The sequence below is a fragment of the Aquila chrysaetos genome, chromosome 4, assembly GCF_900496995.4.
Source record: "Aquila chrysaetos chrysaetos chromosome 4, bAquChr1.4, whole genome shotgun sequence".
Lineage (NCBI taxonomy): Eukaryota > Metazoa > Chordata > Aves > Accipitriformes > Accipitridae > Aquila > Aquila chrysaetos.
In genome coordinates this window covers 36,651,575-36,939,932 of record NC_044007.1, presented here as the reverse complement: position 1 = coordinate 36,939,932, position 288,358 = coordinate 36,651,575, and the positions used below count along the sequence as shown (strand labels likewise).

General features: G+C 40.6%; 2 protein-coding genes across 2 annotated transcripts; both read right to left on the bottom strand.

The window, feature by feature from the left end:
• Window positions 1-57,233: 57,233 nt before the first annotated feature.
• PRDM14 (PR/SET domain 14) lies at window positions 57,234-64,341 on the bottom strand. The gene is given in 8 exon segments (XM_041123194.1): window positions 57,234-57,461; window positions 59,666-59,767; window positions 61,238-61,440; window positions 62,715-62,985; window positions 63,173-63,330; window positions 63,414-63,473; window positions 63,800-64,109; window positions 64,111-64,341. Coding segments are annotated over 8 exon segments (1,563 nt in total).
• A 9,067-nt stretch (window positions 64,342-73,408) lies between these two features.
• Window positions 73,409-272,760, bottom strand: NCOA2 (nuclear receptor coactivator 2). Its single transcript, XM_030011116.2, is given in 25 exon segments — window positions 73,409-77,165; window positions 81,486-81,575; window positions 87,171-87,369; window positions 89,681-89,858; window positions 91,587-91,827; window positions 92,357-92,434; window positions 93,307-93,585; window positions 95,567-95,732; window positions 98,786-98,915; window positions 99,558-99,773; window positions 101,789-101,998; window positions 105,065-105,275; window positions 114,293-114,463; window positions 114,466-115,564; window positions 117,723-117,870; window positions 121,311-121,451; window positions 121,549-121,650; window positions 123,154-123,339; window positions 124,761-124,938; window positions 129,933-130,036; window positions 154,410-154,582; window positions 155,478-155,579; window positions 200,378-200,604; window positions 262,618-262,687; window positions 272,542-272,760. Coding segments are annotated over 22 exon segments (4,395 nt in total). The 5' UTR covers window positions 155,561-155,579; window positions 200,378-200,604; window positions 262,618-262,687; window positions 272,542-272,760; the 3' UTR covers window positions 73,409-77,153.
• Between the last annotated feature and the right edge of the window lie 15,598 nt (window positions 272,761-288,358).

Below are 288,358 nucleotides of genomic sequence, written 5' to 3'. Positions count from 1 at the left end.
GGAACACAATAAGTAAAAAAAAGCATGAAAATAAATCTCAAAATCCTCCAGGTCCTTTGGGGATAGGACTGCAGTCTAGCTTCATTTGTGTCTTCTTCCTTCCCTGCTCTTCTGCTCAGGCAGTTTGGTGTGTGTGTTAATAGGAATGCAAATGAAGCAAAGTTTTCCTCCTAGATCAGGCAGTCTGAGTAATGCTTAGCCTTTAATATAAGTGCTAGGAAAGGATTCTTGATACTCCATTGTTCTTCTTAAACTAGTTCATTAACCAGAGGTCTTTATTTTGTTATAGAACATCAGAAAACATATAGGGTTTGCCTGAGCTTCACCCACTGGGCTTTCTCATCTGCTTTGAGTCTCAGAGAAATGATAATCAGGATAGTGGAAACTATGTTCATTGTAAGACTTCTTGAACAAAAAGGAAAATGGTAGATCTGGAGCCAGATATGGAACAATATATGTGAATCATTGCCTCAAAAATAATATTAAGTTCTGCTTACTAGGTAATTATATCACACGTGTGGACTTTTGGTTCCACTGAAATTAAAATCATTTGTATGAAGAATTAGGCTGGAGAGAAGGTGTAGTTACAGCCCCTCCTATTACTATTATGTAGCACAGTATATGCAAAGTTCTGGGCAGACTACCACAGCTGAGCATCTCCACGGTCACTGCTGGGGCTGAATCCTGTTCTATCAGTATGTACATTACACACTCGTATTGACAGCATTAGCAACAAACCCTTCCAGCTAAGGCTGACCAACACTTTGTTACAAGCCCCGTGTGCAAACCCTTATAAATTTACATAAAGGGCATATATAAACACATCTCTATGGGATTTTCCATTTCATTCAGAACAAAAATTAAACTAATCAAAAAAGTCAGTGTCATTGGCAGTAAAACATCCTGATGCAGGAAATCGTTGAAATAGCGACAGAGAGTATGGAACAAAGACTGGATGTAAGTTACCTAAAGGGTGAACTTGAACGGTTGGCTTCAAAGATTGGTTCATATGATTCAAAGAATGGTACTGCTGCTTTGGAATGTATCCAGCAAAACATGTCCACCGATTTAACCTCCCAAAGGAGACAGCAGTGTAGTAAGACTTTGCTCCTGAGCAGCTATCACAGCTACAGTCACAGTGCAGGGTAGCCTAAGGCTGCTCCTCCCCTGCAAAACTGGAGTCCAGGGACTGGGCAGGAATAGCAGAAATTGGGCTGAGTCTGACTGTGCTGCCCAGGGTAAGGGGACCAGGGAAGACAACATGATTGAGAGACACAGCAGAATTTACTCTGTGCTCACAGCAGTGACAGTCTCCCCATTAAGTCTAGTGATTAAAAATAGCATTTGTATTGATTGCGGGTAATGATCAAAATTACACTTCAAAAATATTCCTTGGCGCTTGACTGTCAGGTGGTACAAACTTGGCTGAGTTTATAGGAGCTGTGTCAATCAATTAAGCTATAAATCTGGCTGTTTGACTATCAGTAGCCAAAATATTGAGTAAACACAGAAACAATATTAATACACAGCGATAACATTCAGAAATGCAGAGAAAGACCTGGATGAGTCCAACTGCAGCCAGTTTTCTCTTCTCTGTAACCTCTCTAACATGCTCTGCTTTGCAGTTCTGCTACACACCATTTTGAAAGTTGATCCATGCCCTTGGCTCTTGCTACGTTGTTAAATCCCACAGCCTTGCCTCCAAGAACCAAAAAAATTAGTTAAAAAGGGGCGCCCTCTAATGTAGCCATTAAGGGTATTAGTCACACATTGTTTAATGGGCAGTGCATTTCCCCAGTGCTGGAGAGATGCTGCTAGAAAAGCAACAGGGCTGATGCTATAAGCTGCTCTCATTTCCAAGAACAGCATTTGAGATAAGCTCTTCCTTCAGTAGCCAGAAAATGCTTAGTAGCTGTGAATCCTCTTTGCGCTTGGCTGCAGGTACGTTACAAGAGCTTGCAAGACTGATTCAGTAAGTAGTATCCTTAGGGATGATGCCTTCCAGAAGGCATTCACTTGAGCTGTGATAATAAAGAAGGACACACATAAGCCAGTGACTACATTACACTGAACCTGCTCTAAAGACACAGAGCAACCAAGTAGAAAAGAATTCACAGCTGAAAACAACACAAACAGATAAAACTGGCAAGTTTCAAATCGGGAATTTTCTGTGTTAACTGCATGCCCTGATAGTAGATCCAAAGTCCATGGGCCAGAAGCTACGCGGGTAGAGTTGAACTACCTGCAGCTCTAAGACAGGTTTGCCTGAACAGGTTTGATTGATTAACTGTGCCCTCTCTTCTGTATGTGATTAAGCTCTAAGAAATGGGATTTATGGGGTGAGGCCATGACACCTCATGACCTGCAAGGCCTGTGTCTGCCTTCCTTGCTTACTGTTTCCCATCCCTGCTCTGCCAGTTGCTCATTTAGCTTTTCCCCACGCAGACTCCAGTTTCACACCTGCAGACACTCAGCCAGAGTGCCTCTCCAACAAACCCTGGGCCCAGGAGTTCACAGATGCATTTGTGGGGGACATGGGGACTTCTGCAATTTACCCGACGTTATGCCCTTTTCTCTGTGGTCAGATAACATGAGCTCCACTATGAGAAAGCAACTGTTCTGCATTTTTAACTCATTGCTAATATAGAAATCTACCACTTTTATACCAGTGAAAGTTGTTCCTCAGACCTCTGAGCAGAGTTAGTCCCAATGTTTATTCCAGGTTATGTAGCAGCCCTTTGTGGTGCTCTGTCATGTTTCATCAACCACATAACACAGGGTTGTCTAACTGTAATGGATAAAGCAGGCTGAAATGTGGCACGTTAATAGATCTCCTACAACCCCAGAATTGATAGGTTTGCCCGGCATGATGTAATGCTGCCTACGGATGCTCAAACCAGATCCAGCATCAAATGTCATCTAGATCTATAGCAGGACTTTCTACCTGTGCTTATCTGTCCTAGTCCTCAGAGGAAAAATAACACCCAAATTCCCTCCCAAGTACTACATGAGGAGGAAAGAGATTCAGGAGGTATTTGTTCAGGTTTGGGGAGGCCAGCATGGTATAGCAGTAACACAGTTAACGCTTCTAGCACAGCCTCCTTAAGGATCACCTGTAGGAATAAGATGACGGCCTTTGGGTCAGATCCAGCATCACCAGTGCCAACAGAAAGCTCCTGCTCACCTCAATGGACTCTAAATTAAGCCCTCAGGCCATGAAAGGCAGCTGCTCAGAGAATTATGCTAGGTCATGACTAGAGACCGGGCACTGCAGTCCCAGGGGTTACTGAATATTTTATGATTCAGTTATTAAAAAACATGTGTATCAGACATCTATCAGTTTCAGTATCCATAACCCTGGCTGCTCCTGGGGAACTGAGGGAGGATATTGGCAAAAGAGATATTTGAGGACTGCGGGAGTCTGCCTCCAATACGCCAATACTTTAATGCAGCGAGGGACTTTGCTGGATACTCTTGTTGGTGTCAGTTAGGTATGGGGCTGCCTTACTCTCTGCTGCAGTAAATAACCGGAACAGATTATTCGGGGGTGAGCTGCCCTGTGGATGTCCCTGGCCTCCTGGGGACAGATCAGAGCAGGGCCTGGGCAAACACCTGAGAACAACCACCTCCTCCCAGGCTTGTATGCACACAGGGCTGGGGACTTCTGAGTGTGAAGCAGAAGGAAAAAGCTTCTGGGAAGAGACTGACTGCAGGGAGCTGGGCACAGTGAGGGCAGGTTTTAACAGGCAGCTCAGGGTACAGCTGTGATTTCAGCAGTCAGTTCATCCAAACTGAATCAAGCTGTTCCCAACACAACCTTAGAGGTATTACCATTAAAGAGCAGCTGGATAACAATCTACTTTAAAATTAGCATCAATAATAGCACAGTTTCATAGCATTTCTACAAAACAATAGGCAAACAAGCCAAATCACTGTTAATTATTTTTTAATGATTGTTAAAGCCTGCTATGATATGAAATGCCAATCAGTTCATTGTTTCTTAAACTCTTGATGAGAATAGCAATGCCTACTTGATTAATTCTAGTCCTAACCTACCTGATCCAAGATGAATAGCAAAGAAGATGTGGGAACTGAAGTCTGTATTTACAAAAAAAAAAAGTTGTACAAATTTTAATTACAACAGCTGGTGAATTTTTACTGGTTTAGCCTTTGTATGACTTATATCAATGTTTTGTAAAACAATGAAAGATTTGACATGTAGATGGATGTAGTCAAAGACCTTATCTATTGTGGTTGGATGACCCTGGCTGGACGCCAGGTGCCCACCAAAGCCATTCTATCACTCCCCTCCTCAGCTGGACAGAGGAGAGAAAATATAATGAAAGGCTCCTGGGTCGAGATAAGGACAGGGAGAGATCACTCACCAATTACTGTCACAGGCAAAACAGACCCGACTTTGGGAAAATTAATTTAATTTATTACCAATCAAATCAGAGGAGGGTAATGAGGAGTAAGACCGAATCTCAAAACACCTTCCCCCCACCCCTCCCTTCTTCCTGGGCTCAACTCCGCTGCCGGTTTTCTCTACATCCTCCCCCCGACAGGAGCGCAGGGGGACGGGGAATGGGGGTTGGGGTCAGTTCATCACATGTTGTCTCTGCCAATCCTTCCTCCTGAGGGGCAGGACTCCTCGCACTCTTCCCCTGCTCCAGTGTTGGGTCCCTCCCATGGGAGACAGTCCTCCATGAACTTCTCCAACGTGGGTCCTTCCCACGGGCTGCAGTTCTTCACGAAGTGCTCCAGCGTGGGTCCCTGCCATGGGCTGCAGTCCTTCAGGAGAGCACTGCTCCAGCGTGGGTCCCCCACAGGGTCACAAGTCCTGCCAGAAAACCTGCTCCAGCGTGGGCTCCTCTCTCCATGGGGCCACAGGTCCTGCCAGGAGCCTGCTCCAGCACGGGCTTCCCACAGAGTCACAGCCTCCTTTGGGCATCCCCCTGCTCCGGTGTGGGGTCCTCCCCGGGCTGCAGGTGGATATCTGCTCCACCATGGACCTCCATGGGCTGCAGGGGGACAGCCTGCCTCACCATGGTCTTCCCCACGGGCTGCAGGGGAATCTCTGCTCCGGCGCCTGGAGCACCTCCTCCCCCTCCTTCTTCACTGACCTTGGGGTCTGCAGGGTTGTTTTTCTCACATGTTCTCACTCCTCTCTCCAGCTGCTGTTGCATAGGATTTTTCCCCATCTTAAATATGTTATCACAGAGATGCTACCACTGTTGCTGATGGGCTCAGCCTTGGCCAGCAGCGGGTCCGTCTCAGAGCCAGCTGGCATTGGGTCTATGGGACATAGGGGAAACTTCTACAAGCTTCTCACAGAAGCCACCCCTGTAGCCCCCCCCGCTACCAAAACCTTGCCACACAAACCCAATACATCTGTACAAGAGCTGAAAGTACACAAAAGCGGTAGAGTGCCTCTGATTTCTCTCCCAAGCTGACTCACTGAAAATAGAAATTTTGGGGATAAATATCACAAGAACAACTATGAACTCCACCTTGAGATGGTCTGTAGGAAAACCCCATGTTCCAGAGAAAGGGAGTTTAGACTGTAATACAATAGTCTGCAATGTCCAGTAAACCAAAAGTGACAGTGACAGTATTAAAAAGACTTTATTATCTGGTAACATTCATCTGTCCTTTGATTTCTACTTCTGGTCAGGGACAGTTACAGCAAACACTGATGCTTTGGAAATTGTGGCTAGAAGGAGTGAATCAGGCTGAGGAGCACCATACCAACAGAAGCAGACATAGTTTTCTTCAAGTAGTGCTACAAAAAAAAGGAATCTGACACAGTAACTTTATTATAAACCAAATAGTAGTAATGCTATGTACTCTGTTTGGTTCAAATGTATCACTACAGCATTGCAGTCATCCTTATAACTGCATTGTACTATCTGCCTGAAAAGCAGAAGGCAGAGAAAGCAAATGGGGTCAGATCCTGCTCCCAAGTGCTCTACTTTAGAACCAGTTTTGGTTCGTTACATTTATTGAACTCCGGTCCTGTGAGGACTGAGTGCTTTTAACTACAAAAGAAAGTGCTCAGACAAGCCATGCGGTGCCATCACAGCTGGCTGTCCTGTCCACCTCCCGTGTCACAAGGCAAAATAACCTGAACAGAAACAATGGCGGTCTTAGCTCTCTCTGTACGCTGGTGTGTGGGTGGAAGGGAAAACGAGACGTGCTTCCCGTGCACGGATCGAACAAGCCAGCCTCACGCTGCCACCAGACACCATGCCACCTTCAGACAAGGGGCAGCCCTGCGCATGCTGCCCAGCGTGGGTAGGGGCCACCCGGGACAGCAGCTGGCCCTTCCCTGCCACCCCAGCACAGAGGGAGCCGGGAGCCTCCCCATACCACCCAACACGTGGGAAAGGGCCCTGTCCCACTTCGGCAAGGGCAGGCAAATCTAAGTCAGGACCCTGTTAGCTCCAGATGTGGGAGAGCTGCGGAGGCCCAAGGGCTGGTTTCACACCTGCCAGCCCAGGGTGAGAAGTGGTACAGCCGTGTGTGGTGTTGTGTCTCAGTAACTAAACCTGTGGCTACAAATATAACCAGTGTCCATCTTAAACTGTATTTTAAAGGTCAGACGCTACAGTTCCTGTGTGCAAGTCCTAGATATCACAGCTCATCGTCTAGAAAGCAATCCCTTAATGACCTCCCTTGGTACCGGTTAGTGCCCTTACACAAGCTCCCTGGCTGTTCTGGCTGGCTGACATGAGGCAGATAGCCCATCCATCTGGACACCATCTGCCTCACAGGAGTACTGAGTCATGCTAGTGAGGGCTGAAGAGACCCCGTACAAGCTGTGATGTGAAGAACGCGCACAGGCAAAGAAAATCCCTCTGTAATCCCTGCAAGGACACCACAGACCTTGTCCTAAATCTGTACTGCAACTGGCGGAGTTACACTGACTCAGAGCACCCGCGGGGTCTTGCCCTTTGTTTGCAATGATACAAGGAACTCCGTATTTTTTGTCTGGTTCACCGTGTGCATCTCTGCCGGATGGCAGGCTGGTCACTTTGAAGCAGGTCCTGGTCTGCCTCGCAGCTGATAGGCAGAAAGGAGATTTTTTTCATTTGTCAGATGGAAGAAGCAACAGTGAGCCTCTCTTGCAGTCCCTAAGGAGGTAAGGAGGTAGTGCGTGCTCTTAATTATAGCCTCCAGACTGGATCATTACCTGGAAAGCAGAGAGCAGGAGCATACATATACATCTACTTGTAAGTCACTCTTAAAGTGATTCTGTGTGGGCCTTTATGGAGACAAAAAAACAAGTAAAAAGAATAAACTGGGAAACATGGGGACAATGTACTGACACTGTACTCACTGTAGCCTGCATTTCATTGTGCATCAGATGTGTAAGAGCCACGTGGAAAGGGTTTCCAGCAAAACATCCCTCTCTCAACTGGCTTTTGACATGTCATTGCTGCCATACCTCTCATCATGTCATGCAGGACGAAGACAGCCCCGGCTTCCCTGCACAACACAAGTACTGGCCTAAAGTTTCAACCCGACCCAGTGAGGGAAGGAGAGAGAAATCAGAAATGAACGCATTTGGAAAGTCTGGGTATTTTCAGCTGACTGCATTAAGGAAAATGAAATGTTCTCAAAGGATATTTTTAAAGCTTGTTTTCATTAAAAATAAAAACCTCTGTGATCTTTTAAAGGGCAGTGGTAGTGTGGTAGGCATAACTGGTCAATAACTGTGATGACAAAACAGAGTCTTTGTAAATGCTATGAATAATTTAAATCAACATTAAAAAATAGCATTATAGCAACACTTCCTACTTCTGGAAATATTAATGAGGAAGGAACTTAAAGTGCAGTTAACTGTCTGCTGGATTGTAATCAGGGACCGAGTTCTACTGGCACAGGAATTGATCCTACTTTTGCCAGTACTTTCTGCAGGCTTTGCAATCCCTGCAAAAACGGTTTGCGCACCGCAGTGACTCCTTGGCCTTGTTGTACAACCTGGAGAGGATCCAATTCACCTGATTCAATCCCTCTATAAGTTAGGGCTGCAGCCTGAGCTGGTTACGTGAACTTCTTTGTCAGTCAGTGGCAAGAAATATGCACTTGAGGAAGGCAGTTCGGCTTACTTTAGGCACTCAGTTTAAGGTAGGATGACATATCCTGTGGAGACGCTTACCTGCTTCTGACTGTAGGATCTAGACGTTCCACCTGACTTTTAAGGGGAGAGATGAACTAGGTCAGATGAGACCCTTCCCTTGATAACTTTGCAAAGTGGAGGGAATCACGGGCACAAATGGACAGCAACAGTGCCCAGCTGGACAAGTCATACTTCAGTACTTTCTGTCTTGCTCTGGTCGCTCCTGTCAGCCCCGGGGTAAGCCCCAAAACTGAGCCACCAGAGGTTGTTCTCCATGATGCCTGCAGAGCCTTCTCTGCTGTGGTTTCTCTCTTCTTGGCTGGCCTTCAATCTTTGTATCAGGGCAATTGCTCTGAAAGTCCCTCTGAAATATGGTACCTCGCAGAAGGAAAAGTGAGCAGCTAGCTGATTTACTGGCTCCCTTGCCTAAGCCAAAACCTAAATGATTGTTTTGATGTGAAAAAAGTGCCGGTTTCTTTTTCTTAACAAACTGGTTTCTCTTTGAATTTGGATCTTACATGTGAGTAACTTTAACGTCAAAAATATGAGTGCTGACTGAAGCGTCTTCTCATCTTTGGCCACCCAGAAATTCTTTCCACATTTAAGTAAGTTCCCCGTGAGAGTACTCAGTGTAGATTTCTCATGTTCAGGCTTCCAGGGCAACGCCTGTCTTCATGACCTCTGGGGTCACTACCTGGCCACTAAAACTGGCCAAAATCAGGATGGGATTCAAATCTGCTGGGGAGAACATGGATACACACCCACATATGTAAATGTGACTGTTTAAGCCTTCGTTGATCTATTGTAAAACAAGGTAAAAGTTAATTTCAGGAGCTCTAAATGAAATTCTGTCTCAACAGAAAAAATCTGAAATGCTGCTCTGTAAACATGCAAATGAAGAAAGTTTACTGATTTTTTTTTAATGAGACTATCACCTGATGGTCTCAAAAATGGAAATAATCTGACATGATTTCATGAGTTCAAATATGCATTTTTTCAGAAGGAAAGAAAGGGGAAAGATCTGAGAAGCCTTCTTCCAGTTCTAGCTTCTATCCTATTCTTTTGTTTGAGTTTCTTTTTCAGATTGAATGCTGTGTTCCTGTACAAGCCACCCAACCCACTCCAAGCAAAAAGGTCACATCCCACAGAACCATCTCTACAATTACTCTACAACTGGTCTCGGTCAAATGCCAACACGGTGCAGCAGGGACACAGAAACGTCTTTCATCTAGGACTTGATGTCCAGATTTACAGCCAAGCAGACTTAGATTCATGAGCAAAAACAGCAGGTCAGAAAAAAGATCCTGAACATGCCCCAGGGAGTCATGTCTCTTTACAGTGTATTGGTTGCATATATACTCTCTCTGATCTCAGAACTAAATGTATATATCTGCCTCACAACTGTCATCCTCAGCCTACTTATACATATGTCCAGAGCCCACCTCAATGTTTTCATTATGCATACTTTACATGTGAATGGGAAAATCATTCAATACCATTATTATTTATAACTAAGGTTTATAGCAAGATTGGGAAAATGTGTTTTCCTTATAAAACTTTCCCCTTTCTGTGCTTAGATGGTGGATGACTTTCATTATTCTGATCTATAACCAAGTCTTAATTATTTTGGCAGCTCTTTCCTATCAAGATATTACATTATTGTGCTATTATTTTGTTTGCTCTAAATCTATACCTCACCAGGTTCCAGAAACATGAGCGCTTCTGCATGTATGTGTGCACTGTGGAGTGGGGCAGGGTAGAAGGAAGAGAACAACCCCAATTTTCTGCTCTATTTCAGAAAGTGCTGGTGTCCTCTCTTCCCCTCTTCCTGCTGACTGGTAAGAAACAATGATAACCCTCTTTAAATAGATTGGAAAGTTGATTGCACTGCATTAAACATACCCTTCCTACTCTAGCTGCAGTTGTACCTGCAGCTAAATACTTGAACCATCTGTCCTACATTGACTAAGAAAATGAAGACATGAAAAGACATGTTGAAAAAATCAGCAGCTACTCTTAGTGGGGCCATTTGTTTTCAATCACTGACTCTTCTTGAAAGATGTGCAAATCCTGGCATTTTCACTAGTACAAACACCATTTAGGAATATGTACCAGACACATTTCTAGCTATTATTGTATTTTGTCATTTATCACATCTGGAGTGTTGGGCATCTGGGCCAGAAGTCTGGTCTCAGAAGTCTGAAATATGTGAGTGAGAGCTGCTAAATGGTAACTTCACAGCCTGTGATACAGTGGTAACACTGCTCTCAGCAAACCATTTGGACAGCAGATTGCCGTTCTGTTACCTGGAATAGATATATTTGTTATATACAACTCACCTGCAAGTAATGTCCTCGAAAGATGGTATTTGCAAGGAGGATGTCATAACAGCAAATAGAAACAATTACTGGAGAAATTGCTTTCAAGTTCTTATCTCTGAGTTAAAAAAACTGTTTAGGAGAGATGCTGGAAATATTAATCAAGGGAGATTTTGAAGCAACAACTCAAAATCATAATAGGTACATGTTGTTCTGGTGTTTGAAGAATATGAACATTTTTCTGTAGATCTGCTACCTTACCTAGATCTGCTATCCAACCTAGGTCTGCTATCCATACCAGTGAGTCAACCCATGTTTCTATTGAAGTCATGCACCAAAATTGTCCTTGAAGCCACACCACACTGATCAGCTGGAGTGAAAAAAATCTTCAACTGTTTCTGGGGACAGAGAGGATTAGATTCCTAATCTTCACCAAAAACCAAGAATATATAGAGATGTGCAGTGACCCTATTTCACCTGCATAGAGAGGAGACCATCTGTGATCAAGGAATGCTGAAGTCAGAATAGTTACTTTGAAACTATCAGTTTTTGAGCTTTAATGAAACAGATACTGCAGATAAAACATTTTAAATTACACCAAACAGGCCAGCTAAGGCTGAATTATTTTTTAAAGGTAAACACTGCAACAGTGTCATACGTTAAGTTCCTGCCTTAGAGACCATAGACCTTTAACAACAAATTCTCACATAACCAGTTCAAACAGTGCTGCCAGGCTCACAGACATCTTCAAAATAGTGCGGTTACTACAAGGTGCATCATGGTTTCAGGATAAACTGAAACTTCTGAAGAATCAGGGTATTACATATCCTAGGTCTTATGAGTCTGATCAGAGAAAGTTCATACAATCGCAGAACGGCTGAGGTGAGAAGGGACCTCTGGAGGTCATCTGATCCAATCCCCCTGCTCAAGCAAGGCCACCCAGAACTCGTTGCCCAGCACTGTGTCCAGATGGCTTTTGAGTATCTCCAAGGATGGAGACTCCACAGCCTCTCTGGGCAACCTGTGCCAGTGCTCGGTCACCCTCACAGTGAAAAAGTGTTTCCTGACGTTCAGAGGGAAACTCCTGTGTTTCAGTTTGTGTCCATGACTTCTGGTCCTGTCACTGAGCAGCACTGGAAAGAGCCTGGCTCTGTCCTCTTTGCACCCTCACTTCAGGTATTTTTATATATTGATGAGATCCCCCTGAGCCTTCTCCAGACCGAACAGTCTCAGCTCTCTCAGCCTTTCCTCACAGGAGAGATGCTCCAGTCCCTTCATCACTTTCGTTGCCCTTCACTGGACTGTCTCCAGAATGTTCATGTCTCTCTTGTGCTGGGGACCCAGTACTCCCGATGTGGCCTCACCAGTGCTGAGTAGAGGGGCAGGATCATCTCCCTCCACAACTGGCAACGCTCCTCCTAATGCAGCCCAGGATACTGTTAACCTTCTTTTGCTGCTATGGCATGTTGCTGGCTCATGTTCAAGTTGGTGACCACCAGGACCGCTCAGGACTTTTTCTGTAAAGCTGCTTTCCACCTTGGTGGCTCCCAGCCTGTACTGGTGCATGGGGTTGTGCACAACTTTGCACTTCTCCCTGTTGAACTTCATGAGGTTCCTGTCAGCCCATTTCTCCAGCCTGTCAAGGTCCCTCTGGATGGCAGCACGGCCCTCTGGCCTTACTGGTTTTCCTTCCCTCATGAAGATGGAGAACTCCATCTTTGTCACCATGTCACTGCACGTAGCAGACGTCTCTTTAACCTCCACATCCAAGTGTGTGGTGGGATGCCTGTGTTCACATGGAGCCTCAGTGCAAAGGTCTTTCCAGGCAGAGATTTTTAAGATATGATTCTGCAGGATGTCAGCAGCCCAAAAAGCCTGTGAACATCAGTGGGCATTCTGCATGCTGTGAGCTTGAAGGTCAGGATTCATATAAATAAATATGAGCAAAACCAATGACCTACATACAGGCCAAGTGTTTGTCTTCAGTACTTTGGTTGGAGGGAGCTGGCTGGATGAGTCCTGGCTCTGTGCAGTGTTTTTATCCCATGGAAATGAGAATTTGAAAGGAAAGATGGCCAAGTTTTGTCCCAGCTCCATAACAGGGGTGGACATCTGGGCTCAAAGTAGATGTTCTCTCAGGTCTTGCTGTTTAGATGTACCTGTAGTGACCTCCATACAAACACTGTGATTTAAACCACCAAATAACTTACTAATTCAGCATTTGGATTATATACTTCATTCTAATGATGAGAACTTTGTATCTTCTTTCAGCTAATAAATAAAGCTCTGCTACATTTAACACATTGAGTGGCTCTGAATAAGTAGTTCAGAGTCCCAAAGGATTTGAAAGCTGACTGAAGAATGTCTTGCCTTGTATGACACAGCCCAGCTTCTGAATGGATGCAATGCATGTTTGGCTCCTGCTCCCAACTGCATGTTAACTGTCTACAAAAACTGGAGCTGTTTGGGGGAAAAATTATGAAGAAAATTACAAAGGATGAAATAAGAATACCTCCAAATATGCTCTTTTTCTCCTGTATTTTTCTGACTGCAGAGACAGTTCTCCCAATCTATTTCTGTGTTGACATGGAGACCCTACACATGCCTGAGTCACAGCAGCTTCCTCTGGATAAGGGTCTTTTCAGGACAGAGCCCAGAGGCCTCACAGCTCTGTCCGCAGGCAGCCCCCAACGCTCCTTTCCACTGGGTGAGTTTTCAGAGAGGTGCAGGAGTGCAGCCTCTCCAGCAGTGGCCACCACTGGTGGGAGATCGGCCGTACTGGTACCCCACGGGGAGTGACCCAGAGGCTTCCTTCTGCTGGCTGTGGAAATCTCTGTCTGTAAGGCTTCTGCTATTTCTGAGACAACTGCAAGTTTCCTTTTAAAACTATTATCAGCTCTATGTTTTTCCTGATGTTCATTTTCCTTTCCGAAGCAGCATGTTGGACTGTTGACTTCCTTTGCTTCTGAAAAATCAAATGCAATATGTCATTGACAGACTGCTTGAAGAAATGGTTTCAGATTAATTTTTTGTTTAACAGGGCTTCTCAGACATTCAAAACTCATTAATAAGGCTACTCCAACCTATTGTGTTTTCCCAGACTTGAGCTCTTTTCATTAGCTGCAAATAGTGTCAGTACATGAGACTTTTTGGCTTCATCCAGGATTCTGGGAGATGGTGAAATGGCAAGCCAGTACTACCCAGTAGCACACAACAGCCACAGGTCAAGAAATCTGAGCGTATGCGACTATATTATTTGCCTGAACAGTCAACCCAGCACTTCCAAGAAAAAAAACTTTCAGAGTGTAGAAGGACCTAAGCAGAAGGCAAAGGGATGAGCTATTTGGCGGACACAGCAGTGGCAGGACACCAGGTAAATCACCAAAGCACTGGCTTCACCGCACATGTCTGTAGGCCTCCTGCTTGCTCGGTCGACTGAGCGCTGCACAACACCATTTGTTAAACATATTTTTGTCTAGCTGAAAAAAAAAGGACAGCTCTACTCTTCAAGAGCTAAAACCTGGATCAATGATATAAGAAAGCCTTTCTGAAACCAGAGCCAGAGGAACCCTGGTAGCAGGAGAGTTGTAATAGCCATGAACTTTTAAGACTTGTGATATATGTATTAATATGAATTTCCACAAAGTGATCCCCCTTCCAGATGCCACTGATCCAGTGTTTCTGATTAGCTGAACAGGTACAGCTGTAGCACGATCACTGAGGAAATGCAAAAAAAGGCTGGATTTAAATCCTGTGTGACTTTAGCTGCAACTCAGTGGAAGTTATTCATGCAGGACCTGCAGCCCACCTCAGCCGGGTGGTGAAAGTCTTGGCCGCTCCATCCCCCCAGCCAAGGATCTCGTGAAAGGCCTTGGGTAACAGCAGGACAGCAGCCCTCTGTGAGAGGCAGAAGCCTCACAGTCTCCTGGCAGCATCTTGATGGTACTGGCTGTCTGACTGCAATAGTGGAAGGAATCCTAGATTTTGTCCCTCACTAGGAGAGGACTTCCTTCTTCAGCTACTTGCAAAATGGCTCAAATCCAAAGCAAACATCTTTGTTGCACCTGAGTTTTGTTTCCAAGCTTTCCTCTGCTGCTGCAGTGATAAAAACTGGCTTCTTTGTTACCAAACGTTTAAATTATGCTATATACTCCAAAAGTGAGACATGAATCAGGAATTCATCTTCATTCATCTGGACTGGCTTGTTCTACAGTATGCAATGGCAAGTATTTTCCATAGAATGTTTTCCCATAAAATTAAAAAAAAAAAAAAAAAAAAAAGAAAAGAAAAAAACAAAGAGGGGGAATCTGGTTATGAGCTGTAATGGGCTCCACTGCATTTCAGGAATAGCATCCATATGGGTTGTGCATATTAAATGTAATTATAGTCTTGAAAAAGGAGAGTACATTTAGCATTCTGCAGTCCAGGGCTAGAGGACAGACAAGGGAATGGCCAGGGAGAAACTGACCTCAAATGTAAACAAATAGCTTAGGCTTTTTAATAACGTAGTTGATGCTGTCAATTTCCCAATTTTAATGCAAGTCTCAAGATTTGATTTTATTCATAAAGACCCATCTCCTGAAAGCAAGCAAATACACAGCATTCTGACCTTTTTTCATCTTATGGAAGTACAAGATCTTTTCCCATGAGAAGCTTAGGAAATTTTTTTATAGAAGAGTACCTGAGATAATTCACTTAAAAAGCAGAAGAGAGAGGAAGAGAAAAAAAAAAAAAAAAACAGCCCTCAGTTTATAACTGTCACTGGCCTTAATTTGGTGGAGCTTAACTTAGATTTTCAGCACTTAAGTCTAGCAACCTTAATTTGTGGTTATTTGCAATATGCGCTTGCATTTATGCACAGAAAAAGCATTGTGCATTACCTAAGCCCTGGATTTGCGAGGTTGAGGAAAATCAGTGCCTGGGCTGAGGAGGCACCAGTGCTTGATGCTTTCAGCCACAGTGAGATGTGGTGACCCACAGTGGCGCATCCACGCAGCGCTGCGACATGCCGGGTTACGGAGCTGTGGTTGCTGCTTTCTGCACTCTTCAATTATCACAGAGACCTCTTAAGCCTAGCTTAACATGACTTGCGTTTTGTAGTTGCTGTCAGCCAAGCCATGCGGTTTTTCTCGCGGGAGCAAGGGTTGACTGTACTCTTTAACCTCAACCGAAAAAGTCATTTCCGTATTTGGCCAGAAGAGGGCAATATTACGTCACCTAAACGACCTAAAGGTCACGCTAACCCCTTACAGGACAGCCATTCATGCTATGAAATAGAGGAGAAAAAAACAGCGGTTTATACCAATATAACATGGCATTTCTGCTCCTTTTTATAACTATATTGTATTTCTCTGCTTTTTATAGTTCGCAAGCAAGTCCTTGCTCACACGATGATGTCTCAGCCTCCCACCTGCAAGCCTACTGAAGCTTCCACCTGAAGGTCTGAAGCGCAGTGATTTATCCTCGGACAGCAGGGGTTAATTTAAAGCATATGTGCAAATACACTTGAAGAAAGGCAGAAACAAGCAAGTAAATTTATTTTAGGGTTTCGAAAGTTCAGAGAAGGGAAAACAGCAGTCTGCGTAGCGGAGTTCAGCTCTCACGCTGCTGCACTGGCATTGCAGACCTGCGTGTGTGTGAGAGGTGGTGGCCATGTGCATGCAGCCAGCACAGTGTCCCTTCGTCCTCCCCGCCTCTGCTTTCTGCCTCTTCGTCTTTCTGCCCTCCATTTCCAACCAGTGCGTCCTGCTGGTCTTCGTGTCACAGACTTGTGCACGCTCTGGGTACATCTGCCTCTATGTTCCCCTCTGCATCCAGTTCAAGCACTTTCAGCGGTGCCACTCTCTGCTTCGCCGCTTTCCCTGTGAACTTCAAGCCTATGGACACAGTGGGAGTTTATTGCTCTGTGTTTCTCTCTGCCCCTTCTTCTGCCTCCCTGCTACAAAGTTTTTGGGGAAATATCTCCCTCACCGACCCTGAGGAACAGGCTCTGAGCCATAAAGCCACGCTGGGGGGGATCCTCTTAAAGGTTTTTCTCAAATCCTCTGGGTGGTATCAATGCATCATTTTATGAGAACTTTTGGCAGCTCAGAAACTACCTCCATTCACTGAACTAGGAAAGTGAGTAAAGTAATTTTTATTCCTGTTCTCAGTGTTTTTCCCATGCAATGAGGGACAAGGGGAGGTTCCCATACTGGAACTGGAGGGTCAGGAAGGCAGTTGAATGGCACAGACAAGCGTGGACGCCCTGCACTCAAGTGTTTCTTTGGAAGCACCTCATATTCAGAGAACTTTTGCCAAATCTGAGGCAAATTTCCTGGCAGCCTGTGCCAGGGTTTCAGTCTAACATTCACCCACCACAGATGATCTTTAAAAGAAGATCACTCCAGGGCAGTGCAGACAGCATCCTCCGCAAAATTTACTGGTTTCAGTCTATTTTTTTTTTCATATCAGAAAGTCAAATCTTGCACAATTTGACATTTCCTACAGAAATGTTGCTTGCTAACTATAAGCAAAATACCATGGCTAGATTCACCTAAAAAGTGTTCCAAATGACCTTTAGTTGTCCTGAATAGCAAGAGACCAAGTTTCCTGCAGAAACACTGTACACCATAACAGCTATGGCTTGAGTAATTAGCAGCTTGTGTGCTTTGAAGAGCTGAAAAGAGCTTTACGAACACTAAATAACGAAGCACATCTGGTCTACTGGCTAATATAGCCAAGGAAAAGGAAGGCTTAGCTGACATACCACAGAAGTTCACTTCTGGAGAGCACAGCATGTAGCAACTGCACATTGGTTCAAGACAAATACAAAAAAAATACTATCAGCTCTGAAAAATTAAGAGGGCCTTCAGTTAGTCCAAACACATGTAGTTTGACCTAGACGGTCTTGTGAATTGCTTCTTGGGTTTTTCTAACTACTGTAAAACCAAGAACCTCCCCCCTTGCATCCCATCAGACTGAAAAAAATCGAGTCATTGTGGGATAGTGGCTTACATGGAGGAGAGCTGCCTATTGTGTCACCAGCTGCCACAGCATTTCAGCAAACATGCAGGGTCTAACTAGGACCTGCTCTGCTAACCCATGAGCTCTCATGAGGTCACACCACAGGCAATAAGGCTGCTGCCCAGAACTTGGGAAAGCAGTGTCAGCCAACATTTCCTTGACCATAGTACTTGTCATGGAATAATGCTATAGAACTTAAACTGTCAGTGAAGTCAGGTCACACCGTCATCAGTTGTCCTGTTGTCCCTCCAGTACTCACGGGAATGCCTTTATAGGCAACAATGATGTTGCTGTATTTATGCATTTGCACTTGCATAAAAAAGGACTCAGGCAGTGTGGGCTAGTTACAAACCACACTAATAGAAATCATGGCATATCCCTGGCAAGGTTTGCACTACCAGAAAACTCAAAGTAATCTCAACAAAGCCTGGTCTTAGCACCCACATGTAAGGAGGGTATGAAAGCTCTCAGGAGGAACTTGACAGCATTCTTATGAAAACACACCTGGAGTAGAGTGCCTGAGAGGAGACCTCACCTGGAAATGATGCTGTCAGCAGCAGCACAGTGGTGTTAAGTGCTGGTCATGGCTAATGAAGAGAGAACAGTCTGCTGGTCATTCTGGTAGACAAGCCCACACAGCTCATACACTCTTCATCCTTTCCCCTCTTCCAAGTTTCAGTTTCCTGGATTCGTGCTGTTATTACGCAGCCATAGAAAAATGTTCAGTCTGTTGCTAAGAAAAAAAACATGATCACTAGGCAGAGCTAGTTAGTTGTTCTCTCATTTATTTTTTACTTCCTTTTTCTTAGGAGCAGGAGGCATTACACAACTGCGGTGTCTGTTCATCTGTCAGTCCTTTCACTTCTAGTAATGTCAGAACTTCTTGGTCACTTGTACTCATAACTGAGAGAGGTAAAGGCCCCAAAGATTTTACGTTGCTGCAGTTTGCACAAGAACTGCAGTGTGGCTAGAGGGGAAAGACCCCAGGCAATGCTCCTGCAGAGGAAAGGCAGCACCCAGCAGCTCCCCACCAGGCAGAGGCACTGCTCTGGCCCAGCTGGCAGGCAGGCAGTGCAGCAGCAATGCGGAGAGGGACAGTAGTGGACATGGAAGATTGGAAGACCCAGGTCACACCTCCATTGGAAAGCAAGCTTAGCATTACTTATAAAACTTCACTATCCTTAGAGACACTGTCCTTTTTGCCTTTGACTAATACAATTGACACATTTTTATTGGTTTCTTGCGTTTTGCTTTCCTTATCCTGACTTCCAGCACCTGAAATCTACTTCACTGGGGTTTATGTCCTAATGCAATAAACCTCTATTAAATTTACCAGAATCATGAAAGTTAAGTTTGCCCAAAATATCTCAACTCCATCTCTCTTACTATTTTGAGGTTGGTTTGTGCCTTTATATATATAATGAGCTAGCCAGCCACGTGTGACTCAGTGGTACACTGAGTATTTTCAGGGCTTTGAAAGACAAAGATAACACTTTGTATACAGTGCAAATGACTCCTTACCACTGCTAATTGCTGTTCCTCTGGTTGGAAACACCTACGTTTTCCTATCTATACATTTAGATCTGGAAAATCATTAGTTTTCCTCAAATGGTTCAATGATTCTGTCAGCCAAAACAAACATCATAAAAACCCATGTCGGGGTTTAACCCCAGCCAGCAACTAAGCACCACGCAACCGCTCACTCACTTCCCCCCCCCCGCAGTGGGATGGGGGAGGGAATTGGAAAAAAAAAAAGTAAAACTTGTGGGTTGATATAAGAACAATTTAATAGACCAGCAAAGAAGAAACTCATAATGATAATAGTAACACTAATAAAATTACAATAATAATAAAAGATTTGGAATATGCAAGTGATGCACAATGCAACCGCTCCCCACTTGCTGACCGATGCCCAGTTAGTTCCTGAGCAGCAATCCCTCCCAGGCCAACTCCCCCCGGTTTATATACTAGATGTGACGTCACATGGTATGGAATACCCCTTTGGCCAGTTGGGGTCAGCTGCCCTGGCTGTGTCCCCTCCCAACTTCTTGTGCCCCTCCAGCCTTCTTGCTGGCTGGGCATGAGAAACTGAAAAATCCTTGATTTGAGACTAAACATTACTTAGCAACAACTGAAAACATCAGTGTGTTATCAACATTCTTCTCCTACCAAGCTCAAAAACATAGCACTGTACCAGCTACTCGGAAGACAATTAACTCTATCCCAGCTGAAACCAGGACAACCCAGCATCCTGACCACAGCTCACTGGACTGCGTAGCGTCTTGGCTGCAGCTTATTGCCATGAAATGTGTGGCAATAGGGAGCTCCTGTGACTCCCTCTTCTGTGCATCATGATTGCTCCTTTAAGGCTCTGCCGTGTCCACTTGAGGGACCTGTCAAAGATTAAATGAGAATTTCTTTGACCCTGAGACAGGGAAGCTATGGTCAGAATCTCCATACATGGGTGTAGCTGAAAAGGAATTGGTTAACTGGTAACAGATGGACTATTACACTGTAAAATACTCAGGACAAAAAAACATATGCAAGGAAAAAAATCATTAAAATTCAAGTAGTTTTCTGCAAAGCTGAGATAATATTGCAACTTTAGCAATTATAGGGTGAAATATTCAATGCAAATTGGCCAAAATCAATGAAAGTCAAATCCTTGTTTTTCCTTTTTCTTAATGCTTTCTGCATATGTATCAATAAAGATGTAAAATTGCTGGTTTACCGTACCATAATAGCCATGACAGCTAATAAATTATTTCACAGATTGAAAAAAATGTATTTATGAGAGGTCCTGGTGTAGTGGTTTGTGGAAGGCAAGAAAGTAGTAATTCCAATCACACAGAGCCATTGACCAATGTCTGCGGTCAGATCACTTGACCTTCTTGTTCTTCAGTCACCCTAGCTGGAAAGTGTATTAAATGCATCGCCCCTGGAAAATGACAGTGTGCCTTCATGCATTAATGTGTGTTTTACCACATATAGGATATTGTACTTCTCCTCCTCCTTCAGTTTGTAGTTTCTGATTTCCTAAAGTGTTATGCAGAATCCTGTGCAAGTGATGTTTTACATTTCCTAAACCTTTTATATCCTTGAAGTTTGAGAAATTAGATAGTATTAGCTTTCCTCTCGTGGATTTCTAAAGACATTTCAGGCTTGTCTTTTATCTAAATCATTTTATGGCCCATTAATTGAATAGATAATGTTTCTCTGCAAAGTCTGAAGGGTCATTTAGCATTTTCAGCATGACTAAAACATGAACACACTGTATTTTCACCCAGAAGGCTGAAATTTTTTTTACAGTTTTAACAACCAACAAGTGAGCCAGCCTTTGATAACCACTGTTCGTGATAAATGTAAATCCTTCCACTGATATTTAAGGAAAAGAAATAGGGTTTTGGTTAAAATGTCATGGCCTCTAATACCATGGTTGAAAATTCTGAAAGAGCAAGGGAGGAATGAACTATTTGTTTTAATAAGACAGAATAAAATCCCCCAAAGGCCTAGCCACTAGCTCCCATGAAACTCAGAGAAAGTTTTCATATGCTAAGTAGTAAAATATGTGTTTTTAAAGAAAAATCTAGTTATAATATACAATTCAACTCAAAATCAGTTTTGTAAGCCAGTTTAATCTCTGCTAAATGGCTTTGTTAATCATCCAGTTGAAAGTGCTGCTCAAGGAATCACTGCCATTAGTGGTCTGGTGGCACAAGCAGCCTCGTTGCCTTATGCTCTTTCTGTAAGGTCGCATCAAACTTCTTATTGTTATTGGTAGTATTCTGAACATTGGGCAGTATTCAAACAGGTCAACCTAAGCTACATTGAGTCTACTGGACCATTATGTTGCACCACATGCCAAGGAAAAGGGAACATGCAGCCTCCTTGGGGTTCTTACGCTATTGCAAACTGGGACTCAGTCCTGTAAGGTCTTGGAAACAGGTTGAACTAGACACATTCCTTCCAGACAGACATGGACAGGAAGACAAAATCCTCTTGATTTACTAGTTGGATGTTTGTGTTTGGAGTCTGTAAGACTCCTTGGATTTGGGGAAAATAATAGAAGGAAAACTAAGCTTAGGGGTTCAAAAAGGCCTGTAGGTCTAGCATTAGACCTTTGGCTAATACTCAGCCTTTCTAAAGTTAATGAGACTATTTACGTTCCATAGTATTGCTTCTGTGGGCAATCTTTGAACCTGAGTTCGCATAATTTGCGGTGGGTCTTTAACTTCTTAATTTTTTAGTAGCTACTTGTGTGGAGGATATTTTTTAATGAGGTGGCACTGGGGAGGGAGAAAGGGAGTTGGTTATTCATATAGAAATACCTGTAACTAATAATTAAGAGGTACTTTAAATCTTCAGTGGCCACATTCAATGACTACAGCCTAAGATTATGACAGATTATAGTCTTAAAATTATAATTTTAAGTTGTGAAAACTTCGGGGTGTGTTTTGAAAGACTGTATGCTCTCTTGGTGAATAGCGAGTAGCTACACTTAATTTCTAGAATTAGTCCCTATTGTTGCAACTCAAGTAGAAGAGATCATAATTGTGTACTCACATGTTACTCCTCCTTATAGTACAGTTGCTCCATTGACTACTTCTGAATTCACACTAAGTGTTTATTAAATGGATCGCTTAGAGCTCTATTTCAGTACCTGCCTTATTACGAAGAAAAAACAGCGCAAAATGGGGAAGAAGCATCATAACACCTGTAATGATATTTTCTCGTTCATGAGCTGCAGGTGCTACCATAGGGTTTAGACTGTCTGTGAAACGAGAACAGTAAATCACTGAATTATGCCAAGAGGTATCTGAGCTGGCAGAAGAAAATTCCATAGACTAATGATCTTGTAGAGAGAATGAGGGCACTCAAAAAAACTAATCAGCTTTTAAAGTCATCTCTGATCATCTTCAAACTACTGCAGACCCAGAAATGAATTAAAAAAAGGTACCCCCTGCACATTTGTCTTTGAGGAGCACCAACACAAAAGGAGAATCTCAAAGGAGCATTCGCCCCACACGCTCAGAAATCTTTAGTATAGTAAAAAGGCTTTGAACTGGTACAAAATACCCAGAAGACTACATGTGAATCAGGGCCTTTTGTAGTACTTTCTACTCTGAAAATATTACTTAGCTCCCAAGGGACAGGAAAGTCTCCTATTTTTGAAATATTAGTTATATGACTGTATGCTCAAATTGGAAGCTGTGCAGTCCATCCTCGAACCATGAGCCCACCAAAAGAACTGTCTCCCCCTCGATTCTCACTCCAACCATATGAGACCTTAAGTAACAAGTTATAGAAGGGCATTTCAGGTTATTGTAGCCAACAACTGCCTGAGCATGACATGGGACAGATTCTTTATGAATGAATGCTCAGTAGACACCTCATTTCATGTAGGATTTAATGCCCAGGTGATGATGGAACTCAGCATCCAAGACAAAGTTAGTGCCTATGATAGTCCTTTTAGAAATGTGATTTCAACAATGGAATCACTGAGAGCACTGGAAAACTGAACAAGTCTTATCTTTGTAAAACTATCAAATGCTGCAATTTTCTTTCTAAGAATCCCCTGAGCATCTGAACAACCACTGGGCAATAAAAAACAAAGACTTCGTGTGTAATATGTCTTAATATGACAGAAGTAACAAAGGTATCACAGAGACTACACAAGGCGCTGCTTGCATGAGGAGGCATGGCTTTCTGAGCATGGGCTGCAGCCAAATGCCAAGCAGATAGATAGATACTTCCTGGGGGGGAACATAAAAAGTCAAAGAAAGGACTATTATGGTGGTAGAAGGAGGGTAAAAAAAAGAGCATTCATGGACTCCTGCACCCATTGTACAAGCAGTAGAAAATATGATGCATCTTCCCTTACTTATATTCCATGATTTGGGGTAAAACTAAGATTCAGGCAGCAGAAGGAATCACAAAAGAAGCCAAAGCAGGAGTCATTGAACATCCAGAGACATCTTTACAACTGTGTTCATATTTTCACCTCTTTCTGCTCATTGGCTGTTTATTCTAATCCTCTTTCTTTCACTCCCTCATTTTCTTTCACTCTGCTTTGCTCCTGCAAGCCACTGTAACTAACAACGTTTGCTGCCATCCCGCAGCTCACTGCACTGTCTCATGATTTCCTTTTCCTCCTTGTGCACTTATCTCATTCATTTGCATTGAAAGGTCTCTGGGACAAGGGACACTCAAATATTGTGTTTTCCTAGCACCTCTAGGCCAATTCTTGTTCCTGAACTGATTTGTAAGGTGCTAATTTACTCACTATAAGAAGCCACAGAGTATCTTAACCACTGGCACTTTTAAAATAGATTATAGCCACTCACTGCTGAGTCTGAGACCAAAGTAACACAATATATCTACTTCTTGTGACATTCATGAGAATATTTGCAATGTACCTTTGAAATGCCAAAATAAAACAAGCTCTTTCTCATCATTTCTTATGTGCATATCTCAAAGGAATCCAATTTTTTTTTTTTTTTTTTTTGCAATGAGCATAGAGGACTGAAGCCCTTGCAGGGAAATATAATTTCTGTTGTGAAATGAAACTCCTCTCTGTTTTTCATCAAGCACGTTACTAATGTGCCCATGTGTGCTTTCCCAAAAATTAAATAGATAGATGATTTGTTGGTAATGGGGTAAAGGTTTGCAACTTAACACTGAAGGTTTTGGTGGGAGAAAAGCTGTGAGACAAGTGAGAATCAACCTACTGAGAACTTGGAGGGAACTAGTGGCCTCCTGGTGAACACCCAGTGAGCTCCTGGTCTGGGTGGAAGCAGGAAGATCATACTGTAAGTAGGTAGAATTAAATTAGAGATGAGCAGCAGATAAAATAGATGAGAGAGACACAGTTTGAGATACGTGATTAAAGAAGCAAACCCATTGCATTAAGAATGTGAAATAAAAAAATACGGGCTCAAATACACCTTCCTTTCTAAGGATAAGTCTATGCTGCAATCAGAATAGACCTTTGCCTTTAAACTAGCCAGTACAGACGTTGATATCCATGAAGTCCAGCAGGAGCCACCAAATACCCAGAACAACACTGAGTTCGCCATCCATTCATTGCACCAGTGGTCTAAGCTAACACAGCACTGAGTTCTCCATTCATTTGCTACACCAGCTGTCTAAAGTAATGCAGTTATCTGTAGCTAAGAGATTTGACAAACCGTGGTGACATCCTAGAAACTCTTCAGGTTCTTCCATACTGGAACTTCTGCCCCCGAAGGCAGAAGATGACAGCAGAGAAGGAATGGATGGGGAGAGTGGTTGTGGAATTTATATGAAACTGTGAATGCAGTTATACTGCCATTTTCTCCGGGGCAAACCCAGAAAGGTCTTGAGAAGTTCCTGGTTCTCATTTTTTCACTCCTCTTGCCTTCACACAATTCATTTCCTGTGCTGCAGGTTAGAGCCCACTCTGCTGTGCTCATGCAACTCTGTGGGGCAATGCTGCGAACAAAATCACCATGAGGAGGAATTCCAAAATCACACAAGGAGGGAACTTCCAAACTAGCTTTGCCAGCAGAGAAAGCAGAGTACCTATACAGAGAAAGCAGAGTACCTATACTATATGTCTAATTTCTCCTACCAGAATTGTTGCATTCATATGAATAGTACTTAAAATAGATCAGCTTTTCTGTTACTGTGGGAGCCAGAGTAGGAAATCTTGATCCCTAAATTAGACTACTGCTGTAGATGAACTTACCTTCTATAGTCTTATTTGTGCTTAACCAATCTAGCAAGCTCAGACTTGCCTGTCTTTATTTTCCCCAATCTGTGAATGGTAACGCAAACATTTACCAGGGAACAGCGTATTAGGAGAAATCAATGAAGACCTTGTGAAGTGCAGTATATTAGTACAGATGTAAAATTCTATACCAGGATTTGGCATCTTTTGGTTCATCAGAAAAATGTTAGATAAACAAGATCTCTGTATACACTCACCCCTTGTATATTAAAAATACATTCTTGTTACTTATAATTGTATTTCTGTATTATTGTTCAACCACATCATCTAACTCCTAGAAGCTAAAATTGCATAAGCCTGTATGACCAAAAATTTGCCTCACTAATATTTATATAGCTTTGATAACAAAGATTTTTTTAAGGCATGTAAATAAGTATATTGTGTAAAGCTGGACCGTACACAAGCTTTATGATTAAATCACTTGTGTTGTGTCCTTATTTGAATTTCCATATTTACTTAACAAAAGGTTTCACTGGGGCTTTTCAGTCCATATTTACATAGATCCATCAAAGATGGCATAGTTAGACGCAGGATGTAGTTGAAACTAGACAATAGCACAGCAGGGTTAAGGTATTGGGCTGCAGCTAAAGTGTTTTGTTAGGAAGATCTGATAAGTGCTTAGACTTTTTGCTAAAATAAAGACCCTAACAACAGTGGGAATTCAACAGGGTAATCACACTTAATGCAGACTGTTTAGAGCAATTAGAGGTGATTGGCAGTGTCTTAAAGCCCTTAAACAGAAACAACATATAAAAAGAACTGACCTCAATTGGATTTCAGCTTCATTGCCAGTTTCAGTCCAATGCATTATATCAGCTGGTTTAATGCACATAAGAATAAAGTATTTTTTATTGGTCCTGTGGCTGTAAAGTATTGTTACTGAGACTTCCTCTGTCATGGAGGTATTAAAACGCTTCATGTGGTACGCAGCCCTATCAGTGTAAATAAAGAGTTTGTACTTACCAAGGGATAAATCTCTCTTCCCTGATGTCCATGAGGTATTTATCAATGAATGGATCAGGAATGCCGCGGGGAAGGCAGGGAGACAGTGACAGATGATCTAATAGCAGAATGGACTGCAGAGTGTGTTTTTAATGCAAACCCAAAGTTTGCGAAGGCTCATTTTCAAACAACATTGTATTTCTACCTATAAATAACACAGAGACAGATATTTAAACTACAGTGGATGCAATACTCTGATTTAAATCTATGCAGACATACCGAAGTCACTGAAATAAGGCTGACTTTTCATTTCCCAAGGATCTAGCTCACAGTTTTAAGTGGAACTAGCTAATGTAATGAGTCACCAGGGCATTTACATACACCTTAGGAGCCTTGGCAGGGTATATTTCTGTAATAGTGTCTTTGGGCCCAAATTTGTTAGGGCATGACATCCACTGAAATTACCAAACGTTGAGTAGTAGTCTGTCCTTGGTAGAAGAGCTGTTGGAAATTATAAAGTCGTGCTTATCCAGGTAGAGACAGGGTATGGCCAGAAATATAAACCATCTACCTGGAACAGTTTAAATTATGGAAGTCCAGGTCAAAATTGCCATACTCTCACCTGAAATGCAGGGCTAGAGTAGTTGTGTGCTCCTAAGTGGTCACAGTGCAGAACTTGGGTGGTTTAAAAGTTAAAACCTTCATTTAGGAGGCAATAACTTATTAAACCATGCTGTCCTGGTCACTTTTGAATCACTAGTGCTACCCAAATTTTGTATGTATATGTGTATATTTATATTTATATAATGCTTTTGTGCTGGTATAAAGATATCTTGTGATGGTCTGGCTTAATCTGTTCTGAAAAACAATGATCTGTATTAGTATACTATTACCATTGTAGCAATATATCTGTAACTACAGATATTTTGGAGTGGTTGTGAAGAGATGTAGAGAAGGAACCCAGCCACAGCCAGTCTGCCATGACAGTCATCCCAGCCAGTACTTTTTGGGCTCCAGAGGGAGGGGACAATGCTGAAATCCACAGCTGGATACACTGCTTTGGCAGCAGAATTTATGCAATATAATTCACATATTTCCACAAGTTCAAAATAATGACCAAAGGGAATAATAGTCCTCCACCAGTTTGAATGCACAGTGGGGTGGGTATACACCAAGAGCCTTCCTCTGGATAAAATCTACGTAAACTGAAGCTTTGCCCACAGACTTTGCATTATGACAGATAGCAAAGAAAGCTGCTGGTTTAGCTTTCTTAATCAGAGCCCTAGGTTTTATCAGTAGTCATAATAATCCCATCTACACAACGGTGGGAATTGCCTCGGTTCAGCCACCCAAGAGATAAGCTTCTGGTCTGATGCACTCACCTGGACTCCCTTCACGGCTAGTGGAGACAGAATAGGCACCTTCACAGAGATATTCCTCCCACCCCAAGAAGGTATGTAAACCAGGTGACAAGAGAATGTCTACAGGGACTATCTAAGAGAAGGACATGCACGATTAACTCATCCAGGCACTTAGCTTTCAGTGATTAAAGTTTAGATGAATGCTTGCACCAGGTGTCTAGCGCAGTCCAGAAGTCAGTAGAACTGTGCCTGTCTTCAGTGGAAGGATCGGCCATTCAGGGCTAGGGAACATCCCACCCACGCAGATCCCTTATCCTTCCACTTCAGCTACAGATGCTGGAAAGCCTTTCCTCTGCTTTCAGATCCAGTAGGACCAGAGTTTTCATTTGCAGTTATACACAAACCTCTCTGCACACATGGGTAACTCCTGAGCCATTTGCCTGTTCCGCTTTGCTCCTTAGTGGTCATAAGCCAGATGTCTCAAATATCTTATGCATACATTTGACCAATAACAGAACAGGTGAATGACATTTTGTATGGTTTCTATGTTAGGATAAATAATGTTCTGTTATGTTACTATGTAAGAGACCAGAAAAACTGAAATAAAAATAATCATCTCCCAAAGGCAAGCTCTCAAAAATGAAAAAACATAATCATTTTGGTTGCTTGGCTAGTAGCATAATTTTGAGGCTTTTTGCTACACAAGCAGCTTCGCTCTAAGTTTTGTTTTCATTTTTTAAACATTAGCTGGAGGCAGAGGCTTATGGCTACTTAGAATGTTAGTTAATTAAAAAAACGTTAAATTAACATCCTTTCCCTTGCCATGGGGAGCAAACAGCCAGACGATAATGAGTTTTATTAACTCTCATAATGTCAGTGTTGATTGCATCCAAATATTGGATCCATTATTTGTCAGTCCCCAAAGAACCACCTACAGAAGCAAATGGGTCAAGGATTAATTGATCGGTGCAAGGCTCTCTCCTTCCAGTTTTGCTACTGAGCAATTTATATGTGCAGGATAGGAGAGTCGAGGTGTTTTGAGACTGGGTTATTTCTGCACAGCACCTACCAGCATATCACCCTTCTTTTGCCTGGCTTCTTGAGTTGCTGCTATATAGTCAGTGACATTACTGCAGCCTTTCAGCAGCGGCCAAATACTGTTAGAAAAAGCACTGGTCTCAAGTGGGAACTATTGAGGAATTTTCTAACAAAAGTTTTGGATTTTTTATTTTGCTTTGTTTTTTAAACCTCATGCTAATTTGTGGAGATAGAGACATTACCTGAGAATGTACCCCCTCCAGGAAATTCTCACCAGTAAAGGACTCTCCAGCACAGGAATTTGGAGAGACATCTCCACCCCAGTCTAAGGAATAGATCAGTGATTAGGACACTTGGCTGGGGTGATGAAGACCTATTCTTCCTCTGCCCCAGCTTTGTGCTAGCCCTGGGCTGCTGCAGAAGAAAGAAAATTTTCCTCAATCTCCTCCAAGGGCTTTCAACTTTGGATATATAAACCATTGCTTGCTAGATGACAAAAACTGTGTTATTTCATAATACAGATAAATTTATCAAACATCTAGTTGCTATTCCTATAGCTCCTTGGCAGACTTTTCCACAAATTCCCTCTTGCCTGCACCATCAGTGACATTTGTCTGGCTCCAGGTTCATGGGTGAGACAGGCAAAATACTAAGTTTACAAAAAAGGGGGGAAAAAAACCCGTTTCTGCTCCCTAAGTTGCCTCTTTGTGGTGGATTCAAGAAGCATTGGTAGCAGTGCAAAGGAAGCAGAGCACAACCACGAATGAAGGAACAAAACTGCTGTGCTTGGTAGCAGGTAGTTCATGTGCATTAAGTGATCAAGTCACATCTTCACACCTCTGCAGCCCTTGTTTGCCTCTTTTTTTGAAGGGAACGAATTGGATTATCATTTCTTTTATTCTTTTAAAAATACTTGGTTCCACCTCACTGAGGAAAAGAAGGCTGGGAAGAAACATTGTTTAGCAGTTTTCTGGACAAGAGATTTTGGGGGATTTTATCCAGCCTTTATTACAGACAGCCCTGAGCTGGAAAGCAAAGTGGCAAATCCCCATGAAGATCCCATTGGTTTGGTGTCAGAGATATTTTCTAACCTGTAAAGAGCAGGTAACCCCGCAAAGTCTAAAACTGCCACAAATTTAGAGGAAGTAGGTAAAAGCAATTGCTTCCACTGTGCATTTCTCTCAGATGTGGGTGAATTTTCGGGCATTTGCCTCATTCCCCACATCAGGCCCAACCATCTCTGTTATTTACATGTTGACTCAGCCTTTGACTCTACTCTGGTGAGCCAGGGCATGTAGGTTCGAGGGGGGTCTGTCTCACCTTTCTGAAATTAAACGGAAATGCAGTATTTCCTACCCCTTAAACTGTCCATAAAGTGGATTTTGTTTTTATTTTAGCTCATGTTCAAAGGAAATTTGAGAAGCAGAACTGGTTGAAAGAAAAAAAAAAAGATGTTTAGATGGTATTTTTCAATTACAAACTCACTTATCAGTCAGCAGTTCCTCGCTCTTTAACAGAACACTGGTAAATATGATGTTGAAGGAGTTCAACAGCTTAGATATGAAGAACTGAAATGCTCATTTTCAAAATACACCATGATACTAAAAATAAGCAGTGAAATGTATGAGTATAAAAATATATTTTTTAAAATTATGCACAAAATCCTTCAGAATACGTTAAGTAGAAGCAGCACTGGAAATTATAGCACTTTGCACTGTGTTCCAACAAAATTAAAGTCACAGCTTCTGCAAAACTCTGGCAACAGAGATAAACACAGGTTTTCAAGAAATATGTCTGTCAGTTGTACATCTTCCCATGCTACTAAGAAATTAACAACACAATTATAAAGTTCCTGAAGTATCTTAAATGCACACCTTTTAGGAGCTCATTTCCGAATGTCATTTTGCCATTTCCACAAACAACTATGGTTTAACGTTGGCAACGTGAATGGAACATACTCTGTGCCAGCTTTGAAATCCAGCTTGTTGGGTTCATACAGCTGGTAAAGTAAATCCCCGATAGCAATGGTCATTTGTGACCCAGCAATGATCGGCACAAGCGTTCATGGCACCACATCACTGAAAGGTAGGCGATGTGCCAGTGTAAGATATCCCCCTATTCTCCATTCATTCCTATTCCTACTTAATGGTACACTGCTCCCTTAGCTGATCTAATGCAGCTGCTCATGGGCACATCCTCTGCACCATGCTGGAAAACTGGCCTGATTTTTTTTTAAATTAAACAAATGAAAAATGCTTTAAAAATAATCAAAGCACCCATAAACCAGCACTATGACTTACATCAGCAACAGGAACACTGTAGAAGGCAAGACAAAGGGTTTTAATGCAGTCAGTGCAACAAACTTTGTGCTTGCTTATTCTCAAGAGGCTCAGCAAAGCTTCTGCTTAATACCGCAAGCCAACTTCTCCTTAAAATAGGTGATGGTGCTGGATATTAACACTCAAAGCCATCTGCAACATGGAAAGCTGCATGTATTTTAGACCAGGCAAATCCTCCAGGGTAGCCTTGTTTTCTTAAAATGGATAGAGAAGCAGGTTAAAGGGTCTGAAGATAAATAATAAATGAGTGACAGCTCAAGACCACAACTAGGCCAATGTTAATAAGCATCAATTCCAAAGGATAAGGGATTTATCTTTAGAAGTAACCACCACATAATAAATGTCCTACTACAGGCTTAATGGATAAACTCACTTGGTATTACAGTTGATGACAAAACAGGAAAAAGGTTATACGTAGGAAAAGCCTAAGTAAAAGTCAGATGACTAGCTTAACCTTTTATAAAGTCAGGCAGCGGGGTTTGTTCACCTTTGTCATTGTATGGTCCTCCAGTGCACCCAGAGAATGCTACAAGCAATTACAAGACACATCTGCAAACATTTTTCTCCCTTGCTTTTTCCCTTGCACTGCCTCAGCAACAGCCTTACAGTCATACCCACGGGAAAATGTATAAGAGCATTTGTCTGCCCTCCTGTCACACAGTCCTAATCTTCAAGAAGGGATCTTCCAGGAATAACTAGCTTTGCTCTGTGTACTATTGGGACCCCATTCTCAACCCAGAGGGGAATCCCTTCCTGTGGCAATTTAAAATTTGCTAACTAATAGGAACTACACTAAATTCTGTTCCAGCTAGACTGGTAGGTGTTCTCAAGGCAGCTGAAGCAACCTGTAAAAAATAACATTTCCAAAACAAAAATGGTAGGTTAAATTAGATCTTTTGTTTGTTTGTTTGTTTGTTTCCCTTTCTTTCTTCTATTCTTACTGTTTATTTGATCAAATTGTACTGAATGGCAAAACATCCCTCTGATACGTCTGACTCCTGCTGAGCATATTAGCTTATCTGGCTCTTAATCCCATCTTTTACAAAATTGAATGCTGTGACAAATCACAGCATTTCATACTGTTTTAAGTTCCTCAGTTCTAAATGACTTACTGTTATTTTACCTTTGTTAAAGGACACAAGTCTTAGAGACGAGATAATGGCAATGTCCAAATCTAGGAGAAATAATGACTGGTAAGAAACAGAACTTTAGTATGTGATTATAAGACAATGACAACACAATGTCAGGACACACTTTCAGAAATGAAGGTGTAAATCACATAATTAGCCAGGACTGACTTTATGCCTTGTGGAGCCTACAGCGGTGGAAGTGTAACTTCTAATGCTTTAGAGCACTTCAGCCAAGTGCATATATGGAAAATAGCACTGCTTAAGTAACATAGATGTTCTTTCACCTATCAGATAGCCATGAAGGTGTTTTTGCCTAAAACTTTTAGAATAAAGAGAATAAATAAGAGACTATGTCATTGCTCTCTTAAGGAAAAGCAGTGCTAGAAGTAACACACACATGTGATCAGGCACTTTAACAGAAGGATATCCTCCAGCTATCATGAATTTAAGAGATTAACATTTTTCTTATTAAAAAAACATTACATCATGAAACTGCAAGCTCCATATCAGCCCCGGAGTATAATGCCAACACTAGTGCTAATACTAATAAGAACAACAACAACAATAACTAGTTTCCTGAAGGTCATTCAAGCAAGCACTGTTACTGCAGTCATTGTTTCTGTTGCTGAAGCAATGAAAGAGAGAGTGGAGGAGCTAATACACCTCTTTGAGTGAAAACAGTCTTGTCAAGGACCCCAGCACAAGGTTGTTATGCTACTGGCTCCTCCAGAGAAATACCAGGTAGTATCACCTCAGGTAACCAACATGTTTCAGCTGAGTGATTAAATGGATTATGGCCTCATATCACAAATAAGAGGGACATTTACCCAACACTCCGTGACTGAAAGATTTAAGTAAGTTTCCACTCTGCTAGAAGCCCAGTGATTCTAAAATATAAATTAGTACTGGAGATGATAGATCTATTTTCTTACATATTTAAATGTAAAAATCTTCCCAAGGCAATAAGTAATTACAGCATTTGCAACTGCCCTTTTAAAACTGGGTATGATATTTCACATATCACTTAAATGATAGCTCTCTCTGTGCAGGAAACTGGGAAGAAGCAGCAGATACCATCAGTAAACTAGGCATGAACAGACAAAAAACATTAACCCCATGCTATGAGCACTGGATATTTCCAAAGCAACAGAGATAGTAGTAACTGGATATAATTTTGAAAGGCTAACTCTCAAACTACTTTGGCAGTGAACGATTGACATGCTCTATTAAAAGCCTGCTTGATGTCAGACAGCTCTGCTTCTCACTGTTGTTCCAAGTTTCCCGTTTTCCTAGGTCACACCACTGTGCCCTGCCCGCCTGAGACAGAAGACTGCAGTAATTATTGGTGATTACTGTGATAAACTCAGCATTAATGATGTACGATGGTGTCAGCACTTACGTTCATGTATCACCTACCTATAGACCCTGCAACAATAGTAATTATGTTCATGATTGATACATTCTCTTTGTATCCTTTTAGATCAATTCAAAAGGCAAACCCCTATTGGTCATATTTATTATAAACCTGGCTCATGAAAGCCTTGCTGGTGTTCTCAAATCTTAGTATCTCCTTATGCTGTTTTTATTTTCTCCAGGTCTTTGAGCAACGGTTTTGCATTAGGCCATATATGCTACATACCAGCAAGAATGAACGTATGGGCATTACTGCCTCTATATATTAACAGCAAGCTGAAATTCAAAACTCCTTCACTCGGTCCTCGTTCAATTTTTATACTATTGAAATTCTCATTAAATCAGTTGGAGTTTTACCTCAATGAGGACGTGAGAGTGCACACAAGGATGAACTGGCCCCACTTGGGAGGTCGTTCGGGTGAAGATTGTGTACATTAGGGTTACTGACCAATGAGTGAAATAACCGGATAATTCAGGGACTGCTAATGTTTTGTTAAGGTTTCAGTTCTGGAGTACTGCTGTCTAGAATATGACTCATGGTGGTACCAGGTGACCGCTGTTCAGTGACCCATAAAAGATGAGCTGGTAGTAGATGTCAAGTCCTTGGGGCCCGGATGTCCAAGCAGGAAAGGTGAGTGGTGATGGTAGCAAACCCGTCGGAGTCCTGCTGAGTGAACACTGAGCAAACGCTGAGCATGAACTCCCAAAATGATCGCTTCACAAGGTTAGGAGGGCCCTGGCACTCCCCAAAGGAATTGCCCTGCTTGCAGTTACAACCTTTTATTTTCCAGTGCTGGTTGAAACCTGTGCTGTTAATTAACCTCTCATTTATAGCTGAACTGCTCCTTTGTTGCTGTGGGCACATAGGTACGGGCACACTCTGTCCCTTCCTGGTGTGAAACCTGGTGAGGTAAAGCCAGCCACATAAACCTTGGGATTACCTCCCTGTAGCACGTGTGACCTGAAGTACATTCTTCGGTTTCTTTTAAAATGAAATTGTTAGGGAGCAGGTTTAAAAAGCAGTAGAAAGAAGAAGCCTTCCCCCAGGGTATAATTGCACTCATTGCCATGGGTTTTTTGGGGGGTGACAGCAGTAAAAGTTGCTCCAAAAACAACTTGATAAAATCGCAGTAAAAATGTTCCTCCAAGGACTGCGTCAGCAAAAAGAGCTGAATGCAAACTCAGCTTGTGAAATCCCTAAAATGCAGGTGGCAGGAAAATTGAAGAGCATATCAGGAGTAGTAGTTTTCTATACTTGTCTTCTTTTCATATTTTCACTAAATGTGGAGAAATGACCACTCAGAGATATAATTTCTTTAACCTTAGAGCTGAACCAGTAGTTATATTCTTGTATTACCTCCCAAGAAAGACAAAAGTGGTCTTATGTCCTCTTTCTGCTGATGTGTAAAGGAGACCTGAATTATTTCTGGACACTGCATTTGTTTGAACTTTGAGATCTTATAAAAATATAGACTTTTTCTTTCTTTTATTTTTCTCTACCTTTTGAGGTTATCAAGGATGCTTCAAGAAAGATGTAGCATTTTGCATGAAAGTTATATTGATATATTTCCTGTATTTCCTCCAAAATGTTAGCCAGTAGGTTTGATGTATTTATTATGGACTTTTTCCAAAATATTGACCAGCAGAGCTGCTGTATTTTCTACCGACTTTCTCCAAAGCATTAGCCAGCAGACATATGTAGGAGTTAGCAAACATAAGCAAATGTATGTAAAGATGTCTTCATTTTTAATCTTATGTTTCATTATCTAGCTCTTTGGAGCCACTGTTACTTTCTGGTTCATACTGTGGTTTTCCTAGGCAAATAGGATTTGAAATGTGTATGAGTGTACACGTGTAGAACAGAATGGGAGCCTTTAAAGATAGTATCTTCTTTACAGACAGACAGTAAAGATCACTTGATTTTCCTTTTTTATTTCAGTAACATTTTATTCTTAATTTCAGGGATTGTGCATTAACAGGCTCATTTTCATCTTACAAGCAACAAGTATAGAAAGGCATGTTTCAATATCTTCCTGATAAGGCCCCTCCAAAGAAATACAATTTAGTCTAGGTTACAAGTCCAGATGTGAAACACTGTGCATTGTTAGTCAGGTTTCTTCTGGTATCTTGAGGTCATTCATCAGTGAATGATGGGACAAGGCACAACCAAACTTGCGTATGGGACATATGACAGGTTTTGGCATGAGCGGAGTGACTGCTTGCTTTTTAATGAACAAGCCTGTGCTCATGACTGTCAACTGCTCATCAAAAGAGAGTTTAAATTCAAAGCTTGACACATGCACACCACAGCACTAGCATTTTCCTGTTTCAGTTCTATCTGAAAACCCAGGCAAGATTACCCGAATATTTTTCCTTAATACACAGAATACTCACTCCAGGCTAAATTTATAAATCAGTATTGTTCAAACATATGGATTTAATCCCCTACTACAGAACTAGGTACAGTCTGATTTTGCCTCTCTCCAAAGATGGAAAAAAATAGACAAAAAAATTAACATCTGAATCCCATATGTCAGGTCCTAGGTATAATTACAATTTATATACGTATATAAACAGAATTTAATTTCTCAAACTGTACTCTCCCCAAATGTATATTTAAAGATCATTGCTGCATTATTGAAGCACATTTAATCTATACTTATTTTCTAGCTAACTGATCTTCCTTATTTTTCTTTGTTATAAATCTTTTACTACATTGTTTGGGGTTTTTTTTTGCTAGGCACTTGCAAAATCAAAATACCCTCAGGTAAGGACATAGATTGAGAATGTCAGCTCATGAAAATTCAAATGCTTCACCTACTCCTTTACTACACTCATTTCTTCAGTGCCAGTTTCTTTAAATACTTATCTGAATTTTCATCCAAAAGATTATTTTATTTCTTTTTATAATAAAAAGCTTCAAATGCAAGGATTTTAGTTTTGAAAACAGAATGAAACTAAACATAAATTACTGAAAGAATTTTTTTTTTTTTTCTGAAATTTCCAGTAAAATAACACATAGATTGACACTGGATGTTAGTAAGCTGCTACTTCAGCTTACTGTGGCTAGTTGGCATCAAACATTAGATCCATCAGCAACTGTAAATGTGGAAGACACATATTAAATGCTATTTTTAGGCCATTGGTGGTTATTTCTTGTATGGTCTTTGCCAAAAAAACTTGCCCGCATTATTGTTAATCTGACAGAAATGAGCTGCAAAATACGATCAGAAAGGCTATAAAACCTGCTTCCTGATGAAACCACTAAGGTTTTTTTGTGGTATTTAGATTACTTTCAGCAAAGCAATTGAGTAAAGAAAGTTTGAGATTCAGCGTTCTATAGTAAGCACTCAATAGGCCACAAAATAATGCTTTCACATTAATCAACTTGGCCTTAACAAACACGGGTTTTTTTTAAATTAGGTTTGTAAGCCATGTTGCTTCTTTTCATACCCAGCAACCTTGGGATAACGGTCCCAGGCAGTAAGAGATTTTGCTGTAGGCCTTGATATTGCAAAAAGACCCCAGCCTCTATGAGCAAACATAGATTTCTTGGCAATTAGACTAGCTGGACTAAATTCTTCTCTGACGTGATTTATAAATTCACCCAACTTAATTTGCTGATAGGAAGCTGAGCACTGTACCTAGGTCATTTGGTCTGATTTATATCAGAAAAGTGTACAAAAGAAAATGGAGCTTCTCTATCTTGCTCTTGTCCTTTCCTAGATTCCTGTTACTATATAACAGGCATCCTTTTCCTTTAATTACCTTCTTCACGGCTTGAGAGCTTTGATGACTTGATTAAGCCTTGCAGTGCAGTTCCAGTCCCTACCCATCTGATTAATTAGCCCAAACCTTATTAACTTCCTAATTCCAATCAATAATGTACTGATGCTGAACCGTGCAAGGGCAAACTAAGGATAGCAATTTTATCTGAAGACACAGAGCCATGTATGGTTTGTTCTTTTACCTATACTTCTTCATAGCTGCAAAATTAAAACTACCTGTCAAAAATATATTTGTACAGGGATGCATTTTGTCACCACCTGTCGCACCTTAACCGCACCTGCAATAAAACTTATAGCGACAGAGGCATATTGGTGGCACCTCTGTGCTGAGGTGCCTTTTTCCAAATATTTAGCACTTGCTGGTGGAGAATGGTACCCAGCACATAGCGGTTGTAGTCTCCTGCACAAAACGCTAATGGCACTGGGAAGGCATGGCAGACCCCTGCCCTCTCTGCACCCTCCCTCAGCCTGTCTGGAGGCAGGGAGAACCAGCTGGTGTATTTTACTTTATTGTAATGATGCCAGTGGAGATATTTAAATGCTGAAGGGTTATTTCAGCACCTGCCAGCGCAGCCAAAACAGCACCCAGCTAAGTCAATGCAAGTTTAACTACGGGTGGGTAAAACGGAGCTGGGATGTGGTGGCACTTCTGCAGCCCTCAGCTCCTGTGCTCCTAACTCTGTCACTGCACTGGTGCTGGAGGCCTAAACGCTACCCAAGTCTAGGCAAAAGGAAATCAGTTTTTTTTTCTTCACTGGCATCATCTGAATGTACTAGCAGAGAATTCAGCACAGCCAGAGCAGCTGCAGAAAACATCAGGTAACTGTTTCTCAGGCTGCAACTTTCCCACTCAGGGATTGACCATTGCCACCATTTCACATATTTTCATTATGAGTGTACATTAGACCTAACTTTCACAGTCAGTAGTTGTTTTTTTGTTAAATTTTCTCACAGCAGCATTGGCAGTGAAAATGGCATTGGAAGTCGTCCAAAAGTCTGAGGGAGCAGAGATTGCACATTAAAGTATCTGTACCTGTTGTTAAGACAAGCATTTCTCTTGTCTTTGTTCAGTTGGTTTAGCTTTCTTCAACTACTAAGAGGGGAAAAAAAAGACCATTCTTCCACCTGTAGTAGATATTCCTGGCAATACCAAACAAGGTAAAAGGTACAGCTTACAGCACACTTCTCAGCAATGCAAACTACTTCAGGTTTGCATCTTTGGAATTTAGGATAAGAGTTGGTACCTAATATTGATGCTTGCTACTAACTATCCACCATTTATTCTCCAAGTAGAAACACACAACTTCCAGACGAAAAGCATCTGAATAACAGACCTTAAAAGCACTGTATTGTGCTAAGAATGTCTGCAAGAGGGGAGCTGCAAAGGTAGGATAGCCAGTGGGAGGACACAAGGGCTTCTAATTAAACGCCATTGTTATTCTTATTTTACTGGGTTTTCATTTTCTGATCACATGAGCAGCTTTTTTCTTCTCAATAATGTCTGCCTTGCTAAACAATCTGTAGTACCAAGTACCTCCATTATGCTTTTCACAGGCCACTAACAACAAACCACAATTCTCTGTACAGTGCATTGTCTCAGAGGTAGTGGGTATCAAGGACTCTTAACAGTGCTGTGGTGAGGATCAATTGTTCAGTTCTACAGTGCAGGAGTGTCTCCTGGGCCTTTCAGTGCCTGCCTTGCCTGTCTTTGTGTATAGTATCGCTGATGGGGAGTGACATTTCTTTCTTAGGGAACCTTCCATTAGAGAGGCTGCTTCCAGGCAAATCCGGTGGTGGAGTGTTTGGAAAACAAAGCATGGGCAGAAGTGGGCTTTTATCACGTTTGGTCATGTGGTTGATAAGGAATCAGACACTTTTCCTGGTACTCAATAGGAAACTCTACAAAAGCATTTTCATTCCTGAAGTATTACTATTTCTCTGAAGTTTTAAATATAAATACCTGGCATCTCACTATCAGGGTAAATTTCCTAATACAGAATTTAACAAAAATTCCTTCATGTCTCTGCATTTGCTAGAAGGTTTACATTAACAACTAGTATTTGGGGATCAATGGCTTCAAGCCACTTCTTACAGTTTCATAAAGGTATGAAATCATGGGTTTCATGTGTCTGTGCTGAGATTTATACAATAGGCAAAGTTAGGCCCGGGTAGTAATTGTGTAAGTGTTATCTTGAAACAAAGCTGTAGAGGAAGTTTCAACCCCATGAAAAGCATATCTACCTGCAAGCAGATCTGATTTTGAACTCCCCCTTTTTGTACCTACGTAAAATCCTTCTGCATGTGTGCTTGTGAGTTTTGAGTCAGCATCATGCTAGGGGTGTGAAGGAAAATATGAAGATTTCAGCTTTACTAATGATGGTCTTTACTGAAGAAGCAGAATGTGTTTTCTTTTTTTCTTACATTAACACAGCCCTCCAATGCCATCCCACAAATCCTTGGTTTCTATCCTCTCTTGGGATATTGGGAGAAATCAAGCTGTAGCTGGGGACAGCAATGGATATGTGAGATACAGGACTGCTCGTTTGTTAGTATTTTGAGTCACATCGCCCTGGAAGGAACCCCTGAGGAGCTTAACATCACAGCCTTGGCGGCTAAGCACCAGGAGTTAGGAGGAAGCATCTGCATGAGAGGCCATACAGCCTCACTGTGCCTCAGCTTCCCATCTGCAAGCTGGAAAGGAGCGGTATGCTGATAAACCTGAACAGAGGACTATGAACTCCAAGGAGGTGAGCAACATAACCCGGTTTCACCGGCAGGCAGTTCTGCACAGCTAGGGAAGGTGTGAGGAAATTATATTGTTGCAGAGTTAAGGTGCAAGTCGAATTCCACGTTAGCCCAAATTGTGAACACTTTCTCCGTCCTGCTAAGGTTCACAAACACGTGGCCCCAAGCAGGAAGATTTTAAGCCAGTTTCGCTACTGACATCCGAGCTTTGTAGGGGAGTCTCACGCCCTGCCACTGCCGGGACAAGACCCTGATGGTGTGCCAGGCTGGATGCACTACCCAAGCTGGCTGCTCTCACAGGGCCGGCACAGGGCAGGGGCAGGGGCAGGCGTGCTTCCCTGGTTGAGATAAGCATTTTCAGCAGCTTGCAATAATCCTTTCATTCATTAAACCGCACTAAGCAGATCTGCGTGGTCTTTAAAATGAAGTCAAACATGAGGAGAAAGGAAAGTGCACCTAGACTGATCCCACAAAGGCAGCACGGGCCCTCGGCCTTCCTGTGGACCCAGGGCCGCCTGCCCCGGACACGCACTGAGGCACGAGGCTGGCTGGAGCAGCCAGCGTGTCTGTTCTTGAACGGGTCACCCGGGCTTAATGAACGTCCTGTCTCCCCCGTTCAGCAAGGGGTGTTGAGAGGCAATGTGACTGCAGGGGTCTTGGCACCCACAGCTTATAGAGAACTGCACAGCTCTCCAGACACTTCTGGCTTGTTGTGTTTCTACCATGCTCAGGGTCAGTCAAGAACTGCAGGCAGCCGAGGCCCAACACCTATTGAGCCTCTGATCCACCTCACCCAATTATTCCCACCGCCCTGTCTCCCTTCTCTTCTGTGAAACACACTCTTTGCCTCGTCTCTTCCCTCCTCCTCTCCTCCTCTCCTCATATTGTCTTCTGTTTTCTCCCCACCCTCCATTACTCCCTTGACCTTTACCTTGCTCTGATAAGACATGTAAAAAACCGGGCCTCATTTTCACAGATATTCAGGTAGCAACTGATACCTTCTACCTGTCCTTTTCTTTTCATTACCTGTTCTTCTCCCTTTCCCATTACCCCTCACCCCACTCAGAAACACGCAAGCCTGATAACCCAGAACACACAGACAGCAATCCCGCTGGCAGATAGCACTGAAAGAACAATCAGCTCCTGCTGCCAAGCCCTTACATATGCTGCAAAGTGCTGTGGAGCTGAGCACAACTGGCTAGAGCAAGAGGAGAGGACAACATGGGTTTGGCCAGGCATACAGAGACTGCCATTCCTTCCCCAGAGTCAGTGAGACTGCTTCATCCTCTTCTTCCCTTCTGCACAGGCAACAATTTGCAGGGAGGATGCTCTCTTTGTCCCGATACTGTCACAAGCATGGTGGCCACCACTTCTGACATTGGGCCCTATTGCTTCTTAGGGGAGCCATGCCCTCGGGGACTATACAGGGAGGCTCTTCCTAATCATTGTGTGGGGATATGCTCCTGACACCATGAACGGCATTATCTGATCTGGTATGCATTTCCCTGCAATGCAGCCAGACTTGCCAGCCTCAAGTGATCACAGAAAGGGCCTTACACGTTAGGTCATGTGGAAGATTTCTATCTATCTAGTGCAATTGGGAAAGGAACAGCTCAGGAGAAGGCTTCAAGGACAGCCCGTTGCTCCCTGGGCCAGAGGAGTCAGGATAGCAGGAACCACAACATGGGGCTGATTCTGCCAGCCCAGACCTTCCTCTAGGCACACCAGGACTGTATGACAATCTAAGTAATTACCAACAGAATTTACTTAGTAGTTACTCAGTAAAATGTGATATTACTATATTACATTTGTTTTCTCAATACTCTTATCACAAACTATATATCCCTTTCCAATCCATGTCATCCAGTTTCAATAATAGTTGCTGAAATTCTTTCCTCATGTTCCTTGGAACTGCAACAACAGGCTAGTTAAAACCTGCCTGGACCCCTAATACTAAAGCTCCTCCTCAAATTATATATTCTTATATCAGGTGGTTATTTACCTGCCAAAGCATTCATAGCTTAAATGGAGTGAACCTGTTTATCAATTACGGTAGCTCCATCATGTGTTAAAATCTTTTTCACTCTTCAGGTGTGTCTGGGGGGGGGGGAAATCCAATAGAACAAAATCCAGAAAAGTAGGAAACCAGCTGGTTATAGATAAAAGAAAGGCAAAAAAAAGTCTTGTATTTATTTTCCCTATGTTCTTTCCTTCAAGTATGTGGAAATGTTATTCTAAAATACATACAAGCAATGAGATATAAAAAAAAAACTTGCAACAAGAAGGAAAGATCTGGTGAGCGTGGTATCACCCTAAAAACAAATGAAATATTTCAGGTTAGGATTCAGCTCACTTAGCATATATTTTAACAAATGGATTGCAGCGTATAGAGGACAATGAAATTCCCCTGTTCCCTATATCCCAGGGGCCTGAGCTATAGCTTTCATTCTAGGATGTTAATGGAAGATTCCTAACGAGGCTGGGTTTACTAAAACAAAAACAACTCAAGGTCACACTTCTTAGGATGAGATATGTTCAATAGAATCACTGAAAAGGGCACATATGTTCCATGCAGATGTACTTGCAGATGTACTTACAGATGTCAATCATATATGTTCTTACTTTTTGAAACCTGAAGTGTAATGATGGTATATTTATGTTAAAAGGCATTAAAAAAATCAAGAAATCAGTTTCTGGCAAGAATCCTTCATACGAGGAAGAGCAAATGTTCTTTTCAGCTCTTTGGGTCCCTTCTGGTTTTTTTGGCTTACAGACATTGTGGTAAAGTACAGCAGGGGCTTTGTAACAGTTTATTGATGAGGAGTAGCCAAGGACATCTGTGGTCTTGAAAACCCACTACCAAGGCAAAAAAAAAAACCCAACCTCAAAACCATGAAGTGAATTTTAAAAAGACCATAAAAAGCTCCAGTTCACTCCTCCTGGGGTCTCCCATGGGAATTCTTCAAAAAGTTGCCCTCTTTTTTTTCTGTTGAGATTTCCTGTATCAGTAAGAAACCAGTTGATCCTCTGGAGCCCAGAAAAATTCAGCCTGTTCCTTAGGTAAAACATGTCATGACTGGAGGAAGCAAAATACCCAAGTGCTGTACCTGGAGCGCTATACCTTTTCATAAGAAGAGTAAAATTTTTCTGATATGGAGATGCTTGTCTCTCAGTTCTGTGCTGATCCATGACATTCCCAAGGCAAACTTCACAGACATTGGGAAGTCCAGTCATGGAGGACCAATTCTAGGATTTACCCTTCAAAGCCGTGTCTTTCTCCAAAAGAAACCTGCACTGTCCTGGCCAATGTTGGACAGAGAGAGGCAGTATTCTTGAATCGCTGGTAGAAAAAATTCAGAAGCAGAAATGTTCAGTTAAAATGATGAAGATTAACAGAGGTCAGAATGGCAGTCTGAACTCTGGCTAAAACATAAGAGACTTTGATCTCCAATGCTAGTAAAACAGTGATATTTCAAAAAAATAATAAGAATTGTATGGGTATACACACACACACACACCCCCCTCCAGTCTTGTAACTACAGACTCATTATAACAGTGTCACAACAGCTTAAAAAGGCACTAGTATCATGGTTTTATTAGACTGTCTTTATTTTAACATAAAATTAATATATCTGAAAATTAATGTGCTTACATTATCTTTAGTACTGTGAATTCACATATATCAAAATATTTGTTAAAAGCTATCAATGTGCCTATTTAACAAAGTCAGTCCTGTATATGGCAAAATATGAAGGAAAGCGCGATGTTCTTTTCACTTCAGGTTTCATGTGCTTTATTATTCTGTTATTGCAAGTTTAGGCTTTTAAATCAGGTAACACACGAAGTTGTGTATTTTGTGCAGCTCTGGTGAACTGCAAACCTGAAAATATATGACATTCTCATTGTAGCTTATACATTTTTACTGTCCTTACCTCAACATGCCTTTCTAAACACACACATGTATGTTTACACACAAGAGGATTAAGAATCAAGATGGTCAGGAGCAAAGAAGAAAACAGTAATTTAAGAGCTTAGGTTCTAGCATGACAAGTATTTAATACAAAAATAAAGCAATGACATAATGAAGCTTTCCTCTTTTAAGAAATGCTATCTATGTAGCTTATGCCATTGTTCTCAGGTGGGAAAGGAGTACTGACAAGGTTGTTGTCTCCCATTGCCCCATCCCTAGTTATCTTTTAATCCAATCTCATGTATAAAATGAGGCTAAAACGTTGATGATTCATTGGAATGAGAATTACTTGTTTAACTCTTCTGTTTAATCTCTTTGGATTCTTACAGTACATCCACTGTGATAGAATCTGATCATCCTGTAATACAATTTTTTCTTCTATAGGAACCTCCCCACACACCTGTGGAAAGTATTCATCAAGCCCATGTGTTCAGCAGTAAATATTGTAGTGAGAAGGTTGAAATGCAGGCCAAATATTAATTGGAATACCTTCATTCATCTTTGGTTTTCAGGCTTGTGTTGAATTTGTCATTCGTCCAAAAGCTCCACCCTACCTCAAATGACTCATGTTCTACTTGTCACATTTTTACATCAGAAATATATAAACCAATATATCTAAAGTAATAGCAACTAAAGATTATGCTTCATGCTGGAGCTAAATACTGAAATATTAGCACTCAGAGAAGAGTCTGAGCCCCTCTACCCCAGGCTATTTTCTTTTCAGTGGCTGAGGTGCAGAAAACTCAAGCAAGTGGTTTTGCAATGGCCCTTAAGTGTGAGTGGCGTATGAAGGGAGTAGCTACTGAGTGTTATGGAGGAAAAGAGGTATAACAGGCCATAAGTATTTAAACAAAAATATTAGGGCTCTGGGGTTTTTTTCTTTTTTAAACTGGCTAATATAGGAGCAAATTCTAAGCAGCATAATTGAGTGACAGTAGGGTTTTAATCAAGAAATTCAGACATCTGTCCTTCTAAAGACCATGTATGTCTTAGATCTTTTCCCATATATGTGCTAATTATAATCTTGAAAGTTTAAGTAGGTACAAAGTTGTGTCAATTTGTTCACTATTTAAAATAACAAAAGGGCTTCATCTTCAAGGAGAAAGTCTGCACAAAAGGAAATTCAGCAATGCAGGAGAAGGACATTCCAAGTATAACTAGAAGCCTATAACAAATAACTTCATTAAAGAGGGGGAGAAATGCAACTGAAAGCAACCTGCCTGGGATATTCTGAACAGCTACTAGAGCCCCAGCTTCAATGGGGATAGATGCCCTCCACTGACCAATTCCAATGGAGGGAGAGTTATTAGCTTAGCAGACTATTAGCTGGGTTCCTGAGCATGGTCACAGAGGCACATATACAGTGATCCAGCAAAGGGCATCGCATGTAAATGCAAGCTCTGCCCTTGGAAAGCCAAAACGAACTGAACAAATGGGATTAGGAAGACATAGGCAGCAGGACAAAGACAAGGACCTGGCAGAGACTAGCACACCAAAATGTTCCTTGTTTTGGACTCAGCCAATGAAGAAATAGTAAATAGTGGTTACAAATGTGTTGATTTGCTGCTTACGACACTGAGATTTAGAACAGCTCACTCACACTGTGATGTTCGTTTATTGCTCTTTTTTCCCCCCTTACACTGGGAGAAGCCATGTGTTGTGGAGCACATAAAGCAAAGGCTGGTCCCAAGCAGCCTGTAGGGCTGACTGTGCTGCAGCTCCCCTCCAGGCCATGCACTGAGGTTCCTTACCTTGGAGAATATGCCATAATGGGAGAAGGAGGCAAAGCTGGCTGTGGGAAGTATGTTTGTGTCTCACTCTTGTATAGTAATTTTTCAGAGGTCCATTGACACGGATTTGGCCTCTACTTTTGGCATCAGTCTCTGCAGTGCAAGGAAAAGAATCTAGCTGATCTGTGGCTCTATTTTCCATTTGGAAAAATGAGAATTGCTATCCTCATCTGTGTTTACAAAAGCCTCTGAAGATCTAAGGACAAAAAGTGTGCATTGATATCATATTGGGACATTAAAATATACCTATTCTAGCTTTCCCAAGTTTCTGACAGTGTCCATCAGCCCTGCTCCCACTTCTACGGCCTCGAGAAGAACCCTCTTTCAGAAGAGAAATCACCGAGTAACAGAAAGTCACCCAAATAGCTCCACCACCTCCCACTGTTGCAGGCTTCCACCTTGTCCTGGCTGCTGTAACAGGGCCTTGGAGAAGGTGGCAGTCAGAAGTCAGGAAGAAAGAAGCCTGGAAGAGACCTACCTACACCAGAGCCTGCCCTACACAGCTGGAGCCAGAGGTGCTGCCAAGACCAGACCAGCCCGGCCAGAAACTCCAGGATTGGGGTCATTGTGCTGCAAAGGAGCCATTGTAGTGAAATCAATAGGGACGTTTTAAAATACCTTTACATGTCAATTCTAGTGTCAGAACAGAGCAGGTCAAAGAGGGTTGACCCTCATAGCAGGTTAAACTCCTGAGGGTGGAGATAATCTCACAGCAGGAAGGGAGGAAAGTGCTGCGCCTGCCTGGGCCAAGATGCTTTCACGTTCCCCATCGCCAGCTTTAGGCTACAGAGCCGACCATTATCAGAGTCATTGTCATTATTATCTTTAAATCTGCTGCCTCGCATTCAGGCACCTATCAGGAAAAGACCCAAGACCCTATTAGTGCAGGCAACAAGTCCCCAGAAGGAGGGGAGGAAACTCGTTCATAGATAAATTAACGTTCCTGCTGGCTACATTCCTATCAGCTTTGTTAATTCTGAAGTGACATTTATTGGTAAATTAAATTTTACCACCCTTTCCCATCAATCAGCTGGTCAAGTCTCCTACCAGAGGTTTTTTTTTTATTGCCACACACAATAATTTGCCAGGCACAAACACGATCTGCTGGCCCTGGGGAAGCTGAGCATCAACCCTCTGTTCCTGTATGAAAACCGTGTGCCCAAAAGGCACCACTGCCAATGTGTCCTGGCTGGGTCTGTGATATCTGCCTTCCTGCTCTCAAGCTGCAGTTAAGGAAGTCAGCACTTTCCTATCAATCAAACATATTAATAATCATTTGTGAAAGAATGTCATTCCCTCCCCAAATGATGCTTCCAAAGAACAGGATGCCTAAATAATAGAAAAATCCTTTACCTGGAGGAGAAGCTTACATTGCAAATGCACATTAGAGATTTGAAAACAGTGGTCAAAAAAGCCTGTGTATTTTACTGATGTAAAAAACCTGTTAGAAGAGCCATGAGTGTTCATCCCTCACCTCAGCAAGTCAAGTCCCGCTGAGAATTGAATTCCTCAAGCTGACTCAGAAATATTTTACCCCGGTCTAGATGGCTGGTCACAAAAGACAATATCTGGAGGTTCTCATTTGTAATTTTAAGCTAATGGAATATTTTACCAGCAACTGCATAAAATACAAAAAGAAGTAATAAATACAATTTCCCCCTCTCAGCTGTTCTTTTTGGGAAAGGAAATACTTGATCGCGATAGAATCTTTAAAGATCTGGGTATAAAAAAAATTAACTTCTTGATATATTCCTATCCAAATGAATGGCAAAGGGTGGAAGCTCACAATAGTCCTATAGCTGTTCGGGGCGGGCGCAGAATGAATCTCTAAATTAGATGCAGGTTTAAGTAAAATAATCCAAACTCATGAAATTGAGTGTGAAGAGCACAGTCTTTAAGGTGATGAATAGTACTAAAAGACCTCTTCACCCCTCTGAAGGCAGTTAACTGAACTGACTGCCTCAAGCTTTGACACCTTTAAATGTCATGTTTAGCAAGGGATAGATTGAATTTGTAAAATCTTTGCCCTTTTTCTCCAGCCATACATTAATCCACTAAACTGTGTAATTCTTTGATTTTCTTTTATTCCATACCCTGCAAGTGATGACGAAAAGAGAGCGGTGAAGAGAATGACATTGAACTAAAGTAAGTTTACCTCTGTCCCTTGGCAGGTGGGAGGTGGGCAGGGGGCTGCTGGGTGACAGCCTCGCATCAGAATAGTTACAATAGTGGGTTAAAAGCTCTTTCTTACAGGCCCCCGGGGACTGGTATGTATACAGCAACATATAATGCTGCTGAAGCCCGCTGAAGACCTGGCTGAGGAAGGGACCTGCCCAAAAGCAAGGAGAGGTGGACAACTGCACCATGTTGGACTGTACATGCAGAAGGGTTTGAGGAGAGGCAGAGCTGTTGGCCTGGTCTCGTCAATGGCCGTGCTGACCCCATCATGGTGCCCAGGCTCTCATGGGGCCATCCAGCTTCGGCAGGACTCGACCATGCTGCAGCTAAGGCACCTCAGGTTAAACTCTGGCAGGTTAAACTTCTGATGAGCTTCTAATGACTGTAAAAACTCCCCTTTGGCCTTGGGTGTTATAACTATTTATGAGGTTGACCTTTAATTACTCTCTCATGTAGAAATCTTTGATAACATGTCTTTGAAAGCTTGACAAATATGGACCTACACAGCACAGATCAATACCAATATAGTAACACTACGAAGTAGAGCAGCTTCCACAAAAGCAGATGCTAAAATGTATTACCAGCAAATCTGCTTCAAAGGACTTACCCCTTCAGCTGGGCACTGTCAGCTCTTTCACATTACAGAAGGGTCTAGGGAATGTAAAAAAAAATGCAAGGGATGCTGAATATCAACGCAACATAAAGACTGGAATGGGTATGAACCACTATCCCTCTGGGGCCCAAGGGAACCACGGCTGTCATCAGCAGTAGGACAAGAAGAGTGGCTGCCATCTGCCATTGCTGTGAAGTCTTCTGCTCATCCTCCATTCAGATGGGGCTGGGAAATAAATTGATGGTGTTGAGTAACTAGTTTGAAAGTCACGGCATTTCTCGCAAAGAAGCTCTAGCAAATTTATTATTTTTTGCAACATGAATGCCATCCGAAGAAGTAACGATACTCAGAGTGGATAGTTATTAGTTCTATATTCAGTTTACTTGAATATTCAGTATTGCTTGATTTTTCAAAAGGACATTTTTAATAGACATTATACATATGTATGGGCATACCTACATGTAAACAAATGCACATATATGTGCATATACATACACACAAATACAAAACAAAGAGTCAGTAATATTCTGTTGAGAATGGTGAATATGCTTGGAAAATACCTAGACAGTGTAGAGAAGGCGGTTATCAGTACAGCCATAGAGTTATATAAAGCAGCAGAAGCAAATAGGAATCTCATAATCCAGAATACTTCATTTTTATTTTAACCCACCTAGTATAACTCCATTATTATCATGCAAGTTTAATACCCTGTGTCGTAAATATTATGGAAATAAGTTAGTTTTTTCCTATGACAACGATTAAAAGCACAAATCTGTATAAACACAATATGCATCATCTTTGGCCATCGCTATACGTTATACAGAACTGCCATTTGTTCTAACCTAATGAAATTCTGCTGTGAGGAGGTTGAGTCCCAAACACATAGATTGAAGAAAAAGTAAAGGTAAAATTTAAAAGATTTTATAACAATTTTGATTTCCTTATTGCTGCTAGAAAAAGAAGTGATCCATCTACCAGACAGATATAATTAAAGTGTCACAGACCAAAAAGTTTCATGGATTCTGGGGGAAGTTTTAAATGCTACCAGTCACTTAAGTTTTTTTGTGAATTTCCCCCAAATTAAATTGTTTTCTCTTATTCAGAAGAACAACTGTTCTCCCTTAGGCCTCCCATAGAACCTTTTTGTCATAACAACATCCAAGCCAAAACAGCTCCCATGAGACAAAATCAGTCAAAGCCATAAAAGAAGAATGTTTTTGTCATGCCAGGCCCTACTGCTCATGTCTTACAGTTACAAAACCAACAGCAACTAAACTGGGTTAGACAGACCATCTGAATAGATCTGGCCAGTTACTCTAACCAAAATCAACACACCTTTTTAATTTGAATATTGTACAGTTACAAGCTATGTTAACATGGTGATAATGGTGTAATAATGGGATAGAAACACAAAACAAGCTTAAAAGCCCTAAATCTAGGTGCCTTCTCCACACAGAGTTAAGCTCAGAGTGGTTTTCTCTGAGGCTGCCGCCCTGCCTGCAGATCTGGGACCTGAACTCTCTCCTTGATGGAAAGAAACTCAAAAATAAACTACCTGAAAGGCTCACTCTCCATCCCTCCTTTCTCAAACGTCAAAAATATTAGGCTGAGCACACCCTTGGGAAGGGGTCTGAGGGGACAGGTAAAGAACCCAGATGCTTGGGCAAATAACAAAATGCCTCTTTTCCAGGAAGTTTCCCTTTTGCTGACATGTTTTTTCATGCTGCATTTTGCTTTGTGTGTACTAGAGTGACGGTGTGGCAACCCTTTAGTTCCAAAACTAAGGGAAAAAGGCTTAGAAGAAGAGGCATGAGTTAAACAGAAGCCTACTGTGGTAAAGTAGAGTGATAAATACAATAATATCCATAGAAGGTTTCATACCACCCTTGACTGTAGGTCCATCAAAGTCAAGAGAAAAACTCATTTTGACTAGCAAAGGTCTGGATCAGCCTCGTTACACTGTGTGGAGCAAAGACACCCAGCAGAGGCCTGTCTCAGCTCCTCTGGCTTCAGAGCCATGCTGTGAAGCCTTCTTTTACTGCCAGCATGGGGAAGGAAGCCTTAGACAAGGTGGCTTTAGACACACTAAGAAAGCAAGATCCAAGCATTGCTGCCCTCCAGGGCAGGGCTGTCTCTTTTTCAGCAATGCACATAGCTTACAGAGGGGAAAGCCCCCAGCCCCACCAGAGTCCTTCAGTGCTGCCATCTCCAGCACTCGCTGTTGCTGTCTTGCCTGTCCCCAGCAGCAGCAAGAGCAGGATGCTGCCAGCCTGCGTTCCCGCTCGCTGCTTGCTGATGGGTACATCAGTGGGAAACAGCCATACATAAGGCTGCGAGGGGAGGTTCAAGAAAGTGAACGGATTCCCCTTTGGTTGTTTCCTTGGGGTTTTCACATCCCTGAAAAAAAAAATTTTTGAAAAAAAAAAAAAAATCCACTTTTCATTAAGAGTCGTTTGAGTCTGTTGGTGAAACTGATACTGCAGAAATACACGTTCCTGTGTGCTGCCTTCCTGCTCCGTAATGGCTCTTGCATTAGGGACTGGGGGTAGGGGCTTCTGTTGTCCATTTACTTTAGTAAAGATTGCTATTGAATGAAACCTTTAATGGGGCATTTATGCTCCCACTCAGCTAAGAGCTCCGAGCTTGTGGCAGAGTAGTCTTTCCCTCCACCTTGACAGCTATTAGAGAATCAATACAGGTAATCCCTCAGCTGGCCGTCAGCACCCGCCGGCTGGGGGGCTGCCCTGGCCACTGCCATGGGGTCACTTGTGGGAAAGCGAGACTTCTCTGGGGAACGGCCTGCCACCACATCCCCACCGCTGCCGCGCCGGGCCAGCGTCCTCCAAACCACGCGGAGTCCTACGGCCCCGGAGGGAACGCCACCAACTTGGCTTGGATTAAGCCGAAGGATGGACTCAACCCTTTCTGCCTCGGAAGGAGGGGCTCCACAGCTTGATTTCACTTCGGGGGTTGTCTGTGAATGGCATTTTTTGGCCAGTATAACCCAATTCATCCCTTTCCCCCTCCTTGATAGACAGAGGATGTTTTCTCTGCTCTGCATTTCTGCTAATGGACCAAGGTGTCTCCTACTGGCTCTGCTCAAGTCCTTGCTGTCAAAGGGAGAGAAACTGCATTTTCTCACTGCTACTTTGCAGACTGATAATACCATAGTTTGCAGGACTGCGTGGCATTCTCACACTAAGGCATGCAACAGTGCTCTCTGCGCCACTAAGTTGCTGGGCTAGCCAGAGGTTAGTCCTGTGAATTTAAGCCTGGTTTGCCACTGCTGTAATGCAGCTAAACTGGAGTTTCCAGGACAGTCCCTACAGCAAGAGCTGCTGCAGAGTGACCGGCTGGGGACGGAGATGGAGTAGAGCCGCTCGGGTCACGCTCTAGGACAGGCAGAGGTGCTGTGACAGTCTCCTCCAGTGCTCCTGCACACCCCCGGCTGCCAACACCCAACCCCAGGCACCTTCGAGGGACAGCCTTTGCAGAAAAGGCATTCACTGGTGGAGATTAAGCCTTTTTAAAGCTTGAGTCAAACATCATAAAAACATAGGCAGTTGCTGGTCCCTCCCACTGAAAATCTGGACCTTTGCATGAGGGGAAAAAAAAGGAAAGCAGAGAGCAAAGCCTGAGTCTCCCGACACCCCTGGTGTGCCCGAGGACCCGCACTACATGCATTCAGGAGAGCCCGAAGGGAGAAGGTGCAAGGGGACGTGCATGTGTGAGGAGAGAAAGGGAAACGAAGGTGATGGTGACTGTGTCCGAAGGGGTGAAACAAACCCCAGCACTTGCTGCGGAGGCACGTAGGAGGCTGGGGACCCTGAGAAACAGCTTTCTGAAGGAGGGCACAGGCAGTCAGCTCTCCCCTGGCGAACAATCTCTCTTGTTTAATGGACAGTTTGGCACTAATCAATATTTGTTTGTGGCATTATCTTCAATTCACTAGGCTCTTTGCTGCTTTTTGCCTTCCCTCAGTGGTTAACCACCTCCCTCTCCCCTGAGTCCCCTGGGGAGCGCAGCAGGACAGGGGCAGCAGGGGGATGGGGACCAGGCGTTTGAATAGCAGGGAGATGTAGAAGATGCGGGGAGATGCCGGAGGCAGCAGATGTTGGTGGCCAGGCCTTTTGTTCTGCTCCCTCAAACTCGCCAGCCTGAGCGCAGGGACCACCTTTTTGGTTTTGTCTTGCCATTGTCATTCACCAGTTAGCCTCACACACGCTCAGCTCTCTCCCCACTGCCCCAACAAAACAGCGAGATTGCCCTCATCCTCTGGTTTCTATTTAGATCACTTTCCATTTAACATTTAAAAAACCCTGGCAGTTAATGCAAAGCACTTAAAATCAGCTAGTGTCTTACAGGGCTGATTCCTCCCAACAACTTGATTGCTGCTCCCCTTGGCAGGCCCATTTTTAATCCTAGTTAGGAGAAAGAAGATCCCGGGTGCACACATCAGGTACATTTTCTGTAATCCTTTGCCTTGGGGAATGCAGTGAGAATGAGCCCCCAGCCAGGGAAGCCATGCTACAGCCACTGCTTAAGCCAAACTGAGTGAAAAACGTGGGTACCTATTACTATAGTCGCTGTCATGGAAAATGTCGCTTATAGCCCATTTTGGTGATGCCAAGAAACGGGAGAGGTGGATCTAGCACAACATGCAAAGCCACAGCCCGGTCCTCCAGAGAGCTGCAGGGCTGTCCTGCTTTCTGCAGCCTCAGCTCAGAAATGGCCAGCAGGATCATCGAGTACCACGGTGTCTGCTCAGGGGGGACCTAGCAGCTGGGGCTTCCCAGTGAAAGGATCGAGCCCTTACAGTTGGCTTGGTCACGAATATTCTCCCTTCAATGGAACTTGCAGTGCAGCCTCCTTCATGCACGTGGCTTTCTGCACCGTGAAGTCATGCTGGGAACCTGCCAGACAAAAAAGCCCAGTGTGCACACACACTCCCTCCCTCTCTCCACCCCTGATCTGTGTGTATAAATACCAAAACCCCACTCCTGGTTGAGCTGGCCAGAGCTGCTTATTCACCAGGCCGCTGCCAGCATGGCCACAGAAGGTTCAAGTAAATGTGCAAATCCCCGGGGAGGAAAACCTCAGCTCATTGGATGCACACAGGGTACACGTACGCTACAGGGGCATTCCCTAATCTAAACCTAATCTCTCCTAAACCCCGTCTGGCAAGGACAGCAATATGTTTGCACTAACAATCACTGCATTTTCCTGGCAGACTGAAATCTGCCGCAGGCTGGCGGGGCAGCTCAGCCTGCCCTCCCTCCTGCTCCCTGCTGCTTTATTTCTCCCCAGCCTGCTGTGAAGTGTGCTGCTGGCCAAGTGCCACCCCCACTGCCCCCCCCAGCCCCAGCACAGCTGGGACTCGCTATTCAGTAGAGAAAGGACGATGCTATAGGGTAGTTAAATGCTATAGGGTAGTTAAATGCCTTTTTTAGTGTTCAATCCGGATCCATCATCTTGCTTGCAAGTGGGAGTGAACTCAATCCAGAACTGAATGGCCTCAGCTTCCATGAACTATTGGGACACTTATGGCCCAATCCATCAAGACACTGGGTGCCTTTGACTTCTAATGCAGTCAGCTGCTACCCAGCAGGACAAGGACTAGAATTCCCGGTAAGAGACAGTTTGACTCTGTAATGACTTACAAATGATGCAGAAAACACCCTTCATCCATTTACTAGTACCTCAAATATACAACTCCAATGCATCTGGCAGAAAACAATCTATAGCCCTTTAGTGTCCACTATAGCCTCCAATAATTTATTTTAATCCTTTGCATGAATGTCATTGTAATAATCTCAATTAGCATCAAAATTTACATATACAGGTTTAATGTGCAAGACAACCAGTACCTTCAATCACAAGTACAAGCGAAACCCTTCACATACTGTTTTACAGACAACTCGTCAAATACGGTAGAACAGTGCCAATATTTTAGTACAAGATATTTAGGGGTTCTTTAAGCAGAAGAAAATGTACACAACTAAAAACACTACAGAAGATGCACCACTTAAATAAATAACCCTCATTCACAAAAAACAAGGAAATCACCTCCATGGGAAGCTAATAATGCATTTTGTCGCACTTCGAAGCCATTCCTAGTCATAACATTTATTTCATTACTAGGTAGTTGATTTCACCAAATCCTGAGATATTTATGGGACCGAACCAGCAAAGCCTTCACACACAGAATTCACATTTCTGTTTGCCAGGGTTCTGTACGCTTGGGGGAAAAGAAAACACCTCCATACAGGCAGGCAGCTGGAAGCAAGATTCAGTTCCCCCACCTGTACTTCAGCATGGTTTGTAGACATGAACACTGTGATAATTTTCTGCTCAGGAATGAATTTTACTTATTTAGAGCTCACCAGTTCAGCCCTCAATATGTACAAAATTCAGCCTGCTGTATTACAGTAATATTTGATATCAAAATAAGAAAAAAAAAAAAAAAAGAAGAAGAAAATGTGATCTTCACTCTACCCTAAACCCTACATGTATGTACAGTACTAATGGCTTGCTTATTTCAGATACTGCCTGGTGCTGGGCCTCAATATTTTACATACAAGTGGTTCTATAAATATTTAAATATTTTTACCACGAAAACAATGAGGACAGAGCAACTTCAGGTACAATAAACCATATAAAAATTAGTGCAAATCAATATATTTATAGATATAGTATCTGCATGATTTAATTAAATGTGCAGGTAACAATTTTTTTTCTAGTTCTACACTGTATTTAAGGAGATTGTTACGGTTGGCACAAAATAAAAACTTTTCTCTTATACTTCCGTGTAAAGTTCTTGTTAATCCTAGCCAAACTAGGATATTAAAAGAGAATCTCATCATCCCTGTAACCTCAAACTACCTGTGTTAATCAACCAGGTCCAGCAAGGGCTTCCATTATCCCTCCTGAGTGCAACACACAGTTCCACTAACACAGGGAGCCCCTCTCAGATGCACAGCCCCCTGCCAATCATGCTGCCCACTCAGTCATAAAAAAGCCTTCTGCACTAATTACAGCACTCCCTATACCCAGTGGTCCTTCAGCACAGGCTTTTTGCTAAGCCTCCATCAAGTTGAGATCTCACATTGCCAGGGAATGCCATTTTGTTAAGGATTCTTAAAAATTTTGAAAATACTTTGCAAAAATCAGGGTCTAATCACCTAAGGTTTTACACTGAAATTCCTTTACCCATTGTAATATGCACTTGAGACAGCTTTGATCTGGGTCAAAGTTTGTTGGTATGAAAGGCCAGGACATCTATAGTGTTATTCTGAGTCCTTCTCCCAGTCAGAGTACAAAAGAAACAAAACCAGAGCTTTCAAGAAAAGGATCCCAGAGTACATCTTCTCACCCATAGCCAAATGAGCAGTTCTTTCTACAGCAAAAAACCCCAGCATTTATGATCAAAGACTTCCCTTTTGCTCAAAAGAAAACCTGCACAAATCACTCCTGTACTTGCTTGGTCAGTGAGAAATGGAGGGTGACACCTTCTAGTCCTCCCATGGAGGCGAAGGCATTTCTGCAGGCTGGGGAGGGAATTTCATGTGCAGAGAGTTCTGGGGTCTGAGAAGTCCTGATATCACCTATCCTACACTTTAAATCTTAAATTTAGGACAGGGGAAGGGAGTGCCGCTGCAGCAGCCATCCTACGTGGAACCAGGAGGAAACAGAGGGGCCCAACCTTCATGTCAGGACTCATCACAAAGGCCCACCTGGCCAGGACAAGAGGCAAGTTCAGGGAAATCCAGACAGAAGAGCCCACTGGTGGGATCGTGCCCGCTCCTGGCCTGTGCCGAGCCCACGAGACGATGCCTCTACAAGGCTACTTGACTGCTCAAGGCCATTTGACTGCTCGTGACCCACCTGAGAGCTCACTGGTGCTTGGGAATATCTTCACATTTGGTCCTCTAAACTGTGAGATGGCAAAGCCAACCTCCACTATCTCTGCTACCTGGCAGGACAGACCTGCAGCTGACAGGCCTGCAGCTATCTCATCACACCCTGCTCCTCTCCCCCTGGGCTAACCAGCATCCAGCATCCTCTGGAAGAGTTGGTCTCACTGCCCTGGAGCTCCCTGTGTCCCAGCAGCTAAACGAAGGGATTTAAATACCCCTATGTTGGTCCAGCAGTCAGTGTATCTGAGGCTGTTCACATTTAAATAGAGCATCATTGAAAGACTTGCACATTAAGGGGAAGTAGACCCCACACTTGGTCATGCGTCCAAACAAAACAAACAGGTTAAATCAGCTTTGGGAAATGCACTTGATAAAAACAACCCTCACACAAGCTTTGCTACCAACCGCATGAGGCAGTCCATAGACGCGGTGCATTAGAGATGCAGAAACACTCCTCATGGTGATATTTGTGTACAAAAGGTTCGGGGGGGGGGGTGAAATTCCCTCCTGCCTGTGTTTTTCCCTTTCATGAAAATTAGGGTACGGGAGGAGAGGAAGGGAAAGGTGGGGTAGCACATGTTCAACTTCAACCCAGTGTGGTATCAGGGTACCCAGGCAAGAAACTCCTGTCCCCTGCACTCAGAAATATGCCCAGGGTCCAGAGACTGGACATACCCAAAGAGTCACTGTGAGGGTAAAAATCACCTCTTGCGGCATGCGCACAACCATGCAAAAACACACGCACATAGACTGATACACACATGAGCTAGTCCGGGACACGTCCGCAGGGCTCTTGACTAATGAGCGGCATGAATCTTCATGTGGAAGTGGTAATCCTCCTGCTCCGGGAAGTGTTGGCCGCACACCGAGCAAGTGCAGCCCTTCTCCTTGCTGTGCGTGCGCCGCACGTGGCTGTCGTGGGCTGCGTGCGAGGCGAAGGCTTTGCCGCAGTGCTTGCACTTGAAGGGCTTCTCCCCTGAGTGCTGGCGGATGTGAGTGCGCAGGATGCTGGATGCCGTGAATGCCTGAAAGGGCAGCGATAGGAAAGGGGGGAGGAGTTGAAAGTAATCTGTTTTCACATATATAATCCCCAGGTTCAGCTAACCTGTCAGAAGCACCGTACCCTGAAAACAAGTCCTCAAATAGCTCACATCCTCAGGTAATTGGAGAAAAAACAAAAACTCCCAGTAATGAGGAACCAGAAACCAACAGCTATTGTTATACAGATGTGGCCAAGTCCATGGAGTTAGATGAAGCTCAGAGAAAGATTTCTGACCCAAGACACCAGTAAATACCTTCTACATGTCAAAGGATAAGAAGTCGATACTGTCCTAATTAGCTTTGCAGCTCCTTTGTGTTTGGGAAACATAATGTAGGTTTTCCTTTCAGTTTTCATTTTCAAAGTTAAACGCTTTCATGTTCACATACACTGGCTTGGGATTCAGCTGCCAGACTTCATCCATGCAATCCAGCATCCGTCTTTTGGAATTTCATTTTCCCCTCTCCATCATACTCTGCTCTTCCTTCAGTCAGACCTTCCAGTCTGTTTCCTCACACACACACACTCGAATAGCAAAGTATGCACAATGACACTCTGTCCCCCTTGTAAAGACTCCTCCTCCATTTGGGGAGAAAACCCTCTCACAAAGACTTGAGCAGGAATGTTGCAAAGCTGCCCACGTTTTCCCCATTTTTTCTTTTCCCAAGAGAGACACTTTCAAGCCCTTCACTATTTGCAGACCCCACAAAATAAATCCTCTTTAGTACCATTACGTTGCTGAACCATCACAAGTAAGTTTTCACAGCAAAGAGCAATACATCTCAGATACCCTTTCACTAGGAACCTTAGAGCACAACCGGATCTGAGATTCCTATAGGAAAGTCCCTGAAGGTGTATATCAAGAGGGCCAAAGTGTGTTTGAAGGCCTGAATGGTGATCTTGGCCCAACACTTTTCCTTTAATCTCAGGATGTCACCCAGATAGTGAGCAAAGGGGCAGGGAAAGCAAAGGTGCCCTGGAACACAGCCATAGTTAGAGGTAGAAGAGGCAAAGAGGAATCATGACTGCATAGGAAGAGCAGGTGAGGATGCTTTAAAAAAATAGCCCCTGGTTTCCCAGCCACAGAAACGATTGCTGTGTCCCAGGATAGCTGCATCCTGCAGCCTGAGGACTAATGTTTTAATCTGATCCAGTCTGCAACAGTCCTACCAGAATGGCTGGGGGCTGGGCAAGGGTCCCACATATCCTAGAGATCTGTTCACACAGCAACCCATGAAGCTCTGACATCTCTTCCTGTGATCAGAAGATTTAAAGGATGACATTTCATCCTAAACTCTGCCTACAAGTGTTCAGGATGCCTGGGAGAGAAAAAAATATAACAGCCAAAAGGAGCTTCTTCTAAGGTTCTTTACTACAGGACATTTCAGCTCTGTGTTAGTCCAGCCAGTCATAAACAAAACTTCTCTCTCTCCAAAAACAGGAGCACCTTACTACATGCTGACAGTGCTTCTGCATTGCACAGACACCCCATAGCACCTGGAACCCTACCGATATTCATCCAGCGGCAGCCTGTACATCCACCCTCTCTCTGCTGGGACAGCTGTCACTGCTTTCGCAGGGAGAGCTCACCAGAATCATCCCTGCTGTGAAGGGTAGTAACAGCTGAGCACATTTTTGATCAGTGCTGTACGGCTCTATTCGTGTTCTTTTTCAAATGAAGCCTCCATGCCCAGTTGCACATCAATGGCCCTGTTACTTCAAGGTAAGCAGTCACAAAGTCACATTGTGGAGGTTCAGCTTATGGGCCAAATCTGTTCACTGTACTCCAGAAGCAGTGTCAGTAATATCAAAAACTACCTATCTGATGGAAAAGGGGAATATTTGATCTAGCTATGTGCCTTGGATCGTATTTGAAATGCTCTCAAGCTTTCCTAGACCTTATCCTTGCAGCAGCTCCCTGGGCTGGGCCAAAACACAAATTCCACATCCGATGGAGACCAGACCCTGTTTCTTCAGTCTCAGCCAGCCCTGTCACTTCAGCTCACAACTGTGTCCAGAATATATACTTGCTCATCTGGTTATCAACTTAAATAGAAGGCATTTTATTGAAAGAAAGCAGAAAAGAAACAGAAAAATTGAAAACAGAGCATGGAAAGAGCCACCCCTCCCAGGTGCAGTGTGATGCTGAGCACAGCAGAGGACAGACAGCAGGACAGGGCTTTGCCTTACCTTGTTGCAGTAGACACATTTGTAGGGGCGCTCCCCGGAGTGAACCCTCATGTGTTTGTTCAGGCTAGAGGACTGAGAAAAGCTCTTCCCACATACAGAGCACTGGGGAAAAAAAAAGGGATAAAGTTAAAAGGAAGCTCACAACAGCATAGCTAGAAAGAAAAATGAGGTATGTGGATGATGTGTGACTGTATTTTCCTACATATATTTATGTATGTACTTATTTTATATACATATATGTACTTATTTATGTATGTACAAACACAGTAGTAATTTAAGCAGTAACAATTTGAAATACAGTCAGAATTTTAATCTGGATTTAAGAACAGATTTTTTTTTAAAAAAGGACAATCATGCAAAATTTCAAAGCTTTTTTTGTGTGTCATTAGAATTGTTTCATTAAAAAGCGTTCCTCTTCAGAACATGAACATAAAACATTGACTTTCAGTAATCAAAATCTGAAAATTTCTGTAAGATCATCACTTTTCTTCAAAATGTAAATCAAGCTCCAGTGGCTATTTTTAATTTTGCACAAAAGATACATTTCCCCCTACAATAATTCGAAATAAATTATCTTTCATAAGTTCAAAATAAACTAAGCTATGACTGATCTTTTTTACTGACGCACTTTGCATCTTTGCTTTTTGAGTTGATCTGTTCTCATATAAATGCAATATATACAGAACAAGTTTATCTTCCTGCTGTTCTAAAGTATTTCTTTCATATGCATTCCAAAATAAATGCTCTAGGAAAGGAAAGGAAAGGAACGAAAGAGGGGAAGAATTACATGGTATTTAATACCTCATATTTAATAGAATGTTTTTCATCTGTTACTAAATCAATGCGAAATTCTGACATTGTAATATTGCCGATTTAGTAATAAAAGCTTTTCCTGAAAAATTCACATTATTGCAGGATGATTTATTTATCAAATAGTGATTTGGAGGATTTTCAGGACTGATTTAACTGTGCCATTTCAAGCACTGGAACTTGCCCTTCCCAAGCCTTCAGAACAAGTCTGATTTTCCACTCTCAGCACTCCTAAAGAAAACTGATGCTACAGAGAGGTGTTTGGTGGAGATGAGGAAAGTATCCCAGCAAAGATTTGCTTCCATCAATTGAAAATCTGCTCCACCTTGAATGTAGAACTTTAAACTCCTGTTTTGTCCAACAGACACGGATGTCTGTCGGTTCTCAGCCTGAAGGGGGGGAGTGAGGGACGTGAGACATCACCTCTCCTGATCCTGGACAAGTAGAGCATCTTCAAACACAAGTTAGCCCCACACTGTGTAAGAAAAGTAGCAAAACCCACACGCAAACATCCAAAAAGCCCAGGAGAAATACTGTTTCTTTTCAAACTCTCAACGAGACTGTAGGGTTTATTTTCCCAGTACAAATCCATTAGATTTCCAAACTCTCCCTGTGCGGGCAGAGCCGTCCCACCAGGCAACTGCCAGGGAACTGGAGGAGGGGGAACATCATCTTACCTCGGCCAAAAAAGACTCCTTAATTAGTGCCCCCCGCCCGCCCTGAAAAGCTGCTAACTGCAGAGAGACCCGGGAGCAGGCTCACCTTGTGAGGTCTATGCTTTTCGTGAACGTGGAGAATATGGATCCTCAGCCTGTCTCTTTTTTCAAAGGATCGGTTACAAAGGTGACAAGGAAATTTGCGGTTCCCCTGGTCCACGCAGCGAGTGTACTTGAGGTGCTTGTCCCGGTAGTACTTGTAGGCAAAAACCTTGCCGCAGTGCTCACACTTAAAGCTCTCCCCGGCTTCTGTACAGCAGAAGGGAAAGTGCCACCTCCCCGTTACACCACGGCAAAAGGGGCTAATCTCAAATCTGCTGCCTTGTCAGAGCTGGTACCCCGTTGGGAATTTTAAGTCTCCGGGAGGGTCAAAATGGTAGGTAAATGGATTCTGGCGATATCATTAACCAAATACACGCCGGATCTCTTAAGCGTTCGCACCGCTTGCCTTTCTAACGGAGGGGAACAAACTAGAGTCCACAGCCTGATCAAATCATTGGTTTTAGCTACTGACTTCAGCAAAGACAGGATTTCATCCGTGTATCTCCATAAACAGCGAGCGAATACGTGAAAAACCAGCGCAGAGTCCCACATTAAAGCGTCTCCCCGCACGGAAACATTGCCAGGTATTTCTTATCAATATTGCCTGTACATTTTACCTCCCATCCCCAAAAGAAACATAAACTTGCACGTCTTTTCTACCGTTTCCAAAATACTATCGAACAGAGACACGTTTATTTGGTTTTCTTTTGTATTTCAAACTGTTCTTAACCGCTGAACTTAGGAACAACACAGGAAATTTTTCAACGCTTACACATCCTTTTCTGCCTTTAATAAAAGTAACTTTGGCTCAAGCCTTAAAATGAAATGAACGATTTACCAACTGTCTGAACGAGGCACCTTAAGACAACAGCTACAAAAATGTCCACGCCAAATTTCCATGCCAATTTGCTTCTCTCCCTTACTGCTGCACCCAGCCGTTCCCATCCCACACCCGCTCCAGCTTTCCCTGCATTGGCACAAATCTGTTTTCTCCATATAGAAGTTTTGCTTATAAGGACGGCATACTTTCTGTGCATTATAAGCAGAACAGAGTAATTGCATTTGGCATTTCCTCTGCAAGCAGTATCAGCATTATCGGATCGGAACGACTTCAGCCTGCCCCATTTACCGAGAGTGTTAACTGCATGAAAAATGTCATGAAGTCAGGTACGTGCAATCGTAAGAGAAAACAGAACCAAAACAGAAACGCCCCCCCCCAAGCCCCTTTCCTCCCAAAACGGGACACCCCCCCCTCGAACCACGGCTCTGCGGAGCCGAGGCAAGCTCAGCCCAGCACTGCCAGATGTTTTACCCCGGCACCGGCTCACCGCAGGGACTGGGAAGCTTTCAAAGTAGAACACGGCCGGGAAAAGGTGACGCCCGAGCTCCTCTCCCTCCCTCAACGCGAATCTACTCCCGGCCAGACAGGGGTCCGCGGGAATAAGGGGCAGTGCCCTTCGAGGGGTCGCCGGCAGGCTCACCTTCGGGGTGCTGCGGGGGTCTCTTGCCCTCCGGCATGCCCTTCAGGCTGATGGGGATGCCCAGGAACTGCACGTAGCAATCGCCGTACCACACCAGCAGCTCCTGCTTCGGCAAGATTTCCTTGCAGCTCTCGTAGAAGATTTGCCCCTGGCACTGGATAGCCGTCAGGTTTTGCTCCTCGGGGAAGCGGGCGCAGTTCACCAGGGACATCCAGTTGCCAGAGGCTCCCTTCCCGTCTATGAAGTGGCTCAGGCGGCCGTATTCAAAGATCTGGAGAGCAGGGAGAACCGATCGCGTTGGCCCGACCCTGCCCGCACACGTCCCGCTCGCACCAGTCCCACCACCCACCCTGGGCCAAGCCCCCCTTGCAGGCCAGGGGACAGGGGCGGCCGAAATGAAACCCTCGCCCCGGCCCCGTCCAGGGGGTGCAGGGGGAGCCCGGCGGCGCCTCCGCTACCTCCCACATCAGCGAGTTGTCGTCGTAAGTCTTGATCTCGCTGGTGTTGACCACTTTGCCTTGGAAAGGGCCGAAGCGGACTCCTTTGGGGATGGGGTCCGTGCAGAAGACTCCGAGCTGGGACACGTCCCCGTACGCCACCCGCAGCACCGAGAGCCCTGCGGGGGACAGGGCGGGCTGAGCGCGGCTCGGCGGCGGCGGCCGGGCGCGGCGCGGGGGGCGGGCAGCGCCGGGCCCCTACCTTCGGGCAGCTGCAGCGAGTCCCTGTCGAGCGGCGGAGCGGAGGAGGAGTCCGCAGCACCTGCACAAGAGGGACCCCTTCTTCAGCCCGGCGCCGGCCGGAGGCAGCGGGTCCCGCCGCCCCCGGCCGCAGCCCGAATCCCGCCCCCCCCCCCCCCCCGGCTCTTGCCCGGTGCGGGCTCGTAACGCAAGCAAACCGCGGGGAGAGGAAGCCCGACGTGCCCCGGGCCGTAGCCCGTGAGCCTGGCTGCCGCGGGACCGCCTGCACCCCTCTGGGGACCGTGCCCAAAGGCCACCGCACACCCGGCCGCAAGAAGCGACCTTCCGCCCGCTGCCCCTCCTGCCGCCGCCGGCCGCCCCTTGCGCACACGCCGGAGACCCCCTTACCCGGGCTGGCGGGGGACACCCGGAGCCCCGAGATGGCGTGGAGGCTCCCGGCCAGCTGGCTGCTCCGGAGCGCCCCGTACAGCACCGCGTTGAGCTCCTCCTCGGTGAAGTGGTACCTGTAGCTCTGCCCCGCCGGCCCGCCGGCCCCCGGGCTGCGGGCAGCCCAGCGCGGGGGGCTCGGGAAGGACCGCGGGGGCGAGCCCGGGGCCCCCGCCCCGCCGGACGAGCCCTCCCGCGGGGGCAAGGGGGCCGGCGGCTTGAAGCAGAGGGGCAGGGGGAGGCCGGGGAAGGGCTCGGCGGGCGGGGGGGGGCGGCTGGCTCAGGAAAGCGGGGACCCTGCTGAAGCTGAAGGGGGGCAGAGACGGGGAGGCGGGGACCAGCCCGCCCAGGGACTTCACGGGCTGGAAGAGGTCGGGGGCCGCCTCGAAGTACGGGGCGGGGGGGAGGAACGCGGGGTAGTAGGGAGCGAGGCTGGCGGGGCTCATCCCGAGCGCGTCTCCGCCGTCTCCGGGGACCGGCTCGCCGGCCAGGGACAGAGCCATGCCGGGCCGAGAAGGGACGGAGGGAGGGAGGGAGGTGCCGGGAAGCGGAGGGGCAGACACCCGGGTGCTGCCGGCGCGGGGTCCCGCTGCGGGGCGGGGGCGGGATGGAGGCGCGGGGGCCGCCGCTCGCAGCCCGCCGGCGCCGTCGGGGCGAGCGGGCCGGCCGCCGCCGGCCCCCCGCGGCTATATGGGCCCGGGGAGGGGAGGGAGGGCAGGCGGGGGGCGGCCCGCCCCGGGGGTCGCGCAGCCCCGGGGGCGGGCGGGGGGGGCTGCCCCCCGGTCGGAGCAGCCCCTACCCCGGGGCGGAGCCGCGGCTACTCCCGGAGCGGCCGGGCCGCCCCTCTCCCCGTCCAGGCCGGCGGTGTCGGAGGGGGCGGCCGGGGACCCCCACACCCGCCCCGCCTCCCGGACCCACCTCCCCTGCCGCCGGCTCTGCCCTCCGCCTCTCCAAGCCCCGACCGATGGGCCCGGCCGCAGCCCGGTGGGCTCCGCTTCTCCCCCGACCAGGAGGCCGGGGTGCGGGAGAGATGCTCCCCACGGGTGAGCACCTACTGCACTAGGTGAGCGCCCTGCCTGCGGGCCTCCATGCTCTCCAGCAGGACCCACGGCCCCCGCACAGTGTCTCGGGGGTTGCAGGTGTGGGTTTGGGATACAGAAAGTCAAAAAACACCTCTCAGACCCCGGTGACCTCAACACGCAGCAGCACGCTCTCAGCCACTGTGGGTTTCACGGGCATCGCTGAGGTGGTTTTGCTTTAGCTTGGGGCTGCCTGTTGGGTGCCTGGCAGGACACTGGGCTCCTGCTGGGATTTCCGAGGCTCCGTGACCAGGACCTGCCCAGAATGGGACCGGGGGAAGACATCTATCCCTCGCCCCTTGCAGAGGTGCTGGGCCATCCCCTTCTGCAGGGTTTCATCCTGGGTTTTGTGGGGTTTCTCCTTCTTCTAATCCCCCCTTCCTCCCAGGTGGCTACGTGCTGCGATTGCTATAAAAAGGGGACCTGGAAGTGGCTGCAGGATGCCAGGCGCCCAGGTGCACGCCTTGCCATTGGAGGATGTCATCCCTGCGGGTGCAGGGAGATGGAAAGACCTTTAGTCCAGGACAAAACCCCGTGCAGGACAGTTTACTGCAGAGCCCCCCCCCCCCCCCCCCCCCCCTTGGGTAACTCATTCCCTGCCAGCATCCAGCCTGGGTGACACGGCACATGCAGGCGTGGAGGGAAGGGACAGGGTAGGCTGTGCTACATTGCAGAGAGCTTGAGGACTTGCACCCATGGGTCCTTCTCAGAGCAAGGCAGCATAGGGCTTCCTGGGGCACAGCACGGCACAGCACCAGCCAAACTGGACACAGGCACAGCTCAAGTGGGGAACAAACACAGCCAGGTCTGAATCCCGGAGATTTAGATGCCATTTGAGTGGTTATGGTGTGCTATAAAAATTAATTAACATAGCTCCATGTGATCTTCTGTAAAACACTGCCTTCATCCCAAAGAAGGGATGTATCAGGAATCACTTGAAGCAGCCTCAGACAGAGAGACAGTGGCTCCAGACACAGTCACTGACTGCACTTGACCAGAGGTGAAGCCATTCTTCCAGTGCTTATTTCTTATCTGGCCTGAGTGAAGTGCTCTGAAATAGAGAGTTTGGGAAGGAATCACCGGCTGCCTGGGGGAATGAGGGTGTTCAGAGCATAGGACCTCAGGCACTGCATTTCCTCCCTACAAAACCCTTCGATTTGGAACTTCCCCTTATTTTTTTCACTCAGGACATATACAATAAGACAGCAAACACAAGCACACAGCACTATGGAGGGAGACCCAGAACTGATCCAGGCTCTCCCAGCTCCCAAGACACCTGCTGTAGTCAGCCCAGGGCAGCTTTGTCCCCAGACTTGAGTTTGAGCATTTATGTACTTTGCATTAAATGTATTGGGCTAATTATCCTACCTACAACCTCATTCTCCATCCTAACCTCCTTTTGCAAGACAAAAGTACTGAATCCACCAGGGGTGACCAATATGCACAAGAGGCTTAGGGAGAAGGTAGGAATGCAGCCTTCTGAAACTTGCTTGAGATACTCCCTTAGCTTAAACAGCCTGATTTTTGTTGTTATCAGTCTTTTTTTACTTTTTCTATGTTGTTCCAAACCTCTGTTATTTGAAGACAGAATTGATGGTGTATTGCTTCAGGAAACAGTTTCAAGCAAGCAGTTTAACATGGCTTTATTGATGCAGCATCAGTAGCATAAAAGTAGTAGCAGAGTTAATCAGATTTACAGGAATAAGCCTTTGAGCTCTAATTTGCACGGAAAAGTTTGAGTTGCCCTTAGAAATTAAGAGTTGCCAGACAATCTGGAATCCTTTGGCTACCCGATGTCCAGGTATCACAGCACAGGAAGAGAAAAGGGGCTTGTGGAGGAGAGATGCTCGCATTGGAGATTCAGGAGAAATGAAACAAACGAACACAACGTGAAATTTTTACATTCTGATCATTAGTTAAATTGTAGACATGCCCAGAAATAAAGATTTTCCTTTTTCTAGAAGCCTGATGACACAGAGCCCAGGAGAAGAAAAGGGCGTGAGGCACCGTTGTCACTGTGTTGCAGATGATAACCTCCAGAGGCTTTCACCCCTAAGAGGTTAAGGGCATTTATTGCATTTAAAAAGTCTCGTCCTCAGGCAGAGATGGGCTGGGGGAGCAGAAGTGCAGCCGTGCAGAGCCACCTCCAGCAGGCAAGCCAGCCCCGCGGCCAGCCCGTCCCTGCGGCCCCCGGCTCTCCGGGGCTGCCCCTGCAGCCATCCCCGGGGGCTGCCGGGCAGGAGGGCGGCCGGCGACCCTCCGGCGGACGGGATGCTCCGGCCTTTCCTTGGGAACGACTGGGAATTCGATCGCCAAAACAAGCCGGGGGTTGGTTTTGCTCGCCGTGGCAGGGGAGCAGCTCCGTAAAAATAAAACCAGTTTTGAGGTGCTGGTCCCGACGTGCGTTTTCAGCCTGGCCAGGGAAACAGCTCGCCTCTTCAGCCTGTGAAAAAGAGGAGCAAACAGAAACACCAATTCACTTTGAAGGGGAATCTCCAGCCCGCACACACTCGGCTCGGCCAGGCGCCCCTTTAGTGCGGAGCAGCCCTGCTGCCAGCAGCTGGGGGGGCATCGCGAGGAGGGAGAATTCACGCTGAAATGGCTACAAAAAGAGAAGCCTTAAAATGAGCCCTGGGGACTCCCTCACAGCCCCGGGCTGCCGGACCAGGAGTGGCTCCCAGGGCTGCTGGTATTTAGCACCTCGCTCAGTGGCACCTTACAGATGTCCCCCGGGCCAGAGCCCCCCACCCAGAGCACCGGGCTCTCGGCAGCCTCCTGTCTTCACGCCCCCACCCCCCCCACCCCCCACCCCCCCCCCCCCCTCAGAGCAGGGAGCCCTGACCAGCAACGTACCTGTGCCTGCAGCATTTGGCTTTTTGGCTACTGAAGTGCTGCTCGGGTTTTCCTTTGGGACTTTGTTATGATTTTATGGCTTGTTACAAAGTAATCACAGCAGTCTATCAGCCTCCCTCCCCCGCTGAAGGATTTTAGAAGGTACTCCTCCTCCACAGTGACGTGGGAATGCATGTTAAAGACAAGCACCGAGGGACATCCCTGCAGGCTGCTTGCATAACATTCAGTCGCCTAAGTGGCCTAAGGCAGATGTCATCTCCTTGGATTGATCCAGATTTCTTGATTCAAAAAAAATTGCATCCCAAGGCCTCCCATCCTCCTCTCAGTTTGGACACAAGCTCTTCATCATCACTCTTACTCCCACTCTACACCTTCCTTACTCCAGACTTAAAGCGCTCTGCCTCCTACACATTCCCAAACACCCAGGTTACACCTACAAGCAGCCCTCTGATCCTCCAAAGACCACAGTGCGCAGCAGACCCTGATGCCCAGCTTCCCACCTGTGGGCTACCTGTGCCCTAGCACTTACACTGACAGCCAGCTGCAGCATGGAGGTGGGAATCCCAGTCACGGCACCAGATGCTGTCATGGAAATAACCTGAATTGCAATTTAGATCAGGTCAGAGCAGAAGCAGTTTATTGCTATGGCTATAGGAGAGGACAGGGAGCAGCAGACTGACAGCCTCTGCTGATGTGGACTATTAAAAAAGGGAAATCATGTATTGAAGTGCTTCAACTTTACTGGTACTAGTTGTATCTTTAAATACAGCAGCATTTTAATGATTTGGTCACTAGCTGAGTGACTTCACTAAAGCAATCCATTGCTGTCATCCCATTCCAAATACATTGGGAATAGACAAGTAACTGAAAAATACGTGCGCAAGAAAAATTTGGAGCAAACCAATCCTGTTGTATAGATGCAATCCTCCCCCCTCGGCTGGGGTGGGCCACTGAGTGGGCACACAAGCAAAGGCAGGAGTATCTGTTCTTGTTGTCTCTCAAAGCCACTTTGCCTGCATTTTTCAGGGACCTGAGTAAATTACTCCAGCCAGGTTCACCATGGGTCCTTCCAGCCTCCTGAGTAGTTGTAGTGTGAAGCGATGAAGTGAACTATAGCCCGAAACCAGGGTGGGAGAGACATTTTTTGAGCAACAGGAGAGTCTCCCCACATCTCCCACACTACCTTCTCAGGAACATCTCCTAGGGAGAAATCCCTGGGCACATTGCAGGAGCCGGAGCAACTCTGCCTCCCCAGCAGCTGTTATGGGGCTGGGGGGTGTCTCAGTGTCAGTTGATTGACCCCCACCTTCTTCATCCTTAAATATCTCAGTCAGGGGTGGTTGAGTAGTTCACTTACTTAGAGCGTATTCACTATGAACTGAAACATTTAAAGTAAAGTTCCTGCTGCCCCGGTGAATGAGCCTGACCTCTGGCTCTCCGGTGGAAGGAGGGTCTGAATGTTATTTCAGCCCCTTCCCCTGTGTGGAGCCCCCTTCGCTGCTGAGTGCTGCTGCTTTTGGTGCCCAACTTCAGGGGAGGTGGGGGGGAAGATGGTGTTGGATGGCATTGAAGCTGTCACCTGGCCTGTCCCCTGTGCCCAAACTGTTGTTGTTCTTAAAGCCAGAGTCTTTTAATGATCCCCAGAAGGGTCCCAGCTCCTCAGGGGAGGAGAAAGTAAAAAAAAACATATATCCCATTGGATGAGGGATTTATCTGAGCATCCTTGGACCTCTTGTGCCACTGACAATCATACTGGCTGACCCTGGGTTGTCCTGCCCAGCCACCCCTTGTGCACAAGCGGGATGGTATGCATTTGTCTAATGACAGCAGCCATGAGATTTACATTTCCACTGGGTAGATTATTTGCAGAGTTAGACGATTGTTCCCTCATAATTCACCAATTTCCTCTGTACCACTGGGTTCTACTACTCACCTTTATCAGGTTTAAATCTCTGGAAGTTGAGACTATTCCTCTGCAGCTGTGCATTTCCCTTTCTACCCAATTCTTCACAACTTTGAAAGTTCAAACTGTAGAGTTCAGCCATAGCCTGATTCTCTCAGTTTCCCTCCTGCTTTATAGCCAGCACTGTTTATTCATTTGATAGTTGGAAGTGACCTGTTACTTACAGGAGGAGGTTTTGTACATACTCTGGTAAACCTCTCTTTTCATCCACACACTACAAATTTGGATCACTAGGCCTTTAGCTTCAGCCATTTACAACTCTTACTGCTCTTCTAATGTTCTACAAACACCTCTTTTCCAATCCATTTGTTCCAATTAACCCGAGGATTTACTAGCATTGGTCCTGTTTGGGTGCCCCCATAATGCTCTAGAAGTTTGCTTACAAACTTAACACTATGGGCACATTAGCAAAGGATTGGTCTCCCATCACAGAAGGATTATATACATTTAATCTTGGGAATACTCACAACTCAACCAGGCCCTGCTAGCTACAGAACTGTTAAGGGATGTTAGAAGTGGCCGCTTCCTCCAGCAGCCCCTGTCCAGGACCCTCCTGCCTGGCTGCTGGAGCCCAGCCCAGCACCCGGGGACCCAGGGTCCCTGCCCAGGCTGGGGGATGTGGCTGCTGCTTTCGTCTTTGCAGGTTTGTCCAGTAGTGAAGCTGAGCACAAATCCCAGAGACACACAGACACAGGACACATGCAAAGAGGACACTGACACGTCCGATCACACAGACTGCCATGGACAAGGTGCTGCCCTCAACAGCACCCACACGTGGTACCCACGAGGGACATAAATGCAGCCAGCCAAGTCTCCTCCTCCTCCTCTCTGGCTGGTGGAGGTGTATGTTCACTGGTGAAAGCACACACACCCCTTTCTAGGTTCACAAGCACACACACATTCATGGATGCCCTGAGTATGGGCACAGCCCTTCTATCTGCCTGGTACCCCTGCCCACATCCCAGCCCTTGTACCCGCTTCATGGGTCCCTTACTTGCTGGCTGGTGCAGCTGGATGCACCAAACACAAGCACTCATACACTCGTCCCTCGGGCACTCCATGTTCCGGTCATAATCCAGTGTATGCTTGCCAGATTTTACCCTTTCAGGCAGAAAGTAAGCCATGCTCTGTTTCAGCCACAGTCAAGTGTTTTTCTAACTGTCCTTTAAGATGTTCTACTTGATCTTTCTTTTTTTTTTTTTTTTTTTTTTTCCTGAGAGTCTCTCAAAATTCTGGTGTGGGATTCTGTTTCTCTTCTGGTGGACTCCTCATGCCAATCAAAAAATACATCCCACTGAAATTGGGGTACCTTAGGTCCTCTGGACTCCAAGACACTCCTTAAAACTTAATCCCTTCAATGCAATCAACTGTGTTTTTTCACCCCCAAGGTAAGTATCCCGAACCAGAGGCTGAAGGTAAGGAGACAAGACACACGAAGGGTCCTTCCTGGTCACAATATCTGGCGTAAGCCCACCATGCTGGCTGAGGTCAGGGTCGTTAGCAGCAGTACCAAAGGACGCTCAGACTAGAACCAAAGACAGAGAAGGGTTAATGGGGTCTGTCACACCACCTGAGTCTTTAACTCCTGGGGTAATTTCTTTTGCAGCTGAGAGATGTCCCAAGAGTCTGTCCCTAAGTGGTGCAGACCTCAATGCCCAGCTCTGAAGGACCACTGTTCATACAGGTTCATTCACACGGTAACTCCAACACGGACCTTTCCTGACCCACCTCTCCTAAGGACTTCATCAATTTGCAATCATTCTTTCCTCTTTTAGCCAGGTAAAGAGTGGGAACTCTTAGTGGAACTCTGGACTGACCTGTTTTAAAAGCTGGGATTCAGCAGCCCCCGCACGCCAGCGGACGCTACAGATGACCCTTGGCTGAAGCCCCAGCAGGGATTTCGAAAGGCCCTGTACCTTTCCAAGCAGCGCTGGGGGTTCAGCAGGGAGCAGCCCATGCTCCCCGCCAGTGAAGCAGGACGCGTGAATCCCAGTCATGGCACCACATGCTGTCACAGAAATAACCCGAATTGCAATTTGGCTCAGGTCAGAGCAGAAGCAGTTTATTGCTATGGCTATAGGAGAGGACAGGGAGCAGCAGAGTGACAGCCTCTGCTGATGTGAACTCTGCCCCTGCAGAGCCGGTACACGGTGTACACCGGAGACGCTGTGCCACAGGCAGGTAAGAGGACCCAAGTCGTGTGTACCTGTTACAAGCACAAGGCCACAAAACCGCTCAAGGCTGCTCTGGGTTCAGTGCAAGAACTAATTTTGCTTTCTTCAGTGCGAGAACTAATTCCTCATGAAGGTTTCACCATGATTATTGTTTCAGGAGACAGGGTGAGAGTTCATCCAAGAGGCCCGCTCAGGCTGTACTTAGTGCCTCTACTTCCACACCACGGAGCCCAAGAGGCCGAGGCAGAGGGCAGATACCCCCGGCTGCTCTCTTCCCTTGCCATAGCCTGAGCCCAAGCACAGGACGACACGTGGCCCTCCTCCCTTAGCGGGTACAACACGTGGAGAACCAGGATCAGCAGCAAGCAAGAAGCTGGGGAATAATTCAAAGCCTCCAGGCATCCCTGTTCCATCCCTGTGAAAAGTCTGGTCTGCAAGACTCAGCATATGGTTTACCATGAGAAGGACCTTCAAAAGGCAGTGTCACTTTTTGTCTCTTTTGTCATGACGTCAGGTTAGAAGAACTTGTCTGTATGTCACATGCACTGGTCTCTGTCAACGAAGCCTGACCCAGAAAGTAAAAGGCAGCACTTCTCTTTTGTAAAGTCAGTTACATCAGAGGTCATTGTTAGCTCACCATATTTAGACTGATGCCAGGAGTTTTAGCCAAAACTGTTGTCAAGAATTTCCATTTATTTTTTATATTAATAAATTAAAAGGGGATAATCATGCCTAAAGGCAAAGTTTGAATAGGAAACATTTTTCCTCTTACTATGCAGATGTTTTCTCTACTTGTTTCCGACCTCACATTGGGAAGAAACATCCTCCTTCCTTGCTTTCCTTAACATGGCAGTATTTTCCTCATATCCAAGGATCACCAGCGTTTTGCTGAAGCCAAGTCAGGACGACTGCAGGGGAAGCCTTGTTGTTTTAGTAGGAATGGTGAAAGGATAACAGTACCTGGAGGTCTTTAGAATAATTTTAGCTTCTAAAATTTTTAATATAAAAAAATATAAAGCTTTTTTCCTTCATTAAGCTCCCAGACAGAGCAGCAGATCATTCTGATAAAGAAGCATTCTTGTAGCTGCCTTTATTTATTTATTTATTTTTCATTGACCAGTCAAACATTGCCAACTATCTTAAATTAACTATTTGGCACAGCAAGGAGAACCAGCCCTTAACTCTACTCAGTCTCACTTCAGGCTATTCGAGGTCTGCCTCTGCTGAAACCATCAAGAAAATGCCCATTTCGTGCTGTGATATAAAAAAGTATGATTCTCATAATGAATGGTTTTCACATTAAGCTATGTGATAAACATTTTCAATTAATATAGCGCTATAAAGGTAAAAGGATTTGAGAGTAACTAGTTGGAATATATAAAAGCCTTCAACGCGGAAAGCCTGCTGTCTTTTTAAAATCTGCCAATTCACCTACCCTCTAGTGCTTTAGTACTACATCTTACACCCTTCTATGAATAAATGAAGACACAACAGAAACACGTTGAAATCTCTAAAGCCATGTAAAACCCGAAGGCATTAAAATTTATTAAATGATGCAATAACAACAGAATTCTTTATTTACAATAGCATTATTTAACATCAAATAAGCAAATAGCATCAGCAAAGCAATATTAACTTGCATAAATGTATTTAAAATTTCTCTGAATATATCTACCTTTGCATAAACTGCTCACACTAGAAATACAAACATCAATGCAGGTGAACAAAGTGATGTTCAGAGTCAACTCCGTTTTGAAAATAAATCACAACCTGAAACACTGTAAGCTTTCTCCTGAAGAACCATAGTTTATATATTGCTTAATTTTACCCTTGTATAATCTTTTCATATACACACATCTCAGATGCAACTTCATGATGAACTGTACAAATAAAACCCACAAATGACATAAAGGGAAAAAATTAAATGACAGTAAATGTTTGAAGAAATGTGTCCATCATCTCTATTGAACAACATAAAGATTAAGTGATGATGCACTTATTCCAAAATTGTACACAATTCACTATACAAATATAATACATCAGACAGCTATGTAGGAATATACAAGACTTAAAAACAGATCTAAGGCATTATGCTAGATTTTAGCATTTTGAGGTTCTTGCACATAGCTTTTACCTGTAGTAAGAAACTTAAAAGATTTTGTTTTAGTCTACAAAGAAACACCAGGGAGAAAATTCTAATTAAAATCAAAGCCACTACAGTAAATTTTCTTTTGTGCAGAGAATGCTTTTGCTCTTAGGCAGCATACTACCATACAAATACTAGAAAACTTTTAAATTCACACCAACAATTAATGGCTTAAGTTGCATTTCAAAACTGATTGTGTATCTTTGGGTTCTGCAAGTGGAGCTGTGCCACCCATTTCATCTGTTAAGCCCATATGAATTCCACTTTTAAACAAAGATTAAAAAATGTATTGTATAAACTGCAAAAACATTGCTTTTAATTAATACAGGCCCAAAGGGATACCGGTGTGGGACAATAGTTTAAAGATCGAGTACAAATTAATTCATTGTAGCAAAACAGCTCACTTCACTTTTTAAACTTACCACATTACATGAACACTTAAACAGGTCGTACGACCGTGTATATATGCTTATTTTTCACACTATGCGCCTTTCACATTTAATAATGTAAGTAGAACACTGATTAATTGTTCTTTTAACAAAATCCAAGTACTTTCTCCGACAAATTTACTGTATACAGGATGAAAAATACTGATAATGAAGGGAATTGATTTGGCTTTTTTGTTTCTATAGTGATCAATATGATCAGAAGATTCCTTCACTCACTTTTCTCTTTCATTAGTTAAAAGACGACTAAAGTCACGATGAACCCAAACGGAGCCAAAGTGATAGGTACAATCTCCTTTCTTTCAAAATGGCAATGGATGATGAAGTATCATAATCACTACAGATGATAAGGGTTTGCAGGTCTGTCATGAAATGGGACAAATTTAAACTATTTTGTCCACTGTGAAAAAGAATAATCTATCTGCAGAGGTTACTGTTAAGAACCGAAATTTTAAAACTCATTTACACTTTGTGGTGCATGAAGTTAATTCCTTCAAATTAATAAATTTCTTACATAAATATTTTTTTGTCAGATATATAATGCAAGTTTAACGCAACTGTTGTAGTAACGAGGCTGTGGAGCTCAGGGCTGACAGTTATTTTGGTTTCCCATCAGCAAGTGAGGATGGCTCAGCTGACTAAATACTCTGAGTTCATTAACAGAATGGTGACAGCTGAAAAATGTTGCTTCTCCAGAACAGTGGCACTGCCCTCCTTAGGGACAAACACAACTGTACATTTCCTGGGCTTTCATCAAAAGCCTTCTACAGAAACAGCCCATTTCAAACCACCTTTATCATATTTTCCTCAGCCTTAATATAGAATAGCGGCTATTTTATTTGAACTCCCACCTGAAAACCAGAACAAATTAAATGGCAGCAGAATAAACGTTCCACTCCCAAAAGGCATGGCTGATGAGATACTATAAAATGCATTGCATTTTACATGACATCAAAAAATTTGCGTTCAGGTTAGAAAGTTTGTGGATTAGGGGTCAGTGGAAAGAAAACAGAGGTCAAAACCATCAATTTCTTAATATTTCAAGTCCTCAGAAATTGATGTCAGTTTAGTAAAAGATTATTCCAACCACAGTGGGCAAGAAAAAAAACCACCCCCTAACAGTGGCCTGCTTAGTAACAGTTAGTTTTTCTAAGATTTGTTACGAAAGGATATAAACATACAAAAATCAAGAATTGGTTCCTACAGTGGCTGCATATAATATAGTTTAGTTAAATGACATTATGAGCAGAATCACAAGGTTTAGAAAATGAGAAGTCTCAAGCCTACAAATTAGGTCTAATCAAGGCATTGTGATCCTTTACAAAACACTTTTCCAGGAGACACACACGGCTAAGAAGTTATCTAATTTAATACTGAAGTACCTCATTTGGAATCAACTTCACAACATGTATATCTCACAAAAATTATACAAGTAAAACACTTAAGTTTTCAACTTAAATTATTGCTTGTTTACATATAAACTGGATTTTAGGTACCTTACAAAACGTCCTCGTAGTCCACACTGCTTTAAAATAATCAGAAACACACGATAGTGGTGAAGTCTGTAGTGATATCTGCTATAGTTATTACAGGAATTGTTATTTTCCCAGCTAAGGGGATGGGAACCAGAAATTATCATGCTTTAAAGCAAGTATCTGGAGCTCTTTGATATTATGCACCAATTCTGTCACTACCATAACCAGTACATGCATTACCATGGAACTTTGCTGTTCAGCATCCAGTAACTGGCCGTCCAGATTGCTGGAAACACACCTAGGGAAATAAAGGGGTAACCTGTTTTTTTTATTCTATTAGAAAGAAGAGGAAGATGACAGAGGTCAGGAGAGCCAGGTAAAAAAAATCAGGATTTGCTGATTGTTAGGAATTTAATTAAATAAGAATGTAACCAGCTTGTATTTTTGGATTCATGACTTGCATTATAAACATTACCACAAAACCCAACCGAAACGCCCTTTATAAACAGCCCTCTCACAGGGTAATTGTCATCTGTTTTACAACTTTAACCCCATTCAAAATTGGTCTGTATAGTTTTCTGCATCGGTTCATCTTCTCTGACTTGTTGTCAGTGGAAAGCGCTCGTTGGAGGTCTCTATATGTACCAGACGTTGCTTCTACACCCTCCTCCACGCCTCCTCTCCGCCCCAAAATGCAGGCCTTAGTCTAAAACACCAGTTTTCAGATGGAACTGAATCCTTTGCACCAGACTGAGTAAGCCAGGGAAAACAAAGCAAAAAAAACCCCAAGGTCTAGAACTAAACAGAAACAGAACAAGAGCATGGTTGTTTTTCCTTAAATACATACATTTAAATACATTCAATCTGACATGGTTTATGAAAACTGCCTGTCAACATTTACTTCGCAGGAGAGATCTAAGTTGCACTAAGGTGAATGCAGTGAACAGACTGAGCAACTGTCTGTACGCTAGCTTCAGACTGTCAAAGAAGAGGCTGCTCTTCGGCAACGACTGCCCGGCTCCCCTCGGGAAGGCAGGGCTGAGTCCTGTCGGCAGCAGGCAGCCGGCGCTGGCAGCTCAGCTGGGTCACAACAAACAGACGCAGCTCTTCAAACCAGTAAGGATGTGGGGCCGCAAGCCCAGTCAGCTGAAGAAAGGAGCAACCGAACCACTCTCAGGGTCAGCAATATTTCTGCAAAAAAAGAGAAATTGGAGAAAAAGAAATGAATTCTTCCTTCTGCGATAGTGAAGACGGGTAGGCCAATGAGAGCTGGATGATGGACGGCAGCATCCACTGCCAACCATACATTGGTGTGTTACTTTAAACCTGAAATTTAATTGGAATTTATAAAGCTAGACTATTCTTTGTGTACACTGATACAATTTACCTGAGATTTAATTCCAGTGATATCAGTGGGGGTTTAATTTCACTGCATTCTTAGGTCCTTAATTCATTCCAATTATCAGGGATATTATAACAACTTGGGATCATCTACCTCTTGTAGACTCCAGCTAAAGGCACAGCAATATGGTTTAAGAGAAGACCCATTCCTGGAGTATGTGCAAAATCTCTCTGTGTTACTGCTGCATCACCCTCGAAGGAAACAACTGCCTTGGTTCACTTTCCCCTCCAGGAATTATAATAAAAAAAGGGAATGGAGAAGTAAAAAAAGCTTCAGCTACTGATCCCTAGAGATGTTCTTTACTTCATACTTACTACCCTTGCAGTGTCTTTACACAAACAGCGTACAAGCTGGTTTTGGCCGAGTTGATTATTTTGTACTTTCTTATTTAAAAAAACCCTCAGGATGTGGTTTTCACAGTTGCTTTAAGACTGTCCCTTCCAGTGACTGCAATCTGTGCCTCTCTGCCTTCCTCCTCCTGCAAACTCCTTCTCCCATGGGGCGCTGTGGTCAGTCAGGTCAGAGAGCCGATCCAGGCAAAACCCATTTTTCTCCTCCCCTGGGGCTGCTTCCCACTCGTATCCCGTGGCTCCGGCAGCGGAGCGGCTCTTTTCTCGCAGCCTCCTGTCGTGCACAAGGAAGGCCCCGTTTACTCAGGGACGGCGCTGGCTGTAGGCAGCTTTCTCGCCGGTCCATGTGCATGCCGCTGGGCTGCCTTCTGGAAGCTGTCTACACCATGCTTTGCACTTTACCACGCCTTCCTCTGCAATCGCACAAGGCCTAGAAATGTACCTCTATTGTCAATTAAAGTCAGCGTCAGGAACCATCCCACGATTCAGGGAAGCAAGGTCCTGCTTTGTACACCTGCTATTTATTCCCAGCCCAGCTGGAGCTCCTCGGGGGTGACCAGCCACAAGCACAGTCCAGAGGCCAACACGGCAAGTCCTGCTCCTGCTCCTCCTCGCTTCATCACAGCACAGAGACACCACACTCACATCCCTCAAATCCTGACTAATATGGACAAGCGAAACTTTGGCTCTTCTCCCTGACATCAGAAGGCAGGGCAGTTCAGCGACCCCGTTAGCGCTTTCTGATCATAAAGTGGGAACAGAACGGAAAATCCAAAGATGTCCTTATTTTTAGAGTGGACATTTAGCGAACAGTATCTCTGCAGAGACGCTAAATAAATGCTTCCACTATACCAGTGACTTGAAAAAAATTCATGCACTGCAAAAGGTTTTTTTTTAAGAATTTAACAAAGATTTGAGTCACAGGGTGATAAAATACATAAAGGAGGGAGTAAGACAAAGAAGGCACAAGTGTACCTCTAGAAAAACATTCCTCCACTCCTTTTTATTTAGATTTAAACAAAGTAAACAGGACTTTAAAGAAATATGTCAAAGTATTATTTCCAGGCTGATAGTGAATGGGGGAAAAATTGCTCAGAATAACTTCCATGGCTGATATACGCAACTTCAGAGTAGAGAAGTAATCTGAACACCCCAAAGATCATTGACTGTAAGAGTCAAGCTACAGTGTACTAAGTTAAACTGGACACCCCTCAGCTACAAACAGTATTCTTCAGACATTTACTTTTAAATAGGAGCAGGTTCAAAATTTTCTTCTGCCATATGAAATTAGGTAATACAAATTTGTTCCAATAATGGCAAAAAAATGTATTAAACTGTTCCAGTTGCAACTGTCTTCAGCTCTACAAGTGAAAGGTACTTTGTGCCTTGAAATCGAGACAGAAAATTCTCTGTCCTCTAGTTACTTTAAAAACAACTTCTCTGTTAGACATTAGTATCATCCTTGCAAGTCCTAAGCTGTAGAACTTTTATCCTTAACATGTTAAAGTGAAACAGTATTAAGCAAACAAATTAAAACAGTAAATGTAGTAGAGATCTGACATCCATAGCTGTACAGATTTCAGCAATAGCATGTTACTTCCTGGTTACTCGACTCTGAACAGAACCAATCCCTTTACATGATACAGCTGTTGAGATCGATTTTATGAAACATTGAAGAAACCCTCAAGTTTGTCAGATGAGTTTCTCAGTTTCTCATTTGTCAGATGAGTTTCTCAGCTTTCACACGTTAAAGCCACAGCTGCCAAGGGATGAAGCACGTTTATCTTCTCCTCAGCTTTCTAGTTACACAGCTTGTGCTTTAAAACAGGAAGTTACATAGGAGTAGTTTATAGCACAGACACATGAAAATAGTAGCTACTTCACCTCTATTACAGTTCAAAGTTCAGTAAAAGGTATTTATAGTGCATATAAACCATCTACATTTTCCTTGACAGTCAGAGCTACATTAGGAGAACAAAAGTAAAATCAGAGTGCAGGCCGTTGTACCCTTACAAAATAATCCAGGAGGTTTAAGAAGTTGCTTTTCTGCAGGTGAGACAGAACTGCTCTCCATGCACAGCCACTGTCTGTCTCACTGTTGTGGCACCGACCCCATTATTTCAATTTTAAACCCCTCAGACTCCCTGTCCAAAGTCCCGCCACTCGTTTCCTTCCACCTGCACCCTCTTCCCTGATTTGTCTCCACCCTCTCTCGTACGTCTCTGGACCTCTTCTGTCACATCCACTCTCTCCTCCTTCTCTAAAGCAGAACATATTGCATCTTTTTATTAATGGTCAAAGCGACCATGAGATGGCTGCAGAAAAGCCTCCCTCAACGCACAGACCCTCCGCTCCCGGAGACAGACGCTTGTCTTTTCATACAAACCACAAAGGTGTGAAAAGAAGTGGCCCGCAGGAAGTTTTAAACACACATGTGTGCAAAAAAACCCCCCAGAGGGATACAATGAAATGCAGGTAGGGTTACGTCTTCCTCCGTACTTCCACACTCTTCGTTTTCATTAATCTTGAGCCGTTTACAGTCAAATTTTCTTAGTTTCCCCTATTATCCAAACTTCTTTTCTCTAGCAGTGGAAAATTTTAAGTTTTGCTATTGGATTCGGCATAGGAGGAAAACCACCCGTGTATTTAACTCCTCCTTTCCGACTTCAGCACCGCGCGCAAGGAGAAGCAGAAGCCGGGCAGCAACGACGGCGGCGCAGGGGCCGGCCCTCTCGCCGGCTCTCCCACGACTCCCGCCCGCGCACCGGGGCAGACCCGCCTGGCCCGACCGCGGCCAGGCGCTCGGGACAGAGGGTCTTCCGCGCCTGCCCACCCCGCCCCGCCCTCTCGAGCGGGCCCGCCGGCGGAGGCGCGGCGCGGCGCGGCGCGGGCGGAGGCGAGAGCGGCGGGCGGGGCCAGCGGCGGCCGCTAGGTGGCGCTTCCCCCGCGCCGCTCGGCCCGCCGCCGCCGGCGAACACCCGCGGCCTCGCGCCGGGGCGCAGCAGGTCCCGACGCCCCGGGCCCGTCGTCGATGTCTCCGTAAAGAAAAAAAAAAAAAAAAAAAAAGCCCGCCTTCCGCTGAGGAGGGGCGCCCCAAAAAACACCTCGCTGACTTGGCCGCGCGCCCGCCAGCTCCGCGACTGCCTCTCCTTCGGTACCCTTGCCGTCTGGAATACAAACCGGGTTTGACCCGAGCAAACGCTAATTACCCTGTCAGCTGGAAATGTGGCTGAAAATTAGTTCGGTCCTACCGCTCTTCTCAGAAGCGGCGCTGTACAGAAAGTAATAAATTAAATAATTCATGAGATTTTTGCCCCGAGTATAATGCAATTGAGAAGCGGAAAAACACTTAGGCAGGACGAAACGTGAAATGGGTTAAGCGTGCAGCAGTGCAAATATAAATCGACGGTTTAAGTCTTTCCCATCATCAGCAAATAGTCGTGTAATTGCTCTGTAAAAAGCAAATACAACTGTACATAAGTCTGCTGAACGTGACTTTGTTAATTCAATAACGTAATGTATTCTGTTAATGTAAACGTATTCGGTATTACTCGCTTCAGTAATGCCAGTGGGATCTAAACAAGGAACTTAATATAGGTGTCACCAAAAGCGGAATTAAAAAAATTAATTGCAAAAAACTTAATTACTATTACCCTGGGTACTTTTAACTTTGTAAGTAAAAAGATACCATATCCGTTCTAGACCACAGCACATTCACAGTTCCCTTGCCTTTGTATGCCTGTGTATGCCATTTCTTACCCGTGTTGCATCTCCGTCCTGCTTTATCATATCCATTCCAGGCAGCTGGTTTGGAAAAAGATTGCCTCCCCTCATAGCAGGATCATTAACCTATTGGTAACAAGGTATTAAGGAGAATGAATTAAAAAATACATTAGGAAGAGGGCTCGGAATTAACAAGAAGCGTTATAAACCACTATGCTACTTGCATATACCAACATCCACTTTTGAGATGATGTTGCAGTCGGGGAAGTGACCACGTAGCTGAGCACCCTTCTTGCGCAGCATGTGTTTGACTCGTACTACTCTGCTTCCTGGTCAACAACAAAGACTTCATTCCTGATGCTATGACCCTCGTGCATATTTTACAAACCAGGCTCCATAAATTAGGTCAGTATTATTTGAAGAGGACGGGCTTGCTATGTAAGTCCTGAAAACAGAAACGCGTAACTACTTTCCTAACCTCAGTAACGCACAGCTTTTCTGCTTGCAAACCACCACATAATTTTTTCAAAGCCTGATGAGATAACACGTAGGCTGAATTATACTGACTACTGACTTAGTTTTAATGACACTTATTTTTCTGCTTGTAAGCGATGGGAGAAAGATAGCATTAAATGGGAAAACGTGCAGCGGCATGCCTTTCTAAAGCGATGCTCTCAACAATTTTCTGAACACAGCCACGGGAAAGTATCGAAGCTGTGTATTTCTGCACAACCAAAGGGTCTGTCATGCTTAGTTATGTGGAAAGAATGGCTTGCCAAATTTACAGCATTGCTTTCTTAATCAAAGGATTAATCTCACCGTGTAGGAACTGGTATAAAATACAAAACACAGCCCTTCAGCAAGGTTCCGAAACATTAGAAAATCCAGCTTTCCTTAGAAGTTTTACAGGGAGAGAAACCTCTTCCTCTGGAGTCTTTTGTTGACTCGGTTCTCTCTGTTACTTCCCTCAGACTAGATTGATAACAGTTGAAGATATGCCCCTCCAGATTTTGCTGGAAGGCAAAAGATGTTTTTCTGTGTCACCTGCCCTTTAGGAGACTCGTGTTGCCAAGGAGAGGAGATTCTGCCACGGCACTACCTCACTTCAGCTACGGCAACCTGCTGCAGCAAGGGGGGGAAGACTGTCTTGAATTTATCACACCGAAGTCTTCTCATTTCAGGTCTTCCTGACTGTTGTTTCTGTTGCTATTCACCGATTTTACAAAATGTCACAAAGCTAAATGCAATCACATGCAATCATCTAAAGAGGTGGTTTCAAATGCTGCCAGAGAGACGAGACGAGACTGCGGTTCAATAGGAAAGGTTAAAAAAATATTTTTGCCGTACGAATTTAAAATCTGAAGAAATTGATTAAGTGGTGGAAGCCTCCTAGTGATGCTTTTTGCTTCTTAATACAAACGGGCAGATTTTTAAACCTGAATGGGAAAATTTAAATCAGAAGGGAAGAGAAACACACTGTTTTGTTTGGAAAGAAAGAGACAGCTTTGCAGCTTTATCTACGTGCATTTGACTGAGCAACAGAATCCATGTTTGAAAAGTGTTTTCTGCTATTGATCAACATTCATCAGAACGCACAGCACAAATGCCTTTTCTGTTTGTTCAGTAGACAAAGGAAGGAAAGAAAAAAGCAGAAATAAAAAAATTGTATACTGAATCAACAGCAGCTTTGGAAGAAAAAGATGACTGCATGATTTGCATCATGGCAGTTAGGACAGGTATGGAAAAGGAAGATGGTTCCAGGCTGCATGCCACAAAAGCAGCAAAGGCATCAGTGAATTTCCTATCACAGAATCTCTTTGCAAGTGATGATGCAAGAATCCTGACTGGCATGGTATCAAATACAAAAAAAAAATCTACCATTTTGTTATTTGAATACATTTGCTTCAGAAGTCCTTGAAACGAAACACCCCACAATTCACACATCAACTTTTCTGACTGCAATAACAATTCAATCAGAAAAAAGTATGGAGAAGGACAAAGAAATGGAAGGGTTTTTATAATTTTCTGTAGACAGGTCAAGTGGTGTTATCAAATATGATATCTGACTGAAACAAGACAGAAGATGTTTTACAATTCCTTTGCAATTAAGCACATTAATACAGCCTCCTGCTAATAAGGCAGAACTATATACAAGGTGTCTTTCCTACCACTCCAGAGCTCCTTTCATCTAGCACACTGAACAAAATCAAAATACCATTTCAAGATAACTCTTTGTAGATGCCATAATAACTTTGGCCTGGGGAGTACTGCCCTGTGCAGATTAATATACATCTACTCTGAGTGGACATCTAGATAGGGGTTTATTTCATATACTGAAAAGCCTCTACTCTTGCATAGGTTTCAAATTGCTTCTCCGATAGCTCAGTAAATAACATGGGTCCATGATGCAAAATAAGCAACAGCCAAAACATGGCAACAGTCCACTGTGCAAACAGGAAAATGAGGACAAGGACGCAGTAAGTTGTGTGAATGGCAACTTTCTTGATGCCTGGGGAAGCTGTTTTGGACAGAAGGAACCTGCAGACCTGGCGGCTAGCGTTTCAGCACTCCTGGTAGCAGCCTCCTAGAAGACACACTAGGAAGAGCAGCCTGAAAAGCTTTAATGTAATTATAAGGGAGTAGATGATAATGAAACAAGGTCTGATCCCTCAAGTACATAAAAGAGTCTCTAAACATCATAAATAGCAAGGCCTTTTGGGCATAATCTTAATTTTTTACTTGGTGATGCTGGGAGCCTAGGTAGTAAACAAGAGAAGCTGGAGATACACCAGTATGAGCAGATAAACACCGAACTTCATATTTCTGAGCACTGGATATGTCTGTATGATACAGTATAGTGCCACAAAGTGACAGGAGACAGAGCCAAACAAGCCTGTTTGGTACTAAAGGTAAAATACCTACTTCTCAGGAGTTAAATAAGCCCAGGCACAGCTTTTTACTAACAGGTAATAAATATTACTTCCAAACCCACCCAATAACATGTGAAGTGTTAAGTTTTTTTCAAAAGCTGGAACACATTCGTAGCATAACCACTGTTATTCACTGTTGTTAGAAAGAGATGAGCATGTGAAGTTAAAATTATGTATTATGGAACAAAAAATGGCATTGAATAAGTAAGTAGAAGTGTAGGTGATAGTATTAAAAAAAAACCAAAACAAAAGAATGAATGAAATTGCAACAGTCAGCAGAATTAAAGACAACGCAGTCATTTTGAAAACCACCAGTTACAAGAAAAAGTTCAGTACAGCCTAGGTCAATTGCTAAATAAAGATGCCAAATTGTACAACGCTATGCCCTGAAAACAGAAAAAAATGTATCAATTTTAGTATTCAAATATACATTTTTATTTATTTGTGTCTCTCAGAAAAGAAAATGTGAAGCAGCACAGCAAACATTCCTGAGGACTAAAAAGTACTGTCTTGTGGCCCAGAAATGGCCCTCAGCTGTCAATTGGCCACCTCTGACCTAGATGAAACATAAAACATTTGCTTGCAGAGTTTGCAGATGACACAGTGCTGGGGTGGTAAATCAGGAGGAAAACAGGTTACTGTTACAGAACGAGCCACAGCACTTTGGTTAAACAGACTCAATCCAAGAAACGCAATTTGATGTAGACAAAAGGAAGGCAATACATTTGGGAACAAGGAATGCAGGTTTCATCTATGTAGAATGTGCTGAGGAGGATTTGGGGATCATGGTAAGGGTTTCAGTATGTGCTCTCCAGTGCAACATTGTCACCAACAGAGCCAAGGCAACCCATGGATTGAAAGAGATATTACAAGCAGAACTTGACTCTACACAGGTTTGGTGCCCTTACTGTTAAATCACCATCTCCGGTTACTCTGCTCCTACTTCTAGAAGGAGGTTACAACAATGGAGTTTAAAGTAGATCCACAAAAGGGACTGATGGGCTGAAAAACAAATGTTGAGATGGGTAAAGAATCTTAGCCTGTTCAGCTTATTGGAAGTTAGATAAATGCTATCTTGAAACAATACCTTGTAGTCTAACAGGAAGGAAAAGCAGTGCGACAACTGTGCCAGTGGAAACAGTAGTCTGCATGGAAATCTTTGAAATAAACCCAGATCTCTTTCTATAATGCATGTTTCTCAATTCAGGTTCCTGGGAAAATTATGTAGCATGGGCATGCTGAGAAATCAGACTGGGCTGTCACCTTCAAATCCCCACTCTTTTCTTTTTTGGTTTTACTATTGTTTTACTACATTAAATGTGTCCAACAGTATGCACTTGGGAACTAATAATAATAAAAAAGTTACTATAATTGGGCTTAGCAACTGGGAATATCAGAGAAGGTGACAGATCTGGGAGTATTAAAATTACTTCAGGTCACCAGTATGTGGCAGCTGTAAAAGACAAATATGATCTGGGGCTATATCTGTCAGAGTATTCCAAGAGAAATGGGGAAGAACTAGTGTTATGCACATGGCTCTGGTGCTTAGGAAATACTGATTCAAACTGGAACAGGTGCAGAAAAGAAAAGGGAATTTAGAGCCTACAAGAAGAGACTGAAACACTATTCCTTGTTTAACTTAGAAGAAAACTCAAAACCCCAAGAAACCCAAAACAAAACAATCCAACAATCCCAAAACAACAAAAAAACATGCTGAATGAATGGCTCTTTCTAAAATACAAGAAGAAAAAAGAGCTATTTAAGCTAAAGGACAATATTGCAAAAGTAAATACTCTGTTATCAAATTTAGGCCAGAAAAAGGACATACATTAACAAGCCAATAACATAACCAGCTTTAAACAGGAATGTTATGGTCTCAGAAAAAAGGTTTACGATATTGTCCACCATAGTAGGAGATGCTGCCTGAAGACACAAGAGGTACTTTCCTGCCAATATTTCTAAGAAAAGTCCATAATTTCAAGTCTGTGTTTGAACAAAATGGGAGTTCAGCTCTGAAACAAACATATGAACCTGTTAATTAAGAGGACTCGTTTGTCAAATACTTATTAAAGTACTTGCAAGGTTAATTGCAGGTTGACAAACAGAAATGTTATTTTCCTTATTTCAGATACCCTAACTAGCAGTCTCAAGTAAAATCGGGTGTGTAAACTTCCTCTCAGCAGAAAAGAACAGGTTACTTACCTATTGATTCAGCAACCTATTTTATACGCACCACATTACAAGAAGTGTGGATTTTGTGCTCGTGAAGGTACCAGACTGATAGTTCTTGAAGCTGACTGCCTATTGTCTGCTACTACAAACACAGTGGCAGTAGAAGCATCTTCCACACACTGCCCACGCCAGCATCTTTCACTCTTATCTCTAGGAAACAGCCGCCTGCCATTCAGTCCTAGCCTCCCACTGCTGAGAAAATTAGCAAGGACACTGGTGACCTGCAACTGTGCTACGGAAACTTACCTACTGAAAACAGGAGCTAGATCAGAACGCACTTTCCACGGAAGTCCAGGAACAATTACATGTGCTAGCTACAGTGGTGCTAGGCCAAAATGGGAAAACTAGATGCAAAAAGTGCTCTCTACCTCATCGGTCACCTTGGTTATCTGAGTGCAGAGCTAAAAACAAAGCCTTTTTAACATCATCATTTCTCAAGAAAACTAGTAAAAGAAACGTAACGGCTTACAGCAGTTACAGCCCAGTGAAGCGGACCTGAAAAACTACTGAAAGTCAAAGCAAATCCTCTAGCTGTCATCTCACATCCTTAAATTCTCACCTGCTCAGGACCCATGGAGGACAACCCTGATGTAGGCACAGAGGTCGCTGAGGTCATGCTGATCTGCCCTGTCATCTGGTTCATGTTGTTCATACCACTTGTGTTGGTTGCCATGGATACACTGATGTTCATGTTATTATTGTACATGCTGGTGCTTGCTTGCTGCCCAAAATGTGGTGGGGACTGTTGTGAAAACATGCTACAGCAAGGAATGGAAAAAGCAATGTGTCAGACTTAGAATGCTGAAGCCACTAAGAAACTACTCTCTTTTTAATATATCTTAAGCTAGAATTTGTATATACTGTCATTTATTCCAACTTCAAAGGAAAAACTAGTTTTCAGCTACATTAGTGTCAAAGGAATAGATTTTCAAAATTTAAGTTCATGTCTGTGCACAAAAATGCATGCCTTTGCGTGTGAAACTATGGCAGAGTACAAATCTGTTATGCGTGTGCAATAACAGCCAATTAGCTGTCTAAATGGGCTTTTCACTTATTTTAAATATGTTTGGGAAAGTAATTTTTGGAGGGAAAGGAAAGCACCTTTTTCTCCCTCCAGTGTTAGCACAGCACAGGACTGTTGAGCTGAAATTGGATCTTGTCTAATAAGCTTTCTTTTTGCAAAAGAGGCTATTTGCACATATGAATACCAGATTTGCACACAAAATTATGGCAAGTGGGCTCACAAATATAGACATGCAATTGTGCAGAAATTTATTTACCAAATCTTAGCATCAGGTTTGAAAATGTGGCACTATAAGAAACAACATAAAGTCTAAGACAATTACCCTCTATGTTCCTTTAAGGCCATTTCAGAATAACTTAAGGAGGAGTAACTATGGAAGATCTCATCCCAGATTTTATTCAAAGTCAAGTGCTTTCTGGATAGTATCTTGCTTCCCATTATGTCAGAAGTCATATGAGAGACTTTTTTACATTTCCTAAAATGCACTTCACTGTTTACATATCGGTCTTTTCTACTCTTTGAGCATAATCAGTCAGTGAAGGAATTATTACTGACAATGCGTCTGTTTAGAGGATCTGCATTAGACTGAAATACTGTGGAAGGGCTGCTGTGTGTCAGATGGCACGCAGTAACCACCTCAGTATCAATGGCTGACTTTTACTTCCCTGTGAAGCACTGCTCCCACAGCTGAGGAAATCTTTCAGGGTTAACACTCAACCTTGCACTTGGGTACTCCCTCAGGCTATTGCTGCACACTGTGAGACCTGGTGGAGTGCAATGGCATTCTGGGCACAGGACCAAACTCGGAAAATCCCACCATTCTTTTCCTTCCAATTCCATGTCTTTTCAGGCCACCTAACCACATTTTTAAGTTGTTATCTGGATGGCTGAAACAGTACACTACAGATCATTGTGAATACTCAGTGGGTTGTGTAAATGCATTTGACATGTCTCTGCTGTAGAGCTGCAGTTTAGCAAGCCAACCATTAGTCTTATCGAGCTGCCCCTGCTGCCGTTTCAGCAGAAGCCACAACTGCGGTAGCTATGCCTCCTGCAGATGCTTCAGGAAGACAGTGAGGAAGAGGCATGGACAAGGATGAGGATAAGGGATAAATCAGTTGCTTTAAGGGGAGCTTTACTTGGATCAGCCTCATCACTGAATACTGGTGTGTTGGGTTTATTGAATCTTTGTTAACCAGCGGGAAAAAGATTTGTTGCTGGGCTGGGATAGTAAAAGCAGCCTGAGAACTTCAGGATGACAAGAGCGCTGTGCTAGAGACAACCGTGTGCACCCCAGTGTCAAGTGATACAGGCAGTACACCAACCTGATAGCTCCTCCTGTCTTCCACTGAAAAGCACAGATCATTGCCACCTGGAAGCTCATTGCTGCCTACTGACAGCGCTCAACGTCCGACCCATTCAATGTGGACAGACTTGATTATTAGAGCTATACCGACTGGGGCATGGGCCTCAACTGAAAAGGTGACTGCATGCATGAGGCATGCTACAATGCTCTCAGAGAATGACAGTTATATGCTGACCGCCAGTATGTGCAAGCACTAATGGATTGAACCTGGTTGTGCTCCATCCAGCATTTAAAGTGGGAGGTGATATCCAGTCACTGCAGTTCCAGAGCAGTAGGGAATGCATAGGCTCCGGCTCAGCTGATCCAGCCGTGTGGAAAGCAGTGTGGGAGCACAACATGAAAATCATACGCAGAAGAAATGCATCCACACAAATGTTAGGGGCTGGAGTTCACTGTGCAACAGAAGTGCTTCTTAAGGACACAGTGTTTTATCAGTTACCACAGACAAAGCAATGCATTGTATGGATGCAGGTCTTTAGCTATGAACTCACTTTGCCTTGTAGGAAGACAGAATTTAAACCAACTTGTCAAGCCAAATTGAAAAGAAATCTCTTTTAGGACAGATAGTTAACAACAAACAAACAAGCAAACAACTACATAAAACAACCCCGCAAATAAGTGTAGACCATAAATGACCCTGTTACTCTGTGTGTTCATTTTCATTTTGTTCTGGATTTACCTGTTTCCACCCATATTCCCTTGTGCCCACCCATTCATCTCCGTAGAGGACTGATAGGCAGGATTAGCCTGAGACTGCTGAATCATGGGGCTTTGAGTATGAGCCAGTCTTGGGGACATCAGTGGACTCTGAGGAGTGGTGGCCCCTGTGAAGCCTGGATCGGGCTGCTGACTAATACCTGAAGAAGAAAATGAGAAATTTAGCCACTGTACATTCAAAGTTAAAACAAGCCAAGAGCTCATACCTGCAGACATGTCTTTGCACAGTCCTACTTATGTCATCTGGAACAGACATGTCTTTGCACAGTCCTACTTATGTCATCTGGAACCTATAACCTTGTGTCTTAATGTGGGATCTAGATTAAAAGCAAGACATCACCAACTAATACTATATGTATAACTTTAAAAAAATCATTTTGCCTAAGTATGTTGGCTACCTGTGTGTCCTAATCACACAAGTGGTCTCTCCCCTCTACAGACCAAGAGAAAAACACTGGTAAGTGACTTTCCCCCTGCCCCCAGAAACTGCATTCAAAACAACAAGTAAAACGTATTGCTTCTGTCTATAAATCCATTTTGGTGAAAGTGATGCACGACCCGTTTACTGCATGGCACGACCTTTTAACATTTAGGCTATAATTTTCAATTTTTTCTAAAGTTCCTAGAACCTTAGTATCTCTATTTCTGTGTCCCTGCAAAAACAGGTAATGCCATTTTGTGCAAGCATTTAATGATTTTGTAAAATAAAAAAGTTACCTAGATGCAAAGAAAACCTAATTTAAGCTGTAAAATGCCAACCGTGTGCAAAAATTTTGCTTTAAACACAGTCACTTTGGCCTTGTTTAAGTTCATCACGAACAGCATACTCAACAGAAACAAGCCACTCTTAATGCTGGGGTAAGAGTTGGGTGGTGTGAAATCTATTCTTATATTCACCGTCTGCGTGACTTAACTTCTCTGTATCATAAAATGGGAACAGCATAATGTCTCTTCATTTTCATAAAGCAATTACGAGGGAATTATTATTATGATTTAGAAACTGGTGTGAAGGGTAACATCAGTAAGAGTAGGTAGCAAATTTAGAAGTGGATGGACATAGTTTGTTCTATCAGCAGAACTTGCACATAATATTATTTAATATAATGGTAATATAACTTATATAATACTTATAAATAAAGTAAAGAAGCTGTAAAACAATAACCGTATGGAGGTAACTGCCCCATGCACGCCCAGAACCAAGTGGTATGCAGCTTTGTAAAACATACAAACAAAATGGTATTAATTACTGTATTACACGCAGGTTTAAGGAGAGGCAAGGGAATGCCTTATCTGAAGCTAATTTATATTATTTAAATTCAATAGTTAGTTGTTAATTTTACATTATAACGTACACATGAAGAATTCTCTTTCTTGGGGAAGAACCTGTCTGATATTTAAGCAATATCTCATTATCAAAATTTAAAAAATTACATACAGCTTTGCTTCTGGTCATTTTATGCTGTTCACCAACATCAATTCACATCATCTTCTTCATTTGCACTTTTATTGTATATATTGGTTTGGTTAGTTCAGTCAAAATTCAGAGTCCATCAAGCCAATACATACACATGTATGCGTTTGTGTGTGCATACACACTTTTAGCTGCATATATCTGAACAAACACACACATTGCACTTCTGCTATGGCTCAAAAAAAGAGCGGTGGTTCGAGAATACGTGGTACTAGAGCTAGGAAAGTAGAAGGCACTACGTTGCATTTAAGGACTCCCAAAGGGCCCAGACCTCCATGTATCCCATCGTTCCCAAGGAGCCAGGCAAGGGGCTGTGGGAGGGGGGCTTGGACCCAGCACTTGGGGGAGCACGGGGGAGTAAGGACTGCCGAAATGCACTGCGGGGTGGAACCAGTACCGTAGTTTGGAGGAAACGGAAACTGCTGTGCATTTGCCTGCGGGATCCGCGGATTGCTCATGGTTGCTGGTATGCCACCGGCGGCCACCATACTGGGGGTCATGCTCAATCCCTGCCCTCGCATCATCAGCGTCCGCTGCTGCACCTGCTGCTGCTGCTGCTGCTGCATCTGCCGCTGCCGCAGGTGCTGGCTCAGGATCTCCCGCTGCCTCTGCGCCAGCATCTGCGCGTTGATAGGGCCCTGCAGGGAAAACCACCGCCACCTATCAATAACCCCTTCTAAGGCAACCTGACCCGTGGAGGCATCTCCACTGGAGTCACCTGGAAGATTCCAGCTTTTTTTCTCCCCACCACACAACTAACAATAATATTAAACAGGAGAAAATAATCCTATTAATACTTCCGCTGGAAAAGACTTCCAGCAGTGCAAGAGTCAGTAATTGAAATAATACCAGTGCTTAATGTTGCAGCGATTTGTAATTGCAAATAGAGTAGCTCATTAAGAAAAAGCATCTTTAGGAAATGAGAAGCTTGGTTAAAAATGCAGTTATATCGTATCTCTAGTAAACAACCATCCACCCCACGTAAATATGAGAAAGACTCTCAGAAAAAAACCAGCAAAATACTTTGTATCATACAGACTGCATTAGCTGTATTCAAGCTTTAGAATTTATTGTATGTATTTACCACATAGCATTAATACTGTATTTAATTGGGGGGAGAAAGAAGAAAAGAAAAATTTTTTTTTTTTTAAGTGCTATTTCTCTCACCTGCGTTGGCACTCCAGGTCTCAAAGACAGATTCATATTGGAGACACTGCTGATCTGATTTATCAGTGGCTGCCGATTCTAAAGAAAAAAACCCAAACCCCAACACCAAACCCCAAAAGTTTTTAGAAGGAAAACAAGAAAAGGGAAATTTTATGTACAGAGGTATATACATCTACTTTCCGATCAGTTAGTTTGAGGACCTACTTTTACATATTCAAGGAGGGACTAGTTTTCCTGCTCAAGTCCTCTTATTATTCACTGACTCCTGTTTATTAAGGAGATAACACACCACACAAGTAACAACACAGGCGCTAAGCTATTTATTTACCAAACATGCTGCCTTTACAGTTCCTGTCCTTTTTGAGTTTGGGAGTGGACTGTTGATGTTTACCCTGAATTAGACCCTAACCTGATGTTCGAAGGCAGAAATGATCTTTCCCCTAGAAAAGCATTAATATCTTATTTATTGTACTACGAACCTATATATTTAAAAATGAAACCAGAAACAACAACTTAAAACGATCCTCAAAAGTAGACCAAGGCCAAGGAAAAAAAAGGATGTAGGTAACAGGCAGCAATAAAAGCATTTAGATTGCTGGAAGAGTCAAGATACAACAAACAGAAAAAGACTTACAGAACAAAAAGCACCACTGTAGCCTTGCTCAAAGAATTAGCGAGACCTAGGCTTAAATACTAGGCGCATTCTTGCACAGCGTTATAGAATGAATAACGGGAAGGTGCAGAAAAAGAACAAAAAAGAGAACGCGCAAGGTACTGTCTCGGCAAAACTCGTTATGGCCGGTGTTTTCAGTTTGAAAGTGGAATTAGGCTACAATAAAACAGGTCACGCACTGAAGACCTGTCCTGTTCGGAGCAAGCTGACAGTACGTGCCGCCTAGGAGAGGCACCTGCGCTGCGGTGCGCGGAACCGGGCACGGAAGGGCATGTACCTGCTGCGCCTGGAGCCTGTGCTGCAGCTGGAGCCGCAGCTGGTTCGGCTGGTTCTGCACGATGCCGGCAGGCCGGAGGCCGGGCCGGGGCTGCATGCGCAGGGCGGCGTACCCCGGGCGCTGCCCCATGGGGTGGAAGCTTGGGTCCTGCATGGGCGCGTAGCTGCCCTGCGCCATCTGAGCCTGCGCCGCGTACTGCTGGGAGAACACCGGCGCCTTCTGCTCCATCAGGATGCTCGACTCCTGGCTGGGGAAGGTCTCTGGGTCGACGGCTTGGCTCTGCAGACATACGTGAACAACAGAAACTGTTGGCGGGACGGGGCTTTTACCAGGATTATACCAGACTAATGCAGTCACCTTGCAAAACCAACCTTCTAGGATGCGAATGTTTGTAAACAGAAAATTACATAGATTTTCGTTACCTAAATATAAAACTTAAAAATAAACAGAATTGTGGTTTTGAGTGCCAAAACATATTCACGGAGACAAATTCCTCCTCTTTTGTTTTTTTTTGTTGCTTTTTTTTGTTTGTTTGTTTTTTTTAAACAAAGACCCACAATGTTTGTCATGTTCTTAATACAGCCATTGTATCATTCTGCTAAGGAATAAAAACCTGACATGCCAAATGCTATATGAAAATCCGTAAATGAAGTGATGCCAGCATATTTTTGCCATTGAATCTGAGATAAATCCAAAGATGTTACGAATGAATAAGGATAAGAAAGTAGATTTTTATCAGTATCTTTAAACAAAATAATGGCTTCCAATAAAGATGCCTGAAACTATTACAAGAGTTAATGTGAACAGAGTGCCTAATTCTTTCAGGGCACTTTTGCACAAACTGATTATCCGTTAGCATAAAAAAGCTAACATAATTCTAAACTGCATTCTAGATACTCCCCTAATATTTGCTCTAGCCAGAATAATTTTATAGCTTATTCCACATTGACCTTGGAAATCAAGTTAATATAAAGTTCAGTGCCCTCATCAAAGAAAGACTTTAAGCTCCTATAAAATGTTTGATAGATATTTAAAAAACACATTCTAAAATGCAACAGTTCTCTTATCTGCGAAATTCTTCAACTGTTTCCACTGAAATATTAATTAAATAGAAAGATATTTACCACTTAGCTTGAAACAAAACATTATTCATATTTTTTTGGTGGTGGTATTCAAAAAGCTATGTCATATTGCATGACAGTTTCACACTGCAAAACTGAAGTTCACCAATAAATTATATCTCCAGCTTAACATCTCACTGAGTTCTGTGTTGTACCAAATAGGCTTGGAGATAGTTTTTGCATGTCCAAAGCAGGATTTCATTGGTCCTATTTCATATCTAAAATGCAGAGCTAGTTCAGAAGTTATGCTTGGGATGCTGATGAGTGCTGGGAAATGAAATAGGTATTCTAGGTTTGTCTGAGAATATTAAATCATTATAGAGATGTACAGTTATTTTTGGAAATACAATTTTGATGCCAGAAACATCAAATGCTAACTCCCCCCCCCCCCCCCTTTTTTTTTTAACCACACTTTTTTGCATCATCTAAGACTAAAATGGACAAGAAGCAAGTGGAAGCTAATAAAAAATAACTGGGGGGAAAAATGGATGAAAAAGAATAGAACAAATTCGTGCTGCAAAGTTCAGAAAGCACGTTGGTAATTTAAAAAAAAAAAACAACCTACAGTTTTAAATGCTTGGAATGCAATCAGCTGCTTCAGGTGAAACTCATCCCTTAACACATATTAATCAGCTAAGGGAAAAACTACAGGTGAAATTACACGTTACAGGTTTGCTCATGCAAAAGTTTGTTGCCCCCATCACACAAAGGTCTTGATCTTGCTTTTCTGCTCCTAGGTCTTCATATTCTTTTTTCTTCTTTCCTGTACCCTGTTGCTGGCCGTGATCTTACCTTTCTCCCACAGAGCTGTTCCTCTGACCACCAGATATGCAGAAGCCTGTTAATTTTTTGGTTTCGGTCAGGTTAGTTGCATAAAGAGAAGTGGCTCAGCATAGGTCACAAGCAGGACAGCTAGACGAGCGTGGCAGGGAAGAGGAAGGAAGACTAAACCTGGGGCTGAAGGAAGCTTTTCAGGTGACCCTGAGCTGTTAGATGGACTTCCACCAAAACATGTAACTCCATCCTAGCTTGCAAGAAGTGTTTTATAATCCCCTTTTTCAACAAACATTTTACCTCCACCTTGACAACATATCCTTTAAATGCAATACCTAATACATGCAATGCAATGTCCAGTATACCTGGCTAACTAGTTCTGGTATTCCTAGAGCCCTGTCGATTTCTTCCAAACCATCAAAATTCCTTAATGCCATGTAAAGCTGATCCAGGAGAGCCCCCTCATCACTTGGTGACTCTGATGAAGGATGATTACACAAGAGATCATCTGGTGAGCTGCCAAACGGTTGCCTGTCAAAACATGAACACAGCGTTGGTAAACAGCTGCTGAAAAACAAGGAATAATACCAGAGGATTAGTACTCAAATTGAACTAACAAGTGGAGACAGAAATTATTTTAATCACTGCCAATTTTGTTTAGAAAACTATTCTGGATGAAAGTTATGTTACACAAAGAAATAACTAAATAGCATGATTAATGCCTGTCAAGACCCTACAAGCACGGTGTATCCGACAAGTAAGCAAGCACACCAAAGGTATGCCTGAGTGCTGATTTCATATTACAGGGTCAACAGAGGAGTACAGAAGTCAGTATAGAATATAGTCACTGAACACAGAAGACTAAATAACTTTTTTTAACTAACTGTAATTTTGAAATTTAGATGTTAGATTAAATATACTATCACAAGTAGAAAAAGACCTGATTTCCACAGACACTCTTCTTAATTGGTTTTCTATCAGACTAAGCAAGCTGAAGAGGTCATGGAAGGGTCCAAGGATTGTCTGAGCTCGCACAAACCGAACATCTGAAAGAGCTGGCCAGAAGCATGAGGGAGCAGGGGGAAAAGGACATTCCCCTTTTTGTTTGCAGCAAAACACTGCATCAGCTCAACCCATCTTATGGAATTGCACACTTGGGTACCCATTTATGCACTTGGTTATATGCCTCAGAAGGGTGTCAGCAAGAATTTGGATACTGTCAGGCAGAGTGTGCTGGCTCTATAAATCCTGCTTATCTCACCCCTGAATTTGTATGCAAAGCACACTTACAGTTACAAAGGCAGAATAAAGGTTTGTTCCAAACCCAAAGGACAAAACTTACTAAGAAACAAACTATATCTGAAGTAACACCTTATCTGCAGCCAAATGACATATTTTTGTTTTGCATTTCACACACGAGCCCTACTTCACACACAATACTACAAGACTACAATAGAAAACATAAAGAGCAAAGCATTCTGCAAGCAAGGGCAGCTACTATATGCACATCATGGCAGAGTCTCATCCCAGATAATTGCTCAGAGACAACAAAAGCTGTCACACATAGAGGGAGGAAACAGCACTATATGTGAACCCTTTTTACATGTCTGTTTGGAAAAACAAAGAAACATGTTTGTGTATTTAGTTTCCATAATGAGATATATGGTTGCCATGGAAGTCTAATCTCTATGTCAAAGCTAAGCAGAAGGCAAGAGCTGCATCGTCAGGCCATACGCCTAAAAAACCAAAGGATGGCATGCAGGAAAACTAACAAAAACATATTCTTTTTAATTAGATCCTGAACTGTAAAGAATAAAAATAAGGATATATAAGATGTACCTTTAAAACATCGCAAAGTATTAATCAATCTCATATATAGAGGAGTTTCTATAACTCTAACAGATGGAATTATAAATCAGTAAAAGGGAAGAGCAAAAAAAGAAAAAAATCCTTTGAATCAAATTGCTTGCAAACTTTAAAGATGACTTACAAGAAGGGATCTATTGATCTGGACAAATAATCAATGAAGCTAGCCAAAAAAACTCCCTCAAATTGTAAATGGGCATGAATACATACGATAAGAAAAAGTTTAAAACATTTGTCAAATTCTGTATGTTAAACAATGACAATTACTTTGTTTTTTCCCCCCTTTTTTTATATACCACAATGATAATGTTTAATTTTTCTCTAAAAGAATTATTTTTACTCACGATTTAACTTTTATAAAATTTAATAGTCATGACGATAATCAGATTATAAAAATAAAAATCCCAGGGATTAGTAAAATAAGAAATGGCAGCACAGAGCAATTCGTCATCTCTTTTTGGGTGTAAATGATCAAAATACGGTAACTTTCAGATGCAACACAATGGGAATTTTTTTCACCATCTTCAGCTACAAGGAAATTACGAGAAATGCAAAGGTAACAAAATGGAATAATTATCTCCCTGGCTTGCTGAACAAACTTGGCCCTGTATTTTATTTTATGGTGTCATTTTTTAAGTGAATAATTAAGTTATGCAAAAAGTGCTTTTGGCATATGGACACTCTAACTTGGGGAGAATTAGCACCAGGAAACATCTTGAAAAGCATGAAAAGTAACAGAGAAAATGCCACACTTAATTTTACAGAAAATATTTTCAGACATCCTTTCATAATGAAAATTAAGAGAATGTGGTCAGAAGATTAACCATTTTTCAAACACACTTTTTTCCAGCTGCTTCCTCTTCATTTTCTTTTCAGTGCTCCCATTTACTACTGAAACATATCGCAATTTATGCAATTCAAAATACTTCAACATTTTTCATTTACTTATTTATTCTGTATCACTTATACAGTCCATATATATATATATATATATATATATATATATATATATACAGTTTCTCTAATGTAAGCTGCAAACTTTTTGGAGAAGACATGGCTCTTTTTAAAGAAGTATAAACTGCTTTTCATAGTTTTGGCATTATTTAAAAGTCTTAATAATGAACAAAGTTAATACATTACAGATGAGTTAATGAGTTGTGATCCAACTGTAGTTCTGGTTACCTAAGAAGGAGCTAACTTCAGGGAAGAGGCAGTCTCCCTTTCACTTCATCTTTCCTTCCTCGCCTTTCACAGAACTTAGATCAATTAAAAAACCCCAAACAAAACATAAGTTAACCATGTCCTGCACTACTTAAAACGCTACCCCGCTGCAGGAAAAAACAGCTATGTCATAACTGTAAAGGCTCTGGCATTTTCCCACATTTAGTGTTAAGTAGAATTGTTAACAATAAGAACAGCAAAATCAGACAGAATCATGCACACATTAATGCTCGAGAGGCAAAAGTGGTGCCGCTACCCGGAGCACTGGCAGCATTCACTGTGATACAGAACTTCCAATTCTTCCAACACATTAAATGGCAAAAAGAGCATTTATAAGTATTACTGGAACATGTATACATGTCACGAGCATAAAATACAGCAAGCATTAAATTGATGTACGTTTGGTGAATATTTTATACAGAACTTTGCTTCCATGAGGTGTATAAAACACAGGCCTGTAAAATCTCTCCATGTTTTGATGCGACACTAAGACTCACCTGTTCTGATTACCAAAAGATGCCTGATCTATAGGCAAGATGCTGTCTGGCCATGGTGCAGTCTGATTTGGAGGCGCCTGTTGTTGGCTATACTGAGGTCCTCCTATGTTCATTTCCAACTCAGATGGCCCTAATCAAGGAAAAAATAACCACATAACTCTTGTGAAAAGAATCTACGTTCATGTTAATTCTTTCCATTGGATTATCTATGTTACAGTAAAAGCAAACAAAAACATTAAGACTTCAGTAACATTACACTTAAAAGCATCATGATTCTTTTGTTAAAAATTGGTTTTAAAATTTGAGTAAATAACATGAGAACCTGAAAGTGGTTCGAAACCATAAAATAGCAGATATGACATCATAGCTGCAAAAATTAGTAAGATAAGCGTTAAAAAAAGATAGTATATAGAGTCAGTATCATAACGTACTTGCTTTAAAAGTGACCAAGAGCAATTACAATGTTCATGGCGTTTCCTCTTAAAACCCCCTCCAGTCTTTAATAAACAAGGACAACTTCATATACCCTTTCTTTGGCCACATCACTGCGGAGCTAAAGAGTAGCAAGAATTGTTCATATCCATCCATGTGTTAAAAGTTAGTGTTTTTAAACACCTTCCTTCCCACTTCCACAGGAAACTTTCACTGTGGAACACAGTTCTCATCAAATCTATAACTGAGTCTTTTTTTTCTTTTTTTGTTTTTTTTCTGCTTCATCTTTGACAATCCAGTGTACGCCAAAAGGCACGACTCTACACATGCCCTGACTTACCCATATTCATGACCTGAGATGGAAGCATCTGCCTCGGGCCAGGCTGGTTGCTGGGTCTCAAGGGGATGCTGGCCGTGGGGTTGCGAATCATGCCTGCTTGCACCGGCCTGTTCATGGCACTAGCTGTGGGTGCACAGGTCACCCTCACAGCAGGAGCCTGGCTTCCCCAATCTCCAGATGTCATGGCAGGCCGAGGGGCATTGCCACCGATCATTCCTGCACAAAAGCCAAACAGACTCAGGTGCCAGCACGTGATTCAGAACAGCTTTAGCATTACAACCGCCCGATAAGCTGCATTTTTAGCGACGAAAATGCAGTAGTTTCACTCAAAGCACATTGTACCACAACTGCCTGTCCAGATGCGCAAAGCTACAGAACGATGCCTTACACTGCTTAGTCAAGGGACTGGAGATTATTATACATTTTACAAGAGGAAGATCCTTTTATCATTTCCGAAACGCTGTTCAGAGTGAGTGTTCCCACATGTAGTCTGCAACAGGTGCCGAGGGTGTGTGGATAGCCCTAACTTCCTTCCTCAGGAAATGAATCACGTTTGCTGATGTGTGTGTCAGTGCTTTACTTTCCAAGTGCTAAGTGAGAATGAAGACTTGAGTAACAACATGTTATCGCTACACACGCTTACAAATTAGAAGGATTGAATTTAAATTCGCATTCTGCAAACATCTTTGGTGAGTCCTTTCATTCGGAACCTAGAGCCTTCTTAGCTTCAAGGCTCACCCAGATAATCTTGAACCAATATATGGTGCAGGGAAATTACTCACAGGAACTTTCCGATAGATGCTTAAGTTCATTACCGTTATTTTAGGGGAAGTCCTCCTACATCTACTGTAAACAACTGATACAGTTTATTTACACTTGGAATATATAGAGTACTACACTCTGACAGTAGCCAAAAAACCCCAACCAAACCCCAACACAAAAACCCCCCAAGCCCAAAGACGTGCATTCATAGTATTTATACATTTCAATTTTATACAGTCAGGACAGCAGATAAAACACTGATTTCAGACGGGACTACTGGTCTTTCCAGTTGCATTTTGCATCATCCTTAAATGAACACTAAAAGCTACACAAATAATTATTACTCCTCAGTTCAATTATTTGGTGATACATAAGCAAGGAGAAAAACCCTCTGAAGAGGATCATTATTTCAGCTGCTGTACAAAATTCAGTGTTACATCCTCAGGTTTGTTCTATTTGTGTATGTATTCCATCAGCTGAAATATGTGGTGTGCTAGAGCAAATGGCAGGAACACAGATAATACTCTCTAACTTGTATACATGAGATAAATATCACCCTCTAATATGTATACAAAACATGGAAGTAATAGGACACTTGAAAGACTACAAGTTGACCTCTAAACTGCTTAAATAGGATATTCCAGGGTCTGGCAGCATGTCTTTTTTAATACTGATGCAAACTAAATATAAAATTTTGAGTGAATAGCCAGCTGAAAGGACTTACAATACCCATTTATTTACTCAGAGTTCTTAGCGGTTGTTGCATACTTGTACAGTCTCAGGCTACGTACTAGTTGAAATAAGTCAATCAGCCAGACTTTTCTTGTGAAACCCGCTATGGTACCTTTGTACGATATTAGGGCGACAGGAAGAAATCAATGCACCACAGATCAGGCATAATCCATGACAAGAGGTAATACCACTGCAACATCTGATGGTTCCCAAAAAGTTTATGTTTCAGAAAATAATGAAAACATTAGCACTTCTTTAATTTAAAATGAGAACGAAGGCTAACAAATAAAGGATAACCAAGGGCAAAACCAAGGTCTGTAGAGATACACATCATAAGGGCAACAGTATTGCCCACAATTTTGTTCTGAAAGAACTACCTCTAGAGACAAGCGGTTCATTTATTTGCTTTTGCAAGGCAGAAAGATTGGATTTTTACCTATCTAAGCCTCAGCTGAATCTGGAACATTGATGTGAACAGCCTCTAATTGCCAATACACTGGGTTCATCTAGAAGTTTTCAGATAGGTGAAAAGCATGCATAAAGAACAAGACTTAAAATATGCAGAAACAGAAATTCAAAATAAATATGCCAATACATAACAGCCCATGAAACACAATTTTTTCCAGACTTTTTGGGAAGTACTTATAATAACCTGCACTTGCAACAACCCAACATCAAGTTACACATGCTATAGTCTGTTACTCAAGTATATTTAAAAAAACGGAAAGTCATCTTACCTGTGCTACTGTTGCCTAAAGTTCCTTGACTTCCTATCATCCCTTCATTCCTGCCCATCAGTCCCGGCTGAGGTATCACTGAATAGGGGCTACTCGTTCTTATGGGTGGGAAAGTTCCTGCACCTGTTGGGTTCTGCAGTGTGATGTCAAGTGGTAAATTCTGGTTTGGTAATAACCTGCCCAGTTGCCCTGCTCGTGGGTTATTAAAAGCTAGACAGGAGGAGCAAAGAAAAAAGCAAAGTTACAAGAATGGAAACTTTACTTGTTAAAAAAAACAAAAACGAACCCAAACACACTTTAAGCTCTTGGGCTGAGCTATTTAATGCTGCATAATTTACCCACTCCATATCTGTCTGAGAAACATCCCTTCTTGACATTTTTATGTAAATTTCAAAATGGAACATTCTGACACTAAAGCAGATATGACCTGTAGTTTTAGAACTTTAAATGGTGCAATTTAACTGACAGAACAGCCACTATAGCAAAATATACCACTATGTGATGTGCATACTACTGCCAATTAATCTTATACCTAGTAGGACTGTAATTGCATGCAGATGTCATCCGGAGGCAGACTGTTAGGAATTATCTCAGTTTTGGAAGTTTTCCAGCATAAGCTGTGCCCCTGAAGAAGTTACCAAAATTAAGGACAGATTGAGTCTGTATCAGATCCTGTAGCCCCATCTCTACATCTCCCTCTTAAATTTTTTTTTTTTTAACATCTTTTGTCATGAATAAAAATAAATACTTCCATGATTCTGCAACAACAAATAAGCAGTCCAGAATTAGAGCTGTGCCGCCATAATATTCTGGTAAACAGAACCATGCTTGATGGTTACTGTCACCTTTATATAACTATTTTCTTCTGTTGAGGTGTTTTGTGCTCTTAAAATCAGCCTCTGCAAAGAAAACTGTAGACTGTCTCAGGAAAGTGAGTGTCAGATCATGACTGGCAAGCATCTGGCTCAGCTGGTCTTTAGGCAATGTTCCAGTGCATGAAAGCATCCCCTATGTGCACAACTAGTTCTCGAACATGAATCAAACACTGACCTTGTGCCTGTGATTCCGTTTCCAATCATACCAACAAAATACACACAAATAAATTAACCATTTTTGTGAAATTATTATTTGCAATACTTCCTGATAGTTCCCCCTAGGACAGTCTTGATATAATGGCATCCTTACAGCAACTTCTGCATTTTTTATATTCACCACATTACAATGAAGTTAAAGAACTTCTTTCTTATTTTAGCTCAAAGTCGTGATACTTTCGAATTTGAGAACTTAGATGAGGTTTATTAAGCTTGTTAAAAAGTACAGAAACATCTTATGACAAAGGTCTCTGACTTTTCTTCTTATTTTATAAAACCAGACTACAGGAACCCATTGTATATTTATTTTTTTAATGTAAGTTCTCTGCCAGGTGAATTTGCTTCTATGCATGCAGAGGAAATATATCCCATCACATACACCAAATTCCTAACCATGAGATCAAAATTTTGTCTTGACTGTCTGTTCAAACAAGCAAACAAAACTTACTTAGGAGACAAAAATGACCTTCCCAAGCTTAGGGGCATCATAAAGTCTAAGGATTGAACCAAAACTGAGCTTCAGTGACAGTTTCAGAACAGTTTGCCCCAGAAGTCTGAAAAAATCACATAGATGAGTAGCTTTGCCAGCACTCACTGATCCTACAAAAAGGAAAGCTGGAAATGCAGCACAAAATAACATCACAGTTGATGAGATGTGATGGTGCTCATATCACATATTCTATCTACTCTTGGTCAGGATGGGACTGAAGGAGATTCCCTGTAACCCCCACACAACAAACTCTAGCAAATCTAGCAGCTTTCAAGTCCTTTTTTTTTTCTTTTTTCCCCCAGATAAAAATATTTTAAGTACTTTCATTAAAAATCTGTAAAATGAGAGCTGGTTATTTCTTCAGAAAAAAATTCTGAAAACACCAAACTTCTTTTGGAATTGTATATTATTTGACATTCATTCTACATTGCTTTTCTGTGAGCACATAAGAAGCCACTCACTATTTCTGTGCACCTGTTTTCTGTATGCTCTTCTACTGAAAACAAGGCAGAAGTTCCCTAGGGGAATCAGGCACAGACACAAGACTGAGCTGGGAGAAAAAGTTTTAGGGTTTTAATTTATATGGGAAACAGGATGCTGCTTTTACAGAACTGCTGCTAACCACCAAGACACTCTCATTTACAATCATACTGTTACTGTACTGCCAGTAGCTTTGAAAGCAGCTTTAAAGCCAGGTTAACTCTGGAAAGCCAAAAGGCTACTGTGGCAGGAACCAGCAGACCTTGCTTCAGAAAGAACACGCTGAAGATTTCAGATGCGCAGAGATTTCCTTCTGACTTACGTGCTGCAGCTGTTAGTACCCCCACACTTACAAAAATGAGTACATTAAAACCAAGCATCTTTCTCTGAGCAACGCTGACAGCAAATGATAATTTAAGGATCTGTCGTGGTTTTAATATGAATTTAAACATTAATATTCATTACTAATATTAATACTAATATTTCTTTAGACATACCTAACCGATAATTCGAGTTCATTGAAAGTGGCATGGTGTTATTTTAGTACCACGAGAATGGCTAACAACACTGTCTAGGCCCTATGTTTTAGAAAAAACCCACCAGTGTACATTTAAGGAAGTAAGCAGATGCTGCCACCCTAGCCAACAGGATCAAAAACTGAAGCAGCGGCTTTTTATGCTATTTTCTTCACCATTCAGAGCGGGTAAGACTCCCGTCTCGCTCGCCTGCCACGATTACTCTACGGTGGCAGACCAACATTTCAACGCCGGCTTGTAAGTTAATGAACAAGGCTAAGGAGCACCGCCAGCTGGAAGCGACTCAATTAAAAGCCACGGCTTCAAATGAAGCTCGGCCGTCCCTCTTAATCGCAGGTCTGTCCATTCACCTCGCGGTTTTAGAAGCAGCCCCTCTCGGCCCTTTTACTGAAAGAGCTGCCGGAGGGGAGCGGCCCGCGGGGCAGCGGCCGGCGGTCGCAGGAGCAGGGGCCCCGCTTCGTTCACGCCGAGGGCTGCCCCTTCCTCCAAACCCCGCGGCGCGGCGCGGGCCCGCCGCGACCCCCGGCCTCTGCGCTGCGCGGCGGGACGACCGCAGGTGGCGCCACGTCACCGCGCGAGACCGGGACCCGCGGCGAGGAGCGCCCGCGGGGGGTGCGCAGCGTTTTGGCCGACGCCCGGCAGCAAGCTTGGCCTACGCCCGCGCGGGGGGCCGACTCACTGCTCTGTGAAATCCTCATTGCTGGTTTCTGGGTGGCCACGGCCGCGCCGGGGCTGCTGTCACTGGTGAGCTGCATGAGGTCATTGATGATGGCTTGCTTGTCGACCGAGCCCGCTGGCGCGCCTGGGCGGCTGTCTGGGAAAAGCTGCGGTAACTGGCTGTTCTGCAGGTCATCCAGAATCTCCTCCAAGTTATCCAATTCACTGCCTGGCTGCAATAAGAAAAAACACAACGCAAACCCACAGTACACGTCGCTGCTCGCCTGCTGTTGGCGTCCCGCTCGCACCGAGCCAGGCCGCCCGCCGCCGCTACGCCCGTGCCAGCTTCGGACGCTGCCCGCGAGAAGCCCGACGCGGAGGAAGCTCACGGTTGTCCCAGAGGGACCGCGCAGCCTTCCCGGGGCTCGTTTGCCTTGCATTCGGGGAGCCCGGGGTGGCACCGGCACCCCTTCAAAACCCCAGCGTCGGCACGTACGAATCCACGCCGTGATCCGTACCGCGGGCGAAGGGGGGATCCTCCCCGCGCGCTCTGTGATCGGTGCAGACAGCAGGGATCATGTGGCGGGGGAAGAGGTCCCGCAGCGACGAAGATGGGGGTTTATGTAGGTATAACCAATATTCCTTTCAGCACAGTCATATTTCTAGTCTCTTTATGACTTGATTAAAAGCATACGATGGAAAAGTTGCTTCATGGCTAAAACAATTCCCCATACGTGTTTTCTTTGTTACATTCAAAACCTTAACGCTGAATAACTCTATACAAGTTAACTGGCAAGAAACATACATTTCAATGAAGTTCTGTAAATTAAAACCTGTCAACTAGTTACTAGATTTAGGAATTTATTTTGCTCAGAACGTCCCAAAACAGTGAAAATAACTTCTCTACCTTAAGGGAAAAAAAGAGAAATCCAGTTACATTCAATTCAGTAGAAACTTACCATGAAATAAAGATGAGGAAAAAAAAAAAGTTCATCCTATACTAACATAAATACTGACCTGAATGTTTTCCTTAAAAATGTTGATTTTCACCAGTTTTTTGTTGGGTTTTTTTTTTGGTCAGCTTCTCTGTCTTATAAAGCCTCAGAATGAAAAACTTTTTCTGGCTGTGATTTGGAAATTGTCACAAGTATATTCTCCAATCCTAAACCTTTAAATAGGGTAAAACTCTTTGGGCTAGTAATTACCAACAGGCAGTCCAGTCTCAGTTACCACCACATTGCACAGGAAACATTTCATGACAGTATTTATAACAAAAACCTACTCAAAATCAGCGCCTTCATTAGGAAATGTGCAATGACGAAAGAAAGGCAGAGTGAGCAGCCAGCTGTGAAGGATGGGGAACTGAGAAATAACACCACAAACATGCACACAACTGAAATACAATTCTTCCTGTTCTTTTTTGTCCTACCGCCGCATCGTGAACTTGTTACTTATTGAGAGCAAGCTTACACTGCAGATCACAGGATAACGTAGAAATAGGTGAGATGGCTTTAAACTACCTACCGAGGCGCTCTCAGCCTAGCTAGGAAGCAGTGCACATTAGTTCTATACTAAACTCCTGCTGCCACAGCTAACCTGCTCCTGGGAAGCCCTGCTATTTTACTCAAAGGTAGCTACGATGCCTCGAGGTCACATCTCTACATACCTTTTTTGGATGACTGGCTACAGATAAACATGGTATTACTCTTTACTCCTTCCACATCACCTCCTAGTCTCACAGATCGGAATACATGGTGCAAAAGAGGAAGGAATTTACTCCGTCAAAAGGCAGCATGTGGGTGATCTGGAGGCTGGTGTTATTGGCAAAATGGTAGGAAATCACAGAATCAGAGGACTGGAAGAAATTTAAAGCCTCAAGGCAAAATCAGTGTATGCCATTCCCTACAGAAGTACATATAGCCTCGTTAAAGACATCCAGTGACAGAAAATCCACAGCTTCCCTGGGGAATTGGTTTCAGCCCTTTGCCATCCTTACTATTGGAGTTTTTTTCCTCAGTGTCAATGCAAAACCTCCCTCGCTGAAATTTAGGCGCTTTCTTCCTGTCGTATTCTGAATCTGGAGAATAAATTGTGTTCCCCTTTCTTTTTCTAACCTTTTCTGTATTTGAAACCATGTGCCTTTTGGAGTTTTAAGCTGAAGTTAATAAGCAATCTCAACTTGTTGAATTTTCTTCAGCATATAACCTGTTTTCTAGACCTGTCATTACTCTTGTTGCTCCTGTGGACTGTCTTCAGTTGATCCACACTTTTGCTGAAGTGCCATGTCCAGAACAGGACTTAAGATGAAGCCTTGCAACTGCTGAGTAAAGCAGAAAATTTACTCTACACATAGTACACTCTGATGGCACATTCCAAAAAAGCCTGTGATTTTTTAAATTACATGACATTACTGACTCTCACTCATCTTCTGCTCACTGTGATCCCTAGACACTGCTCTGAAAAAGTCCTATCTAGTCAGTTGCCCCTTCCTTTTTTTTTTTTTAAATTTGTGACATTATTCTTGGCTAATTATAATAAATAGCATTTGTTTATCCTGAATGTTCTCCTAAGATTTTTCCTCCATATCTCCTGTTTGCAGCTGAATTTGAATTCTGTTCTCCAGTGTATTTGCAGATTTTCAAGTGTCACACACGTCTTCACCAAGCATACACTACGCTCTCCCATCAGGTCATTTAGGTTAACTAAAACACTGAGCAACTCCAGATGCTGCACGAGCTCCTGCAGCACCTCCATTCTGACAGTGAATCCTTAAATAACTACTTTGTGTGTAAGGATTTCCAAACAGCTTGCTACCTGCTCACAGAAGTTTCGTCTTGACCATGCATCTCTAATCTGCTTACGAGAATGCCATGTGTAAGAGCATCAAAGAGCACCAAAGAGCCTTACTCAAACCAAGACACATGGCATACGCTGCTTCTCTTATGCTACCCTCTTGCAGAAGGGAAACAGGTTGGTCTGACATCACCTGCTCTTGACAAATCCCCCTGCTGACTCGCTGCCTTCCAGGCACTTACAAGCAGTTGGGTGGACACAGCACGCCGACAGAAAAGGTAGAGCCAGGAGGAATCAAATGTGATTAAAAGAAGCCTACATCATGGTGCGGACAGGTGATAAGCAGATTCAAAAAGGTGCTCCAAGAGACAGTCGCGAGCGATGTTTACAGGAGCCGCATTTTGAGCGCTGGGAGATCTGGTACAAGACGACTGCATGAGCCAGTAGAGGAGACTGATGTAGAGTATCACAAATTATAGACAGATGAGTCAGTACTCTTTGCGGGAATTAAGACATATGGCCTTCATTAAACATATTTGAGACAACAGTGAAGGGAAGTTCTATATGTTGCAGGGTTTTTTTTGTTTGGTTTTGTGCGGGACTTTGTGCCTTTTTTTCTTTTAACATTCTGGCTACTGCAATTCTTTGCTTAAACATTAGATGTAAAAAAAACAAACAAACAAACAAACAAAACCCCCCAAACCCAAAACAAAGCCAGAGAAGAACATATTGATCCAAATGTGTCAGAAAACTGCACTCCCTAAGATGCTTTTAATTCCTCTCAGGAAGTGCCAAAGAAAGGCCAAATACAACAGGTGTATTATAACACCACAAATACATAACCTTCCCTTTTTTTGCTGAACATAATCAATATCAAATATTTCATCTTTATGTTTTGATGAGGGTTCCAAATTGCTGCAAAAGCTCCAAGATAGGTTTAGAATTAACACCAAGCTATGATGTTAGCCTAAGCCTTTCCAGACTCACCCTCAAATGGCACCATATGGGCAGAAACTAGCATTAAAATATTTACTTGGTTAGTTTAATTGGATTTTTCTTTTAATTATATTCTATATTTATTTTTTTAATGATCTAAATTGAACTTCATGTAAATAGAAGGCATACCCTAACCTCCCTGTAAAACAATTATTTGTCATGAATTAAAAAAAAAAGCCTGATAAAGTGCTAAGCATCACAAGAAAGTTCTCGTGCTCATATTTTCACTATCTCTAAGCAATGCAATTACAACAATCTCTGTAGAACTTTGACACTAAGTGCCAGAAAACATAAGACAAATTATGCTTAGAAATATTTTTGCATTTGAGAAAGTACCTACTTTCAAAATACTTATCATTGTCATGTAGAGAAAGGCAGGTTAAAGTGTTAATTGCTTACAGAATTTTTTCAGCTCTACTGAAAGGCAGTTACACCTCAACATGAAGTTTGGTTTACAAAGGTTGCTATGTCCAAGTCTAGCTTCCATGTATTGTAAAGGACTGGATAAGATCCTGAACTCTTTGGTGATCTCTTTTCCACCACGGGCAATGCCCATGGCTTGCACTGAGACCCTGTATTCCAAATTTCATACAGGTATACATTTCCTTTACGACCATGTATGACAGAGGCATCTGGGACTTTTTCCTTACAACAGGATGTCTTTTGGTGGGGACACAACTTGAAACTCTACCTGCCTTCTATAAACCCCAAGTTAGCTCATTAGCTACCTCTGTAGCATGGGCAAAGCATTTGACCATAAAAGGTAAAAAAAACCAAACCCCTGCTCCAAACTGGCGATAAAGGATTATGAAAAGAAGGAAAAAGCAAATAAGAAGTGGAATCATTATAGTCTTTTTCTCCCCGGTAACTGCAATAAATATACAATTGGCTAGAAATCCCGTTACATTATCAGGCTAATCTACTAGTAACTTTTGGAAGCAGAACTCTAATTGAAAAACATTCGGAAAATGGAATCCCCATCCTAAGGTTCTGATAGAATTTCAAGAAGAAACCAATGTCCTTCATGAATTTAATGGATTCTGGACATCAAGAAATAGGTTTTTGGAAGATGAGTGGCATGTGTAAAGAAAATATGTTAGTATTGGGAAGATACTGGTTTCCACATAAAGCAAGAGGACAGCAGAGTTGATAAAGCATGTGAGGAACACCAGAACGGTTTCTGAGTTTTAGGACAAAAAGGTACATGCTTAAGATGATTTCTGGAACAGCACTGGTGGAGACTGTGGCATTGCAAAGTCCCTCTCAGACAAACAGGCTGTCTATATTGTCTACTGGCTAAAAAAGGGGAGGGTACACTTATGAAGATAAGGATTTATTCCACACTACGCCAAATGCATTCTCAGAGAATAAGCTACTTCAAATTTCTACATCTTGGTTTCTTCATCTGTAATATGAATATAATAATCCACACCTAATTTTACAGAAGAATTTTGCAGTGCAAAACAATATGGCTAAACAAAATGTTTCTTTCGCAAGGCAATACCTGACATTGTTCGGCACATGACGTTTCTCTGATGTCCCCCTACACTTTCACTCTCCTTTCCCCGAGCTGTTAGCCAGTCCTTGTCAGATTTGACCATCTGCTGACCACTGCACAGGCAGCTCCCAACCAGCAGCAGCGTGCGTTGGCCACAGCCAGAAGCACGACGAGGGGTTTTTTTGAGGGACAGCACAAGCAGCGGTGCCCAGGGAAGGAAGGTGCAGGATGAAGTCCCACCACGCAGCCCCGCAGTCGCTGGTGGGCCGGCAGGGAGAGCGGGAGAAGGCAGGCTTACTGGTGAGAGACACCCTATAAAACAGATCTGTAGCAAATCAGGACTCGTGTTTCCACTGCCTTCCCTTTTTAATAGTGGAGAAAGGTAAGAGCACTCGTGGTGCTTGATATCAACAGTCCTACGACTGTTGGTGCTGTAGGAAAAGCTCCGCTGAGCCTCCCCAGCAGGTCTCTTTCATCCTCTCCCCCACAGCTGCCTTAACTGGAACAGCAATCAGCCTAATAGAGCTTGATAACCATCATCCCACCAAGGAAGGGAAAAAGGTACGGCGGCACTGGAAATAATTCTCTGCCATTTGAGAAAGGCTTCCTGTCAGTTGCTGCTCTCTGCAGAAGTGTAGGTTTAAACACACTACCTAGAAGACTGCTATTTTTAGTACAGTGGAGCACTTCAAAGAATTTCCTGCTCAGAAAGTCACACCAAAAGTAAAAGGAGAAAACGTAATGGCTCTGCTGCCCCCCAACACCCCGACCCCCTTGGAGAGGCCATCCCACTGCTGCTCCACTGCAGTTTCCAGAGAAACTGCACACTCCAGTGACTAATTACTTAAAAATACAACATTCCTCGGGGAGGAGAAGTTTTAAATAAACCTGCAAAATAGGTAACACATGCACATGGCTAATTTTTACATACGGGAGGAAGAAGGGGGGGGGGGGGGAAGGATGCAGGAGGGATGGAAGAATTTAGCACAAGAATCTGTGTTCTAGTCTTGTACTAAATAGTTCCAGCTTTGATCTAAATTTAGGCAATGAGCACTTCCTGTGGGAGACCGTCTTCCAAAGCTGAAGAGTTTTTGATGCTAAATATTTTCAGTGATTTTATAATTGGGGTAAAGTGGTTATTTGTTTAAAGGCCTGGCCTTCAGCTAGATAAACGCTTACATTATTTTATATTCCCCACCCATTTCCTCTCCTACTCCACATTGGACTTCTCCTGTTTATTCAGCTCCAGGTTTCACTGCATTTTAAGTAGGATTTAAAACTCTGTTTACAACCAATGGGAGCAACAAAAGCCCTTCTGTCACTATCCAGCAGTCTTCCATCACAGCTGCAGGACTGGCTTCTCACCTCGGCGCTGAGGAAGCCCAAGCACTTCAGCCCTTACCACTTTATCATGACTCCTGTACTACTTTGTGGTTTTCTGAACAGCCCCAACTCCTGGACCTTCTTGTACCTCTGGTTCCCTCTCTGCTGGGAGACAATCTCCGTCTTCAAATTTGAAGAAAAGGCAATACATCCATCGTCCATACTCCAACCCCCTCAAATCCCTCCCCTGACCTCAGAAACATGAAGCCTAAAAATAAAAAATGAATAGACTATTCACTTTACAAAGTTCATAACACTGGGGACCTGATTTTCAAATGCTTGAGGTTGGCAATGCTTGTAGACACTGAAGTCTCTTTCTTTAAAGTTAGTCTTATAGTTACATGTTTACATTTAGGGTGAGACGCAACTTGCCTATCTTGAGTCACGAAAAAGTAAGGCAGCTAGTTTAAGCTAGCCATCTAGGCTACCACTAGTCAATGGGAACATCATTAGAAAGCAGCTTACCTTCCCTATTTTAGACACACATTAGGATAAGATAAATAAAAATCCTGGAGTATTTTTCTATTTTTCCACCAATGATAAAAGGAGGTTGTAGGACTACCTTGGACTAGACAGCTAACTTCTATAGGGGACGAAACTTGCTCTTTGCGAACAAGCTAAGCTGTTTCTTGTCTACTCCACAGACATCATGAAAGAGAAAATTTTAATTGTTTTAGAAATTTAAATCTTGGGGAGTAAACCATCTGCAGGCCATAATTTTGATCTACTTAGAGGGCCATAATTTTTTTGGTGATTACCAAATTCTACGTTCTTGTCCAGTATCACATACTGAGGACTGAAGGATCTCTGCTTTCAATGCAGTATTGCCTTCAAAGTGTAGGATCTGAACTAGGAATTGAAATCTATTAGATATTTTTAAAATAGTTTATTCTTGCCAGTTTAGCTGTGAATTTCTTGATATCTGTGTTTTTCTAACCTAACAAAGCCTAAGTTCTCACGGAGAATCTAAGCCCTCCCTCTACAGGCACTACAAAATAGCAGCTGTATTCAGAACTAAACGAACATCCAGGCTTGAGGATATATCCCTGTAGAAATTAGTGTAATTTGGCTCAGTTTCCCTCTAAAGCATGGGCAGGATTGAAAAACCACAATTGCTCCTACATAACGGCAATAGCTGTCAAATTCTCTTGAAACAGAAGAAGTGAAGTAACCTTAGGAGACGCCTGGATAACTGAGATTTTAACAATGCTGCGTCCACACTCTAGTGGCATGTTTGGCCTCTATGTTTTGTGGTTATAACCACTGTTGAAAGAACTGTCTACTGGTTAGAGACTGCCGAAAGGGCAAAGTAAAAAACAAAATCCAATGCTGTGACTTAGGGCTAAGAAAATGTTGTCTATCCCTCCTCAGCCTCAACATACAATATAGAAAATATAAAAAAATGATATATTTATGTACACACCATAATAAAAATACAATAGATTCACAAAAATAAACAAAAGTGAAAGATATTGCTGTGAATGAGAGTCATGAATATTTGCGCAGTGTACAATCTGATCATGATTTACAAACTAAGGCTTCATGCACAGGGCACTGCCCAGGGATTAACGACCACCTAAGAGAGTTGATAGCGTAGGACAAAGCAAAGGATCATTAACTCCAGCTAGTTATAAACTCCACAGAAAATGCCTTATACTAAAACTGATATTGTAATTACCCATTTTATAAATAAACTAAACAGTAATATTGAAGGAGCAAATCGCTTTTGCTGCGTCCCTTTTTCTTGTAAAGCTCTGAAAACTGGAGCATTCTGGGTGATATAAACCTGGTGCTTTTTGAAAGTGAATTCTGCATGAAAGCCAGTGAAATAACACTTTTACCGTAGGTCCTAACAACATACAGTTTATTAGTACGTTGGGCAGCAGCGCAACAAGCCATTTTGCACAGAACGAGAAAAAATTCTGAATGCAAAATTCAATGCAGATAACCTTGCACAGGGAGACATGATCTCTGCACTGAACAATTACTCATCCATGGGAACTTGGGGCTGAATATAAAAAAATTTTAAGTAAAAAAAAACCCAACAACAAACCCCCTCTAATTAGCACAGAAACAAGGGAAGTCTATTTGCCTTGATTTTAATTTGAAGATCAAGTATAGCACAAAGACCAATAATGCAAAGTTGGTATCAGCCCTTTCAAACAACTCCTGTCCTTGAGCATGAACTTGCTTTACACATAGAAGCGTAGCGGCTATGCTGGGCTAGGTCAAGAGCCCATCTAGCCCACCAAAGTTCAGCAACAGCCTATGGGAAAAGCTGTCAGTAAGTTACCATTAACCAACAGTTACAAGTATTTTCTCTGTCTGATTATCATCTGGGAAAGGTTCCCCAGCATTCAGTCTCTGCGTTACCCATCTCCTCCCAGGCAGAGTCTGTTCTTTTAGACAGAGTGACGATCGCAACTTAGTAACTCTAACTGGAAAACTGAGTGAAGACTGGATTTCAAAAGACAGGTAACAGCCTCCTGAAGTGTCAAGAAATTACTCTTGGAGGAAGTCAGACGGCAGGAATGCAGGCCTAGAACATCTCATTCACACGTAATGCAAAGATTTGCTTACCTGTTCGTTAGGCTCAAAGCTTATCTCTTCTTTTTCCGTCCTCATAGCTATTAACTTTGTGCTACCGGAAGGGTCTGTCTTACTGTCCAACCGCTCCAGTTTTGGGGGTATGTCTGGTAAACCAATATCTTTAGTATCATCTTTATCTAGCAAGTAGCGAAGTAGTGCATTATTTTATTCTTCTTAGGACTCGCTGGCTCCTGTTTAACAGTCACCTCTGAACCAGGAGCTGTGCTACTGGACTCCTGGTTCAGTTCTTTGCCCGTGGCCTCTGCTGTGAGCTTGGCCAAATCTACAGGAGAACTACTGTCCTGCAATAGTCTGTGCAAAATTTTATGCTTCTCCTTGAGCGAGGTTCCGTGTGCTGAACCAGACCCAGGCAACCCTCCTGTGGAGTCCTTGCTAACGTCTCCCATGGTACTGGACAAAGGCGAAGGCTCCATCTGATCCGATTTGGTGGTCAGCAATTGTAAGAGCTTTGTCTGGCTTTTTCCATCGTGCAGTTTATTCTGTCCATCAGGTCTCTCGCCACTGACAATCGGTGGCATGCTGCTATCGCTATTATCTTTCTGTTCTCCTGAATGGCAGCTGCTCTCTGTTTGTCCAGTTGTACCTTCTGATTGCTCCCCGTATAGTCCAAAGCAGTCTTTAGAGTCCAGGCTTCCCATCTTGCTTAGCTGGGGAGGATTCATATTCACAGGGGAATTTTGTAAATTTCCCATTTTTAGGTCAGGTGAAGCCAACGACGATCCTAGAGAAACGCCGTGGCCCTCGCTGAGGGCCTGAAGTGCGTTCAGGGAGCTGTTGGTGTAGTTATGGCTATTTCCTGTGCTGCTGCAGACTCCCACGGGCGAATGCAAGCTTCCTGCAGGGGAGAACTGACTGGGTGGGATGCGAGGGCTTCCTGCCACTCCAGGGCTCACACGATGCCTTGGGGAAAGCATAGAGTTTGGCTGCCCTGGGTTCATGCCGGGGCTGCTTTGTGAGGGGCTATTCATTTTTAGTGCATAGTTACTACCCTGAGGAGCGGATGCTTGTATGCTTGACACATGGTTCATTCCCCCTGAACCACCAAACCTGCCTGCCGGCATGCCCATTTGTTCCTTTGGGCCATTTATGGCAAAATTTATATTGCTACTGATGGTCATATCCTGACCTGGGTTCCCACTGCACATGGCCTGATGGGCAGGGCTGCTGGAACTAATTGGGTTCAATATCTTCCCCATTCCTTGTCCAGTCAAATCCTGATTCATTCCACAGACATTCTGCTCTCTATGTGGCAAGGGGAAGAAAAACAACCCATTAGCTAAAATGACAGTGGCCAACTTGCAATTACATTACAGAAAAAGAAGCAAAACCCCAACCCTTGCTTTAAAATAACACAACAAACCTACAATTAAAAAGAAATTGACAATTTGACAAAAGTGATACGCAACTCTCAACATGGCTGCACATTAACAGTATGGTTTTTCAGTACCTCATTAACAAATCAGTGGAAGAGAGGGAAAACAAAATTATACCTCATTTAAATGACAGTCATTAGAAATGCAGATAGGTTACAATTTCAGACTCTCTCCCTTTAATGTATATCTCTTCTCTACAATTCGGCAAAAGCTAGAACTTTTCTAGAACTGACAGAAATCTCATCTGAAACATATGACCCAAGTACATGTTTTACAAGGCAGCTATGAACAGCTGTTTGCTGGAGTTTTGAATTTCTATGAGTTAGCCCCACCACAGGGCTGGAGTGGGCTATTTGCCCACCAAGTTCACTGTGAAAAGAAAGTTGAAAAAGTTGTATTTCTACACTGCCAGAGTATTTCGATACTGCTCCAAAACAGCATGTGAGCCAAGAGAACTACTGGATACTACTTCAGAATGGGAACAGTCTGTTAGCAATCCAGTACTGCACAGGCATTTAGGAAAAGAGAAGAAAGAAAAAAACCACGCATGTATAAGTTGCTGAAACTCGTATTTTAGAGATGTAGGCTGCATGACGGAGGAAACAGAAGAGACACACACACACAGAAAAAGCTCTTGTGAGAGCACCTGAAGGTCAATTCTGTTTTCCTCAGTAGATTTTAATTAGTTTATGGGAGGATGCGATATATTTTTTACTTCTGTGCTAAAACTTAAATCTGAAAAATCAGACATATTCCCAAATGCTAAAAGCTGTAAAAGAGACAGAGTCAAGTAGATTAGGAAGAAAAAACCCGAGGTTCTGAGAAAAATCAAATCAACTCTGGATTTTGAAAAACAAATACTAATGGAACATTCCTAATATGTATTTTCAATGAGACGAAAACCATTTCTACTTCCACAAGGTAAGTGCAGATAAACCTTCGCATTTTGCTAAAGCATGAGAAGACTGAAGCACACAGAGTAGTGAAGCTTGTTACTCTGCATTTGTTACCTTAGGTATAAAGGCAAAGGTGAACAACATTAGCTATAAAAAGAGAAGTGGATTTTAAAAACATTATCACAAATACAATAGTACCAGTGTTCTGCTAAAAAAAGCAAGAATATTTGCAAGTACCATTTTTAACTTAATGGTGCTTTTTTAGATTTAAAATTTAGCACTTCATGAAATACCAAGTATATTCAGCAATCCAAACAAAACAAATTTCAGACAGCTTTTGGTCAGGTCAATTTCCAAATCTACAATCTCTGTAAAATGGTTTCAGTTTTAATTACGCTGTTTTCTTCATGTCAAAATAGCGATACAGGGAAAACAGCATTGTAATTAGAATCAACAGATAAAACCTGAAACAAAATCTGACACAAATATATGCAATGACTTAATTCAAATTTTACGTTGAAGCTCTGAGGTCAGCGATTACTTATCCTTGACTTTAACATAGTATTGCCTGTGCCTTTTTTAAAAAAAAAAAACCTAACAGTGGTGGATTTCTCAGGATTGGACATGTGATAGCCACTACTCCAAGCACCGGAAAAGACAAGGAATGAAGAGAGACAAGGAATTAAAAATATGCAGTTTGTCTAAAATGCCGTTCTAATAATCATAACATGTTCTTTAAAGAAGACCGAGGCCCAACATATGACTGTGAACTACAGGAATTTAATCCTTCAAAGTTTTCTAGATTTAATTAGATTTGGAAAGTTTCTTGTGTCTACTATGCAAAATACAGGAAATTAAAATACTGAAATTAAGAGCATGAGATTAAAGGAAATTTTGTATGTTTAATGGAAGGTCTTGATGTGAAAATCCAGCACACCATTTGTAAGTCCTGAAATAATTTTAGTCTTTTCCTGCTGTAAGCATTGAATTAAAAAACTTATTTTGTTTTCATGCTATCAGTTCTAGGTCAACTGAATGTCTATCAGCCTTAAACAATCTATTTGGTTTGGCACCTTTGTGCTTTCCCTGTCTCTCTGCAGAGTGTGGATGTAATAAACCAGTCAGGATTACCTGTGAAGCATATGCAAGGAGATTACAAGCTGAGGTTCACTAGTCGTCTGAGAACGGATGAGCTTGCTCTTCGTTTGGGCAGAAACGATAGTGCCGTCAGACAAGGAAAACCGATAAACAGGACTGAACGCCAGTCCCTGCCTCAGCACTGCAAGCAAGCAAAATGACAGAATTATAATAATGAGAAACTATAGTACAGGTAACTTAGCTGCTCAACGTCTGATGTTCTAAATCCATCAGCACTGATACCACAGACATTGTGTTATTAAAACAAACAAACAAACGAAAAAACAGAAGAAAAATTCTGAAAATAAATACATGGGATGCATATAAAATAAAGGACCCCACATACTGTAGGGTGATCAAAAGAAAACTTACAAGGAGTGACAGCAATAACAGGACAGATACTATGAAATACAGAGTATTTCAGGAGTGGACCAAGAAGTCCTCGACATCTATTTCACTTTTCATCAAATATGTGTCTAAGTCCTTTTGTTCCTCATACATTTTTTCATCTGTATCATATAGATCATGATGATTAATATAAATGCCTTTAGTTTCCAGATCACCTGTTTCCATTAGCCTGTATCTTTTCCTCCTTATTGCCTACTTAAATTATCTCCTAACAGTTACTCTCACTACTACTTTAATTTTAAAAGTACATAAATCTCTTACATAGGAACAATTAAAAATACGAAGAACTGGAACAAGAAATTATTACTTTTTAAAGAACAAATACAAAAATATACAGCTCAAACAAATTACAATACAAATACCTAAACCAAAACTGGGGCTGTGCTATCCTTCCCCAGTGTTAGATATGACTGCATTTCAGGTTTGGGGTTTACTTCACTGCACATATTCTGCAGCCCTTAAGTTTTCAGTGTAAATCTGAACTTCAACAAATTCAGTTCTCTAACTTCTGTAGACCCCTGTGACATTTCTTTAAAAATGAAAATCATGTTATGGAAAAGCAAATCTCCAAACATTTATTCTACTGTTCACTCTTTGCCATCAATGAAACAAGTGTGATAATTTTCAATTCCTAGTCCAAAAGCTATTACATTAGGATTGCAGATATGGCAGGAGGGAAATACTTAACTTCAGAATTTTCATATAATTGTTTAGGGAAAAAATAGGAATGAAGCACTACAAATACTTTTAATTTCCTATTTTTTCATACATACACATTTTCTGTGGTTTTGGTTTTCTTGCTTTTTTTTTTTTTTTAATTAAGAGTATCATCTGATCTTCATTTCATTGCTTGTCTTTCAATATTTCCTGTTGTAATGAAATGACACGGTTTTCCAAGTGTGGCTTTATTAAATAGTCTCCTCTACAGAGCTACCAGATTTTCAGCCTTGCAGGACTGGTTATGATTGCTTTCCTTCCCTGTCCCCCCCGCTGTTATATATTGTTCTGCAAGGTTTTAAAGTATTATTTAGGCAGTGAGAAAACAGGAAGCACAATTTAAACAACCAGAAGGGGGTTTTCAGAGTAAAAATGTAAAGAAAAACAAAACCCTACAACTGTGAAACAATACAAAGCAAAATTTCACTGTTAGGTATGTCATTGTTTCAGTTTAACCTTTGGGCACCAGAAGGTCCAAAGCTCTTAACTTTAGCATATACCACATCAGGAAATTCCAGTATTCAATGCCAACAGGATACAAGTGAAATCTCTACTTAAATCATTTTCCAAACTAATTCTTTAAGCAAACAAGAATGTTTCCGTATTCCTCTTGAGGAAATGCTATTTTTCTGACTGTGGCCAATAAAAACTTACCATATATTTTGTACTTTATACTGAGAGTTAATTTGAAAGTTTTGCAGTTTTTATTGTTTATCAAGCTAATGCTGATTATTTTTTCACACTGTAACACTGAATTACACGTAGGAGACCATTACTGTCTTTGCTTCTATTCTCAAACCATAACGACTTTTAAAAAAATGCAAGAGGTTCCTCAGTCAAGTGCAAAGATGCTACTGCCTAAGGTATGCCTTGTTTTTCTTCTCCATGCTGCAGAGCAGGGGAAAGAAACATTTCAGCCATTTTTCCTCTCTAGTGCTGGATCTTTTGCAGCAGAGCAATTCCACAGGTTTTTCCTCCTCCTCTTATCACTCCCTCTCTTCACTTCCAGAAGAAGTAAAGAGCCATCTCGTTTAGACTAATTCTACAGTTTGCATGACGATCCTAAGCCTCCCCTGCAAAATGATACAGTGTAAATTCCAAAACACATATATTTTTATCACTTCACAGATAGCTTAGAGAGGACCCACTCAAACCTCGGCACTGGGTGTAGGAGCTGCTAATTTGGTCAGGAATAATTTGAAGAGGACTGAAGTAACAAGTGGCTGGATGCCATAACAGAAACTCCTAAATCACCTATGGCACAGACAGGTCCTTGCCTGAAACTGCTCTCTACACCCCTGCTGTAACTTTAATTGCATACTACCTTCTTCAGTTCTGTCTGAAATCACAGCGTAAGGCTGTGAACTTTTAGCACTCCTACTGTATATACCCTAAAAAATATTATCTAAAATATCGCAGTATTTCTGTGCCCCGCCCCCCATTCCCAAAATGAAACCTGAAGGTTTCATGAAAGCAGAACATATTAAAGAATATTTAACTAATGCTGCGTGACTAAAGCTTTTCTTTTCTTTTTTTGCTTTTCTTTTTTTTTGTCTGTTTTTGTTTTGTGTGTGTGTGTATATCTGGTGGAATAATTTGAGATTCCAGTTACAATTTAGTTTCCAAGACAGCATGCCAGTTGTTTAATGACCATGCCAACTATTTGTTACAGGCCAGCTGTAAACCCTGTTCTACAAACATGAAACCAAAGAATGATGCTCCTGCACTGGAAATGTTCCAGTTATTCCCCACTGGTTTTGAACGGACTTTCCTGTGGACTAGAAAGGGTTATTTGCTTTTAGTAATTTGAATCTGTGTTACTAGCATTAGCAGTATCAGGGTTTTATGAAAAGAAAAATCCCCACCCAGTCACTACCACAGAAACCTCATTGGGAACCTTTCACAGTGCAGTACTCTCCTACATCTTACCTATCATAATCTTGACTGAGTAGATGTGCTTGTGGTGTACCCTACAACACTTAGCAGCCAGATATAGTACAACAATGTAGGTTTCCAGATAGTACGAGTGCTGTATCTTTGATAATTCACACTGAGTGTTTCTCACAGGAAATGTGACAGTGGAAGTCCATTTTTGTAGAGAAAAGGAATACAGGTCAATGAACTGCAATGTGTGAGATGAGGTTCTGAAGAATGATGGGTAGTGAATGTTTTGGTGGGCAACACGCAAGGGTCTGTCTTTCTAAAGTAATTGTGACAATTTGAAGATTTAAAGCACCCTGCAATACAGCAGTTATAACAAGCAGGCTAAAACAAACAGGGGGAAAGGTGCAAAACCTCTGTAGAGAGAGCCATCAGTGTGTTAGGCAAACCAGCTTGCAAAAGGGACTGTCAGTAGCCCTTGATTGTTCCATGTAAACATAACGAAGAGAACACAACCAAGAGATACAAATGACAAACAGTTTAAATATAGGAAGTGCTAAAAATATGAAACCTAACCTTCCTGGTGATGCCTCTTGGCAAAAGATACTTCTCCCTCGTGCTGCGAATGGAACCTCTGAATGCACCTTCTTACCAAATCCTCCCAGCCAGGTTTCATAGCTGCTCGCATGGTACTTGTGTCCAGTGAAGTTATTTTGCCTGATATTAGGTAAAGCATTTGTTACAGCAACTTCCCCTTTGGGGAGGGGGGAAGGGGGGAGGGGGGGTGATGTTAAAAAATCCTATTTCACAATACCTTGTAGATCCTGGCGAGTAGTAAAGCTCTCTGATGAAGGAAGAAGTGGTCTTTCCTTCATTGGAGCTCTTCTTGCAACACAAATCAAGCAAGACTGCAAATCTTAAAGAACAATGTTACTTCAGTAATTTGTAAAGAGGAAGAAGATTTTCTTTCCATAAAGAATTCAGAAATATTTTTTAAAAGTTCTTAAAATGTTTTTGGACCAAAAGAATAGATCTTGTACCAATAAAAGGACAGACAGAACTCAGTGGGTTTACATCTTCATTATCTCCTACAACATTAAACAGTACATCAGAGGTGGGTTTGTTTTCTTTTTTAGAAGAAAAATTATCAAGGACTCCACCACAGCCCATAATTATTGGCACGTGTTCATGCATACACCTATAGTAGCTCAACCACTCAGGAGATTAAGTAATAAAAAAAGAATATACTGCATGCACAGAGAGCACATTTTTTCAACACTCACCATTTCATACCTTCTAAGCCACATTTCTTAAACACGCCCTAAATGCTTGCTGTCCCTGAGAAAGCAGCTTCATAATAAGCCATTTTTACTTATCTGAATACTTAAAATACAATCTGAGGAAATTTACCTGCTGAAGTAGGAAATGGTAAAGGAAATTGTGAACCACGATTGTCTTCAAATTCTAAGAACTCAAAAAATTGCCCATTGAAACTTTCCTCCCAGTCAGCTACATTCTTCTTACACTTGCAGTGATATAAAACTAGGATATCTCTTTGTGCTGGTTTTGGCTGGGGTAGAGTTAATTTTCTTCACAGTAGCTGGTATGGGGCTATGTTTTGGATTTGTGCTGAAAACAGCCTTGATAACACAGGGATGTTTTCGTTCCTGCTGAGCAGTGCTTACACAGAGCCAAGGCCTTTTCTGCGTCTCACCCCACCCCACCAGCGAGGAGGCTGGGGGGGGGCACAAGGAGTTGGGAGGGGACACAGCTGGGACAGCTGACCCCAACTGACCAAAGGCATATTCCAGACCATATGACGTCATGCTCAGCATATACAGCTGGGGGAAGAAGAAGGAAGGGGGGGGATGTTTGGAGTGATGGCGTTTGTCTTCCCAAGTCACCGTTACACGTGACGGAGCCCTGCTTTCCTGGAGATGGCTGAACACCTGCCTGCCGGTGGGAAGTGGTGAATGAATTCCTTGTTTTGCTTCGCTAGCGTGTGTGGCTTTTGCTTTGCCTATTCAACTGTCTTTATCTCAGCCCGCGAGTTTTCTCACTTTTATTCTTCCAATTCTCTGCCCCAACCCACCTGCAGGGGAGTGAGCGAGCGGCTGGGTGGTGCTTAGTTGCCGGCTGGGGTTAAACCATGACACTCTTTAAGGTAAACAGAGTTTCTCTCAATTTCAATTACATTGGTTTAACAAACAGGTGCATGCAAGTGTATACAATCATAATCCAAGATGAAAGTACACTTCTACAGTTAAATAAAAAAGAAAAAAACTTACAATTTTTCCATTTTTCAATATTTAGAAGCCACTTTATCAACTTTACCTCACTTCATCAACTGCACTGAAACTGCTGACCCACAACAGCGTGGAATGAGAAAATACTAACAGAAATTGAAAGCGGTAATTACCTTCACCGTCCTCCTTGAAGGAATTTGGTTGAGAAACAGCAAAGCACTGCATAGTTTCATATTTCTGATGTGCTTCCTGGTTATCATGGCCTTCTTCAGAATCAGCAAGAGGTTTTACCAGCATCCGACAATTAAAGGTATGGCTATTACGCCTAGGAGTGTCACCAGACCAAGATCCTCCGTTCACTGAGCAAAGCAAAGATCATATAGTGAGATAAATCCGGCAGCAGTCATTTCTGCTGCTTGTCCACAGGAAATTAATCACGGTGCTTTGCAGACTGGTCGGGAAACAAGCTCATTTAATAACAACAATCTATTTTTAATATTAGAGCCCAAACCAGCACATAACAAGGTAATTTTAAAAATTCTCAGATTTTAAGAGCACTGCTGATTTGTTCAGCTATCATGTTTGTTTCAAGTGACTTATAATGACACAGTAGAAAAGCAGGATAAGAGTCTAAATATTGGTGCAAGTAAAAGTTATACAGTACAGTGTAAAGCCTACTGGGTAGATCAAGTTAATTTATGTGCCTGGAAGACATAAGGCAGTATGTAGGATCTGTCCAGTGAATTTAAAAGTGATTAATACAAAAGAGGCGGCAGCATTGTATAAAAATCTGTGTCGACATTATAAATAGAAAGAAAAGAAACTAATATGCATTTATAATAACAGGAAGCAACACAATTGGGAATATATTGAAACTCCTAGTCTCAGCTACAATGGGAAAGACTGAAGGGATGAGAATGACCTGGGTGCAGTGATGGATAAAACTAAAGCCTAACACAGTGCTTAAGACAAGTAAAAAAGGAAACAAAATCCTGAGATGCACAAATATAGGTACTGGACATCACTCAGAGCGAATTAATGTAACACCACATAAGGAAATAGCAGGGTCATATTTAAAATACTCTTCACTTGCCCTCTTCAGTCATAAAATGTAATAAAGGCAGTAATTCATGGAGCTTAGCCATTTACATTTTTGATTCTTCAGGGGTTTATAAGTAAAGTCATAAAATGCTAAAGTGAATTGCCTAATACTTTTTAAACTGCTGTGAGTAAATTAGGTGCCCAGTATTGACTTTCTCTTTCTTTTCATGTCCTCAAAAACCCAATGACATTAAAACCAATATTAATATGAATCCAAAAATGGCTGCAACTAACAAAAACAGTTTTTGAAAGATAGGGGTAAATATTGGTGAGACTAAAAACACTGAAATAAGAATTGTAGCATAAGGAGTTTTCTGATTTTTCTCTTATATTCCCCCTTCCTTGGGCCATTCTTAGAATAACCAGCCTAGACAGAGAACTAACAGAGTTCATATAGCTAATGCTGTCTTTTAGTGATTCACTCCAGAGATCCATTAAAAATATCAGCTAACATGAGTTACTAAGAGTAATTTTAACAAAGAAGAATCTGAAAAGAGTGGAGGATGCTTTTGAGAATAATATTAATCATTCATACAGCCTATATATACATTAAAAATAAATAGAGTATATATGATGAAACTGTAAGTAGTGGAAGGACATTAACTTAAGTTATTGAAACGCTGATTTATGAAACCAAAGTTAAATAAGTAATGGTATGATACGAGGAAAAGATATATACCTAAAGATTTTGGCAGCAGGATTTTGACAAATTCATTGTGGTCCCCTACATGCAGGATGCTATATATGCTTGTGTTCATCAGCTCTTCTTGGTTGTACCTTAGGTACTGTGTCACATTCTCAGAAACAAACACAACATTACCTTCTGGGTTCACTACAAAGAAGAACCCATCTAGGGCCTAAAGGAAAAAAAAAAGGCAGAGAGAGAGAGAAAGAGAAAAAGAGAGAGAAAGAGAGAGAAACACAACACCAAACAATCAGATTAACAACAAGATACCCAGAAAATAAATATTCCCTTCAGAAGACATAGCTGAGTCTTTCTGCATCCATCTCAGTTCTTGTATTTTTGTCTGTAATAGCAAAGGACACGTTTCAGACCGAGCATCTAATTTTACCTATATCAAACCAGTGTAAAAGCACAGAAAGGTGCACACCTTGCAAAATAATGAAACCCACACGTGAAAACAAACCAAATCCCCCACCCCAAGCAAACAAAATAATGGAAGAGGTTGCTACCTATCTGCCTGCCTGTGAAGTAAGAAACCTGGAAAAACGCTGAAAACAAACCAAATCCCCCACCCCAAGCAAACAAAATAATGGAAGAGGTTGCTACCTATCTGCCTGCCTGTGAAGTAAGAAACCTGGACCAGAAGCTGTTTCTGCTAAACCTAGAGCCTGTTCACTCCTCTACGCAGCACAGGGAGACTGATCCCAGGAAAACATCACAAGATGTGCTGGCATAAGGCATGGAAAACACTGGCAGAAAGAAAGAGAAAGGCTCTCTCCCCATCCCCAGCAGTGCATCTTCATAGAAGTGAGGCCCCATGCAGCCAGGAACACGAGGGATTAAAAGCAGAGAAGGGCAAAGGGAGCTGAGAGCAGGCAGTGAGCAGCACGGATGGGGCAGCTTTAGTCCCTACTCCCAGGACTGCTTTCATTTTTTTTATTTGACATCAGTTTAATTCAGTCCACACATGATCCAGGGAACAGGAACCTGACTTTGACCTCTTCAACTCAGCTCCACGGTATTCCAAAGGTCTTAAAAGTTTCTGCACAGAAGTGTCTAAATTAGTCATTTCTGCTGATTGGTTTCCCCCCTTACCTCTTGTGATGATGAAAACCTAGCTGCAGCATTCTTTCTGAGATAATTCCTGTATGTTATCTGAAACCTAAGCCAAATACTACATCACTTCTACCTGATGAGGATAAAGCAAAAATTTGAGTATCAGTAAGAACTGCTCATACAAACTTTCTTTTCCTTAAGATGCAAGCATGATTGTGGATGGTAGAAATATTTCAGAATACATCCCTCTAATTTTATGCCACATGAGCACATAAAGGGGGATACATTTAAACTTAAAGCACCAAAGCTTTTGGTCTAAGCATTCAATTAACAATTATCCCATACAGACTTCTGCAGCTTTGCCTGATTTATTTACCTCTCTAAGGATTGGTGGGAAATCACTGGAACAGTTGTTAGTTATTGCATCTCCAGGGACAGAAACAAGTCAGAAAAACAGGCAATCCATGATTCATTATGGGTTAATTAAAAGTGAGTGGATCCATACTAAACCTGAACTTGGCTCACTGCAAAAGTCTAACAAGGAGGAGCTGCCTTAGCAAGCATATACAGGCATACAGGATTTTTGATATGACCAAACTTGGATACTGTACAACTTGCATGTTGGTCTTAGCAGGCAGTTCTCAAGTCCTCAGGCTACAAATACGTATTAAAATATTGTACACTACTGAGCAGTTAGCAAATCAAGACAGTACAAAAGAGAAGGCTAAGGAGGCATCTTATTTCTGTCTTGAGCCACCTAGCAGAAGGCTGAAGAGAAGACAGAGCCAGGCTCTATTCAGAGGTTCACAAGGAAAGGACGAGATGCAACAGACACAGGTTGCAAGACAGGAAACTTCACGGAGATACAAGAAAAAAAATTGTTCACCATGAAGGTGGTCAGATATGGGAAGAGGCTGCCCAAAGAGGCTGTGAAATCTCCTTCCCCAGAGATATTCAAACCTTGGCTGGACTCAGACCTGAGCCACCCGCTCTAGCCAGACCTGCTTGGAGTGGGAGGTGGGACTACACAAGCTCCAGGGGTCCTTCCCAAACTAAGTTAGTTAAGGAGTCTGCTAAAGGGGAGGGATAGTGAAAGCACAACGCACAAGCAGAGCGGCTGAGCCAACGTTTGCAAAATGCTTTGTTTGTTCTATTTTTAAATAAAAAAAATAATAAAACCCACAAATAAATGTACAGGTATATACTTTTCCTGACTGCCTCTAAATTAAGATAAACTAGTCTTTTTTTTCTCCTGTTAATTGTCACAAATTCTAATCTCTGGCTTTGTTTTTTATCATTGCCTTCCTTTTGTTTCTGATCATTCTTGGTTCCTCCTGTTAATCCACATTCTTGGAGAGGTCCCTCCTTTCCATTTGCTTTCATAACATTCACGACATTTTCCTGCTAACTAGTATTTAGTTTAACTAACAATGATTTACAAGATTTAATTAATTGAGGCTCTAATACAATTTTGTATCAGCATCTCTGCTCTGGATTAGTGTCTTAGGCTGCATTTCACCACTGCTTGAGGCCAATGTAAGCATGGCCTCTTTGTTTTAGTCCTTTCTACATCATGACAGCTCCCTGTACTGTCGGAGGATATGAAGAGCTAGACCAGAGAACTGAGTTGGCTGAAAACTAATGCAAGAAAAAAAAGAAAAAAGATGCTAGCCACATCAGTCCCCTGAACTGGTCCACCATGAAACCACATGGCGTTCAGAGCTGGCAGAAGGGTGTGGGTTTGGCTGAACCATTCTGCTTGGCAGCGGTCCACACTCACATCAATTCAAAGGGATTGCAAAACCAAAACCATAGCAGATGTTTATTGGAGAAAACTTTCAAAGGCAGAGATGGCAAGCAAGAGATTATGAGAGTTACTGGCATCCCACAATATTCTGCAGTTTTCCCTACTGTTTCCTACTATGGCAACTTCTTTGGCAAGTGCTCTGTGCTGTTTCCTCACAGCTGCTTCTTGGGTTGACCACAGAAGTGGTGATCTGAGCCTGGAGTAACACAGGGCCTTATATGCCAGTCTCCCATTTCTTTCTATTCTATTAATAAAATAATCTTGTAGGTAAGCAGCAGCAGGCTTTTGAGCAATTTGATGCACCAAGCCACTTATATCTTTTGGAAGCTTCTACTTTTGCAAGAATTTCTTAATTCTGTCCCCAGCTGTATGCCACCACAATAAACAACTTTTCTTCAGAGCTATTGGGACAATGGGGGAACAAATAATGGACAACATGCTGGAAGAGAAAACAAGAGAACAGATATTATTTTAGATGATACACTGGAACGGAAAATACATTTGTGTTCTTTGAGATGTTGTCAGCTCTCTCTTGACTACTTTTTCACCCTCTCTTCTTATCTACTTTATGCTTTAACCAAGGAATCTGTTAAAATATTCCTCAGAGGCAGCTGCATGGTGAATTTTACTCCCTTTCTTCAGCTGGAAACACTATTTTGGGGATTCTTCAGTTTTATTCTTTAATAAAAACAATTATATTTCTAAACCAAATCAACTAATAAACTGTTCATCAGCATTGCCATTTTAATTATTATTCGGCAATGAAAAAGGGTGGGTTTTTGAAGAGGTTGTATAAAGGGGTTCTGTAAAGATGAAATAACTTAATTGCATTTCCTTAAGGAGATAAAGACACAAAGAAAGTATCTGTAGTCTTTTCACCACAAATGTATAACAACTTTCAGTCCTTTTAAGTTTCTTGGTGAAAAAGGACCATGGCTTATTAATTTAGTTCCACAATCTTTCATTGTTAATAAGCAATGGTTTTACTGCAAAGGAAAACTAAATTAAATGGAATAATGGAACAGACGGGTGATTTTACATGCCATGTTTGCTGCAATAGCCAATCATGCAAGATAAGCCAGGAAAAAAAAAATCATCTTATCCTTATTTTCCCTGTTATTAAAACAGGTACTTACAATTAAATTAATAGGAAATTAAAGATAAATTTTAACATAGCAATTTAAGAGATGAATGTTTAACCTTGTTTGATAGCAAAACCAACAACATTCAATTCAGTGAGCACATATAATAAATATTAAATTAAATAATTTGATTTGTTACCCCCACTTTTCAAAGAAGAATGTTTTCACTCTAACCTGTCTAATCTTCCTTATGTTTAGTGCTGTGATTTTGGAGTCTTTATTTCATATGTAGTACAGAAAACTGTATTTTCGTCTAACAAATCATGAAAAACAATGCAAATACTTAAAACTGTTATAACATGCATCTCGTTCCTGCAACATTCAGAAATGACGGAATAATTATGCTTCTGCCAAAGTTGGTTCCTTTAGCTTGATTCAGAGTTTGTGTTTTGTTTCATCTAAAGTAACATTTATTCTTCCTTACAGGTTAGTCCACAGTCAGAACAGGAATAAACAGTTTGCAAGTGAGCTGAGGCAGATAAAGCAGTAGTGCCAAAGGACAGCAGCATATGACATTAGGATCCCAGATAACATACCTACCCAACATTACTATTAATACATTTAGAAGCTAGGTGTTAACCATGCAGCCTTTTGGGATATCAAAATAACAGCTAATATCAGACAGAAATCTTAACTGAACAAAATGAAATACATGTCTTGAAAGGCTCTCCTGGATTATTTTCTTATTCTAGAGGGAAGAGTCACGCTGTCAGTGCTAAAATGACAAACCATTAAAAGAGTTGCAAGGACATGCAATTTTAGAAGAAGTATTATTCACGTATATAGTACTGTATATGTAAGTCAATGTTTAGGTACAACAGGTCTTCCAAACCTGTCATGGTTTAGAACAAATAAAACACGCACATGCAGACACCCAAGACTTGCTACCAGCTGAAGCCCCTCAAGTTGTCTGTGTTACAAAGCAGAATTACCTTTCTCTGCCTCTCCTCACCCCCCAGTTAAAGAAAGTTTCATCACTGAATCCAATAGAAATATGCTGCCTGCTCTTAAATGACATACTCCTAAGTAGCCAGGATGGCTTGTCTCTCTTGACCATTCTTTTACAGCAACCTCTGACTGCACTTTTTCATTTCATTACACTGCTCTTCATCCTAGGGGGGAGCAGAACTGGCTTAAATAAAGGAATTTTGTGCTCTTCACCTCAAGCATCATTGGTCCAAGTGCATCCTTGTCGATGACACTCTGACCCGTAGATGATACATCTGCTTTTTGCACTTCATCTTCATTAGCAGCTGCTGCTTTTTCTGCAATAAAGAAAACTATGTGTTAAATGACAAAGCAGTGCTAAGTGACACAGTAAGAGTCCACAGAGTATTGAGACTAGCTATGAAATGGTTGCAGTGCAACAATTCTGAAAATGAGATTAAATAGTCTCCCATAATGATTCAACAGAAGCATAACTAGTATATTTGGTTCTCAGTTTTGAAGTTTTATGACACAGATGTTGTTTCTCTGCTAGACATTTTACTAAACTACAAAACATAACACTGCACAAAGACAAGGGCTCTTTATGAAGGTGCAATGAGCAAAAGCCAGGACCAAGGTGTATTAAAAGACTGATCTAAAAGAGCATGCAAAGCTTACAGCTGCACAACTTTTCCACGATCGCTATATTTAGAAGGAAAAACATAAGTGCGCAATCTACTGTTTCAGTACTGAGAAACAGCAGTCTCATTTCTGTTCCCATGCCTCCACCCACATTTTTACTATCACATAATTTTCATACTGCCTTATTTACCAGTATGTGATTAAAACTACATACAATTTCAAGTGCTGTATTTGAAAATCACAGGCAAGAAAATAATGATTTAAGGTTTCTGGAGCATAATGCCACACATATTACAATATGTTACATACAGTATCACAGAACATACCCAACTCTAAATGTAAGGGATATTCAAACATACTGGAACTTTCAAATCAAGAGGGTTTATAATTCCTATCAAGTAATGGACTGTATTATTTTTTCTATTCCAAGAATGATATTGGTGTTTAAGGGAGAAGTAATAAAAGTAAAAAAAACACTATACAAAATAAATATTCTACATTGTACATTAATGAAATGAGTAATTTTTTGTTGCTAGTTCTATGCTCAAAACATTCTTATTACTTTTTGAGCAATTATGTAAAAGCTAGGGCTATACCGCAATCTAGAATATTAAAAATAATTAAAGATCTTTTATTTTTAATATTATGCAATAGATTATTTTAATAAACATGAAAGCACACTGGAATTATGATAACAAGAATATATGCCTTCTACAACAATAAACCAGAACAAGATTCATTGTAGGAATTACTGAAAGTACCGTGTGCGGATGGAGCAAAGGGCCTGTGGAAAATCACCTTTAGTGAAAATTAAAGCATCAGTCATACAAATTGAAATGTATCCAAATGTACAGTATTTTCCACTATCTGTACATCTGCAATACTCCAGCCAAAGTTCCTCTGAACTCTCTCTTTAGCAGAGGTTATAAGGTCAGTGTGAATATACGCTGCTTAGACATACAGTAAAGGAACTGCTTCTGAGAACTCCTGGGTGTCCTCCCGCAAGCAATCACTTGCTGGCAGTAAGGCTTTGGTCACTCGGGCTGTCTCATCCTAGATTTCTAGTTTCTTGCTTTCATGAAAAAAGAGTCATGAAAATCTTAGCTGTCTTCTTAGGATATGTTCATACACAATGTAACACCATTGTGAATAATGATGAAACAAAATTGTTCTGAAAATGGACTGTTGCAACCAATGGAATACTTTTAAAATCACTTTGATTAGCATAATCTGCTAGAAATAAATACACTAGAAATAACAATTAACCCTTCCTCTGCCACTTAAACTCACCAGCATACAAATTAGTATTTCTGGTTTGGACTGTGGACTGCAGTGGGATTTTCTTTTTTTTCTTCTTCTTTTGGCAAAAAGCAGAGATTAGGTGTAATGGGAAAAAATTGAACAATCCTTCCCATACTACAATATAGCAGACTTGGCAGCATATGATGGTACAATACTGAAAACATGTTCTCAAAATTGCGAAAGAATTCTAAAAGATTCTAAAAATAGGGTTGAGCTTTTAATAAAGTTGGTGATGATACTTGTTTCCCATCTGTTCCTGGTAGCATAAAGTGATCCCTGGTTTCACACTGCAAAATATTATAATGGATATGGATAGCAGCTTCCTGCTTTCATCCCATCACTGCTTCAGCCATTGATACCATCTTGAGTATCGGGAGAACAAGGGATTACTCTCTATGCGCTAGAAATGGAGGGCTGCAGATATGGTCCAGCAACAGTGTGCAAGCACATTCATTACACGGTGTTTCCTCATTTCACCAATTTACAAAGACTACTTTTACTAATTATCATCACATAATACAAAACATTTGCTGAAGATTTTTTTCACTCTTAGAACCACGGAGTTCATATGAACGACCAATAACATATCTATAAAAATAACTGTTCTTTTTTATGCACACAGGTGAGGTTTTATACAAAGAAAAAGGAGAAAGTTTTTAATTACTATAAAAGTTATCAACACAGAAGCTGCAATACCAGGTCTGACCAAGGACCTCTCTAAGCCTCACATCCAGTCCCTGACAGCGGCTGCTTTCCCCTCTGGTTCCCCGTTTCTCCATCTCAACCCTTTGATCCCTGACCGCTTCCATTCCATCATCAGCTGTCCCTCACAACCACTCGACCTCTCCGTTTTCTTTCCCTTAGATACGTTTTTCCACAGAGGGCCCAACACCTTTGTGGGATCAATAAACACAGCACTTGCCCAAGGAAAAAGTGCAATGAATGGAGAAAATATGAAAATGCTATTTAGACACAAACGTTGCCTACTTGCCTCTCTCAGTGATGGTGACAACGTACACTACACTACTCATGACGTTTGGTCAGGCATTCTGAAAAGCTTTATGAATCACAAGGGCTCCAAAATTATGGACTTCATAATTGGATCTGTAAGAAGTTAAGTGGTCAGAGAGCTTAGAAGAGGCTCCACATTCAGGCCACAGCTCCCTCTACATTTATTTAAGTGGCATTGTATAGAAAACCATGGCCTCTGACAGCCTCTGAGTAGGACTAGCAGTAAATTATGTCAATGTTATAAACTGCAGCTACTGACAATGTTCAACTATGCAATAAATTATCCATTTCTGACTGAACTACAAAGCCCCTCGTGAAGACTCTATCAGCACATACAGGAAAAGTAAGTGCAAACCCTGTCAGCAGTGTCGTCCTGACAGCCAGGCACGGGGAACGTCTTGAAATGCAAATCTTTTCTTCAGCGATACAGCACACGGGGCTAATTGAGAACAAAAATTTGTTGCAGGAAGGTTGGAAAAACCCAACAACTGATACACAAATTTCTAGTGCCGACAACACTCATGCATTTATCACGAGTCAGTATTTTTTGTTTTTCTTAACAGTTCCAGCTTCTGGTGTTAAGTAGTGGTACAAAAAAGTAAAGTTTACTTTTCCTTTTTTTACTTCTCCTATCTTTTTTAGGTTCACTGGGGGCCCTACAAACAAATCAAAAGCACAGAGAGTTTATTATTTCTATACTAGATGAATGATTTTTGAATGTTAGGGGTTAGGAAAATAGCTGCAGAGGCCCAACCTTGCAAAGCCTCTCAGAAGCCTTTTTTCCAGCCCCATGGGAATTGCTGGTATTACCCTGTGACTAACCACAGCCACTAGATTTTTCCACTGCAGCCACTAACACGGAGAGCGGGAGCCGGTTCCCTGATCTCGCTCACACCTTCCAGCGATGCTGCCTCCCAGAACAGCGATGCCCCTGTTCAAATGTAAAAACGCCAGGAAAGCGTTACCAGGCATCCTACGGGCACAGCGGCTAAAGCAGAGCGGAGGTTTAGTATGGAAAGAGAAATACAGCCTTGTGCTGGCAGAGGAAGTGAGCGGGGTGGAAAGGGGCTTCCCATGGCTTCACCTCCACCCAGGGAATTCTCTGCTGGAGAGGGAGTGTTGAATTAGAAACTGGTCCCATCCTTATGAATATGGCTACCAGGGATCAAGCATATTTTATCTAAATCACAGCAGAATAAACTTCACACACATGAAATAATTATTAGCTCTGCTCAATTAAGAGTTTAGCCTAGAGAGAGAAAAAAAATTTAAATAAAATAGAAGTACTCCTGAGAGAGATACTACAAAGAATATATACACCCAATTATGTAGCATTTTAGTGACGTGTGTAATTTAGACTTTAAACTGTGGGTGTCTTTACAATTGTATAAGCAGTAATATACTAAAATACATATTAATATTTTCAATTGGGCATCTTCCTAGTGATCATAAACTGTATTTACTTTTCTGCATTAATAAACAGAAGAAAGAAGGAAAAAAAAAAGCCCTCACAAATATTTTCTGACAAATTTATCAGTGGGAAAGCCTCAAGCTTTATTTGAAGCTCATTCCATATTCTGAAAGCAAACCTTTGCGATATCACATTAGTTTAACAGAATTTCCTAAGTCAGAGAAAGAGAAGCCAAAAGCAATAGTTTGAACTCTCCTGCTACATTTTAACTTAGGAAGCCTTCCTGGTTTTCCATCCTCCCAACTCAAGCTATGTCGGTGCTCTCTGGATTCCTGACAGCAGACTCAGAAGTGCTACTGACGGGCATCACCTTCTCTTGGTTGTGTTTCAAACCCTCCCTTCCTACAGGTGGGCAGGCAGGACCCGCTGAACTACCAGAAAAGCTCTCTTTGTCTGTATTCAAGCTCTACTTCAACTTCCTTAATGATACTAGCTGCAGAAATACTTCCCCCTTGATGCTCTCTGCAAAACCAAAATGCATTTTCCAAGTAAAGAACAAAACCATAGCCTCTGTAGGGATTGCAAAAAGATGAAGCATAATCTGAAAGAGAAAATTTGCATCAACACTCATTTAGTTTATTTGTCATAGGAGAAACACCTAAGGTTCTTCACAGAACAAAAGGAGCAAAAAAGAGATGCTGACGAAACCCTGGACAGGCCAGCACCCGTGCTCTACAAACTGCTGAGGAAAGAGGTTGAGGGGAAAAAAAAACTGTAACAGGCAGAATCAAATTTATTATCCGATACTGTTTAAGACAGGTTTTCTCAGGTGCCCCATATAATTCCTGTTCTTCAAAACTTTCTGGAATTGCTATTGAAATGCCACACCCATCCCAAACTGTATACCTTCATTTATGTAACAATAGGTTAAAAATATAAGCAAAGAAATTTACTATAAGGGATAGTATAAAGCTCAACTCTGCACATTAGAAAAATCACACAAAGCAAGAAAGATCCTTATAACAGTAACAGCAACATCACTTGAAAGTGATTGTAAATGCTATATAATGTTTAAACATGCAATTAAATTTCACACTGCAACTGTCTTGAAAACAACTTATCTTCTCCATTTTTTGTATGCATTAGCCAACTACTTTTGTCTTGCCTCATTCATATTTGTGACTAAGTTTACCCTGTGTGGCCCTTCTGATCTCTCCTGAATTGCCATGCAAAAATAAAATCCAAACAATCAAGGAAACAGTAAAAGTATGTAACTGGCCAAAGATAAGGGTAGATACAATATTAAAAACTAATGTTAACATATATTAGAAAGTATACTTAGCAAACTGCTAAATTTTAGTTGACATTACAGTTTTAAGTATTAGATTTAATAACATTTGAAATATTAGATTTAGTAACATCTGCGTATGACTATTGCTAAGTAATGATATTGACTGTGGTAACAGACAGGAGGTTTTTAACATAAATAAGGCTATACAAAAAGTACCTTCAAATATATCGACTTGAATAAAAAACAGAAAAAACAGCAAAAAAAGAAACCCTGTATTTGGTAACGTGAGTAGTTTTGGATCACTACACATGATGAAGCAAAGCAGTGAAGAACATGTAAGTTATTTTGATGCTTGGTTAACCACAGGGAAAGCAGCTCTGCCTTGTAGCTGCGTAATTCAAAGCACTACGATCCATGGCTCACATGGAACTTGAGATCCACATGCACGTTTCTTACCCAGTTCCCATTGCCTCGACACAAGTTGTTTTTTCTCCCTGAAAGCAAGTAATTTTTCAAAAGACTGGTGCCTAAGAAACAGCAACTATTTCAGCAATCAATTTTAAGACCAGCTTATCCCATCCCTGTGAATAAAGTTAGCTACTATTTTAGGGAAGTGATTATGTAGTGAGGTTGCTCTTTCATCAAACTGCATGCATCTGTCCAGAGCAAAGAAGCTATTAGACTCTTGAATACATTTTTTCCCCCAGAAACTATAGATCAAGTCTTACAGGAAAAACTATGCAACATCTCAGGAAGGTTTTAGGAGGTAAAACAAGGGAGAATTATGCATCTGCACCGAACTAAAATTAGAAAAGCTGCCATATGGCTCTGTGAAGCCAGCAGCACGTTCTTATTCATTAGGAAGCATTCTGCTAACATAAAAACACAAGGCCTTCCTGTGCTCTCCAAATGTGTTTATCTTTTCAACATTAATGCACGATACATCATCAGGCTGCTGAAATCTCCTGCAGTGCATATTAAAAAAGCACAGCTGCACTTTTTCTCAGCACGTTTATTCTCTGCGAGCAATCTGAGAGCACAGCTTTGCCCACCTCCCTGACATGCAGCCCTCTTGTTAGCACAGCTCGGCTCCCCTTCAGTTGGAAAGGGCCGCGCGCCCACCCGCCCGCTCGCCAGCCCAGCCCAGCCCAGCCCCACGCCTCCCCATGCCCCACTCCACTCATCACACTCACGTGGTTTAGCTTCATATTTACTACTGCTGGTGGAAACACACTTAAATGGTAAATGTCCCCAGAGCTTAAGCTAAAAGCCCTCAGAAAGCTGTAAGCTCAATTACTCGCTCAGGAGTAATAGCACTGGCAACACCACGATTTCTTCTTTGCAGTGTTTTCAACTTCCAATTAGCACAGCCGCTCTCCCGTCCCCCACATACCTGCCCGACCTTCCAACGGTAAGGAAGCATCAGTAAGACACTAGCTCTACGAAAAGCTTTGCATTCTCACAAAACCACCAAACACAGGTAAACTTTCATGGAGCTTTTCAAGCTTTGAGTGACGTCTGCTCTTGGAAGATTCAGTAACAGCAGCCAGTGTATAAAATTTTCATGGACACGAAAGTAAAACAAGCGCTGAAAAACCATGATGGATTTAGGAACAGCAATAAACGGAGATAATAATACATAAAATTAATACTAGTTTCATTTCTCTTAATTTGACATTTCTCCATCATTCTTTTTTGTATGTCAGCATTTTTGTCACCCAGTACGACTTCTGTAAGAAGTACTGCCTGAGAAATAATTGCCCCCAGCTCAGTTAAGCTGGAACAAGGACAAAAATCACGAAATTCAACACACCAAGAATAATATTTAACTGCTGGACAGAAAGAAGTCTAGTATCTCTGTATGTATTTTTTTTGCCAAATACTTCAATATGCGTTTTACTACCTTTTCCTTGGCTTCTTCTCTTCCCCATTCTCATTTTGCCTGTCTTTTCTGTTGTCACATCTATGAACCCGTTTTTCTCTCATTATTACAAAAGTCAATGGTCTACTTCTTGGAAGTGAGGAAGAGGACAGGTGGCAGCAGTGGAAGTGCCCCCTCCTTCCTCCCTGCACCCCAGGAGCTGGTTGGCTCCAAGCCCCGTGAGCTGCGGTATTGCAGTGCCGCGCTCCCGGCACACGGCTCCATTCAGTGCACTGAGCCTGAGTCTCACCCTCTATAAATACACTTAAATAGCTTCTCTGAAGATTGGATTTAACAGCAGCAACTAAAAGTGACAATGTTATTTACAGAAACAGCGTTATTTGCAGAAATATGTATGCGCTATTCCAAGATTTATCTACTTAATGCAGTGGCAGAGATTATTCACACCTGAGATTATCTCAGAAGGTCACCAGGTTCTGCCAAGTTGGGGGGACTGGAGTAAACCCCAGAATTACAACCCACTTGCTGCTGCTGAACTGAAGAATAAAGTGTCCTATCCAGGACCCCACATCCTCAACGGCTTGACCCATTCCCAGCATGCAATAAAAATACAAAAGAACATAGCAAGTAAAGTAATTTCCCTGCTGAGAGTATTTCTAGTATTTTTGTTTATCAGTAAAGACACAGAAGGACAACTGTCATCCTACCATTTAAGTGAAATCTAAACTAAGACTAAAAGCAACCCTGGATCCAGAAACTATGCCTCATTTTAAACTGTGAGGATACGTCAGACTACGACATTGTGAGTGGAAAATTGTTTTTCATCTCTTTAATGTGGAATTAAGCTTCTATCAAGACCATCACCTGTTGAACTCCTGGGCATGCTGCAACATGGACCTTTTCCACTAAATTTTCAAAAAAATCAAACATGTGTGTATACATTCCTGTGGTTTTAGGCTATATTCTTTCTCTTTTCTCCAAAAAGATCACTAACACTATCTTTCCAGTGTATACTGACTGACTAGAGAAAGAGCATAAATAAATTAATCATCAAAGGTGCTGCCTGCCCAGGAGACTTCCTTATCAAAAGGCCAACATCCAGGATGGTGCTGAGAATTTATAATTTTCACTGGTTTAAAATGCTTTTTTAAATACTGGGAGTTTGGGGCTTTTTTTGCATTTACATTTCCTAGGAATGTGTCGTAACCAGTATAACCTCAAATCTCTGACTGGTTGTGGTGTAGTTTAGGATATTTTATAAGAGCCTAAAATAGAGTACTTGGACAACAAAGGAGTACACATGGTAGATGAAGTACATTGGCTATCAGTGCCTTACCCAAAAATACCCTCAATTTAATCAGTCACTTATTATTCTATTCTGGAATCAGATAAGCAGATTCAAATACATGTATCTGTAGCTGTATACACAAACACTTACATATCCAGGAAACAGTTTTGCCTCTGTTGGTATTTAGATGACTTCAAAACACTCACGTAAACTACTCAACTGTACATGATAACAAATGCCACGCATCCATCAGCGTTGACCTAAAATCTGTTACATTAACATGGCTGAATTTCAAAAGAAAGAGCCAAGCTAACTGACCTCTGCACTGAAATATTAGATACAAATATTTGGCATCCCTCAATTTAACGAAGTAATTATTTTCTTTGGTATGTACTGAATTAGGACAGAAAATTTTACTGTATTTTTTGGCATTTACAATTTTATAAGTGTTAGATATTTACTTAATGAGTAACCTCATCTTGTTTTGATAATTCATCTCTAAAAACAGTATTAATATGAATGTCTAAATGGTGGGAGCCCGATGTTCTTTAACATTTTGGCTGAGCTGACATTTTCAAAGACAAGAAATATGGCAGGATCTGATAATTTCTTTCAAAACAGGGCTCCATCACTGTCTCAGAAATAATATATTGCTTTCACAAAAGTTAACAGCTCTCCAGTTGGTTTTCTGACGTGTAAAAACACAGGCAAGATTTTGAAAATAAGGATACAAGGGTTAACACTCTTTAGACTAGAATCTGCAGATGCAATTGCCAAGCTAATTAAACTTATAGGTTTCCAAAACTTAGGCCAAAATAACATACTGGAAAGGAATATTAATCTAGCCAGACTCCATTTCTTGAAGTCTTACTCTTATGTACTCCACCAACTGTTAAAAGGAAACAGATGACTCCCTTTCTTCGAATGCCACATTGCCATGATTACAAAATATCTTCTTTATTTTAGGATGCTGATGATAAATCTTTGTGACACACCAGATCATTCACAACAACAGGCAAAGATCTTTTTGCTTTTATAAATTGCCATCGATGACTGCAAAAGTTTTCAAGAGACCTAATATGGTGCACCAAAAAGAAATATGATGGATCATGGGCTCCCTATGAGCCCATGAAAGAAAAAAGTTTCCATAATAAAGCATAGGCCAAAATGGAGCACAGATAATTGAAGACAGCTAAGGAAGAACAGAAACAAGTTTAATTTAATGTGTCCATGCTAACATGGATAACAGGGCTCCTACTGCTTCTAATAGTCCAGATTATAGTCGATAAATCTTTTACAAAAAAGCTCTAAATCATTACGGACAAGTAAAGTTTTTCTTCCTATAATAGCCCAGTGTTCAGAAATAGAAGCTGGGGCCCCTCTTCTTGCTTGTCTAACCCACCATCACAGGCCTCAGCCAAACATTTAGGCCAATTTAGAAACAGAAATGTTCCTATTACTGCAAGGAAAGCAGAAGGAAAACCAAAAGCTTCCTAAAAGAACCTGTTTACTTCTGCATGTTAGTTACTAAAGGAATTTTTTAATCCAAATCCTTTATGAAACTGTGTTTAAGATTCATTTCATATACTTCAACAGTGGCTACATTACTTCAGGTACATTATGAATACAGTATGGCTGTTGGAAGGATGGCAATGACTATTAACACGTATCATTTAAGATATTCTCTAAAATTAAAAGATCTTTTTTCATTACCCTAGAAAAGTTTGGCTTATCTTGTTGCTAAGATTTACATCCAGACAAAGCCACTTTTAATCTCGATTACATTAATTTTTTCTGTCACATTTTAAAATGCCTGCTAATAGAAGTGATAGGTACAAATGGGCTCCCTTCAATAGACTGAACCATACTTACAGCTTAATTAATTACGCATTATCTTTTCTTGTTCTCTATTTCAGAGTCATGAAGTAGGGATCAGCACCTAGTCTTAAATAAGTCAGTATAATCCATAAACAGAAAAATAATTAAACACAAACAGTATTGCTTTCTCTATTTTCTCAGGGAGCTTTATCAGTTCTCCTCTGAGAAGAAACTTTGACCTGCCTTAAAACCAGTTCCCTTAACCCACAGGCGACTAGCAGCTCACTGGAAAGGATGCTCCATGTCGTAGCGGCGGGCGCTGCCACAGCCAGCTGCGTAGCCTTACTGCTCTTCCCCAGCCCCAAGGCCCTGATGTGGCGCAGGCTGGCAGTGAGGTGCCCCCGTTTGGCAATCATCGCACTCAGTATGCTGAACAAATGTGGCTTGAACCAGGAAATGCTGAAAACTAAGGTCTGACTCCAGTCATGTCCCTTCTCGGCACGAAGGCTGGTAATGCACGTCTGCAGCGAAGCCCGTGCGTCAGATCAGAAGTGATAATCCAGAACCTTTTCCTCCAGTCTGCAATTTACTTATTTGCTTGCAAAAAGGAACATGGCTGCCTGCTCCTCACTTCACCCGTTAGAGAAACAATAGGCGAGACCTTTTAAATAATAGTTGTTATTTCCACAGGATTATTTAGGCCTCAGCCTAATTTAGGATACTGGGTTTTGAGGTAAGTATCCAAATTCTAAGCCTTTTGTGGATCTGGGCCAAAGTCCTTATTAAAAAAGCAACAACAAAAAAACCAAACAAAAAAAAAAAACAACGAAAGAAACCAACCCCCCACCTTTGGAAAGGGTTTAAGCTATTGAGATAAAGGCTATATGCCCCTTGTCTGAGCTTCAAAGAAAGAATGAATGACAACGCCCATGACCATCACAGAGCTCAGGGAAAGGAAGAGTATTCCTGCACCGTAACTCAAGACGACCCTGAGAAAGCCAATATCCTCCCTCAGTTATATTTAATAAAGATTTTATGGACTGGCTTCTCTGCCTGTATCACTGATACAAAAAAGCAAGGGGAAAAAAAAAGCTTACTGGGCATCTTTACATTTTAGATTGCTATTTGCAAACATGTAATTATATTTTGAACAGTAAGTACAATGGCCCGACAAGCTGTATTATAATGTCCAGTTAAAATCAGCATCTCTAGCAGCTAGACAGATGGCAACTCAACTTTCAAGCTTAATATTAATCACAATAATCCTTGATATCGATCAGTGTAACACTCAACAATTCATTAGTAAGTTTTGTCACATTCCCTAAAACCATTCGATTATTTCTTACTGCAGCACCAAGAGAAAAAACAGTATCAGAGAGACAACAGTGAATGGAATAAAACTGTCACAGGTACGGTGATGCTGGTCCCAAAATTATGGCTAAAGCCACACTGAAAGCAAGAGAGAGCATAACTGGGGAAGAAGTGAAAAACAAAATGCAGGACTGTCGTGGTTTAACCCCAGCCAGCAACTAAGCACCACAGAGCTGCTCGCTCACTTCCCCCTCACCCAGTGGGATGGGGGAGAAAATCAGGAAAAGAAGTAAAACTTGTGGGTTGATTTAAGAACGGTTTAATAGAACAGAAAAGAAAAACTAATAATGATGCTAACACTAATAAAATTACAATAGCAATAATAAAAGGATCAGAATATACAAGCGATGCACAATGCAATTGCTCACCACCTGCCGATCGACGGCCAGGTAGTCCCTGAGCGGCGATCCCCACCCCCCCAGTTTACGTACTAGACATGACGTCACACGGTATGGAATACCCCTTTGGACAATTTGGGTCAGCTGCCCTGGCTGTGTCCCCTCCCAACCTCTTGTGCCCCTCCAGCCTTCTTGCTGGTTGGGCTTGAGAAGCTGAAAAATCCTTGACTTTAGACTAAACACTACTGAACAACAACTGAAAATATCAGTGTTATCAACATTCTTCTCATACCTAGCTCAAAAACATAGCACTGTACTAGGAAGATAATTAACTCTATCCCAGCTGAAACCAGGACAAGGACAATTACTAAAAAGGAGAGAAAACAAAACAGCAAAGGCTGAAAAACAAAGCCCTTCAAGAGAAAAGGGAAAAATAGGGAAATACAAAGAAAATCCATTCCACATAAAATATCACTTTTGACAGCTAGTGACAGGGAGCATTGCGTTCAGAAAAGTCAATAGGAATACTAAGAAATAACTAAAGATAGAAAAATAAACTCAAACATTCAAATATTTCCTCCAAGCTAAGGAGGTGAAAGGTTTTGTACAAAAGAAGGAAGACAGGAAGAATTTTATGTTATTGGCACAAAATACCTCGATATTTTTCCACCCAACCCCAAAACAAACAAACCAAGAAAAATCTAAATGAGTGTCCCTCTGAGTTTTCCAATCTATATTTAGAATTTACAACCTTGATATCTCTTCCTCTTCTTTTTTTTTCATTTCCAAGTGAATCAATTGTTATATTTTAGCACACTTCCTCTTCAATGTTGAACGTAGGCCCAGACCTAATTTGACATAGAATAACCTGTCTCTGGAAGACATCTTCCTCAGAAGGATCATGGGAACTGCAGGTTGTTCCAAGTCTTTCTAGGAAATTGTGCCTCAGAAGAAAAAGTACCAGTAAAAGGACAGTGCTCTTCGTGCTCACACATCTTAAGATGACAAGGGACCACTCTAACTGTCTAGCTGGATCTCTGTAACACATCCCAAAAGTGTTTCACCAAGTGACTCCTGCATCATGGCAAGAACCTCCACAGAATTACAATATATATTTTGAAGGGTGTTCAGATCTGTTTGGGAGGGCTGATAGAACCTACCAATTTCTTCATTAAGTTGCTTTGAATTTCAATTAACTTTCCACTAAGAATCTGCACCTTATGTATGAGTTGGCTTTGGCCACAGATTCCAGCTCTTAGGCTGTATCCTGCCTTTGCGTGTTAAAGAGCCCTCTGTGGCAAGCACACTGCGTAGCTCCATTTTGCTTTGTGTCAGTAAGCAAAGCAAAGTTTGCAGGGACATGCCTTTCTGCTTCAAGATGAATAGAGCTTCAGTGAATAGAGGTACCACACTGCTGCTTCTTCCAAAGGGGCACGTGTATACTATTTCAGACAACATGGCAATATCTGGAGCATCTCCAGTTATGGAGTATCTACTCTGAAAGTTTTCTACTTTAGCAGAACTTCAATTTATGTACTTTTCTGTCTCCTTCTTCTGACATTTGCTCTGATCTTGTGTGAACTAAAGAAGAGTAGTTAGCTTTCAGAGGGAAGAGGGAGAGTATGTGTGTGTTTAAGCATGTAGTGTGCACACTAGAGTACCCATTGTCTTGTAAAATACATACAGATGTGCCAACTCACTTTAACGATGAAAGGAAACAGAAGGCATATATGTCTTCGCTCTCTAACCATCTGTCTGAGGACATTCACTAGGAGCTCAACAATGTACATGACAGAGCAAGTAACTGATCATTTGCCACGTCATCCTTCAAACTTCAGTCTATGTTTTTCCCCCAGTTGCACACTGTGGGTTTTCATAAAAGAAACAGAAAGCTGAAGTAGTAATTGTGTATGGGCTTTGTGTGGCAAGGTTTTTGGTAGCGGGGGCTGGTTACAGGGGTGGCTTCTGTGAGAAGCTGCTGGAAGCTTCCCCTGTGTCCAACAGAGCCAATACCAGCCGGCTCTAAGACGGACCTGCTGCTGGCCAAGGCCGAGCCAATCAGCGATAGTGGTAACGCCTCTGTGATAACATTTTTAACAAGGAAAAAAAGTTGCTGGGACACAGAAACTGCAGCCGGAGAGAGGAGTGAGAACATGTAAGAGAAACAACCCTGCAGACCCCAAGGTCAGTGAAGAAGGTGGGGGAGGAGATGCTCCAGGTGCCAGAGCAGAGATTTCCCTGCAGCCCGTGGGGAAGACCATGGTGAGGCAGGCTGTCCCCCTGCAGCCCATGGAGGTCCATGGTGGAGCAGATATCCACCTGCAGCCTGGGGAGGCCCCACGCCAGAGTGGGTGGGGGTGCCCAAAGGAGGCTGTGACCCCGTGGGAAGCCCGCGCTGGAGCAGGCTCCTGGCAGGACCTGCGGATCTTTGGAGAGAGGAGCCCACACTGGGCTCAGGTTTTCTGGCAGGACTTGTGACCCTGTGGGGGACCCACGCTGGAGCAGTGTGCTCCTGAAGGACTGCATGCCATGGAAGGGACCCACGCTGGAGCAGTTCGTGAAGAACTGCAGCCCGTGGGAACGACCCAGGCTGGAGAAGTTCGTGGAGGACTGTCTCCCATAGGAGGGACCCTACGCTGGAGCAGCGGAAGAGTGCGAGGGGTCCTGCCCCTGAGGAGGATGAAGCGGCAGAAATAACTTGTGATGAACTGACCGTAAACCCCATTCCCCGTCCCCCTGCACCGCTGGCGGGGAAGGTGGAGAATCCGGGAGTGAAGTTGTGCCCGGGAAGAAGGGAGGGATGGAGGGAAGGTGTTCTGAGATTTGGTTTTATTTCTCATTACCCTACTCTGGTTGATTGGTAACAAATTGAGTTAATTTTCCCCAAGCTGAGTCTGTTTTGCCTGGGACGGTAATTGGTGAGTGATCTCTCCTGTCCTTATCTCATCCCATGAACCCTTTGTTATATTTTTCTCTCCCCTGTCCAGCTGAGGAGGGGGGAGTGATAGAATGGCTTTGGTGGGCACCTGGCGCTCAGCCAGGGTCAACCCACCACAAATTGTTTCTCATACCCTCAGTCATTTCACATTCAAGGACCCCAATTTCTAACTGTCCATACACAGAATCTTTTACAGAAATAAGAAAATGCATGACTGTGCTGGTTTTAGCTGGGATAGAGTTAATTTTCTTCATAGTAGCTGGTATGGAGTTATGTTTTGGATTTGTGCTAAAAACAGTGTTGGTAACACAGGGATGTTTTCGTTCCTGCTGAGCAGTGCTTACACAGAGCCAAGGCCTTTTCTGCTTCTCACCCCACCCCACCAGCGAGGAGGCTGGGGGGGCACAAGAAGTTGGGAGGGGACACAGCTGGGACAGCTGACCCCAACTGACCAAAGGGATATTCCAGACCATATGACGTCATGCTCAGCATATACAGCTGGGAGAAGAAGAAGGAAGGGGGGACATTCGGAGTGATGGCATTTGTCTTCCCAAGTCACCGTTACACATGATGGAGCCCTGCTTTCCTGGAGATGGCTGAACACCTGCCTGCCAATGGGAGGTGGTGAATGAATTCCTTGTTTCGCTTCGCTAGCGTGTGTGGCTTTTGCTTTGCCTATTCAACTGTCTTTACCTCAGCCCGCGAGTTTTCTCACTTTTATTCTTCCAATTCTCTGCCCCAACCCACCTGCAGGGGAGTGAGCGAGCGGCTGGGTGGTGCTTAGTTGCCGGCTGGGGTTAAACCATGACAATGACTTAGAACAGATGCAATTATCTTGGTTCTAGTTTGAACAAAGAGGAGCCTTTGATCAATACCTCTTTAATGTGCTGTGAATCCACAGGTTTTCAGGATGGAAACACTGTATGATAGGCATTGTACCCTATTGTGAGTAAATATTATATTATCACTTTTCAGGCTGCAGCCTTTAAAAAGAAAAGATAAAAGCTGTGTAACAAAAGCTAGGTTCCTTATAATGGATGATCTTATTTTGACTGAAGTATCATCACTACTCTCAGTAAATTAATTTGCTATTCCACAAATTAAGCTCCACAGAGACAGTCAAGGCAACACGAAGTCTCCTTCTTCATTTAACTTGCTTTACATGCTTCTGAGAATAGTATGTTGCATTCACTAATCTAAAGCACACAGCACGCCCTGACGTTCTATAGTCGGCATCTTTACACTGCATACCTTCCAGCAATAAGAGACTACAAACACAAAACATTTAAGACTTGAATCAGCAGCCCCCAATTCTTCTTTAGCACCTAAACTCAGTATTTATTCTTTTGCACTTAAACTCAGTATTTCTTATTGACCAGACACCTCTGAAGACAGAGCAGCTGGTGAGAAACACTAGACTCAAAAGCTTAGTTCATATTATGGAGGGTTGGATGCCAGCCTATATTTCTGTATTTTATTTTTTTCCTAATTTAAAATGCTCAATGTATTTATGATGTTTACAGTTCATAAGAGATTACATGACAAACTGCAAAAGAAAAACTGTACAGTTTTGAAGTTTAAAGTGCTCAGTGACAGTTTAAATGCAGCCTGAGAACAATAGACTATCTGCAAGGAGGTAGCCTCCAAAATCCTAAATATGACGAAGATATGTCTCCATCTTTCTTATACAAGACATTTTTACTACACTTCCAGAAGTACATAGTCCACTCTATGATCGTTAAAGCAACAAAACCAAAACTTTAATGAAAATATTCCTGCAAAGAGGGAACACTTGAGACATAGGCCCCAAAGCATGTTAAATATGGGAGAAGAAGCTAAATCCTTTACAGCATTCCCCAACATTGGTATTATAGACCTCTTAGATTGCAACCATCTTTGCAGCTACAGAACATAAAATAAACAACCATGCTCCACGAGTTTGAATTATTTTCTCTCTTCGTCATTTAGAAGTTATGAAAGAAAACAAAATAAAGATCAAAGAAAAGCAAAATGCAAGTAGGATGCAAAACAAACAAGTAAGTCTTCCTGTAATACCTGCCAATAATTCCTATTTCTACCCATAAAAGACCACTTTAGGAGTGAACATCTAGTTTCTCTTCAACTTTGAGTCACAACTTGGGAGTCAAACCTTAGATTTCTGGTCAAGCAAATTATCTCTAGAACTGAAGTCATCCATCATCAACAAAGTTGAAGCCCACAGACAAGAGACATGTCTTGTTAAGTGACAGTCATCGCCCGACACCCTGCAATACCCAACAGCACCAAGACGTCTGTAGGCGTTAGTGCATGGCTCAGTCATTGCTGGCATGCTTGGACCTGTGTTGGAGGGGGCCCCACCAAGGACCCTTGGGGAGATAGATCCTCTCCTCCTGGTCAAATCAAAAATACTGCTTAGGCTCACCACACAACCGCACAAATGCTACGGTCAGGGTGAGGGAGGGGATGGAAACTCATGGCCAGAAGGAGGGCAGGGATGGTGGAACCAGAGCTTTCAACAGCTGCCTCATTTCCTGTAGGTTAGTCTGCAGCCTGCACATCAACATCTTTAGGACCACTCTATTATTGTTCTTAGTGAAAAGAAATAATAACAAAATAGACCTAAATCTACTAATCAGATGCTAAGTAAACAGCCTCATTAACTTTGGGAAACAAGGCTATATAGCAGATAGGACTTCAACCATGATTAGGAAGCAAAAACCAACAACAATCCACTAAATCCTACTAAGTACATAGATTTTACACCGGTTTCACAATTTTGATTATCAGTTTGATGATTATTTTTGTCTGTTTTCTTGAAGCAAAAGAATCACAGAATCACAGACTGGTTTTGGTTGGAAGGGAGCTTTAAAGACCATTTAGTCCCACCCCCCCTGCCATGGGCAGGGACATCTTTCACTAGACCAGGTTGCTTAAAGCCCTGTCCAACCTGGCCTTGAACACTTCCAGGGATGGGGCATCCATGGCTTCTCTGGGCAACCTGTTCCAGTGTCTGACCACTGTCATAGGAAAAAATTTCTTCCTTTTGTCCAATCTAAATCTACCCTCTTTCAGCTTAAAACCATTGTCCCTTATCCTGTCACTACAGGCCTCAGTAAAAAGTTTCTCTCTGTCTTTCTTATAAGCCCCTGTTATATATAGAAAGGCTGCAATAAGGTCTCCCCAGAGCCTTCTCCTCTCCAGGCTGAACAATCCCAACTGTCTCAATACTTTGAGCACAGTGTGGACACAGATATATGACATAAAGGCGTCTTCAGCTATTCCTTTCATAAGTCATATTAATTAAATTATAACACTGCTTCCAAAGAAAACTATTAGCATAGTTAAAATGCCATAACTTACATGTAGATAAGGCCTAAGCCAAGTATTCTGCATGATACACAACTCCAGTAAAATAAGCAAACCCCAGGAAATTTCCCACTTGACGGATCTGCTGGCTAATGACTACTTTTCATTAGAGCCAGAAAAGAAACTGATGGTCTGCATTACCTAAAACCAGTTTAAATTCTTCAGTGCATCAGTAGTTCTCTGGAGGCCTGCAAGTAGTAAAGTCAACATAACTGGATATTTAGCCAAAAAGCTTTACAATGTACAGGGGAAGATCAAAGCCATTTTCAGTGCATCACTCTTAGCTGTAGGTAGAGGAGACAGCAAAGCAAATTCAGTAATAGATTTTTTTGTAAATGTTCTGCATAAATTCCTTGACTTCACAGCACAAATTCCTCTGACACTTAATTCAGTCTTAAAATCCTATCAGGCTGAAAGTGCAGCACATAAATAATAATAGCTATGCAGAACTCTTTCAAAAAAAAGATTCAAAAATTGGCATCAATTTTAAATCTTCTGCCATCTCAAATACGATTAACATAAAAAAATATAATTACAGTAAAATTGACCAACTTAAATATTTGCAAAACAAAAAACAACAAACAAAACCTGAGTCTGCATATGCTCTCTTGTCTTGAATATTCTGATTTGGTAAGATATTTATGCACATAACTTTAAACCTTTAAGTAGTTCCACCGACTTAACAGGGATTACTCATCTGCTTAAAGTTAGGCAGTTGCTTAAATACGTTGTGAAATATGAATCTAAATTCAGATCTGAAAAATTTAAAGTAGCAGCAGCCAAAGTAACACCTCATTACAGCTTTATGACCATGCTGTTTTCCTTTAGCAAGTGATTTTACTTGCATACTGGCACTGGAGGCAACAATAGACTATCTGCTGGAGTGACCCTGTGATGACAAAGCAGTACTGCTACAGGGAAGTAAAACCTGGTTTTGCTAGCAAATGTGAAACCAGAAATATATGATTAACAACAAGCCTTCCTTTTAAATTCATACAGGTTCCATAGCTCTTGCATGTCTCTCTTCACCAAGTACTTTTCCTTCTCCCAACATTGTTCAGCTTTCATATGGTGATTCATTCTATCCAAGGTCTGTCTTGTAAGGCTGTTCTGAAAACAAGATCTGACAACTCAAAACTGTACATTAAAAGCTAGACTGATAATCACCACCCTGATATCCCTTCCCTGCACTACTGAAAAGCTGATCTACAGAACGCAAAACCTCTTCAGAAACTGGTGACACATGAAAGCAGGACTCTGCAGGAAAATGGAAATGAGACAGAAAATCACATTTGAGGATACTTTGGCACAGTAGGTTATATCCCACCGTATGTGAATCTAAATAAGACAAGTGGATGCCATCCTAAAAAAAGGCATGGAGAGTAGAAGGAGAAAAATAAGAGATGCAGACCTGAGGTTTAAAATGAGGTACTCTGGGAACTTGAGAAAAAAACCCATGTCTTGTACTTGATGTCAGGACATATTCTTCAGCATTCCTACTGAAGGGGCCAGAGGAGACTGCTTAGCTAGAGAAACTGCTGAAGAAGCTTAAGGTGATCTTCAGTATCCTCTGTACCTACTGCATTGCTGATACCCAGAGAAGAGGGTAAAAGCACAACTAGACAATGAAGAAAAGGAGGTTTCAAAGCCTGAAGCAGGAGATGTTCAAGCAGTGAAATGTAACAAATAGTCTCTGCTTTAAAATGTGAGCTATTTATCTGCTGAGACTGAGGTCAGCATGATGGATAAAAAGAGCCTTAAACTAAGGGCAAAGGTTTAATTTTTATATCCTGCTCAATACCTAGAAGGAAAAATAATCACCTAAAGGTGACAGAGTAACCAAAAACAATAATGAGAAAGAAAAATGCTAACATAATGAGAGGAGTCAGGCAGATGACAAGATTCAAGGAAAAGGACTGCGGTAGGTATGAAATCAAATGAGATTGATGTGAAGCAGTTCAACTGATTGTAAACTAAGGAAGAAGAGAACCCAGACTCCTTTTATTTGCTGTCAGAATTTTGTTGTCTTCAGATTATGAGAAAACATTTTCAGCAGTACATATACAACTGAAATGAATCTCTCTTAAGTGCTGAAGTTGTTTCTTAAAATTAAGGTAGGATCCTAAAATCAATCAGACACTACTTTGCTAAATATATTTCTTAAGTACAATCAAATGGCTTTATAACTTCTTGGTTGCCTAGCACATAAAAGAACATTTATCCCCAGTGGTCTTTACACTTGCCTAAACCAAGCTTTTTTAATTAAGCACGTGCAAATCGGAACTTACTGTGCTTGTACACATCTGTGTATATTATGAACACATCTGCAACTTATATGACTATTACTCTTTCAAAGTAACTTAACATAGACTGCAAATAACAGGAGAGCTTACACTTTCATGAGCATGTAACACAACCATAAACCCACCATTTCACATCACTTTTATGCTATAAATAAAAAGCTGAATTATTTTTTTCCCAAGTGCTTGAAATACGAGTCTCAAATCCCCAGGAGAAATATCCACTTAAGATTTACATGAATATAACTTCTGTTTCATCTTCATGCTAAAATCACAATTTTTCACCTCCTCTGGACATCCACAAATCTCTGTCCAATCACTGTAAGATAATATGGTAAAAGTCCTCAGTAGAAAATTAAGCTTTTGTAAAGAAACTTGTCTTCATTTTCCCCAGTACTAAAAACGTTTCAAAACCCAGATTAAAACTACATGCAATGGTTACATCTTTCAAATATCTTTAATTCTTTTAATTCAGTTACACGCATATATTTATAACATGCTTTCAAATTGTAATAAACCAAATCTCTAACATACCACAACTAAAGAATCTTTGAAGTATATACTGTGAGAAATGATAAAAAGATAACAGATTAAGTGTATTGCAAATACATATTTGCATATAAAATAGATCAGGATAACATTATACTAAATTATATAGTATTACTACAGCAAAAAATCTATTACTTTTTCAGCTACCAGCCCAGCAAGCTTGACATGGGAAATGAATATCAATCTGTATTTTCTTCCTTCCTCATTTGCATTCCAAGAACCTAGAATAAGGTCTCCTTGTCAAATCTCAGTAGCAGCTATAAAACTTGTTGCTTTCAGTGGCTTTACAAGGTATTTGTAACTGACTGAACTTTTGTAAGTAATTAGACCTTAATCTGCAATTCTATTTATAGATGAAGAAGAAAATTTGTGAAGAATTTTTAGCATTCATTTCAAAAATCCAACCCCTTTACTAAAACTTCTGAATAATAAAACTGTAAAGTAAGTTTACACTAATTTAATCTAATCTGTCTTTGAAGAAATGCAGAGCAGATCTACTGCGCAAAAGCTAAGCCATCTTAATTTGTCTGTGTTAGTGCAGAATCACTCAGAATTTCAGGATGTTCATTTAGTTTCCTCCTACAGGTATTTAGTGTAACACTAAAAATCAACGAAACATCTTAACTGTAAGAAAATGTGATTTTAACCTGAGTCTCATGGTACTTTATGTAAGTATAGTATTATTTTAATGACTTTGTTTTAGAAATACGTATTGTTAAGATAATGCAAATGTTTCACCATTGTAAAGGTCTTCTAACACGTCTTGGCACTGGAAAAGCAATCAGAAAGATTTGGAACAACTTAAAAGTTAATGCATTTAAATGATGAATATATCTTAAGTGCAGGATTCCCAATGTGAGGTGGTAAACTACCTAAAAAACATGGGAAAGCAATAGTAATAGCCTCATTAGGTCTTCAATCTGTTTGCTTTGCTTAGGTCAGGTTTTTTGTGGCACTCAACAGAAGTACAGGTGTACTGTACTGTTTGTGCAGTTTGAATGTTTACTATATGTGAGACCTATTTGTTAATAAAATGCCTGTTCCAAAACAATGTTGCATTTCAGAGTATGCTGTCATTTGAATTTTTCTTAAAAGGAAAAGCCTTTTAAATTTGCTATTACAACAAACAGATGTAGTTTCTATGTAGAAATCGGTATCAAACTTTTCATTAGTTTAAAGTAGTAATTTCAAGTATTCTAATCTTTATTTCTAGATCCTGAGATGCTACTGAGGACAGCTTTGAAGGTCTCAGTGACTTGCAATGCCCCTTAGAGATGCTTGAAGTCTAGTCTGTACCAGCTATGAGTTTTATGCAAAGACCCAGTTATCAGACAATCTAATTGTTCTCAGCTGAAGAACCTTGTGCAACAAATCAACATTATAAAGAGTAATTTAGTATCTTTATTGCTCAAGGGTTGCAAAATACTTCTACTTGTTGAAATAAAAAAACTACTTCTAGTTGTCAAAATAAACAGCATTCATAGCATTTTACTCTGTCTTTAGAATTATATTTTCAGTTGTTTTTGCAATAAAACTTTATGAGCTTAGAAAATTAAGTGCACATTCAGCTTTGGTACAATTCTGGCCCGTGATGACTTAAATAATTTACATGCAACCTGGTCTGATGAGTGTGAACATTTTATAACAATATGAAAATTGTTTTCATGATATTGGTCCTGAACAACAAAACCCTGGATCTGCCAAAGTTGCCATTAGTTAGAACCAGATTTTTTACTAGATTTTCTAGAGCTGCTGAGAGAATTACCAAGTGGACTAACAGATTTTTCTCTGTGCACCCACTTCGCAGGAAAACACATTTTTTTTGTCCTTATCCCTTCTCAGGTAAGGATAAGGAGAATGTGTCTCTTGGTGCCAGCAAAACAAAAATCCAAAACTGAAAGTGACAAAAGGAAGAAGAAAAGAAAATAAGGAAAAAAACCCCCAAACTCAAAAGCCAACAAGGTGCAAAACGATGACGGACACTGTGCCTGGTTAAGAGTTCTACTTCTAATATGGGGCACAGCAACTTCACCAGAACATCCGTGTAAAAAACTATGGCAACCTAATAGCAATAAGAAGAGAACAAGCTGAAAAATAGGAACATCCCGAAGATTAATCAATTCGAGCCACTTTGGAGGCAGTTGACACAATTTGACACTTCCCACTTTCCACTTAGCTTTGAATAGGCTGACGTCTGAAACTGCAGATCTACTTATTTACTTGTTTTAGAAATAAATCTGTACCTAAATTATACAACACGTAATCACCACTTTTATAACTTCACACATACAGTATGGAAAAGGAAGCATTATTTTCCCACAGAAATCACAGAATACTGAAAAAGTGAAAGATGTTAATTAAAGTGTTTGAAAACCAAAGGAATCACTCTAAACACAGTTTATAAAGAGACTGAAATCTTCTACATTAAAAGAAAAATGATACGCACCTACTTTAAGAATTTGAATCTGCCCCAAACAACTGCAGTGCTATTCATGCCTGCCCAGATAGACCTGTGCCACAAAACCCACTTCCAAAAATTAAAAGTTTCTAAAATATTTGGGTTTTTTCCTTTAAATAGGAAATATATCAAAAGACAAGAAATACAAAACTAATCTTCTAGACAAAGAACAGGAAGAAAACTGTCACGTTCTCTGGTTTACATTTATAACAGGACCCTATCTGGAGATTAGAATAGTTTCAAATCTATTGTAGTTGAGGATATGATGTCATCATTTAAGGGACGCAGATAATTTAGTCCACAATATCTATTCATACCAACACAAGAAAGCAGAAGGGGGGATGCAGAATACTTTCATATCCCACTCTCCTACATTATTCCTATTTTGCATGGATTCATCATCCATGTAAGAGTAAGTAGTCTTTTTTTCCCCCCCCCAAAGCCATCTGCTAGTTTAACTTTTGTAAAAGCACAACTGATTTCAATTCCATTAGATGCACACATCGGACTGAGCAATTTTCCCTCTCTCTCAGCAATTTCTTAATTTTCTGTCAAGCTTATTTTTAAAATACTGAATATTATACTTAACACACTCCATTCACATGATGTTACAGCATTTTTCATTATTAATTAATGAAAAACCTGGGAATTTGCTAAAGAAAAGCTGAAGAGACTATCGGGTTTGCCAAAAATAAAGTAAAAATCAACACAAAAAATATTCAAAGTCAATTAATTAGTCTTCTTACCTTGTTCTTTTATCTGACGAATTTGCTTCACAGTTTCTTTCAAGATTGCACATTTGTCAGGTTTAAAGTTAAAGTTGTCAATATCATTAAAATTTGCAAAAATCAGCTCTGCAAGTTCTTCTATGTATTTATTCTCTTGCTCACGATTGCGTTTCTCAGTGCTTCTTTTAGGGCTGAAAGAGGAGTTTATAAAAGTGTATTTAATATCAGTTTGCTTGCCTTCTGGCCAGCTCAAAGATGATTTCAAATGGTTTGAGAGTAGTTTAACGAAAACAGAGAGAACTGCCCTCTTTCACTACAAAAATATAACTTACAAGTTTCTCAAGCAGAAAGGTTTCCTCTGGAACAAGGAAAGGAGCATTAAAAAAGATGTTAGTTATTTTTTCCCAACAGTAATGTTTTTTGTTTCAGAAGAGGTTTGGGATTTGAAATTCAAAACAGAAGATTGACTGGGGGGGTGGGATTTGAATGTTTACAAGTACCCCTCCACATGGCATTGAGAATCCAAGAAGTATCATACAGAGACAGTGTATAAGAAAATAAAACAGCTTAAAAAGTTAAACCAAACAATCCATACTCCCTGCCTCCTTGTGAAATTACAACAGGCAGTCATAAGAAAAAACGGTGAATGAGTGGTTATGCTTTAAAATTTGTGTTGGTAATGCAACTGCTATAAAACTGAAAAATATTTTTCAAGTCCCTGATTATGACGTACAAAAGAGGTGGTAAAAAAAATCTTAAGATTGCCACAATGAGTGACTGAAGACTCCTTGCAATGATTAGCCAAAAAAGATTTTTACATAGCTCCTATATTGTCACCAAAATTCTGTATTTTGGCACTACACTGGATTCAAAACAAACAAACAAATAATAATAAAAGACAATAGCCCCCACCCCCCATCCCAAACCCACAACAACACAGAATTACTGCATCAGAGTAGTTTGGTACTGACTTCTCTTTGCAAGAATAGCAAGTTTGTCATTTTCTACACTGAAAAGTAAGTGCACATGTAACTTTTTTTTTTAAAGTCTTTTTCTTTCAGTGTCTTCAGATATAAATGGTCTAACCTGGGTCCAAGCTGGTCAGGATCTTTGCGCTTTCTTGACTCTGCTCTGGATGGGTCAGAGGTATTTTCTCCCATCCCACTCATCTTGAACACATATCAGCAACTAAAATGGAGAAAGTGCAAGAAGGGGTTATGGTGGAAAAGTCATGAGTTCCGTGTTCATATTTCCAAGTTTCTCATTCCATGCCCAACTCAGTTTTTACTCGGCAAATCTATAATTCGAAATAGAGTTTGTTTGAAAGGTACCAATAAAACCACTGTGTTTATGAAGCCACAAAATGCTACACGAATCTCCTTCAGAAGAAAATCTGTGCTGGGCAAGCAAAGTGTTATCATCTCTTTGATTGTTACCAGTTATGTAAGAACAGATAAGTACGTTTTGTGCCTGGGTTGCTGAATTTTCATGGCAGTTTTGCAAGGCTGCATGAGGAAAGACAAAGGAAAAGCCATAGTGCCACACAACAAGAAAAATACAACAGAATTGAAATACATGAAATGAAACATGTATCCCAGCTACATGAAAAGGCAGCACATGCAGCTTTAGTTAAAAATTAGAAAATAATGCTTGCACAAGTACATGTACAATATCATAGAAACAAAACATCTGTCAACACTGGAGATCACTGAGGAACTGATAAATATTTTGTACATAAAATCTACCTCATAAGGAAAATAACTTGTCAAGCTATCATGTGTTAAAACAACACAAGCTTATTGTAATTTGTGCAATAAACAACCTGTGGAAATCCTGCCTCGCTCCTGGCCGTCTGTTGTCCTATGCACTGTAGGAGCACCTGAAACTCACCTGCCCCAGATTACATACTCCTCAGTAGGTACCAATATTCTGGAGGCAGAAATCAGTATTACAAAGGGCATAGGGAGATGATATAAATGATCAAAAAGCTCATGCAAGACAGGGCAGTCCTAGCTCACCATCTGCCTAGTTGCTGCCAGTTTTGTAAGGATGATGGCAGAGAGATGCTGCCAGACATTTCAGAGAGCTCCTGTATTGTTTGGGATTAGCAGAAAAATAAACACAAGGGCCGTGAAGGAGGCAAGTGTCTCCAGGAGGTGATTCATACCATGTTAAAATAAGAGCTGGAGCCCATAATTCTATGATCACTTCAGACCAGCATAAAATGGAAATTGGGTGTCAAAACAAGGGGGTTCACTACCTCCTTCAAGCCCTTCATTTCTGCCCTACCAGTTCCCTTCCCTCTGCTGGCCCAGTCAGCCATGCACTGAACTTAATGACAGAACCGCTATGGGTTAAAACCGCTGTCCCCTTCTCCTTTTCTTTTTCAACACTTTATAAAATCTAGCAGCCAGAGTATGTGTTGGAAATAGGATGTTCACACTGGAAATCTTAGTTTTCCCAATGAACTGGCTGAATGACGATACTGATAGAAACAGCCTGGAGACTAAGATCCAAGCAGTTCTGCAGGGATACTGAGAAAGGCTACTTATTGAAACTTGAGCAAGCAGATGAAGACTCGGAGCCATCTCAGATTCAGAACTGAACACCATCTAACAATTTTCTAAATTAAAAAAAAAAACAAAACCAAAGAGGAATAAAAAATCATTTCTTTGTACTGAAAATACTTTTTAACCAGTTTGCGGAAAAAGCAGAGTCATTTTCCTTTTTCTAGATACTGGTCAAGTTTCATGAAAAAGACTGGATCATGCCTGAAACATATAGCTCCCAGCTGGTCTTTGACATGGATGGTATCAGATTCTATTTGAAAAATGTCTGGATTATCTTTTTCTCCATTGAGTCTATACATGTGTATGTATATCTACATGCACACACATACTGCCAACGTTTGGAGAACAACCCACTGCAAGAAGAGCAAGAAGGCCCTGGTTCTGCAGTGGAGCAGAGCTGAGCTCTCAAAGGGAAGATGTACTATCACAAACTCTATCATTCTGTACTTGCTGGAAAACTCTCAGGGACCCCAGTCAGGGCATTCAGAGCTCCACACCAACGCCAACCTTACTGCAGAGCATGAAACATCTGCCACAGTCTCCAGTGTGGTCTGTGACACTGGCTGTTCTTTAACAACTACAGAGCTTCACTGATTTCTAGCCCCAGCAGTCATTCACATCCTAATTTATCTAAGTACAAAAGTAGAAATATACACTCGTCTGATTTGTTAGGAACTAAGCACTTTCTTGAAAATACACAGTTTCTTAAGTACCACAAGTAAAGCTCCAACAAAGGAGCAAGATACTATTAAGAAAACTGTGACGATAATTAAAGACAATTGGTGAGGAGACCACAGTTCCACATCTCTGTCAGTGGAGAGCTGGAACTGTCCTTGGGGCTCTGTTCCAATGACTAAATTTTTCACTGACCAGGGTGAGAAAAAATCATCAGCATGATGAAAGCTGTACATTCCCGAGATCATCTGATCTCCAAGCCAGACTCACATGGTGACCTGAAGTTCAGAAGAAAAACTAGGCTGGGGAATTCCTTCATTTCTCATGCTTCCCAAGTAATACCTGAGAAATATAAACCTGTTAACTATTTTTCTTCAGAAAAGCAAGCACGACAATTCACAAAAACCTGTCAAACATTCAGCTGTCATCTTCTCCCCCTGGAGTAGTAAGAATTAAAGTCAGAGGTAAGCATTTAGGGGGAACACCCCTCCTCCACTCCCCCTTCCTCCCTAAGAAAGCAAATAGGAACAGTTATTAACAGTTATTCTACCTACCCTGTCAGACTTACTTCAAAGGGAAGTTTATTTTTGCAAGAACCAAAGTTTCACCAGTAGCCCCACCAATTCATAGCTCAATTCTTCTGGCATTCACACTGATGCTATTCTGTAGGAACTTCACTAGGTCTACAGTATCAGCCTTCAGAGGACACATTAAAACCAACCTCCCACCATAAACAACTAAACTTCATCCTTCTGCATTTAAGGGAACAAAAGTGGTATCATTCTTAGCAAACTAGCACCTTCTTTTCTCCTTATTAAACACAGTAAAGGTTCTAAACAAACTGTTTATTTATTTAATTTTGTTTGCACTTTCAAGCCATTACGTCTTTCTCTCAGCAGCATTTATCAGTCTTTTCTTAGAATGAGTTACCCATTTCTTTTTACTCATCATAAAGTTTTTCTGGAAATCTACCACCTACTACCATGTTTGCTTTCTGCTCTCCCCTATGTCTTCATTAAAAATCACTTTCTATACCTCAAGGACCTGTATCGGCTCTGCAGCTCCTGTGTTGTTGGTGCCTGTGCTCCAGAGCAGAGTGCAAAATCCAGTTAGGTGCCTTGGAAAGTGGAGAGTTAGACAGATCATACTAAGACAATCCAAAAGTCTCACAGGCCAAAATGAAAGTCACTCAGCAATATCTAGTACACAGTACTAAAATCAAAAGGATGTGCCCTCAAACCTTATCTCCCTAGGGATTTAGGGGCTGATTGGGATAGGTAAAGTTCTGCTATTCTCTTGGGATTCAGAAACTAAAATCCTCTCCTGAGTTAGAAGAAATGAGCATGAATCACCTTTTAGAAGCTGTGGATAGATAATCTGCTGTCCTGCTCTTCCATAATACTACATACCAACTAAACCAGCCAGAAACCGGGCGATGGAGATTTAGTTCCCTCTTAGCAGAGGGGTTTCAAGCCTGTATTTTTCATCACACAGGACAGCGTCCTAGGTGGTAGGCTATCTGCTTGCCAAAACTGGACATTTATGAAGCAAAGAGGACAAAGTTAATTAACTCTTCCAGTTCAGTAGGAATCTTTAGGTGTGTAGCCCATACCACTAAACTCACAGGTAAGTAGTTCAAACACTGCCTTAAGACACAATGCATTGAGGTTTGAATCCCTTAGGCTGAGGAGGGTAGCAAACCTCTATCTCCCATTTCTCAGCAATGACTCTAACAAGTCAAGTCAAAGAGCTGAGTACCCTCCCAGTTTCCTCATGTCTTTTTAAAAGAAAGCCATTTCAAATTTTTTCCATGAGCTAATTCACATCCAGGGTCTATGCATACTACTAGATGAAGATCTCTGGAGGGTCTAGGTACCTCTACAAATTTAATGCGACATAAGCAAGGAACTAAAATCACATTTTTTGGAAGAAAGTACTTCTGGGCACATGTAGTACCGAAAAGCAGGCACCTAGGAAACTTTCAAGTGAGAAGGGGAAAACCTCATGAATTTAGATTGAATTGATAGATGAATTTTAGACATGCAAACAAACATTTGTGGGTCAGGAGCAGCTAAACTGCATAAAGCACTTTTTAGGTTCTGCCCTAACTGCCTCCATACACATTAATTTATCGATCTCAAAGTTTCTTGGTTATTCATAACTTTAAATAAATTAGTATTTTTAACAAGATAATTTAGGAACTTTTAAAGTTGTACTAAATATTCTTAGGCTCCTGAACCACATCGATAGTTTCTCAGACCAGAAAATAAAACTCCCAACTTTGAAGTCTGAATTTTTCCAGGAAACATGACAATTCAAAACTGAAGCCACTGCAAGTAGAATGACAAGTCAGAGACTCAAAGTTTTACTGCAATAAACCTCTCCTATAGGGAACTACCTTGGATTAGAAAGCAGCATTCATCCTGCTCCTCTGATCTTTTTATACATCTCTGCAGGAATTTCCAGAAAGAAGAAAGATAAAGAAATTGAACAGTTCAGTTCATTTAGTGCTTTAGAAGAAATGGAAATGTAGTATCAGCTCCACCATATGTCTTCTGAAACAAAAATCAAGAAAAAGTGGGTAAGACTTATTTAGCGTGGTATAGAATAGGAAAAGGATTAACCAAATTGGGAATTAGTAAAAACAAAACCAGCAGTAATCATGGCATTGAGGAGAGAGAGATGGAGACATATGTTTGTTAATGAAAAAAATAATGGTATGTCAGATGCTGAACTAAATCAATTTTTATTTGAAAAAAATGTCTTACAAAGCTGAATTTGAATGCGTGTCTTCCAGAATGAACTGTCATGCAAGACCAGGCACTCCCTTTTTTATTGTGTAAGTTGTTTGGGAGCTGTACTGCACTCCAAAATACAAACATAATATCCCACTGTGGGATTAGTATTTTGCCTTCAGTGGTGGTAGCAGATTTTTCTTCTCGATATATATTAAGATTTTTTCTGTTTGTCCTACAAAAAACCCCTACAACAGTAACTAAGAGCTGAACTTTTAATGCTGACTCAGATGCCCCTGAAGCTTCAATTCCACTGGGCATCAATGAGGAGCAACGGAGCAATGGAAAGATAAATACACTCACCGCAGCATTTTCATACAAGGAAGGAGATAATTAGGGAAGCAGAATTACTATTACTAACAATACCTAAAGAACTAATTTTAGGGTCCAACAGATGACCTGTACCAACAGGGCATCTCAGGTAAGTAAATACTTTCTTTGTATTTACATTTAACACCATAAGTGTATTTTCCTGCTCTCTCCGTTTCGCTACCACAGGCCTAAGCATCCAAAATCCTAATAGGCAAAATCACTGCCTAATTTTTCCAATTGTTAAATGTAAATCACAAACACTGAAAAATTAAACTAATAAATTCTTGGACAGTGTATGTTAGTAATTACAGTCACTGAGACCTAACCAGTTTCTACCAGATGTTGGGAGACTGAAACGACAGAGCCTGAGAGAGGCTTAAATTCTTTTTTTCTCGTTATCAGTAATAAAACAATAGTTTCTGCTCTCATCGTGACAGCACATCCTCCTTCACATCCTCCACCAGCAACCGCTCTAAGTTAGAGTACACAGAGAGACTTAACCTAATTATAAAGCAATAGTAAACATATTTTTACAGGACATTCATCTTTCAAAGGGAAAAAAAATAAAACAATGTAAACCCAAAAATAAAACACACGGGAGAGAAAAAGAAAAACGGAGGCCCTGTGAAGGAAGAGACAGAAAAAAATCTAGCACAAATCAGTTGCATGAATTTGTAACATCTCCTCCATTCCTCAAATGCTGTGAAGGAACATGGTATGCAGACTAAACCTTCCAGCACTGATCCTCAGCATCAGTGAATCCAGTTAATCATCCAGACTCAATGTAGAAGAAGATAATGTGCATTTTATCTCTTATCAGGGCAGGCCATCTTCCAAACAAGGCCCGTTAAACTGTCAGATTTATTATAAGCCTAACAAATGCAGTTAAAGAATAAATGAGGATTACACCTTCAAAGCTGCTGTTTCAATCTGAAAAGTAGCAAACAAAAGGTAAACTACCATATAGCGGACAATCAGGTAGCAGGACTATACTACCACCCTTCCAGCACACCAATACATGCATTTAGTGCACATACAACTGATAAATACAGAAGTGATTTAAAGTCACTGTCTTATTGAGTAACAAAACAGCAAAAATAGTTTACTGACCCAAAATATTACAAGACAGTGAAAAGTTTGGCAAAAATCTTCTCTAACAGCCCGATTAAAAAATATAACCAGCTCATATTCCTGTGGTTAATTATAAACTCAAACATACATCCATTATAATTCATACTTTTTTCCTGTGAAGTTCTCATGACTAGAAGCTTTCAGTCTTGGTTTCAAAATTACTGATGTACTCCGTATAGCATTAATTCTGGTAGAAGCCAGAGGAAAGTTGGAAGTCACATGCAACTTCTGATTCTTCACATTTTTTCCTGCTTATGAACTCTTTTTTCACTGGCTCCCTTTCTGAATCAGAAAATATTTAATATTGATACATACTGCAATCTTCAACCCTTTTGAAGACGGCAATATTTGCTAGCCACTTTCCCTGGCCTCAAAAGGAAATCGCTGTCAGAGGCAGGATAAGATGCTAGATCACAGACTGGAGTCACTGGAGCCTAAGGCCAACCCTTTACTGGTGAGCCACAGCAGTTCAGGAGGAAGGGTTGCTTTGACTCCCAGTACTATTCATTGTAGCACCCATCAGAATCCCGATCAGCTAATTGAGCCTGCCCACCCCACGCACCACACTGCGCTCGGAAAAGCTCAGCCTCCTCATGTGCAAACTTTCTCTTGCACGGGTATTTCGACAAATCCAGGGAGACATGGATAAGGGTTTGGAAAAGAGTAAAAAAATACAGGTGAAAATCAAGGGAAATAAAAGGAGCGGGAAAAAAAGACTCTATTGTCTGGTAAAATTAAATTAAAGCAAGAGAGCCACCACTAAAAGGTTTGACAGAAAAGAAAGTTAATGATACATTAAACCAACCTCCTGCATGCCCGGTATACAAAAGCCACATGTTCCACAACCAACTTACTATACCCATCTTTCATCACCGAACACCTAGAATTGGGATATACCCCAAACGAAACAATGCCAGTCTGCCAAAATAAGCAAGGTGTCCAACACCTTGGTTGGTGATGGTAACCTCACATTAAAAATACAAATTAATTTATTCAAGGGTATGCTTTTTTCCGGAAACAGCACTACCACTTTCACTATAGATGAAACTGCCTAAAATTTTTGCCACCCTACAACAGTCACGCAGTATAAAGCAAAAACAGAAAACAGAGTTTCTATAAGGAAGGTGGTAGCAGCCAGCTGAAAAACTCTAGTCACCTTTAAAGGACTTGTACTAAAATCTGACAGGCACCTGCAGCCTTTTCCATCTGAAAATAACACTTGTTACTTAGAAGATACAATTTCATTTGAAAGACAGCCTGTTAGAGGTACCATTAAAACAAGATTTATGGTAATATTTACTAAATTCTACTGTATTCTTGAACTCCACAAACTATAATTAAGAAAAGGAACATAATTTACTAGCAAATGCCATTGAGCCTGTGTATGAAAGAACAAAAAACTGGCTCCAACACCTACTACTCACATTTTTGCTCAGTCTACAAAAAGCCGTAACAGACTATAAACAAATGTTTAAGCCAAAGGCTCCTTCCTCAACAATATCTTTTCCCTCACTCCTGGGTAATGGCTTTAAGAGTGGTGTATTAGACAGTAAGAAGAAGACATATTCCATTTGCAGCCTGAAAGCCAATAATGCTCATGAATTTTTTACCTGAAAGACACTTCAAGATGCCACTGGGAAGACTGTCTAATAAACACATTAGGCTGCAAATGGGCAGCAGCAGCTCTTTAACACATGCTGTAACAATCAAATAAATGGCTAACATTAATGTTGAGTGTTACAGACTGGTATTTAATAGGACTTTCTTTAAAATCCACCTAAATCTTGAAGGAGAAAGAGGTTTTTCTCAGCTACTCAAAACCACAGGTTTGAGGAACCCCTGGTTCTGCTTGAGTCTTTGCAAAAACCCCTCCAGGCTGACTCCAGCCCTGTAAGATGGCTCCTACCTTCTGTATTCCCATAGGCTAAGGCTCTTAACAGAGCCACTCACTCAGCTGCTTACGGATTAGCCTACGTCAGCTACCTCTAATATGCCCAGGAATAGCAAGACTAGGCTTTAATAAGACAACAGAGAAAAAATATCAGAGGAAGAAAGTATCATTTTTTATATAACATACATGAGGTCTGCTCTATTTCCAGTTTTAAAGAGGAAAAGGTCTGTTTTCACCAGAACATTATCAAAGAGGAGACAGGTGGTTCTACTGCAAAAAATTGTTCAAGACTGTATTGTAATTTCAGGTTTGGGATTCTACCTCTCTCTTGTTATCAAGAATTGTTTCTGATTCTTAATACTCAAGGACAAAACAAATGTAGCTCAATACCACTGAAGATCCCCTTAAAACACCAGATTATAAAACAAAATACAATGCCAGAACATTATTTTTATCTATGCCAGTCACTCTTGCATCCTTTTGTTTGTCGTGGGTAGCTAAGTTAAAAAAAAAAAAAAAAAAAGAAAAAAGAAAACAAAAGTCATTCAAAAACCATTTAACATTCTAGGTTGCATTTGATAAGTAGCAAACCATGGCTGCAGAAAATATTAAGTCTGAAAGCATTTTCACTAGAAAAGGAGGAGTCCAAATTCCCACATTTATTTAATCTAGAATTTTTCTTATAGTTCACAATTATTAACAACTTTACTTATGAGACTGATTCAGAAGCCTAGTATTTCAAATCTACTGTGATTGAAAGTAAAACTTTGTGAATAGCATAGCTGACAAATGAAGCAAATCTAACAACATAGAAAAGGATATTATTATAGGAAACTCTGTATTTAAATTTCCAGTTGATGATACTTCTGGAACAGTGAGTTAAGCATATTTTAACTCCTACTGAGTCCTCTCTGCCAATCTCAGTTTCAAAACTGTTACTTGTCCACTGAAATTCCCACACCAACTTTCACCCCCCAGAAACCACCAAAGAGCAAGGGGAAAACCAGACCAGAGAGAGGGGAAGAGTGAAACAACTGCTCTCACAAGTGTAAGGCACTGTGGAAAAACTCAAATCCGGGAACATTTTCTAATCTCATAAATATAACTGATACAAATGTATACATTACTTACAATACCAGTAAGCTTATACAGTTCAGTGTGATTTTCAAGATGCCTATCTTAGCAGTGAGAAAAATATGACAGATCACAATAGACAAGGGCATTTAAGCATCTCTGTGGTGTGGGCATGCCTACATTAGGACTTAACTTCAGTTAACTGCCTGTCAAATACCAGTCTGTTTACTTTAGATAAAACATATTTCATTAATAAAAAGCTCAGGAAACTGGGTTCCAAAAGGGTAAAAAGTAAAAAGCTGAGGGCAAGCCAGAGAGAACAGCACTGTGTTTCTGCATCAGTTGTATACAGTAAGTAATCCATAGACTTATGGAACCTATACACAGAAATATCAAACCTATCATATTTGAATTAGAGTTCCATCACTTATCAATCTCAGTTTCAACGACATCACGCAGCTAGAGAGGTGTTGGTCCTCCTGGTCACCAGTATCAACGTAGCATCTCTACATGCTCAGGTACAACGTAGCATCTCTACACACTCAGGTACAACATGATGTACAACCCAAGCTTGCACTGAAGCCTCAGCAAGAAATGCTTATGTTGCATGCCACCTTTCATAGTTCTAACCTGGTCATCAAAATAATGTTCCTTCAGTCCCGGAGTAGATACTGTTACTGAAAACACATGACCTTACTGAAATTTTTGTGGCAGTTCCGAAAGCCCACCTCTGTTCTTCTCTGGTGCCTAATCAAAAATTGAACTCATGTTACTGATTTACACATAGCTGCAGCACTAAGAGGGTTTATTTTTCTCTTCTACCCAACCATCTATTACTAGGAAGCATGTTGAAACTTCAGGCCATTCTTTCAAATGCCAAGCACTGCATTAAAACTCTGATTTGCAAGAAGTGTACCTAAACATTACGTAAAGCATTTCTACACATTTTGACATTGTTATCATGGTGAACGAATAACATACTCCACGCATACCTACCTACAAGTAACACCTATATACTCCACACTTCCTTCTAAAATACTGAGATGCTCTCATAAGCATGCATTTAAGTTAACAGTGTATAACAATAAAGTTTCAATTTAAGAATCAAGAAGCCAAGCTGCTTTGTTCCAGAAGGCTGGAAGTTAACAACAGACCAAAGTCAAACATACCTACATTCAAGTTAAATAAATGCTAGCACTCAGCTCCACAAATGGCCACAGACAGTCATAGTAATGTTAACAGCTGGCTATGAGGTGAATTCGACTTCACGTTGACGTCCTCTGTCAGTCAGGGATGTGGCTGGTGCCCACACAGGATTCAGAACCCTGCATCACTTCTTGAAATTGTATACCCAAGTCATCCTCTTCAGTACAGTGCCTGGCTTACCCATCCTCCCTGCCTCTGAAATGCATTTAGAGCATCGCCCCTGGAAAACTCAGTGTCCTTCCTCAGCCTAAGGTGGTTTGCCTCAGCCCTGGTCCCAGCTGGTGCCCTGGTGACAAGGACATGGTCCTGGATGCTATGGGAGAGACCAGAGGGAGTTTGGCCCCTATCCCGTATTTGCATGAACAGGTAGTTCCCCTCAGCAGGTGCTTCCTGCTGATACTGGTACCCATGCCAGTATCATCCATTTGTACTGGAGCAGCAGTGTAAGAGCTGGGAAGTAAAAAAAAAAATTATTACTCTTTTCTTATTAAAGTTGGAAGAACAACCAATTTAATACATGCTTTTTGAGACAGTACAGCTATACGCATAAAAGATTATACTTGTATCATCTCCCAATATGCAGAATTACAGTTTTGTACTTAATACAGATGTACGTTAGATGTATGTCAAACTCTTGGCAAAGCCATTGAGAGTACTAACTACGCACATTGTTACTAAGCACAAAAATCAAAACGAATAAATTATGTTAGAGCCACCCACAAGTGTCTTGCAAACACGAAGTACGATTAACTTGATAAAAATTAAATGTCCATAGTAGCCTGTACACCCTAATCAAATACATTCTTAATACACCCATGAGTTTAAAAACTGATCTATGAACACAAATAAGAATTACTAATGACTTCAAATTTCATGTCGGTCTTCATTCTATTTGCTTTAGTAAAATACCGCAACCAGCAATAACAAAAGAAGATGAAAGTTTAATTGTCATTTTAAAGCATTTAAAAGGAAAACACAACTCAAAAATCTTGTTGCTTTAGTTAGTCAACTGCCAAGGGATAAAACCTTGTGGACACAAGCTTTGTACCCACAAGCGTGCGTATACACACACACACACACACACACTTATATACGAATACAGACTATGACCAAATAAAACATACATAGGAATGGCTGTATGAGTCAAATGAAAGAGACGTTTAGTTAGTGACTAGTCTGTCATGGAAGTTAATAGCAGATGCCTCAGTAAAAAGTACAAGGCAGCTGCAGAATGATCCTTTCCCCTGGTATCTCCTCTCTCTGTCTCTGACAATCAGTGGTTCAAGCTTAGCTGTGGTGTTGCTGTCCCTCCTCCTCCCTCTGAACCTGTCTTCAGTTGTGCCTAATTCCTTCTTAAATCCATATATACCTTTGGCCTCCACAACACTTACAGGCAACACCTTATAAGCTTTACCACAGCTCCCTTAACAGCAGAAACGACACTCTGGAAAAAACTGAAGAGTTCTAAGGGGATGCTATGACTCAACTGAAATAAATCAGCATTTTATCACTGACTTCACTGAAGCTTGGATTTTCCTCCTAGTCTACTAGAGGAAGATGTCAAACTGTTATTTCTCTCTTTTGTAGGACATAAATCACTCCATGGGTCTGACACAGCTATGCTTGTATCCTGCAGCCCAAGGAAAACAAGGTTAGTCTACTATTAAAGCTGAATATTCATTACCAGCCATTTTATTCTCTTTGTAAAAATAACCTGAAATTAATTTGTGTTAATAATGAAACCATTTATGGTAAAGAAGAACCACAAGTGCTAAGAATGAATTAGCATATATTCCAAGTATTTTTAATTTTGGAATATAATGAAATATAATGACTAAAGAGGGGAAGAAACACCCACGACATTCAGAGAAGGAGTTGACCAGAAGCCTGCAATACACTGCCCCAAAGTGAAAAATAACACACATTTAAAACTAGTTGGACTGAACACCTGGAAAAACTTCAGGAAAAGCAACAAAAATAATTTTATTACCATGCAGTTCTAACAGAAGTTTATTCATGAGAATCTTGTGTTAGATGGTTGCTCAATCACAACAGCCTATGCTATCAGGAATGGAAAATCAGAGCACTACAGAATCTTGATGAAGTTTGTTTAGGGACAGCATGCATAGGAGAAAATTAAATGGGAACAGCAAAGAGGAGATTCAGGTACAACACACACTGCAAATTAAATGCATTTACCATAAACTTTTGGTTTGATTCTTCATTTAGGATTTTCATCAAATTCCTGCGATCTTCCTTACACTCTGTATCCTCACATCCCAGCCAGCCCGTCCCAATCTCTCACTGTACAACTCCAGCTATCAGAGAAACTACCCGCAGGGTCAGCCGCAGTCTCCCAGGTATTGAGAGTAGCCCACTTCTGAAAGACACAGGCTTTCAAATCTTACCCCTCACCTTCAGAGACTAAAGCATTACTTGCTAATAATAATTTTTAGTCCAATTCAGGCATCCTTCTAGGCCTGCCACAGCTGAACATAAGTGAGTAAGAAAAGCTAAGGAGGAATGCAGGCAGTAAGACGACTCCATTGGGATTTCCTTGCAGGTACAGTGATTATCAACTTACAAACAGTCTTCTCGTTTACTCAGCTCAGACAGCTTGGCTTGTAGACCAGTCCTCAGTCCTTAACTCAGCTTTCTTCTTGCAATTATGGGGCTATTCTGTAGTAGTGTGCTAACAAATTTATTGCATTTTTTAATTAAGTAGATTCTGAGAATCAAGGTTGTTTTCACTCCTTTCCTCAATTTTTTCCCCTGTTACTAGTCTAACTAAATAAATAAAATCGCACTGAAAAATCTAATCAGCCAGTTGACTTTCTAATGACATTTGTTATTAAATATCATGCTAAGAACTCTGGAGTGAAATGAAATATTTCAAAGTCCTCCTCTAGCTCAGACTTTCCAAGAAGGGTTTTTTTCTTACAACATGGTGTATTTTGTAATGTAGTCATGTCTTCCCTCCTTCCTTGCACAAGAAATTTACCTTACAAAGATGACAACAACAAAGAAAAAAAAGAAAAAAAAAAAAAGAGAGCAAAACTTTTTCAACACTACCACTGTAACCTTTTTGACTACAGTAGCATACAGAATTTTGAAGAGTGGGCAAACAAAATGACTCTGGTCAAAGATAATGTTTGAAGTTTTATATATGCTACATACCACATACTTCTGATAAGAAATTGCTTATGAAAGAAAACACCCAAACTTGAGTTTTGTGAGAACATGGAGCCACCTGACGAACACAGTCTACACAAAAGGTTGATTTTATTCAAATTTCCCCCCTTAATACATCCTAAAAGGCATCACGCAAATCAAAATGACCATACAAGCAGCAAAAATCTATTTTTCTACAAAACATAGGTGCCAACATTTTCAGTATGCGCTACTCGGCCCCCGCTATCTTGTTAGATCTTCCGTAATGAAATAAAGGAAGAAAACACAAGAAGCAGAGAGGAAGTTTCATTGTTCTTGCGACTTCAACATTTGGTGCCACGAACGTGACGGGCTCTCAAGCCTCTACTCAATGGCACTGCCTGCCTCAGGCCTCTGTATCAAGATGTAGGTATATTGCAATTAAAATAATCAAACCAACACAAAAGAGAACAAGCAAATAAATAGCGCTAACTTGTTTATGTTTCTGGCTCTGCCCTCACAGTATGAAATAAAGTCTCTTCAAACACATACTACGTTAATTTGAAAAACAATAATATTTTCCTTCCCCCCTCCTATCTCAAAGTAGCATGAGTTTTTCAAAGTCCTAAATAAAATAAACTAAGGCATTTCCTGTATGTATTTAGTTAATTATTAAACAGATTCTAAGCATGATAGTCACCACCACTATTTCAATATGAATCCGGGAAAACACACGTTTAGCAAACTGCCAGTGCACTGCAGTAATGACTAGTTATATGCATCTTTGCAATCCTGCCCTTAACTTTGGAGGCAAAATTCTAGACAAGTGACAATCAGCGCTCCTACGCAAATCCAAACACTTCATTTTACCTTTTTTTTGTGGTCTAGAATTAGTATTATTGCTGTGAGGTAAAGAGCAATGCTGGGCTTAATGCTGTGTACGACAGGAAAATAAAGCCAACAAGCCTGCAATAACTTCCCGAGCAGGGGAGACAGCATACTATCTTCACTTACTACAAGTAACCATCTATAACCTTTTTCAGGGGATATTATTATTTAATTAATCTGCAATATTAAATGCTGTCCTCCCAAGGTTAAAAGAAAGGTAAATACTGCCAAGATATTTAATGACATCAGCATGCATAACCATGAGATAAATATGAGGTCTGAAGATTAACTGAATGTCATTCTGTTTACGGGATCGCATACTTGTAAAGAAAACTATTAAGATTAGAGAGAAAGTTATATAACGACTATGAATGTTTTAGTGTGTTTTGTCTACTGAAGCTCTTGGTCAGAAAGAGAAAGCTTTATTGCAAAAATGTCTCAGTCTGACTTACTCTGTACTTTTTTCATGTGCATAGAAATTACTGAATATTGAATAGTAATTACTGCAATGAAAAGACACTCTCAGGCTCCACCTCCTCGTGACAGTGGGAAAATATAGATGGGTTTGTGTATTATTCTGGATGCCAGAAAACTTGCTTACAAAAATATTTCCTGTGCAGTGACTAAGATATATTTAGCCTCATAAACCCATAAAACTGTCACAGGCAACCACAAGTACACCTGTAGCCGTTAAAAAGGGGGGAAACTACAGAAACTGGAGAATCAAATTTACATTATTTCTTTGTATTTGTTATTTAGAAACATTATCTTTAAACTCTCTTGCTCAAAAAGAAATTAGCTCTTCCTCCCACCCCCCAAACCAACACCTCCCTTGCCCACCCCCCCACAACATCCAGACACCTACAACACTCACATGGGAGCACACATACGTGCAAAAAGAGAGCACTAACAATGAAGTCACGGCACTTCAGAAACACACCTTGTCGTCTTCCAGCCTTTGCAGTTGAAGGCAGATCTCACTAGTATTTCTGCGTCTTCAGATCAAGATGTAGATAAATTCCCCATCCATCACACTGGCTTTTTATTAAAAACAGGAGGAGGGGAAAAAAAAAGGAAAAATAAAAAAAAAAAAAAAAAAAAAAAAGAGACAATTACCAGTAAATTTACAGCCTTAAAAATATCAGCTCTCCATTATCCCAAACCAGTGTTATGTCTTGATGTAAACCAAAGCACATGCTGAGTGAGGACGTGCGCACACAGCAGCTTATCATCTCTGTCATCTGCTTCTAATGACAGCTGACAAACTGGCCACGCTAATCCTTCCCTAACTGCTGATCAGAGAGATCCCCCTTTGACAATCCAGCATGGTGGAGTACTCGAAAATTCCTCCTGCTTCTGTTCTGTTGCTGCTCTAAAAAGCAGTTTCCTTTTCATTGAGATAATAGCCTTTTCTGCAGTCACGTGGCGCCCGGGCTACATTAGCAGAGCTTGATGATAATAGACAGAGTAACTCCCCTCCCTCCCTTCTGCTGATTTTAAGGGTATGACTCCAGGAGAAACCCAAACCCGGCACACTTGAAATCATTTTGCATCCTCCTCTATCGAAAAGCAAACTGTGCTGTTGGAGAAGAGGAATGCGTGCGCTCTCTCTACTTCTTGCATCAAATCTAATTAACGAATACGGTTTTAGGCAGTGCCTTCATTGGGGCGCACACACTGGTCATAAACATGTCATATGAGACTAAACTGAATATTAAGCATGCTTAATACTGAATAGATGGCATGCCAGAATTGCTCTTTTTCCCCTAGAGTACTTTAATTTTTTGCTCTTAATTTTAGTTCTGCTGCAATAAATACTCTTCTCTCAGCAACATCATATGGTTCAACTCCTCCCAGCACCCAACTCTCCTGCAAATATGAAAAAGCATAAATAACAAATGATCTGCACTACAACCTCCAGTGTACTTCCCTTTTTCTTCTTCTTTTTTTTTTTTTTTTAAAGTAACATCATTTATCTTGCTTCAGCTCAGTACCCTGACAAACATCTTAAGCATGTTTTAAATACACTGCCCAGTGGGGAAACCTACCTAAGCTTCAGCTTCAGAGTTCCCATCCCTCCTGAGCGCCAAGCCCCGGACGGGTTTGCACCTCACTGTTCAGAAGGTTTCCTGCTTGTAAAAGGCAAAGTATACAAGCAAACATACTGCTCTGTTCTACCTTCATTGAAATATTTCACAGGCTGAAAGCAGAACGTTTCCTCTGCTGCACTAGCACACTGTTTCCCTGCTTCCTTGGCGCACAGCATAAAGACATCCAATTTATTCCCCCCGGGTCTATCCACCTCTGACAGCGCTGGGCAGTGCAAGAGGGCACGGACCAGCACAGCCTTTCAGCTGACATTTCAGTGTTGGGGTTTGCAAACTGTTTAAGAAAGCTGTGGATGAAGCATCTTAAAGTAATTTTCAAGCCCGCAAACAATTTTTGCAGCTTTATACCTACTCTTTTCCAATCTGATTAGGAAACAGAATTATCTCCTTTTCTCCTTCTACTTCCATCTTTTCCCATTACACCAGATCATTCTCCTTAAAGATGACATTGATCATAAACTTACAGTTTCTCCAGAAATTGAAAAGGTTAGTGTTAGAGACTGTGGTTGTACTTATAGGGAAATAAGGTGGAAATTGTGATGAAATAGTGGCTATCCCGTACACACCATCTTTGCCAACGTTGCCCGTCACCTTTTCTGTTTAATCCTCTCCCCAGAGACAGCCTTCCTCAGGGAAGGGGCCCTGCCCAAGGCTCTGCGGGATCCCTGCTCCTAGGCTAAGATCAAAGATCAGGCATAACCTTTCTGCGGCTGAGGAGCTGGAAACGAAACGGGAATGGGGTCCTTTCTGTAGCAGCATGAATCCTCTTTTCTACTCTTCCCTTTTCCATGCTTTAGAGAGAATCTGTGAGAAAGATCCTCAGTCCAGGAGGAAATAGTCTGGTTCCAAAAGGAGGCTATATAATACACTACATTCAGCAGAAAAACATATAAACATATATACTAAATTGAGAGGGGTTTTTTTTGCCAGTGCTTTCTAAGTATGTCCTTCCATCTCAAAGTGCCACACTACATAGGGTAAGCAAAATGAACATTATTCGGAGCTACATATAACTTTAAGCCCAATAGAAAAAGAACTGCTTTGCGATCTTAACTTTCTTTTATTAAAACAAATTGTCACTTGCATTTTCCGTACTAATTCCTTAGCTGAAGGAAGGTGCATCAAGCATGCTGGTTAAATTGGAAAATGATACAAATGTGGGAAAAAATGTGAGGATTACAGAGAGCATCTCTGATATTCAGGAAAATATATTAATAGACAAGCACCAGAAGGAAAATGAGCTTTCACAAGAACACACACACACACACACAAAATACTTCACTTGTGAAGTACAAATCTAAGGAAAACAAAAAATGCAAGCCTACCAGTCAGATACCATAGGTAGAACTGTACTGCTGACATTTGCAGGAATTGTAAGAGAATAAATTCAAACACAACACAATATGGTGAGCACAAACACAATCATCACAGTGTTAGGGAAGGAATTATGTGTAAATAAAAAGGAGGTAACAGAAAAGGGTCGTTGTAGCAATAAAATACGAATTGAAGACTGAAAGCAGTGAAAGTATACAGATGTTGTTAAAAAGATTGCTTGGTGAAGAACAGAGTACAGATAAAGCAAATGGAGAAGAGGGAACCCATCACTGCAATGCACATACTGATTCTAGACAAAAAGGGAAAGAAGAAATAAGTGAAAAAATATTCCCGTTAGAAAACACCGGTCTGAATATAAATAAGGAAACCTGCAACTGCAAAGGAGGAAAGGCTCTTTGGTTTTATCAGGCAGTGAATACACACTTCCAATGGAAATGACAGAATTGTTGCTTCCTTTTAAATACAGTTTCACAGGAATCGTACACATAATTTGGGAATGAGCAGGTGATCAGGATCAGACGGACATCTTACACAGCAGAAGAGGTTCATCTAAGTTTTCTCTAAGAAATACATTTCATTAATACTTCATTTTGTTTGCCCAGCCATAGGTGGCTTTGCAGTAGACACAGGGAAGCTGTACCTTCACTGAAAACATTTACAATTTTTGTTTTAACATGATCAAATAATTGAAATTAAGAAACAGAAAACCGCTTTCATTGCATGCATTTCACAGTTCTCTTGAGTTTGTGCTTTCTTTTTCTGCCTTTATTTTGTCTCAAGAAAGAGTGAATTGGGCAGAGACAAGAACATACCACGACACAATCTGGTGTTGCTTGCCATTCTTCTAACATACCTGCACCCGAGGCAAGGACTGGTAAAGCAATCCCAAAACATCTTTTCAGTCTTTTTAATCCCCAAACATGATTTTTTTAGTCCTTTCTCTCACACTCTATACCACATCCAGGAGGATCCAATTCCACCTTCATAATCCCTTCAATCCTCTCAGTTTGGAGTACCCAAAGGGGCACCATAATTGCCAGCTATAGTGATGGCCCTCGTTTACACCACAGAATAGTAAGACACTTCAAAATGTGTTTGAAAGATTACAAAGCTGACTTGCTAGGCTTTATTCAACGCAAGAGGCCGCTGACTTTTAGGAAAGCTGACTAGGCAGCATTAAGTACTGCTTGTGAGAAAGACTGGAAGGGCAAAGCCCCACACCGGCACAGAGAACGACAAGCAGAAACTACTAGGACCGACTGCCAAGAAGCACAATAAGGATATTACTGCTCAGGCCAGGAACAAAGACAGTACAATGATTTTTTTCATGTGTTACATTTCAGTAAATGTAGAAGCAAGCATCCAGTTTTCAAATATTAGGTCAATTTTTAAAATTCTTCTATCTGAGCACTAACAAAACCATTATGGCTTCCTCATCAAAACTGGAAACCTGTTACTTACGTGTCAATGATACTAACATTTTACCAGTTCAGGAACTCCTAATTCACCACTGCTTGAAAACGAAGTAGATTTTTCTTTTTCCTTTTACCAGCTGAAGAAAAATAAATAGGATACTGTAGATAAATCTAGTTTTTCTGAGCTTTTCATCTCCTCTTGAGGGACACAAGAATCATATCAAATGTATTTCCACTGGAATTTGGAGCACTTGGCATTTCTCACAGTCAGTGTCTGTATTAACAGTACATATATCTACAGTGCTAAGTACCTTGCGACTTCTGTCCATACGAGGGCAATGAAAAGACACTCCCTCCTCTCTCAACCTCTCAGATATTACTGTTGACTTCTCTTCGTAGTATGAAAACGTCCGTGCTTCTTGAACACAGCTTACCAAAGCTCTCATAACTTCATAAGCGTGCACCCAGCCACCCACTCGGAGTATTCTGTGTGCAAGTTTCTGCAATATCTAACTGGAGAGTTCAATACTGCAGCGTGTGCTATATATAGCAATTAAGTTCTGTAGGGGCACGTCCATTGACAATTGTGCTTTTTTTTTTTTTTAATACAAGTTTGATGACTATGGTTAACTGAGATTTTTTAGTAATGGTTGGTTGGGATTTCGTCTTTTTTTTTTTTTTTTAAAAAGTCTCTACTGCTTCACTCGCTTACCTTTAATTAAGAAGGCATATGAGACAAGAAAAAGGGGTTCTTTCAGTGCAACCTGGAAAATGGTCAACTGGCTCAGCTCTTTCTCCTTTTGTGAACTAAAAAAGGGTCAGAGTCTCTGCTTTGGGGTGCTTGCCAGTGCTCTCTAGGGGTTATACACAGCGAGGTGCTCTCTGGTGGAGATGGGCCTCAACCCACAGAGACCCAAGTTCAAGCCAGCGAGTTGCTTCCATCCGCACTGACAGCACATGAGAGGAACTCAGCACAGGAAGTTGAGCAAGCAGAGAAAACCAGAACTAGAATGGAAATACTACAGCATAGAAATAAATGTTGTATTAACACGATATGTTAACATAAATGTAATAACATCTAGTGCTACCATCCGTTTTTAATGGAATGTAGCTAAATTATGAAGAGTCCAGGATTTTTTTTTTTTAAGGGAATGACTTTCAGCTCTACAGAATGTGCCTTTCACTGAATGTATTTTTTAAATCAGCTCAAACTCTTTATTTCACCTCGCCCCAGAACAGAAGTACTTATATGGGAAAAGACTTCTAATAATAAAAGGTTCCTGAAACCTGCAGACCAACAGCTGGCAAGATTCAATGGCTGAGATTTAAATTAGACAAAAGTTTAAATTAGACAAAAGTCAGACTAGAAAATGTTTGTTATTAATAGTGGAACAAAATCATACTAATTCACCCAAGGATAAGGCAGGTTTTCTTTAACGTTGTCTCAGCTAGAAACAAAGATATTTCTAAATGACATCATATGGCTCAATCAAGGTAGAGGATTAAGGAAGAAATCATTTGGTGAAATTTTATGGTCTCTGATAACCAGGCAGGGCAGCACAGTGTAACGCTCCATCTGGCCATAACAGCAACGCTGTGTGAACTCAGCAAGATTTGATACATTGCCTGTGGTTTTCCTTGAAACAGAAAATTGCTGTTGTGTTTAATGCAAGTGGGACCTCTACCTTCAGTTCAGGATACAGCAAATTACCATACCTGGTGATGAATATGTGGGTCTCTGCGCCTAGACCTCTCTCCAAAGAGAAACTTAACATTTCCCAGTAAGTCATAAAAGTCTCGTGTCTCGTCTGTGTTCAGTAGTTGTCTTCTAACTGCTAGTGGTTTGCAGACATTGCCATGCATTTGAGAAGCCAGTTCCCATGAGCAGCAAGGAGGAAACACACAGAGGCTATCTTGCAGACCCTGAAATTCTGGGCTTTCACATTCCTCCAGGAGACCTCACTGAAGAAGGGAGACTCTACCAATTACAACTAGATTCACATGGGAGAAACTGGAACACAGGGACGGTTGCTCTTTACAAATTTAAGAATAAATAATAAGACAATTTAATGCTGCATCATCCACTCTAGCCAAATCTTACAAACACGTCAAACAGCACTAAGGCAGTGTAAATGCTGAACAGTAAACAGTGATGAACAGTAAACACTGAAAACTGACCTCTTGCTTTAACCGTTAGGAATTTAGTGCACAGTAAAGCAGGGTCATGCCCCAAATTTTGGTGTTATTAAACATCCAGAATATCAGTGGATTATACGAGGTACAGAAGAGAAACTAAAGAAAGATAGCTTTTCTATGAAGAATTTTAAAGTGTTCTGGTGATACTTTCTATCAGTATCAGACAGAATAATGAAAAAAACCCTGTTTAACCGAGCCCAAGCACAAATACTACTGAAAACTACAAGGACTGTCAGAGATAACACTATTTGATGAGAAAACCAAGAGCCAGAGACTGCAGCCTACCAAGTAAAACAAAAGTGAAAGGAAAAGCAGCAGCAGCTGGAATTCATTTGATTTACAATCAAATAATTAAATACTCTCAACTTTAGGACAATTGGTCTGTGCTCCTTTTTATGATGTTGATGCGCCAAAATTGAGATGTAACTGAAGTATTGTGAAAATTTAAGAACTTCAAATTTTACTTGTTGAGGGTAAAAGATAAAAAACCCCAAACCTTGTGCTAATACAATGGCAATCACTGAATGTAGAGTATTAAGAAATATTTAAAACAATCACGGTTACATATTCCACAGAAATCGGATTCGTTCACTTCTCATCCGACAAAAGTGCAGGTTTGCTACTAGTGCCAGTAATAACAAATGGCAGCTCTAAAACATGGAAGACAATAGTAATTTCATCTAAATAAAGAAACAGCAAAATTTAGGCATGCTGGTAATTATTTGCAGTAGAAATGAGATGTAACATTCTAACAGAGACCTAATTCTGAGCAGAAATGCTACACAATCTCAAATAACCCCCAGTGTGGTTAGCATTGAATATTTAAGTCTATGATAAGAGAGGAAACATGTCAGGACTTGGGTCTATTTCTACCTCCTAAGAGAAAAGTTCAACACACTGAATTCCAAAACAGAAATCTATTTTTCAACTTCAGTTTGTTCTGTTTCCCCTAAAATTAACTGCAAAGTAGGTGCATATGTATGACTGAAGGGAAAGGCTCAGAAACAGCATACAGCTCAGTCATTTTAATCTGAAATATTCAGAACATACAGCAAAACCTGTCCCATTCTGAGAACTCCTACACACACATATTGATGTTATATTGTACATCAATATGAAAAATCAGACGCAATCCTTGAAAATAGATGGCAGGCACATTACAGCTGCTACCAACTGCAAATAGCAGGGCTGACAGATCTTCCCTCAATGTAAAATTAGTGGCCCCTATCACGTTTACACATTTTAAATTTTCCACAAAAGCAATCTCAAAAGCATTACTTTAATCTAACAAAAATATCAACAATATGGACGGCGTGTTTCATTTTCTTAAAGGCTGTGCCTGAGCATGTTGTACTGAAGCACAAGATGACACAAGGTCAGTTAAATGGGGAGAAAAGTCAAGTTTGGAAGAATACATGGCTATTTCATTGCTTTGCTTCTGGCAAAGAGACTCCCATCTTTCAAACACATGGTTGTGATGACGCTCTCATCTTGAAACTGCAGCACTTCACAGTTCACAGGACTATTTCTTACAATCCTTAGCAAATCACCCTTAATATGAGATTTATGAGTTATTTAGATTTTTACAAATTGCCTGTCCCAGCTTCTTAAGAACCCACATTTTCTAAGCTTCAAGTTAATAATGTAATAATAAATAACACTGTTTAAGCCATTTACCTTGAGTGAAAAGGGTATCCTTCTGAGAAGAGAACAGCCAAGTCCCTGAAATGAACTGTCCTTTCTCCTGTGCAATTTCTTTCCCAAAACTACAAAGAAAATAGGCAGGGCATGCAATGCATCAAGACAAAAATGCCTCACAGAGAACATTTTACTGGCAGTTTTAACAGCAGTATGGCAAAAGAAGACAGAGATGATCTGTGAAATAATCTGGATATAAAGTCATATATGGCTTTCAAAAGTCAGAAATTCAACCACAAGCCAACAGACAACCAAAGCAACCGTGAGAGACCTGATGCGCTCTGTGCTTCCAAACTACACCTCCACCTGAGAAGCAGGATGCCCCATGGGGCCACCTTCAACACCAAGTGTACGGCCACTATTGTCGTCCAAGGGCAATCCAGCCAGCCTTACTTGCTGAGCAACATTTCAAGACCATTTTGTGGTTTTGTTTGGACGTGCATTTGTATCAACTGATTTACAGATGATGCTGTGGTGCTAATTTTGACTGATAAGGCCATGTATGGTCCTGGACATTGGAAGGCTGATTTTCTCTTTATTGCATATGATGGGATTTGTGGGTTTGGGATGCTGTTGTTTTGGAACATCTACACAGACACTCTGATAGCCACTCAGATTTTGGAAATTGCTTCTAACTTAGCTCAGCAGAGCCAAGGTTCAGGGACAGTGACTTGTTCTCCCAAACGACAGCCTAACAGGGGTAGATACAATATAATTTAAGTGAACTAAGACCATTAATTAATATTAAAGGGAGTTTTGCTCTCAAACCGGAGTGATTCTCTAATAAGCATGTTTGACACTGCATGTGTTTGTTGATGCTACTGTTCAAAGAAAGTTAAGGTACTAGGGGGCAGCTGAAAGATTTATTTTTTTTCTTGAAAGGCCTTTGAAAAAGAAACTTTTTCACTTTTTTGATCTTACATGGGAGTGGGTGTAACATACAGTGATGACCATTCAGAAGTGTAAGCCCTTCCAGATCAGTAGGCAAAGATATCTAAAGTAAAAGAAATTTTAAAAAACATGGAAAGAAGCCAATAAAGAATGGCAAATCTATGTCCCTATTAGCCAAGAGAGATGCAATTTCTTAAATTACCTGCTGTCTGGAGACTTTGGATTTAACACAATTCTGAGTATGCTAGCTGTACATACTATATATAGGCATATACTAGTTGGCACTGAGGAGGGGTATACGTGAGAACACTTTCTGAGAGGAGCAACAGGGGAGAGCCCCCTGTGGAAGTAATGAGTGATGCGTTGGGAATTAAGTAACAGGGTCAATTAAAATCCCTCAATTTTAGAAAACCAGGCAAAATGAGATTACAGCTTCTGGCTGCAATGTTGTTCTTCTCTACTAAAGCAGGGTTTTAAAAAAACTTCTGTGGTGGCAATATTATTTTATAAGTTTGAATATTTCATAATACAAAGGGAGAAAACAGCAAAGGGAATATTGCACTGGGTATACCCCTATATAACACTGACACTAACATTTGTATTTGCAATGAAGATTACTGAGAAGGATAAGGAGAGAGAAGAGGAAGTGATAAAGTACCCATTTAGATTTTAGGTACTTGGGAAGCTTCCATGACACAGGATCCCTGCAATCTTTAATACATCAGACTCACTTAGTATCTATGCTATATGTAAATTTATATAGATGAAGTACCTTTATTAATATATAGCCTGCAGTACCTCAGCCACTCTCAGAGTCAGAGCAGTGGGAAGATACGAAAAATCAGACTAGCAAAGTCCTCAGACTCCACAGCTGTGAAGTGGGCTAGATGAAAGTATCAAATAAATACAAAGAACAAGCAAAACCATGCCTAAAGCGTAATGGAAGAGAACCAAAATGGAAGGCAACACGAAGGGAAATATTTCCAAGCAGATGGCTCCTTTTAACCAGTCAATTTACTATGGCCAAAAGTACAGTCTTCTAAACCAACTGTATTAAGACATGTAGAAGTAATTTTTCTTTGAACAATTTTCTCAAAAATCTCTTACTTGGGCATAGCACTGCTTCCCTTCTCCATCACAATTTTCTTTCTAGCAACATCTCCCCAGTCTTTCCAACTGGACGTGACTTCAGCTGTAAAACTGCACTTCATCCAATCGTGCAGTAGAGAACCAAAGCTACCCAGGAGTCTGTTATCCCCAGGGGAGTTTTAAAATCTGTGCAAGAAGCCTCTTGCCTCTACTGTCAGTATTAGAAAGTCTGGGCCTATCCCAAATAGTTAAAGGCTCTTTTGGATTTAGCTGGATACAATTCTGACCTAATATTTGGACTTGGATTAAAGACCAAGCACTTCAAGTGTATGCTAATGTCATGGATCTCAGTGCTAGATAATTTAAGTGTGCTCTGCTGAAGACCATTCCTGAAACTCTTTCAGAGGCCAAAACTGATATAGAGAAACCCAATTATTAAAGTAGCATATCTCAGCAGGAACTTGTATACCAGTTCTTCAAAATCCATGCTAGTTGCCTACTGGTTTCCAAGTACATTTGAAGATGTTCACAATGAAGTGTAAAGCCCTAACTGGCTTGCAACATGCCTACTCTTGCTTTCCATACATTTTATACCTATATCTACGTGTATATATAGCTCATCTTGAATAACACATACCTAAATTAATAAAATAAATAATATAAATAGCAGAGAACACAACTTTTTTCCCCTTTTATACTTTGATAACAAGTAGGGCCTACAACAAACCCTAGGAAACATACTAAAAGAAAAATCAGTTTCTTTCAAAGCACACTGCTGGCAGGCATTTCAAACATTAGGAAATGGATAATGGCTACGAGTATTGTTAATCACCTGGAAGTCAACTGATCTGTTACCCTGTAGTAACCCTACCACAGTTTTGATGCCATGAAATTCTAACTCCCTTACTTCAAAACCCAGTCTTCCCCGCACCTCTGACTATTCTTTCTAATCTTCTCATATTCATTCTTTAGTTTTAAATTGTTTAATACTTTGAAAACTGCATTTGCACTTGTCAGAGGAAGCTGGGTATTATCACTTGAAACCAATTCCTTGGAGATACCAAAGTTTCAATATTATCACACACTCATAAAGATTATATTAGATTTTGTACAACAAATACTTCTTCTCTAAGCAGAGCTCTGAAGGTATGACTTCTCAGGGGAAAAAGTAACAGACAAGATTTCTGTAACTCTACAGTCTGCATGCTGTGCGTGTCATGTAGCAATAAATAATTCATATTTTGACCTTATGGGATACCTGTTACTCATGGATTTCAAAGAACTTTTGCAAAGGTGGATATATGTTTTATTATCTGCAGTTTACAGATCTCGGGATGAAGAGAGAAACAAAATGACCTATTCAAGGTCATTCAGTAAGCCAGGTGTATTTAAGTGGGCAATACTAGGCATGATGCCTTTTTACTCAGGTTGCAACTTACAATGACACTATGAAAACAGTCAGATACTGCCTTGAACTTCAACGCTACTCATGAGAATGCACAATGGATGTCAGCTCTCTTACAAATATAGAAGTCTAAACATATTCATGGGGGAAAAGGAGAAAAAATTACTAACTCTAGGAATGTGGATAAGGACAGTACAGAAATGCTCCAGAATCACTTTGTGCAAACACTCTGGAAATGGCACCAGCTCCACGGGCAGAGCTGTCAGGATCTGCTGAACAGGAATCAACAAAGCTGTCCTCTTCCACACTGAGAATTCCTTGGAGACCGTATCAGATACCAGACTGAGCTTGAAGAAAGTAGTAGTAGTTGTAGTATACTATTATATGAATTGTACAAAGAGGTACTTCAGCAGATTATTTTCTGATATTGATTTTATGACACCTTGTGAACAGTCCAACCAGAAGATAATTCATTTTAGAAAGACTGATTCTACTTAACAGCAACATTACCAGAAGAAGGTACACTACTAGAACTTAAGTTATGTAAAACATAACTAAGGCACATTTAAAATTCTAGGAAATCTAAGTTACTCTTTTATATTTTCATAAGCTAAAAAGTGGTGTTTTCCCTGGTGTTAAATATTTAACTTCAACTTCTGAAAAATACTTTAAATAAAAAAATAAACATGCAAAAAACTTTGTATAGAAAACTGTCTAATTGCAACCCCAAATTGATATATAAATATGAGAATATTTATGAGAATGTACCACTGTAGGAAGACAGTTTATTTGCTAGTTAACTCCACAGCAATAATGCTTTGGATTAAATACTTAATCTTGCAATTCTCCGAACTGTCTTACCTAACGTTAAGTCCAAGGCTCCATTCATGTCCTTAACTGTAAAGATTATGTGTAAATGCTTTCTTGGAGTAAGATCAGAATGTTCTTTACTTTTCAGGATGGAGTCTTTATGTTGTCTCAGACTGCTGAGGACTTAGACGCATATAACATGCATAAATTATCTGTTCAGCTGCCCTCTGAAGTGCAGCAGTAGTAGGACCCAAGGTCCTTATGTGTTAGCCAAGAAAGATAACAAAGAAATAAGCCTTGGGTTGTTTCTTTGTTTTGCTTGTATTTGTTTCTTTTTCTTTTCCCCCAAAGAAAGAACATACTATAATCTGCCACAGAGGGAGCTTACTCTCCTCAAATAACATCATGCTTAAACAAACCAAAGTTTTATATTTTACAGGGAAAAAAAAGTTATCACTACTGTTATCACCATTGGCTTATAACAATTGGTAGTAAAACATTATTTCATAAAAGGTCAGCACTTCAAAGCTAGATTTAACTAACACCAGCATTGGAATGTTTCCTTTACAGAAAACAAGCTTTTAAAAAGACAAAAAAAATCACAAACCACACAGACTCCTTATTCTGCATGTGCTAAAATGAGGTAAACCCAAAACCTGGCTATTGACAAACTAAAGTATCATTGGGAAAAAAAACTGATTTTTGTCTATGTGATCAGAATGAAATGGAGTTAAAAGACATACAGCATGCACTAAGAAAAGACAGATTTGCCAGAATTTTCCTGGGATTAATTAAAGGGGAATCATTTTAAATCCCTCTCTTCTTCCCAAGCCTCTCCAAGCTAAATTTACTCCATTTAGGTAACAAATGCAAAGTAGGCAGGGAGGCATGTGTTATTTTCCAATCAAGCCATCCACAGCAAAGCAATCTGGTTCAGAGAAAAGAATTTTTTTAAGCTTTCAAAATATAAAATCATTTGAAGACCAAATGAAATACATTTCTCTGTGCAAATGGAGTCCTCCAGACAGTAAAACAAAATGTGCATATATGTCATAAAAAAATTCCTGTGCAGGATTTACAAGAAGATGTCGAAAGTCTTCATATTTATGCCCAACTGCAAAAATATTTTAATGTAATGGAGAGATAAGTAATGCTTTTTGGTGGAGCTCAGTCTCCGATTCCCCTACAGCTGACGTGTCAACAGAAATATCAGCATTGAGGACCGGGATGAACACAAGCCCCTGTGTGAAAGAAGCCGGACAATTATGATTACCACACACAGCACATGTTTCACCACAATTCTCCCCATACCTTCTTCGTATTTAAGCTCCTTACCTTTTTTTTTGCTACTACTTTCACCACCTGTGCTTACAGAAATTATTATAAGCTTATTAGCTGTAAGTGGTGACGTCTACAAACATGGCAAGAGCTGGTGCTTGGTGCCAATCAGCTTTCACTAATCTGCACCCTACCAGTGCTCCCACTGCACCTCAGGATTGACTGTCAGGAGGTCAAAACCATCCCCTGACCCAATGGGGGGCACAAAAATCACATTCCTGTCTCCCTCTCTTCTGCTAAAGGCCAGTATCAATCTAATTCTCACGTCTATTGAAAATGAACGTGTTGAGTTACTTTTTTTCATCTTCAACGTATTTGTTACGTCATGTATGTTGTGCAAAGCCAGTTGATCTCCACAGCTTGTGTGGGGAGTTGTTTGAAGAGAAAAATCTCTCTCAGAAGATCACACGCCTCGGAACAGGGATCTTCTGAGTTCCCATCTCGTTTACAAATGAAGAGCGCCAAGCTCAACACTTTCTTGTAATAAATATTTCATCTTAATTTTGGTGCCTTATGTAACAGAAAAAAAGGTCTAAATCTGCACCTTTTCTACTATTCCACTAGCAAATTAAATTTATCAGGAAAAACAGTTCTTTTAGCTAGATCTGTATGGGCAAATTACTACTTCTATTCTCCAGTTACACAGCCAGCACTTAGCTTGGTGAGCAGCACGCAACTGTGTTATACTACATACTATAATTTATGTATTAATTTATTTGTAACAATTATACAATGGTTCAATGACAAGTTAAAAACATCTCAATATCCAGAACATTCCTGTGACAGTAATTAGCTTGTAGTAACCTAAATATTACTGGTATAGTGGTGATGGTGCTCTCTTGCCACACTAATTTCAAACACAAGTTAGACCAGGTAAGTATTGACACTAACGAGCAATGCTTTGATATGGGACAACAAGGAAAGATTCCACCAGGTTTAGAAAGCTGTCTTCTGGGAGCAGAAAAAGCCCATCATGCTTTATTCGTATCTGTATGTGAGATGCAGTCAAAGAAATGATAGCTTTTGTCAGTTACTCTCTCAGAGCATGTACAAAGGAAAACTAAATTAGATATTTAGATAACACTGAAAGGAAACTAAGCTTACATGTATCGCACGCAGGCGTTTCACCTACTTACCAAAGGGTAGATAAGAACTTTTTGTGCAACTCATAATGGAAACCTTCGTACTTAGCTTTGAGCAATACTAGAAGAGTCACTTTAACTAGTTTATTTCCAGCAATTATTAGGAAACATGAGTGTCTCTGTCGCAAGAAAAAATGATCAGAATTAAAAGAATATGCAGGCACTATAAAACACATGTCACCGGTTAAAGGTTTAATATATCAATCAGTTTGGTTGATGTGTTAACATGTTTTATGTTTTAAAGAAGTATACAGGGTATTTATTAAGTAGCTGTAATTGTTGGAGGTACTTCAGTTACTGGAATACAAAACTAGTTAGTCTATTATTTACAAAATAGTTGTGAAAAGTACACGTCCTTCAATTAGATTTCTATTTTCATCAGGGAAACTATGGGAATAATGCCGTAATATTTCAATAATGCTTCAATAGTAACACTTCAGTAATAACATTTCAATACCTTTTTGTACTTCAAAAAGAACATGAAAGAACATAACTAGATAAAATCGCTTTCTTTCTCAAGTATGAAACCCATCTCTTTAATTCATTTTCCCTTCTACTCCATATATTAAGAACATTTTTTCACTACCAAGTTGTTTTTGGTTTTTGCATCTCCCACTTAACAACAAATCCAGAATACCTCTATGAAGTTGGTACTGGCAATACTGGCAATAACTGCCCCTGTTTTCAGGTGGAATAGCTGTCATGCAAATAGCCCTAATTCATAGAAGTCATTAACACAACAGAGATAACCAGCTCACGTTGAAGAATTACGCTACTACCTTTAGATTAAGATTACTCAATTACATTTTAACAAGTTCTGTTGCGTAAATCTGCCAACCCACTATCTCTGGCAGAGGCTGGCCATAAGCCCCAGAGCCCACCAGCCTTGGCGAGGAGCATGGGGCAGCACCATGGCTCATGAGCCTCCCCTGAAGAGCTGGGGCTTCAACAGGTCTAGGCAAATTTCAAGTGCAGCTCAAACCTGGATGTTTGAAGGCTGCTCATCAGTAAAAAAGGGGAATGCATGGGTGGTGTTCTTAAATGACTTAAAGTTTGTTTTGGTGATGGGGGGGTTTTTTTGGTGTGAGAAGGGGTAGAAAACTGTAGAATGAATTAGTCTACAACAGTGTGTGCTGTTTGGCATTTGAGAAGTGTAGTTTTCATTTCACTGTATTTTAACAACCAGGAAAGTTTCAAAATCTTGTGTGACCAGATCAAACTCATGTGGTAGCAGTCACTGAGCCGTTTAAGTGCCTTAAAGCTTTCAGCAGCAGTTCTTTGCTGCAGGTACAGGCATGGCTAAAATGAATACAATTTGTCTCCAAAAAGAAATGGAATTAAACCCAGCAATCTATGTACAGTGCAAGCTTCAGCATGATTTAAGAAGAAAAAAAACCCAACCAACCACTCTTTATTTTATCAGTATTTGAAAATTCTCCCTTCCTCCAAAAAGCATTTTTCAGTATCTTATTTAGCTTATTACCATATGCTTGCAATTTCTACTCTCCGTAGAAGTCATTCTGGAAAACCAAAGGAAAATTTTTGTGAACCACAGATATAATAAAATATCCCCCTCCATGAAATGGTCTAAAAGCTTGGATTGCTTCTGCTCCACCTCCCCACATCTGGCACACGCATCAGATTACAGGCTAGAAGGCAAAGCGGAGAGTCAGAAAGGGAGATAATAGCTGTATCACAACTATAAGGAAGCATGCCTTCTGTATTTCAGACTTTTTTCCCAAATGCTGGTATGTCAAAGCATGATAAATGAAACCAAACATGGGAGAACTCCACACACGTGCACGAACAGACACACAAACATCCCCCCTACTTCAATCAGTTCCCTGAAAGGCAGTGAATTACACGAAATATGCTTGGATGACTTCAGAACTATTGCTCTGTGCCAAAAGTGCAAGTAGGCTTCTGATTTTGTTAACTGACAAAATTCACAGGAAAATGGCAATCAGTCATCTGTAATTCACAAGACTGTTTCACTTTTTCTAATTTGTGAAGTATTTCATAGGTATGAACAAAACCGAAAGCCACTGAATTGTCTAAATGCCACAATATTGTTAAATAAACACAGTTTATCAATTGGTCTTTTTGCTGTTTAACTTTTGCAACTTAAAACTCAACCAGGAAGATGCATGCACCTACGAAAGGATGTAAGGAGCCAGCTGTGAGTGTTGTTTCCCAGACCTCTCTCTGAAGCCACATTCTCCTCATCCCTTCAACCCCACATCAGCAGCACAATAGCATAACACTTTCACCGAGTCTTTCAAGCTTAGCAATAAATCTGCTGCAGTCTGAATTATCAAAATTATTCAGACTGTTCAAATGATTTTTTTGTTCCAAATGGACTTGGCATGCTGGTCAGGAACTCGTTGAGTCAAACACGAGTAACAAAAGTGGAATTCTTCTTGCTAAGCTAATTGATGGTCCTACAAAAACGAAACATGCAACTGCATATTCAAAACTTTCAAAGACGCACTGTATTACAGTTACGGAGCGCCTTCCCCTCTGTGTCTGGTGTAATATGATCGTAATTGCTGTGAAAGGGCGAGAGACCGACTATATGTTAAATCCTGCCATCTGTAGGTGCTTTACACAGTTCCATTTGCTGCTGCCAGGTCAAAAGTTTACCCTATTTTCGCTTGTTCATAACCAATCACAAAAGTCTCTGCTATGTGTAATCTTTGACCCACTCTCAAAGCAATTTTTGTATTATACAGTCATATGATTAAACTGAAAAAAACCACACATTTTATTAAGAATACACTTCTTGTTGGCTGGCTTAATAATTATTATTATTATTTCCATATTCAGTAAGTGTACTGTACTGACCTTGTTCTTCTCAGTTAACTCCCTTGGAGCACAACCATAGTGCCATGAGCTCTCCCCACAAAATGCTCCAGCATTTCTGGCTAGTCGCAATCCAGAACCACATGCAAAACAGGGCTGGAAAGCATTCACAGTACCTGTCATTTTAAAAGCAGGGGGAAGCAAATGCTCAGTTTGTCCTAATAGGGAGAAAAGATGCTCTGTAAACATTTAAATTAATGTTCACAGTGAAAACAAAAATTGTCTCTGAAAATTAGGATTGTCATAAGAATATCCCTACATATTTACCTTAAAAATTACATATGCAAAAATACATTGCATGGAAACATGTATGCTACTGATATTATTATCGTTATTATTATTATTAAAATATCTAAGGAACAAGTAGTCCCATGAACAACAGAATTAATTAGGCCTCATCTCCCACAGATTTACGCCTTCTGGTTGGTTGACTTTGGTGTCTAGAAAGGTGAAAGCTTTGAATGAAGCTTTTCCCACAGTTGGGCCATTTGTTTAAAGTCTCTCTTTTCCCATCACTAGGATTCCCAGGCAACTAATAAGATTATTTCATGCTGTAACCTTTCCCTCTGTCAGGGCAACTTTAGGTGCTTCCACCTATACTCAGCTACTTATTTTTACAAAACTTGTAGGATCTGAATTTTGAGACCTCCACTGTGCCAAAAAATGTGATCAAAATCACCAATAGGTTCAAAAGCTACTGAGGGGAGATGAAGGGATGTGTGTGCATGTATACAAGTGCATGGTGTGACCTCATGAGCCTTGTCTCCATAGGAAATAAGGCTATAAATAAAGGAGAATATTTGACCTTATTATAATTTCACAGAAAGCTAATTTAGATGGACCAAACTAAACAGCTGGCTATGCTAACAGATCACCTAAAAGTAGTATCACAATATTTAAATCCATCTCGTAGATTTTGCTGGACAGTTTTCAAAGGAAAACAGATACACAGGCCCCACTTATATTCTAATAGGAGATACAGATAAAAAGATAAAAAAATACTTTTTCTATAGCATCTGTTTTACTGTAATCTATGATTTGTGATAGATTTGCTATCTTTTAAATTCTTTTTAATCTAGCTTTTATGCGTGTTCTGTCTCCAAGGATATAAACACAAGTCAGCACTCACATGAATTGCTCCACTTCATGTTTGACTCTTAGATGCTAAATCCTTCATAAATGTAACAGAGAACAAAAGCAAGCACATGTCACTGAGAAGATCAGTTAAGTAATATATACCAGAGAATAATCAAACAAATAACAGTATTAAGCCATTTCTAAGCAGGTCATAAAATATGTTCCCATACAAAATTCAAATAGTTATAAAATCCAATCATTTTCTGAAAGACAGAATAAAAACTACCCCAGACAAATAAATCAAAATATAGATTCTGAAGCCAAAACAGTCTATCATCTCACCTCTTGTACAACAAAGACCATAGGATTTTACTTAGCAGCTCCTAAAGCAAGTCTGATACTCTGGCATTCACCAACAAAGTTTATTGGATTTGTGTGCTGTTACCAACAACCTACCCATTTCAGACCTGACCACATCTGGACATACATATACTGTCAAAAGCAGAACAAACAAAATATGCACTTCTAAACCAACGTCTGTGCTTGGAGATACTTCCATGGCTCTGTTCTGCAAATACAGTTAGAAAAAAGTTGTTCCATTCTCAATGAGCTGTCATTCATGTCTAAAAGTTTTAACAAACTTCCAGGCAAGGTAGACCTTTGATCTATATGCCTACTTAATACTTGAATAATTCTCCATGTGCCTGTGAAGATGCTGAATTTTTTCTCATTTTTGTGTCCCTTACTAACAACAGTGACAGAAGATTAATTTAAAATCCTGCAGAAACAAACAGAATTTTAAAGTGTCACAAGTTTACTGAACCTTGTAATTTTTCTTGCTGTACAAAAATGTAAGAAGTCTATCTGAAATGGAAACCAGATTTGAAAGAACAAACAACAAACAAAAGTTGGGAGAAGCCCTGAGACCACCTTTTAATTATTAAAGGTAAGAACTGGAACCTTAGAGAAATCTTCTAAATGAGAATATTGCTAAGTAGGAGTCCCACCAGAATAAAAATACACAGGAACTGAACCTAAGCTGTTACACATTCTTCAGTGAGGCACATCTCTTTAAAATGCTCTCCATCAAGTCATATACTACTTCCATAAACTGATCAGTCTCAGTCAATGCCTGATCTTTAGAAAGCTACTGGTAATGTTGTATTTCTCCTAAACAAACAAACAAGAAAAGGAAAATAGAAATCAACAATTTAAAGCTATGAAACAGATTTATCCAACTGGTAAACTTGTTGGCAGATGTTAATTTTATACATAAATATAAATTAATGCTATTTTATATATATAATAATGAATTATAAAATGATTAATACTAGCAGTCATATACCAGACATCAGCTATTAGATACTATATAAAATTATACACAACACAGATGTTTATTTTATATACATATATATAAAAAATGCATGCACATATACACCCAGCATTCAGACATCTGCTAACAGGACTGGTGTCACCTATGATCCAGGCCAGGAACAAGTGAATAGTCTTTTGTCCAGGGGAAAGCAAGATGGATGATGTTTAGAGGAAACTCACTCCACTCAGCTTATCAGCAGCAAAATGGGCAAAGAACAGTGGAAAAAGCCTAGTATAAAAGAAGAAACAAAGAAAACAAGGCGACAGAACTGACTCTTAAGAACACAAACAGGAAGTCTGAAGGTACCCAAAGGTGTCTACATGTCTGAACACAGGGAAATTTTTTACCTTGGCAGAAAAGTTTGATCAAGAACAGAGCTCAAACAACTGCAAGAGACGACAAGACTGAAGGAGTGAAGCTGAGAACTCAGGAAACCTGACTCAAACCCCAAGGTGATCCAGTAGCACAAAAATGCTATAAAGCAATTTGCTATTTTGTCTAAGTTTGTGCATCTCTTCTCATTTTTCTACAGTGCAAAAAGTGATTTTAGAAAGTTTGCAACTGAGCATGAATTTATACTGTTCTTTATATTACTGGGGCAATTAGCAGCTTGGTTAGCTGACTCATGCGGGTCCCATTTCTGATAAGGGGAAACTATCTGTCCCCAGCAGCAAACAGGTCTTTCATGCCACAGCCAGAAACCTTACAGGAGTCTGATGAGGCTCAGAGGAATTTACAAGTACCTGAATTTCATGTAGGTCCATAGAGCAATGACATGAGGGAACTGTGATGCAGGAGAATTGCTTTCATTCAGTTTTATTTAAGAACAACAATTCTGCTATACATACTAGAGGCCAGGCTAATTGCAATAACTCTTTACAACAATGCATATATTTCTCTATCTGACTGTATTTGAATTAAGTAATCCAGATTATTTGTATAAATACACATACACAAAAGTAACTTCAAAGTTTTTTCTACCATCAGCTGAAAGAAATATAGTAAGTCGAGATCTTAAAGCTAGCACCCTCTTCATACATGATTTTTCTATTATTTCATTTTCACCTGAGCCATCTTCATTATTACAAGAGCTTAATGGTTTTCTAAGTGTGAAAATTCTTATAACAGTGAATCTGAAAAAATACAAAAGATAAAAAATATAAATCGTGTAAAAACCTAAATCTTCACTTAGTATTTAACCTTATGATGATAAAAATACACAGCCAAGTGTGGAGATAATTGTTAGAGGCATTTGTTTTGGATGACCTGCATAGATTAAAAAGGTATTCAGTGCTCTCATGTAATGGGTATGCCTATTACCTCAGGATAATAAAAACTTTATAGACTATCACTGCATGCCAATGAAAAGTACACATACAATTTTTTTTTTTAGATTTTTGTTTCATATATATACGGAGCTTTCCAGCTTCCCATGCTCTTTTCAAGTTTAATAGTTATGGTCTCAAATTAATTTCTAAATTCTCCTAAAAGGCAATATAAAACTATAATATCAAAATCCACTCAAAAATTAGTATTTGACTTCACAAATGGCAATTAGAAGTTTGAATCTGAATTACTTCATATGCAAATAAGATGCTTTTTATATGGCATGGTAGCTTGTAATTGATAAGGGCATTTTTAATGAACTGTTTTAAAGGATGTGGTTTTCTATTAGAAGAGGTCACTTATTACAAGGGGTTTGCAATTATATTTTGATGGTTGGATACAGAACCTCGCACCAGCTAATTCTCACAGACCTCACTTCCTAGTCCTCAGGGTAGTCACCAACCTGACCAACCTGCACATGCCACAAGTAGCTATCCTAAAAATATTGTCAAGATGTCATCATGGAAATAAGAACAGACCACAAGAGAAGGGAGGCTCTTCTACCTGGCCCCTTCCACTCTACCTTCTTCCATTCCCCTGGAGGCAGCCCTCTAAATTGGATTGTGGCAAGCCTCCAATACAGTCCAGTTGCTGGGCAGTATTTGCTGCTGCAGAGCTGCTCTCCATCTCCTTTGGTAAAAAGCAGAGCAGACGGAAATTTCCTGTAGGCTGGTCTTGGCCCACAGACCACTGTTTGGACCATACTCCTCTACGAATAAGAGCAATCTATTCATTGCATCGAACTGACTGGCCCTACTGTCCTCTTTTACAGCACAACCCCATCCAATCCCTTAACTCAGTGATAAAACACAGTGCAATGTGAGCACATTTCATTGCCTGTGCTTGGGCTAGGAACTAAGCCATGAAGGAAAACATGGCCATGTCACGCTAAGCAAAGAAACACATGAGTAACTCTGGCAAGCACCTAAGATAAGGCTCTTCTGAATAACTGAAGGTAATGTTATATTGATGTTATAATAATTACCTACACACACAGACACAGAGTAAGCAGAAGCAGAAGCAGAAGCTGTGCAACCATTCTCTTCAGTGGCGGCTGTATGTTCTCTTAAAACATTGGAAGAGAAGAATAGGAAGGAATCCTTTACACAATTAAAAATGCTATAGACCTTGTTGTGTTCTGAAAGTTTCCAAATTTTATTTAGAATGAAAGAAATACCTCAATATATCTAACAACCATAGTTTTTCACAGGACGCAAATGAGTTCTCACTTTCATTGGTCTTCCGTTGTCTCCCCTGCTAAATTACAGCTAAAAACACTAGGGAGCTCGAAGCAGAACTCTGTCCTGATTTCTGTTCTCTTTGCAATTGCTGTTAGATATATCTTGGTTTTTATACAGAGGCTATTAAGACTGCTTTTGCTTTTAAAACCCCATTCAGAAAGATAAGTCGAGGTTCTGGTCATCAATGCAGCTCTTCTGGTTGTTCCAGTGACAACAAAATGGGTTAGCCAGCTTTTCCTGAAGAAAGGAAAAACTTAGGTAGTACAGGATGAAATAGTCCTTTTAAGGACTACTAACTTTCTTGCATAAAGTCAAAAGATGGTCACTATGAATTTATATTTCATAAGGTCTTGAGTAAGTATTCTCCACTATTTATCTGATAGTTGAAGAGGACAGCTAGGAAAGGGAAAGGAAATGTTTCATATTATGTTTAGGACAGAGTAATGTTTGTTGAGCTCTGCCTAAAGGTTTCTCACAGGGCTTTGCAAAATGCAGTGCTACTTCTCACATGAAGAAAAGCCTCTCTCCAAAAATCTGTCACAAGAAGAAAAGGTCCACTGTCAATTACCATATGCAGCAAGTGCTGCAGCTTCAGTAACCAAGCAGAGCTTCCCTGGAGAAACTCTCCTGGGAGAGGTCCCTTTCCCTGGAAAGGCTCCTCACCAGCTCTTCCCAGCAAGCAGAGTACGCGGGGAATATTCAGTAGGTATTTGCTGCTCAAGTGCCTGGTATCAGCAGAGACCGAGAAGTGATGAGAGGCCCTTTCTGGATGAAAAGTTAGGGCTCTCCTCAAAGGCCCCAAGCAGCCTAAAACATATTTGAACCAACCCAAGAGTATACAGGAGCAGAAGAGGAACTCTCTCGTCCTTTTGTACTCATGCTTTTCTGCCATACTAAGTGCATGAGCAGAGTCAAAGGCAGAATGGGTGAATTAACTCAGAAAAAAGCTGTCCAAAAAAGCTGAGCAATCAGTCCTCAAAAAATTAATGATAAAAGACTTTGAATAAAGCCAATTTGTAATGGAATGTAAGAAGGGAAGTCCCTAAAGAGAAAAACTGTCTACCAGCTCTGCAGCAGGTTTTGCTGCCCCATGCAGTTTACCATGGCAAGAAGCCAACTTGGCAAGGCTAGCTCTTCTCCAAGGAGCCTGGCAGCACGCCAGCCACACTCACAGGTCTCATTTCTGCTGCCAAGCTCGAGGGGCAATCGAAGATTCCGTTTTGTGAATCTCCAGATCTGGTTATGACCGAGAATATTTGTGTTTTAAAATGTTCTTAAGCAAGTCAAGTTCCCTCAGTTTATACAGTGACTGAACAGGCGAAACAGAATACTTAACCCAGCTAGAGAAAATGAGCCACAGATTGTTAATTATATGGCTGTTTGCACTTTGACTGGAAGAGGAAGTAAGCTGGTTATAACTACTTTGGGCTTTACTCCTGCAACTGCATTGAAACCACATTTATGACAGCTGAAACTATGCAATTTTATATAAATGTGGGCACTTCCTGTTTTTGAAACAAGTCCTCGGCTGCTCGCCCTTACCTCACAGTAATGTTGCTGGAACCAGAATGTATTAAATGTGCTCAGTTTTGAAGATTGGTCTTAAGGTCTTATTTTACTAACTATTTTTAAAAGCGTAGATAAAATGCATATATTGGACTACTGCTGTCAAGCATCTCTGTTTCTAGGACCTAACCGTACTCCTTAGGCGTTAGGAAACATATGTTTTCCACGTGTGAGACTAAAACGCCCAGCTGTCACCCGGGCCATGCTCAGTCCCTGGTGACGTGGTCATGGTCACTCTCGGACGGGGAGGCAGGCGCGTCGCGTTCCCCCAAGCAGGCAGGCTGCGCTCTGAATTACACACGCTGGCAGATCTCTCGTTTTCCACTCAGTATGCAGTATTTCAAGTAACTTGTAATACCAGCTTTGTTGTTTTGCAGAGTACAGTATTAATTCTTCATTGTGGAAAGTATATGTTCAATTTTATAGACACTGAATATGCGGAGTAACACAGCCCACCCAGCATAAATCAAAGAAAATCATTATTTGACTAGAAGATAATTTTGAAAATACCATTTAAAAACCCTAATAAGCAGCAGTATGTTTCCTGTGCCTTTTCTCTTACTTTGCTTATTTATGTTAATTGGATCTCACAAACCAAACTTCTGCAATGAGTACAATTACATAAATCAGCACTCTGCTTTTCCACTGACAGTCATTCTCCTAAGAGATTACAGCAGGAAGACTGATCATATTGTTCAACTGAAAAGCAAACGCATATCCAGTAATTCCTGATGATAAAATGTAATAATTCTCACTTACAAAAAAACCCCACCCACATTTAATTTACAATGTATTCCTCCAGATTTAGTTTGTGACATATTGCTTGAGAGCCAAGTACCCCATAAATGCAAGATATTTACAGTCAAGATCACCAAAATCCTTAACACAGAGAAGCATCAGCATTTCTAGTACCTTTGGTTTGCTCTCCAAGACCACAGCCTCTTATTTCTGACCACTAGGTCCCACCCTTTAACTATGAGAACGTGCCAGTTTTATGGTGCTAACAGAGAGTGAACAATTACAGACCTCTTAGTCTCAAACTGGAAGAAGATTAAATAAAGATTCAGTTTTAAAGTCCTTATGCAAAAAACTCCAACTAAAAGAAACACTAAAGCTAAAATTTAAAATTCAATTACACCTGAGATATTGATTTCTTTTCACTTCACTTTCAAAGTAAACACAGTATACAGTCTAACTCATGCACTTCTTTAAAAACACTTCCCTTGGTTGCATTCTTCCTGCCTCGAGTCAAGGCACGGTTTCGAAGTGGCAGAAAAGCCAATTTGCAACCAGAAGAGGCTGGCCCTGCTGTCCCTCTTCCAGATCATCTTCAGCACAGACGTTTGTCTAACTCTGCAGTCAGCAAGTTCAAAGAGTTGAAGAGCCAGCCAAGTAACCCCAACCAAAAACGCAGTTCGCTGACCACTGTTTGGCTCCCTGAGCCAACTCACCCCAGAGTTGCAGCAGCAGCGGTGCTGGCGTGAGGGAGACGGGGTAATACCTCAGCACGGAGGGTGCAAACCACGCTTCTGGAAGCCGTTAGACCAAGGTTAGCTGCAATGATGCCACGTTTGTCACATCTCCACAAAAACTGGCCCCACGTTCAACCCCTATCATCCAAAGAAGGGAGGACATAGAAAAATGCAATTCATGGGCTGTAGTCTAAAGCTGCTCAATTACCTCAAAAGCCTCACTGAGCTACAGAATCAAACTCAAAGTCTCAACTCCTCTTTTGGCTCTGTTTTGACTGAAGCCTACTGTTTCTACACAAAAGCACTCAAGTCCAGATCTTTGCAAACTTATTCCCAAAAGTAACGCAAGCATTTCTAATAAGGAAAAGAAAAAAATACTTAATGAAGGCAACCCGGATTAGCTAAACGATACATCACAGTGGAACAATTCTGCTGTTAAAGATCATGCAGATGTTACAATGGAGTCAAAGAAAGCCTTTCTTTAGCTACAGCACAGCTGCTGCATACAACTTCAAAAAGACTTGGCACAGGACTTCAGCCACGCAACTTCCCCCTCACTTCATTTCATGCACGTCATCTGAAACTTCAGCGAGCTGCACCAAGGACAAAACTGACACAAGGGTTGTTTGGAACATCTTATCAACAGCGGGGCAGCTCCTTGCGCTGCCAATACTCACATGCACCTTCACAAAACTCAACTATACATCTCCATTCCTCCTCAACCCAGCAATCCCTCAAAAGCAATGCTATCCCACACTGCTGTCCCTCTCATTTATACTTGCATTATCTTCTACTTTAAAGAAGACAACCGAATTACCACATAATTAACATACATTAAAACTTCAAAAATAGCCATAAGAAAAAGTAAAAGAAATTCTCTGTTAAAGTAACATTAGAAAGTATTATCAACTTCCGTTCACATCCTTCATACACTGAGCTACTCTGAAGTCAGACACCCTGACCACGAAGCTGAAAATGCCATAGCTTACAATCATACTGAATGTACATGCTTAATGTCAGTCTTATATTTTCCACATAATATATGCACTACAAAGTAAATATATATTCACTGCCTAAATTCAAAGTTCAGCTTTTCTTTTTAAATGTGTCAAAGTATTACAGCTAGTTACATGTAGTACACAAGAACTTGCATTGATTTTACATATTTAACAGTGAAGCACACAGAACTTAATTTTATCTGCATACTAACATTACACTTGTGATTTCCTTTCAGTGATGATTTTGATAGGATATGTACCCGAGAAACCTAAACTGCTTTAAGATGCGTGTATGTGTATGAAATTAAATTAGAGCATTGCTGATGCGTAGAACAGAATCTTACAAACTGTTTTTAATTTCTCCCTTCTTCTTCTTTTATTAATTCATATGACATCAGCTCGTTGACTCTTAGGACATTCTTAGCTTCCACCATATGAAGCCATACACTGATTTGTCACCTACAATATTCTTCCCACAACTGTGAAGTTACAGACAAAGCATAATTAGTCCAAACGAGAAAAGAGCAGTAGGAGCAACTAAAATTCTGTTAACATTCAAACTTTGTAAGTAAAGCAGAGTAGAAAAAACCTGCAGAAACAAGGAAATACAAGCTGAAATGCACCAAAAAAGGTTTTTTGAAAAAAATTACCCAGTTACTTCATTACTAAGAACTTGAAAAAAAGCTGGAAATCCACGACTTTAAAGAATATTAGTAATGTTGATTAAAAACAGTGAAGAAAAGTCATTAAAGCAAAGGTAAACCTTGAAATACTAGAAATATTAACCACAGTATTACTGTATTCATGAAAACATAACACTTCAAAATGACCTACTTTAATAATAGTAAAAAAAAAAAAAAAGAAAGAATATGGGCACTAAACCCCAACTCTACTGGTTTTATAAAACATCATCTACTTCTCAGAATTAGTAACAGACTCATGAAACTGAACCAATTTGTTCAACAGATGTTTCAGTTAACCCAAAGGAATTTTACTTTTCTATTGTAGAAATAGAGCGCGCTGAATAAAATTCCACTATTATTAGCAGCTTTCAAAATATATTAGCTCCAAATTAGCTTCCATTTCCATTCTTTCTTTCTTTCACATAACAGAAAACATTTTCCATACCAGATTAGACGTGCCACCGAAATAAAGTAGGCACATTGATAAAACAAGTCGCCCTCCTCCTCCCCCCCTGCCTCCCATTTTATGGGATACACAGAAACGGCGGAGTTTTTATTTTTCTTGGCGTTCCTCTCTCCACATTAGCCAATAATCTTCCCTGCGTAGCTCTGCCAGTGCGCTGCCCCGCAGGCCCACAACACCCCTGCTGTTACAGTCCCGTGCTTTTCTCCAGCGGGCTCTGCGAACCGTGCGATCCTTTCGTAATGTGTGCTATTGCATCAGTCTAATTGCAACATAATTTTCAATGCTCTAGGTAAAGCAAATAATTTCATTTTTAACTTCTGCTCATAAAATACAGATTCTTTCCCTACCTTTTTTGTTTATGTTTAAAGATTTAAAGAACAACTTGCACTGCACAGCAGTAGTCAAACAAAAATACCTCAGGTTTTCTTAGAAAGCAGCACTTAAAAATATTGCTGTGCCTGAAGCATTACTGCAGCCTTTCACAGAGCCATATGTGTAGTAGATCCCCCATGAGCAGGCTGGAAGGGGAATGTGCATTCTTATTCTGTGTATTTAATATAATATTTAGCCATTATCAAAACTTCATAGCTTTTACTGTCTCTCTCCTGCAACAGAGAGTTAACAGCTTATCTGGCAAGCACACTCACTACGTTTCTAGGCACCGAAGACACGCTCTTGGTTAATTCATAAAATCTGATCTAATGTTAGATATTTTGCATTCAGGTTAGCTAAGTTAAAACAATATTTAGCTTAACCATGCCTTGGCCAAAAAATTCTCTGTTATCTACTGATTACAACAGCATTGTAGCTAGCTATAGAAATCACACTGGGAAAATACAAATCCCGAGCCGGAAGAAATGCAGATGAAATTCTGACCTCAAGTCATTCTGATAGTGGGCATTACAAACACTGTCTGCTTTGTATCTGATACAATAACCAGGCACGAGGCATGTGCCTGCAAAGAATGATGAATTTATGTGTCATTTTGGTTTTATGTACATATATTATCTGAGTTGACAGCATCAAAAAATGCTGTGCTTCTTGCACCCCAAATTGTATTATGTGATACAAACATCTATGCTAAAACCAATCTGCAGAGGCAAGCACTCACAAGAGGAAATGTCAAAAGTAAGTTTTAGAGAAACCTAAACTTTGCCTTTGTTTGCTTCTGTGGCATGGTATACACCACAGTTATGTCATACCATTTCCACAGCACCTCTGCTTCATTCAGCGTACAGAATTACCACTAATCAAAACAGTAATCTGTTTTACTCTTGGTATTTGGCATATGGTCCAATACCTTATTTACAGCATGCTACTCAAATTTTTTTTGGAAGACAGAACAAGTAATTTCTTTGTGAATTCAATGGTGCAGCTGAGTGCTTTATCAACATAATGGTTAGTCCTAGTGTTACTCTGTTACTCCTAACTTAGAATAACTGTGTTATTCCTAACTTCCTAACTACAAAGCAGTGACAGCTTTAAGGTCAAAATGATTCTCCAATTCTGAAGACAATTCTGTCTCCAGTTTGGCATAACTCAGACCTAATTTTTTCACAGCGCTTAGCATTACATTGTGCTTTATACAGCACTTTCAAACCTCAACCCCCACTGCCTCACTCGCTGTTATCAGTGCTCAGCACTTTTCCAAATCGGATCCAAAGATCTCAAGTCATCCGCAAGAAAGCAAGACACATACAGTTAGCAAGGACATGAGAAAAGCCAAGATTGAGCAACTTACCTAGCATCACCTAGGAAGTCTGAGTCCCGTTCGCCAGGGCAGCATGCAGCTGCAGAGAGCACCAGAACGGCTTCTGCCTCCTGTGATCCCCTGCCTCGCCCGCCACGCACGTCCTGACTTCTGCTGGAAGTGAGGCAGGGGTACTACAGAGAACAGCCTTCTCCACTGCATCAACCAGATTCATTCCCAGAGCAAGTCCATCCTGCGCACCGAATGAAGCAGTGGTCCTGCAGAAAAAACCAGCATGTCAGCGCATGGTTAATTATCATTAAATTATAAGGCTTCCCCACGAGGGGCCAAACAAAAGACCTTTGCAAAGATAAGCTCAGTTTTAACATTCCTTGACTTGCAAAAATGTTTGCATTCACCACTTCTAGAAAAAAGAAAATCAGACATCAGACCTTGTACGACGGGGTCACACTGACACCTACAAAAACCAGCAGTGGGGTCGAAATCTTTAGATTTACCGTGCAGCTCTTGTGGCAAAGGAGTAAAATGGTTGCAAGCGCAAAACAATTCTCTGCATAGGGACGAGCCATAAGTGATGGTTAAAAACATATTCTCAAGGAGCTACTGAAATCAAAGAGTGTTTATTTATTCAAAGATCTCTATAGAAAAGGACCTTCCAGAACAAACTCCTCTGCCTGTTCTCCTCAAGCCATATCCTCTGGCCCATGTCGATTCAAGCCCTGGTCCTTCTTCGTTCCTACCTTCAGTGCCCTTCCCAAGTCTCTCCTCACCCCCACTCCCCAAGGCTTTTCATCTCCCCTGGCTCAGTCACTTCCAGGCTTGGCTGGCAGTGCCACACTCTCCCCCTTGACTCCCCTCCTTCCTCCCCTCCTTCGTTCCCCAACATGCTGTCGTATTAACACACAATCTCACCATGGGTCTCTCTCTCCTGTTCACAGTCTACAGTATTTTGGGGCCAGGACCACACCACGGCCCTGTGTGTGCCACTGCCCATGGGTCTACTTCTGGCTCTCAGGCGCTGGGGTACGAGGCATTGGTTTCATCCCCCAGCTCAGCCTCCCCCCCACTTCCAGGCCATAAAGCTCTCACATGCTCAAGACAGCATGTAAGAACTGTGATTTCTTTAAAAGGTTACAGTTTGGTTAGATCTGAGATTTTCGCAGTGCTGACAAAGGCAAAGCTGTGACTCATAAGCTGCTCTTCTTCCCCAGTGCCTATCACCAGCGCTTCCCACATTGCCATCTAACTCCTAGTCTCTGCTTCAAAGGGAGGGACACGGAGCATTTCCAAAAAAAGGTTCTTCAAAAAAAACAAAAAAAAACCCACTACAATGAGAAATAACTTCTTCCACACATTCTTACAGATAGCTAAATAATTTTGGCAGACAAAAAAAGATTAAGCTAGAGGCAACTGCCTAGTCCCAAAGGCTAATGTTTTGCAAAGTTATAAAAAACTCCAACCAGCATCCTATACCAGGAAGCATCAGACAGCCTTCCTTACTGCAATTCCTGGCACACCCCTTTCAGCCCTTAATAGCCTAAGTCATTCAGCTTGTTGAAATGGTAACTGTGCAAATATTAACACCTGAGACCAGTGGTCAAACTGAGAGGAGTAGTGGCTGCAGGTGGACAGTGCCGGAGTGAACATCACACAAGTTGCCTTTGTCCTCACCACCAGTTTTGTTGCATGTCTACAAGCAATGTTCAAACAGCATCATCAGATGACAGCACACAGTCCAGCTAGTGTTTCTTCAGATGCCACTGTTTTCCTCCTAGAGGTACCAATGCTTGCCTGAAAAGCTACAGCTGCTCACAAAATACTTCTAGGCCATGAAAACCTGAAGTAAAATGGGTTAGCTTCATTCCTGAGGAAGGTCACACACAACTAACAGAGATAATTTAAGCAAATCCATTTTACTTCACATTTGCACTAAATTAGGAGCAATCGCGTATCAGTTACAAAGAGGAAGGGTAACTTTGTACAATACTATTGCTTGTGATCATCTGCCCCTGCCTGGAGGAGAAATAACGTTCTTGTATGAAACTCTGGGAAACTTTTTCTTTCCTTTTCTCTATTTAGCAGTTATTTATCTCAGCATGAAAAACAAATGCAGCACGCTGTCAGGTAATATACAGAAAGAGGAAAACCTCTCAAAACAGACAACACATTCTTTTAGAGCAAAATCCAATTTACAGATTTTTTTTACTGAGCTCTTAATAGCAAACAAGACAACAATTTCTTGATGGCTCTTGAAAATACTTCTGTACAAACATGGTCCAGAAAAGCAGACCAAGAAAAGAGAAAAACAGTGTCATATGCTCATGGATGGATGCAAATTATAGTATGGATTAAATGCATTATGACATTTATTTTTCAATAAGAAATAATTATTTCCAAGAAATGACTAACTATTCCTGTGAGATTGTATTTAGTCTAGAGACTTCTGATGTACCTAATTTTCAAAAAGCACTTATTAACTATGGCAAAAAAAGTGTGACCCACATGCACACTCCTAGAACATCCATGTTTATTCTTACAAAAATAAACTGAGAAGCTTCAACATCAGTGTGTAAAACATAATAAAGCATTAAAAGCACATTTCTGTTTTCAAAAATTAATAATAAATAATTTTATTATAGCTTGGATTCAATTTAATAATGAAACTGGCTATCAAACATCCATAATATTTTTTTTAAGGTCAGAATAATTATCTGTTCACTAGTTACAGTTAAGATTAAAAATATAATTAGGTTGAATGAAACTTCAGCACTTCAATGTACAATCATGGAAACTACACGAAACTTCTTCCTTAAAAAAGAGAGCAGAATTTCATGCACTATTTCATTTGGCAGAGTATAACATATTTGCTGTCAGCAAAGGACTTTTTTCAATGAAGAAAAAGGAAAAGGAAGTATTTCCATTCATACGGCACTGCCCAACTGATTAGAAGTATCAGGCACTGGTAGTTGTCTCTCAACTGTAAGCAACTGTAATAGATTTAGTACCTGCAGACCACTATATAGTGTTCCTAAAAACTCATCTGAAATCCACCAGACCTCCAAAAATGCTGTTTGTTTAACATAAACTAACCCAATTATTTTGTCATTGAAATCAATATTTATGGGCTAAAACACTACATCAAGTAGGAAAGCTTTAATGTAAAACAAATCATAAAACACTGATAATGGAAATGCTTGAAAAGGCTCTAGGACTACATGTATTTATATAAGATTTGTGAATATATAAACACACGGTTATATACGTCAAAAAAAAGGTGAGGCTCAGTGCAGTGCACTAATCATCAAAAAGACTAATCTTCCTTAGGACAAGTGTGCTCTTACAAGGACTTAAGCCAGCTGGCTGAAGTGTATTGAACATCTTACCCAACAGCAAAGATTCATCCAAGACCATTAATTCATTGTAAGGTAAGATTCCTTTTTTTTTTTTTTTTTTTAAAGTACTTTTCAGCATTTTTAAAGTAAAAGTTATTCCCTGAAAACCTTCAGCAGCTTTTTGTTACTAATACAATTATCACAAAAGCCACACTACAATGCAAATAGCATATTTGCTATGATCAATGTACTGGCATTATTTGATGAGGGATTCTTCTCTACATTGTAAACTTAATTCTGTTATTATGTTTGTTTAGGGAAGCTGTTCTTTAAATCGTCATAAGGAACATAATTTTCTACAACACTAGAACTTTCAATCATCAAAATTCCCCAAATCATGCTTCCCTTTTTAATTTCAAGAAATATCTGAAAGGATTGATGCTACTGCTACACTAGCATCAACACAAAAACTACTTCATGCATTGATCAACATGTATAGTGTAGTTTACTCTTTTATTTCAATCTGTTCAAATAACATGACACAATGAGCTCAGTATAAAACATTATGGTTCTTATGCAAATAAAGACTCCCACATTAAGGTTACTGCTCTACAATACATTGCACACAGCTGCTCACAGCTTGTCCTCACACTGAAATGTAGATTAAAATGGAATAGCAACCTCATACCTGTATTCCATTGATTTTATTGACTTATGGCATATTATTAAAAGAAATTAAAGAAATCTGAGTTACCAGTACTGACAACAGCACCTACAACTTCCCACTGCTGTGGCACAGCACCCTTAATTTTGTGGCTCATTGTCAAATGAAAAGAAGCCGATGAAAGGGCTTCAGAAAGCGAAGCCTGACACAAGAAGCACCCACAACACCAACCCTCTACTGCTAACCCCATCCCCAGCACCATCGTGAGTAAAAGAGAATTTAGCTTCAGTTAAATATTTTCGAGGTCGAATGCCTTTTCCATTCTTTACCAACCATCCAGGGAAACACCAGGTGCAAAGTGAGGAAAAGTACCATAGCTTTATAGACACCAACTCATGTCCCCCATTGACTTTCTTAGGATCTTCGGCAATTTCCAGCACCTCAAGCACTGTTCTGACTGACTAAAGGTTTTAGTTGGTCATTTCATAAGCGCTTATTTTAGACCAATATTTAAGCTCACCTCACTTCATGTACTCTACAAAATAATTTGTTTTTCTTACTCTATGAATGACAGCGCCAAAAATAGCTACCGAGCAAATAGTAAAGCGTATATAGTAGTACGTTATCCATATGGTATCAACTAAAATAAATCTACTTATAGTCTGGTAAGTTTTCAAAATAATGCACTTGAGTCTCAGATTTGTAAAAATTGGAAGTTATATACTTATGTGTGATTTTACTTTTTTTTTTTTTTTTTTTTTTAAATTAAATCAGAGAGTTATAAAAGCAAAACTGAGTAACAGCACAAATACGAGGATATCTTGGAATAGAATCAAAGAATGTTTTGGGCTGGAAGGGACCTTAAAGATCATCTCGTTCCAACCCCCCTGCCATGGGCAGGGACACCTTCCACTAGACCAGGTTGCTCAAAGCCCCATCCAACCTGGCCTGGAACACTTCCAGGGATGGGGCATCCGCAACCTCTCTGGGCAACCTGTTCCAGTGCCTCACCACCCTTACAGTGAAGAACTTTTTTCCTAATATTTAATCTAAATCTACCCTCTTTCAGTTTAAAACCATTACCCCTCATCCTATCACTACACTTCTTGATAAAGAGTCCCTCCCTATCTTTCTTGTAGGCCCCCTTTAAGTACTGGAAGGCTGCTATAAGGTCTCCCCGGAGCCTTCTCTTCTCCAGGCTGAACAACCCCAACTCTCTCAGCCTGTCTTCACAGGAGAGGTTCTCCAGCCCTCTGATCATCTTTGTGGCTCTCCTCTGGACTTGCTCCAACAGGTCCATGTCCTTCTTCTGTTGGGGGCCCCAGAACTGAACGCAGTACTCCAGGTGAGGTCTCACAAGAGTGGAGTAGAGGGGGAGAATCACATCCCTCGAACTGCTGGTCATGCTTCTTTTGATGCAGCCAGGATGCAATTGGCTTTCTGGGCTGTGAGCACACATTGCTGGCTCATATTCAGTTTTTCATCCACTAATACCCCCAAGTCCTTCTCCTCAGGGCTGCTCTCAATCCACTCATCGCCCAGCCTGTATTTGTGTTTGGGATTGCTCCGACCCATGTGCAGGACCTTGCACTTAGCCTTGTTGAACTTCGTGAGGTTCACACAGGCCCACCTCTCAAGCCTGTCAAGGTCCCTCTGGATGGCATCCCTTCCCTCCAGTGTGTTGACTGCACCACACAGCTTGGTGGTGTTGGCAAACTTGCTGAGGGCGCACTCAATCTCACTGTCTGTGTCACCAGCAAAGATATTAAACAGCACCGGTCCCAATACTAATCCCTGAGGAACGCCACTCATCACTGGTTTCCACTTGGACATCGAGCCATTGACCGCAAGTCTTTGAGTGCGACCAGCCAGCCAGTTCCTTATCTGCTGAGTGGTCCATCTGTCAAATCCACTGTCATGTGGGACAGTGTCAAAGGCTTTGCATAAGTCCAGGTAGATGACATCCATTGCTCTTCCTTTATCCACTAACACTGTAATACCGTCGTAGAAGGCCACCAAATTTGTCAGGCACGATTTGCCCTTAGGGAAGCTATGTTGGCTGTCACTAATCGCGTCCTTATTTTCCATGTGCCCTAGCATAGTTTCCAGGAGGATCTGCTCCATGATCTTGCTGAGCACACAGGTGAGACTGACTGGCCTGCAGTTCCCCAGGTCTTCCTTTTTTCCCTTTTTAAAAATGGGGATTATGTTTCCCCTTTTCCCATCAGTGGGAACTTCCCCAGACTGCCACAACTTCTCAAGTATGATGCAAAGAAAGCTAACAGAAAGTCCTTAGAATAAATGCAAATACACCTGTAGTATTCTGTGGCCACTGAACTGGCTCTTAGGACATATCTCAGAGTGAAGATGACTCCTGGCATGCATTTGGCAGTACTGTACTAAAGCAAACCTTTTAAAGTTATCCCCACTCTTATTACTGTGGCTTAGAACAGGAATACACTGTGACCTTTATTTTTCTGAGCAAAACCCCCTTTTTGCTACAGGGTTTTATGACTATTTTTAAACTATGCTTTAGTTTTCACCTAGGTAACTTTCAGAAATTTGAAAACACGTGATAATATTCATACATTTGCCAAAGACAAAAGAAAGTTCTCCATAGAGTAGAGAATAAAAAATAGAAGAACTGAGAAATTTTATTGCTCCTAAACATACAAAAATGCATGTCATGCACAGGTTCCTTAATAAAACAATGATCATTAAACTCTATTATACTGTTTGTGCCTAATTTGTGAGATTTGTTGAATAAAATGTCTTTTTTTTACACCATCTTGCTATTCCAGTAGTGTGCTTATCTCCAGAAATTGTAGGTTTTGAGCCTGAAATCCATGATGAGATGGAGCAGAGAATATTTTCTAACTGATACTCTGTGAGAAAATGGGGTTTGGTGCCTCAAAGCTTGACAGCTGTGATCTAATATGCTGATTTCTCCTCTACCCCCTGGGCTACATTTGTAAAACTTAATAATCTCCTTTTCAAGATCTCTTATTCGAACCCACAAATCCTTCCTCTCATGGAAATACCCCAAACACCACCACATTATTCTGGACAGAAATGTTCAAAGTGTGCTGTTACACAAGGGTGCTGAGCCAACCTAACATGTAACTACTATTAAAAAGTTCTTGTGCTCCTGTCCCTTTCCTTGCATTCATCCTATCCTTTAGTAAACCTGTTCAGCTCACTAATCTGGCATAAATCTCTTCATTTTTTTTTTTGTAGATTAGTGAACTGAATCAGTTCATCAAGAGCTGAGACAAGTTTTACAGCCAGGAAGACGGGGGGGACAACACGACAACCTGGCCAGGACTGTGGAGAAGACGACGGGGAAAAGGACTTTCATTTCCAGAAGTCACCAGTTTTTCACCCCTACCAGATTAGCTCAATTTATCCTGCCATACCAAACCTTCTCACTCACCTGTTGATGCTTCTCCACTTTGCACAGATAGATTAACACTTGCTAGCCCAAAGACTAGAAATCAAACATGCTTGCTGTCAGGTGAGTGCATCTGTCCTAGCTAGACAACCCCTCTGAACCACGTACCTCTGCCTCTGCAGCCTGATGACTGTCACCATTTCCCGTCTCTCTCCTACTGAGGGTGAAGAATCTCTGAATACCCCAAACAGCAATTTCCGAACTGTAATCTGTGGTCAATAGCCATGGTAAGTGGTCTATAGCTAGTCTGGCAGAACTGTATCGTATACCATAATTATAAATGCCTAAATTTCACAGGGTTATAGCAGTGACAAAATTTAGTAATGGGGAGAACACCCTCAAAAACTTATGATGATAAAGCTTGCCTGGCCTGGGTCCTTGTGCAAGAAGTGAAGAAAGCCGCCAGTACAGTCAATGGCCAAAGCAAGCCCCATTCTTAATCTATGGTCTCAGTGGTTCTTCTGTCATCTTCAGCCAGTGTGGCTGGACACCATGAACACCACACATTTAATACACTTCAAACTGGACAGTGCAGCAGTTATGGTAGTCTTTGTAAGCCTTTCAGCAAAGAGGAAAAAACCAACAACAGTAACTTCAGTATTTTGGTTCAAATTGAGCTGCCTGCTTTCTATTATTGTTTGATTTCTTGCCAAGTGTCCTTTTTTTTTTTCCTTTAAGCCAACTCACCAGCAACTCACTATGGAACCCAGATGAAGGAACAGCTTCTTTATCACATAATCTCCCCAAATGTGAAATGGTTTTAATACTTACCCCCAGTGGCAGTTACAACACAGAAAAAAAGAATTATTACATATTAATCCCATTAATTTCTGAGTCAAAAAGAATGTACAGCATTAAAATACAAGTTTAAAATGAGATAATTCTACCCAATTTACTGAAAAAATCAGATAGCATTGTACATGCAGATGTATTTATATAGATATACACACATATATACATAAAACTATAAAACATATATAATACATATAATTTGTAATGCTGGCTAAAAAAAAATGCCCCCAAAATGCTACTCAGTTCTTCTAAATATCAAAACAGCTCAAATTTTGTGACTAAATTTGATGACTCATTTTCTTTTTTGGTTCCAGGATCTTTCTGCAGACACCCCCAAAAATGAGGAAACTGCTTTTGTTCCTGCTGAACACAAATGGAATAAGTGGCATCTCTCACAAGAAAGAAAATATTTTAATTGTTTCAAGTGTTCCTGAAGTGCAAGTGGAAGCAAATGGAAAAGCTGCCATATCTACAGCTCAGTGCAACTGCAGTCCACAGCTTTCACCAAGTTAAAGTAATGCTATCATGCAAGGCAGGGTGCAAAGAAATTCTGACTACATAGAAATTAAAGAAGGTAAAGAGAGCTTCACACTTTGCTACAACTGTCAGTCACGCTCATCGCGCCTCTTTGGAGTGCCCCGAACACCCCTGTGCCACGTTTCCATCCTCCTCTATTTCACAGACTATTGATCCACCTCATCCGCTCCTTGAGTCACATGAGCACTACTCCTCCCTTCAGCCATTTTTTGGGAAGCTAAGGGCCTTTTATATGATTGCTACCTGACTGGTTTCTAACTAGGCAGGCCAGTTTTACTGCTGTCTTAATGACTGCAAACGAGACAACTGAATTTTCCAGTTTTCCCAGTAGCCACTCCACCAGGGGGTGTGTGGAAACGCTGGTGCACACTCCTGGCCATGTCCCTGCAGACTCCCAGCTCTTGCACCACATCTGTGCTGTACCCTTGGCGTGGCTGGTACCACTGCACACACGCAGGGCATCTGAGCATGCAAACCAATCATCTTTAGGTGCGTTTTTTTTGTTTTTTTTTTTTTTAATAACTGGCCAGATGGCATGCCTCACTCTCTCTTTTCCTCCTCTTGCATGTCAGCGGGACAGTCAGCCTCCCATTCCAACCAGTAGCCTGCAAAAGGTTTTGTAAATCATCCTTTGGTAACACCAGGGCTTCCCACCTCACATTTCTTCTACCTCCTCTTTCACCCCACTTCCCATGCACCCCAAATCCTCATTCCCATCTATCTTCCTTCTGTTCAGGAGGTAGGTCTTTCAAAGTGCCAACTTTCTGCACCACAGTAGGAGGATGGGCAGAGAGGGAGCTGGGGATATTATGCTGGAAGGTGTTAACGGCCACCATCAAATGGTTCTTTGATCTCCAGACAATTACAGAGCTGGGCCTGCTAACCAGATGCAAGGGGCTCCCTCTTTCCCCTGTTTCTTCCTTCTGCATCCCAGACGGACAGAAATGCCATCAACTTGAGGGCAAGGCCCTGTAAACCAATTATAGGTTTATTTTTAATTTAGAAAGAAGAAAAGGGCTATTTTGCTTTCATAGGAGAAGATGTCAGAAAGAGTTTGCAAACCAACAGTTTAACTCTGAAAGAGACTCTTGTAACAACTCATGTCTGCTTAAGAGCTGTCTGAAAATATGCAATTTGATTGCTGAAGTTTAACAACACTTAAAGTTCTCAAAAGTTCTTATCACAGTCATACATAAGAGAGAGAACTTTTTTAAAGCTTCAAATGCTAGATGAGAAGCATATGAGATTGTTTTAGTGCTTTCTACTAATTAGTACTGCTTTTATTATACAGGGCAAGAAAATGACAATTTTTTTCCTAAACTGGCAGTGAACAGCCAATTCAGTAAGCTGTGTTTTTGTCTTCTGTGACAGGGCAGTGGAAAAATCTCTTTCATTTATTAGGTCTACAGAGACCAAAACTGGCCGGGTATCAAACCTGCTTTGTAAAAGCCCAGATCCATTCAGCCATGTGTAGATTCCATAATTCTTTACAACCTGTTATCAGTATCAACTTCACAAAAGATGAACCTTTGGTGTCTTCCAACGAGTGTTGCTGCAACCCTTTATCAAACGGAGCAAAAACTTGAACTGACAGTTCAACACAGAAAGACAAAAAAAACTCTAATGGCAGTGCCAAATTAAATTCTTATTAAAATCTAAGATATCTTTTTTTTTTCCCTAGATGAGCTTTGCATAAAAGATATAAAACTAGATCTCCTACAATGGTGGATAAGCAAGCTGGATAACTATTTAATTTTAATAACTCTGATTGCTCCAAGCCCTACTGTGTGCACCTATGCTACTTAATCTGCCAGTTTCATCACGTCACTTGTGATTGCAGGGTAGCCAGAACTTGTCATGGGGACAGACAGGGCAAGGCCTTAAGCTGAAAGGGTGCTGATGGCAACCTGAGATAGAAAAATGAACATTTCTTTAGAAGGATGGAGCTTTCAGGAAGGAAGAAAACTACCAGGGTGGAGTGATTGACTTGCTTTTAACTACAAGGAGAGATTCCTAGATGGCTTTGATGAACTGATTAAAATGTGCTGCCTTGTTAAAAAGGTACTTCTCACATTGAATCAGGTGCACACTATATTACATCCAGGGAAAAATATTAAACTTTGATTTTCAGTAAACACAGCCAACATCACATTCTTACATTTTCTATAGCAGAAGTTTATGAATAACAGCACCCGCAACACTTCTAAATCTCAGACTTTAAAACTGAAAGAACTAATTAATCATTTTATTCAGCTCAAATATCCTTGCTATGCTGACTGCTCTGCATCTGTCTATACTGACAGCATTTGCTTAAATTGTCCCATTTTTTTAGCAATGGATTTTATTGCATTCTTTAAGATAAAAAGAACTGCAAAAAACTCACAAGCGTTTCCTACATTATTAAGTACTGTAATTATTTTACAGTTAAAACAAATAATTCTTGTGAAACGTTTAGTATGCTTCACATAAGCTAAAAGTCTAGTGTTCTCATTCAGTACTAGGTTTACAATGCTGCAAACTTGCATCTGACACAAACGTGAACATTAGCAGTCTTAACAACACCCTTCCGTGCAAGTTACATATATTTATCAATACAGATAAACATGCAAACATGCACGTGATTTTCTTCAAAGCTTAATAAAATCTGCAGGCTCTTTAGGTCTCCTGAAAGTATGTGTGATTTTTATCACCACCACATAAACCGTCCTCTTTAATACTCCTCTCCTCGCTATGCAGTCTGCAGATCACAGGAGTGCACAGACTCTGAACTTAAGTTTTATTTGCACAAGAGTGCAGGGAATGTTACACAGCACCATTCCTCACATGAAGAAGGAGTGAATCTGTACTCCTCACACACAGATTTGCCACAATTCAAACTTCAGCCATAATTTGCTGATAGCTTGAGGGTAAGGAGTAAAAATTTTGGAAGTAAACAAACTCAGCATTCATGAATACAACACAGAAACAATTTAGCACCGTTTTAGGAGTACAATGTACAAATGTGGCTCATCTACTTCCTAGAAATCTGCTACAAAACTTCATAACTCTCCTAATCTTTGCCCCTAGCTTGAAGCAAAACAGCTTTGTGTTGCCTCTAAAAGTAGGGAGGGAGTAGTGGGGGATGGGAAGGGGAGAGAATAAGAGGATAAGTGGGAGTGAGAACTGATACACCATACTGGCATTAATTTATAAAAAGACCGGTGAATCGTATTCTTAGACTATGGCTTTCCTAACAAAGTCAGGCACATTCTCAATTATCAAATAAACAAGGTCATCCTGTACTTTTTATTTTGTACATGCACATGCAAAGGAAAAAAGGAAAAGTTTTGTTTCATCTGTTACCAAAACCATCATTCTGCAGTCAACACTTCTAATGAAATACAGGCCAAAGGATTAGTCAGAGCAGATTCATGGAAAAACAAAGGAAATCTGTATGCAAATACAAGCCTACCACATAACTAAACCCAAGAATGAATCCTGCTCGAATACCTCCAAATACTGTCCTACAAGGCTCCCTGCAATGGCTTCCACTCACCCCAGCTCCACAGCAATTAGCAGCAACTTTAGTAGCCATGGCCCTGAAGAAGACAAATGATACTAGTATCATCATTAAAGCACTAACTTAAGTATTCTAAATAACAAATGCATCAGAAATATATTCCATATCTGTCAAAGGTCTGAAGAAGATTCTGTTCATCTTTTTAGGGAAGGAGGAGACAGGGACCTGGTGGGGAAGGCTATAGGGGAAGCTATAGAGGCTGTTGGGCCATAGGGAAGGCTGCAGCAGAGCTATTGCCCAGCTGGGAAGACAAGTTATTTGAAAGCTACGGTTTTACAAACAGGCAAAGAAAGTTGACCAATCGTGCTTGTCACAGGAAAACTCAGCTGTCGTGAGGAGCCAGAGGGTGGCTGACGGTCAGGCACGACCACAGAGCATCACCCACCGATGCAGTATCGCAGGCCTGGCCTGGGACAGGCAGAAGTGGCAACCCAACACTTTTCATGGCTTAATGTTAGGCCGGTCTCAGCTGGAGCTCTGCGCGAGTAAATACAACTCAAGGAGTTTTTCTCAGAGGGTTATTTTTAAATACCTGACCATATGAGCTTCCTTGGAATGGGAAAAAAGGGGAGGCAAAACTAAACAGTCATTACATATATGTTTAAATATAACATTAAAAAAACCACAAGATATTTAAACTGACTAGAAATATTCACTTTCATTTTAATTTTAAAGTTGGCAATGGACCTGGACCCAAAAAAGGTTATATTCTGACCGAGATGCAGCAGCGTGGAGTTTCTAAAACCAGTCTTTAAAACAGTTCAGAAGGGGGCGGGGAGGGGGGAACCTTGCTCAAAATCTCTCACTTCGAAAAGTAGTAATTTGAGTTTCAGTCCTTATTCAGAGATGTGCTAAAGTCACTCAGAGCTAGAAAAGAAAGCTCAAGTACAAAAGGCAACAGTAGTTAAGTGCACAACGGGAATATGTGGTTGTACAGAGTTCAGTTAACAGCAGCAACATCAACAAATAAGGTCGGGAGGTTTGACCCTGAGTTTTCTCAATACTACTTTCCCTGCAAGAAGCATCTGCACTAATGCCAAAAAAGCACTTGTAAGTCTTTATCTACTTCTGTTTCAAAATCTAGACATAAACACATCTACGTCTATGTAAATCATCTCGAAAGATGCAGTGGGATGCTCAGACGACACATGGTCACAAGCATCAAGCATTATCAAGAGAAAAGGCTGAGAGCCAGAAAGAAAACACTCACATCTAATGGCACATTTTGGGAATACTGATACTGTTTGGCTGCTGGAAATCTAATAACTGTATTTTTCCAGTAGTACCTGTTAATATATTTAGAATCAAATTCCATAACACTACCTAAAATTACAAAGCAAGCAACTGCTTGAAAACATGCTTTCAGTATATAAGAACCATATTTTTGTTTATATAGAAAAATATCTGTAGATCAGTTAATCTCAAATCAACTATCCCTTTCTGTTTACCTGAGATTTTTTTGGCTGTCACTATCAATAATGCATGCAAAAACGTGCACAGCTTTGCACAGTGCTGGTTAGTTATCCATGTACTGAAGTTTTTCTGAGCAAAATTTTTTTATTTGTCAAACAAAATTGCCTTTTTAATAAGTGTTTTGACAATGGAACAATAAAATTTGACAATGGAACAGCAAAATTTAAATATTCAAATTACATTATATTATCTCAATATATGACAGTATTAGCTATTGAAAGAATGGTACTTCTTCCAGTGTGCACATTACCTTTCACGGTTACTATAGTTGCTTACTCCCTCATCTTCTCTTGGCTTTCTAACTTTGGACTTTTATATCATTAGAGGAAACTGATTTTTTGGTTTCAAGAAAAATACATTCAGCCCATGTCTCAGAGTGGAAAACACAGAGATACTAAGCCTTCTTTCCAGTAATAATCCCCTAAAAAAAAAAAAAAAAACCACCAAACCAACTCCCCCTTCCCCCAAACCCACCAACAGAAGAAAAGCACCAGAAAGACACAAGCCCAAGTGATACTGGTTAATACTTACAGGTTTACTCATTTTAATGTTTGGATATTCAATACATTTTAATTTACTATGTGTACATCTGGATTTCTGGAACTGCGGAGCTTCCCTTCACATGGCAGAGCACAAAAAATATTCTGTGCTATCTGTCCCAGACTTGTTTCCTTTCTGTTACATACACAGTATATATGTGAGATGATTTGATAACTCACTTTTGGTTGTGCACAAGTACTGCAGCTAATGGAGTTTTTGGTCGTTTATTAGAGAGGGAAGGAAGAGGTACACTGACTTTTAACAAAACTCTGTGACGCTGTATGAATCTTTCCTACAGTGGCAGTTCTTAAATGTTCATTTAAGTTCCAAAGCAGAAATTTTCTTTCTGAGCTTATAAGATTTCTCTCAGACAACTTTAAAAAACAAAACCCCCAAAATCAACACCCAAAACAAAAAAAAAAAAAACGAAAAAGAGCATGAGCATTCACACCATGTGTACCATGTGTGCACTAATCATCCATAGAGACAGAATAAACCCCTCTATTACATACACTTCTGAGTACCAGCAAGTTCTGTACTTACTCTTATTTGCAATACCCCTACAGGTCCTAGTCATGTCCCAGAACACTTCATCTCAGGCAATGCATTTTGGGTTCCTTCACCCCAAAGAGCTGACAAAAGGCTGAAGGCAACAAACTGAGACTGACAGGGGAATGAAACAAAACATTTAATATTTACAAGAGAAGATTTGGAGTACCAACCATAAATTAGCTTTCTTTAGAGTCGTTTTATCCCTTGGTATTTATAACCAGTTACAAGGTAATAGTTAATTTGGGGTGAGTGCAACTGAGTATCTGCAGGAGACCAAAGCCATTAAAACCACCTGCAGACAGCAAGTGGAAGTAAGTGATCCTAGGGCTACTTCTTTGTTCTATTACCTTTGTATCTTGAAGAGGACACTACTTCCTTTCCATCCATAGAAAGCTTTTCAGCATTCAACAGAGTCAAGTTATAAAATCATGAGAAGAAAAAGCACGAAGAAAACCCTCACAAAATCCCTTAGCACCATCAAAAACAGGTTTCACATGACAATAAGGGTTATCACCTCGTTCACTTTGTTTCCATATTCATGTACCCAAAAGAACCCTAAACAAATAGTGCACAGGAACAGAAAATCAAGCTCTTGAGTTAAGACCTGACTTAGTTTGCCTGAGCAAATCAGTCTCCTCACATGGATGAATTTTAATGCATTTAACCACACACATGCCCTTGTCCAACTGTGCTGCCCTCTGTACTTCACTACAATATTCACTCTATTCAATGTTTTGTCTTACTTTCATTACCCATTGCATGACTGTACACACCATTTATTGCAGTATTCAGAAGAGTTCAGTGTCAAGTATTATTTTCATAAGAGAACTTTCTGTGAAGTTCATGAGTAAGTTGACCTGCTTCACTTACAGCCTCATTTGCATTTAGGATCAGCATTATGCCTGCTTCCAGCATGAGCAACAGGCAGTATATAAATGTAGGTGGTTATTATGGAAACTTAGGCCCTTATTTTCCAAAGTACTTACAAAATATATTTATTTAAATATTCAAAGCACATCATTTCCTCGCTCAAAGTACAGCTTCTCCTTGAGAAGACTGAGCACTCAGCATTTTTGCAAATCAGCCCAAAGCTGAGCACATGCAAGCAAGATGCATATTTAGTGCCAACCTCCTAAAAAGCTGAGTGACATGCGAGCATCACACAGGAAGCAGGTGGGAGAGCCCAGGGCAGAATTCAGTTCTTTACAGCTGCCTTGGTCAGGAGACTATTTTCTGACTGTGATCTTTGCCCTGTTCCATTCTCACCATCCATTTTTCTCCTACCAGTAAGACAGCAATCCAACAGCACCCCTGTGAAGAATGGGTCCATGGTATGTGCTAAATAAAACAGGGGTCCAGTAGTAAAATTATATGCAGTGGCAAAGCCAAAGCCTGTGACATGATGCATACGCAGCCAGAAAACTGAGGTACACTTGCACAAATAACCTGAATTTTGGCATTTCTAACTTCTGCACCATAGCTTTTGCACCTTTAGTATTCTTTCAGTATTTTTGGTATGTCATTTGTTGTGTTTTGGAATAAGCAACAGCAACGATAACAAATCACCACTTGGCATCATGACTGCAAGCATGATGAAGACAGGGCGAGAGAATACATCGCAGTCCCAGAACAGATCTCCAGCACCTCAAGCTCACAGGGCAAGCAACAGCAAGACAGCCATCTTCTAATATGGGTTTATTTCACAGATATTATGAAGAGCAGAAAGACGGTAAGTCTTTCATTCTTACGTAAGACTATTTTCTGAATCTATATGCCCCCTGCCTCCTCCTCAGCACAGCATGCAGTACCAGCATGGTCTGCTGGGCATCATGCCTCTCCAGCTGCTCAACCCAATAGGGTTCTCCTTCCTTTCCCAGCCCCAGCCCCCAGCCTCCTGGCCAAGCACCACATCCCCATCTGGAATAAGAAATGTAAAGAAAAGAGGGCAGAGCTAGTCTGTGCAGATAATGCATTTATTTCACAAAAGAAGCTGAGCAAAGCACAAGTATACTTGTTAAGGACAACATCTTCTGATGTTTCATCTACTGACATCAAAGTATCTTAAAGCTTATATCCTGGCCAAGTTTGCTTGTCTTTTCATTAGGAGAGAAAAAAATGTATAACTTTTTTTTTTTCTCAAAAAAAAAAAAAAAAAATCTTTACTCCGAAGCATACAGTATACAGAACCGTTAAAAAAAGGACACAAACAGTTTTAACTAGTCTCATTCACAAAAACAGCTTGAAATTTTCCACTGAAAAATACAGAACAAGTATTTATTAATTCAGCTTTAGGTAGACAGCTACCACAAAAACTTGGTAAAGATGGAAGCAACTGAAAATCAGATTTCATATTTATATTGAGATCTGTCAGCATAAGTTATAGATATTATACTAATAGTTCGGTTTAAAATATTGCCTTCTCCAACTCTTTGCCCCTTTTATGTGGGTTGTCAGCTTTACAGGCCACAATTTTTTATGCATTGAACTTTATTTTATATATATATATATATGTATATGTTTCCACATGTTTATATATCTTTATATATAACTAGGTTTCTATGGTTTTTATACATATAAAAGACTACAGCCAAAATTTTATTTAAATATTAATAAATCAGACCTTGGGGAGGGGGGATAGGGAAGACAATGTTTTATAATTTAAATAAATGAATTGTGGAAGAATAAAGCATCCATTTTGAAAAAATGGGCATTTGATGAAAAACTTGGCAACTAACATTAAAAATACACTGCAAAGGCAACTCTGGTTCTTTGGCATCATATTTGTTGCTGAACTGTTCATTTACGGACTACTAGCAGAAGATTGAATACAAATGTAATGTGTAAATTACACAGCCCCAATTCAAGATGTCTGTGAACTAAAAATAATAAACTAATTCAAGTCTCATATGAAGAGCCAGATGTTTATCATGCTGGGGAACTGGGGATTTCATATGATGACGTTTTCCACATTCCCTTTTGGGTTCTCCTAGGAGACTCGCGCTATTATGCATGTAGTAAGCAAACACCTGATCACATTACAGAGCACAGATTAGTAAACCAGAAGATCTGTTGTGATCTGACAATCTTACTACAGGTGATAAAACTAAATTAATTTTTGAATTAATCTTTGAAGTAGTGCTTTTCTTCATAGAAAGACATCCGATCTTGATTAAAAATTGCTGTAAAATCCACTCCCATATATGGCAATATAATATTCTGCTGTTATCCTTCCTATAAAAACTTGCACCTTTAGTTTTGAATTAAGTTTATCTAGCCTTCCTACCCCTGGATCTGTTTATAGATTTGTTTACTTAACTTATGGGCCTGCTATCACAGAACTGTTCATTGTGTAGGAACAGAGGCAGGCGAAGGTCATCTCTTCCAACTTCAGCCTTGTCTTTTTGAAGGGAAGCACACTAGGCTCTCAGCTCTTACAGCTCTTTGCTGATTCTTTAATCAAAAGATCTGACTTGGAGCAGTTCCAATTTATGAACCCAACCCCAACTTGTGGGTGCTAGCAAACTAAATCATTACAGTAGCTTAATTATACAATTATACAACATCCTGACTACTGCAATACATGTTCCCTCTGCTCTATGCTTTCTGTTTACACAACCACATATGTATTAGTCCTTTTCACCAGGATTATTTGGAAACTCAGCTGATTATTTGGATTCAGCTGATTATTCACCACCACCTTTCCAACAGCCACCTTTTTTATTTTGTTTCTGGATGTAGAACTCCATATTTGACTGTATTCAAATGCACATTTTGTTAGCTTGCTACCACTTGTCAAGTGATCCATATGGCTCTGTAGTAGTTGCTTGTTCTCTTCACTGTTCATCACTTCAAACACTTCTGTATCATTTGCAGACTTTTTTCATATACAAAGTTCTATTTCATATCACAAGTATCAAAGGGCACATGACCAAATAAGTCACTCTGTTTTCTGCTAAACTAGTCACTCAATGATTCCCCATTTAGAACATATTAATTAGCCAGTGTTAATGTAGTGGGTATGTATCACTAAGTTTGCCTTGCTCTAATTTCTCAAAATTCTGTGCAACACTAACTCAAATGGTATGGTCCACAGGGCCATCTAAAAATTTATCCAGAATCAATGGCAGTCATTGTTCCAGTTATACCTTGAATCCCTGCAGTATCCAAATTCTCATCATTTGCTCTCTCTCTGTATATGTACTTCACTGCACAGAATGACTGAAAGAACATGGGCAAAATGTGATAGCAAATGTGATTCTTTTTTTTTTTTAGACTAGAGTTAGGGAGCTCTTAAGGAGAAGAAAGTTCTGATTCCTACTCTTTGTTCCCAGGTCTGTTTCTGTTTTGTTTTTCAATGGCTCTGGATTAAAAAAAAAAACAAACAAACAAAAAAAAAACCAACCAAAAATATTTTTAAAAATGCTAAGGGATTGTACTGGCCTTGCACAGCTACTGCTGGGGAGAGGAAGGAGCTGGACAGCAACCTCTACGCTTAGTCACCTAAAGTTTATCTGAGCTCTGTTTCAAGAACATATTGTATCTTAGCATATTACATGAAAACTACTAATTGTTCCTCCAGATAAACTCAGAGATGATCTTGTCAAATAAACTATATTGGCCATCATTAATTATACTGCTCTGTTTTATTTCCTGGTTAATCAAGTCCTTGGTCAGCCTTTTCAAGATTTTATCTAAGGTTGGAGTCAGGCTGTCAAGTCTAGAATAAGCAGCTCATCCTGCCCAAGACAATGTTAAACTTCTTCCAAGTATATCTAAATTTTCCACATGTGACAAGTTTGGGGCAGGGAGTGTGGGGTGTGTGGAATAAAAAAAGAAAAATCAACATTATCAGTACAGATAGCTCTACAGATAATACCATGAAGTTATAGACAGAAGCTGGCAAACTAACCTAGTATGCCCAGTATGCCTAACTACTCTGCTGGTTCATAGCCTGCTGAGCCAGTACAGCAAAGGTGAGTGTTTCATCATCAGCTCAGGATATCAAAACATAGGGAGGTTGGTTGTTTTTTTTGGTTTGGGGTTTTTTTTTTTGTTTTTTTCAGGGTTTTTTTAACAAAAATACAAGAAAAATACATCCTTCATTTTCTGTATTGTTAATTGCTAAGTTACAGTTTTCTCCTTGCGTTGCTTTGCTTTTTCTTTTGTTACTTTCTACAATCACAAGCTTCTGATTTAGATTCATCTTCCTCACTCCCCCCCCCCCCCCCTTTGATTTGTTACACACCATTCCCAAACTGCCTTAATTCTCTTCGTAATATTGAAGGTTTTTAAACCATCATTTTTCATCTGCAGAGCACTGGGTTGTTGGTGTGGGTTTTTTTAAAAGCAACTTTTTCAAATCTTGTGGCTTATCATTTGTGTATTTCACAATTTCTGCAGTGTAAAATACACAAATATACACAAATTTATGTGCACCTAGCTTTAGATACGTGTCGCTCCCTGCCCCCAAATGGTTCAGACTTGGTCATGCCTTGAAACTTGCAGCAATCTTCTTTAATTGTGTGTTCAATCTTTCTTTGTTTCACACAATGGGATGTAATGCCTTTTTTCAGAGTAGGGTGCAAAACCTCTTCCATAAGGAAGTTGCCATCTCTATATTTAGAACGTCCAAAGTTATGGTACTACCAGAGGGAGACTTAGTATGTAGTCCTCAGCTTGAAGCCTCCCACAATATCCTCCTCTCTCCTCCTCTTCCTCATGTCTTGGAAGGTTAACCATTCTCATTGTAGCATGACTTTAGCAGATCTTCACCTCATGCTCTGTCATAAACATTTAAAATCATTTCCCTCAGGGTTGTGTGAAAAATCACAGATAATTAATGACACCATTTCTGACAGTCAGATGTCCTCAATACGCCTAGGTTTGTTTCAGTTTTCCAATCATAGATCTGCATGTGAAGGGGGTTTTTTGGTGGTGGTGTTTTGGGGGTTTTGTTGTTTTGTTTGTTTTTCAAATATTTACTTATGGAAGCAAATATTCTGCAGAGTAGATTTTTGGGTCAAACATTGTAATTTTGCTCACATTTTTCAGACAAAAATATTCACTGAATTTGTAGTACTGCTTTTCCTTAGCAAGCTACGTTCCAATTTTCTTACTCCAAGAAGTGAACCTTAAAAGTGTCCTTTCACCAAGGAACTGAAAAGAATGAGACAAAATCTCTAATGGTCATGTTTTTTCTAACTACTGTAGCTTCCCCACCTAAAAAAGCATCAGTCAACAATCAAAAAAAAAAAAAAAAAACACCAAAAAACACCAAACCAAACCAATCTCATCAAGTGCTTTTTGATCTTTGGATTTTTTTTTGTGTTATATAAATTGTTCACTTTGCTAACACAGGAAAAAACCTAATCAGTGTTTGTATACATACTTTTTTGTCTTTGCTATGTATTTATAACCTGGATCAGATGTCCATATACTGGAAACAGCACTCTAAAAAGTCCAAAATGATTTCTCAAGAGATGCTCTAACTTGATCCTTGGCTCATTTCATCTAGCTGCCTTTTGGGGAAGAAAGTTCACTACCTTCACCACCATCTCCATTTTATTGGAATAGAAAGCGAATGGAAACCGGAAGATTCCAACCACAACACAAAGAAAAAAAATATTCTTCAAATGAGAAGCAGAAAGCAGCAAAACTGGGAACTACTTCAGGTTTTTGCAGCACAAGTTAATCACAGCTGTACTTACATTAGCAGAGCTACAGAACTGCCATCTGCATACCAGCATGCAGGGCACGAGAACTCCATCACTTTGCTCAAATTAAAGGCCAGCATTACTAAAGCCCTCCAAAATAATTTTACTTTGTTTCTGAAGATACATTAAATCCCTAAATTTTGTCAACATTCTCTGTGGAATGTGGTCATGATTCCATAAAAACATGGCTGGTTTGGTTTGCTCATGGCATCAGTTAGGAACAAAAGCACTTTGGGTTGGAATGGCTGGCACCTTGCATCTCTGCTTACCGACTCCAGTGTATCTTACCCACCCCAGTCTGTTTCCATCATTACTCTTCAGATGCATAAAGATCTGCCATGCATAAAAAGGGCATTATTAAATCAGTATCATAATCTGTCTCTGACCCACATAACTTTAAAAAAAAAAGCCAAAACCAAAAAAACAACTTTATTTTCCTTATTAATGCAGTGAATAAAACAGCAAAGCAGGACAATGAAATAATCTCAGTCCACAGGAATGTAAACAACAGGAGCCGTACTGATCCTGGTCATTAATTAAGCAGAGAGGAGAAACAAGGAAAAATGAAGCTATGCTCTCAAAGTAGAAAAAGACTAATTTTAAAAAGATGTTTTATTATAGCAGTTCTAAGACATTTTATACATTTTTAATTTTATTAAAATTTTAACAAAATTGTAACTAAAAGCTATAAACATCAGTTCACCACTTTTGCATTTCCGACTGACGTAAGAAATACTTTAAATTAAAACCTTTCCAAGGCAGTGACAATGTTAGAAACAGATATCAGATAGTTCTAGGATTTGCCAAAGAGGCTTCATCCCATCACACAATAAATGAGTTTCTGAATTAACAGAAAAGACAACACATTTGCAAGCAAAGAAAATTCCACTTCTTCACGATTATCTAAACAAACAGATAACATTACAAATATGAAGCAGTATTCTTATGGGAAAAAGAAAACAAACTCCTCATTAAAAAATGCCCTTTGCTAAGCACTTGTACATACATCAGAAAAGTGACCAGCCTACTGATGCCATTATGCAACCCTTACGTAGATATACGTGTTGATTTTCATATACAGTGAAGAGTGATAAATCAACAATCTAACTGATGTCAAGAGTCAAAGAAAAGTCTTATACGTGTTCCCAAATAGAGAAAATCAAGACATCAAGTCATTCTGCAAAACAACAGGGATATGAAAGACTTAGATTAGCCTAGCTTCATATACCATCTCTAACTGTGATGACAGACTGATGCTTCCCAGAAAACTGAAGCATCTTTCCCCTGCAATTGCATCTAAATATTTTTTTCCACTATTATATATGGAAAGAAAACCTCTCTGATCTGACATCTTGACACAAGTTACCTGAAAAGTCTTATTAGCAAAAAAATAACACCATTTATATGGAGGATTACACCCAAATAAGAGATGTTTCAATCATCCCACAGAATGGCTTTTAAAGAGTCTACAAAATAACATTAACAAAAAATGAATTTGCAAGCCTGTTCCAAATTAACTTTTGTTCTGACACAACTTTAGTCCATGATCTCAGACAAAGCTTTGACTTTACTAATGACAATGTAATGTATCTTGAATGCACCTTTGAAATCTAAAATAAAATTAATTTATCAGTTAATTCAACATGCATACAAATTGCTGACTTCTAATAGCCATCTTGTTTAATACAGATTGCTTAAGGTAAAGCTATTTGTAAAATAAATACATGCTTGCTAAACAAAGTCATTCAACAAGCACTGTGACTAACAAAGCTTATTTTCCTACAGGTTTGTGCCATGTAGTTGATTGACTTTGGTCAAATTAAAGCTCTTCCCATGCCTGAGACATTTCTGAAATCACCCTAACCTATGCCAATTCCTTTGGGTCTAACACTGTTTCTTCCTCAGTTCAGGTACTAATAAAGTCTGTCTCCTTTACTTGACTTTGTTGTTATAAATGTCTTTGAGACGTTTATTCCTCCTCCCCTTGAGATATTTGCCAATATTTATTGAAAACAGCTAATAATTCAAACATAACAAGTGATGAAACCTTAAGACAGGCAGACAGCCTAATCGTAATCATTGCTTTTAATGCAAAACAAGTTTAAACATTGAACTTCCGAGTTTCAAATGGTCATTAAATCCTTTCTAAGGGAAGTATACCTTGGTATACAGGGAAAGCATAGCACCTTTCATCACATTTGTGTTGTACTACCCACAACTCTCAAAAGCTGATGAGAAAAGAGAAACTGCACTGAAACACAGAAAGCCTGAAATTTTGGAAGCACACAGTTAAGGCACTGCCTTGCCTGGAAATTAAGAATGATGTTGGATCTCTTACCTGTTTTGACCTAATTAACTCCTTACTAAAACTCTAGGAATACAAAGCAATTGTTCTTCAAAAAGCGCTAAACCTCACAAGTTAATGTTTAAGCTTCCCCCTAGGCTTTAACTCCATTAACTAGAGATGTTAATTAGATCAAGCTAGGTAAATCAATCAGGATCACACCTTGAAAGCCTGGACTAGGCAAGGCCTAACCCTAATATGTATTGAGTGGATAAATTTATTAGCATGCTTATTAGCATAACTGCCTAGCAAATATCCCACTAGACTTGTAAGCAGCAACGCCTATAAGGTGCAATAATATGAACAGATTAAAGGTTTATTGTAACAAAGAAAAGTGGTGACTCTTATGTTGGGCTAAGTGAATACACGCCAGTTAAACTCAACATACACTTTTCCTTTAATTGGATACAGGCTACCATCTTCCAGCATTACTCAAACTGTAAAGGTCTAGCTCTAATATCTCTAGATGAAGCCTTCAGCAAGATATTATCTGTAACTGGGTTTGGTTCTGAACTCACGATGACAATTCTGTAGTGGAGGCAAGGTCCCCGTGATCAGCATGAATGCAGTCCTGGTATATGGTATTATACTCACAGCACCTTGCATTCATTAGTAGTCTAGCTTCTTACTGAGGGTTAACCTATGCTGTACAGTTACCACAAATAATGGCAAAGGGGAATACATATAACAGGGTAAAAGTATGCACAGAAAACTGAGGTTTAACTGACAAACAATAACTTGCTTGCACTGCACCAACACAAGTTCCCTTACTTCAGACTAAGCAAGACTTTAAAACTAATTCTAACTGAGAAAAAAGGGCAGCTCATTACTCCTTAGACATCTTAGATATATGAGTAGTTCCGGAGAGGGGCAGAGTACATGCCATGCAGGTTTATTTTCTTTTTACTACGGCTTCAGGTGCAAAGATCCCAGAATAGCAGGACATAAGAGCATCCACAGTGTACAGGCTACTTCAGAGATTATTGCAAGAGGGATTTATTAATTTCACATTTCTATTCTTAAAAAAAGTTAGATAGAACAATTCCAGATTACTTTCTGCACCAGGAGTTCTCCAGCTTTTTGAAGTTGAGCAGTCTTATCTGAGGTTATCACACAACTGGGAAATCTTGCTGCCTGAAGCTTTGAGCAGATTAAAATGCTGTGATTTTTCTAGAGCTATCTTGCTGGAAACAGTCCTTACATTCATATCCCTCCGAAGACGTTAAGCATGTGCCAAGTCTCCTATTTTAGGCTCATCTTCCATCCATCTCCCTTATAAGGGCAAAGTTTTCTAAGTTTGAATCACTCCAAAGCACTGATTACATATTTAAAATGTCATGCTAAAATCCTAATTAAATTATTGAACATTTATTCAACTATTTTCCCTTAACTTTTGCAAAATAATGTAATTATTGAAGAAAAGAAAAAAAAAAAAAGGCAAGATCCTAATTTCAGTCTCTCGACCAGCACCACCACCTTTCAGAGTTTGAAAACAGGACTAAATGCAACAGCCACACTACACAGAGCTTAACAAATACATACTTTAATAGTTTTCTATTTTTTCTCCTCATCTAACAAGTAGTCCAAATACACTACAGATTTTATAGAAGGAGAATTTTCAATGGACTATGGTAAAATTATGTCCTGATAGTTCTAAACTACATTTTAGAACAATAAGTATATATAATAATTTTCCTTCAAAATTGCTTCAGCATTAGTCACATTAAACAGAAAAGACAGTATTCTAGCCCTAAAGAAAGAGTATTTCTACAGACTGGCCTTCTCTTAGGTGAGTTAAGGCAAGATACTCATTTTATGCATGTAGGTCCTCATGAATGATGTAACCAACAGCAGAATTCCAGTCTTATCAGAGACTTGAATGTTTTCCTGAAGACAATGTACTCAGTTTTTCTTACTACTGAAACTTTCTTGCCTTGGTAAGTCATGAAACTTTGGCTCCAACCTCATGAATGCCCAGATTCGATAATATTTGAAAATAGCCAGATTTTCTAACATTGGCTATAACTTCACGATTCTTATTCATGAAGCAAAAAATAAAACAACATAAAAAGTAATGCAGAAAAGTGGAAAAAAAACACCTTTAAAAGGCACTGTATTCACCACCTTGTTATTTCTTCACAGACTTAATATCATTCTAGAAAACTTAAGAAATGCTAGATATGCATATGTCATTCTATTAGGAGGAGGCACCGATTTGTAACTCCAATTTATAATCTGAAGCCTAGCACAGTTTTGGGGTTGGGGCAAGGGGATGTTGCTATTTTGGTTGGGTTTGTTTTTTTAATATATTGGTCTACAAAGTAAAAAAAACAAAACACCACCCCACCACCCCCAAAAACTGAACTGAAAACAAGATCCCAGAACAGTAACCATTTTCCATCCCTGCCTAGAGCTGAAATAGCCCACCCATATACACTACTTTTCAACATACAGAAATTGTGGTTGTAGCTAAAAAAACGCTTTAGTCAACTGAAAACAAAAGAAGCATTTTGCTCTATTTTTAATTTGGCCATAACTTTATGTCCAAACTTTGCTTGCAACCTTTACAAGTCAACTGTTTAAAGTAGATGGGAAACCAACATGGTATTCAATAGAAGGCAAAAAATGGTTTTTTAAGGCAATAAAATGGAGAAAGCATTACTCTACTGAATCACAATTATGTTAGTGAGCACTTTCTAAAGATCATATCAAAGATGACTAAAAGACTTAAAAACTGAATACAGACAGAAAGAAGGATAGGCAACTTGCCATTTTGTAGAACAATTAGGAATATTAATTTTCCAATCTACTTCCAAAAATCCAACTGTCATATTCTAGCTCACCCACTTTTCCAGTTCTTATCTGTGATGAATTCACCCTTTCAACATTTGTAGCCTTCTCATGAAATAAGTCTACTTAACTATTTAGTCCACTGCTTTTATATGCAAAATGTTGTTATATTTTTTATAAAAGAAAAAGTTCAAGTTAGGATACTAGGAGTTTCACTCCCTCCGCAGGTGAATGTGATAGAGCGCGCTATAAATTCTAGGACTTTTGCGTCATTCTACAGGATCACAGCGTGGAGGCAGGGTGGGAGATACTAAAGAAATTCCAGATTCCTTCTCATATTAAAAGTTTATTTGAAAAATTATTTTAGAACCACTATATAATTCCTCAAACCTCACTATTGTCTAGTAAACCTGAAGAAAATGATGAAATTTTGCCATGTATCCCAAAAGTAGATAAGTACACATTCTGGTCTGTTCTCAGTTCTTTGCACAACAACTCCCTATTTCCAGGAAGGCCAGAGAGGATAGGCGTGCTACAAGGGGAAGGAAAACGTTGCTCATCCCTACTCCTTAGTACGTTCTCTTTATATTTCAGTCTTCATGAAAACTAAAATCACCAGGCTTTCTCAGTAAGTTGATCCTGCTAAAACTAGATGACTTTTTCTTGTTAAGAAATGAGGAACGCACAAGAGGCATGCCACAGAATTGACTGTGTACACGCCATAACAACGTCAATCTGTTCAGGCATGCTTGAAAACCTAAAGGTTTAGATCTTTCCATTTGCATTTTTGCACCAAAGGACATGGCTTAGAACATGGAGGTGCACAACAACTACTTAAGAGTCAACATGGGGAAGCAGGAGTTAAACTGCAACATCTATCATGCAAACAGCTATCGTGTCCTCGATCGGATGAAATTTGTTTCTGCAGAACTGAACTATCCACATTATCCTCTGTGACCGTGGTTGAGGAGCTGGTCCTTAACACAGCTAGATAGAACAGGTCACTACATAATAAAGTTTCCAAGGGATGCAATGCTTGGTAGAGAGACCAGATGTTGAAAAGAAGACTAAGTTATGCTCTCAACCAAAGCAGCAGGCCCAAGGGATACTTCAGCAGGTGCTGTATTTCCACAGACAACTTTTTCGTTTGGACAGAGAATGAGTAATCTAGTACCTTCCATGAACATCCAGGATACTACACAGGTATTTAATCCAGGAAGACATGTCAACATCACTTCAGTAAAATCATCTTGCTTTTCATTAAACAGTCAAAATGAAATTTCTAAGAAACACAAGGATCCTAATACTTCAGTTAAATGAATCGCAAATCCAGAAATCTTCCTCTAGTCCCCAATGCCAATTCTGCCCCACCCACACTTCACTGTAAACTTAGAAAAACAAGCCAAACGGGCAATAAAGTCTCAGAGCAAGAACATTTGAGCCTGGCATACATTAACTGCACTTTATGGCAAACATTCTATTATGTAAACATTTATGAATCATTTCTTTGTATTTAAATTAAAAATTAAAATGGAAATATAAGGCTGCATACCACAAGGGTTGTTTTAATTAGTATAATGAAATGAATTCATGTTAAATATCAGCCTATTTAACCAACCAGAACCTGTGTGTCCAATAGATTTTGAATAAAAATGCCATCAGACAGTACTGGTGACAGAAGTCAGACACCTATACCAAACACCCTGAGAAATATGAAGAAGTCTTTCTTTTTTTTTAATAAAAAGATTTTTTTAGTTTTAGAAGTAGCATTTTGGCATGGGTGGAAGTGAAACAGCACTACAGCAAGTGAGCAAATTAAGCTGAAAAGCGAAAACCACAGACATGTATTATTAGCTATGATACATACCAAGTTGTTCCAAGCAAGACCTTGCCATTTAGGACATATTTTCATACTCCAGCCACACAGATCCCAGAGGCTCAACCTACATTTCCTGATTTCTACAACAAAGAGTGTCATTAGCTACCAGCATCATCAGGAATGCAGTACTACAGTAACCATACTTAAAGAAACCTTTCATCTAGTTTGAGAAAAACAAAAGTAGGGTGAGACTGGTATGACAAGTTAATCAACTTTTAAGCTATTAACCATTAGCTTCAAACAAGACAGCTCAACTAGTAAGCACACAGTCTTACACGTACAGAACCTGTGCTGAACTCAAGTTAATACAAGTATTAAATGTTCAGTTTAGTCTGCTTATTCTGATTCTTGACTTCAGTTTAGTCTGCTTATTCTAATTATCTACTTCCTTTTGTTTTCATTTGATTCATATATCAAGTAATTCATCATTTTGTAAGATTTAGCTGCTAAACCAAAGACTCAAAGGAGTCTTTCCTTGCTACACAACTCTACCACTGGATTCTTATTAAGAGCACAGATTCAAAATTTATTTTACTAATATGCTGCTGCTCAAAAAAAAAAAAAATCTGTGCTATTGGGTTGGGGTTATGACTTTTCTAGGTCTTATCTTTTTCTGCAAGTTGTGTTTTAACTGTTGATTTTAATAAAGCATTAAAATGTTCTTATATACTTAGACTCAGTTGAGTCTTATAACTCCTGGTAATCTTATGACTTTTAATTCCTTACATTCCTGTATGTAATTTTGCTATGCCACAGCCAGTCTAGCTGCAATGGGAGCAAGACCTCTGTATACAGACCCTCTGACTATGCCTCTTGTTGTTACATCCTTTGCCATCTTAGTATGCTCTCCTAAAACAATACTACTGCTTATATTTTTACTTTAGCTTGTCCTTACATTGCCTTTTTCGTAAGGTACATAGCTAGAACAATTTTCACAGATGAGGAACACATCGATATAATCGAAGTCCCTTAAGCTTCTCATGTAAAACACACAAAGTCTGTACAGTATTTAAAAAAAAATATGGGGGAAAAAAACCCAACATGCAGTTCCTGAAGAATACCGTTCCTGCTTCACCTGACTGGATGCAACATAAGCTGGGGGATTCAAGAAATGTCTTCCAGCAACCCCACAGTCAACTTGCATGGAACAAACCTCCACTTCCAACCCCGCTCAGACAACTAACACTTCTCATTACATACCCAGTCTGGCTGTGGTACTGCCATTGATTTCTTGACAACACATGTGCACTGAGCTTCTAGAGATCACAGGTTAAATATTAGAGATAATCCTGTTGCAGTTATCTGTAATTTGTTCACATAAATGTTGATTATATTGGCCAGCCTGGTGGAATAAAACCACTTGCTATTCCACTGCAGGACTGTGGAGCCCTGTGTGCAGTTCAGCTAAAAAAAAGCAACAAGGGTGGTATTGCTGGCAAAGAACTCAATTTTCTTTACCTGCAATTCCATCCTGTACTTTGTTTACCAGTGGCATCAATATGCATGGCTGCATCAGTAAAATCTGCAGCCTTCAGGAATATTACCTTCCAAAAAGCTTTTGTTTAAGTAGTTAAGATTCATTACAAACATTTGTATCTCTGCTTATTTAACCTCACAGAAATATAAAGGAAAAAAATTACCTGAAGGATAATTTATCTTAAGTATCATTTTCAGAAATCCAGATTATTTTCACTTTTTAAAAATATATTTTAACATGAAAACTGGAAAGCTCCCCAGTCTTCAGTGGCACTCTTCTCATCACATTGCTTTTCATTAACTGTTTGATTCTTAGATCTCTGAACAGCAGCTCCAAAAGTCAAGCTACAATTAGTCACTAAAGGTGCTTGCTAGATGAGATTAAGACAGTTCCAGTCATATCCTGGTTAAATCTACATACACCAAACAAATTAACTTTTATTACAAAGTTATCAAATATATTTGCCTTTTATAATTTTAATAAACTCTTTGGTTTTCAGCATGGATACCTAGGGAAGCAACACATTCAAAACTGCAACGTCTGCCAGTTGCAAATTTTGACCCAACTGGCCATCAAGGCTCAAAAAGGCAGAAAAACATCCCATACATCTGAAGTTTAATGAAAATCAGGAGCAGGTGACTCAGACATCCTCAAACCCCCCCCCCCCCCTTTTTTTTAAGCAAATATTTCAGTTGTTCTCAAAGACCCTATTTAGAATTAAAGCTTCGCTTTTCTGTGAGCTGCACAAACATAAGGTGACAGCCTCTGTCTTGCAAGGTTTACTAGGAAAGTTAATGGCACCCTGCAGGGGTTTCCTATTATTCTCAAGACTGTTGTTTGCAGGGTAGTAAGAATCTGGTTAGAATTTCTGTAGATTTGGAAAAGACTATAATCTTCTAGTACACATCATAATAATTCTTTGTCCAACAGTTAAGTGCATAATACACATGCACTAGAATAAAGACATCTAGCTACCAACAAATGCATTATGCCCTGAAAACTTGAGAAACCATGATATGCAAACTCCTGTAATTGCAAGACTTGCTTTTAAAAGAATGAAGTTTCTAGTAATTTCAGGACATTTGTTTGCCAAAGTTGAATTTGGCCCAGTGTGAGCCAGGCCACTGAGATGAAAATGCCAGGCATACTGCGATTTGATGGGTTTGGGTATCTTTTCAACAGTCTCAAATGTCAAACAGCAACAATGAAAAAAGAAATAAAACAAAGACCTATTGAGGTCAATGGGACATTTCAAATAACACTGCCATGTACTTTCTAATGACACTTGCTAGTAACCCTTATACTTCAACTACTTAACTCCCTTCACCATAAAGGATCTTGAAACCTTTTCAACCAGAAGTGCCTATACCTCAATGGTTTACAGTATAGCTTTGATATCCAGCAGAAGTAGTCCCCATGGGCTATGTAACTGTTTTGTCCCATGGAATTCCATTCACTTTTGGATTATGTATAAGCTGTTGAAGTCAGATTTTTCTCCTCTCTTGCATTCCTGCAAAATTTTTGGCAGCATACCATAGTCACAACCAGCAGTTATAAAGCTGGGCTCACTTCAACACCAAAGCAGCAATGGAATTGCCAGAATCAATTTAACTGGTCATCAGAAAACTCTTTCTTCCCACATCCTCTCAATTTGCCTTCTAAAAGTCACCATGCAGGTCAGAAGAGCCCTTACCTCCAACCATGACACAGTGATCCTAAAAAAACAGATTCAGCACACAGCTAAGCAGCTGATTTTCCACAAGGTGGTAACAAAGAAAATTTTTTTAAGTCTTTGACAAAAGGAAAAAAAAACTGCACAAGCAGTCATGAGCGGAAGTTTTCTTGCCCATCCAAACAACTTAAAACCTAAATTGAACTATCTATCCCACCAAAGACTGATGGCAATTTTGTAGTTCAGTCAAATACTCTAAGGCATCACTGCTGCCGTTCAAAATTACAACCTTATTGTTTCCCACTGAGTAAGCCCAGGAATGTACCTGCACAAGTTATCAGAGAACGTAATTTAGGTTACACACTGAAGACTTTGAAATACGGGAAATGGTAGCTTGACAGTCATCAGTGCTACTTTGGATATTCTACGGTGTCATGCAAATGCATTATCATTGAGTTTTTTACTTATGTAATACCATTCTTTGATTAACTTTATCTTCTTTACTGTGAAGAAAAACAATGTACAAATGTCTAAAAAAGGTAAATAAGTACAGCAACCAAATACAAGCAGACCAGGACCCTCCCGTTGTAGCAATTTCCAGATGAAGAACATACTCTAATTCACATACACTCAATTCATTGCCATAGGAAGATTTCTTCTGGTAATGTTATTCTTCCTCAAGATGCCAAATACTTTTTCAGTATTAATGAGAAAAAAGCACCTTTGGTCTAGGGAACCTTGAACTCTAAATTCCCTTTTGCTTTGTTTTTTCCCCTCCCACTTCAGAATAGAGAAGTGCAGAACAAAGGTTTATTCTACAAGAGTGTTCACAAATGACGGTACCACCAGAACAGAACGCAAACTACATCCCTCCGCCTCGGAAGGACATACGTAGCTTCACAATACTTCGAATTAAAAACCGTTGCTAATTTCAGTTACTGCCCCTAGTTCTTGGACTGGGGAAATAAATAAATAAATAAAAATCAATTTACAATTATCCCACTTTTAATCTCTCCATGTCATTCATAATCTATCAACCTCTATCCTATCCTTTCTGGCCATAGGATAGACAACTGTTTCTTCTCCAGACAGTAGAGGTCCATTTTCACACCCAAAAGAACAGCTGATCACACTGAGTGAACTAAGAGGGGTATATGGTGGTGTTGTGACTTAACCCTACCCGGCAACTAAGCACCACACAGCCACGTGCTTGCTCCCCACCCCACCAGTGGGATGGGGGAGAAAAATCGAAAAAAGTAAAATTTGTGGGTTGTGATAAAGACAAGTTTAATAGGACAGAAAGGAAGAAAATAATAATAATGATAATAAAATGACAACAATATTAATAATAAAAGAGTTGGAATATACAAAACAAGTGAAGCATGATGCAATTGCTCATCACTCACTGACCGATGCCCAGTTAGTCCCCGAGCAGCAATCTACCCCCCCCCAGACAGCTTTTCCCCCAGTTTATATACTGGGCATGACATCACATGGTATGGAATACCCGTTTGCCCAGTTTGGGCCAGCTGTCCTGTCTGTGTCCCCTCCCAACGTCTTGTGCCCCTCCAGCCTTCTTGCTGGCTGGGCATGAGAAGCTGAAAAATCCTTGACTTAGACTAAACACTACTTAGCAACAACTGAAAACATCAGTGTGTTATCAACATTGTTCTCCTACTGAACCCAAAACATAGCACTGTACCAGCTACTAGGAAGACAATTAACTCTATCCAGCTGAAACCAGGACAGGTGGGAAACAGCCACAGCCCCATCCACAGCTGCAGGTTTCAACTGATCCTACCTCAGGAAGGCTCAGAGCTGCAGGCATTACCCAACCAGAGATATAACCTCAAAGAGAGGCCAATACTGCCCAAAATTTTCTTCTTGTTGCTTCAAATTGCATGGACTTACCCCTGTCATCCCACCGTCATTCCCAAACTGAGGAAATTTACACTGGAATCACTGTGACACTATCACAGACTCGCAGAATGGCTGAGGTTGGAAAGGACCTCTGGAGATCTAGTCCAACCCCCTGCTCAAAGAAGGGTCAGCTATAGAAGGCTGCACAGGACCATGTCCAAATGGGTCTTGAATATCTCCAAGGATGGAGACTCCAGAACCTCTCAAGGCAACGACCAAAGTCTATGTAGTTTTTCATTTACAATGAGCCCATCCAAACACTCTATTGGGCTTTTCTGCCCTGCTGCACTTCAGGACATGAAAGAGTCATCCAGCTTTGGGAATATACATGCCTCAAAGCCACTTGAAAGAAACAGGCTTTCCTGAGCACAGTCACCAGACTCTCCAAGCAAAACTTCTTCCCAACTCTATTTACATTCACATAATCTATCTACAGGCTAGAGCTCAGTGGCTTTGTATGGTTTGATTAAAATGTTCAAAAAAGTGTTTACACCTTTAAAGAAAAACTGATAACTTATCTGCCTTTCTGTGCAATTCTAGAAGGGAGACAGAGACCTGCTACAGTTCATAGTATGCACATTAATGAAAATAGCTGAACAAGACTTGAGTAGCTCGGTAGCTCACTTGTGGAATATCAAAGAAAACTGAGATCTTCCCATATGATATCCATGGTATCTCAACAAGAACTTCCAGAAATCTTGAGGAAGTCCTGGCTAGAGCAATAAGAGACACAGCCTTAGCAAGCAAGAGGCTGGAATCTTCCTAGACCTTTCAAAGATGATTTTGCTTCAGATGGAACTGACCAAGAAGCCAAGGAGAAAGGGTGATCATTTTGCAAGGCAGACCAATTCAGTCCTGTGCTCCATCAGCACTTCTTACGCAGTAAGACAGGAAAGCAGGAAGACTTCTCAAAGTAAAGAATCTTTTAACACGGAGATTTCTTCAAGGGATGCCTAAGTGAAGGAAGAAAACCACTAAGAGTAAAAAGTAATGCTTTTTTATTACTACAGAGACTTGAGATACATGGAGAATAAAACTACCTTGATGGAAGATTTCAGACCTGCATCAGACACCAAGAGTTTTGGTAGAAGAAAACAACGCCTTTACCAAGAAGTACCCGTATGTCAACATTAACATCGCAGAAACAGTCATACTTTGATTCACTTAAAGATGAAGGATGCAGTACTGAGTCCAAGGTATGTAATCATCCAGCCATAACAACCTCACAGAACTGACGTGATTTTGACACAGGAGGTGTGCCTGCTTAGAGAAACCCTCATGAAATCTCTTATCCCCCTGTTTAGCCAGCCCTGTTAAAACAAATAATGCTGGGCCACACCTGGGAATCTTTGATCTTTCCTGCTTCAGGGAGAAGGAGTAACTGCCACCCCAGACAGATGGATGAAGTTGGTCAGAGCATTTCTTCATGGCATGAAGTTTCTGTCAATCAACAGATCTCCTGTCTCCTGGAGCTGCTTCTTGCAGCTAGAACATGTGATGGAGCCAACTTCAAAGCAGGAGTCTGCTACTGAGAGAGCATCTCACGGTCACACCAGCTCTTCATGAACTTTTCCATTAAGTATAATTTTAGACAGGTATCACAGACTTCTCAGAGAGCCTCACAGACTTCCCAAAAAGTCTCCATCGAGAGTTTAGAAAAGAGGAGTGGAATTCTAGAAAGCAGGCCCTCCAAATGACTGTCATACAGCAAGAGGCATTTCAAAGACCAAATACTTTGGTTTTAACTACCCTGCTTCTGTAGGGCTGCCCCAAGGCCACCAACAAGACGGGACCTGCTCGCTCTGCTGATAATGAGATACAAAAATCAGGTGCAGCCAGAGAGCACCCTCCAGCACACACACAACCTGAAGCACTTCAGCAGCCTAGCACTTGCTTGGCACAGCAAGACGTACAGCCTGGGCAGCTCACAAGACAGCGGTGCACTAGAAAAGGGGAGTCTGCAGGGCAAATTGTACATATGGACATTCTCAGGCTAAGCACCTACTGAGTGCCAAACACAGACCTTGGTACCAAGAAACAAAATTAAAACCCAATGATTTATGCCTTACATAATGGTTAAAACCAAAGAGCTTAACTAGAGCTTCCCTAGCAAAAGTAACTTCTAACTACCTTCAGGTAAAGAGAAGTATTTTCAAGTATTTATAGTCTTCTCAATGGAATACATGTAAGAAAATCAACCAAAACCTGAAAGCGTTCAGTACAAAAGCAGCTCAGATTTCATTCAACCCCTTTTCAGCCTGAACATGAGAATAAATTTAACCATATTAACTTTTTTCAGTTACTGTTTGCAATTTTGCAATTGTACTTTGATAATATCCAAGTTGATATGTCCATAATAATCAGCTACAAAAGCTGGGCTTGCTCACGTTTCATAAAGACTGAATCAAGGAAAAAAAATTAGCAATTTTAATTTCCAGCTCAGGAGATACCCCTATTTAACAAGGCGTATGTTACTCAGTTAAATGTTACGTAAATGTTTTCTTCAAAAAAGAGCATGTATTTAATCACTGTTCTGAAAGTCAGGGCCCATGAAAAGTCTGTATGTGGAAATGTATTTATTATTTTTAAATGATTCCACATGTAGAGATACTCAAGTATAAAAACTTATATTTTCCAATACAGCAGATCAAACACGAAAAAACTGGAAAAATGTAGTAACAGTGGAAGATTTATCTAAGAAGAAAATCATGACAGTCAGTGTTATGATTTTTACAGTACTAACACTATTAAAACATATGTTCATGCTGTGGCCAAAAGAGTTATACTATAGGCTTACAAATAAATATTAAAAAGCAACAGTTTCCAAATGGTGGTCCAAAAGACCATGGTTGGCACATGGTCCTATTTAGAGTATTCTCCCTGTAAGTCTCTATTAGAAGTGCACGGTGGTCTTGAACATACTGAAGGTGGTCTTGAACATACTGAAGGAGGAGAGCTGTTCCACTGCTAAAAAATTCTGGAAAACCCTGGCTCAGTTTAAGTTAAAAAAAAAAAAAAAGTATATTTAAGAAGTCACAGTTAACCTTTCCTTTCATACCTATTCAATACCTATTAGAGGTTCCATAGAAATAGTACCTAAGTCAAAACTAGCAATTATTTAATAGTGTTTTCAAACATATCCAAGCTATTTTGGCAAATTGGTGTCTTTGGAGCTATGTTCCTTATTTATAGTCTGAAAGGCAGAGGCTGCTCACACTAATCAATTATATAACCCTTTTTTACATCTGAAAAGCAAATATTAACTCTCAGTGTTTTTCAAGACCTAAAGGCCCTCTCATTAATTAGCTTTCTAAGCCAATTAAAAGATGTTTTTTTGAACATCACTCAGACAATGTTTTGTTTAAATAACTGCTTAGGAAACACCATTCTATTCAATATTTAAATATATAGTTTCAATGACTCATTGGAATTCTAAAGCAGAATTTACTATCCTGGGCGAACAAATCAGAAGCATCATTTTATTCCTTAAGTAACCCTTAAACTCTACACCAAAGTGAGAAGGTAAAGTAAGACACTTGTCAGAAATGGACTGGTTTTCATTTACCTAAAGTCAAACATGACACACAAGCGCAGGAACCAAGTGGGAAGTTACCCCTTAGCTTCAGCCAAGCCCAAGCACAGGGGCAATTTCTGCCCACTGCAGAAGTTGAGGAAACACCTAAATCTGTACCATAACATGTTTTTTTGTGCTAAGCTGGCCCACCAGCCTTTCAGGTAGACACAAAGCTCATTTGAATGTGGCATGGATCTCATACTCCAGAGTGTGTAGTGGACCACAGTTTTATGCGTGGCTGACAAATAAACCCATGTTAAATGGTCCATCTTCAGAAAGATTAAACCAAAAATACCCAAAATACAACATGCTCCACTACTATTTCATATTCAAAACCTATCAATGGCTAAAGCCAACTCAGTTGCACATAAGGCAAGCTTGTTACAAAGATACTCGTAGAGCTATAAGGAGAGAAAAGGATGCTGTTCGTACAGTCTCACCCACCTCCAGATGGGCTTAAGGGATTTCAAATTGCTAATAATTTCAGTATTATTATTGTTATTAAACTCACTATGGCCTCACAATAACTACATCCTGGCAATAATATATTGCTCCAGAATTGAACTGCTAGTCTTCCTGATACCTATTAAGTTTACTTTTTACTTTGTCCACCTGATAAAATGCCAATGCACTTTGCCAAAACGCACACATAAGATTGGCAATAAGTAGGTATATACTATCCAGATTGTATTTTGTACAGAATAGTCAGATTTACATTGTACTGTCAAAATCTGATTTTTCTTCCTAACTCAGTTGTATTTTAAGCTAACTCTTTTTGCTGTTTATAACTTGATTGGCGTTTATGTTGTTGTACTACATATAAAACGCTGCTGCTACCCACCACCCTGTATGGCCAACATCACTAACTATTATACTAAAGAGGAGGCAAAACCTTTGCACATGTGCACAGTTTACCCAGAAACAAAACCACAAAATAAAAATAAAACAGTATTTTTTTTTCCTAACAAGTTTCATAAAGTGTTTATTTAAGGTTAAATGATTATTTTCTTCCTGTAATAGCAACTTTTTCAAAGTTGGTTAAAATGTTTGCTGTTATAATCTCTACAGGTTGCTAAACACTTTCAGGGTACAAAGTCACAAGTTCTGTGGAATGCTGCTCTGTGTATTCTGTCACCGCCAGCACAACTTCCCTAGGTAACACATACACCATACAAACACTAGCTATAACTGGAGAGTTAGATGTCTGTGCTTTTAAGTTTTGTTAAGAACGGAACACACAGCAGGTTCTACTTTACCATGCAAAGCATCTTCTTCCGGGTTTCCTACAACCACAGCAAGTGCCAAGTCTGTGTCTCCTTTCCATGAAGCTAAAAAGGTTTAAAAGATAATCCAGGAAGTAAAAAAAAAAAAATCACTGGATTTGTGCAGAATGTAATAAAATAACAGAATAGGGTTGCCCTACTCTGCGATATGGTAAAAAGACATGTCAGCAATCCCTCAGTTTTAGTATTCATAATTTTTTGGTAAAGAATTAAAGAAGATTTTGTTTCCCCAAAATGTTCTTCCAAGTAGTACTATTCTACGTAAATATCGTGCTTCCATCAATTTATGCTGTTAGTAAACAAGTATATACAGTAGCATATTTATTTCTATTCCTTGTCACACAAATGCAATAAATTTCAGTTCTTGAAACAAGTGTTCTTGTGAACTAGGATTTCAAATAACAGCTGGAAACATTCAGGTTTGTCTTATGTGTTAAAAAGCTAATATGACATACGTTAAAACTTAAGACAACTGAGATTACTGGCTGAGCATTCCTGCAAAACTTAAATTGTGCTTCATAACATTCAGAGAAGCTCCAAATAGGAGAACACACAGCCTCCTGAGAATGAGCCCTCTTCCAGGGCAAGATATCCCATATCTGACAAATTCTGCAATGTACACAGGGGAAACTCACAAAGATTGCTAAACACCCTGAAGATCAATACCTTTGCACAAGCAGCACGACCTAGGGAACTAAGCATGGAACTGGTATCCAGCAACTCTTCAGTTCAATGCTGGTGCAGAAACAAACATGTATCTTTCTGGTTTCTTAAATGAAAAACTGATGGTACTTAGTGATGCACAGTTATAGTTACAGAAGTGTTGTAAAGTTCTCTGAAGAGATATATATGTCCCAGTAGAGCATGAAAGTTTCTCAAGTAACAAACCATTACTGCCTCCATTTTTAGGAGCCTTAGCAGTAAAAAAAATTAAAAAAAAGAATTAAAATGTAACACTATCTCTTTCAAAAAAGAAAGCATTTCTCTAGTGCTTCTATTAGCTCAGCAAAGAGAACACATCTCCAAAGGGAAATTCTTCAAAGAAAAAAAAAAAGCATAAATGAGTAAGCCAAAATAAATAAAAAACTCACACAAAACCAGATAGCATGATAGGGGCATTAGAAATCTGGACAACTGGAGCAACTGCTCTAACTGTTGAACTTGCCATTCTTATTAAAAAGATGGCATGATTTTGTTTTGCTTCTGTGAAACAACAATATAAAACATATACCGGAGTCCTCTAAACAGCTACGTCCATAAGGCAAAATTTAAGAAGTTACAGACCATTATCAGATTTTTTTCCTCTGGCTTATCTTAAAACAGCTAACGAGAGGTTTTAGGAAACACCATATAGAAACATCATGAGAGAAGAACTATACAAACAAATTTTAAGAATGTTTCTCCGTGCAGTCATTCAGAACACAAAAATCACAGACTACTTTACTAAATCAGGCCTAGAAAGGTCTTGCATACATACTAGAGATGCCCTTGGAATTCATTATTTCTTCTAATTTCCTCAATTTCAACCAGACTGAAAAAAAATCTTGTTTGGCTGACCAGCTTTATTTTTTGGTTTCTAGCCATAGTACAATATTTTAGTGTTGCAAAAATTTCAACTAATGCTTAAAAAAACCCCTCAAGCATATCCTTATGACAGTAGATCTGCTCAAAATGCCACCAGAAACAAACACTATCACACCCACAATCTATAATTAAACACTGTTCTATCTAATTCACATAAAGTTGTTAAAATACATAGTTCTGCTGCAAAGTTGAGGAGTACCCTGACCTTTTAACTCTAGAAGCCTCATTCATTAAAGATTTTCTACATGAACATACAAAAATAATAGTAATTTTAAAAAAGCGGGGAGCAGGACAAAAAAGGAATCTAAAAAAAAAAAAAGGCAAGCATTCAAGGCTGTAGCCTTGAACCTAGTTTTAATGTGAAAACAAGGTAATATCGTTCTGAAGTACTTCTGAGAGTAAGCAGAAAATGTTAGTCACCCCAACAGTTGGAATATAGACCTGGTTTGTCTGAGGTCCTTCCCCCCTCAGTATTGTCGACTTCTGCCCAAAAGTGCATTAAAATAAGCAGGTCATATCTATCAAAAATAGGTAACTATAGCTTAAGCTGAAGACAGGTAAAATTGTATTGATTTACAGAAGTAGGTCTTCTTTTTAACACTGCAAGAAATTAAGTGTTCTAATCAGCAACTGAAGGTAGATAATTCTGAAACCTGCATGTACCCAAACACACAAATGGTAAGAAAGGAGATGCAGTAAAACCTGTTCCAACACGCTGTATGTTAGAAATCTGACTCTCATATTTCATAGGAGCCAAACTAAAAGAAAGACACAATGAAAAGCAGGTTAAGAACAAGGTAGAACAAAGCTTCCATGCATCACAGTATTGAGGAAACCCATTAAAACACATTTTTGTAGTTTGAAAAGGTCAAAAAGAAAAAACCCAGAGGATTTATTCTTAATTCTGTCTTTGAACACACACACACACACACACACACACGCAAGCCCTTCACAAGTGTCCTTGGATCTTAAATTAAACATACCTTCCCTACAGATCATGAAATTGGCAGTATCAGACAAAAATGTTTGGCTAAAGCAAGATAACTAAACCAAACATCCGTAATTCAGCAGAAAATGTTAAAATGTTAGAAAATAAATGGACTTAAGAGTACTAATAGTTTACCATACGGATTTGAACTTTATGTATGGTAGCCTTCTGAAATTACAGAGCCAAAGAACGACAGCTCAGTGAAAAATTCCGGCAAAAAGTAATTTCAAATACAACCAAATACAGTTCAAATACCTTTTGTGTACAGCCCATTCAAAGCTGGCTTTGCAACTGCAGCTCTGTTGGGCTATTTGTAGGAAGGCAGGTAATTATTTACGAACAACTTTTAGGAGCAAAGATGAACATAACATACAGTTAAGGCAGGCAAATGAAAGGCAGCTGAAGCCTGTACTGATACTCTCCCAAAGCACTCCCAATGTGGAAAGCTTCTTCCCTGAGAATTCCCACTAATTCACAACAGCAGAGGAATCATCCCCGGACAGCTGGGCTGACATTTTACTCTGCTATTGGTTATATTACATTCCTGGTGACAAAAGTTGTTGACATAAAGGTTGAATAGTAGAACTGGCACTAGAATAAAAACTGTCTTGCATATCCTTCCAACAGTTTTTCACTACTGACAGCACTTGAATGGACCAAGAACTTTGTTTAAAAGTTTAAGTACAAGACGAATTTCATAAAATGCAATCAAGGAAATAAGTCTTATACTCTGCCTTACAAAAGGCTGATGTTTTATTTGCTTTTCATTGGCATAGGCCAGTGGTACTTTGTCAATGCCTTTGGAATAGTCCACCCATTTCTCCTTTACTTCCCAGTTCCTAGGAAATGTATAAACTCCAGGCCCAAATGTTTCAGGACTCGTTTTCCCCGAAGGCTGTTCCTTAATGGGACAAGTTCACACATGTGGCCAAATGCTATATTAAGGAACAGGCTTAGTATCTGAAAACCGATCAACATCTAAATCACCATTGAACGGAATAATTGAAATTACGGCACCATCATTCATCGATAGGCCCGCAATCAGCTCCAAGCATCACTAACGTGGTGCATGAGAACAAGAACAAGGCTTTAAAAACTCAGTTGTTTTCCTAACAGGGTTGTCACTGTTGCAAGACGTGACTTGGAAAGCTTATGAGGTGCAACTGAGTACTTACTCAGCTGGAAGTAATAGAGTGATACTTTCACAAGAGCCTTTAAAAACCAAGTGTGCAAGTGATGTAACACCAGTAGATAGAAAAAGGACAGGAAAACAACATGTAAAGGAGAGGAATAAAACGCATTTATGTGAAAAGTAAAATTGTTACTCTAAAGGTTTTTTTCTCGTAACTCTTTTGACGGGTAATAACAGTGCATATTTTAGTAACATCCATTTGTGTATTACACTTGGGAGACAGCTAAACACTCATTTAATTTGTAGAACAGCACTAGATGCAATAGCCCAATCTTTCTGCTTCTGCCAGAGTTTATGACAATTTATTTATTTACTTGGTTATTTGAACCACAAGAGGCTGGACTTTTAACTTCTTCTATTGACCAAATCCTGAGATATACAGAAAGTATATAAACACTTAAGTCACATAATTATGTTGAAACAATGCCATACATGTTGTCCATACTAAAACAAACACAGAAACTCATGACTATTGAAATCACCATTTTAGCTCTCAATTTAGGAGATTTGAGAACAGAAACCTTATAATACAGTTGTGCATGAAAAATAAGAGTATGTCCTAATTTAGAATTTCCTGGCTATTACTCATGGAAACAGTGCAACAGAAATTTATGTACTTTAAGATTGTAATATCTTAAAATAAAATACATTCTTAAAGGATGGTTATAAAAATATCCATCATATTATTTGTAGTCAAATACACAAATTAATATATTTACAACTGAACTAACATGCCATAACAGTTTCTTTGCCAAAAACATTTGTCACTTGAGTAAAATAAACAAGTATCTTAAGTTTTTAAAGCCTTATGCAGTTCAAATTTCTCATTTTATTGCCCTTCCACATCCACATGTTTATCTTCATTTATCTCGATGACTATGTTATATTAAAATGCAGATGAATTCTGCATTTGGTAAAGGGAGATGAGAGAAGATTTTTCATAAAACTAGAATTCTGAATGGTGTTCAAATGTAGGCAGATAACGTTACCAGTTTTGTAATGCTGGCACAAATTAGGTCCTATTCATTTTTATGGTTTCTGTTACCAAAGGGAAACAAAGAATGAGAGTGCGCCATTCAGTTTCTTAAATGCAGAAAGATGAAAAGTATCAGAAGTACAATTAAAAGTGGTGCTCATTTGAAAGCTGAGGAAAAATATTTTTCAAAAAGAGAAGTGTTAACATTTCAAACCATTATTTGAAAGCTCTTAAGGGAGAAGTTGAGGGAGGGAAGGACAGGATTACAGCACAATATTACACACAAACACAGAGTCTTGTAAAGTACAGTAGAGCAAAACAAGTGTGTGTGGGCGGGTGGGACATTATGTAAAAGGAAATACATAAATGACTCAACAATTATATTTATTGTTTTAAAAATGCCCATGAAGTTTTATTCCATCATGTTCAGAAGACTTTAGTGGATTCCCTCACCATCTTATTGCTGTAACCACGGGTCTTTTTCCCACCATTTTGTTTTCTCCAGAATCAAAATCTCATTTGGAAGATGATCATAAACTTGTTTGGGCAAAAGCGATGGCACCTGCTTTCAATTCCTTTCCATGTATCTTCCCACTGCAAGGAAGCAGGGAGAAGGGGGCACTGCTGGAACTGCAGACTCCTCAACTTCAGATTAGCAGCACTCAGATTTTCTAAAAGACAACATTCACCAAAAAACCACTAACTTACCAAAACCAGTTCCTTTGCAAGAACATTCCAGTTTTACAAGAGTCCTGTTAGAGTAAGATTCAGGATGAACCTTTGAGTGAGGATGAAAATATCACCCCAAGACAACCCACTGAACAGTCCTGGTGCTTATTACACATTTAAAACCCTAACTTGAATCAGACAAGTTGGCAATTTTACAACTCGAGTCCCTGTCACTGCAGGAAAGTGCCATAGTGCTGGCTATTTGTTATTTCAGAATCTCTCTTTCATCCACACAGTTGGTGAAAAATTTCTGAAACCATAATCTCATACTCATCTATAACAAGCATATATCAGGTATCTCACTATTTTTGAGAAAAGGTAAATAAAAATCTGGCTCAGTCCTACCCTGTTTAACTTCTGACACTTGTTAAAGGCTTAAACCACGTTTCTTACCCTTCACTCCCATTTCCTAAGGTACTCGCGTGAAAAGGGGCTGACAGCTGGTGTGAACGTATAGCAGGAGCTATGGAACCATTGAGGGACTCCGTTATGTATAGTTCCTCCTTGGGAGACACCTCCCAGGCACATTAGGAAACCAAGTGGCAGGAGGACCAAACCCAAGAGACAACTCAAGCTTCAGGGGTACTTCACTCGTTCGTCAAGGATTCAGAGACTGCCATAAAATAACATATATCATCAGAATCCAGCTAAGTCAGTGCAAAAATTTAAATTATACACTTTATTATGGATAACAGGACTTTGTCTGCTCCTTAAAGGAGCATCACAAGAGTTTCTCAAGGACCACCCCGTAAGGCAATGAAAGGAAAAACACAGCGTTAAGCTCCTCAGGTGGTCAAAAGCTTCTGTATCAGAATAAGATGCTTTCAACTCCTTTTTCTAAAGCATAAAGAATGGTCAAACCTTTTTAGGTCATCTTATCGGTAAGCTTTTACTTTCTGCACAGCAATTTAAATTACAAGTACATTTTGTGGTAAAATTTTAATCTACTAAAATATAAATGTGCATAAAAGAAAGACAATTAAGCTTCATCTGCAAAAAAAAATTAAAGCTGCCAATATAAAGTGCACACATGAAAAATTAAGCCTATAAAAATATATAATGAAAGACATCTGGCACAAATGTCAGCCTTCTCATGCTTGTTTTGTCAGCTGTCAAATCATGGTAATATACAATGGTAAAAGGCACACTGACAGCAATATTCCTGGTATTTTAAAGAATAATCATAAAATACATACAGCTATATGAAAATATCTGCATTGCTACCAAAGTAACTGAACAGGGCTGGTGGTCTTTAGAAAAATATTAATGCTTAATGCTTCTGACTCTCAAATGGAAGTCTGTGCAGGACAGGTCCCAAATTATTTCTTTCCCACGCAAACCTTTTCCAAAAAGTTACCTGGAGTTCTGAGCAATTACACATGCAATCCTTTATAGAGTTACTGTAGGTAAATACTGCTCCTACGTGACAAATTACATAGGTCAAGAAATGCTATTCATTATATACTTACCTTTGTCAATAAAAAAGGTCTTTTAAAAATATATGTAAGAGGAAAAAAAAATAATCTTCCCAATAATTCCCTCCTTGATTTAATCTCAAAAATGGAATAATTTTGGTATGTTTTACTGATTTAAAAAGCCAATGTTTTTCCTTCATGTAAAACGCAAGTTCCAGATACACTTTGTACTTGTGCATATAAAACACTAAAACCCAAAAAACCTCAGGATGTGGTCGCATTATCGTCCTCCTATGGTCCACCCAGACCAACAACAAGGAGTTAGAAAGGAAATGAAAACATTATATTGATACAGCTTTTGAATTTAATACATTTCTTTATAAAATTATGATTGAGCAGTAATACCATGGGACAAAAGAAAATTGTCTGAGATGATGCTACATACCTGAAGATTTTATATAACATTATACTCATCATCTCCTGGAAAACCAAGGGAGCAGTAGTAATAAGAGTTAGTCACAAAGACTGCAACCTAGTTTCCTGTTAAATATATAATCATGCTGCAACAAAAACACATTACTTTTAAATAACCATTCCTTAAAAAGCATGCCTAAATTTTTTTCTGCTGTAGTCAGGAAGCTAAATCAGGCTTGCATTTATTCACATATCAGGCACACCATGCCATTTTACTTTTAATGCTGAGGAAGGCGAATGAAGGAAGTTTTCACTAGAAAGTAAATTTATTTACAGTTTGACTGGGGATTTTTTTCCTTTGCAAAGTTAATTTCTGCCTTGATGTTATGAAGTAGAAAAGTTTTAGCCTTTCTTACACTGACTCTGCAGTAAGAAAAGGAGGGAAGACAGGTGAGACAAAAGGGATGAAACTAAGATGCCTGGCTAGCAGACACACTGCAGCAGGCTCTGGACTTGGTGAGTCCTGGTGGGACCTGGCAAGTGATAGGCTTTTCTAGGGAAAACCCAGTACAAAAAAATTTATTAGGTGTCATTTTGCAAGTTAAACTGAAGCAAAGCCATCCAACCACTGAATTTATGAATTAATGAAGCCTAGGCTAAAGCTGGCTTGCAATCATGTTGAAGAACCTCTGTTCAGGGCAAGTAAGAAGATACTGCATCTTCCAGTTTTCCTGAAGTACAGCTGGCCTCACCAGGGGCATCAGACCTGACCAAGGGCATCTTCTACCTCACAGAAATGTCTGATGAACACAAAGCTGGCCAGTAAAAGATTGAGTTTGTGACACTTGTGTATACCATGTTACCATTCAGAAAACTTTTTCCTCAACCTTTTTATTGAGTAACACTTAAAATAGACTAACTACATAAATCTTACTGCTTTCACTCATCCAAATAGGAACTAAGCACATAAGTTCTCATAGTGGTTTATGTCTACAATCACTCATGCTAAAAGATATATATGTACATATACACATATATATATCTACCTCACTCTTTTCAGTAAGTTTTTGTTATCATTAAGACTATTAAATGGAAGCTTTCCACATGAGCAGTAGCTCAGTGAAATATCACTGCCATTTCAAATGCTTTCTGTATAATATCAAATACTGCCAAGATACTTAATCAGATTGATTATCTGAGGCTGAAACAAACAACTTGCAGCACTGACAGCCAAAATCATTATGTTAGACGTGGGGAAGGACAAATGAAGGCCTGCACTGCCCCACTGCCAGAGAATACTGTATATTTTCTTGCTGCCTCTACCTTGAAAATCAATGGAGACTTATAATGGATGTTAAGACATGGCATTATTGCTAGCCCATATATGAAAAAATAAGACTACAACTATCAGCAATAACTTTACTTTCGTACAATGAAAGGATCCATAATTTGTATATTCAACCTAAATTTCTCAGGGTACGCATGTAAAGCTTTTCACGCTTTTCTTTAAAGAAAGGGAGCTCTAAATTTTAATTACACATATATCTCAGAAGATTATATTAATTCTGTACATGACTTCTATCAATAGATTTTGAAGCACGTAAGACAGTGTCTTGATATAACATATCTTCTGATTTTTAATATAAAAGTCTTAAACCTCACAATTCCTCTGGATCAAAAGGTGTTTCAATCTCCAGCTGACAAGCAGAAAGAGCGAGGCACATGGAAATTTAGTTTGACAAACACACCAACACCTCCGCACTTGACCAGCTTTGTGCCCTCAGCCATCCATTTTGCTCTTCCATAATGATTTTCTGATGCCAAATCAGGGTTGTCAACAGGTAAGGTCCTTCTTTCACTAACAGGATGGCAATCATCTACCTGACCATGTAGTTTCTTGCAACCTGTAGAAGCGCAGTGTCTTTGGAGCAGAGAAAGGAAACGGCAAACACACACAGTACCCCACAAACGCACATAAACATGTTTTGTCTCAGTCATGATCACATGAGTTTCATTTCCTTTAGAAACCAGACTAAAAATGAGGAGGGTAGGGAAGATGCATAAATATACAGCCATCAGATTAATTTATTCTCACAACTTTTTATCTCTCTCCTACTCACTTCCTCAGTAATTTTTGGTCAGCCTTCCCTGTTACATTGTACCAATCATCAAAGAGAAGCTTGGGAAACATTTTGGCATCCACATAATTCTTGTAAAAACAGCGGGAAGTATAATCCTCTCAAAACAAGGATCCTAGGGAACTAGGGAAGCAGTATTTTGGCTTTTTACCAACCATTTTACAGCAAAGGTAATTAGTAAGTTACACACCATTGTAAGCAACACCCGCACAAATCCAGCTTCCCTCACCAGTTGCTCTCTCTTCTAATGATGCCAAGATCGTGACAGGCTTACTTAGCATGGTTATTGTTTCCCATTTCAAACCCTTATACTTAATTAAGTTTCAGCTCTAGATGATCTATCTTAAACAGCCAAACAAATCAGAAATACTCCAACCCCATTACTTCACCTTTTTCCCCCCCCTCACTATAGCAACAATGTGTCAGAAACACTTCAGGAGGATTTTGTTTGTGTTGAATGGCTGAGATTTGGCAAGTGTGTGTGATAAGCTACTTTTGAAATAAATTACACAAACATACATTTCAGTAAGAGTAAGTATCCAGATCCTGATCAGTCTTTTAATACCAAGACAGAATTCTGTATATCAGGAGCAAAAGTCTGTGGCAGAAGTCATATGAAAAAAAACCACAAAAAGATGACTAATCAGTTGCGTTTCATGCATATTAGGTACAGTCTTCCATCACCTGACAAACTGGAAGAGCTGCCCCTTTGTCCCTTGTACAAAAACCTATTGCCTTTTTGGATCAAAAAGTATCAGACATTTGCAACTGCTTTTAAAGTTTTATATAATACATAATTACACATGCGTGTGCACACATACGCACCCCACCCCCAGAATTCCAAGACTTCCATTCAAATGCAGAAAGAAGAGCTAAAAAGATTGGGACAGTGATCAGCATCTCCATACTCCTTTCAAGAACCAACAGGAAATGATAACTAATGAAAAATTCCAAATATTATTAATACAGGAAAATATGTCCAGCTTTGACAACCAACACAGTCATGGAATAAACACTTCCATCTTCAGTAGCTGCTAAAACAAACACTCTTTTACAGGCTTTGACAGAGAACAGAATTCATTTCCCCTTTACAGCTGCACTGCTTCAAAGTCAGTTAAACATCAATGTGACAGCCTTACTTGCGAGAGCTTAGACATTTACTATATTTTCTTAGCCGGACATGAGCAGAAAGCAGAGACTGTGAAGGCAGAAAAGTAGGGGGGGAGAGAGGGAAATCAAGATTGTTTTTCTTAAACACCTTATGAAGTGTTCGTCTTAGTTGTTGCCAGAGAGTTATTTTTCTTGTTCATTTATTCTGTATTTAAAGACCCAGCTAATATAAACATAGCACAGGTCTGAAGGGAAAAAGTTCACTAGGATAGAACTTATCTACACAGATACTACTCAGTTACCAACTTCTCACTCTGCGATACAGTGTGCTTCTACAAATGAAACTCAAGTTGACTGAGCTATTATCCATGCTTACAAATAATCTTATTTGCAACTAGCCATCATTCTATTCATTTTCTCATTAATATGTAGAAGATAGACAGTTTAGTTTCTTACCCTAATTTCTGCCACCAACTTTCCTGTACCACCCCTACCTCACAAGACCATCGTGAAGCTTAATATATATTAATTTCACACAGAGCAACAAGCACGATAAGTACTTAATAGTAAGCAGGAAGGACTATTGGCCAGATGTCAAACTGACCCTAACAATGTGTACAGGCCACTAAATGGAGTATCTTGAACAAAAAATAGACACCAGATAACTGTAGCAGACATTTGCAAAAAGCAGTCAAGAGTATTTCTTGAGATTCTGTAGAAAGCTGGCTGTTCACGTGATGATGGCGCTGCTTACTTCCAGATGTTTAACTGCATTAAAGAAAAGTAAAAATACATCAATCCATGTTCTTACTACTTGTTTCCCATGAAAGCAGTTGTTGTTGCCATTGGGGAAGTGACATGATCACAAAGAGAAGTTGTATTTTGATAGGTAATTCATAAGACAACCCAAACTACTAGCGGAAGATTTGCCAAGTGACTAGTCCTTTCATGGTGAATGATCCCTCAAAACCATGACTCAGAAAAAATCCCCTACAATACTGAAGAAGTTTTCCATTAGGACTTCGAACATTTATTACTTCTCTATGCATGCTATAAGCAAGCATGAAAAAAATTTGTATCTCTTTCTTTATTCTTAGGGGTATTTTGTACATAAATACAGAAGAGGAAGACTTATCTGAAATACAGCCTAAACTACCAATCTACTATTAAAAAGAATAGAGACAAAACAGTAGCTAATAAAAGCAAAATGTTGTCACACGAAACTTTCTGTGTAAATTATGTTATTAAGTGCTATTCTTTTTTTCTTGAGTCCCAGCTTTGGGCCAAGTTGAAATTCTAGAGAAAGCCTGATGACTTGTGTCCATACAACTTGGCAAAACATGGAAGTTTATATTCAGGAAATCTCCAGATCTCAGCTAATAAGAGTTTGAACCACCTTTCACCTTCTGAAGGGTCACCTCAGGGTTAAGGGAAAGATAAATCAAGATGCACTTCACCTACCAATAATAAAATCACTCTTCTGCACACTCAACAGCAGCCCTGATCTAAAGATTTCTAATTATTTCACAATAATATTTTGTATTTGAGGTTTCTGTCTGGAAGTTGTCTGTGTGAGCTCCCGTACTCCCCTAACACAGCTGGAGTCAAAAGACACTTCAGTTTGTATTTCCCCTCTAGCAAGAGGAAGAAGAGAAGCAAATCAAGCATTCCCTAGTCAAGCTTTTTTACCTGTGCATCTTGAATCCATCCTCTTTCCAAACAGCTCAAATGAATGACCTTCAGGGCGTGCTGCAGAAGCTGGCCAGTCAGCCAGACTCTGGGGATGAGCTAGCCTGCAACTCTGCCTACCATGGGGAGATGGTGTGTTTTGTTTAAGCATTTACTTGTTAAAATCCTAGGGTATGGAGGGTTGGGGAGGCTTTTTGGTGCTGTGCTGCTGTACCCTCCTTACTTCAGCACCACTATTTTTAGTAACCAACAAATGGGTAGCTGTAGGACCTCTCCTATCACCAGAAAGCTATCCAGCTTGAAGTGGCAAAGCAGCCCAACTCGTGCATGCTAGCAATTCTTCAGATAGAGGCTTGCGAGCCCAGCCCCGCTTGCTTCTGCTGCAACTACCACTTCATTGTATGCACTTTAATGCAGCAGAGGAAGGGCTTTTTTGTCTTTGTAAACAAACCTTTGATGGAAGTATTGTAAAATAAATCTGCGTATTTTTTATCTTTATAATCCTTAGTGCAGTATGGTATTTACATCTCTGTCAGCTCCTAGAAAGCACAGAAAAACTTTCACACCCTAAAAAAATTTCCCTCCCTACACGTGTACAAAACTGTTGACTAGGTTGTTTTACCCAGTATTTCCTCCCAAAAGCACAAGTCCTCAGACCTGGTCAAGACTTACATTTCCATAGCTACTACCAACTTCAAAAACGTGCCACAACATGTTGATATACAAATTAAAAATTGATTACAAGTTGATATACATGGAACTGTACAAGAATAAATATACTTGTGTTCCTAAAAAGAAAAAACAAAATTCTCAGAAGCAACGGTAAGTAAATTCTGTTAAATATGCAATTCAAACAATGTATAGCCACAGTTACTCAAATCAGAAATCTTAGGTGAAATACAGGCACGTGGTACGTGACAGACTGGCAATGGAAAGTTCTGCAGGACAGGCTACTCTCAGAGCAGCTCTGGAGCTGAGCCCACGACTCATTTCAAAACTCATGTCAAAAAGTCTTGCGAAATTTCTCAGTATGTACACTGCACAGCTTGTGTCCATTCAATACTCCTGAGGAGACACTAAGTGCCGTTAAAATGATGTATTAGGCTAAGCTTTTCATTATATTAATTTATACCCTATGACATCACAAACTATAGATGTTTAAAAATTCAATTTAATTTGTAAGATAGAGAAATATCTAACCTGCTAAAATATGACTAGGTATGTTATATGGCTTTTAAAGGTGAACTGCAGCTGAAAAAATTATAACAGCAATATGCACAGAATATCCAACATAGAGTGAAAAGTAAAATGTTGGAGTGAATTCATTCCTAACTGAAATCCTGCCTTTACCCTCCCAAAATCAACTTACTAATTAACTGCCAAATATTCCCTTTATGTATGACACAGCATAAAACATTTGAGTACTTGTATTTCAATACTTTGCAAATTAATTTTAAAGGTTTTGGCAGGATAAACATTACATGCATGAACTTGCAAAATATTCAAGCTGCTTCTTTGTCTACTTATAAAAAGCAGAACCTCTCTGTTCAGTTCCACAGTCACATGAATGTCATTTAATAATCAATTTTATTATTAAGAAAAGAAAGACTCTTCTTGTCGGGGCACGAAACATTTATGCAAATAAACACAGAAGAAAAACTACTCCATGCATAAATAACACTGAAGACAAAACAAATACTAAAAGCCTAACCCCATCCCCCCTCAGGTAAAGACAACATTTTCCCTTTATCCCTCAATTATATCAATCTCCAATTATACAGCTGATGGTAAGTAAAAGAAGAAAAAAAAATTTACAACTTTCAACCTCAAGATAGATCTGAAAAATAAGCCCCATTCATATAATCCCTTAGTCACCAGGTGACAATCCTAATTTAAAACAACAAATTCTCCCATGTGGCTCCATTATAAGGTGATAGCTAGCACCTCTAGTAATTTAAAGACATCCCATTTTCCTTGAGGTTAACCAGACAGCAAATCAAATAATCCCACAGAGGATTCAGAGCAGGCTTGACCCATTACTGAAGTGTTAAATTAGAATTTCAAAGAGTAACTCCATAGTCACCCTTCACAGAGATAATTTTTAATTCTTCCTCTGTGAAATGTGAAGTCAATACTCGATGTTTTATCTCATGACATAAGCAGACAAAAATACTGCTAACTCAAAACAATCTAGGTTGATTCTTGTTTAATAAAATAGCAAAAGACCATTGCTTCTACGTTTTAATAGGCAGGTTCTCTCTAGCATTTTTTACAATTTCAGTATTAACTCACAACATAGGTAGATAGAAGGAGGCATTTTATGTACATTTGAGGAAATTAAATACTTGAATATATTTTTATTTATTTTCCCTACACAATCCACAAACATCAATGAATCTGAATTCTGTATACAGAGAAAATAATGAGGGTTGACCCCATTTTACAGCTAATAAAGTGAGGGACTTGTGGCTCAAGTGACTTGTTTAGTACACGTCTGGCAAATCTGGCACTGACTGGCTCTCTAGCACAAGGACTAGCTCCATCTCTGTTGTTACCCATATAAGATCATTCCTGTGGGCATAATTATAGGGGAATTTCCATCACATGCAGGGGCAAACATTGTAAGTCCCCAAATTCTACAAATGGTTCCTGCCACCTTATCTAAATTATTTGTTGATTAAAAAAAAAAAAGTTGTCCAAGGTAACTATATGTTCAATTTTTGTAGCTGACCCTCAGCCAGCCTGAATAAATCATTTTAACTGCCTGTTCAACACAACACTAGAACAGCAGAAGCTTGGCACAATAAAAGCCAAAGACCCCATCACCGGCATGGCTTAAGAATGGCTGATATTACCCAGTACCCTGAACAAAGCAACAGCACAGAACTAAAAACTGATAATACAATCAGTACAAATTACAACATAGAAAAAAACCATACACACACAGAAAAAAACCCACACATTTTCAATTATTAAAATACTAAATTAAAAAATTCTCATGTCATTGCAGGTATGCACTCTTACAGAAAACCACATTGCATTAATTTATTCTGCTCCTCAAGACATTGTCTGTGTAAGAAAACACCAGTTCCCCTTTACTGACTTCCTTCTCTGCCAGTGGTAAGCAAAATCAGTCAAAACCAGTAAAATACAGTGTTGTCTTTACATTCAGCTAATGCAAGTGAGAAATATTTTCAATTAGCAGAAAAAGGTTTGACCCAATATTGGATTTTACATTTTTCATCTTTCCTGTATTGCTAGTTAGTTCAACCTTTCTGCAAGAAACCCTCCTGTTTCCCTTCTCAGAATCTCATCTCTCTAAAAAAGTCCCTCCTCCCCCGAGGAAATTCTAAGGGCAGGCTCACCATTTTCCTTTCTCAGTTTCTGCAACACAACTTGAGTAAAAATTATTTACACTAGTGTAACATAACAGAGTACAGCTCATTATGAAAAAGTTACCACTATGCTTGTACAACGGTATTTCCACAAAATCAGAACAGTAAGAACAGTCCCCAAATCATGTCAACAGCAAAAGTAGTTATGGCATATGGCCCTTCCCACCATAGTACAAAATACTCACTACTGGTTTTAAATTTTTAAGGGTTTATTTCTACCTTTGCCAGACACGTTATATACAGTTCACATTTTAACTTCTCATTTACTATGAGAAATCTAAATATGTCTCATTTTGATCTTTCCACGTTGTCAAGAATTCATCAGTTTTACATTGTAAAATACTTCACACTGACCTTATCAAAGGATTTTGAAAGAAGATGGCATATGCATGTGAAACTTTTAATTTGTATTATATCTTTGTAGTCAAATGCATCCATCTAATTATGGACAATGATACCTCTGATAGGAACAGAGCTGTGCCTATAATGGAATTTTCATTTCTGCCACTGGACAGGAAAAAAAAAAACAAACGTATTTTAAAACTGTTTCAAGTTGTGCAAATACTCAATTCACCATGAAAAATGCCCTTGTTTCAGATAGCTAACTTCATGTCAAAGTAGGGTAAGCTATCTCAAAGCATTAACAGCATCCACAAGGGGATTTAATTGCTAAATATATCTGTGAATGTATACCTTAGCTTCCTTTGCAGTACCTTGGCTGAGAAGACAACCTTACGGGTAGCAGATAAATAAATTAAATCCATAAAAGTGGGCAAATGAAGAAACTACTGTCCTTTACCGTAGGGCACACACAACAGATAGGACACTCACCGCCGACGTAGGAAATTCAGTTCTCTGACAAAGTATTTACACACCAATAAAAAGCAGAGCTGTTTGAGGCAGCAAAGCTCCACTCAAAAACATTCAGCAGCCCAGAGACTGCAGCAATCTCCTAATAGGCAGGAGACTCAAATGCAAATCTCTGCTCTGAATCAGGAGCGTTGCGATTCCCTCCTCCATCTTGTCGCGCACCCGCATCCCAGTGTTCAGAAGGAGGCGGTGTGTGGCAATCTGCCCTCCTGCCTCTACCCTCTTCGGCAACCCAAAACGGGCATACCCCCCATTTCCATGAGTGCCAGTGCCCCTGTGGGTACAGGAAAGGGCTCCCCAACCCTTGCAGTCATCCCAGGTGAAGCGGGTGGGAGCTGCTCTCCGCCACAGCTATAAAACACCGGCAACCTGCCGGTCCCCAGCCCGGTGCAATTGTGAGAGGCAGGGCCACCCGGCAGCCGGCAGCAGCAGGGTAAACTGCAGCTCTTGGGGAGCAAGACCAGACACGAGCACGCAGGCGAGCCATCCGGCCAGTCACAAGCTGTCCCTCTACCTGGGGCGCAGGCTGTGCCACTGAAACCGCAGCCAGCGAGAGCCCTCACCTCACGCCCCCGCAGCCGCTTCCCGCTCAGAGCCGTACCCCGTAGCCAGGCTGTTTCCCCACGGCTTATTGACCATCAAGTCTTCCTGTGAATCTAGCCTCAAAAATCCAAAACTTTTAACTTCAGAATTTCCTAAGTAAGCCACTATAGCATTTCTGACTAGTAGGGAATTTTCCCCCTTCCTCAACAAAGCTACCTACGAAATTCAAGCCAACTCACTAATAGCTTCAAGCTAGCCAAAAGTACATTTTCAGTAAGTAATTCCCCCCCAAAATACACACGTACCCAAATACATCCAAGTCGTATTAGAGCGTCTCACAACCATGGATCAAGCTGTCCTGACCCAAAACACTGCTCCTCCTATGTTGCTGCCTAGGAGCTTTGACTGATGGCAAAGGTGGAAGACAATGGACTATCCCAAAGCTTTATCAGATTGTATCAGAAGACCACAACATACAAAAAACTACTCCTGGAAGCTGGGGGTGGAAGGAAATAGCTCAGAAATGGAGTGATGAAGCAAATAAGATGAAGACTAAGTAGGAGGCAACTTCAATAACTGCTGTTACTGGAATCAAGTTCACCATCAGCAGGCCGTTACTTTTTTTTTTTTTCCTTTTAAGAAGTGCCCACAGTACCTAAAACAGGACCAGAGCACCATATGCATGGTTCCATGTTGACATTCAAAAATAAATACATACTACTGTGAATCTGATGTGCTATGCACACACTACATTAGACACTAACCAACAAAAGCAGAAAATTAAAAGAACAATACCATTTTAACCTTTTAGGTTGTAGCATGTAGCCTGTGGTGTACAGTAGCGGTGGTAGTGTGCTTGGGGTGTGATAGCAGTAGAATAGCTTGTGATATATTTCACTGTTGATCAAGAGTCTAGAACTTGGATAATTACAAAAGAGTGAGCTTATGAGGAAGGAAAGACTAAAATCATAGTTAGGGACAAGGAACTATTTTAAACATCACTAGTCATACGTCAAGCTTCATGTACCATCAGCTGCACATAAACCCTATTCCACTGCAGGATACATTCTGGAAGTTACATACAGTAACTCCAGACAGAAAAAGTTTTACATGAGTCTGTTCAGCAGGACTGAGCAATAAAAACACAGTTAACCAGGATTTGTGAAGAGAAGCCAAGCAAAAAACCACAACTGAAAACTGAAAGGCCATAAAAATTAGCCCAAGTGAAATTTCATATGTGTTGGCCACCTACTTTTAGAGTAATGTAGATGTTTTAATCCCATTTTAAAATACTACTAAACTGTGGCACCACACAGTAGAGTTTCAAGCTTACAACCTGAACAAAGAAATGTCAGAGACATCTCACTCTTTTGTAGCAGTAAAGCAGATACCTAGAGATTGAAGGACAAAGGAATCCAATGCAAAAAGGGATCTTCAGTTCCATGTGTTACTTTTAAGGATGATGATTCAAAGTTTAAGTGAGAATATCCAAAAATAAGCAAAAGAAAAACGTGCTGAAAAAACATGAATGGAAACATTTTAACTCCCTCTGACACTACTACAGCTTCCCTCAAGGATGAACTGATTTGCAATACCTACCATAAAACTAACTCCTTTCTCAATTCTAATTTTAAATATTGCTAGATTGCCTATTGCTGTCATTTTGAAAGATAGAGTTTGGTGTATACAGAACACTGTAGTGTATTGAACTGCGATTACTGAAGGAATAAAAGTACTAATAATGAAAAAAGGGAAGAATCTGGACAATATAACAGAGGATATTCTTCATTTATCATGGCCACAGTTGTAAGCAGAGTTTTACCAAAGCATTTACACACTAACAAATATTGTGTACATAAGAGCATCAGTACCCCTTTTTGCTTGTGGTGAGATGACTAGAGGAGGATTTTGTAAAACATTTTGAATAGACAGAGCCCTTCTCAACGATACTGTAATATTTCTAAATCATTTTAATTATACTTAACTTCTTAACATCTGTAATTTATCTAAGACCTTTAATCTGAATTTTTCAACATCCAAAGTTTGTTTTAAAAAGGAAACCTGTAATTTCTTGCCAGTCCAGCTAATATAAAGGTAAATTAATCAGATGGAAACACACTGTGCCACACTTTATATTAATCAGCTGCAAATTCGCTTACTATTCTAGTCACATAAGTCTTCTGAGCCTAACATCCCAGCATTGTGACATTATAAAAATTCACCCACTTTAATGTACAGAAATATCCATGAACCTGAAATTATTGTACTATAATGCTGTCAAATAAACAGACTACTGGAATTCAATTTCCAGAAAGCCAAGGCAAAAATCTACTGGCCTTAATCTGAAATACCAGTGTCATTTTCAAGCCCTGTATTTAATTAATACTATTTACTGTCAAGAGCCAAGCCAGCTAAATATTTCACTCTTCCCAATTCAGGGGCTAAAGGCAGGCCCAGAGGAAAATCTGCCCAAGTAAATGCATCTCATCTTCTTTGATGATGCAAGTGCTCAGTTGTCCTGTTCTTGACCCCTCTAGAATTCCCAGGCTCCAATACTGGTGGTACAATGTCATCAATCTATATTTAAAATACATATTGATTTTCCATGGATGATAATGACAGCTATTTCTTTTGCGAATGCATATATACTATACCTTTGCCCATATAAAAAGGTTCCTATCAAGGTAAGAAGTGAAAAAGTCTTAGCAAAGCCCATTACTAAGTCAAACCCAATATTTAAGAAACGAATAAAATCAAGTTAGCAATCTCATTTCCTAAATATTTTTTATGTCACTGAAACTGAAGTGTTAAAAATAACTTCCAGGATACAGCTACATAAAAAAGGCAAGCTTCAATCAATTGAATGACAGTGTTTTCAACAGTCCTGGATATATTTGAAGCTTGGTTCCATCAATTTGGTAAAAAGTTCACTGACAGAACACTCCATTTAGATCCATTCACAGTAATTAATGAGTTTTACATATTTAAGAATGGTTTACTCCAGATTTATAATGAATTTGAACATTGTGGCCTCAAAACTATGAAAGTACTCTAAAACTGCTTTCATTATTAAAAAAATCTAGTTCTGCTAGTTGCAAGCATGATGAGATTTCTCTCTACAATACTCTCAATTTTCATCAACTTCAAATGAAATTCAATATATTACATTTGTGTAAATTTCAGCTTTTCCACGAAATAAAACCCAAACATTTCCATAAGCTCCCATTTCCAATTCTAGGGAGGGAAAAAAAAAAAAAGTATCTGTGGGGTGCAACTGTATAAATCTTAATAGATGCTCATTTCTCAATACCTCTGTTCTCATTGTACCACCCACACAGAACTTCACTCTCAGATTAGGAGTATCATTTTAACACTGATTGCATTAAATTCACTATAATCAAGCATCCACTTTTACAGGCATCTTTATAGGCAATTCACATTAACTAATGTCGCTACTGAACAGGAGTGACTGAAAACAGAAAAATCTGATCATATTTCATGCAAAACACAACTCCCCAATTTCAAGGTCTAGGAATGGGAACACATTCCCTTTATTTATCACAAACCAATTCAATGTAGATTAAATATCCCCCAGAGATCCCTCCACAAATGAGAAAACCCGATTCAGTAAAGGTTATCCATACCTGTGATTGATACCTACATTTTATTTCAGGTATTTCAGAAACACAGCTCCTGTGGGAATTAAGGTGCTCTGAACTGACTCCAGAGCTCTAGGTAGGCACCATCCCAGCCTGGCTTTGCATGCTGATAGAAATGAGCTCTCTCTTATTCAGATTTGATACTTGGAACCTACTGCAGATTCCTCACTTGCATCCTTAAACTAATACTGAAGGCTCTTAAAACTCGTTTCAATGTAAGGCACTCTATTTTCAGTATTGTGCTTTATTTTCTGACAGCATTCCCTTTACACACACATGAATTAGGAGGACAGTCAAAAATGAGACATCTGTCAGAATTTTCTTTATCTACTCCTGCTGTAAACAACAATGAGGAGTACTATAACTCAGAACAGACACACAATATTTTCTATCACACTTGACACTAACTACAACAAAAACACCAATGAAATCACTACAAAGTTAGATTGAAACAGACTCTCCAGATCAAGAGTGACAGAAAACAGATTTCTCTAATCTACGTTCTTTTTTTGCTGAGAAATGTTCCTTGCAAAGTAAACCATTTCATGCAAAAAGAAAAGAGGAAAGAAAAAAAGTGTTTTCTGACTGAAAACTTTTAGACTAGAAACTAAAGTTAGTCTTTTTATCTATTTGTTGTTTTTTTTTTTTAAACTAAAGTCTAAACTTCTCACCATCTTTAATTGCATGACTTTTTGGTAGCATGCAGCAGCTACTTCCCACCACCCCAACTACCAGCATTCCAAGGGAGCAGCCACAAATTCTGTCCTCTACTTTATTTCTTATCAGTTCACACACACATGTTCTAAAGCCATTTAACCAGTCCAAGATTCACACTCTTCTCCATTATATCATATAAAAGTAGACCCAGTAAGTATTAAGCAGTAGTTTCACTTTCAAAAAAAACTTAATACAGTGGTAGACAGGCTGAACGCACACAATTTCAGTCGTAGTGGTGGTAGTCTCACAACACACAGTCAAACCCAACATCTATTCCACAAGCAACTCCAGTCAAAAGCCGAGGCTGAACTATCGCATGAACTACGGCATGAACACATGGATAACTACCCCCTTTAGAGCAAAAGGATATTTTGCGTGGAGAACTACCTCTCTACCTCATCCTTGCCCTCTAAATCCTTTCATGACACCTATTTTTTACAGTGGTTTCTTCCTCAGTCATCACTATTGACTTCATATACAAATATTTATCTCCTATTTGTTCTTATTAAAGGTTTTTAACTTTTGAAACACAGCAACTATGTTTTAGTCAATATCTATAAAGGTACCAGATTACTTTCTGGCACAGTAACAACCAAATTTATAATTTTGGTGCAGAATGTAGCAACACTAAGCAAGAGAGAGGGGGTTTTTTCCCCACATGTATTAATCAGGAAAAAAAAGCAATTATATGCAAATTGCTTTTTATTTGAATATTTACCTTTTTCAGTCTTTCCCTAATGCATTCCTTTTTTAATGGAAAACTACAATTGAGACAACTGAAAACAAACATACTATCAACTTGGCAACAAAATTTCATGTTCTCTTTGGAGAATTTTGGCAGTGACATTTTCTCTTTCTTCATTACACATACCCAACTCATAATATAATGAGTCCTATTCACTAGAAAAAAAAAATTGGACTCTTACTATTTCCTTTTTTTTAAAAACACTTTGCTTAAACGATCACAAAAGCAGCTTATTATTGAGAAGACCTGCACATGCACATTATGATCATTATGCAGCCCAGATAAGTAGTGTAAATAAATAATAAGTAATATAGTGTAAGTAATAAGTGTAAATAAGTAATAACATCTATGTGGCTGAGCATTTTCAAGTTAATATAATACATAAACAAACTATTAACCAGTATTATAAACTTCATTGAACACAGTGAACTACAAAGTGTTTTATCAGAATAGCCGAGGGAAAAGGCAGGAAAAAAAACAAGCACTGGAAAGCTTCTTAATCTGTTTTCATTCACTGATGCTAGAAAATTCAGTAAGTTTAAAGAAAATCATTGTTAGTTTGCAAAAATTGCTCAACATAATTAACAAAAGAGGAAATGATACTTGATGTGGACATACATAATTTTACCCATAAACAGTTGGCATTTTATAAACAGTTATCCCCCAAACAACTGAAAACCTTTTCGGCAAGCTCATTTCCCACCTCTTTATTTGGTGTGCAAGCCTCAAAAATACATATTTCTGACCTTAGTAAGTCACTCTACATGTTAAAAGACAACATTTATTCATGAGTACCCTGAAAAGGTTCTCACATAAAATTACAAATATGCATTTGAGAAAGATTTATACCAAGTGAGTACATTGATATATTAAACACACCTAAAATAAAAATACAGCATTTATATTCTACTTTCTTTCACTGCACTACCAAACTATTATTAGTCTGCATCTAAACAATCTGCAGGGGTCCCTTTTTCTAGTTCTCAGCAGTATTATCCCTTCTTGTGAGCAGAGTTAAACAGGCACAGCACTGCTTGATGGAGTCATCAGACAGTAATTCTTGAGCAACAAGCAGTTTAAGTCATCAGTGTCATTATACCGATTTCAACCCTCAATTTAAGTAATTTATTAGTGCAGATAGTTGGATGGAAAGGCTTGTATTATTTCATACTCAACCTTTGCCGTAAGACAGACCATAATCAGCACATTTGAAAAATGTCAATTCCTTAGTTACAGTATAAAATATCAAACAAACTTAATGTGAAAGAACATGATATGTTGATCTCTTCAGCCTGTCTCAGCAGAGAGTCCCATTCCTGGTCCTGGCACTAAAGTAAGGTCCCTGCTTCCATAACCAGCCTGGGCATTATTTTTGAAAGTGTCTAAAATGTTTGTATTTCAACTCACTGAATAATATCATACATTACTTAGAATCAAGGCTTGTTCTGCTGTATTCACACAATCAACTTAAGACATCTCACATCAAATTCCCCAGTGAAGAAGATAAAACTGTAACACAATCCAATTAAATGCAATAGGATATAGACAACTCACCAAGGCAGGCAACGATTTCTAGGGACTGTGCGTGCAGAGGGCCTCACTACTCAGATACATCTCAAGCACGCTAGGAACAAAATTGAGAGAAAAATATTAGTCTTTTTCTGGAGACAGGCATAGAAAAATAAAAATACAATGCTTCGCACATGACAGTTTTAAGCATAACACAACGAGGGAAACAAAGTTTGCAGAGCACTATCTGCTTTTCCAGACATAACTACAACCCCCTTCCAGTTGCACAATCACTCCAGGCACACAACTTCCTCTCTACCTGCTGCCTACTGCAAATTCACAGTGATAGCAACTAAGATGTTTACATTAACTTACACAGTACACAGCCTTTATTTTCACAAAAGAATCTGTGGGAACTCTCTGTGAAAGTGGTTGGTTCCTTTTTTGGTTGACTGCTCGGCTGGTTGACTTTATAACACATTAGTTTCAAATCTCTAAAAAGGAGAAACTGGTGTTCTTATAAAATGTCTTTCAACCATTATTAAAAGTTGTATGTACAGAAGCACGTTTCTTCTCTGAATCTCCACTTACAATACTCCTGACCCGAGTGACAAGTATCAGTGGACAAATAAACAGAAAGCTCTTAATTAGTATAGAGCTTAAGAGTCCAGTAGAGCAGAGGATATACATTGCACAGCAGTACACATTCCTTCAGGGAAGAGGAGAATGCCACTAGCCACATAAATATTGTACCTGCATTTCTGTCTGTGAGTCAAACAGTACTTTATGTCAAATGTATCCAAGCAAGCTACCAAAGAAGAGTTTTCTGCCTTCTTATTCTGACAAACAGAAAGGAGAACATAAAGAAAATGAAAGATACACTATAAGAGTCATCAACAGAAAAAAAAAAAAAAGCACACTAATTATGCCTCAAGAGAAATGGAATTTAGAAACAACTTCATTCTTTCTGTCATTTCTGCCATCTCACATAAACCTTTTTCAAACAAACTCTGCTTAAGTTCTTTCAGTCACAGGCAGGATACCACTACAGTAACAGGCTATTCAGGGGTGCCACTAACAAAGAAGTATTCTTCTGCAAAATATATACACACAAGATATGACTACATTATTTCCTCAGGAATGCCCAAAAAGCTTACAAGCTCTACAGATCACAAACATGGGGCTTCAAGTGGGTCCTCACTGACAGAAAACATCATCTTGTCTTAGAATAAAATTTTAAGTAAAATACTACTAGATCTTCCGGTGATTTGGCGAGACTCCCAGTGCTTGTTAGACACACCTGCAGTTCAGAGAGACCCACCAAAGGGAAGCCACTGTCTCACCAGCCCGTGGTGGGGAGACCTTTCCCACAGGGGAGCACTAATGATGAGAGTGCCTGTGCAGACAGAAGTATTTCCCACTCATCTCCTGTCTTTCAGCTGCTGCACGCCAGTGAATGACTACTACCACTTTGTTTCTTGCCAACTAGCATGGCTGCTCACTGGTATTTTCCTACTGCCAATTTATTTTGGGGTCCTACCTCCTGATCCACGTGCCCTCCAGTACTGCAGCTCAGAGTCTGCACAGGAGTAACGTGGCTCCTGACCATTACGCGCCACATGGCAACAATGGAAATGACAAGTTCTGCTGATTTTCATTTGTTCTATTCATAGAACATTTAATAATAACACTGTCTGAAAACAAAAGACAATACATTATAGTTTCACAGTAGAACTACCTTCAAAATACTACTGAGATCTGTCTTTCCAAATAAAACTCTTGAATTATACAGCAACTAGTGACAAGCTTATGTACCCAAATAGATGTATAATCTGGTATATTACATATTTATTCCTCTAACTAAACTGGACTGTCAATGAAGAAAAGTGATGAACGTGAAGTGATGGACAATGAAATTACCTATTAGTCCTTTGCCTTCCCTTCTCAAGCCCTTTCTGAGGCTTGAAATAAAGGAAAGCCAACTCTGCAGCAACAGGCAATGCTAGTACCCATGCAAATTCCCACCCATTCCCACAAGAATCAGGAGGTTCTTGGGATGCCCCTCAAAACTCAAGAGAAACAACTCTTGCATACAGCCAGCTTTCACAGTAGCATAACGCTGTTAATGGTGGTGCTCAAAGGCCTGTAGGTAGGCCTCATGCAAAGGCCTACATGAAGAACGGGTCTCTGCCTCAAACGGTACACAAATTGTCAGCATTAGCTGTGATATAAAAATGGAATAACACCATAGCCACCACTCTCCACACTTGCCATTTTCCAACACCATCATTCAATCCTCCATCCCACAAAGAGTAAAAGAACACTTTTTAAAGGTCAAATAATAACTAAAAGCAACTGATATGGCCCAGAATAGCGTGCCACCCTCTGACTTCAGAGTGGTTTACATCTTTATTTTCCATTCACACACAGTCATTTCTTTTCCAGTGCAAAGGGACACCTGTATTCCAGATACCCAAGATGTGTTACCTCCTCGCCCCATAAAAAACTCTAAGTTGTGAACAAAATACACAATATCAACTCTACAAACTACAGTTCAGCTAAAAGGAGTGAATGACTCCCACTTTCAGACATACTTGGAAGAAATTATCATCTACAGTGTACAAGCTTAGCGAACGTATTTTTTCATCTACATACGGTCTTCAGGTTCCCTTGTTCTTATACTAAGAAGAAAACGTGCCACAAGTGATCTCACCATTGTGCAGTTAACGCTAATTTCACACAGAACTGTAGCACAAAAATAGTTTGAGGCTTCATTAAAAATTCAGTATCTTTGTATCAAAGTAAGCCATGATTCTTAAAAACAACAGCAAAACAAGCAAACATATGTTTGCACTGCAAATGGCAACACAAATTGGCAAGCAATTAAAAAAAAAGCTTTAAACTATGTACATTAGAACTACATTTTATAGCCAGTAAATTATCAATAGGTTGACTTTTTCTTTTAAGATAAAAGCAACAAGTATTCTGGCCACATTGAAACAAAATAGTATATTCCTAGCTGTAAATTTTTATTTTGGAAAAAATATGAAGATTTAGACTTGAAGAAGAGCTTTTCTCCTTGAGAATATAATTGAAATCTGTTAAAATAAAAGATGTATTTAACTGTATACACTCATAATCTTCCTCCACAAAGAATCTATTATAGGAAATTCATAGAACAGGAGGAGGGCATTGCTGAAATCTCTGGAGACCAAGGTACAAATTTGTGTAAGGATAGCAAGTGAAATTAGTTGACAATAATTGCATTTATTTCTGGAAATAACATAAGTGGTTGGTCAACAAGTCCTGACATTAATTTTGAAATAGTAAAGAATAATAACTGAAGAGCTACCTTGTGAACTCACAGCATGGTGAAAGAAGTATGAAGAAAAGTAATCTCCACTGTAGACCACGTGACATCTGAACTCTCCCTTCCACAAGTATTAAAACATATGACCTTGGGTTTTGGCTTGGTTTTTTTTAAATTTGGTTCCGTCACACAGGCATATGATGAATTTGTAAGTTCATAAAAATACCTGTAATAGAAGTGTCAGTATATACTATCAAATTTATTCATAGGCAGACTTTCCTCCATCCTCATAAAGTTTTCTTTTTAAATGCAATTTAGTACCTCCTACATAATCTGTGAGGTACAAACAGGTGACATACTGCATTGTTTTTAATTGAAGTGATTTTCTTCAAAATCCATGGGCAAGGCTCATTAGAGATCAATACTGACAGCAATGAAAAACTAAATCTGCTCACACACAGATGAATTACAACATGGGCAGAGTAAGAGTAAAATTCCATAGTAATTCTGACCTAACAAGTAAAATGTTATTTCACTTTCCATGCCCATTCTTCAATCCCAGGCCTTTCCACTGAGGCAGTCAATAAAGCAGCCAATTGTGATATGCCCACTATAAATCCTACCAAAGAGCAACAATATGTCTTACATAGCTCACTAAAAAAAAGCATCAAAATAGCAACTCTCAGTCATCACTACATCAGATGTACGTTCTCGCTATGTCCCAGGATCCCCCCCCATAGAAGCTCATGGGATCCATACTGCTTAAGATTTACGGATAAATCAACACATTCAGTAGATATTTTAATTAATTTGTCACCTATACTCTCTGCCCTTTCATTAATAGATTAGTGGTTTCCATACAATGTGGACTATTTTAGCAAAATACAAGTTATTCTTTCCAAACAGCAAGTAACTTCTTGAAGTTTAAAAACAAACAGAAAAATGTAATTAGACTTTACAGATGGCATTGCATCTTAGCTGCAAAAAGCAAATGCACATTACAAAGAAGCTTCTGAATATCTAAGTAATGGGAGCACACTCACAGGAAGAGTGAGATTTACTATCAGTTATAACTGCTAAAATGAAAGCAAAGCAAGAATAATATCTGCCAGTAACTGTATTAATGGGAGATTGTTATGGAAGTCATTTAAGGAAATGCAAGACTTGGAATGGTATAATGATGCAGCTGCAGAAGAAAAAAATGTGTGTATTGTTAATACGTTGTTGTATAGCTTTAGACATTTAAATTAATGAAGTAATTTCAAACTTCAAAAATGCCGAGCACCCCAGTGACCATACACTTTCCATAGGAATTGTGCCTATTTTATTTCCATAAAACTCTTAAGCAAAATTTCCATTAGTCTTTAACTTGAATAACATGCAATTTCCATAGAACAAGATTGAAAAATCATAAACAGTAACAAAACGCAATGCGGTAAATCCACCACATTCCAAATCTATTTCTCAAACTATTCATCAACTCAAAATAATTGTATAAAATCAGCAGAAGTATTCCAAATGCTCAGGAGAGGAAATGTTGGTCTAGGTAATAGGTAAACGCAAGACTGAATAAAAGAAAACTAATTTCTTCCACTTGGTTTTTTCATCATGTAAATACTATTTCTGAATACTCACAACACAGACAATATAGCATTGTTTTAAAACCCTGCCTAAAAAATTCCCTGGTTTGCATTTTTTGTTTGTTTTAATTCTGTATCCTAAATTGATTAAACTATACAAGCTGTCATTTTTCACATCACATTTCTACTTGGTATGTTTTGAAAAGGCTAAGCTACTGAATCATTAAAAATAGGGAGTGTTTGCATAATGTAAATACTGCTGACAAACTACTAACTGTAGAACTGGTAAGATGCCTTAGTAATACGTAACCACTGATGTAATATTACAAATTATTCTTACTACTGAAAGTTGCCATTTCACCAATACGTATGCCTGTTCAAAATGTTATTCCAGCACAGAGCAGGAATCCTGGCAACTGTATTTATTCCCTGAAATCTTAAAATATTATCAAAATATTATCTATAATAAATATGTGAACTATATGTTATCTAAGCTCGATTATCCTGACGGGTAAAAGCCAAAGAATACTTCTGTAAGGTTTAAATTCCCAAGAGAAGAAGAGCTCAGATCCCGTCTGCAAGCACACAATGGAATCACAGCTGACGATGCACATCTTTTTCTGGATGTCTCCATATGCTCAGGAGGGTTCCCCCCCCCCCCCCCCATTTCTCCCTCTCCACCTCCCTTGCTCCCAGCATTACATTGAAGAATTTGTCATTATCTGCTGCCAGGAGTATGAGAATGTTTTAACAACTAACAAAAATAAAGTAGTGCAGTGAACTTCACCTCATTTAAAAATAAAAAGAAGGGATCCTGCCAGAGTAGCCATCTGTAACTAAAATAACTAATAGTAGAGAATGGGTGGATGAATGGATGCTGTAATATAGCTTCTATAAAGTAAATATAAATGTTACTCTGTTCTTAGTTTAAAACCTTGTGTCACACAGAAGAGTATATACTGTAACAACACACCTAACCTCTGACCTCCAAAGCCAAACACAGAAATAAATGAATACTGAGCATTTTAATGTCTATAAGAATACTGAAGAAACATGTGGAGTTTGTTAAATACTTTATACCTACCTGCATACAAACTGCATTGTTTGGAGAGGCCAACCATGGCAAACATATGAAAAATGAACATGGCAAGAACAGTTTTAGTTTAGTGTTCCTTTTCTGCGATGCACAGTCTATTTGCACTCGGCAGACAAAGAGAGTTATGTTTATACTTGAATGTGGTACCAGGCTTTAGTTTGGCTTTTTCTTTCAAATGAACCAACAGCATCCTCAAAGCTTAGACCTCACAAGCCTCTGCAATTCTGATGTCAGGTGCTAGAGAAACTCCAGCTGAGCAAGAAGCCCAGATTTTGCCAATGAGACAGTGACAGCAGCAACAAAGGCAAGAAACAGAAGACAGTGGGCATTGTAACAGCAGCTGGCTCCCTCACTGACTTTGTTCTTCCTGCTGCAAAACCTGGGCTCCCTGCAGATGGGCTAGCTCTTACTGGGTTTTTTTTGAGGACCGAGGGAAAAAGTTGAGAATGTCAACAATACAGACTGCTTACATGCCTCTTTCGACAGAGCCTTTCAGCCTTATAATAAGTAAACTACATCCTAAATGATAATAAAAACATAAACATTATTCTTAAATAATCAATTTTTACTTCAGAGCTTCAGTTTAATGCAAGACACTGCAATATATGTAAATCCCTAGTATTTTCTAATTTTTCCACCAGAAATAATCTTTATTTTCTCTCTCAAATAACATAGTTCCAGTTTACAAACTTAAATTCAACTGTCTTATTCCAAAAGTATCATTCTTGATAGCAATAAAGTATTCCTTCCTCAAATGTCTCAAGTTTCAAATTTAGCACTGACACCACCAGGACACACAACAAGGAACACAAGGAGATTTTCACTTTTAGTAAAGAAGTGCCTTCAGACATTGCAGAGATACTGATGAAGCACGTCATACATGGATCCTCTCCCCAGTAAAGACCACGAGCTTGAGAAAATACGAAGCTGAGAAAACTCCAGATTTTATGTGAAATAAAACAGTACGGTGGCTGAAAAAAATGCAATTACTACATCACCTTTGTCAGGCATTTACTGCATAATGCTCACCAAAACAATACAAACATATGAAAAATTACATGATTCTTCAAGTATTTGCATGATGTTAAAAAGATCAACCTTTCTTCTTAAAGTTGTTCTCAATATTTCTGAAGGTTGAGTCCATGACAAAGTACTTGCAAGACCACAGATGACCAAGACTGGCTATGAACATTAAGCTTATCACAGCACTTCTCATAAACTTGGAGATTAACCATTTGGGGGCAATTTACATCTTTCTTTATCTCATGTGGCACAGAAGAGCTGACTTCTATGTTCCAGTCCTCAAGTAGCTGTACCACAAATGCCAAAATAAGGGACACAAATGCATGAGCGTCCATACATGCCTGCATGCACGTCTGTACATGCAAATATGCACAAGCCTGGTATATCCTATTTGTGACACTGACGTAAACAAGCAAATGTCCTGAAAAATATGTAGGAGGCGCAGTACGTACACCGACTGCGATAAAACAACCGGTTTCCATTCACAGTGGTCTTAAGCTGCATGTAAGCAAACAAGAGCCCTGCTTTGGGGAATAATAGTTTCGGTATGACATTAACAACAGTGTGAAACATTGTCATTTCTCTGAGAGCATCTAACACAGCGGACCAGCAGCTCCCTCCCTTTCGGCGCTCGCAGAGGATTCCCCCATGAGAGGAGCCCACCAGGTGGCCCAACGCCGCTATCGGGTTGTAAAGAGCCAGGAAATTAACTGGCTAGAGTTGATTTTATAGTTCAGTACATAAAAACCCAAAGGGATAAAAACCAAATGACTGCCTTCAGCCACAATGGCAGCAAACTAAGAACAAAACAAAACAAAAAAAGCTTTAAGTAAAAAGACTGGCAGTCTTAAACTGCTTACTTATTTACAGCAGCAATAGATCTGTAACTGTCATAGCCAGACACTATATGCTTAGCTCAAACTATACTTAAATACCATAAAAATACTACCTCTTCAGTTCTAAAGCCTATTCACCTGCTTCCTACTACTCTGAAAGGAAAAAAAAAAAAAAAAGAGAGATACAAAACCAATTGATTATTACTGAACAAGCAGGCTGCCCTCCTTTCAGAAGGAGACTCTTTCCTGGTTAAATTACAAGTGCATTTAGACAGCGGGCTCCCGCATACGCACACTTCAGACAGAAGTACACAGGCTAACACGAACTAAGATTCAGATACCATTATTTCCCGGTGACTACCAGCAACCTCCCTGCCTCCCCCCCCCCCCCAGCCTTTTTTAGCCAGGCTCTCGGGCAGGTTTCCTGCAGACAAACTACACGGCCTGAATGCCCCGCTCTGGAAGGCGAAGCATGTGATTCCCGGGCTGGGGGGAAACGCTCAGGCCCAAGCGGAGGCGAAGGAGCGAGGGGCAGCGAGGGAGAGGGGACGGGGCTCCAGTTACACCTCGCCCCGGAGCCTCCGACGAGCGCGGCGGCCCCGCGGTCCCCGCGGAGGCGGCGGCGCACACGCCGCCCCCCGCGGAGGCGGGGAGGGGTTGAGCACTCGCCCTCCGCGGAGGCGGCGGGCATCTCCCCGCCCCTCCCCCGCTCCCTGCGCGCGTGGGGGGGGGGGGGGGGGGGAAGCCCGCTCCCGGCAGGGGCGGCCGCGGAGCTGCCCGCCTGCAGCCGCCGCCGCCGCCTTGCGCGCAGCCCCGCGGCCGGGAAGCGGGAGCGAGCGCCGACGCCCGCCCCGCCAGCGGCACCCGCCCAGGGACCCCGGCCCCGCGCCCAGCCGCCTGCCATCCCCTCCTCCTCCTCCTGCCGCCGCCGCCGCTCCCCGCCCCGCGCACACACACGCAGACACACGGCACTGCGGCGGCCGGGCCCCCACCCCTCCCCGGGCCGCGGGGAGGCGGCGGCGGCGGCCGGGCGCCCCGGGCTGCGCTCGCACGCAGCTGTGCCGCCGCGGCCTGGCTGCGCGGCTGCGGCGCCCCGCCGCCCGCCCCCGCGGCTCGGCTCGGCGCTGCGCGGCGCGCACACGCAGGCGCAACCCCCGCGCAGAAAGTTAGAGAAGTTGCCCGCTTTGCCCCCTCCTTCCCCGCGCGTCTCCTGCGGGCGCGGAGCGGCGGCGGGGCGCCCCGGCCCCGGCGCAGGGGGAAGGGGAGAGGGCACCGGGCGCCGCGGCCCCTGCCCGGCTCGGCCCCGCGGAGGGAATCGGAGCGGCCCGCACCCTTGCGCACCAAGTCGTTGTCAGCCGCGGAAGGGGAGGGGGGGGGGGAACACCGCCCAGCTCCCCAGATCACCCCTTTTGTCGCCGGGGAGAGACCCTCCCTCAAGTTTCCTTGTCGGTGTGTTCTCGGGGTGAGGGAGGACTCTCCTAAACAATCCCTTGAAAATCGCCCCCCCCACGCCGCACCTCGGCTGCCCCATCCTCCCCCAGCACGGGCAGGGCAGCCCCCTGCCCCCCTCCGGATCAGCCGCAGCACCCCTCGCCTCCCCGGCTCCTCGCACTTTCTCCCCCTGCCGCCCCCAGCCAAGGGGCGCGCAGAGGCGGCACCCGACCTCCGCCTGGCGTGGGAGCAGGAAACCAGCCCCCTCGGCCCGGCAGGGTGGGGTGCCGTATCCCACACACGCCACCACCCCGCCGCCCCGCCGAAACGGGGGACGTCCCGGGGAAGTAAACCCGCGCCGCTGCCGTCCCCCCCCCCCCCCCCCGCCGCCGGGCCCCGGGGGCGCGAGCACGATGCCCCGGCGAGGGGCGGCCCCGCGGTCCCCTGCCCCCGGCTCCCCTGCGGTTCCCCACGGAGGGGGCCACGGCCCCCGCCCCGCTCCCCGCCGCCGCCGCCGGCGCGGGGGAAGCCGCCTCACCGCGGCCGCGGTGCCGCCCGCCAACACCGCCCCTCCGCGCACCGGCGCGGCCCCGGGCGTCCCCCCGGCATTACACAAGGCGGCCGGGGAGGCGCGGGGGGCTCGGGCACACCCCCCGCCGCGCCGGGGCCGAGGGGGCGTGCGGGAGCCGTTACCGGGGTCAGTGCCGTCTCCCGCCGCTGCCGCCGCGGCTGCCGCCGGCGCTGACCTTCGCTTTGTAAGATGAAGCTGAAGCTGGGGCTGCGGCCGCCATGTTCCCGTTTTAATAACTGCCTGCTTGTTTATTTCAATGGAGACCCTCCCACCACTCGCCCTCCTCCTCCTCCCCTTCTACCCAGAGGAGGGCTGGACGGGGAGGAGGCGGGGGGAGGCACAAGTCACTCCCCCCTGCCCCCGGGCACGGCGGCAGCGGCCGGGCCCCGGGCTGGGGGAGGCCGAGCCGAGCCGAGCTGGGCCGGGCCGGGCCGGGCCGGGCCGGGGCGGGAGGGCGGCACCGCGGCGCGGCCCGGGGAGCCGCCGCCCCTGGCTGATGCCGCCCGCCGGAGCGCGGGGCTGCCCCGCTCCCCGCCCGCAGGGACAATGGCAGCCGCCCCGCTCCCTCGCAGCCCTGCGCCGCGCTCCCGGGAGCCTCCTCCTCGGCACCAGAACGGGGCGGGGGGGGGGGGGAAGTCCTTCGCCCTCGGAGGGCGAGACTTTAAATGTGGCCCTTTGCCGTCCGCCCTCGGAGGAACCTCGCTCTCGAGCGGGACCCGGGCAAGCAGCCCTGAGAGGGCTTTCGGTGGCCCATGTTCCCAAAAACAGGGAGACGGAGGCGGGGGGGACGGACGGGACACAGTCTTATTTCCTTTCTTTGCCCCCGGAAAAAAAAAAAAAAAAAAAAAAAAAAGAAAGAAAACACACACATGCTGAAAATCATGTCACAAATACACACCATCGACTGTATCTCACTCGCGGGAGCGAGGGGATGAAGATGCAGTCTTTTCCTGGGCTGGAGGAGTGAATGCATGAGTTAAAAATTATTAAGGGCTGGAGGGTGATTGTTAAACATTGCCCTTTAGTTCAAGAAGCAATCCACGACACAGAAATCCTATCTTAAAAGAAAAGCTTTACATTTTCACGTGTCGATAATAGCGAGCCATACTCCACACACTGTAACAATTGTTATTTTTGACATTTTGTCACATGGGTGTGCAGCCCCAAGTTTTTCTGCAGCTAGCCACAGATTATACATTGTTACTGGTGGCGTGCCTAACTCTGCTTGCAATTAGGCTTGTCCAACACTTTTTTGATCATAATCCTGGTTTTTCAGATGGTTACATTTTGCCCTACTGTGCTGCACACAATTTCCCATACTTGCGTCTGACTCAAGTTTTTTTAAGCTTTTTTCTTTCATTGGGCAAAAATAGTTCAATTGTTTCTCTAAACAAATTCAAGGAAAACTGTCTTTCCCACTACCCTTCCCCATGTTAAAAAAGTCTTTGCAACCAAGTTGCTGAAAACTTCTAACGTTTTCCTCTTCTGGAGAAAGACCTCGGGTATGGGAGGGCCGGCCATTGGAAATCTATTTGAATTTAGTCCCCATTAGGAAATGGGAGTGGAGGGATCGTAGTTCATATATGCTCAATTAGAGCTTTGCTGCTAAATTAATCAGAGATCCTACCTACATTAAATCCCACTGTTTCAGGGGGAGTACTTCTGGCATCATCTCCAGAAGACAAGTGGGCATGCTCCAGCACTGGGCTGCAGCAGCTGGAGAGGACAACCTTTCTCAGTGTCCCTCCCCATCAGTTGTACTCGGCAGAGAAATTACTCCGTCTTCAGGAAGCTCTTCCACTCTGCCCGTACACAGGCAGGCAGCAAAGAGATTCAAGGTTAATTCTGTCTGGAGAGCAGAGAAATCAGAATATTACCTTGAAATAACATGGCAAATGAGAGTAGCTTGTATGTGAAAAAAACCTGGGGCAAAGAGTTCTGGAGAGACAGAGCTTTCCCTCTGGCCTCATTTGTTATATCTGTGCAAATCTCTGTAGCAAATAAGCTAACAGTTATACAGGCAATAATCTCATTTACCTCACAGTCATGATTCATTTGTTCTCCTATGCTAAGTGAAACAGTGGTCCGCTGGAGGGAAAAAAAAAAAAAAAAAAAAAAAAAGTATGTCTTTAATTTTATGACCATAAGCAGCCCAATTTAGAATTGCACAGGTAATTTTAATTCCAGCATTTCTTATTTATGGAAGCTTGATTTTTTCCAACTTCACACTTCCTTTAATGTGACCAAAAGTCTTTATTAAACTAGTACCTAAATCCACCAGGAAAAGCAAGGAAGACCTTTTAACTTGCTGCAGTACAAACATAAAAGATAGCCCATGCAACACAAAGTTTATGGTCTCAACATTGACAAAACCCCCTGAGTCTGATGTGGCTGAGTGTCCTTGTCAAACTGGGTGAGAGAGGGGATTTATCTACATATATATGCCCAGATCCACTGAAATTTGTTACCAGCTCCTAACTCATGAGCAAATACATTTTGTCATCTAAGGCCAAAACCCAAACCCCTGGTTACAAATATCACTGTGTGCAAAGGCCAGTAATTATGTTATTCCTAACGGCTATTCTTTAAAGGGAAAGCACCATCTTCCAGATGGGAAACAGATTTGATAAACGCACTTCTGTGCCGGATTTTATTCAGCATTACAGCTCTTCTCTGAACCTTCTCCAGTCTCACCATTGCTGCATTGTGCTGACTAGAGCTGGGCTTATTTTTTCAACAGAAGCTTCATCCGTTCTAAACAAGAGTAATATAAGCTTTCTGTCATCATCTCATATTCATCCTCCTCCCATTTATACTTCTGCTGGCTATTTTGTTCACAGCATCACTTTAGGCATTCACTTGATTATTCACTGTGATCTGCAAACCTTTCCTGCCGTGAAATTTAACACAGAGAGAAGTTTTTAATTATTTTGAATTTTCAGTGAAGTTTGGTTAAATTTCCTCTCATAACTTTTTTTTCTAAATCTTTTTTTTTCCCTAAATCAACAGGAAAAGAACCAGAATCTGAATGCAAGCATGTTTTCCCGATCAGTATAGCCAGATATTGTCAATGTTCTTTTTTCATACTTACTTTTTCTACACAACATATTTCTTAAAAAATTTGTACATGGGGTACTGTGAGTAAAACTAGCATTTGCAGGTGTGTTTCTAACTGATTTTCAATTAAATTAAAGTTATTCTTCCATAAGGTGAAAGGTTATGAACAAATTGTTGAATGCATATGAACTTGGTGGGCCACTAAGGTATGGCTGCTGTCTCATAAAGCTCTATCTGCAGCTTTAACACGTAAGGAAGAAGGGTTTATGTGCACCTGCTGACACCAGGACTATATGTAATGCAGCTGTTGGTGCACAAAGCCTTTTTCATGAGCAGCTGCATTTACCCTGTAGAATTACTCTGCCCACCTTTATGGGGAATTGAGTCCCCACTTACTCATTAACCTCCCCAAGTGGGTTTAAATATGGTCTTTATGAAACCAATAAGATTTTTGTTGACACAGTATATACCTAACTGAAACCCACAAAGAAAACAAAATGAAATTTAATACCATTTAAAGCTATTATACCATCTTCAGCCTCTTAGGGATGTGGGGGACCTGTTGAGGTCTTCTGGCTGAACCCTCAGCTCCAAGTAGGGCCAATTTTGAAGTTATGCCAGGTTTCCCAGGGTCATATCCAGCTAAGTTTTTACTGTCTACAAGGATGAAGAGTCCTCAACCTCTCTGGATGACCCATTCCAGTGTTTGACCACATTTGTGAATTTTTCTTTTCCCCTGATGTTTAGTAGGTCTGTTCCAGCTTGTTCCTGTTGCCTCTCACAGTGAAAAGGCCACTGTGGACCTCAAAGAATGCTCTGTCTTCTCTACACCTGCCCATTAGGTAGCTGAAGAGAACAATAAAATTCACACCACCTTCTCTTCTTAAGACTAACAGCCTGACCTTCTCAGCATCTTCTTGTACATCATGTGCTCCAGACCCTCACCATCCTGATGGCCCTCCTCTGGATTTGCTTTTCTATGCCCTTGTCTTTCATGCACTGGGGCGCTCAAAACTGCACATAGTAACCCAGATGCAATCTCACAAGTACTCCATGGATGGGAATAACCACTTCTCTTGACCTCCTGACTATTCTTTTGCTATTGTGGCCCAGGATGCTGTGGAGCTTCTTTGTTGCAAGGTCACTGCTGACTTCCTTGTTGCTCACCAGGACCCCCGAATTCTTTTTTGCAAAGCTCTTTTCTATCCACTTGGTCCCCAGCTCATAAAGTGGATGGCTGTTCTGTCCCAGATGCAGGATGCTGCACCACCATTCATTAGACTTCATGAGCTTCCTGTCAGCCCATTTCTCCAGCCTGCTGAGGTCCCTCCAGTGCACTGATCACTCCTTCCCAATTTGCTGTCATCTGCACTTCATCTTATCACTGAGGTCACTGGTAAAGGTGTTATGCAGTGTCAGTCCCAGTACTCACCCTCGAAGTATACTGGCCACCAGGAGACCTGCTACTGCTGATCACAGCACTTGAGCCCAATGGTCCAGCCAGTTTTCCACCTAACTTCTACTTAACCTAGCTCATACGTCTCCAATGTGGTTAAAGGAGGTCTACAGGTGATTGTGTCAAAAGCTTTGCTAAAGTCAAAGTAAACGACATCTGCTGCTCTCTCCTTCTCCGCAGACTCAGTTATCTCGTTATAAAAAGCAGTTACACTGGTCAGGCAGAATATGTCCTTTGTAAACCCTTGCTGCCTGTCCCCGGTCACCTTCTTGTCTTTCAAACACCTGGACATGGTATCCAGGAGGATTTACTAAATTCTCCCACAGACTGAGGTCAGGCTGGCTTGTCTGTAGTTCCCTGGATCTCCATTCTTGAAGATGGACACAACATTTGTCTTTTTTCAGCCACCCAGCGCTTCCCCCAGTCACCACCACCTTTACACAATACACACACACCTGTCATGATACGCATACCCTACCACTACTACAATTACTGTGCCCCTCTGACCTCACATGACATCTCCAAACTATTGCTGATTATCTTCCTTCCATTAGCCTTTTACCACGTTCTGCCCTGTCAAAATAACACATGGCACTGTGTTCTTTTAAAGTATCTAGGATCTGGCTCAGCTTCTTCAATGGCACTTTGGCTTTATTGCTATTTGATACAGTGATACAGCAGACTCATTAAGAGCTTGCAGTGAAGAGCATATCCTAGGCACATAGTGCTTATGTGCTAAAACTAAAAAGAAGAATTTTATTTTGTCCTAGAAAAACTTCAGACATAAAAGAATATTTTTTGCGCCTCAAAAAACAAACTTGTAAATTAGAAAGTGGCTAATCAAACATCATATTGTATGTTGATGACTTATTAATTCAATAATTTGCCTCACATTCACTTTTTAAAAATCAGATAACCTTGAGAAGCTCCTTACCTTTTTAATACAAGAAATCAATCAAAATCAATTTCACCTTATAAAATGTTTTGAAGAAAGTTATAAACGCATAGGGTAAGAATTAGAATTTTAATCAATATTTGTGCAAATATTTTTATACTAGAAGAAATGACTCATTTTACTCATGCTACTTTAGTAGCAGTTCATGCTAAGACAAAATAATGTTCAACTGAGGGAAATATACCTGTAGAGCTGAAGCACAACTGCTATGCTGGTACCAGAAGTGTATATATTTTTCTTATATTGTAATTATCATACCAAACACCTTGCATTTTTACTTTGCTGGATCTGCACCTCCATTTACCCAGCCCACTTGCGTCTCCACTTTCTTTCAGCTACATATAGCAATTGTGACCACAAGAAGTGCTGGATCAGACAAACAAAATCTGCCCCTAAAGTTCTTCCCACACACTGTGACGGGACTGCTGAGGAGGTAACACCAAATTCCAACCATGAGAAAAGGGGTGGTGCCTGCTGGGCACTCCCGGGCAGCCTGCTGGGGATGACCCTGCCTGAGCAGGGTGTTGGACCAGATGACCTCCAGAGTTCCCTTCCAACCTCAGGAATTGTGTGGCTCTGTGATACTTTTTGTGGAAAACAAAATTCTTTCTGCTACTCTGCTTTACTTCACACTGCTCTCCCAACTTCTCCAATCGTTCTTCTCTTTCACCATATTTTTTCTTTTTCCCTTATTTCCCCTTTTCTCTTTATTTTTGCTAGCTTTTTATGCTCAGTCTCTCCCATATTCTCATCCTGCAGCATGTGCTCAACAAGAGTTATGCTATGACATATTCTGTATAATCATGCAGTCTATTCAAAAAGACATTGCCGTTCCTCCTACTGAGGATGAGAAAAGCTCAGCTCACCCCTATACTCTGACTTTAACAAAAAATGTAAACAGCCCTCAAGCATACACATTAAGGAGTATAACTGAGCTACATACAAGAAACAGAGCTAGAATTGTTTCATTATGGTTTTGCTGTTTAAAGAGCAATGTTGTCTTCCCCTTGTAATTACATTGTTGAATATGTTAACTTACCTTTTGTTTAGAATTGTGTAACACTATCTTCTTCCCTTGATTTCTTGCACTTGAAATCAAAAATTTTGGTACCTTCACAAGAATTTCGTAATAAAAAGCATTGCTGAGGAAGGTCAGAATTAAAAGCCATCCCACCATTAGCAAGTGGAGATGTACAGTTTAACAAGCCCCCTAGACACATCCTTTGTGCTGCTCTCTTTGGGATGTCCTCCGAAAAATTATTCTAAGGCAGCTTTATTAATTCATATTTAACAATTACTTCTCATCACTGACCACACATATTAGGATGCTTTCCTCCTAAATCGTAATGGTTGTGCAACCCTCAGCCTAAGTGACCCTACATCTTTTATGTTGAATGTACTTTCTAAATTCACTATTAAGCTGATTACACCCTGAGGATGATCAATCTGTGTTCTCCATTGGCCACTTACCATGCAAATTTAGAGTTATGTACACATGTAAATTTACTAGCTCATGTAATTAGAGCACAGAAGATATAACAAAAATCAGAGTGGTGGTGAAGCATGTTTTCAACTGGCAAAAACTCAGCATGTCTGTACAAGTAGCACATTTCATGCAGCAGACTTAAGATCTGCCTCTCTCTGTTGCAGTTCTTAATGCCATTATGAAAGAGGTGAAATCAAGATGGAAGGATGACAGTGATTTAGTCACACAACCAGTTAAATGGCTTTCCAAACTTGAGGCCACAGATAGCTTTTTGATTTACAGATAGCACAGAAGCTTGATCTTACAAACCTTTAACTGAACTAAATAAAGTCCAGAAAGTATGAAGAAGGAAATATACGAGTTTGGCTTCATTTCAGGATAGAGTTAAGAGTTTTAAGTTCAAGTTCTGTGAATTCAGCTACTTAATGGCTTTTTAAAAATTATTACTTTAATTTAATTTATTTTTGTTATTAAAACAATTACATTTTCATTAGAGTTTCTTAAGCTCATGTTTTTGGTTTGACTTCCAACCCTAGACTCTAGAATAACCAAATTTTTGTATGGAATTATTTTAATCTAACAAATATTAGAAAAAAATTATTGTGCCTGAGCTTTTTGGACTATGTAGGAGGAGAGAGGTTTTCCATCCCGAGACTACCTCCATTTCACCCTAATGGCATGCCCTCTGAAAGCTCCTTAGCGTCAGCTTCATCTGACTCACCAGACAAAGGCATCAGGGATGGGGAACACACACCTTCGAAGACTGAGCCAGAGAGTGCAGAGCAACCAGAAGAGTTGACGATTTCCCTCATCAGTTTTGGACATCTGCCCTTTTCTTCCCCAAGCAGCTCCTTGGATTTTCAGACTCTGGCGGTCTCCTTGAACTGGCTTCCCCCACTTTTGGGCTTTAGGAGCAGATACTATTACCACAGGAACCTCCATATGTAGGATCCAAATGACACATTGCTCACAACACAGCAAGAAATTCTATGACTTTCTTTCTCCTTTCTTGTATTAGGAAGGAAAGGTGATGGTGTTGAATTTTAAATAATCACTGGGCATCAGAATTAGCACCTCACCAAAATGAGTCTCTGCTCCAGCCTCCTTGCATGCTCAAGGAGACAGCTCTATATCAGTAAAAGATACTTCATGTTTCTGAAGTTGCGATCCTACCATAGTACATTCTCACATCTCTGGTTTTTGTGGACAGAGATTTTGCTTTTGGTTTTACTACATGTGGCTGTTATATATCCATTAAATATAGCTCATCAGGAAATAGCAAGGTTAGCAAAGCAAAGGCTGAAGGAGGAAGAGGCTACAATTGGATTAAACTTTGATATTTTTTCTTATGCCATCCCACTCCAGCCGTTCCACTTCTAAGTTCTAAAATACATTTGTAATAATTATCATAATGTTTGAAAAAAAAAATAGTAAACAGTAAAGCTGTTTCCTAAAAACAATAAATTAAAAAGAGGAAAGGAACTGAAAGAGAAATAGATAAACTAACTTAGGGCTTGTATTTGCAGTAAGATAATATCCGGTGAATAGGTGCTTGAAAGATGATGCAAATGCACTGAATCGTTTGGAAAAGCACAATTTGTAACCATGGTGTACTTACACATAACTTAACCAATTCAACCTTACCATTGCCTGGTGACTCCAACCTGACAGCGAAGGTAATGGATTTGTCAATAGTTCTGCTTGCACTGTTTAAATCAACAAGTGTTTTGCAAGAGCCACTGTAGCCCTAAGGTTTGGAAGACAAGTGGTATAAAGCTACCCACCCCCCCCCGCCGCCTCTTTGCAGTCCTTTCTATGCTGTCCCTCTCAGAAGAAAAGTTGCAGCCTAAGCTTTCCCTTCCCCATTTTAACTCTTATAATTACGAAAGATCCTGCGTCAGACAATTCAAGTATATTTGATGAGATGGTTACAGACACTGTGCTTGCTGGGTTGCAGGCTTCCAAACCCATTTGTCCTTTGTATACTCCTCTATCCACAGTCTCAGCCTTATACTTACCAAAGGGAAAACTAGTCCTATGAAGGACAGGCTGAGCTGAGACAAAGGTGTCCGTTTTTTACATCAGAGAGTGCCAAAGTATGAGGAGGAATTTAATTTCTATATAGAAAACTATCACGCTCCTTCTTCGTTTAAACACAGCTGGGTTGGTTAAATATATACCCTGAATCCAGAAAAAAAGAAACAACAAGATCATGAGGCTGAAAGAGGTCAAGAGGCCATCTGTGTCCACCCCCTTCCTCTAAGGCAGGATGATCAACACCTATCTCACTCCTAATGCTTTCGTCTAACCTGTTCTTAATGACCTGTGGTGAAGACATCTCAGCCTCCCAGGCTACTGCATTGCTCTCCTCTCCTCACCATTCATTTTTCCAATGCTTATTCCAAGCTGCTTCCAACGCAGCTTTCTTTTGCTGCATTTTAGACCTTTATCTTCTCCTCAAATCTACCATCGATATGGAGGGCGTTTTTTCCTTCTCTCTCTGCCAGTTCTCACCCTTGTGCAGAGCAGCTGCAGTTTTTGTCCTCAGTATTTTTCTAGCCTGAGCAAGCCCAGTTCCTTCCAGCTCTCCTTTTAGGGCACGTTATGCCGGTCCCTGCTCATTCAAGCTGCTAGGGACTTTCTCCAGCTGGTGCAGCGAAAAGGATGCATTTCTGATACTGAGCATGCTGCTTAGTTTGAGGCCTTGCTGATGCTGAAAGCATTACTTCATTTGCCACGCAGGCTGTATGTCCCTTTCCACATCCCAATAAGCATTTTATTCCTCACCCATCCCTCCAACAGCATGGAATTGCTCACTGTTGTTCAGAGATCGGATCTACCAACCTAACTTCAGGGCCCTCAAATTTAAAAATGCAGTTTAATGCATTATTACAGACATTATATTGATATAAAGACATACGCCACTTCAACCGAAGACCTCACCCAGTCATTGTTTTTAAAAAAATATTAAAGACAGACAGCTAACAGAGGTGCTCAGAGCCCTAATGTTTGTACGTTTTGGTAAAATCCAAACTCTAAATCAAAGTGTAATAAACAAATACTGCTACTGCTTGTGTATAGGTCTGCCTGACTTTTTTCACGCACTTTATTTTCTGTACTGGTAGTATCTCTACAAATCAGGATCAGGAATATCAGAGAACCACTCTTTTAACTACAGAAAAGTATTAAGAACATCTCATTATAGTCTTAAGCCAAACAGCCTGATTTGTAGAAAAAACCCTCCAAGGATGGAGAAAGATACTATTTATGTCTATGAAATGGAGATGATCACATTTGCTCAGGTATTCTATTCATACCTATATATTTTTTGAAAGAGGTCACCTAACTATAGGTTCAGACAGGGAACTACACTTCGGCTGTTGCAGTGATTAGTTGTTAAACGGGATCCCATTTTGCTAAGGACTGTACAAGTTTATTGCAAAAATATTTTCCCTGGCCAAACATTACAAGCTAAATACCAGGTAAGGAATGGGTGGATTGAAAAAAACCAAAACCCCAGTCTACAACCCCCATCCCCACCTTGCACCTAGAGACTGGAGTTAAAAGGAACAGAGCAAAATTAGCCAAGTACAGGGTTTGGTATGATAGAGAGGTGTCCTACTCCAGCAGCTGCTTAACTGTTGTTGAGTCACTCTTGGTAGAAACTAGAGCAGGGTAAACAATGCAACAATTCAAAAAATTCAGGAGACACCCTTAGGTAAGTGATTTGGCAAATATATTTAGCTTTGCTGGGGATACTCACTGAGACTACTTACATGCCTAAGTACCTTGCTAATCAGGAGGCTATTTAAGCTATTTGGAGTCAGAAATTGAAATGTGTTTGTTTGTGTGAAGCTGGTGGGCCTGGTTTTAGCTAGTTCTTGCAAGACAGAATGATGCATAATACAACATGCCTTCCGAACATGCATTTAGTTGAATTTATTTGCTACTTACTTATATATATATTTAAAGATAATTTTTTCATACTCATTATTGTAGATCCATGTATTCTTTTTTCTACTAAAATGAAATCAATGAAAGAAATGAATCAATCCAACACTTCAGTATTCATAAAATACTTATAATTTTGAGGCAAAGCATGTTTGCAAACAGAAAAGGCTTTTTTAGAAATTACTTAAATCTCATCCCCTACTGCTTTGATAAAATCTTTCATTTTCTTTTAATACCAATAATAAAGAAGGAACCCTGGATTGTAACATGTAGAACGAGTACTATTCAAGGAAAGCAATGTATCATTGTGTATAACTTGTGTATAATTTTGAATGTGTCAATATTCATAAATATAATACATTTTGTTTTGTTCTATAACAAAACACGCGGTTTGCTTTTCCATACTGACTGTCTTACATGCAATTTTATGACAAAATGCATTTTAGTTTATAGTCTACCTGTAAGAACCGAGTAAAATATTACACATTCCTATTAAAAGGATTATATCCATTTTCTCTGGAGAAGCTGCTCCTGATATTATTCAAGAATTCTATTTGATTCATTACTTTAAAGTGTGTTAAATTCCTCAGTGCCTGTTTCCTAGCATCCTCTTCAATGACATATTGCTTGTGAATACGTGCAAATTTTGGTGGAGTAAGAAAACGCGTTGGTTAGAGAAGTCATGTATTGTATTTCTATTTAACCATCAGATGGCCTATGCAACTATGTAGTAATAAATTGCAATTTACTCACTGTGTGAGCTTATGTTTCAAGTACTTTCTCACTATTCTGTCAAAAACTAGAAAAAGTAAATTACGACCACGGATACCAGGGAGAGCATGAGCAAGGAGTAGCAGGCTTGACTTCATGGAGTAAGCCTTCCTAATTCACATGACTCAAACAAGAAAATCAAGTGAGCTGGCAAACCCCAAACAATGGAATGAAGAAGTAATGCAAGAGTAATTCCTAATTAATGCTGTTTATTTTGTAGAAGCAGAGTATTTAAACATTTGGAATCTCATCTGAACACCACCATTCAGAATATGTTGCTTTTAAGACCTATATTTATTGTTTATAATATAATGCATTATATCGCTAAATGTACCTATATACACATTATAGGCATAAAATGCCATCTATAAAATCACCAGCTCTAATTATTCATACTCATTGTAATTAAACATGCTGAAGTCAAAGCAAAGAGACAAAGTAATAGAAGCTAAAAGAGGAAAAGATGAAACTGTATTTCTGAGCAGATAAAATTCTAATAAACAAGAATGCTTTCAAGAGATAATTTCTCCTCTTTACATGCAAAATGCCAGTTTGGTGACTGGAGTAAGAAATTCTGGAAATTAAATGCAAATTAAGGTGAAACTGAAAATCAAGTTGTTTCTTAAACAAGGAAGTGTACATACATATTAGATATCCCATAATCCATAACCAAATCATGACTGAATTACTACTTCAGAGCAAGTGAAAAAGTTTACTGGGGGGGGGGGGGGAAGACATTCCTGAATAGTCAAGGTATGGAAATGTCTCTTTATTTATATGTGCAGCAATCCCAAACTTCGTATGTTCCTCTAAGACCTACCTACCTATAATCCAGGTAGGAAAAACATGAGAAAATACTGTACAGATTGCAATAAGGATAGAATCTACATTGAAATACAGCATGATTTTATTGAAAAGAGCTGCCAAGAGAGACAAGGTGAAGATTCAACCCTGTGCTGTGTTTTGTAAATGCAAGTATTATTCTAAATACAAGCAGAAAGGAACCTCGCCCTACCTCAAATCATAGTGTCTGCAACCACCACTTCCTAAAAAAAAAAAAAAAAGAAAAGAGCACTTTGTACTTCTTGTGTAACTGGTTCACACACAGATAGGCAGAAGTCTGCATCAAACCCCTGCATCAGCTCTTTTTTAGATGAATGCCTTGTGTTACCCTTACCTTGCTCCATGCATCGGGATGGAACTGCAGCACTGACATCACTTACATAAAGCCAAATAAGTTGTACAGCATAAAAACCAGACCACAGACAACCTTTCTCCAGCTATAACCCACGCTTTTTTCCAGCCGGTAGCAGTCCTCTCTCTGCATTGCAAGGTCTTCCTATTGATACTGCTACTTATGGCCTGTTTTAAGTACAAATAATACCCCGGAGAAAACACTCCTACGAGCAGGGCAATGGAAGCCAAACAGCTTGCAGTGCACCAGCTCCAAACTGAGGGCTTAAAATTCCCTGAACACACTATGTTTTTAACTCTATTAAAAAGCCCAGTACAGCTGTACTGTTTCACAGTCGATTGCATAGTGTGTTTTACACACCAGAAAATAAGCCCTCCCCTCACATCCAAACGCCTGTGTGTTTGGGGGTTCCAGATGCAGGAGGTGCTCAGGCATTGTAAGTCAGGAAAATCTTTAGGCACTGAAGAACGTACTTGTGAAACTTCTGAACAAAACCACTATGGAAGCCAAATTTTCAAAGCTGACATCAACTAGTAATCCCAGCATGGTTTAAATGGTGAAAAAAAGCAATGCAAGCATTTGACTTTTAGAAAACAAATCAACTACTTTTTGAACTTTTCAGTCAGAATAATGAAATATTATTTACCAGTTGGGCAAAGGGGCCCATTTTGGTACAAGCCAGGACCGAGGCACAAATTTACACCGCTTGGATTTGCACCTGTACAGTTTCTAGCGGCATGCTCCTTTTGCCCCAGCTGCACACTTTTAAAACAATTGTCACCTCCATCGTATCTTCCCTTGGTCTTTACTTCCTCTGTCACCGAGAGTGTTAAAAAATCCCCAGGCTCCCTTTTCCACAAAGTTGCTTTCTCTCCCATCTTGAGCAAACGTGGCTGGAGGGGAGGTGTTGCGGGGGGGAGGATGTGCTGCCAGGGTGGCTGGGGCCGGGGGGCTCCTGCCCCGCTGAGCGCTGGCAAGTGCAATGTGGTCCTGCAGCTCTCCAAAGCCAGTGCTCAACCTCGATGGTCCCTCACAGGCACCAGAAAAAAAAAAAAAAAATCATTCCACTACTGGCAATTCGAAGCAATACTTGGGTGAAGAAACAATACAAAAATAATAAAAATTCTGAGGTTTGTTTGTTTCTTGCTTTTTAAAAAAAAACCCAAATGGTGCTTTTCTGTGGAATTTCTTTTCTTGAAACCTGGCCATCAGGCAGATGTGGGGAAAATAAAATAGAATAGAATAGAATAAAATAAAATAAAATAAATAAAACCCCTACAAGATGGTAACAAAAGGATACCACCCCCCCCCCCCCCAACCCCCATCTGCTTCCCATAGGCAGTGCATCTCATCAGAAGCTGCATGGCTTCAGGTACCAGGCAGCACGCCCGGGAAGAGCAGCCTCAGAAGTCAGTACCAACAGGCCCCCGCTCTGACTTTTCCTACAAAAAGAGAACAGGCCCAAAATGAGCATAAGAAAAACGGGTCTGCTGCCGACAGGCCTGAGGCACAGGGATGGAGCCCGTTTTGTAATTTCCTTGTATCTCAATAGAATAGCTTCCATAAGCAATTAATTCACTTACAAACTAATTATAAGAGGTTCAGCACCTTTAAAAATTAGGCCCTCGTTGTTCTAAAAAATTAACAAAATACTAATTCTGTTTGTGGAAGTGATATTCCTACAAAGTAATAACTGTTTTCTCTGGATTTCAATTCCTTAGTTAATTTGATTGCATAATTAAGGCATAGAAGCTTCACCAAAAATATAGTTAAGTCTCTCCAGTTTTTTTAAGGGATACAAAAATTTGTGTTTATACAGCTTTGCTTGTGAACCTAACATTTACTAAGATAAGTGGTAAGGTAATTATATTCAATGTTACTAAAAGAAAATGACAGAGAACCTTATGTAATCGTTCTATTTCTGCAAATCCACATTTTTTAGCTGCTAGTCTGCAATCTGTATTTTACCCAGTCATATCCCAATTTCCTCCCTAAGACAAGCTGCAAATTGAGTTTATAGTTTATTTTAATATTTCCTGCCATCAAATTATATGGATAAGAAATCCTGTATACTCGTGCCATAATCCCATTTCTGATGAAGAAAAGAATATACAGGCCTGTAGTATAATATTGTCATGCAAACAGATTTGTGTCTCCCTATCTTAGCTTGCCCAGACTTTGAAATCTTTTAAAGTAAACAACATATTTTTCTTAGGTTAGCTGGAGAAGGACCATAGAACCTTCACATGGAAAACTGAGATATCATCTTTCAAAATGAACAAAATAATGGACAGCAAAAAACCCCTCCGTGTAACACGGGTTTGCTTACAGTTCCATTAAGAAATGAAGAACAGTTCTCTAAGCCCTTCACTGAAATACTACAGTATAACTTAAGACACAAAACAGATCTTTGTTTTTTACCGAGCGCAACTTTTGTGACATGCATGTTTAATCTCATTAGAAATTAAACAAGAAGCCACATCTCCGAGGATGAAAGTCAAAGAAAGAATTATACCTGCATTAAGTAAATTTCAAAAGAAAAAAAAACAAACCACAAACAAATAGCCACTGTGCAGAAAGCAGAGTATAGTATAGCAGAGCAAGGTATCTTTAGGAGATCAGTGGAAGTACTTTTACTTCCTAAGAAAAAAAAAGTTGATATGAACAAATGAATGCAAGGGGAAACACAGTGGGACCATCATAACTCCAGTTTCTCCACAGGAATACCAAGCAAATTATAAAAACAAAGTGAAAAATACTCAATTATATGATAAATAGGAAAGATAAAATCAATTGAGGGAGGGGTTTTAAATTGGTATTTACATATTTTGAAGGCAGTTGAAATTGTTATTGTAAATCCAGTAAATCACAGGAATTATACATCCGTTAGCAAGACAAAATGCTCATTATTTTTATGCTAGATGATATGCAAAGCACAGAGTACAATCTGGGGAAATGAATGCAGTAATGGCCAAAATTTAACAGTTGGTAATTTCAGGGTACTTCAAACTTTAATGTGGTCTGTTCTCCTGTCCTCAATGCTTTCTGAAAATCAGGTCCCTTCTGAT